The 288358-nt window shown below is 39.1% G+C and overlaps 3 protein-coding genes, 1 long non-coding RNA gene, 1 other non-coding gene and 2 pseudogenes across 11 annotated transcripts; 4 read left to right on the top strand and 3 right to left on the bottom strand.

Moving 5' to 3' along the window:
• Nucleotides 1-20640: 20640 nt before the first annotated feature.
• Nucleotides 20641-55424, bottom strand: LOC123835963 (uncharacterized). The gene is made up of 3 exons (XR_006788846.1): nucleotides 55064-55424; nucleotides 21189-21320; nucleotides 20641-20844 (listed from the first exon to the last, which is right to left on the bottom strand). It is a non-coding gene; the product is annotated as an uncharacterized LOC123835963 (long non-coding RNA).
• Nucleotides 55425-81105: 25681 nt separating this feature from the next.
• Nucleotides 81106-213311, top strand: PALS2 (protein associated with LIN7 2, MAGUK p55 family member). Of its 5 annotated transcripts, none has more exons than XM_064575155.1 (13): nucleotides 81106-81271; nucleotides 134475-134596; nucleotides 157867-158019; nucleotides 162104-162256; nucleotides 163001-163228; nucleotides 178434-178475; nucleotides 179929-180060; nucleotides 182288-182387; nucleotides 182728-182796; nucleotides 184336-184497; nucleotides 196493-196695; nucleotides 198182-198310; nucleotides 204899-213310. In XM_064575155.1, the coding sequence occupies exons 2-13, from the start codon at nucleotides 134480-134482 to the stop codon at nucleotides 205073-205075; spliced, it is 1665 nt and encodes a 554-aa protein (XP_064431225.1). In that variant the 5' UTR covers nucleotides 81106-81271; nucleotides 134475-134479; the 3' UTR covers nucleotides 205076-213310. The 5 variants fall into 5 exon arrangements, with proteins under 5 accessions (XP_064431225.1, XP_064431224.1, XP_064431227.1 ...); XM_064575154.1 differs by having other exon boundaries at nucleotides 81108-81271; nucleotides 134478-134596; nucleotides 204899-213309; XM_064575156.1 differs by lacking the exon at nucleotides 81106-81271 and adding an exon at nucleotides 81712-81994.
• On the bottom strand, nucleotides 122981-123629 carry LOC123840794 (protein C1orf43 homolog; annotated as a pseudogene).
• LOC123840849 (U6 spliceosomal RNA) lies at nucleotides 141599-141705 on the top strand. The gene has a single exon (XR_006790114.1). It is a non-coding gene; the product is annotated as a U6 spliceosomal RNA (small nuclear RNA).
• Nucleotides 194243-194357, top strand: LOC123836211 (U2 spliceosomal RNA; annotated as a pseudogene).
• Nucleotides 203395-204778, top strand: LOC123835482 (small ribosomal subunit protein uS8-like). Its single transcript, XM_045864560.3, has one exon. The coding sequence runs from the start codon at nucleotides 204114-204116 to the stop codon at nucleotides 204504-204506; it is 393 nt and encodes a 130-aa protein (XP_045720516.1). The 5' UTR covers nucleotides 203395-204113; the 3' UTR covers nucleotides 204507-204778.
• Nucleotides 213312-213480: 169 nt separating the features above from the next.
• On the bottom strand, nucleotides 213481-287039 carry GSDME (gasdermin E). 3 transcript variants are annotated; one of them, XM_045864557.3, is made up of 10 exons: nucleotides 286956-287039; nucleotides 274472-274701; nucleotides 271595-271787; nucleotides 245320-245491; nucleotides 243546-243666; nucleotides 238471-238632; nucleotides 236421-236548; nucleotides 234397-234592; nucleotides 217368-217441; nucleotides 213481-214398 (listed from the first exon to the last, which is right to left on the bottom strand). In XM_045864557.3, exons 2-10 carry the CDS (start codon nucleotides 274680-274682, stop codon nucleotides 214168-214170), a joined length of 1488 nt encoding a protein of 495 aa, XP_045720513.1. In that variant the 5' UTR covers nucleotides 274683-274701; nucleotides 286956-287039; the 3' UTR covers nucleotides 213481-214167. The 3 variants fall into 3 exon arrangements, with proteins under 3 accessions (XP_045720513.1, XP_064431230.1, XP_064431229.1); XM_064575159.1 differs by having other exon boundaries at nucleotides 214187-214398; nucleotides 217368-217464; XM_064575160.1 differs by lacking the exon at nucleotides 286956-287039 and having other exon boundaries at nucleotides 271595-271866; nucleotides 274472-274609.
• Between the last annotated feature and the right edge of the window lie 1319 nt (nucleotides 287040-288358).

Raw genomic sequence — 288358 nt, 5'->3', positions numbered from 1 at the left:
TCTCAGGAAACTCACCGCGTTCAGTGTCTTCACTCCACTCTCAAACCCAGCCCCATTCTTTTGCACTCAGCCATTTAGACACTTCAGACAAGAGCTTGAGGATCATTTCTTATTCCTTCCTCTCTCTTATCACTCTACATCCAGGCGACCATCAAGTTTGTGAATTCCGCCTCCTAAATATTTCATGAAATGCCTTAAGATATTTCTCAGGAATCTACTGGAGGATGCACTGCACGAAAACAAGAAAGTAAACCAAGTAAAGGAAGATATGGTAATTAGGACATAGTGGCCCCAAGGCAGGAGGGAGAAAAGGGAATTCCCAAGATGATGGAGATGAGAAGTTGCAGGCAATGGCTGCTCAGCAGCCCAGGGAAGAACCCATCCAAGGGGGAAGCAGGAATGATGGAGGACCCCTGGAAGGATGCCTCCAAGAAGAACGTGAAACTGCTAGAACACATGATGTGTTGGGACACACGGGGAGATGTTATAGCAGTTTGGCAAAGGTTTGGGGTAGAATAATTGACTGCTTCACAGAAAAAAGAGGGTGTGTGTGTGTGTGTGTGTGTGTGTGCGCGCGCACGTATAAAAGGAAACCCAGAGGCTGAACTCTGAAAAATAATTTCATAATCATAATATTGCCAACACTGAATACTGATTTCATTGAAAATATGAATATAACTACACTGGAAAGAAGAGATAAAGGAAAGTGTTTTGTGTATGTGTCCGTGGCAGAGTCTAAGAGAGCTTATTTCTTATCTTCCATTTTAGAATGTGAATAAATAACATTTAAAATCGAAAAATCAAGAAACAGTACTTAAAGAAAACAACCAAAAGAGTTGGTAAGAGTTGCCTGAGAGGAGAGGGGACTGAGGATGGATGGGACAGGAAATTCCTGTTTTTCATCAGAAACCCATAGTGTTATTTCTCTTCTTAAACTAAATATATGGATTACTTTGATTTAGTAAAAAATTTTAAAAAGGAAGAAAAGTTGGGAAGAATCCAAGTATTCATCAATAAATAGTTTAAAAAATGTTTCATTCATGCAGTAGATTATATATTGCTTTTTTTTTTGAAGATTTTATTTATTTATTTGACACAGAGACAGAGACAGCGAGAGAGGGAACCCAAGCAGGGGGAATGGGAGAGGGAGAAGCAGGCTTCCTGCTGAGCAGGGAGCCCGATGTGGGGCTCGATCCTAGGACCCTGGGATCATGACCTGAGCTGAAGGCAGATGCTTAATGACTGAGCCGCTCAGGCGCCCCTATATACTGCTTCTTTAAGGTAGATCTAAAAAATAGTAATAATAAGGTAGATCTATGGGGAAATGCAAATGTGTCCAAAATACACTGAAAATGAAAAAAGCTAGTTGCAAAAAGTATCATGGTGTTATCTGATTTTCACCTCCCCACCAACAATAATCACAAGTCATTTTTAGAATTAAACAAATTGAAGGAGTTATAACCACACCATCAATGATTTGGGGGTGAAATTTCACTTTTCCACATTATGGATTTTAGTAATGTTTGAATTTTACATAAGGAAAATATCTGTCTTGTTCCTGGTCACAAAACGATACCAAACAGATATATCTCATATCTACTATGTGCTCTTCATTCCTAATATCCCTGCCCTGAAAGCCTTTAAGTGGCTTATTAGCAGCCCCAGAGTAAGTCCAAGCTCATTAGGATGACATTTAAGGCATTCTAGGCAGGGCCTCTGCTGAGTATCCAGCCTAGGCATCAGCCACTTCCTGCCTTGCCCTCTGAGGACTGCTCACACATCATTCTTGTGCTTGTCCTGCTCTTCCCTGGGAGACCCGTTTCTATGTCGCCATCCCTCCACTGACCCGCTCCCAGCCCGGTCAGCCCCCAGCACAGTCAGGGCCTCACCTACTTTAGGGAGCTTTTCCTCAACCCTGCGCTGGGTTGAGGTCCTGCCTCCATACCTGCCAAAGCAGCTTATACACGACTTTCCATAGATGTACCACATTGTACAGAAATAATTATGTTCTGTGCCAGCCTCCTGTCACTGAACTCTTTTTTTTTTTTCAAGATTTTATTTATTTATTTGAGAGAGAGAATGAGATAGAGAGAGCATGAGAGGGGGGAGGGGCAGAGGGAGAAGCAGACTCCCCGCTGAGCAGGGAGCCCGATGCGGGACTCGATCCAGGGACTCCGGGATCATGACCTGAGCCGAAGGCAGTCGCTTAACCAACTGAGCCACCCAGGCTCCCCTGTCACTGAACTCTTAACTCCAAAAGGACAGGGGCATGTTTTATTTATTTCAATGTTCTCAGAGCCTAGCCTAGTGTCTGGCATCTAATAAACATTCAATACATGTTTCACTGAATAATTCAAGCACAGGTGGATGAGAATTTGTGAGATGTCCACTTGGGTTAAGCATTACTATTAATCTCTACTTTAAGGGTCAGAACACTTTGAAAAACCTCTGTGCACCGGCATTCTAGGATGTGGGAGAATGGAAAGGGAGTAGGTGCTGCTGTCTTCACGCCCACCTTCACATGAACACAGCAGCAACCATGTGCCAACTCATGGAGAAGGGGTGGCAGACCACCTGTGGTTGCAAGTAGCTATGCTCACTGTTGATGGCTTGTCACTTTCCTGGGTCTCTCGTCATGGCATCTTTGCCATGCAGATATGACATGCTCCAGAAGACTGACCCGATCCATCCACTGAGCCAATCTTTTAACCAGTTATGAATCTACTCAGTGGCAATCTGATTCAGTACTGACAGGCCTCGCTTCTTATGATGGTTGTGGGAGAAGAACCAATGTCATTCCTTCCATCCAAGTAGACTCGATCTGCACCCATCATTCTTTCACCATCACCAGTCTGTAGACTCAAGTGGGGTCCCATCAGTGGTAATGATCCGAATTTCACTGACTCTCATGCCTCCCTTGACAGACTACAAGGTATGTCCCTCCACACCAGCTACCATTTGGAGTCTCTGGTGTGGTCTAAAGCACTCACACGTGTTTTTCCTTTCACTCTGTTCTGGCCTGCCTCTCTACACCACATCTCCCACCAGGCTCTGCCCTCTCCAGGCAGATGCACCAGAGACTGTGTCCCATGGGGACCCCTGTCAGTGTCACATGGTTGTAGGGGTCACAAATCAGGGCTGCTTCTGTTACAGTGTCTTAGAGAGGTTTTCATGAAATTGCTCATTTTGTTTTCCCTGTTCTTCCTCCTCTCTACCTAGAAATAGCCCTGGGTCCTTCTTACCGTGAATTGAATTCACTCCCCAAAGGATCCATATTCAAAATATGTCCAGAATCCCACCACTTCTCCCCTCTCTTACTACCACCCTAGTGCAAGCCACCATCTTCTCTCACTAGCTCATTGACATCACAACTGGTCTCCTTACACGCACCCTTTCCCCTCCAGCCTCTTCTCAACACACCAGCCCAGTGTTCCTGCGAAATCTAAGTCAGATCTAAGCCAACTTCCTCTCATTTTATTCCACCAACCTCACCTCATACTGTTCTTCACTCTCTCATCCGTTCATAGCCATATTGAGTGTCTCTCCTTCAGTATACGTCTACCATCAGAATCATCTCCTAAAACTTGGTAATCTGATTACTAATGATATAAATAGCAGATATTTTATATTTGGGGATTTTTTAATTGTATATATTTTTGGTACAAATGGGATATATTCAATCAGTAAAATAAATATTAGATTTAAAATAAAGAATGGATTAAAATAAATACCTATAAGGCACTCTAGTGGAACAAGTGGGAATAAAAGCTAAACTCTTAAAAATATATCTTGCTTTGACTTGGTTTTTGGACCATGTTAAGTATTTTACATGATTATGAAACAAGTTTTTTAGAATACCCAAAAATAAAAGTCAAACGTAACAATAGAATTTAACTGTTATCTAATTGGTGGCCTAAGCACATGAAGAAGAAATTTTCCAAGCAGTTTTAAACCTGGTAACTCTATTGTACACATCTCTAGCGGAATATACCTTAATGACAAAAATAACTGCTGGAAAAAAAAAATCTTAAATTGTTCTTAGTATTTTTATTATTGGTGATAGTGCTGATGTTCCTATTCTAAGACTGTTTTGTATATATTATGGAATAAAAGAAAAGGTAGGGAAATTATACTGATATCATTGAAAACTAATTATTTTTGGCATTAAGTAAAAGGACATACAGGGACACGAGGGTGGCTCAGTCATTAAGTGTCTGCCTTCGGCTCAGGTCATAATCCTGGGGTCCTGGGATCGAGCCCTGCATCGGGCTCCCTGTTCAGCGAGGAGCTTGCTTCTCCCTCTGCCTCTCCCTCTCCCCCTGCTTGTGCTCACTCTCCCTCTGACAAATACATAAATAAAAACCTTAAAAAAAAAAAAAGTAAAAGGACATATAGATATAAGATTCATGAAATTAAGTAAAAACACTCTAGACCTGAAATTGAATTGCAAGTATCAATATGAACTGAAAATAGATTTTATCTTTAAAATGGAAAGCCTATTTGCCAGTTCTTTCCACTGAAAACCAATCCAATGGCAATAACCAGACTGTGGTCTCTAAATACCATTTCCTAATAAAGGAACCCAAGTTCTTTGTAGGAGCAGTTGACTCCAGGCCTGGAACTGAAAAGTACACAATGAGCCAGGAATATCTTGTCATAACAGACAATTCAGAATCTATCGATGACTTTCAGGTCATGGCAAAAAGTAGCAAGGCCCAACTTCAATAATGAAGATAAGTGCAGTGAATTCAAACACATCAAGTATGTTTTAAGTCAGTGAGTTCAAAATTATACTAAAAGAAGAAAAATTTCGGGCACCTGGGTGGCTCAGATGGTTAAGCATCTGCCTTCGGCTCAGGTCATGATCCCAGGGTCCTGGGATCAAGTCCCACATCGGGCTCCCTGCTCCTTGGGAGCCTGCTTCTCCCTCTGCCTCTCTCTCTCTCTGTCTCTCATGAATAAATAAATAAAATCTTTAAAAAAAAAAAAAAGAAAAATCTCATTGGCCACCTTTGGAGGATCCTAGGGAGCCAACTTGTTGCTTAGAAAACTGTAAGCAAAGGAAAATAATTGAGCATTTATCCTTCCTTTTCTGTGAGAACTGTATCTCAGGAAAACTAAATAATGGATGAAAGGACATACTTTGGATGGAACTATATTAGTTAATAATGAAGAAAGAAAAACAATTAGAATATCTTCATTTTACAACTTTGAATGAATTGATGAGTCTACTCAATAATAATAATAATAATAGACAAGCAGACATCAAGTACTGCCAAATGGAAAAACACACCACCTACAAATTAGTTTTAATGGGAAAAAAAAATTGATTCTAAATCTGATTAAGCATCTAAATCCAACTACTAACTTATAAGAAGTTCAGGAGACTAAAGACAATGTTCAATGAACCACAAGGACACAATTAACAAAATCTTAAGTTCACAAAACTCCTCAGAATTCTAATGATAATTTAAAAACAGCTTCCTAGAAAAAATTTCAAGGAAAAGAGAGGGGCAACAGATGGCTTGCACCAATCATAATGTATGGACTTTATCTGGAACCAATGTAAACAAATCAACTGTTTAAAATTTTTAAAAAATAGTTGGCTGGGGAAATGTGAACAGTAACTGGTTTATTGATGATAGTGAGGAATTATTGTTAATTTTTTTGGTGTGAAAGCAGTATTGCATCTTTACCTTTAAAAACAGTTCTTATTCTTTTTAGAGACATATTCTGAAATATTCACAGATGAAACTGTAGGCTGTGTAGGATTTGCCTGAGAATAATCCAGAGGAGGTACTGAGGGTAGAGATGTAGGAGAAATATGATGACAAGTTATAAGTAGGTAACTGTAGAAGCTGAGAAACAGATATTCTGAAGGTCGTTATACTCTTCTCTCTACCTTTTCACATGTTTGAAATGTTCCATAACAAAAAAGTGTTTTTTAAACAGGTAAGTATATGTTATCAAAAAGAATGAGTCTGGAACTTTGGGAGCAAGATGGCGGAGGAGTAGGAGACCCGATTTCCTCTGGTCCCAGGAATTCAGCTGGATAGGGATCAAACCAATCTGAACACCTAGGAACTCAACAGGAGATCGAAGAAAAGAAGAGCAACAACTCTCTGAACAGAAAAGCAACCACTTTCTGGAAGGTAGGACGTGCGGAGAAGTGAATCCGAGGCGATATTCGGGAGGATAGATGGCGGGGGAGGGGGTCTCCGTCCACTGCTTCTGGCAAGTGATAGAGCCGCGGAGCACAGAATCGGAACTTGTAGAAGTCTGCTCCACTGAGGGACGTCACTCCGGTGGCTAAGCGGGGGGTGGAACCCTCGCTGGGACAGTGTGGTCTCAGGACCCTCGGGGTCACAGAAAGTCCGGGGGTGCCTGAGTGCGGCAGAGCTCCCAGGTATCGGAGTGGGGAAGCCAGCTGCAGAGACAGAGCCCAGGCGCGGGCTCTCAGCTCGGGGTTGCCATAAACTGTGATCTGCGGCACAGTCGGGCCACTGCTCCTCCAGCAGGGACCCAACAAGCGGCAGATCCGGGGAGACTCCCCTTCCTGCCCTGGGAGGAGAGGCACGGGAGCGTACTGCAGGGATCTGTGGGTTTGGAGACTCCACCCGGGGTCGGGTGCCAGAGATAGAAATGCTTGGTCACAGGCCGGGTGAGCACGGAGTGCGGCTGGAGACCGGGGAGCCAGGAGTGACTGACAGCTTTTCTCTGGGGGCTCACTAAGGAGTGGGGCCCGAGTTCTCGGCTCCTCTGAGGCAGAGATTGGGAGGCCGCCATTTTCACTCTCTGCCTCCAAAGCTGTACGGAAAGCTCGCAGGGAACAAAAGCCCGGGAAAGCAAACCCGAGCAGATTACTTAGCCCAGACCGGCAAGGGCAGGGCAATTCTGCCTCCGGCAAAGACTTTTGGAAACCCCAGCAACAGGCCCCTCCCCCAGAAGATCAGCAAGAACAGCGAGCCAAGACCAAGTTTACCGATCAATGAGAACGACAATAGTCCAGCACTAGGGGAATAATGCACATAGAATTCATGGCTTTTTTACCATGATTCTTTAGTCTTTCAAAGTTTTTTTTTTTTTTACTGTCTTTTTTTTTTTAATTTTTCTTTTTCCCTTTTTTAATTTTTTTTAATTTTTTAAAAAGATTTTATTTATTTATTTGAGAGAAAGAGAGACAGAGAAACAGCATGAGAGGGGAGAGGGTCAGAGGGAGAAGCAGGCTCCCCGTTGAGCTGGGAGCCCGATGTGGGACTCGATCCCAGGACTCCGGGATCATGACTTGAGCCGAAAGCAGTTGCTTAACCAACTGAGCCACCCAGGCGCCCTTCTTTTTCCCCTTTTCAACCAACATCTTATCAATCCCTTTTTTTAAAAAAACATTTTTATTTTTCATTTTTAGAGTCATATTCTATCCCTTCATAGTAGTTACCCGTATTTTTGGCATATATATATAAGTTGTTCTCTCTTTAAAATTTTGAGATAGTTTCTTCTAACAGATCAAAATATACCCTAAAGCTCTATTGTATGGTTTTTTCCTACTCCCCTGCCTGATCACATTCTCTCCCTTTTTTTTTAAAAAATCCTCTTCTTTCTTTTTTCAAATAACTTCTTATCAATTCCTTTTATAAAATTTTTTATAATTTCCATCTTTACAGTCATATTCCATCCCTTCATCATATCAACCCTTATTTTTGTACATATATAAGTTTTTCTTTCTTTAAAATTTTGGGAGGCACTTTCTTCTAACAGACGAAATACACCCAAAATCTAGTGTGTGGCACTGATCTATATACCAGCCTGATCATATTTGATCACATTCTGTTTTTTTGTTTTGTTTTGTTCTGTTTTTGTTTGTTTTTATTTTTATCTTTTTCTTTTCCTTTTTTTTTTTTTCTTTTTCTTTTTTCTCTCTTTCCCTTTCTTTTCCCACTGCTTCAGGTCTTTTCTGATTTGTTTAGAGTATATTTTCTGGGAACGTTGTTACCCTGTTAGCATTTTGTTCTCTCATTAATCTATTCTCCTCTGGACAAAATGACAAGATGGAAAAAATCACCTCAACAAAAAGAAAAAGAGGTAGTACCAACTGCCAGGGACCTACTCAATATGGACATTAGTACGATGTCAGATCTAGAGTTCAGAATCATCACTTTAAAGATACTAGCTGGGCTTGAAAAAAGTATGGAAGTTATTAGAGAAACCCTTTCTGGAGAAGTAAAAGAACTAAAATCTAACCAAGTAGAAATCAAAAAGGCTATTAATGAGGTGCAATCAAATAGGGCACTAACTGCTAGGATAAATGAGGCAGAAGAGAGAATCAGTGATATAGAAGACCAAATGATGGAAAATAAAGAAGCTGAGAAAAAGAGAGATAAACAACTACTGGATCACAAGGGTAGAATTCGAGAGATAAGTGATACCATAAGACGAAACAACAGAATAATTGGGATCCCAGAAGAAGAAGAAAGAGAGAGAGGGGCAGAAGGTATAATGGAGCAAATTATAGCAGAGAACCTCCCTAATTTGGGGAAGGAAACAGGCATCAAAATCCAGGAAGCACAGAGAACCCCTCTCAAAATCAATAAAAATAGGTCAACACCCCGACATCTAATAGTAAAACTTACGAGTCTCAGAGACAAAGAGAAAATCCTGAAAGCAGCTTGGGAGAAGAGATATGTAACCTACAAGGGTAGAAACATTAGATTGGCAACAGACCTATCCACAGAGACCTGGCAGGCCAGAAAGGACTGGCAGGATATATTCAGAGCACTAAATGAGAAAAATATGCAGCCAAGAATACTATATCCAGCTAGGCTGTCATTGAAAATAGAAGGAGAGATAAAAAAAGCTTCCAGGACAAACAAAAACTAAAGGAATTTGCAAACACGAAACCAGCCCTACAAGAAATCTTGAAAGGGGTCCTCTAAGGAAAGAGAGAGCCTAAAAGCAACATAGACCAGAAAGGAATACAGACAATATACAGTAACAGTCACCTTACAGGCAATTCAATGGCACTAATTCCTATCTTTCAATAGTTACCCTGAATGTAAATGGGCTAAATGCCCCAATCAAATGACACAGGCTATCAGATTGGATTAAAAAACAAGATCCATCGATATGCTGTCTGCAAGAGACTCATTTTAGACCCAAAGACACCCCCAGATTTAAAGTGAGGGGGTGGAAAACCATTTACCATGCTAATGGACACCAAAAGAAAGCTGGGGTGGCAATCCTTATATCAGACAAATTAGATTTTAAACCAAGGACTGTAATAAGAGATGAGGAAGGGCACTATATCCTACTTAAAGGGTCTATCCAACAAGAAGATCTAACAATTGTAAATATCTATGCCCCTAACATGGGAGCAGCCAATTATATAAGGCAATTAATAACAAAAGCAAAGAAACACATTGACAACAATACAATAATAGTGGGGGACTTTAACACCCCCCTCACTGAAATGGACAGATCGTCTAAGCAAAAGATCAACAAGTAAATAGAGACTTTAAATGACACACTGGACCAAATGGACTTCACAGACATATTCAGAACATTCCATCCCAAAGCAGCAGAATACACATTCTTCTCTAGTGCCCATAGAACATTCTCCAGAATCGATCACATCCTAGGTCATAAATCAGGTCTCAACTGGTACCAAAAGATTGGGATCATTCCCTGCCCATTTTCAGACCACAATGCTTTGAAACTAGAACTCAATCAAAAGAGGAAAGTTAGAAAGAACTCAAATACATGGAGGCTAAAGAGCATCCTACTAAAGAATGAATGGGTCAATCAGGAAATTAAAGAAGAATTAAAGAAATTCATGGAAACCAATGAAAATGAAAACACAACTGTTCAAAATCTTTGGGATGCAGCAAAGGCAGTCCTAAGAGGAAAGTATATAGCAATACAAGCCTTTCTCAAGAAACAAGAAAAGTCTCAAGTACACAACCTAACCCTACACCTAAAGGAGCTGGAGAAAGAACAGCAAATAAAGCCTAAACCCAGCAGGAGAAGAGAAATAATAAAGATCAGAGCAGAAATCAATGAAATAGAAACCAAAAGAACAGTAGAACAGATCAACGAAACTAGGAGCTGGTTCTTTGAAAGAATTAACAAGATTGATAAACCCCTGGCCAGACTTATCAAAAAGAAAAGAGAAATGACCCAAATCAACAAAATCATGAATGAAAGAGGAGAGATCACAACCAACACCAAAGAAATACAAACAATTATAGGAACATATTATGAGCAACTCTATGCCAGCAAATTAGATAACCTGGAAGAAATGGATGCATTCCTAGAGATGTGTCAACTACCAAAACTGAACCAGGAAGAAATAGAAAACCTGAACAGACCTATAACCACTAAGGAAATTGAAGCAGTATCAAAAATCTCCCAAAAAAGAAAAGCCCAGGGCCAGATGGCTTCCCAGGGGAATTCTACCAAACATTTAAAGAAGAATTAATACCTATTCTTCTGAAACTGTTCCAAAAAATAGAAATGGAAGGAAAACTTCCAAACTTATTTTATGAGGCCAGCATTACCTTGATCCCAAAACCACACAAAGACCCCATCAAAAAGGAGAACTACAGACCAATATCCCTGATGAACATGGATGCAAAAATTCTCACCAAAATACTAGCCAATAGGATCCAACAGTACATTAAAAGGATTATTCACCATGACCAAGTGGGATTTATCCCTGGGCTGCAAGGTTGGTTCAACATCTGCAAATCAATCAACGTGATACAATACATTAACAAAAGAAAGAACAAGAATCCTATGATCCTCTCAATAGATGCAGAAAAAGCATTTGACAAAGTACAGCATCCTTTCTTGATCAAAACTCTTCAGAGTATAGGCATAGAGGGTACATACCTCAATATCATAAAAGCCATCTATGAAAAACCTACAGTGAATATCATTCTCAATGGGGAAAAACTGAGAGCTTTCCCCCTAAGGTCAGGAACGTGGCAGGGATGTCCACTATCACCACTGCTATTCAACATAGTATTAGAAGTCCTAGCCACAGCAATCAGACAACAAAAAGAAAGAAAAGGCATCCAAATTGGCAAAGAAGAAGTCAAACTCTCACTCTTTGCAGATGATATGATACTTTATGTGGAAAACCCCAAAGACTCCACCCCAAAACTGCTAGAACTCACCCAGGAATTCAGTAAAGTGGCAGGATATAAAATCAATGCACAGAAATCAGTGGCATTCCTACACACCAACAAGACAGAAGAAAGAGAAATTAAGAAGTCGATCCCATTTACAATTGCACCCAAAACCATAAGATACCTAGGAATAAATCTAACCAAAGAGGCAAAGCATCTGTACTCAGAAAACTATAAAATATTCATGAAAGAAATTGAGGAAGACACAAAGAAATGGAAAAACGTTCCATGCTCATGGATTGGAAGAACAAATATTGTGAAGATGTCAATGCTACCTAGAGCAATCTACACATTCAATGCAATCCCCATCAAAATACCATCCACTTTTTTCAAAGAAATGAACAAATAATCCTAAAATTTGTATGGAACCAGAAAAGACCCCGAATAGCCAGAGGAATGTTGAAAAGGAAAAGCAAAGCTGGTGGCATCACAATTCTGGACTTCCAGCTCTATTACGAAGCTGTCATCATCAAGACAGTATGGTACTGGCACAAAAACAGACGCATAGATCAATGGAACAGGATAGAGAGCCCAGAAATGGACCCTCAACTCTACGGTCAACTAATCTTTGACAAAGCAGGAAAGAATGTCCAATGGAAAAAAGACAGTCTCTTCAACAAATGGTGTTAGGAAAATTGGATAGCCGCATGCAGAAGAATGAAACTGGACCATTTCCTTACACCACACACAAAAATAGACTCCAAATGGTTGAAAGACCTCAATGTGAGACAGGAGTCCATCCAAATCCTAAAGGAGAACACAGGCAGCAACCTCTTCGACCTCAGCCAGAGCAACTTCTTCCTAGAAACATCGCCAAAGGCAAGGGAAGCAAGGGCAAAAATGAACTATTGGGACTTCATCAAGATAAAAAGCTTTTGCAAAGCAAAGGAAACAGTCAACAAAACCAAAAGACAACCGACAGAATGGGAGAAGATATTTGCAAATGACATATCATATAAAGGACTAGTATCCAAAATCTATAAAGAACTTATCAAACTCAACACCCAAAGAACAAAGAATCCAATCAAGAAATGGGCAGAAGACATGAACAGACATTTTTCTAAAGAAGACATCCAAATGGCCAACAGACACATGAAAAAGAGCTCAATATCGCTCGGCATCAGGGAAATCCAAATCAAAACCTCAATGAGATATCACCTCACACCAGTCAGAATGGCTAAAATTAACAAGTCAGGAAACGACAGATGTTGGTGGGGATGCGGAGAAAAGGGAACCCTCCTAAACTGTTGGTGGGAATGCAAGCTGGTGCAGCCACTCTGGAAAACAGTATGGAGGTTCCTCAAAAAGTTGAAAATAGAGCTACCATATGATCTAGCAATTGCACTACTGGTATTTACCCCAAAGATACAAAAATAGGGATCCGAAAGGGTACGTGCACCCCAATGTTTATAGCAGCAATGTCCACAATAGCCAAACTGTGGAAAGAGCCAAGATGTCCATCGATAGATGAATGGATAAAGAAGAGGTGGTATATATATACAATGGAATATTATGCAGCCATCAGAAGGAATGAGATCTTGCCATTTGCAACGACGTGGATGGAACTGGAGGGTATTATGCTGAGCAAAATAAGTCAAACAGAGAAAGACATGTATCATATGACCTCACTGATATGAGGAATTATTAATCTCAGGAAACAAATTGAGGGTTGCTGGAGTGGGGGGTGGGGTGGGAGGGATGGGGTGACTGGGTGATAGACACTGGGGAGGGTATGTGCTCTGGTAAGCGCTGTGAATTGTGCAAGACTGTTGAATCTCAGATCTGTACCTCTGAAACAAATAATGCAATATATGTTAAGAAAAAAAAAAAAAAGAAGAAGAAGAAGATTGCAGGAGGGGAAGAATAAAGGGGGGGAAATTGGAGGGGTAGACGAACCAGGGGAGATGATGGACTCTGAAAAACAAACTGAGGGTTCTAGAGGGGAGGGGGGTGGGAGGATGGGTTAGCCTGGTGATGGGTATTGTGGAGGGCATGTTCTGCATGGAGCACTGGGTGTTATGCACAAACAATGAATCGTGGAACACTACATCTAAAACTAGTGATGTAATGTATGGGGATTAACATAACAATAAAAAATAAAATAAATAAAAATAATACAACTTTCTATGGAAAAGAAAAAAAAGAATGAGTCTGTTCTTGAAGAGGTATTTGTACATTCATGTTCACAGCAGCATTATTCACAATAGCCAAAAGGTAGAAGCAACCCAAATATTCACCTATGGATCAGTGGATAAACAAAATGTGGTGTAGACTTGCCATGGAATATTACCCAGCCTTAAAAAGAAAGGAAACTCTGACACATGCAACAACATGGGTGAAACTTGAGGACATTACACTAAGTGAAATAAGTCAGTCACAAAAAGACATATACTGTATGATTTCGCATATATGAGGTACCTCAAGTGGTCAAACTTACAGAGACAGGAAGTTGAATGGGGTTTGCCAGGGGATAGCGGGGGCAGGGAGGAGGCTGGGGGGAAGGGGAATTACTGTTTAATGGGTACAGAGTTTTAGTTTTTTAAGATAAAAAAAGTTCTGGAGATTGGTTGCAGAACAGTGTGAAACGTCCTTAACACTACTGAGCTGTATACTTAACAGTGGTTAGGTCGGTAAATTTTATGTCATGTGTATTTTTCCACAAGTAAAAATTAATTTTTTTTTAAAAAAGAGTGATTCTGGATCAGAAAGATTCTGGGAGAGCAGGCACGGTAAAAAGGAAGGAAATTATGTAAGTGAGATAGTGTTAGGCTATAAAATAGAGACGGCAACTTAGATGGAGTTTGGGTGTTTAAGAAGGGGACAAACATGTCAAGCCCATGAAAAAACAGCTGAGTTATGGGGGCGAGGGGGGCACAAGGAACCTGTGGGCCCCAGAACACCTTAGATTCTGTAGACACCTGTAGTGGTGTGTATGAAGACCAGAGGAAATAAGCCATGTGTCCCAAGAACCAGATTGCCTCACGAGTCATGACACTGCACAGCTCATTCTCCTGGGAACCTTAGGAGGTTGACAAGGACTGGTGGCTACTGAGCCATCATAATACCTTGATTCTTCTCCCAGCCTCTTGTCACCTGTTAAGTGTCAAGACTCCCTGGAAATGGTAGACTGGGAAAGATAGGGAGTTAAGAATTGCCTTTAAAGTTCCTGGCTTAATTTTATTTTAACATCTTAACTTGGTGAAGATGGCACATGAGTTTCATGGCTGAAATTTCCCCCAAAACTTGATAAATAAGTTTTTATACATAAATATTTAAACACTTTTTTTAAACATCAAACATTCTACTAAAAGATAATAAAGTATTAAAGCCAAAAAAGGTTAGTTTATGTAATTGGAAAAAGCAGACTATTATACAATACCCATTAACATCTTTTAAGACTGATGTGTAGCAAATTTTTATACAATGTAATTAAAAGGGAAAAATAATGCAGATTAAGCATTAGCACTAAAAAGGGTGTCAGCACTCCTTGCAAAAACATCATGGTGTACTCTATGTTCAGAACAAGTGTTTAAAACTAAGGAACAAATATGCATTCAAAGAGATTTGGTAGCTGAGAACACTGGAAATGAATTCTGAATTATTTCTATTCTAGGTCATCTTTTCCAGGGCCCTAATGAAGTTAAATAGTGCAGCTAAAATAGTAATTTTGGTTGCATGATTAGAGGGTTTTTTTTTTTTAAGTATACCTTTGCTATGTGGTAGTTAATTGGGCTGAAAAAGCAGGGGTTGACTAACGGATATTAAGAAATGAACAGAAGTATGGAACTGGAGGGTACTATGTTGAGTGAAATAAGTCAAACAGAGAAAGACATGTATCATATGATCTCACTGATATGAGGAATTCTTAATTGCAGGAAACAAACTGAGGGTTGCTGGAGTGGGGGGTGGGGTGGGAGGGATAGGGTGACTGGGTGATAGACACTGGGGAGGGTATGTGCTCTGGTAAGTGCCGTGAATTATGCAAGACTGTTGACTCTCAGATCTGTACCTCTGAAACAAATAATGCAATATATGTTAAGAAAAAAAAAGAAGAAGAAGGTAGCGGGAGGGGAAGAATGAAGCGGGGGAAATTGGAGGGGTAGACGAACCAGGGGAGATGATGGACTCTGAAAAACAAACAGGGTTCTAGAGGGGAGGGGGGTGGGAGGATGGGTTGGCCTGGTGGTGGGTATTGAGGAGGGCACATTCTGCATGGAGCACTGGGTGTTATGCACAAACAATGAATCATGGAACACTTCATCTAAAACTAATGATGTAATGTATGGGGATTAACATAAGAATAAAAAAAAAAGAAAAGAAATGAACAGAAGTATCAAAAAATAACAGATACCAATGAAAAAGTCTTTTGGGGTTATATCAGCATATCTTTAATATATTTTTAATGGAATATCTTTATTATCACCAGTTGTTTATGTTTAGTCAAAATCTCTACCCCTACAGTATTCTGTTGTCAATGGTAGGACCACAGGAGGCTACAGATGGTACAGACCAGTCCAGGGGCTGCAATGGGGTAGGTCTAACCAAGCAGGAGCACATAATGGGTCTAGGGCAGGAATACATTCTAATGACCGAAGCAGAGTCAGGAATAGGAAGATACCCTATTCATGCAAGTGACAGCCAGGCAAAGGATCTGGAACCACTTTCAGTGCCCTTTCTTTGTATTTCCCTGGCACCCCGGGTAAACCTCAAACATTGCCCTAATGGGTATTATATCACTGTTACTGATTTACTTGCCCATTGTCTCCTAAAGATTATAAGCTTCTTAAGAATCACTCTCTTAAATTATTCAATTTTGTGAATCTAGCTCTCAAAACCATTGGGTATGTAGTAGGGGGTTAATAATTGCTCCCTGAATATCTAATTAAAATATCAAATGAATAGTAATTTCCAAATCTATATTCTTTGTCCTGATTTTTATTATAAGCTCAAAACCCATATTTCCAGCTGGGCGTTAGGCAGCACTACCCATCTGTCCCAGTGGCACTTCAAACGACAAATCCGAAATCAAACTCACCATCTTTCCCACCCCACATAAACCTGTTCTTCCCCCTGCTCCCTATTGCTCACCTTAAGTCTTGAAGATTCGAGCAGGCAGAGTTTAGAGCAGATAACAGGCAGTCATGAAAGACATTATTTTTCTAGCCTTTGATATGAACAATTCAAAAATATGGAAATGAAGGATACCTCTACAGTAGTTTCAAACATCGTCAAGAAAACGGGGTGGATATGTGTAGACTTTTCTCACTGGCTTTCCTTCCTTTAGGCACCTGTGCTATCCAAGCCCCTGGAGTTCTACTGGGGCTGCTGATCACAGGTCTTCACAGCCCCTGATCACACTGGCCAGTCTCACTGCCAGGACATGAGTGTAGAGCAAAGCCACATAGGCAGGCAGTTGACGCTGAGTCACTCACTAGGCAAGCCTTTCCCAAATTCCTAGAGCTGGCCTGACCACCGCCCTTCCCGACACCTAGGGTGTCCTTTCTCCTTTAAGTTTGTGAGCGCCCCCCAGCATCCTTTCAATAAACCCTTTTCTGTTGCTTCAGACTCGATTTCTGCAACCTAAAATCAAAGCACACTGATACAAAGGAAAATGGAAACATTCTCAAATATGTGCACTGATCTTTTGTTTTCAAATGGCTAAGGAAAATGTAGGCATAAAAGTTTTATAATGACACTCAGGACTAGATACCCTAAAAGGGAATAATAGGTCTCACAAAGAGTGGAGGATTCAAGGAAAGAAAATCCTGCCTGAATTTGCACATGCTTGATCTCTCTCTCTCTCTCTCTCTCTCTCTCACACACACACACACACACACACTAGAAGAGAAAGAAAAGAAAAAACATCTGTAGAAAACATTGTGACTATCAGTGAATTTGGGGGCGAGTCCTTGTTTTTAAAAGACACATACAAAAATGGAAAAAGGGCTCAGAACTCAGCTCAAATATAGAAGGATCCAGCATGAATAGGATCTCAAAGCTCAGGTCAAGGTGAAGCTCGTGAAAATGTGCTGTCTCCAGTTGTGCTTGGAAGGGGGGAAGAAGAATGCAAAGGGGAAAAATACGCGAACATTTATTGAGCACTTACTGTGTGTCAGCCTCTGTACTAGGTATTTTACATAGACATAGAATCTCTTTTACATAGATTGTTAAAACAAAAAAAGGTGGGCAGTGGTGAGGGATGCAAATGGTCAGGTCTCCTGTTTGAGGAAATTACTAGAACCGTAATAGAAGGAATGTTCTTCCGGGCGCCTGGGTGGCTCAGTTGGTTAAGCGACTGCCTTCGGCTCAGGTCATGATCCTGGAGTCCCTGGATCAAGTCCCGCATCGGGCTCCCTACTCGGCGGGGAGTCTGCTTCTCCCTCTGACCCTCCTCCCTCTCATGCTCTCTGTCTCTCATTCTCTCTGTCTCAAATTAATAAATAAAATCTTTAAAAAAAAAAAAAAAAAAAAGAAGGAATGTTCTTCCTCTAAACTAGAGGCATTGTAATGTCTCCCCTGTATCCTAACATTTATAGGCTGAGTAAACAAATTAAATGGAGACCACTTACCTTATGTCTAAATATTTATAAGTTCTAAGTCACACTTTGCTCATGTCAACTCATGTTCCGACCCAGTGTTCCACGGCCAGAGGGGACTCACCCTTGAAAACCAAAGACTGAAAAAGTCATGCTCTCTCCTAAATGGTGGCACAGATCTGCTGGGACAGGGGCAAGATGGAAGTGAGTCCTGGTCACCCCAGTCCCCTGCACCACAGGGAGCCCAGCAGGTTAATTCGCTAACACCATGGCCTCGCCTTTCCATCTGAGGCAGTTCTAAGTGCTTCTTCCCAAAATTACTCTTCACAGGAGTGCAGTCAGCTGGGAAGCCCAGTCACCTGGACGCCTGCCTTGGGCAATTTGGAGTGGCCAACATTAAACAGAGCAGCCTGGCTCTTTCTTCAGCTTCCAGAGAGAGACTATCATTTTCTTCTAACCAATAACCCCTCTCCTACCTACTACCCCATCATGTTCTTGGTCCAACAGCCTCCATCTTCAGGGTGGGAAGCATTGGGGGAGGGTCCTGTTTTCACACGTGTGTCCCTTTTCCCAAATTCCCATTTGATCAATCACTTCTAAACTTTCAAAAAATTTTAGGGGACCCAAAGGGGGGTGAAAAGTATTTCTGTACTGATGTTTGTGACATATGGGTCCTCCCTGCGAGGTGTGATGGCAATAGTGTTTGTGTCCATTAGCCTCTTAAAATGAAGCATGCAAAATTGAATACACCATATAAATATAATCTGACGAAGGCAGGTTATATTGGGGCTATTAGGTTCCGTGATCTTGACACTGTTCTAGCTGTGCAGTTCAAGATGATTAGCTTTTTTAGCAGTCACATCACATTGTTGGCTCACATTAAGTTAAGAATTAATTTAAACCCTTAGGTCTTTTTCATAGGAGTTCCTACCAAGCCAGTTTTCGTCTATTCTCTAATTGATGTTTTTGAATCTAAATGCAGGATTTTGCATGTATTCATATTACATCTCACCTTACTAGCTTAGAATTTTCTCTGTGTCATTTGTAGTGTTTATTAGCACTCCTATGCTTCTATCATGGGAAAACCTGGTAAGCTTATGTTCTACATCTTCATCCAAGTATTTGATGAAAGTCGTAAGTAGGGCAGACAGCAGAGGTAGAATCAATGAAAGAATCTTAGAGACAGCAGATTTCAACTCAGCTTTTTTGAATCTCTATTTCTAACAATTTTCCAACGATGGAATGAACTTCTTAGGAAGATAGGAGATTTCAAACAAGAGGAAAATGACCCTCATTAAGGAAGCTATAGAAAAAATTGGGGGATATATAGACTTTCAAGGATACTTCTTTTAAGATGCCATGATTATAAGATTCTAAATCCAGAGTGATGGGGGAATATCTCAGCATTCCTTAAGCCCATCTCAGATTCCTCTAAGAAACCTTCCTATGCCCCCAAACTGATGTGAGGTCTCCTCTAACCCCTCCCCCACTCCATCCTATCTATTGTTCTGATCATATTCCCCTTTTTAAAATAATTGCTGGCATAAGGGTTTCATTTTGCCATTAGATTCTTATACTCAAGAACTACGTTTTGTTTATTTCTGTTCTACCTCTGGAATCTAATTTGTACCCAGCGGGTATCTAATTGCAGTAAGAGAAAAAGGGGTGGGTTGGGGTTTTGAATCCGGGAGACAGATTTAGAGTTCCAGCGGCAAGGGAAAATTTACCGTGGTCCCCCCTGACCGGGTGCTGTATGAAGGCAGAGGCTGCACTCATCTCTTCCTACTCCTCAGAAACCAACATGGTATTTAACACATGATAGGTACTCAGTGAATATTTGAGGAATGATGAATGAGTTGACAATTCCTCCAAGAAGAAATTCCCTTTAATCCGTTCCCTGGGTGAAAAAGAAAGGGCCGGGTGGAGGTGGGAGGGAGACTGAAGGGCAGAATCTGACACTCTGAAGCACAACAGATACACGAAGGCCTGAATTGTCCTAATTGTCCTAGAAACTCATCCCCAACCCTGACTTCAGACTTCTCAACTTAGAATAATCCTCTGATTGGAGAGCCCCTGGTCTCTGTCATCTTCCTCCTCCTACACTTTGGGCCAAACCGCTGTTGTAGATTTTGCCTGACAGATTTAGCAAATAAAAAACCCAGTTAAGGGGCGCCTGGGTGGCTCAGTCGTTGAGCGTCTGCCTTCGGCTCAGGTCATGATCCCAAGGTCCTGGGATCGAGTCCCGCGTCGGGCTCCCTGCTCGGCGTGGAGCCTGCTTCTCCCTCTCTCACTCCCCCTGCTTGTGTTCCCTCTCTCGCTGTGTCTCTCTCTGTCAAATAAATAAATAAAATCTTTAAAAAAAAAAAACAAAACCCAGTTAAATTTGAATTCCAGATGAACACCAAATAATTTCTAGAATTAGTAATTCTTAGGATAAGTATGTTCCACCAATATTTGGGACATACTGGTACTAAGAAAATATTTGTCATTACGTGAAATTCTAATTTAACCAGGTATCCTATATTATATACAGCAATCCTATTCAGGAGGCACACTCTGGATTTGCTTTCCACACACAGTGCCTTTTCCTAAACTGTCCCTGGGTACAAGTCCTCAGCTTCATCCCTTTGCACACCATTTAAATCCAGGCTCATGATTAATACTCTGGAAGTAACATCAAATGTCAAAGCACCATTTATTAGTCACACAGTATTTGATGGAACTTCTGAGCCAGTTTAGCCCTTGTTCTCAGATTAGAAAGGGAGCAGAAAGAAATTGAGTTCCTTTGCTTGGTTTCCACAGCAAGTCATTGTCAGAGCCAGAATTAGGGTCTAAGAGTCTGAATTTGGAGGAGCACGGGATTGTTTTTCCTCTCTTCCTCTGTTGAGAACTTTATTCTTTTATGCAGTCCTTCAGCTCTTGTTAGTCTTCAAATTGCTTGGAAATCCCCTGAAGGGATGCAGCCAAGGGGTTGGGGGAGGGAGGAACAATGGCTTCAGTAAAAGAAAAGCACCTATTACAAGCGAGCTTCCCAGCAGGCAGCTTATATGACCAAGACGTCCAACTCTGGCTGGAGCCCACCTTGGCATCAGTAGGCTAACTCCGAAATGTCCCTTTAGAAGCACCTGAAGCAAGAGAAAGAACACAAGTGACTTCCTCACTGTCTGCTCGCATCTGTGTCTATCTTGTTCTTGTCCTTAGAGAGATTACAAAGGGAGAAAAAAAATGAAAGAAGAAACAAGCCCCTTGGTTGATTTTTTTTTTTTTCGGTAAATCTCTCAAACACTGAGTGAAATTCGCAAATGGCTTAATTTTTGGAACTTGTTTTTATGCGAAAAGATTGGATGTTAGATGCTTCAACCCTGCAACTCTCTCTCCAGCCCAGCCCGGATTCACATCATCTTACAGTAAAACCATCTGCTCTTTAAAACATTCACACGTCTTAAAATATACAAAACTCAAGATCTACCTTCTCATGTAGGCTCTGAATACATTCTCCTTGGGCTTGGTTCCTTCTAGAAGACAATTTGTAAAACATTGCTTATTATTTGGAAACGGGTCTGCAGTTGGTCCAATTTTATCCATTGCTTGGCTCATCATTCTAAAACACACGGGTATGGAAACAGGTTATTAGCTTCTTAAGCTTCCAGGTGCAATATTGTGCAGAAGTCATTTCATTTCATAGCAAAGCAAAAGAGACATAACCTCCATATGAAAGAAATAGAAGTGTGCATATAGAATTGAACCAGTTTTTCTTTGTTGGAAACTGTGCCACAATTGTCTGAACTACAACCCTTTATGAAACCTATTGGAGACCCAGGACTCGGAAAATGTCGAGGAATTTTACCAGAAGATCAAACCATAAGCAGTTGTCTTCTGTGTTGTTAAATCTTTAAGTACAGATACCAACCATGATGCCAACCCCCAAAGTGCATCTTTTTTTAGGGTAAGAATATCTTAATAACTTTGGACTAGAATGGTCTGAAATACCTTATTCCTTTAACTGACAGGTACCAAAGCACCCTGACAGGTAAGCTAGATGTTGTGATGTAATGATGAGAGCAGCATTTTGAAGCCCAGGCTGGTATCTTTGCATCTCTGTCAGGAAGGTATCCTAGGTCAGAGAAGCCTGATTTCCCAGCTAAGAGCCCCTCTCTGAACAGGGACACATTAGGGTCAACATCCTGCAAGTGTTTGTGCCTCAGAGCTCAAGAACTAAATAACCACGCCTGAACAGTCTTAGATCTTACCCTTCTTTGGAAATAGATTAACCATGTTTAATATTAATGAGGAAAAAAATTAAGACATTCTTAATGCAGAGGGACATGAAACCTTGGATGCAAACAATGTAGGTTTCTAGAAGTTCTGATGAAAACAAGACCTCAGGCAGAGGCTAACACAATGTTTGTAAATTAGCCTGGCTAGATGAAGAATTTCTGTTCAGTAGCCCGCCGGGGCTGTGGTCCAGGGGAAACGGCATGATAAGCTCCAAATCGCTTTTCTGCCATCTTGGGAGGCAGAAGAGAGCAAAGAGGGACTGCTGAGGCTGCTATGGCTTTCAAAGAACAAGCTCAAAATGGACCCTCTGGTGACAGCCCCATCAGAGAACGATCAGATACACTTAAAAATGAACATCTCTGTTCACATTTTTTGGCGATGGCCAAACCCATCCAGTTTCTGCCTACAGATCAGTAAACTTGAGCGACGGCACTCCAGATGAGAAGCGCTTATGTTTTCGAAGAGCACCACCTCACTGAAGGTGGGTCTGATGCGCCTGTGAGGGTGATCCGGTTTGCAGAGCACGACACAGCTGGCTTTGTGCAAGAGGGACACAGAATACAGATGTGAGGCAGAAGAGTGCCTGGGTAGAGCCGGACTCTGACATCGCCTCCAGAAAGAAATATGCGGGCGGCATTCTTCACGGCTTTATGTTTCCACATCTCAGCTCAGGGCATATTGATTGCTTAGTAGTTATACCAAGCAATTCAGGGAACTTAAAATCCAGGCAGTACGAGAGTCCCCTTCTGGGGAAGATGTTTTGGTTTGCAAATTGCTGCGAGACAGGCTCGAGCAGAACTGAATCTTAGGATGTTGTAAGGGTTTCCACACCATTCTGCCTCTTTCTCCTTCCAAATGCTGGCCTGCCCGGAAAGGTGGAGGGATGTCTGCCTGCTGAGGCCTAGCAGCCCAGCAGGAAGCAGTCCTACACAGGACCACCATCTGTGGACAGCACTCCATGTGTGTGTTTGTGAGATGGGCTCATCTTGCGTTCAGCTTGGGGTCTGTCTGAAGCGGACGATTTCCCTCACATTGCTATTCTGCCTTCGCCAAGACAAATGCTGAATTGTTTGTTCTCTCCGAATGATATCCTGAGTGCTGAAACCTCCAAGAAGAAAACCAGTGCCCCCCCCCCCCCAATTCTGGATTCAGCTCACACACAGCAAGTTGTGCAATCTCTTGAGACCACTACTCTTGCCAACAGAAAATTAAAACCAATTTGGCCAGATAATAAGGAGCCACAAACATAACACTTTTTTCTTAATTTGCCAGGAATTTGATGTTCCCATAGGGATGACAGGGAGTCATTCGGAGAGGTTTTAAGGGAAAAGAAGTTGAAAGGGAAAGCACACTGTTCCATTTTCTTTTCACTGAAGGGTTGTAATGCTTAATCCAGACCTACAGCAAAAAAGATTCACGAGGTGAGAGGGCATAGGAGTTGTCTTGTTACCAAAAACATATTCCCGTTGTGCTGAATTAGCAAAAGAGGATATTTCTGTGGAGCTGAGTAGACGGAGGTCCTGCATGTAGAGTCTAACTCAGAAATATCTTGAGTTGTGAAATGATTTTTGTTGCTATATGTGTTAATAAAGACCTCAGAATTTTTTTTACGTCTGTAATAAAAATGACTGGATGAATATCAAGTGATAGAGATTTGAGTTGGGTAGTTTTTGTTTCTATTTACTGAACACCTGCTAAATGCCACGTGTGTTCTAAGTGCTTTGCATGTATTGGTACATTCTTTTTTAAATTGATTTATTTTTTATTTTTAATTGAAATAAAGTTGACATACAATATTATATTAGTTTCAGGTGTACAACATGGTATTTAGACAATTACATACATTGCAAAATGCCCACCACAATAAGTTTAGTTACCATCTGTCACCATACGAAGTTATTATGATATTATTGACTAAATTCCCTCTGTGGTAATTTTCACCCTCACAACTTACTTATTTTATAACCAGAAGTTTGTACCTCTTAATCCCCTTCACCTATTTCACCCATCCCCCCACCCTCCCCTCCTCTGGCAGCTACCAGTTTGCTCTCTGTATTTATGAATCTGTTTCTCTTTGTTTGGTCATTTGTGTTTTGAGATTCCACATGTAATAAGATCATATGGTATTTCCCTTTCTCTGACTTATTTCGCATAGTATAATACCTTCTAGGTCTATCCACGTTGTCACAGGTGGTGAGATCTGATTCTCTTTTATGGCTGAGTAATATTCCATTTACACACACGCGCATGTGCACACACACCCCCCCCACATCTTTATCCATTCATTTATCAGTGGACAATTGGGTTGTTTCCATAGCTTGCCTATTGTAAATAATGCTGCAAAAAACAGAGGGGTTCATATATCTTTTCTAATTAGTGTTTTTGTTTTCTTTGGATAAATAGCCAATAGTGGAATTACTAGATCATGTGGTATTTCTATTTTTAATTTGTTGAGAAACCTCTGTCTCCATACTGTTTTCCACAGCAACTACACAAATTTACAATCCCACCAGTGGCGCACAAGGGTTCCTTTTTTTCCACATCCTTGCCAGCACTTGTTATTTCTCGTCCTTTTCATACTAGTCATTCTGACAGGCATGAGGTATTATCGCATTATGTTTTGATTTGCATTTCCCTGATGATAAGTGATGTTGAGCATCTTTTCATGTGTTTGTTGGCCATCTGTATGTCTTTGGAAAATTGTCTGTTCAGGTTCTCTGCCCATTTTAAATGGATTGTGTTTTTTGGCGTTAAGTTGTATGAGTTCTTTACTATTTTGGATATTCACTCCTTATTGGATATATCATTTGTAAATATTTTCTCCCATTCATTTGGTTGCCTGTTAGTTTTGTTGATGGTTTCCTTCACTGTGCAGAGGCAGCTTTTTAGTTGATGTAGTCCCAATTGTTTGTTTTTGCTTTTGTTTCCTTTGCCTGGGGATACACATGTAGAAAAATACAGCTGACCTTTGAACAACAGGGGGGTTAGGGGCACCCACCCCTTGGACAATAAAAAATCCATGTATAACTTTTGTCCTCAAAAATTTAACTAATAGCCTACTGTTGACTGAAAGCCTTACTCACAACATAGTCAATCAAAATATGTTTTGTATATGTAGTATATACTGTATTCTTAAATAAAACAAGCTAAGGAAAAGAAAATCTTGCTGTCCTGTAGAAACTCCACATAGAAGGGGGTCCGTGCAGTTCAAACCCATGTTGTTTAAGGGTCAACTGTATTACTGAGGCCAATGTCTGAGAGTTTACTACCCATGTTTTCTTTTAGTTTTATGTGTTCAGGTCTTACATTTAGGTCTTTAATCCATTTTGAGTTTATTGTTGTGTGTGATGTAAGAAAGTGGTCCAGTTTTATTCTTTTGCATGTAGCTATCCAGTTTTCCCAGCACCATTTATTGAAGAGACTGTCTTTTCCCCATTGTATATTCTTGCCTCTTTTATCATAGATGAGTTGACCTTATAAATGTGGGTTTGTTTCTGGGCTCTCTATCCTGTTCTATTGATCTATGTGTCTATTTTTGTGCCAGTACCATACTATTTTGATTACTATAGTTTTGTTGTATAGTTTGAAATTTGTGGGATTGTGATACCTCCAGCTTGTTCTTCTTGTATTGGTGTATTCTTGATCCTACTTTGCAGATACAGAAATTGAGGAAGAGAGAGATGTGTGACTTGTCCAAGGTCCCACAGCTAGCAAGTGGCAGAATTGAAACCCAGGAGTCTGGCACCAAAACCTCTGCTCTTAACTATTAGACTTTACTGCCTCTCAGGAGGCTTTAATCTTATTTTTCCCATTCTGGCAGGTGTAATATGAGATAAGCATAAAAAACAGCAGTTTGAGCTATCCCCAATTTTCGATACCCCCCAATCTGATTCTACAGTGAAATAAAGTAAATAGTGCCACACACTTGTATTGTTAACATAACCTCTCTTAAGATACTTCTATACGAGTAATGAAATCAGTAATTTAAAGGCTTCCAATAGTAAATATACCTAATCAAACTATTTAATTGAACATTTTCCAAGTCTCAATTTTTCTCGAGACCTCCACTCCCAAGTTAAAATTAATAAAGTCAATGAATACCACTAGAGAACAAACAGAAAGATGCTGTGTTTCTATTGTTGAAAATAGAAAATAAAGCATACAATTTTAATGTTATTAATATGAAGAATGTTATTGCAAATTTTACTTGCCTCATTGCTCTGCTTTTGATTCTGTTCCATTGATCTGTGTGTTCGTTTTTCTGCCACTACCGTATTGTTTTGATTACTATCGATTCAGTGTAACTCTTGTGTCATTAGTAATGGATATGTTCATAGCCTCGTTCTTGCTCTCATGAAATGGAGATATAGATGTGCTTTACATACACCCTTCATCTGCCCTTGCCTTCTTGCCTGTTAAAAATGTATTCATGGGTAAAATTAAAAAATAAACAGAAGTAGCTGGATCACACATTGCATAGTCATTTGTAAGCACAATTAGAACAGCACATCAGTAACTATCAAAAGAAATCATGACAATGGAAGAGTGGAGACATCTCATTACAAACATAACCTTGAATCAGCTCCAATATCTTTTTTAAAATAGGAAAGAAAAATCACTCCAGAACCCCAGTATTTTATAATTTTTAACCAATTAGTTGCTATGTGTTTCATAACTTGGCACAACACATTGTGTGTCCTGACTTTATAGATTAGAATAGCCAAGCTGGATGAATTTTGCCACAGTTCAGTTCAGCTATTCATTCATTCAACAGATATATCTACTGAGTGCCTCTCATGTGTCCCAAAATGTTTGTCCCTTAGAGGCATCTCATCAGAAATTGAGTTCCCTATACCTTGTGCCCAATAAAAATGCTCTGTGTATTGAATGATATCATTTTCATTAAATACTTTGGACTTCTCTCCCTTCTAGCTTTCAATTCCCTTTCCTGGCGGCCTCCTTCCCAAATGAGTGGCTTTCTCCAGGACAGCACAGGGAAGGCAGAGACCTTTCTTCTTAGTCCAAAACACCCTCTACAGATTTCATTTCCCTTCTGAGTAAATCAGAGATGAATAATTTCAGAACCTCAGTGATAAAGCATCCTGAGCTGGTGCTCATTGTCACCTGTCTTTGGCTGTTTGTCATCAGCATGCCTGAAAGCCATACTGTCTTGTCTGTCATTGTTTGGAAGCAGATGGAGCAGAAATGTGCAGGGATGGTTGCTGTTAGTGGAAGGAATCAACGTTCCTAGTGAGAGGCAGACTATTTCAGAAATGATTCAAAGGTTTTTCGCTTAAAAAAAAAAAAATGATTAGTAAATGGCTGTGGACTTCTGATTTGAAAGTTGATTTTGGCCACAAGGAAGTCAAAGTCAGTCCTGGGAGGGGAAGTTAAGGTGGTGAACCCTGAGTAAAAAAATTATACCGTCGTTCTATCATGACTGTATTCCAAGTGCCATAATTAGAAACCTCTGAAAACCTCACTCCCTCTCTCTCTCTCTCTATAGCTCTGAATTTCAAAAATATGATGGATTTATTCTGCTTGAAAATAACATTCCTAGGGATGAAAGACACTTGGGAAATCCTAGAACAGGAAATTATCCAACCTCTACAAAGCAATTAGCAGTCAATCAAAGTATATTTATTTGCTTTTCATAAAAAAAAAACCCTCATTGTTTACATGACTGCATTGAATTTTTATGAAGCCCATAATAGAAACTTACTGACTCATCGACAGAGCTTGAATTGATTCAGAAAATACTGTGGTAAAAATCTCAGCTTGGTATTTTTGGCCTTCTCGTAGAGGAGAGGATCTCAGCAGCTCTTTAAAACAAATCCTGAAAACAGTCCATTATTTGAGGGTTTGTTTTTTGTTTTCAGCCATCCTGTATCTGGGTTTTATCACGTATTAATCATTTAGTGGTATCCTTTGGTCTACCTTAAAATAACAAACAAATGATGCAAATCACAACCACAAAAGTCATCTAACAAACACTGGGAAGCAAATGAACCACAGGACCATTGGGAGAAGGATTTTTAACTTGTTACTGAAGCACAAAACAAGACTTGTGCCTAAGCCAGCAGCCTTTTTCCTTTCACAGCAGATGTGAAATATATTCCATCCCCTTGGCAAGGAGCCACCAGAAGTTGGGGGAGCCAGTTTGGTTTAATTCAAAGTCACCTGAAGTCTTGTTTGAAGTTCATTAGGGCGATCTAATTAAATGCCACAGACATTTATAGAGCTACCTCATGCAAGGATGTATGTGTGCTGGGGTCTATGGGAGCTACAGTGTGGCCCAAGACACAAGCACAGCCCCTCAGAATTCGGATGATGGGCATCCCCAGCAGCAGCATTATATAACCCTCATCCTAATTGGTTTCAGTGATCCTGTGAAATTTAGTAGGCATTGAACCACCTTGAAAATCAAAGCAAGTGTAAGCAGCCCATTTCCTGGAACTTCTGGAATCTCCATGTTCTAGATAAAAACTAGAAAAGGACAAGTCAAGCATTTAACACATGGTTCACTTTGGAAACCCTTTTCTCACACGTCGATTTTTATAGCTATGTAATGTTTATGCCAGTGTGTTTTCTCTGTGATAATAATTTACTAAGTTTTACCGAGCTTATTTAGATTTATTTAGACTGAATTAATTTAATTTTTTAAAAGAGTTCCAATTTTTAATTACATCTTTAAAGTTTGCATACTTAGTTCTCAATGTCTCCTATCATTTTTTTCAAAGCTTAATAGTGGTAGCTAGCATTCATTGCATTTGCTCTGAGCCCAGAACCATATGAAGCACTTTCTGAGGGGTTTTTTTGGTTTGTTTATCTCCTCCTGTTTTTTTTTTTTTTTTAAGATTTTATTTATTTATTTGACAGAGAGACAGCACTTTAATATATTACCACATCTAACCCTCACTACCCCTATAAGGTGGGTATAATTACTGTCCCACTTTTACAGATGATGAAATCGAAATTTAGTAACTTGCCTGAAGTCATATAGCCACTGAGTGGATTTGAATGCTGGCTTGTTTCCTTTGTCCCCAACCCGCTCCTCCTTCCATATTACCCATCTAGTACCTTCTCCCATCTTTCGGGCTTCAGATTTACTTCCCTCCTTTACACTCTTGGCTCCACATAAAATAACCAGAAGAGCTATTCCCTGCACTGTGTGAGTCTCAAGCTCCTGCCCCAACTCTGAAGTCACCATCCTTGCTCTACACCATAATCCATCCTTGTCTGCATTCGTGGTTCTCGAACAGGGGTGATGTTGCCACCCTGGGGACATTTGGCAGTGGCTAGAGACATTTCTGGTTGTCAAAACTGGGGGCGGGGGTGTGCTACTGGCATCTAGTGGGTAGAGGCCAGGGATGCTGCTGAATATTTCAACAGTGAACAAGACAGTTATCCAGACTAAAATGTCAATTGTGATGAGGAGGTTGAGAAATCCTCTACGTGGTTTTTCTATGTGATTGATTGACATGATACACTCCGCGTATAAAATAGGCTCTCTTCTGCTGTGAATTGTATATTTTTGACATCCATTTTACTAATTAGGTTATCCAGAGGAACTAATCCAATACTTCTCTACCTCCAGTGGCCTGACACATACCTTGCCCAGAATATGCACTTAATAAATATATCAGTAATGATGAGTCACTCATCTCTTTATTCACTCACTTCCTTCACTGTTCCACAGATAGTTATTGAATATTGTTTTATAGTAGGTATCAAACTGGACAGTGGCAGTAAAATGTAAGCAACACAAATACACCCCTACTTTCAAGAAGCTTATAGTCTAGCGGGAACTTGAACCTTAGATGAAGAGCTGAGTGCTGGAGTGGGCATTGTATGGAAACTAGGGGTTGGGGAGCATAGCAGGAGTGAATAGCCAGAGGGGACGAGGTGGTGAGAGAGGCTTCCCGGAGGAAGTAACAATTAAACAAACGCCTAAAGGGTAAGTAGGAGTTAAACAAATCAAGAGTAGGAAGTGGTCTAGGCAGACGACATAGCATGGACAAAAGCCAAGAGATGAGAAAATAACACAAGTGTGGCTGCTCATGCTGCAAGGGGCAAGTAAAGGGAAACCAAGGGCCTCGAAGCTATGCATAAGTGTTGAATTTTATATGAAGGATAATAGGAAGCAGTTGAAAGCCTTTACACAAGAGAGTGACTGGATCTGATTTTGTTTTTAAAGAATAAATCCGGCTCCATATCATTTGTCATCAGAGAAATGTAAATTAAAACAACAATGAGATACCATACACACCTATTAAAATGGCCAAAATCTGGAATACTGACACCACCAAATGTTGACAAAGATGTGGAACAACAGGAACTCTCATTCATTGCTGGTGGGAATGCAAAATGGTGCAGCCACTTTGGAAGACAGTTTGGCAGTTTCTTACAAAACTCTTACAATACTCTTACCAAATAATCCAGCAATCACACTCATTGGTATTTACCTAAAGGAGCTGAAAATTTATGTCCACACAAAAACCTGCACATGGATGTTTATAGCACTGTATTCATAATTGCCAAAACCTGAAAGCCAACGAAGATGTCCTTCAGCAGGTGAATGGATTAATAAATGGATTAATAAACACATCCAGACAATGGAAAATTATTCCGCACCAGAAAGACATGAGCTCTCAAGTCATGAAAAGACATGGAGGAAGCTTAAATGCTTATGACTAAGTGACAGGAGCCAGTGTGAAAAGGCTGCCTTCTGTATGATAACAACCGCATGACATCCTGGGGAAAGCAAAACTATGGAGACAATAGAAAGATCAATGGTTGCCAGGGATTAGGGGGCAAGAAGGGGATAAATAGGCAGAGGATGGTGGATTTCTAGGAGAGTGAAACTACTCTGTATGATACTGTAGGGTTAGATACACTCCACTGTAAATCTTTCCAAATCCACAGAACACACAACCCCAAGAGTAAACACTAATTGAACTCTGGACTTCAGATGAGAATAATGTGTCATTGTAGGTTCATCAGTTGTAACAAATGTACCACCCTGGTGGTGGTGGTTGGGGGGCAGGGAGGTGGGTAGTGGGGTAGGCTATGTGTGTGAGGAGGCAGGGGGTATGTAGGAAACCTCTGTACCTTCCACTCGATTTTGCTATAAACTTAAGACTATTCTAAAATAATCTGTTAAGAATAAAACAAGATTCACTCTGGGTCCTGTGCTTAGAATCAGCTGGAAGGTTAACAGTTATGACAGTCACAGGGAAAAATCTCTTTGGGGCCACAAAGTGCCTCTACAACTTGATGTCAAGGTTTTGAAATGTATGAGGAATGACTGGGGAGTCCTATAAATCCTAATCAATAAAGGTGATTGCAATACACAAAAGTTGAAATCTTTGCACATGTATTACACCCAGTCTGAAGAAAGACTACATTGCTACCAGAGCATGTCACCCTGGGGGCTTAAACAGTAAGAGCAGAAAGTGAGCATTTGGCAGTATGTCTTTAGTACGAGCTTCCAGACTTGGAGGTGCAGCCCAACAGTATAAATGAGGATATTAGTCTATCATAACTCAGGACATCAGCTGTTGATTTCATCCTGCCTAGTAGACATTCAATAAATATTTGTTTGCAATGAATTGGATTAAATTGGATTCCATGCTCACCAAGCAACTTTCTGATCACAATTTGTCTTCCTGTGAATCTTTCTTATGAGCATAAAATGTACTGATTAGCTGACACAAGCCTTCTTAGTCTGGTTTACGTTTCTATTTTTGCCCTAAACAACTAAGCTGGCATTATGATTGATGGATCTTTCCTCTTCGTGTTTGGTCAGTATAGTGGACACCTGTGGCTGTTTATCCAGCATCCACATCTCATTCCCCTCCAGTCAGTAAGCCCATTTTCCATGTAGTTACCTATCATTCCACCATGCAGTCCTTGTACTTCTGGGCTAGCCGTAGGTGGTCCCTGACTCTCTTAAGACAATCATCACATCTGACCAGGGCCACAGTGATTGGTTTAAATGTTGGCATGTGACCTAAACCAGTATAATCTAAGGGAAATTTGGAAAGCTTTCTTGGAAAATTGGGACAGAGATGGTCTAATTCCTGATGAGGAAGGGACACTGCTGCAAGCCAGATTGCTACTAACATGGTTAAGTGTAGGTGTTAATGTGGCAAGACTCTAGTGCCCAGTTGCTTGATCAAACATCTGTCTGTATATTGCTGTGAATGTATTTTTCAGATGTGATAAACCTTTAAATCAGTGGACTTTGAGTGAAACGGATTACCCTTCGTAATACAGATGCGCCTCACCCAATTAATTGAAGGCCTTAACAGAAAAGACTGAGATATCCCAGAGAGGAAGGACTGTCTTTGAATTCAAGACTGCAACATCACCTCTTCCCCGGGTCTCCAGCTTGCTGGCCTGTCATGCAAATTTTGGACTTGCCAGTCCCTACAAATCCTTAAAATAAATTCTTTTGATAGATAATAGACAGACAGATAGATAGATATAGAGATATCTATATACAGAAAGAGAGAGGTAGATATAAGGATGAAGAAGTTGGTAGATCTCCCACTGATTTCGTTTCTGTGGAGAATCTTGACTAGGATACCTATCACCAGGGAACAAAGCAAACACACAGAGAGCAGGGCCAAGACCATTATAGGGGACACAAAGCCAGAGCTGGGATCAAACCTGGATCTGAAGCCCACATGTATCAATCAGGATGACTTCAGCTGCAAGCAACAGAAAACCCAACTGCCTTAAACAGGGTGGCAACGTATGACTTAAAAGTAGAAATTCTAGTAGCAGAAGAGGCATCAGGGTCAGTTGACCCAGCAGGTCAGTGTTGTCACCAAGGGACACTGCTCCACAATCCATAATGACTCCTCCCAAATCTGACCCTCTCATACTCATTGGAGCATAGTGATAACAATCAGAGATGCCCTCTTCCTCCTTTATATCCAGTGGAGGAGGCTGGATTTCCATGGTTCCGTCTCTCAAAAGTGAGGAGGGTTCTTCCTTTACCTCACATTAATTCAGAATGCATACAACCAGTATGCCCCACCCTAAACCAGTAATTTTCAAGGGGGTGAAAAAAGTGAGGGATTATCGCCATTGGCTTAAATTCACCAGGCCTACCTGTATGCCCCTAACTCGTCTACAGCTCAGTGCATCCAAGCAACATGTATTGTTTCATCTTCCAGAACTGCTTTTCCTTCCAATTGCTGCATTTCTTGACCATGTGTGGATGCCCAGGCCAAAAATCTCAGGATCATCCGTCATTTTTTTTCTCTCCTCCCTATTTATTCAGTCACCACAGTTTAATTTCTTCCCTTTGAAAGTTCCCCAAAATGCACCTTTTCTCTATAAGTATAAAAGGAGGGGGGTGGGTACCATGCCAGCCATAGTCCAAGTACTCTCCACCTCATGTCTCTACAGCCACCAGCACCGTGTTTCACCCTGCCCATCACCCTGCCTCCAGTCTCCCCACTCCTCACCATTTCATTACCTAATGATGACCTCTTTCTGCTTTGGGTCCGATTCAAAAACACACCAGAGCTCCTCCTTGCCCACTGAAGCAAGCCAAAGTCTTGCGGCTCTTGTCAGGGGCTCCTCTGATGAAGTCCCATCAATCTCCATTCTCCAGTTAGATCTGTCTTTCTGAGTCTTACATCCCCAGCTGGTACTACACTATGTAAAAATGACTTATTCTGCAAAGGAGCTGTGCAGAGCTACCCAAACAACTTTATTGCAAATATTAATGATTTATCTATCTTTCCATTTAGCAAGTTGCACTTACTGGATCCTTTCTGTATACCCAGATAGTGGGGGAGGCAGGAAGAAGCAAAAACAGAGTCCTGTCCTTGAGCAATTCACCATCTAGTGGGAGGGCCAAAGACAAGCACTTACAAACAATAATCACTCCATCAAAAATTGTGGTTTTTAAATATTTATCACACAAAAACAAAAATTGTTCATCACAAAGGTTATATATGCGTGTAGTGCCTATATCTTGTAAAAACCCAGGCATTATAGAGATATATAAAATAGTGAAAAACCCCTGATGTTCTGCCTCCCTAGTTCTTACTTAGTAAGGGTAACATGATCACAGGTAACATATAACATATGTATATATACATACACACACACACATATATTTATTTACATTTTACAAAAGATAGCATCATTCTATACATATTATTCTGCAATTTTTTCTCACTCAAAAATAATGTCTTTTGATAACATGCCTGATTCTTTTTTTTAATGGCTGCATAGTGTTCTTTTGAATTCAGTAGTCCTCTATAAATAATCACTTGTTCCTATTTTTTCTATCACAAATAAGGCTTCAATGAGCATTCTTTTACACGTTTTCAGTAGTATGCTGGTAAATCTTTTAACAGTTGGCTCTCTGAATAAAAAAAAAAAGCAGCCCTGCTTTGTAATATTTGCCAGTTTCCATGGTGTAAATACTCCCACTATTGGTGATTTCAAGCTACCAGTGTGATACCACTGTGGGCGGAGATAGGATGACATGTAGGCAAGCAGCTCCCGCTAGCCAGTCCAGTCAGCTCTGGAATACCACTGTATATTTTATGGTGCACATTCTTTTGAGTGTTTCACAACACAGGAAAGCAAGATATTAAAAGGCAATTATCACTTTGCCAGACAGAGGAAACATAACTACCTTATTAGCTGTAATAAAGTTGAACCATGAATTAAATGCATTTCTTTTGGATTCTAAAGAAGACCCTTTATCTGTTACCTTAAATAGATTCTGTTTAAAAGCCAAGGAAATTTCAACGTGTTTTCTTTTTATTTTGCCACCTGAGAAAATCACTTACACAAAATAGACTGGATATATGACTAAATATATTTTAAAGATTCAATAAAAGTCCCATTAAATTCACCAGTTAGTATATTCGGGCACAAACACACATGAGAGAAGAGAATGCTGACTCATCCTCTCATTTTAACAGGGCTGAATTACACACAGGTGCACAGAAGAACCACCTGAAACTTGACAGTGTGAGTCACCGGGAAGGCTTATTAAGCCACTTATTGCTAGGCCCCAACCACACCATTCCTGATTCCATAAGCCCAAGGTAGGGCTAAGAATGTGTATTTCTGTGGAGGTCCCCAGTGATGCTAATGCTGATGCTCTGGAGACTACACTTGGAGAACCATCAATCTACGCGGACTCTGGGCCCAAAGGCCAGATAATCTTCCATATTCTGGTATCCTGTGAATTTCTGCCACTGGATGAGATCTCTAGCTAGAGACATTCTCCTGTTAAACCACATTAAATTTAGAAACATAGTAAGTTCTTATCAGTAATCAAAGTATTTGAGAATAGGTTTAGTAGGGGAATGGCACAAATTCCTTTTTATAGAGAAAAGCATACTGAGATGTGTTCTCTGTAAATGAAGGGCAAGGTTAATGACTGCCATTAGTGTTGGTAGGAAGGGTAAACCTTCAAAGTAGTATCAGTAGTTAAGGAACTCAAACTTATTCACGGTAGTGGTCACACCAACATCTGGCTGTGAATCCTGTCCCTGCCACTTAACTGTGTCACCTTGAGCAATGTATTTAATCTCTCTGTGCCTCAGTTTATCATCTGTAAAATGGGGATGATCATAGTAATAGTTACCTCATAGGGTTATAGAGAAGATATGAAAGGTATACGACCTGATGTGGGAAGAACGCAATGAATACTGGCTGGAAATTAGATCTCCAGTTCCATATTAAGAAGAAAGTATTCTTTAGGCAAGTAAATTTGGGAAATACTGAGAAATAAAGTAAATACGTTCCTTTGTTAGAGGACTTCTATGTACCTTTTATATGCCAGTGAACACTGTGATTCTGCTAGAAGAGGGTGATTCATTGTGTTTCCAAGTGTTATTTAGCCACAGAACATTTTTTGCAAGTAGCATTTTGAGGATAACAATTTTTATAATATTGTTACAATTATGGTAATAAACCAGTGTTATTGACTTAAATATACAGCTGAAAGAAATTGGCATGTGGCCCCAGTATACCTAGGCTATAGGGGCAGGATTGGGATAGAACAAAAAACAAAAAAACTTTTTTGTGTACTTACTAGAAAAATAGTAAGAATTTTCTATGGCCCTTCTGAAGTGATATTATTTCCCCCACTCATCCCTTTATTCTTGTCTGCATTTAATATTTCCAACAAATATTCATTAAGTGTCTCTAAGTAACAGGCAATATATAGGTACTGGGGACTCAATATAGAATAACATTTAAAAAGTTCCTGTCCTCAAGGAGTTTACCTTCTAAAAGTCAGAAAATATACAAATAAACAAGTAAATAGGTAGTATGTCAGATGGTGGTTAAGTTTAATGAAAAAAATTGAGGTGGGCAAAAAGGAGAAGAAAAACTGTAAGGCAGTGGCCATTGAAGCAGAGATTGAAGGAAATGAGGAAGCAAGCTCTGGGGACACCAGAGAATACTACGGTCCAGGAAGAGGGAAGTTAAGTACAAAGAAATATCCTAAAATAGAGCATGCCTATGTGGCAAAGCTGAATGAAGGAAACAGAGAAAGAGAAGTTACAGGGGAGGCTGGAAAGGTACAGGGGTCCACACTGGGAGAAATTTGTATTAGTTATCTTTTGCTGCATAACAAATCATCCCCAAAGTTGCCGGCTTAAAACAACAATAACTACTTACCTCCCCCCAGCAGTTTCTATGTATGAGGAATACGGGATGGTTCAGCTGGGCACTTCTGGCTTGGAGGTCTCATGAGGTTCTGTCAGATGTCAGCTGGGACTGCAGTCATTCAAAGACTTGTTGGGGGCTGGAAAATCCACTTTTAGGATGGCTTAGCACACACCTAGCAAGTTGGTGTTGGCTGTTGCCTGGGATACTCAGTTCCTCTCTATTTGCTCTCTCCAGGGAGCTGCTGGAGGGTTCTGCATGTTCACTGGCTTCCCTCAGAGCAAGCACTCCAAGAGAAGGAGACAGAAACTGCAATGCCTCTTAAGCCCTAAATTTGCAAGTCACATGCTGATTCTGCATGCAAAGGCATTATAAAGGCATGAAAATCAGGATGTGAAGATCAATGACAGCCATCTGGGAGGCTGGCTAACACACCATTTTAGGGTCTCTAGCTTTTACTTTGAGTGAGGTGAAGCAATTGAGGTTTGGGTGAGAAGAGTAATATGGTCTGACTTGTATTTGTAAAGGATTGTTCTGAGTGCTGTGTTGAGAATAGATTATGAAAGGATGAGTAGGAAGGGTGGAAGTGGAGAGAACAGTTAGAAGGCAATCTCAATAATCCAAGTGAAAGGTTATGATGGCTTGGACCCAGATGGTAGTGGTAAAGGTAAGAAGTGATATATAGTGCTCTGAATATACTTTGAAGTTAGAGCCAACAGAATACCTGATAGATTAAATGAGGGTTGTGAAAAAAGAGTAAAAAATTACCCCAAGGCTTCTGACCTTGTACCTTTTTTGCCCTCTGCTACCTCCTGGCACCAGGCCGATCCCTTGCCATGGAAATTTATAGAATTAGGAGGGGAGCTTCCAGGGTATTGACAGAAGATTACTCAAAGTCTATCTAAATGACACTAATTCAGTACCCAGCATTTTGCATAAAAGGATCCAGGTGTTCTTTCTTTTTTGTTTGTTTGTTTGGTTTGGGTTTTTTTTTTTTTAAGATTTTATTTATTTATTCATAAGACACAGAGAGAGAGGCAGAGGCAGAGGCAGAGGGAGAAGCAGGCTCCCCCCGGAGCAGGGAGCCCGATGCAGGACTCGATCCCAGGACCCTGGGATCATGACCCGAGCTGAAGGCAGACGCTTAATGGACTGAGCCACCCAGGTGTCCCCCAGGTGTTGTTTCAAGTGACCTATAAAAAACAAAGTTGTTGCAAACCATTAAGAACTTTAAGGCACTTGTGGATGTTCCCAAAACTATAGCTGGGCCAATTATAACCTCTCTGCCCTGATTCCCCCTACCTAATAGTCTTACGTGATAAAATGTGACTCTCCAGTTTTTGTTTTAACTCCCCATTAACAGAAAAATTCCTGGAATCTGTCAGCAGTAGAACATGTTCAACCACTACAGATTTACATAATCTTTCTTTGCTTTGTAATACAAGCAATGTTTATTTAAACTTTTAACTTTTACAAGAATTAAAAAATTGCTCATTGATCTGATATCTGAATATTTATGCTGAATATTCCAAATCACCGTGGAGATTAGCACTCTGCAGAACAATGTTGGAGTTACAGATATTTGCAGTTTAATTGACTAAAAACTGATCTGTTCTAAACTAAGTATGTCTTTCCATAGATCCTGAGTTTTGGATTCCCTGAAAATGGGCAAAGCGATCTTACTAAAATTTTTGAAGACTCCATGTTTAGTTATTATAACAGGTCTTTGAAAGTGCTGTTATTCCTTCACTTAGTCACGTATCCATTCCATATTGATCTTACATGACATTCAAGTCTTGTGCTCTATGCTGGTGATTCAAATGTGGACAGATCCTTGATCTTAAGAGCTTACACTGTATTGGGAAAGAGATAAGAAAATACACAAAGCGCTACTATAGAGGAAAGACAGGACACTGTGGGAACATGGAAGAAGGACACTGCCCAGTCTTGAAGAGTCAGGGAAGGGGGGTTATGAATAAGACAAGACCTTAAGCACAGAGTTGGGCGCAAGGGCACTCCAAGAGAGAATCTGGTACAAGAGAGCATAAGGAACATTCAGTGAACAGCGAGTTCACTAGGTTAAAGCTTACTGTGGATAGTGGAAAATGAAAAGACCTCCAGAGAAGTAAACTGGTACTAGTCCAGGAAGGCCTAAAACTTCAAGGAGCTTATGGTTCATCCAGAAGTAATGAGGAATCATTGAACAGTTTTAAGCAGGGCAGCTCTAGGATATGTTGGTGATTTGGAAAATTCACTCCATCCACAGTTTAGAACATGGATTTGGGAGGGAATGAAATCTAACCTTTCCTCTATCTCTTCATCCTATCACCACATTCAAGTCACCATCATCTCTCTCTGGTACCATGCATCAAGCCTCCCCAAAACCCCTCAATCCATTCTCACCAGCCAACTAAAAATGCAAATCAGATCAGGTCACTCTCCACCGAAACATTGCTTTGGCAACCCGTTGTCCTTACAAAAAAGCCAAAATCCTTAATAGGGTTCATGAGTCCTTGCTCAGTCAGGTCCAAGTTTCCCACCCAGTTTCAGCCCATCTTTACTTCCTTGGGTCTTTTCTTTTCTTTTCTTCGTCATTTCCTTTTTCTTTTTTTTTTTTTTTTGAGAGACAAGGAGCACACACAAGTGGGGGGGAGGGTGGGGGGGAGGGGGTGGGGCAGAGAGAACACAAGTGGGGAGGGAAGTGCAAAGAGAGAATCCCAAGCAGGCTCCACAACCATTGCAGAGCCCAGCAGGCTCAATCCCACAATCCCGAGATCATGACCTGAGCTGAAATCAAGAGTCCAACACTTAACTAACAGCCATCCAGGCACCCCTTTCCTTGGATCTTGCAGTTCCACTCAGGATGGGTTTTCTTCTAGTTCTTCCAAGGGACCAAGCTCTTGCTCCCACTTGTTCCTGGAACTCCAAAGGGGCTTTTTTTCCTGCCTAGAATACTGGACTCATCTCAGGGATGTGGTACTTTATCTCTTTGACTAAATTAAGCTCACCACCATACCCTGGACACTTTCATTACACCTCATACCTCTCTTCTCATTTCACTTTATTGAAGATGCTTACTGAATCCCAGCCTTTCCCACCAGACTGAACTCCTCCTTCCCACCTCTCTCGTTAGTCATGGTTCCCCATAACCTAGCACAATACTGGCTCAGTGTATCACTCACTCATTACACAGAAAGTCCCCAACTTACAATGGTCTGACTTAGGACTTTTTTTACTTCACAATGGTGCAAAAGCGGTACACATTCAGTAGACAACATACTTCAAACTCTAAATTTTTATCTTTTGGGGCCCCATGGTAGAATACTCTCTCATAATGCTGGGCAGCATCTGTGAGCCACATCTCCCAGTCAGCTACATATCACAAGGGGAAACGTTACTGACACACTTACAACCATTCTATATGCATACAACCATTCTGTTTTTCCCTTTCAGTACACTATTGAATAAATTACACGAGCTATTCAATACTTTTTTATAACACAGACTTTGTGTTAGATTATTTTGTTCAATTGTAGGCTAATGTAAGTGTTCTGAGCATGTTTAATGTAAGCTAGGCTAAGCTGTGATGGTCGGTGGGGTAGCTGTATTAAATGTAATTTTGACGTATGGTATTTTCAGTGTCTGATGGATTTAGCAGGAGGGAACCCCATTGTAAGTTGAGGAAGATCTGTATATTAAATAAATGAATGATGGCAAGAAGACAGTTAAGAGGTGTGTCTGAAATGAAGAGGTAGAAAGAAAGGATGGATTTGAGTCTTGAGTGCTCAGAGTAACTGGAAATCAGCTGTAAATGAGGGGGAAGAATTGAGGGTTCTTATGTGTCTGGTTCTCCACTGTATTGATGAGCATTGGCTGATGCCTGGTACATGGTAAAAACAGTCAATAAATATCTGTGTCAAATGAATGAGGCTCGATGGGTGGAGCCATCACTCAGGTTTCTGTCTTGGTCTAGTGAGCAGCTCCATTCCCTGAGAGAGGGAAAACGTGACCAAAAGTGCTTTACCAACAGTGTTTCCAACAGCATCACTCAGCGATTTGATTTTGAAGAGGCCATACAAGTATTCAAAATGACATTCTACCAAAAGAAACAAAAACAGAGCATGAGTGTGTTTAAAGTATTATTGGACTGTATTCAATTTGGTGTTTATATGAGTATTTTAACACTTTAATTTGTCACCAGTTATTTTCATTAGAATTATTTCATCTGATCGATTTCCAATTTTGAGAAAGGCAAGAAAGGTTTTTGGATGGGATGCCTCTGAACATTGAGGCTGCAAATTGAAAAACTAAACAAAACAAAACAAAAAACCCTCCTTCCTCTTAAAGGGGAAGAATTACAGAGATTCTCTAAAAACCTCTCTACTGTGACCATTTAACCATCTTTTAACTTTATAACACACAGTGTTTGCATTTGGGATTTTAATTTGTGGAACTAGATAGTAGTGATGATTGCACAATGTTGTGAATGTACTGACTGGCACTGGATTGTATACTTTAAAATGGTTACAATGGCAGATTTTCATTTTGTGTCTTTTACCACACACACACACAGATTTAATACGAAACATGTGTTCCCCAGACCTAAAAAAACTTGACCACTTTATGCAACTTAGATGTTTTAGAAATGTGAGAAGCTTCACTCTGCTTGTGAGATGCTTTTGAAAAGCCCAGCAGGGCAAGGCTGTGGAGATTTTTTCTGGCAAGAAGATTTGGAACCCAGTGTCTGGGAAAGGAATGAAATTCAGGTTGTGTGTGACATGACTTTGCAAGTAAGAAAAAGAGAATCTAAGAAATAACAGAAAACAACCACTTCCCCCATCTTTTTAAGAAAAGGGTTGTCCTTGGTTCTCCCTCCATCTAATTCGGTTTGCTTCTCAAAAGTTGTATTGTTGGAGAATGTGACTCTGGATAAAATTCTATGCTTAAGAAATCCAAGAATGTGGCCTATACAGTAATTTTCAGCTTTGTCACCAACAAGAACACACTTACTTATTATTTTCCTTCAGGGATGGCATGTTTTGAAAGGTCATATCTATTAGACAATATCAAACAAACTGTCCTTGTTAAATAAAATGAATTCGTTCCTGATTTTCTACTCCTCAGCTATGTAACACAGATATACCTCCCCATCGTGTCTCTGATTAGCAGGACATAGCCAGTTTTACTACACTCAGCTGATATAATTCCAGGGAAAAGCAAAGAATTGATATTTACATTCATCCATCAGTTTTCGCATCTATAAATGCCTTTAGACATATAGAAACACTAAAAATTCATTAAGCTTTTAGAAATACTGAAAATAGCTTAAACACCTCCATTGCTACCTTCCTGGGTTCTAATAATTGGCGTTTATATCAGTGTATCTTAACAGAAAGGAGGCAACCACCTTAATCAGGTTTATCAAAATCACCTCAGGGGCTTGTTCAAGCTCTGCATTTCCCTGAGCCCCTGCAGAAAAACTGGTACACCTTCTGAGTGGGGGCAGGTTGATGGGGGTGTTTTTTTTCTCTCTTGAGAATTGCTGGTGCTGTAGTGAGTCACTCTGTCCAATGAGAGTGGATTGTACTCTCTTTCAAGTGAATTAGGGCCAAGAAAAGAATAAAAACCAAACACTGATTTATATAACCCTTCATGTGAGGCTTTCAGAGCAAAATAAATTTCTAATGGCAAGTTGTTGTCTCATTGTCTAGACTGAATAATGTGGGCCAAGAAATGATACATAAAGTGCTCTAACAAATTGATAAGAAAAAAATAATAAATTTCCAATAAAAATGAGCAACAATAATGGACAATTCCTAGGAGAAACTAAAGTTACTAACAACTATTGGGGCGGGAGGGTGGGGAATATTTCAACCTGACTAGGACCTGAAAAAAGTAAAGTTTCAGTGTGGGCTTGACTTCTGCTTCCAACCAAATGGATTAACAATGACCAGATTTGTCCTCACAATGAAACAATGAAAACTAAACAAGCTGCAGAAAATAGCGATTTGCATGACATTAGACATCAGTCAATGGGGAGAGTGATTCCTGAGAGGTGGGGCAGAGAAATGAGGTGAGCCACATGATTGTCCAGCTGCCGCCTTGAGAGAGAGTTTCCAGGCTTTGGCACAGGGAGGAGGACTCAGGCAGAGACTAGGGAGCTCCCTGAGTTGAAAAGATGGAACAGAGAGAGAGTCCAGGGAGACTAAGGCATCTAGAATTTGCAGGATAGAATAATGAGAAGGAAAAAGCTGCATTCTGGAGAGAACCCCAGAAATCTGCAGAGGGAGGTTCCTGTTCAGTCTTTAGCTGAGTACTGATTAGCACATGCATGTGAGAAAAGCACCAGAGGCCAGGGAAAGAACTCCCAGAAGGATTGAAGTAGACACTGACCGGCGCTCACCTAGGGCCTGTCCCACCAGCCACAATGACAAATCTCATGATTCACAGGACATGGCGGAATACTCAAAAGAATCTTGCCTCACTAGTAGGCAATTCATCTTTGAAAGAGCATTGCTCTGGTCCCACCTAACAAATCTTAAATGACACAAAGGATCAAACTGTTTCCAAGTAATTTATCTGCATTCCAGAACAAATCCCAATGTGAGTACAAAAATATTCAGCACCCAACAAGGTAAGATTCACAATGACTAGATTCCAGTGAAAAATCGAACAGGCACATTAAAAAGAAAGAAAATAAAACTCATAATGAGAAGATAAATTAATCACATTGCTGATTAATGTAATAGTATTGGGGGTGCCTGGGCAGCTCAGTCGGTTAAGCATCTGACTTCAGCTCAGGTCATGATCTCAGGGTCCTGGGATCGAGCCCCGCATCGGGCTCCCTGCTCAGCAGGGAGCCTGCTTCTCCCTCTCCCTCTGCCCCTCCCCCTGCTCGTGCTCTCTCTCTCTCTCTCTCTCTCAAATAAATAAGTAAAATCTTTTTTAAAAAATGTAATGTGTTAGACTTGGGAACTAAAGACAATATAGCAGTTATTATACAAATATATTCTATATATTTAAAAAGTTAGAGACATAGAAGACATAAGAAAAGACCCACATCAAACTTGAAGATGAAGACTACAGTAGGTAGGAATAAAAAATACACTGAGATTAATAGCAAATTTGACATCACAGAAGACAAATATTAGTAAATTTGAAGACAGCAATAAAAACTCTCAAGTATACTGAGAGAAAAGAGAATCAGAAAAATAAACAGAGCATTAGAGAACTGTGGGACAACTTTAAGAGGCCAAATATACATGAGATTGGAGTCCACCAAGGAGTGGTGAGAGGCAGGAAAATATTTGTTGGAACAATGATCAAAACTTGTTCAAATTTGATGAAAACTATAAACCCACAGATCTAAGAATGTCAACTAACCCCAAACACAAGAAATATAAATAAAGTTACAACAAGGCATATTATAACAAAGTTGTTCAAAACCAGTGATGAAGAAAAAAATCTTAATGTCAGCCAGAGAAAGAAGATATGTTCCATGCAGAAGAAGAAAATTTAGTCTGACAGCAGGTATGTCACTGGGAAAAAATGCTAGTGGAATTGAGTAGAAGAATATCTAAAATACTGAAAGAAAAATATTATTAACCCAGAACTCTATACTCACGGAAAATACCTTTTTTTTTTTAAGATTTTATTTATTTATTTGAGAGAGAGAGACACAGTGAGAGAGGGAACACAAGCAGGGGGAGTGGGAGAGGGAGAAACAGGCTTCCCGCCGAGCAGGGAGCCCGATGTGGGGCTCGATGTGGGGCTCGATCCCAGGACCCTGGGATCATGACCTGAGCCGAAGGCAGACGCTTAAGGACTGAGCCACCCAGGCACCCTTCAAAAATGAAAGCAAATTAAAGGCTGATTTAGACATGCAAAAGATCCAAAAGCTAAAAGAATTAATCAGCAGCAGCAGTAATTAATTAACTACAAGAAAAGTTATGAAAGTCCTCAGACAGAAAATGATATCATACTGAAATACAATGGAATGAGGAGATCCAAAATGGGAACTATGTGGATAAATGTAAAAGACTGTTTTCATTATTTAAATCTCTTCAAAAGATCTAAGCTGTTTAAACAAAAATGGTAAGAGTTGAAGCACAAGTAAACTGTATGACAATAGCACACAAGGTGGAAGAGAATAAATAGAACAATAATATGGTTTCTTACCCTCCTATAACTTAGTGTCTATTTGCAGTATCAGTCAAATCGTCAGCACTCCACGACCATCGATCTGTCCTGCAGATCTATTTCCTTAAAGCTATACACATAGATGCTTAGGGGTGTTTGAGGCAGCATCGTTTGCAATAGCAAAGAACTGCAAGCATCCTAAATGTTCATCAACAGAGGAATGATTAAATAAATTTGGATCCATCCATATCATGTGGGATGTGGTGCTAAAAATAATGAAATCGATCTCCATCTGCTGATTTGTATTGTATTCAAGACATACTAAGAAAAGGTAGGTTGCAGAATAGTTATGTAGAGTGAGATACCGCTTGAAGAGAAAGATGGATTGATGGATGATAGATGATAGATAGATCGATAGATAGATAGATTGATAGATAGTAGGTAGGTGGGTACATACATAGGTAAGTAGGTAGATCATTTGAATATGCATAACATGTCTGGAAGAATCCAGTGGGGTGTTGTGACTTTTCACGTACTGTCTTACACTATTTACTGTGTGCATTCACCCTTGGAACTCTGTGCTCAGGCCAATATTCTCCAAGACACCAAGCCTTTTCATGAACCTTTGCACATACTGTTTCTTCTACCTGAAATGTTTCCCCTTTCCTCCTTCACCTCACAAGCTCCTTTTTTTTCCAGTAAGGGTTCCAGCTCAATGTTACCTCCTCAAGATGCTGTCTTCAGAGTTCCTACTCTGCTTTCATTATCTGTTAGCACTTTCCACACCTTTACTGGCTCTCTCTCTTTTTTCTTTTAGCATGCTACCTCCCTCACTAAAAAGGAAGCTTCTCAAACCAAAAAACCACTTTATAACTTTGTGTTTCAAGATCTAAAGCCATGCCTGGTACCTAATAAATACCTGCTAAGTGTTTGCTATTAAAAAGAAAAAAAAAGGAATGGCCTTTCCATATGAAAGCCTAACTCCTAGCAAAAAGAAATTAGCCTCAGCACCCTAATCTGATAAATCTGGAATTTCTTTTAAAATGCCCATTTAGCCAAAAAAAATTCTGCAAATCAGGAAGATATGGAGGCCCAATAATGTTGAAATAGGCTTAATCAAAATGGATGCTTTGAATTAAATGAATATCTTGAATAAATGTTAAGATTTAGTCATTTACTTTAAAGAAATTATTCTCTATTAAATCTTAACCATTTCAACTAATTCTTCAACTTTAATTTATACAAGGAAAAAATACAAATGACTGGGTTTTTTGGCATTTGTCAGTTATAAATCTTATTTTAAAAAGAAATATATGATTACAGTGTTGATTACAGGTCATATATTCTTTTTTTTTTAAAGATTTTATTTATTTATTTGAGAGAAAGAGAGAGTGAGAAAGAACACAAGAGCGGGGTGAGGGGCAGAGGGAGAAGCAGACTCCCTGCTGAGCAGGGAGCCTGATGTGGGACTCGATCTGGGGACCCTGAGATCATGACTTGAGCTGAAGGCAGACACTGAACCACTGGGCCACCCAGTCACCCCTACAGGTCATATATTCTGTGAACCTTTTTTTTAATGTTGAAACTCCTTTTCTTGTCTTTTTCTTTACTGTAGTTCAGACATGAGGAAAAGGTAAGGAAAGGAGCAGAATGTGATTGGCAGCAAACACAAATATTAACCAACCCTTCCCAAAGAGACTACAATGGAATGGGAGTAATAATATAAATTGTAGGGGAGCCTGGCTGGCTCAGTTGGTGGAGCATGCGACTCTTGCTCTCGGGGTCATGAGTTCAAGCCCCCAGGGATAGAGATTACTAAAAAATAATAAATTAAAAAATGATAACATAAATTGAAAAAGAAAGTGAAAATCAGTTTCCACGTATAGCATGTGCCACTTGGTTTCCTGAATGCAGGAAGTGTTGGGATGATTGATGGATGTCTGGACATGTGTCGCCTCTGTCTTTAACAAATCACAACAGAGTCCTTTTGTAATGCTAATAATGCAGAGATTCAGATAAATGACAGGGTATCCTAAAATTTCCATGGATGGTTGTGATTTCAAATATTTGTCCCATTGTCTGATGAATGTATCTTTCATACCATATGTCTTAAATTTCATTTCTGAGAATGCAGCTTACTGGAATTATAGACTAATTGTTATATAAATAACTTATGAAGAATATTGTTTTGTTTAAGAGAATAAGATTAGATCGGTTCTATTAAGTCCTCCAAATAAATTATGGGACTTCTCTGTAATAAGAAGTTACTTATGTGGAACAGGTGAACTGTCGACAGCCAAATGTTGCTCCTCATCATTGCCCATATCCCTTAGCGCTTGGTACCATTCCTTACACAAAATAACCTTTTCAGTAAGTAGTCATTGAATTAATTAAAAGACTGGAATTCAGGAGTAACGTCTTTCAACCACTCAGAGAAATTGATCTTCTCTTCTAACACGACTCTAATTTTGCATTTGCCTAGAATTGGTGATTTTCTGGGGCGTTGTCTCACATCCTCTAGGACTTCGGCACTAAGTCCTGCTCAGTTTATCTCAAAGCCAACAGAGAAGTGCTTGAATTTTCAGCATACCAACACCCACAAACTGTCGTCCATGGCCCACTCTACTCACTGGCCTTCAAATAATATCTCTGATACTCCATTTGTTTGCTTTTGTGGTATTTGTCCTAGAAATTAAAAAGTGTCTTTGTTCATGGTTTTATTGGGTTTCAAAATTCAAATGTCTGGAATGAGAAAAAATACTGCTGAAAACAAACTTTCTATGCTTTGTCCCTGAATAACCCGGTGATTAAATAGGATCAGTTGAATATGGCGTTTTACTTGTCTTTTCTCACAAAAAGATCTTAAGCTTCCTCTGACTTTTGAATATTAAGAAAATTTTATAGTGAAGATGTGTAATTGAATTTTAAAATTTTTTTTGTCCTGATAGGCAGATTTGAGAAGTTTTTCACACAGCAGGCGCAGGGATCTCTTTAAAAATCTGATCACAGCTCCACTGCCTAAAACTTTTCAATGGTTTTCCATTGGCCCTACAATAAAGCCTGAACCTCTCACCCCAGCCTTTAAAGCCTTGCCTGACCAATTCATTGGTCTCATCTTATACCCTTTCTCCTCAACCCTCACAACTAGATATATCAAGTTTCTGCTTTTAGTCTTCTTTCCACTAGAACCTTCTTGCATTCTCTTCCTCTGCTTACAACACTCTTCCCTCCAGCCAACACCACCTCAGGACTTTTACCACCCGCACGCCTCCTTCATACCTTCACTTGACTACTCAACCTTCAGTTTTCAATGTAAAAGTTACCTCCTCACATAAGATGATTTTGTTTCCATAGCATCTAGCAAGTTCTCTTCACAGTGACTTCTATAAAGTCTGTCTTCCACACTGAGTTGGATGTTCTCTGAGAGTGAGGGTTGGGCCTAATCTTGGCCCTAGTGGATCTTTAACTCCAGCACTGTGCTCAGTACACACTTCTGTAACAATGAATGAGACAGTATTATTGCACATGCAATACTAGAAATGATCAGGGTTCGAATGTGATAGATCTGTTTTTTAATTTAGATCTAAATGATGGATAATCACAAAGTAATCTTTTTCATCTGTTCACAACTCAATGTTTAAAGTCACAGTTTATCAAAAGGGGCTAAAGGCCTTCAGCTGTGAAGAAAACAAGCCAGAATAAAAGAATAAATTCTTCCTTTTTCAAAAATTTTACCCATGGTTTACCTGCTGAGAATCATGGACTTCAGCATTGCTTTTTAGTTGGTTTTCTTTTTTTTTTAAAGTTTATGATGAGCTTAGCCACTTTATATACAGGTTTCCCCCACTATCCAAAAGCCGAGTGTGCCTATGAAACCTTTCATAGGCCAAAATGGCTAAAATGAAGAAGAAATTACCATTTTATAAAAGCAAAAATCCTCTTGGGATTTCTTTCAATGAGCAAAAAAAAGACACTGATGTAGTTCTTCTGTAAAAGCAAGTGTTAAGCCGACTTTCAGATTGTGAGGGAAACCTGTATTTCAATATTATACAGATGAAGGAGTAAAGGAGGGAAGTAAGATGTTTCAAAGTGAATGTTGAGTCTGACTCACCTTTGGCCAAAGACTGCTAGGTCTCCTGGGACACAGCAGCCACAGGTCACCCTTGGATATGGCTTTACCCATGGCTCCCATATAAAGCTATGAATCTACTCACAACACTGTGCATTTCCAAAGGCAGGAAGGGTTGGGACCTATAGTCTTTATATTCATATGACTATCCAGGAAGCACATAGCAGTTGTTTGGGGGACATTTTTTTTACTGTACTTTACTGTATATCAAATTTTAATATAAAAATATATATAATCTGTGTATTTGAAGGTCTTTGGTATTTTCACAGAGTTGTGCAACAATCACCGCATTAAAATTTTAGAACATTTTCATCACCCCACACGGCAACCCTATATAGATTGGCAGCCATTCCTCACTAAGCTCCAATCCCCCATCCCTAGGCAACAATTAATTGACTTTCTGTCTCTATAGATTTGCCCGTTCTGGGCATTTCATATAAATGGAATCACAATATGTGATTTTTTGGTGCCTGGCTGCTTTCATTTAGTATACTGTTTCAAGGTCCGTCCATGTAGTAGCACGTATCAGTACTTCATTCTTTTTATAGTCGAATAATATTCCACTGCATGGATATGCCACATTATATTTGTCCATTCATCAGTTTATAGACAGTTGGGTGATTCCACTTTTTGGCTATTATGAACAGTGCTTCTCTGAACACTCGTGTACACATTTTTGTATGGATATGTGATTTTAATATCTCTTGGATATATACCTAGGAGTGGAATCACTGGATAATATGGTGACTTTATGCTCAACCTTTTGAGCAACTTCCAGACTTTTCCAAAGTGGTGACACCATCCACCAGCACTGTATGAGAGAGTTCCAATTTTTCTACAACCTCACCAGCATTTGATGTTGGTTGTCTTTTGATTATAGCCATCCTAGTAAGTATGCTGTGGTGTCTTGTGGTTTTGATTGTTTTTCCTCTTGATGGCTAACAATGTTGAATATCTTTTAATTTGTTTATTGGCCATTTGCACTTCTTTTGGGAGAAATATCTATTCAGATTCATTGTCAATCATTCAATCTGGTAGGTTTTTTTGTATTATTGAAATGTAAGAGTTCTTTATTCTGAATACAAGTACCTTATCAGCTACATTACTGGCAAATATTTTCTTCCATTCTTTTCACTTTCTTGATGGTATCCTTGGAAGTATGAAAGATTTTAATTGTGATGGAGTCCAATTTATCTATTTTTTCTTTTGTCACTTGTGCTTTTGGTGTCATATTTAAGAAGACTTTGCTTGACTCAAGGTCAAAAAGTTTTATCCCTAAATTTTCTCTTTTTGTTGTTTTTTTAAGATTTTATTTATTTGACAGAGAGAGACACTGCGAGAGAGGGAATACAAGCAGGGGAGTGGGAGAGGGAGGCTTCCCACTGAACAGGGAGCCCAATGCAGGGCTCGATCCCAGCACCCTGGGATCATGACCTGAGCTGAAGGCAGACACTTAATGACTGAACCACCCAGCTGCCCCTACCCCTAAATTTTCTAAGAGCTTTATAATTTTATATTTTTTAAATATTTTTTTTATATTTTTTTAATCTGACCTTAGGTCTCTGATCCATTTTGAGTTAATTTTTGTACATGGTGTAAGGAAGATGTACAACTTCATCCTTTTACATATGGATATCCAGTTTTCCCAGAACGATTTGTTGAAAAGACTGTTTTTCACCATTGGATTGTCTTGGTACCCTTGTTGAAAACAAATTGACCATAAGTGTGAGGGGTTATGTCAGTACTCTCAATTCTATTCCATTGATCTATATATCTATCATTATGTCAGTACCACAGTGTCTTGATTATGTAGCTTTGTAGTAAGTTTAAGTTTTAAAATCAAGGAATGTGAGTTTTTCAATTTGGTTCTCCTTTTTCAGGATTGTTTTGGATATTCTGGGTCCCTTGCATTTTCATGCGAATTTTAGGATCAGCTTTCATTTCTGCAAAAGGTCGTCTTGAATTGTGGAAGGAATGATATAGAACTGTAGATCAATTTGGGAATACTGCCATCTTAACAATGTTAAGTCTTTTGCTCTAAGAACATGGACTGTCTTTTCACTTATTTAGGTCTTCTTTAATTTATTTCAATAGTATTTTGCCGTTTTCAACCATTTAAGTTGTATACTTCTTGTCTTAAATTTATTTCTAAGTATATTTTGATGCTACTATAAAGGAGTTGGTTTTCTTGTTTTCTTTCAACTATTGCATGAAAAAAAACCAAGGTATATAAGGAGAAGTGGAATGATGTTATAGAGTTCTTATAAAATGTTATATGATCTTGTAGTGTCGAAAAATGCATACCCTCACAAAAAAATTAAAATAAAACCCACTGATACCAAATACATTATTCAATGAGAGAGACAGAACCACCAAAAAAAGATCAGTTTTTCTTATTAGTAGATAAGATCCTTGAGTTCTAATGATTGGGCTCCAAAAATTAAAAGAGGCTACGAATTAATGAATTAATCAAAGATGGAACGGGCCACCTCAGGAATTTTGACTCAATGAGAATGTTTAGAGATAATAAGTCTTTTTCAGCTTCTAGATTCTACCCTATTCATTAGCATGATCTGAACAAGTCCTTAATTTTTCTGGACCCCAGTTATTTCAGCTGCAAAATAAAAGGATGAGACCAAGTGAACACTAAGGTCTCTTCTAATAATGTTCCCAGATTATTACTTTATTAAATTTAGACAACAACAAAAAAATTAATGGCAAGTGGTAATTTCTGCCCCCAAAATAGGCACACTCTTCCTAAGAAGGCACTGTACACAGAAATTTGGTCTCTCTCAAGGTTATATGCTAATGCCTTCCCATTACATATGGTGCTTATGGTCAAAATCTATAAATATACGCATTAACCTTCTTTCCTAATTTTTCTACATTTTCTACAAACTTCATGTATTTTATTATAGCACAAATGTTATATACCCTTCCTTATTACTCATTTTAGTGTTTAAATACCTTTGGTGCCTAACTTGGCCCCTAACTATTTTCCAATTCAGAACATCCTATGGAGAAGGCAGGATAGACTACTACTTAAGTAGTACACTGATTTATAGCAGCTGGAGATAGTCTCCAAGGCTCCTAATGTCCCTTACTTGTTTACCAGTTCTAGAAAATTCTTTATAAAGACTGAGATAACACTGAATACAAACAGGAAAAATGTTTGACTTTAAATTTATAATAAATCAACTGATTTTTGAAAAATTTATCATGTGAAATCCTTTAAAACTGTAAAGTATAATAAAAATAGTTTTTAAAGTATAAAAAAGCATAATAATAATTTTTAACCATTAAAGGTACAGGCACTCAGCATCTGACATGGGAGGTGATGAAAACAGATAGCAAAAAGGGGACAGAATAAACATCTGTGTGATGGGGGCTTTGGAGGAGACATGAAAAATATATACATTGAGGGCCCTGACAATAATCTTTGACTAAGAAACCAATTTGCCTAGGAGATGAATAGATAGATGGATAGATAGAGATAATCTTCTAGGAAAATTGGCAAATATATATGATATGATGTTATATCACATCATATACCATTTGGATGGCAGTAGGAAATTTGGAGAACTTTTTTTGGGCATTAGAAATCACAGTGTATGACACAAAAATAGACACAGAGATCAATAGAACAGAATAGAAAGCCCAGAAATGAACACACAACTATATGGTCAATTAATCTTTAACAAAGCAGGAAAGGATATCCAATAGGAAAGACAGTCAATAGGAAAGACCGTCTCTTCAACAAATGGTGTTGGGAAAACTGGACAGCTCATGCAGAAGAATGAAACTGGACCACTTTCTTAAACCATACAGAGAAATAAATTCAAAATGGATTAAAGACCTAAATGTGAGACAGAAACCATGAAAATCCTAGAGGAAAACACAGGCAGTAACCTCTTTGACACACCGGCCATAGCACCTTCTTACTAGATATGTCTCCTGAGGCAAGGGAAACAAAAGCAAAAATAAACTATTGGGACCTCATCAAAATAAAAAGCTTCTGCACAGTGAAGGAAACAACCAACAAACTAAAAGGCAACCTATGGAATGGGAGAAGATATTTGCAAATGACATATCTAATAAAGGGTTATTAGTATCCAAAATATATAAAGAACTTGCAAAACTTAACACCCCCCCAAATAATCTAATTAAAAATTTCTCCAACAGACACATGAAAAGATGCTCAAAATCACTCATCATCAGGGAATGCAAATCAAAACTACAATGAGATATCACTGCACACCTGTCAGAATGGCTAAAATGAACAACATAAGAAACAACAGGTGTTGGCGAGGATGTAGAGAAAGGGGAACCCTCTTGTACTGTTGGTGGAAATGCAAACTGGTGCAGCCACTCTGGAAAACAGTATGGAGGTTCCTCAAAAACCTAAAAATAGAACTACCCTACGATGTAGCAATTGAACTACTAGGTATTTACCCAAAGAATACAAAAATACTAATTCGAAGGGATACATGCACCCCAATATTTATGGCAACATTATCAACAATAGCCATATTATGGAAAGAGCCCAAATGTCCAATGACGAATGGATAAAGAAGATGTGGTATATACATACAATGGAATATTGCTCAGCCATAAAAAGAATGAAATCTTGCCATTTGCAATGATATGGATGGAGCTAGAGTGTATAATGCTAAGTGAAATAAGTCTGAGAAAGACAAATACCATGTGATTTCACTCTTATGTGGAATTTAAGAAACAAAACAAATGATCCTAGGGGGAAAAAAAACAAGAAACAGACTCTTAACTATAGAGAACAAATTGATTGTTACCAGAAGGGAGGTGGGTGAGGGGGGATGGATTAAATAGGTGGTGGGGATTAGGAGGGCACTTGTGATGAGGACCAGGTGTTGTATGGAAGTGTTAAATCACTATATTGTACACCTGAAACCAATATTACACTGTATGTTAACTAATTGGAATTTAAATAAAAATTTTAAAAAAAGAAATCACAGTGCACTACTTAGATAACAATCTAATCTGCTTTTCCCAAAAGATATTCTGAATAGGAAAATAGTTGGGGCCAAGTTAGACACCAAAGGGTTTAAATGCTAAAATGAGCAATAAGAAAGGAGATTACACACACACACACACACAAATGCATGTATATGTATATGTAAATATACACATGTATGCATATGTATATTACCCAAATTAGAGAAGTATCATTCATTATTCATGAAGATAATATTTATGACTGTCCACTATATGTGAGGTACCATTCTCCACCCTGGGGTTTTATCAGTAAACAAAACAGAGAGGTTACATTCTAGTGGGAGTATATTGTCAGATTAGATTTTACTGATCATAGCACCTAGCGCACAGGATATGCTTACCTCTTCTGACTATAATGTGGGATGTTATCTGTATCAGTCAGTGTTTGGTAAGAGGAGAACAGTCCCTTGAGTAGTATGGAAGAAGGGACTTCTAGAATTGAGCTCGCACAGTTATGAAGAGCTGGTGGTGGAGTTGGGGCCATTCGCCAGTCAGGCCGAGAAACTCAGAGTCCAGGCTAAGAAGGGGAGCCGAGGAAAGGGTGCTGGAAGTGTGGCCTTTGTGCAGCAGTTGCCTCGCTAGTCAGCCTCTGGTGGGGGGCCTGGGCCAGCTGCTGGTCAGCAGTTGGGAAGAGGAGCTGGGCATGGACCGCCTGGAACCCGCTGTGCACCCGTGTGTCTGCCCGTCTCTCATCTGAATGTGATGACCAGCCGAGAGCACGGGCTGCTCCATCACGTCTGCCCTAACCAGGGTGACGCAGCCCAGAACCCCACACCTGCCATCATGGTGACAACATGGTGTGCCAACAGATTCTAGGGTGGTCCTCGTGATTCCTGCCTCTGAGCGTCCACACCTTTGTAGAACGCCCTCCACCTGGTGCAGGTGGCACCTATGACTTGATTCTACTCAACAGAACACAGCGAAGGTGATGAACATCACTTCCGTGACTATGTTACGTTCCATAAGGCTCAGTCTTCAGCAGACTGGAGCTAGAGAGACCCTCCAGCTGGCCCTGAAGAGGCAAACAACCATGTTGTGAACTGCCTATGGAGAGTGTGCCTTGGAAGGAGCAGCACAGCGCAAAAGACAAACCAACCCCCAGGCCTCACCAGTACTCACTGCCAGCTTCTGGTTGCACCTTCCCTTGTCTCGCCCTGGTACAAGGCTTCTCAGTCTCGGTGCTGTGGACACTGCAGGCTGGAGAACTTCGTGTGCGGGGAGCCATTCTGTGCATTGCAGAAGGTTTAGCAGCATCTCTGGCCTCGACAAACTAAACGCTATTATCATTCACCACTCTCCGCCCCAGTTACAGCAACCAGAACTGTTTCCAAACATTGCCAAATGTACCCTGAGGAGTAAAATTGCTCTGAGAACTGCTATTCCGGTATAAAAGCTAGTATAGTGCTGAGTGCTGTGTGGCCAAAGGGAAATCTTTAAAAAGAGAAAGATACTGGGGCGCCTGGGTGGCTCAGTCATTAAACGTCTGCCTTCGGCTCAGGTCATGGTCCCAGGGTCCTGGGACCGAGCCCCGCATCAGGCTCCCTGCTCAGCGGGAAGCCTGCTTCTCCCTCTCCCACTCCCCCTGCTTGTGTTCCCTCTCTCGCTGTGTTTCTCTCTGTCAAATAAATAAAATCTTTTTTTTTTTAAAGATTTTATTTATTTATTTGAGACAGAGAGAATGAGAGAGAGAGAGCACATGAGGGGGGGAGGGTCAGAGGCAGAAGCAGGCTCCCTGCTTGGAGCAGGGAGCCCGATGCGGGACTCGATCCAGGGACTCCAGGATCATGACCTGAGCCGAAGGCAGTCGCTTAACCAACTGAGCCACCCAGGCGCCCCAAATAAATAAAATCTTTAAAAAAAGAGAGAGAGAGAAAGATAAGCCTTGGGCACAGTTAATTTGCACACTAGAAAAATCTATTTTCTAAGCACACACCCCCAAAAGTCAAAGCTGGTATTTGCAGTCCTAGGTTCAATGGCTTTTTCATCTTGCTTGCCAGCTAATAATGAAGAAAGTGCTCATGTGAATACATGACAGGTACAAGTTCTTTGGAAAACAAGACTATATTTCAAACAATCCGTGCAGGATTTGACTTAACCATTAAATAGCACGGTGTAGATGTAAATCCTGTTCAAACAGCTCCTATCCTGCAGGAGAATCTGTGGAAAGATAGACCTTGAGAAATGCTTCATAAGTGACTAAATATACAGTGGATCTTTCTGAAATATTTGCTTGAGGTCCCAGAATCTGTTCTCATCATTTTGGCAGAAGCTGCCATGCCATTAAATTATTGTGGCCCAACTGATGGTATAGGATATTAATGCTAATATGAAATCCTATAAGGGGCACCAATTAAGCACAGAATCATTTTGAAACACATAATCCAAGATACAGTGCTACTAGGATAATAAGTCCTCTGGTAACAGAGCTTTTTTTAAAAAATAAAATTGGCCAAAATATGAATGAATGAGTGAATGAATTAGTTCTTGCAACCTGTCTTTATTGAAAAACAACCACGCATCAGGCACTGCTGTCATTTCTAGAGACATAATAGGTAAGGGGAGAGATTTAGTGACTGGGGTTACAGAAATGATAAGGCTCCTTGTTTAATAGAAGAGACAGAAGAATAGTTGCATAAACAGGAGCGGTGTTATAACAACGTTATGCGCAGGGCCCTGTGGGAGCAGAGAGAGAAGGCACCCAACTCAGCACGGAGATCAGTGAAGCTTCCCATCAGAAGGGAAGGATTCGTTTGCATCTGCCAAGTGAAAAACTAGAAAAGTGTGCCACAAGCAGAAAGAACAACAGGTGTGAACTTGAAAACTGTGATCCAGGGAAGACCAAAGGAGGGAACAGGTGAGCAAGTGGTAGGAAATGAGGCTGGATGGGGAGGAGGGGCCAGGTGACAATCGGCCTTTTATGGCATGCTAAGAAATTTTAACTATGTCCTGAAGGTGGTGGGTACCGCTTGGATTTTAGGCAGGGCTGTGACATAGTGGAAATCTGCATTCCCAGAAGGGCTGGCTTCTGCTCTTCTAGTCCACGGAGCATGGCCTAGACTTGGACAAATCCCAAGTTACGAAGACTAGTGGGCAGCAAGGGCACAAGCAGTGTTAAAGATACTCATGAAAGCTTGCATCGACACGGCAGGGATGGAGAAGAGAGGACAGAGGATTTGGGTAAGTTCTCACCTCCTGGTGTTGGGTCTATAAAGGCTCTCAGGGCCTGCCTCTCAGGAAGGGAAGAAAAGCAGAAAGAAGTAACCTGCTTGGATTCTGCAGGAGGTAATGCACATCTAGAACACATTCCTAAATGTCTCAAATAATTACTATTACTATCATAGTCATATGATTTAGAGTGTAAGTTTACTAGTCCCATAAGGAAAGATGTCATTTGGAACACATATTCATTAAAAAGGAAGTCTCATGCTTTACAAATCTGTCTGTGATTGTCAAATCTTGCCTTTAGTATCTCTGAGGAAGATCATCCGAGTAGATGTGCGTGTAAACCACACTTCATTTTTCTCTCCTAAGTCTACTCTGTAGACATCATCACTCAGTACAGCAAACAATAAGTAATCTATTTTATACATTTGTGCCAAATAAAAACTGCTAGATTCAGTTATATTTCAAGTGGCAGAGCAATAACCCATAAAAACGGAAAGTAGCAAGATGTTCAAACTAGGTACGTAAACACAACTTTTCAGGAATATATTTATTGTGGATGTCAAACTCTCTTCTGCTATAATAAAAACGTTGTTTAGCTATGTCATGCTACTGACTTGGCACTGCTTTGTAATTTAAAGCAAAGACTTGTGCCTCACCCATTTCAGGCCCAACAAATGGGCTAATTTTAAAATGATGGGAAGCAGAGATAGAATGTGATAACTTCACTCATATAAATGTAGCCTGGACAGACTCAACAATTTAGAGCTGACTTGCCCAGAAACCTCCAGAACAGTACTTATTAACACCTAAATCATTTAAAGTGGAATGAACTGTAGATCAAGTCTGAACTAGCAGAATTGCTCCAGTTGTTTCTATTTTCAAGTTATCTAGGCTGATCTAAAGTTTAAATACATTTTCAAGCTTAATTAAATGAAACACTTAAATTATACAAGCATTTAATACTTAATTGGAAATTGAAAAACAGATACCATGAAATCCCTAGGTAAAAAGAAAAATGAAGTAACATCTGCTAGTCCCATTTCTCTGTCACTTGGGGATGAATGTGTTTATAAAGACCCACATTTTAAAATAACCAAATGCCTCTGAAATGATTTTAACCTTTTGCACAGTATTGCTGATCAATGGAAAGGCCTGGAGACACTTGCAGAGCTGTTACCAAAGAATGTTTCACGGGGGCATCAGGATGGCTCAGCACCAACCACAGGTGTTCTGAGGATCACTTCTTGGAACTTGGAAATTCTGGAAAGGTAGGAGAGAATCCAATTCCTGATCACAGCTATTCCAGGATCCAAACAGTGCTTACTCTTTTGGTATGAATTTTATAGTGATCCATTTATGAAAACTTTCTCCCTGACATTTAGCAGTGCTATTTTATAGTAATGAAAAAGGAAAGTGATTTTTAATAAGTAATGGAAAAATTACAGCACAGCATCTTACACAGACTCAACACACATTGCTGAATGAATTACTAAGTGAGATCACCCTTCCCCCCAAAATAGAGCATAAGAAACAGAATTCACAAATGGCCAGAAGCCTTAAAGGTCATCCACCTTGGCATCTCATGGCACCACACACACCCAACTTTAAAGATGAATAAACTGAGACCCAAGGACTTCAAATAATTTGCCCAAGGTCATGAAGTTAATTTAGTAGTCAATCTCTCTAATAAATAAATAAAATCTTAAACACACACACACACATCTTGCCAGGTGGAAGCAACCCAAGTATCCATGAATGGATAGACAAAATGTGGCATATACATACAAAGGAATATTAATCAGTCTTAAAAAAGAAGGAAATTCTGACACCTGCTATCACATGGATGAACCTTGAGGGCATGATGCTAAGCTAATCACAAAAAGACAAATACTGTAAGATCCCACAAATATGAAGGGCATGGACCTGTCCAATTCACAGAGACGGAAAGTAGAATGGTGGCCACCAGGGGCTGAGGAGAGATAAAATGGAGAGTTGTTGTTCAGTGGGTTGAGTTTCAGTTTTACATAATGAAAAGAGCTCTGGAAATGTATGGTAGTGATGGTTACACAACAATGTGAGTGTATTTAACACTATTGAACCTATAAGTGGCACCAATTAAGCACAGAATCATTTCTCATCACCACTTGAAAATGGTTAAGATGGCAAAGTTAATGTATGTGTATTTTACTTGAATTACACACACACACACACAAACACACACTGTCCAGATTGCCAGACTCTACCCCAAATTACTGCTATAGTGGGTCTGAGGTGGAGTCTGAGAATTTACATTGCTCATAAGTTCTTAGGTGGTTCTAATGCTGCTGGTTCGGGGTCTACATCCTGAGAGCCATGGTGATGAACAAAGTTGGTGACAGCTCCAGCATCTCTATATTAAAGGAGTTTATGGGTAACAATCTGGTTGGAAGAAGGATAAGGGGATTTGCCTTTCCAGTGGCAAGCATGCTGCCTTTCGATTGCATGGTTATTTGCAGAAGCTATAATGGGAGAGCTGAAGAAATGATAACCAGCCCCCCCCCCGCCCCCGCCAAAGCCACCGCTTGGTGACAAGCCATACCTAGCTAATTGCTCAGGGCAGCTCAAAAATCCTAAGTATAAAGGGGAAAACCTAAAAACCTGACATTTTTGCACTTAACAGACACATTCTCCTTTTATAATTTTTTAATTGGAAAAAGAACAAGTAGACATTTTTGAAAGTGTACAGAAAAATATGAAACGTTAATCAAGTGAAGGGCCATATATCGAATACCTGCTATCAAGAGAACAGATATTTATTGTTGTGTGCAAATTAAGCATGAAGCAATGTGATAACCCCTATCAAATTAAAATTCGTAATACTCCCTGGGGTGTGATAGAACAGCAGTCTCATCAGCCACTGTTGAGAATGTAGACAACTACAAACACCTTGTATGTCAAGTACCTATAACCTTGCACTCAGTAATCCCACTTACAGAGATATACCCTAAAGAAATAACAGTGTCGAACATAAGAATATTTATCACAACATAATATATACCAGCAAGACCTGGAAACAACCTAAATGTGAAGATGGAGACCAGTGAGGGGCGAAATTGATTACAGTGTATCCAGACAACAGAATTTGCAGCTGCAGATGATTCCTGTTCTTTGGGGGCTGCTCCACCACCTTTCCCTCGGGTACTTCAGCTTCCTTCATTCTGTTTGTCTCTGACAGTACCGTCAATCAAGAGACACCCCCACCCCGCCCCACCTACACACCCACTTCTAACATAGGAGAACTGTTCAAGTGTTCACGACTCATTCAGGGCCAGAATCCTTTCGGAAGGTTGGGGGAGAGATATGAGTGCTTGACAAGAGAAGTCCTCTTGCCTTGTGAGATTGCAAGCTGTAAAAGCAATGAGAAACAAGCCCTAAGCCTGCCAATAAAGAAGCCAACACTGAGGAAAGAAGAGGTGACAGAGAGGAGCATTCTTATCACCATTGTGTGAGTCCCTGGATCCCACTGTACCTGAAGGTAGCAGGACTGCCTTTGAATTTGCTAGTCATATGAATCAATAAATGCCTCACTTTTTTTCCTTAAACTCATGACTAAAAGATTCTTGATTTATGTGCTATCACTACAACCATATTTTATATGACTATATAAGAATACACATCACATGGACTCAATTTAAATATATACATATTTGAGGAATATTGAAATGCTTATGAGGTTATAGCATTATAGATCAAAAATTTTACTTTCAAAGATGCTTCACTTCAACAAAATTTGTTAGTGTCTTACATCCTGGCTATGAATATTCTAAGAGAGAAAGTCTATTGCATAAAATATAGGTGCATGTTTCACAGATCACTTGTGGGAATATAAAATGGCATAATCCTGATGGAGAGAAATTTGTCAATATCTAACAGAATTACATATGCATTTACTGTTGAACAGCCACACTAACTCTAAGACTCTATCCCAAGGTACAGTAGCAAACATATGAAGACATATGCACAAAACTATTAATTGCAGCATATTTATAAGAAATGTTTAGAAACAACCTAACTGTCCATCAATAAGGGACTGATTGAATAAACTAAGGTACAGCCACACAACTGGATACAGGGCAGATGTAAAAAGAAATAAGATCTTGTTATACTATATTACACAGAGATCCCCAGGATATATAATTTAAGTGAAAAAAGCAATGTGCAAAACAGAAAACAGTATATATAGTGTTACGCTTTGTGTGATAAAGTGTATATGTATATATATATTTTTTTCCTTTTTTTGCAAAACTAAATAATGGAAGAATAAGCCAGAAACTAGTACAAATGATTAGTCATCAGGGAAAGCACAATAAAAGCAGTGAGACACTTACCAAAAGGGATAATATTACTAAGACAGAAATTATCAAGTGTTGGCAAGGATGAGGAACAAATGAAACTTTTATACATTGCTGGAAGAAGTGTAAATTGGAACATGCACTTATAGAAACTCTTTGGCAATATCTACTAGAGCCTGAACACACACACATGCCATATGACCCAGCAATTCTACTCCTGGGAATATACCTACCAGAAATACATATATACATGGAAAGACACATACGAGAATGTTCTAAGAAGCACTATTAGTTAAAGCCCCAAACTAGAAACCCTTACCTCCATCAACAGTAGAATGGATAGATTACGGTATATGCTATATATGCAATACGGTAGAATACATTAACAGCAATGAAAAAGAGTGAACCCTTCTATTTTATACAGCAACATAGATGCATCTCATAAATACACTGTTGAATGAAAGAAGTGTAACACAAAAGAATGCAGACTGTATTATTCCACTTATATGTAATCCTACATCTGGCAAAATTAATCTATAGTGTCTGAAGTCAGAACTGTTGTCTCTGGGAAGAAGGGTGGTGTAGAGTCAGAGGGGAAAGGACAATTTCTGGGATGCTAGAAGCTTTCTATTTCTGCATCTGGGTGGTGGGTACATGGGTATTTTCAGCTTACAGGAGTTCGTGAAGCAGCATGCTCCCTCTGAAGGGAGGGGGAGAACAGGTGGAGAAGACAGGATGCAAAGTCAGACTTTTCTGGATCTACCTCGTTATACAGTTTTGGCTTTGGAATCATGTACATGTTTTATATAGTCAAAAAATAAATTTAATAGAAAGAAGAGAATGTATAAATGCATGTATTAAATGGAGGTAATTAAAACTATGTTTTGCCAGGTGTTAAATTCCAATGATTAATGACTATATATATCTTTTTTTCTTTTTTTCTTCTAAGGGTACTCTGTAGCAGGCTGTTCTTTCAGTATTTAATGTAAGTCTGAAAATGGACAAAGCCAAGTCCTCTGAAATGTTAGAATGATAATTCTAGGTTGGTCTAACAGCTTGAAAAAGATCATGAATACTAAAAACTCAAAAGCTCCAGCCGTAGGGAAACAAAGAAGGAGGATAGAAAGAGGAACAGCTGGAAAAGCACTCACTATTATCCAGAACAAACAGATGTACTACGGTTAGGCACGTACTAACCTAATGGCCTTGGGAATAAATGCCCACCCAGAGACCCCACTCGCTTGGCCCCGGGCTAAGTCCATTTTTCAGAACATTTAATACTGACAACTGCAGAATTGTGCAAAATGTGAGTGAAAAAGATGGTCAGGAGATTCACAAATGTTTTTTTATCATGAACTTTAGCTGCTGCTTCTAACTACTTCACGCCAAATATTTTCCCAAATGGTCCCAATGGAAAATGTCCCCTAATGGAGGATGGAAGATAATGGGAAGAAGCCTAGAATTCTCATCTTGGGGAGAGGCAAGAAATGTAATTATACAGGTATATACAATGAGCAATTTGGATCTAATCTCTAGAGAAGTCTGACCCCACCTCCATGGATATTACACCATAAATGGGATCAGGATTTTGAACATTCCTCTAGTTAGAGGGTTCAAATTCAGCTCTGTACCTTACTAATTTTGTGACCTTGGCTATGTTCCTTAATCTCCTTGGACCTCAACTTTCTTCATCTGTAAAATGATAAGAAACCCTATTGAGGGCGCCTGGGTGGCTCAGTTGGTTAAGCGACTGCCTTCGGCCCAGGTCGTGATCCTGGAGTCCCGGGATCAAGTCCCACATCGGGCTCCCTGCGCAGCGGGGGGTCTGCTTCTCCCTCTGACCCTCTTCCCTCTCGTGCTCTCTGTCTCTCATTCTCTCTCTCTCAAATAAATAAATAAAATCTTTAAAAAAGAAGAAAAGAAACCCTATTGAACTGTTTTAAGTTTAGATCAGATAAGGTACATGAAGTTTTTAGCACAGTGTGTTTAAGACACGCTAACATTACCATGTTATCACACTGTATCTTCTCTTTATGCATTACTAAAAAAATAAGTAAAACAGGGAGTGGAATGGATTCACACTTATTCACCACCTACTATTTGTTAGATGCTTCAGCAAGCATTTAAATAGTATAAGATTTTATTTATTTTATTTCATCTTTACAAAACCCTTATGAGGTTACAAATGAGGAAATGCTGTTCAATCTCACAAGGCCAATAAGGGGCAGAATGAGGCTTTGGGCCCATACTCCTCTGACTCCAGAAATTATTTTTTCTGTGTCTACAAGGAAGCAATCATCCGGATGAGAAAAGAACATCAGGAAGAAAGTTGGTGACTGCCAGGAAAGCATTCATCAGTCATTCATAAAGTAGCTCCCACACACACAGTAAGAACTAAGTGAAAGGGCTAACTCCCTCTTAGAAAGGACAGAGACAGTTCTCTTTGGGAGATGGAGGTGGGCTGGAATTGATACAGCGTGGGCAAGTCAGAGGTGGTGGCCTCGAGAACTGTGCCTGGCACAATAAAAGAGTAAAGGGAGACATTTAACACAGAGAAAAGCATCCTCAGTCATTACCAGTCCTCTGGGTGAAGCTGAGGTCAGCACTTAAGGGGTCAAGGCAAACAGGAGGACTTGGTCCAAAGAACATATATTCTAAACCAAAGCCAGGGATCATAGAATAAAATATTAAAATTGTCCTGAAAAATCCAGGCAAGACTAACCGTTCCTATAGACATAAGCAAAAGGCTGGGCAGGGCTCGTAGGTGGAGGAGGAGAATACGCACAAGGCATGGACCACTGCAGTTCAGATGGGGCATCAGAATAAACCGGGAGGGAGGAAAATATGGACTAAACAGGGAGACACCATCAGTTTCATCTGTGAATCCCAAGACAGTGGCTGTTCGCCTACCATATCTGGTTTTAGCTAATTAAGCTAAGAAGAGTAGGTATTTTCTGGATCACATTATAAAATGTATTATTTACTAGGAGCCCTGAAATCTTGTTTTAGGGAATGTGGGACCTACCTGAAGATTATCCTGCTGTCAATGGTAGTTAGGGAAATAAGCTACCGTTGTTGATTAGGAAAGAGTTGTGGTCCAGATATGCCTCTAGGGGTGGCCACACCTCAATAAAATCCCCGTGCTTCGTGGGTAAAGAAATTTGGTTGTGTTGCTCATGAAAAGATGGCCAGTATCTTAGGACTGACTCATTTATGAATTTCGAAAGAGAAATATGGCTGCATGAAGCTATTCTGATCATTCCCTCCCCGTGGGAAAAATCTGCCTGGGTAGTTGCGGGAGAAAGTGGCTTGGCACACACTGAATCAGGGAAACAGTAATTAGTTTGATAATGTAAGTGGTAGTGACATCTGGGTGTGAAAACTCTCTCTGGTGATGATAATTAATACCAGCTAGCATTTAGTGGGAGCTTATTGCTTGTCAGGCATTGTACTCAACACTTTATATCTCATTTAATCCTCACCCTGTGAGATTCCTCACTGCCGAGATGAGATATACCTGCCAAGCAGATGGCATATTGATGTCAATTAGTCTACCTACGGTTCTCGTAAACACATGCCAACAAATTTTCTCTCTGACTCCACTGTACCAGATTCCGCTAACCCTGCCTGCTAATGCTGTGTGCCCACCCTTGCCTGAACAATACTCCTGAGGTAAGCAAGGCGCACCAGCAGGCACGTAAACTACAGAATAACATGGAAAATTTTCCAAAGAATCAATCTTACTCGATGGTAAACAATTCCAAATATTTTTATGTGAAATGAACTGGATATATTATTGAAAAACAATGAAAAATTTGAATGAATTGTGAAAGACAAACCTCAAAGAAATTTCATCCTTAAAGTAAAAATCTTGAGGATTTTTCTTTCAGGGCACTTGGTGGAAAAGTTTTAAAATCGTAGTCCAACACAGAACAGTTTAGTAGAACTGTTTCCTGAATCATAATCACACATTTGTCAACCTTCTTACGACACTGCCTGGTTCAGCTTGAGTGAATTAGGTGTTTTAAATTTCAGGAGGGATGCCTGGGTGGCTCAGTCAGTTGACCGTCTGCCTTTGGCTTAGGTCATGATCCCGAAGTCCCGGGATTGAGCCCCACGTTGGGCTCTCTGCTCAGTGGAGAGTCTACTTCTCCCTCTCTCTATCTCTCAAATAAATAAATAAAATCTTTCATAAATAAATAAGAAAATAAATAAATAAATAAATAAATAAATTTCATGAGCCCCATTAGCTCTTAGGTTCTGCCTATAGATAGTGAATTTTATCCATCAACACTTTTTTTCAAAATTAGAGTGTATTCTTTCTCTGACCCAACAAGGAATATAAGATTTATTGTAGAAAGTTTTTAAAATCTAGGGAAACATAAAGAAAAAAATGTAAGTGCCTTAAGCTCATCAATAGGAAATAAGACTGTCAACATTCTGACAGTAAAATATTGTTGAGTGTCTGCTATGTGTCCAGTTACTATACTAAGCTTTGGGGCTAAGTTGTGTATTAGTCAAAATCGCTGCCTTCGAAGACATCCTATTTCTTCATTCTTATAGTTATAGATGATAGATATACAAATACACATGCATATTTTTAGGAGACTTGAATACTACTACACATATTCTTTTATTAGTTGACTTTTTATTTAACAATATGTTATAAACATGAGTTTATTTTATTACACATTCATCCACACCATAGTTGTTAAAAGCTGCAGAGCAATTTATTTCAGAGACATGCTCTATATTATCTAATAAACCTACATCTTATTGTTGGAGTTTAGGTTGTTTTCAGTTTTTGTTCTTATAAACACACTAAGACTAACGTTTCTATAGACACATTTTTGTGTGTGTGTATATGGCTATTTCCTTTGGATAAATTCTTTCCAGATCAACGTGATCCTCTTTATGGGTCAAAGATCATGCATATTTTCAAGACTTTTGATACATCACCAAATTGTTCCCCAGAAAGATTTATACCAGCTTCTATTTCTAAAAGCAGTTTATGATAATGTCTATTTTCCCATACCGTCAACAACATTAGGTATTTATTGTTAAAATTTTTAAACCAGGGGCGCCTGGGTGGCTCAGTCGGTAAGCGTCTGCCTTCGGCTCAGGTCATGATCCCAGGGTCCTGGGATCGAGCCCCACATCAGGCTCCCCGCTCTGCGGGAAGCCTGCTTCTCCCTCTCCTGCTCCCCCTGCTTGTGTTCCCTCTCTGGCTGTCTCTCTCTCTTGTCAAATAAATAAAATCTTTAAAAAAAATTTTTTTTAAACCAAATTATAGGTGAAAATTGGTTTCTTGTTTTAATTTGCTTTTCTGATTTCTCTTGCGGTTAAGCATTCATTGGTCTCTGTAGTTCATCTTTGGTGAATTGCCTTTTCATGGCTATGGCCCTCTTTCTATTAGGGTAGTTCTCTTTTTCTCTCTTATCTAAGGGCTTCTTTTCTTTTAAATAAAATACATGATGACTTACTGTCTGCCACATATGATACAGCTAATTTTCAGTTTATAACTTGCATTTTATTTACTGAGTTTGACTTTGAGGAGTTTTAAAATTTTATGTGGTCATATTTATCAATAATTTCATTTTATAACTTGTTCTGGTTTGTAACTTAGAAAGCCCTCTCCCAGGGATGCCTGAGTGGCTCAGTCAGTTAAGCGTCTGCCTTCGGCTCAGGTCATGATCCCGGGGTCCTGGGATTGAGCCCCGCGTCAGGCTCCCTGCTCCACGGGAAGCCTGCTTTTCCCTCTCCCTCTGCCTGCCGCCCCCCCTTCTTATGCTCTCTCTCTCTCTGTCAAATAAATAAATAAAATCTTAAAAAAAAAGAAAGAAAAGCCTCTCCCACCTTAACATCTGTTACCTTTCCATTCTTTCTAACTTTAAAGAATAACATCACAAAATGTATTGGACACATTCTGAATATCTCCCAGATTTGAGAGAAGCAATATGATCCTTCAATTTTCAGCAGAAACTGGGGGGACCGGGGGGTTAGCGACAGAGAAGAGGGGCAGGTAGTGCTCTGAGGAGGGCATATTACTGTCTTTTCTCTCCAGAAAGCAACTGGACTCTAATCCAGTGGCCTTGGGTAGGACCCAAGAATTTGCATTTCCAACAAGTTCTAAGATGAGGCTTAAGGCTGCTCTAGTCTATAACAATAGATGAGAACACTGGAATTCCTTAATGTAACAACCAATTTAAAGGATGTATTCCTCTTTTTTCTAATGTAATAACTTTCACTAATCTGACGCATGAAGATAAATTTAGGAGTCTGAGCAGAGTTTCTCTACTGTGCCTGTTCCCACTCAGCAATGGCCACTCAATACCTAGCCAAGTGAGGAAGACTGTGTCCAGACACTGAGTTTTCAGATCTCCATGGCTCCCTGAACACCCAAGATGCTCCTGAAGTCATTGGCTCAGGTCTGGTTCTGCTGGAGTGCTGGGAGAGGGCCCATTCTTTCCTGCTTCAGTAACTACTTTGTAGATAACCTCTGTGATGAATGGAATGTCAGACTCTCCTCTGAGCTAGAAAGTGTTTTTGGTTTTCTTTTTCTTTTTAAGTAGCAAACCAAATTCCCACTTCTGAGATTTATATTTATTTTCAAGCTAAGAAATTATAAAAAGTCAGACCTTAAAGCCAATTAATATCACCATTCCTCTCATCTCCATCATCCCTGTCTAGATGCAAGCCCCCAAAGGCTTAACTTTCAATCCACATGCTCTTCAAAGACTGCTTGGCTAGGTCTGCTTACCCTCCCCGTCATTTCTGCTATGCTTTCTGAAATCCCTCCTCTATCTCCTTCCATGTTTTTCCCACATTTGGGAGTCATCCCAAACTCTTTCCTCATTCCCCACATCCAGACACCAAATCTGGGAGACCATGCCCTCTCAATGTCTCTCAAACCTGTCCATTCTTTTCATCATTGTTGCAACTGCCTTAATTCGAGCCCTCAAGATCCATCCCTTGAAAAAGCAGCATGGTACAGGAAAATACCACACCAGTGACTTGGTATCAGAGGGACCTGTGCTTGACTCACATCCACTATTTATTAATGGCCTGACATTGGAACAATTCCTTGATGTTTCCTGGGCTTCCTCTTTGTTAAAATGGAAGTCAAATCCATCTCACAGGCATGCTGTGAGGGTTAATGAGAGAGCATGTGTGAGAGACTTAGCATGCTGCTCCACTGAGCAGGTCTTCAACAAATATTGGTTTCCTCCCCCTACTCATTTTTTGGTTCTTTGGTTTTGAACAGTGTTTCCTAACAGATGCAAAAGAGCAGCTTTTCTGAATCAGAAATCTGCTTTTTTAAAAAAGCAATGAGAGTCTTACTTTTGCTCACAGGACAAAGCCACTCCCAAAGGTGCTTCATTCACTGCCCTCCATCTGCCTATGTCTCCCCTTCTAGATGCTTCCTGAAGTTACATACTCTCCGAACACACCTTCAGACCTTCCTGACTTCCCAGTTCTGGGCGTTATTGCAAATATCCTTCTCTTTCCCCAACTTTGTGCACCTAACTCCTTGCTGTTCATGCCTAAGGTCCACTTGAAGCATTTCCAACTCTAAGAATCTTTCTCTGAATTATTTATAATTGATCTTACCTCTTTTTTTGTCACTACTACACTTGGTATAAAACATGACTACATCCTTTATAACCCTGTAGTGTGATTATTTGTGTGTCTATTTCTCTACCAGACTCTGAGTTCATTGAAGATTGAGCTCACACACTAGATAGCCCGATATGGCCAACACCTAACAAATACAACCATCTTCACTCTAACTCCTCTAGACCTTATTACACTTTGTATTGAATATGTTAAAATAAACACACATCCCATAATTCATATAACTTTTTTGCTATGATATTTTAAAATAATTTTATAATTCTGCTTTTAAAATTATTCAGCTATAAATAACTGGTGTAATTCTCAAAGGGCTATGACTTCTAGGCAGTCATTAAGCAGACTCACCATTCTCCCAAAGTAGGAAATCTGACCTAGAAATTATTTTTAAATATAATGAAATGTTAAATTAACAATCATATTTTGCAAATATTTAATAAAAATAGTTACTATTTTAAATTGAATCATGTGTTTTCTTTTCTCTTTCTTTTTCTTTAAGTTTTTGGAACTCACAATGGAGTTTTTTTTAGCTCTCAGATATTTTCATAGCCCTGAAAAGCTTGTGTACCATAAGAGTTGTTTTTATGGTATATAATCGACATGATGCTTCTGCTGATACATACTGGGTATTAAATAAATAATAACTGTTTTGGTGGATTAATAAAAACTATGTGGTCTTTTCATATTTTTTTAATTTTTTGCTACCATTTATTTAGCCTTTACAGAGTGGCGGACACTGTACTAAGTTATTTTTATATATATTAACCCAATTATACTCATCATTATCTCCATTGTTACAGATGGAAAATCCTGATTCTCAAGGATATTAAGGAATTTGCCCACTCAGTTCATCAATGCCAGAGCCAAGATTCACCAGATTGTCCGACTCTAAGGCCATGTCTTAACCACTACACTATATCATCTTTTTTTTTTTAATTTATTTATTTGAGAGAGAGAGAGCACGCATGAGCAGGGGAGAGATGCAGATGGAGAGAGAGGGGCAGACTTCCCTTTGAGCAGGGAGCCTGATGTGGGACTCAATCCCAGGACTCCAGGATCATGACCGGAGCTGAACGCAGACGCTTAAATGACTGAGCCACCCAGGTGCCCCTACACTATGTCATCTTTAGTAAACCCTTTAAACAATCTGACTGACAGCTTCCTCACTCTTAAACTAGAAATAATTATAATTTCTCTTCCTCCCCCCTCTCAAAAAATATATATATCTATGTAGATAGATGTGTAGATATATATATTTTGAACATGAAATGAAGAGTGTCTAGCATTGTACTGGGACATAGTCGGTATTCAATAAATAATTTAAGTAGTTTGCTAGGGATTGAAACAATTCTGCTGTGCTAGAATAACAATAGGTGAGCTTGGTACTCCCTATTATGTGCTTCCATAGCAGCTGGACTTTCCTTATTGAAGCACCTGTATTGAATCTAATGCATTTGCTTGTTTTAATTATCTCCCTAACTATACTATGAGCTCCATGAAGGCAAGACTTATGCCTTAGTCACCTTTGTACTCATGTTCCTAACATACTGACATATATATTAGGTGCTTGAAAGAAATATTAGCTGAAATTGTTAATTTATAAGCACCTACCTGGTGTAAATAACACCAGGAAACAAAGTAGAAATCAAATCTTCTGCCAAAAAGTAGCCTGCACTCTAGTTGGGATAAAAAAATTATAGGACAATATTTCCAAAGCAATAGGTACTTGAATTATTTATATAGTAACAACTCATAAGACCTTACCACTTTTTCTGTCCAAAGAATCCCAGAAAGGACATAATAGGAAAAAATTGCCGTAATTCTGCTAATATTCTTTTAGCATACTAAGACATCATTAAAATGTTAGAAGAGAATAAAAAAAACCCATCAAGCCCATAATAAAATGCAAATGATATTGATCTAATCAGTCATGTTTGCTGTCATAAAGAAGTCCACATGATTACAAAATATTTCACATATTGTGTGAACATGATTATAGATTGCATCATCATCATTAAACACACATCTGTGTAAGGCAGTCTGCTAGGTACCATGAAAAAGGCTTTAATTAAAACAAATACAATCCCTATACTTTGGGAATCAAATTCACTCAAGTCATCCTTTCTTTAAAAAAAAACTTTCCTGATACTTTTTTTTTTTAATTTAAAGAATAACTTGAGCAACTGGATTCTATTGATACTTTCATAAGTTTTTTAATGTAAAAGGTGAATCCTAAAGAACATCGATTCAACCAAGCTTACATTTGTCATGTATTAATTTAAACTACATCTGCTCATTTATATCTATACTAATTTTTAGATATTCTTTATAAGTGATAACATTTTGTCATGGATTTCACTTGTATTTCTAAATTTATCATTTCACTTTCAACTTTGTTTATGGCATCTTTTTCTCCAAATAATTTTATGTAGCCACAGTTTTTAGTCTTTTGATCACAGTTTGTGTCCTGGTATAATGGTGTATTTTCTTTTCGTCACTCACATGGTTTAATCTTTTAGATTTAACTCTTCAACGGGAATTTATGTTGTGGATGGTACTTTAAAAACATTTTACCAATTATCTTCACACCATCTTTTTGAGTATTCAAACTTTCTCTAGCTATTATAAACAATAACTTTTGAACTCCCAAATTTCTCTCTCTATATATAGGTCTATGTCTTGACTATTTTGCTCTATAAATTTATCCATCTATTCTTTCTCCTATACTGTATGCTTCAATTACTTTGGTTTTATATTTAAGTTTCTGGTATGGCACATTTTGTTGCTATTTTGATTGGGATATTTGCTTTTTCAGTTTAATTTTCTATCTTGCTATTATGTCTATGGAAATTGATTACATTTTGTATGTTTTGATCAGATCTGATTATCTTTCAAATCTTTTTTATTTTATTAGTTCTTTTAGCTGATTATTCATCTAGAGCTACAATTTTATCATCTGTAAATAATGATAACTTTGTCTATCCTTTCCAATATGAATATCATATCTCTTCTCTTTCTTATTGTATTGCACTGGCTAGAAATTCCAGATCAGTGTTTAACAATAGCAGATATAATGGAAACTTAGTCTTCTTGAAGAGGAAAGATTATCAATTAAGAGTATTCTTGGCGGGCGCCTGGGTGGCTCAGTCGGTTAAACAACTGCGTGGCTCAGTCGGTTAAACAACTGCCTTCGGCTCAGGTCATGATCCTGGAGTTTCGGGATCGAGTCCCGCATCGGGCTCCCTGCTCAGCGAGGAGCCTGCTTCTCCCTCTGACCCTCCCCCCTCTCATGTACTCTCTCTCATTCTCGCTCTCTCAAATGAATAAACAAATCTTTAAAAAAAAAAAAAGAGTATTCTTGGCTTATAATTATGCACTAAAGATAATTAGCAAATGGTCATTTGCTGTTTTACAACTACTGTGAAGATAATAATAGCCAATAATTTCTCTCTGCTCTGAGCAAACATTTTACAGGTTTAATTTATAATCCTGAAATATCCTGTAAGGTAGGACTATTATATCTGTTTTGCAGATGAAAAAAAAGAAAGGCTTTCATATATTGAATAACTTGCCCAAGGTTACCCAGCTTACAAGAAGTAAATCTAGAAGCAGAACTTAGAGCTCTTTGATTCTAAAACTCTCACACCCTATTACCTGCATTATATAAATACCATCTTGCCTTAATTCTGGAATACATAAATAGATATCTCTGGGCAACTGGTATATGTTGCAGTGATACACTTTAATACATTTTAAGTATGTATTCAACTCAAAGAATTATATATTGACTTAGAATGAGATGAATTACAGTCATCACTTCTTGATTTAAAAAATTGGAATGAGTTAATCAAATAAATGTTAAGTACCTACAATATGTCTGTATCTTCATAATTACCTAACTACCATATAACCATATGATTGTATTGTGAGTTAACATTTCATAAGCATATAACTTCTCCAGCAAATAGATTGTAAGTCAGAACTCTGTTAGTGACAAGTGATAGAAATCCAATTCAAATTAGTTTAAATTAAAAATGGTCTTGTGAACTTATGTAACCAGCAGAGTCCAGGGCTGGCCTCAGGCACGACTAAATCTTCCTTTCCTGAGTTTCTGCAAGTGTTGATTAAAGGAAAGAAAAAAAATCTTTCTCCTTACTGTAGTATATAAAAATCCTAACTTTCCCTGATTTAGGTAACATGCCTACTTCTTGGACTAAACACTGTGGCTGAGGGGAGGGAGTCCTCTGATTGGCTATGCCTAACTCCTATGACTTGAGAGGCTGGGAAGGATAACATGATTAGCAGCCCTCCTGGAATTTAATGCAGTGAGTAGTGACAGAAACATTTCCCTAAAGGAAAAAAGAAGCTGCAATTATCAGAACATAAGGGAAGGAACATTGGTTAGATAAAAATGAGAGGCACCCATCATAAATTATAAGCTCTTCTAAGTCAACAAAGTTTCTTTCACTTAGTTGTATCCCTCATAACAACCAGCAAAGCAATTATCCATGTGGATAGAAGACATTCAAACAAGGAATAAATAAAAACAATACATACATACAAAAAAAATTAAATAGATTCAGAATCAGCCATGAATCTCCCTTGAGACAACTGGATTAGCACATATGACTTGATTATGTTTTCTCCCTAAGGTAAAGAAATGTGTGCAGTATGAATCAAAATGTGCCCCTTTCTTGTGTCACCTGTTGCATTCTCTGAGAGGCAGACTCTGAGACAGAGTCCAGTGTGTAGTTCGGTAGGTGCACTTGGATGAACGCCTGTGGAAGGAAGGGAAGGTAGGCTGAGGGAGAAATCAATGTGGAATGCAGGCCTGAACAACAGTCTTAGCCAATTCCATAGGGAAGTTGAGCTAAAAATGACTTCTTGGCAGCTGGACCTTTAGATCCCCTACCCTCTCCATCAGTCATTTAATGTGGATCACGCTGGAAAGGGCTTGGGGCATGCATTTGAGCATGTGCGCTTTCTGCAGCTCCAGGGATCCCCGAAGGGCTCACAGGAACTGGAGCCTTTCTTCTTACAGCTCTACTGCAGCTGGAGTAACAAGTCTTTCCTTGAAGCATATCTGGGGAGTGTCTCTCTGCAACTACCATGTTCTCTAAGGAAGGTGAAGTTAACAGGCAATTAAAAAAAACAAAAACAAAACTAGAGTAATAGTTTCTGTAATGCTCTGTTATTGGTAATTTACATACATGTGTTTAAAAAGTATTTCCCTTAATCTTAGCATTGTTCTTTCCTAGTAGAGAAGTGGATTTACACATCGTGAAGCTGAATTGATGTTCTCCATTCCTTTCTTACTTGGTAAGTACTGTACTATAAAACCATCTTCAATGCAGTGTGTTGACAGCTAGACAATGGCCGTGTACTTCTAAATGAGTAGGAGAAACTTTTCTTAGTCTTTTTTAAGGTGTTGTTTATTTACTATTTTATTTATTTCTCTTTTATTTCTTGAAAAGCCTAGTTCAGAAAAATTTGCATTTTTCTGTAATACAGTTCTATAACAACAACAAAAATAGCCTTTCCACAAATGCTGCATTATTCAAATACACACTCACAGTAAGTTTGAAAATTGTGGTGATGAATCCAAGTTAAATGACATGTTACAGAGAACCCTTAATTGTGGGGACTTGTAATTCCAGTTGAATGGACCTGAGAGTTTACAAAGCACTCTGTGTATGAGGTGTGGGAATGAGCAGGAGCTTTGCATTCGAACTGACTCGAACACTTCTAGTTCTGGAGCCTTGGGAAGGTTAACTTTACCCTCTTCACTTGTTTCCTCGTTTGTACAGTGATGGTGATAATAATGACTCAAATGGGATAAAAAGACATAAAACACTGTCTGCTATAAGGTGTGAGCTCAATAGGTAGTTGTCATTATTCACTTATTATTATCAAAACGGGATTTTTTAAAAGACCTGGACTTTCATATTTACAAGCAGCTGCTTTCTTAAGAAGAAATAAAGTGCTCTATATTGTCTAACATGAAGAGGGCCTCACTTTAGAATGGGCCATTAAGTTCTTTGACTTTTTAAAAGCCAAAGCGGCTTGCCCTGACCACCCCCTATATACCCACATATACACCTGCTTCTATCTTTGCTCCCAGTCCCCTGATCTTGATCATCTTTCATTCATTTATATAACAAAAAATGCCCTAAGTGCCTGGTATGCACCCTCATGACTTGGTTTTACCTTCGTGATGGCTCTTCAGTCTTCTGGAGGAGCATCAGACTCTGAGAGTTTTACTATTTGCTTTTGTGGTTAATCGCTATTCAGATACTCTTTTTTACTATAATGGCATAAAACTCCTCAGAAAGACCTCTTCTGCCCCTTCAATGAATACTATTTTTTTTCCTGTTTTCATATCTTTCTAAATCTTCATTTGATACCTGAGTAGAAGGGCTATTTTTTTCTCAGCTCATATATAAATGGGAGACGTGGAATTTAGAGGTTAATTTTAAATGAGAACCCCAAAGGGTTAATTAGACATAGAGGTTGACTGCTGACAAGATAAAGTCAAGTAGCTCTCTTAGGGTCCCTGCCTAAAATCTGACTGTCCTTATAAGAGCCATAATTGCATATTCAAGAATTGGAGTTCAATTCTAATTAGCAACATTTTTGCCATTTAATTTTCTTTAATTTTAAAGCTCACCAATTAACGACTTTATCTGTTTCCATAAATGAACCCCTACTATGAGCAATATTGTGTCAAGTTCCACAGGCATTCCTGTACACAGCACCCTGGACTCTTATTTGCAAACTAGAAGGGGCCAGGGGTGGTGGTGAAAAGAGTGTTAAGATTAATATTCAGAAACATAAATGATGCTATTATGAAGTAGAATAGGAAAAGGGCCATGAGAGATCATCAAAGTGGTATAGGAATTCAAAATAAATCAATTGCTTCTTTTTGGGGTGGGGCAAGAAAGTTTTAATAGAAAACGAGCACGTGAGATGGGCATAAAAGTTTCTGTTTGATCAGCAGAGATGAGGGAAGGCATTCCTGCAAAAACAGAGGAGTGGGAATATGAAGGTGCAAGATATGGCTGATGTGAGCTATCACACATGGGGAAGCCTTGAAGATTGCTGTGAATGACCTTGTGAATGGAGCCCCACAGACAGTGAGGAGGCTGGGATGATATGCTTGACACCTGGCATTCAGGTGCTCATGAGATTGGGCAAAGAGACTGTAGGGTTAGAGGAAATGGACAAGAGAATCTACTCCTGTAACATTGAGAAGGTGAACTTCAAGGGACCTGGGTGCAGGCTGTCTCTGTTACACAGAGTGTAAAAAGAGGTGAGGGAAGGGAGGTGCAAGGGAAATTCTCAGGAGGGGATTGAGTAGGGTAGCAGAAGCAATGAATTTTATTCTAGACATGTTAATTTGAGTTTGAATGACTTATCCAGCTGGAGACATTCAACAGGAAGTTGAAAACAACCCCCAGGGGAGTGTAGAACTGTAGATACAGATGTGGAAGCATTGAAGATGGCGTTCTAAGGGTCATGATATTCTTGAGAGAAGCAGTGGTCTCTTTTTCGACACTTTCTCCCTCAAAAGTCTCTTCCTTCTTAGTGTAATATTTTAATTTAGGAAGTGGGAGGAGATACGCAACAAGAGGTCAGACAAGGAATAAGCAGAGAAGTTGAAGAAGTTTCTGGGTTGTATAGTATCAGAGGAATGAAAGGAAAGGAGAGGTTTAAAAGGTGGGGGTGTGCTGGTCAACCTCTTCAAACACAGCAGAGAAGTTGAATTGTTTGAACACTAAGCGAAGACTGTCCCCTCACGATTCCATTGTGTCTGCTTAAGACTCCTGACATCGCACTTATCACATGATATTTTAATTGCTTATTATTCTCCACCACAAGGTAGGGATAATTTGATAGTGTTAATTATTTTATTTCCAGCAATTATCACTAACAAATGAGTGAATGAATGAATAAACATATGAACGAAAATGTCAGTTGTGACAGTTTTAATACAGAGGTGGGTGTGGAAGAAAATTCCATTATCTAAAGTAAATGAGTGGTGGTAAGGAGAGTCAGGGAGATATACCGAGATATATAGTTCTTATTTTGTAAGAAACAAGAAAGAACCCCAAACACATAAATTTTTATAACTGTTGGCTTTAATTGTGGTGATCAAAAAATGAACTGCCGTTGTGTCAGGGAATGTTCTGATTTCAGATGGGTAGGAGAAAGTTCTGCTAAGAATAACATTTCTGTTTATTTTGAGATTGTCTGTTGACCTAGTGGGACTTCAGAGAGATTTAGATGACAAGAAAAGCCTCTGACATGTATCTATGAAAGCTGGATTAAAACAATAATATCCACAATCAACTGTGGTCCAGGGGCTTGTAAACCAGTGCCAGATGGGATGCTCAGAGAATTGGGAACAGTGATCTTTAGGCAGCCAGGTGAGACTAATCTGGAGAAGCTTTAGGAAGGAGATAAATTTACGCTGTTTTGAAAGGGGACTGTTCTAGTCAATTGGCAGAGTCTTCAAGCCCAGGATTAGGTATTTTAATTTGATTACTTGAGGTAATTTGGGGCCACCCCAATGTTCTGAGAAGACGTGGTATAAACATTGTTTGGAAGATGACTCATTTCAGTAGTTCTTAACTCTAGCTACGTATTAGAATTACTTGCAGAGCTCTGAAAAATCCTGGTGCCCATGCTGCACCCCAGAACAATTAAATCTAGAGGCAAGATCTAGCTATCAGTGACTTTTGTTTTTTCGTTTTTAAAGTTCTCTTGATGATCCCAATAAATAGCCAAAAGCAAGAAGCACTGTTCTAAGTGTAGGGAAAATTGCAAGCAAGCAAGAGAGAGACTTGAATTAGAAAGGTTAGCAAGGAGGCTGGAAATTGGAGTCTGACCTAGCTTAGTGAACAGAGATAAAAGGGGTGAGGCTAAATAAAGTATTCTGGAGGAAGGCTTGGCAGGACTTTGTGATGCATGTCAGTGGCAATTTTTCATAAAGCTATATTCCAGGAGCATCACTGCTCTTATTATGATGGATTAGTTGGAAAACGAGCAAGTAACTTGCTTGGCTAAAATTTGGGGCTTGTTCTTTAGTAAAATTCTCAGTTTCTGAAGTAGCAAAGCAGGTCAGAAAAGAAAACACAATCATATTAAAAGTATGGAAGCTTCTGTTTATACTGGAAGGAGGAAATAAAGCCAATGATGGATGCTCTGGAATTAAGAATCAAAATTCAGACTTTAAATTGAGTTATGGTTAGGAGATATCAGGCTGTGATAAAATTATCCCTCTAGAGTAACCTTGAGGGAAATGAAAAGTCAGATCATTAAGGACACTGAAGAGAAGGATTCCCCATCATTTTCAATCAAAACATTCCCCCTTCTGGAACGAAGAAGTTGTAACACATACGGGAAATGGAAGGGTAGTGTCTCAGAAATTATGACCTCTCAGAAAGGTGGGCTGGCAAGCAATGATGAGAGTTCCAATGTTCCTATTAGATCACTTTAAATTTATTCTGGCATGTCCCACCTCTAAAGTTTAGAGGAAGGGCAGAATGTCATAAAGTGGCATATTATTTATAAAAAGTAGTGTTTCATAATATACCCTGTATATGAGTATTTGATAAAATATAGATGCTGAAAGAGAAACTTCACTGACAAGAGAATCCTAAAGAGAAGCAATTGAAGCAATTGTTGGGGAGCAAAATCATTTTTCTGGCTCTGAGGATCAGAGCCAGAAAACTGTGATAAGCCTCCATCTAATAGCTGATGTCATTATTTAGAGCATAAACTTAGGATTGTAAATAAAATATGATTGTTCCTGCTCCCAAGTGCTGGGTCCTTGGTACATGCAGGAATAAGGGAGCTAGCCAGGGCTGGTCCTAGCTGTAAGGCAGCGAGGTCTACATGTGATTTGAGAGGCAGAGACTCCCCTGTCTCTCCCTCCCCAAAACTTCCTCCTATTTGCAGGGAATGAAGGTAGAGTAGGAAGTTAGGACACTGTTTCCAGAAGACCCTTGAGAAAATAAAAGTGCACTATAGGGATCAAAAACACACCCCAAAATGACATTCATCCCCTCCTCCCAGAGGAGCTTCAGGCACTAGCTGGGCAGGAGGGGATGTGGTGAAATTGGGGGTCAGAAGGGAGAAGAGAATAAAAGTTCAGAGGCCTGGGTGGGGTGCAGCAGGAATGAGCCACTGGGTATCCTGTGGGAAGCAAATGAGCCTGGGAAGCAAAGAGATGTCAAAGTTATGTCGAGTCTCTGAAAAGAGAAACCTCCTTCTTCCATTCTACCTCCACCTTGCCTCACTCTTGGGCACACCACCCACTCTACTTCATTTCATCCAGCTGACCTGACGGGGGCAGGCAGCACATGTGCCCAAAGCTACTCTCTTCCCCTTAGTACCTTCAAGTCTCCATAAATGCTTCCAATTTCCCCTCCTCAGGTTTGCTGTTCCAGGAAAGAAGTTTCTCAATTAATACTCTACAAACTCCCCCTGCATGTTGGTTTGCAAAATTAATGATCCTACTGGAAAAGTAAATTAATCTTTGATGCTTGGTTGAGGCTAAGGAGAAAAAAACACTCTTTAGGGAACTAGGCCTTCTTAATACACCTCATCCATAGTATTCGCTCCCTCTCTTTCATGTTAACCAAACTCACAAAGAGGGGGGAACCTACATAGTTTGAAACTCCATCTCTGAGTCCAAAGGACCACGATGCCTCCACTCATTCTGCAAACGTTTACCGTATACTAGCCTGCTTTTGCTGCAGTGTGCAGCACGCCCAAGAGAAGCCAAGAAAAGCTGCATAGAGGTCTCCTGATGGGATATTCCTCACATGTCAAGTTTTATTTGCACTTTCTACAGCCCCTGTTTGAAAGGACTGCAGTAAACGTTTTGTAAAATTTAAATAACATCTTCATAGTTTCTCCAATTTCAGGAAGAACACAACAGCTGTTTCAAAAGCCCCCAATCAGGTCTGACAGTTCACAGACATCTTTTGGGATTAGGTAGATGTCAAAGGAGTTGGAATCCTTGCTGTGTTTTTCTGGCCAGAGTCTCTGCTGCACTGCATTGCTCAGTTCCTTTCAACTGAAAACTTAAATCTGCGCCCCTGTCAAAATGTGTCATCCCAGCCCCGGACACTGCTCACAGTTCACCATACTCTCCGCAGGGTCAGAGGTGAGGTGGCAAGGATGGCCAAGTCGCCCCTTCGGAGGTCTGGGAAGGCCAGATGTTTGGGAGGAGCTGAGCACCTGGTGTCCTGGGGATGTCCAGCAAAGCCGGCTCCGGGAGTTCCACGGGATACTCGGTGCTAGAAGAGCTCATGTCAGTCCACTTCCTCGGGTGCGAATCACACTCCCCGGTTGGGCCTTTGGGAGAAAATTCATGAAGGACACCTCAGCGTTGTAGACGCTGCCAAATACACATCAGAACCAGGGTTGTGTGTGTGAAGGGGAAGGGAGGAGATTCTCCAGAGGCTTTTCTTCGAGTCTGTTTATGCTTCGTGCCCCATGACTGGGTTCTTTGAATGTAAACTCTTGGAAAGGGCAGGGAGGAGCCTCTTTTATGCCCCATGGAGGACCTCGCCTATCAGCAAATGCTGAATGACAGCGGCGATTTCGGCCGGAAGCCCAGGCGCGGATTGGGGGGATTGGGTCTCACCGACCCTCTCGCGGGCGCGGTTGGCGGCCGGCGCCGGGAGACACTGGGAGAGGCCGCCGGGCGCAGGCGGCGCAGTCAGGCCTCGGCGCCGCGGGCGCGGTCTGCGGGCGCTCGGAGGGGGGCTCCACCTGGCCGCCGCGGCGCGGCCGGAGGGGCGGGGCCGGGCTTCGCGGAGGTGGTGACGCCTCCTCGCGCCCGAGCGCGCGCTCCCCGGCGTCCGGCGCACGCGCGAGGCCTGGAGGGAGCGCGCCCCCGGCAGCGGCGGCGCGAGGAGGAGGAGGGGGAAGCGGAGGAGGAGGAGGGCGGCGGAGGGGAGGCTGGCCGAGCGCGCGGTGGCGGCGGCGGCGGCGGGGGCGCCGGCGACCGGAGCCGGGGCGGAGTGGGGAGCGAGGGAGGGGGCGCTTTTGCAATTCCCAACTACGAGCCCCGAGTTTGTAGATGGGGCTGCTCGGCGGCGCCTGCGGCTGAGGGAGAGCAGCAGCGGCGGGCGCAGGGGAGCGGTGGTGGCGCGGAGGCGGCCGAGGTGCGAGCCGGTGAGTTCACTGGGGCCCCCACGCTGCTCGGGTAACGGTCTCGCCGCGCGCCGAGGCGGCCGGGGGCGCCCTGTTGCTCGTCGCCGTGCGCCACGCGGGGACCCCGCCCCGCCCCCTCAGCACCTGGGCTCGGCGCGCGGGGGGCCGGGGCAGCGGAGGCGGCGCGGGTGGGGAGGGCTGCTAGAGCGCCTGACCCGGCCCGGCAGGCGCAGATGGGGCGCGCTTTGCCGGGCCCCTGGCTCCGGGGCTGCGGGCGGGCCGGAGCGCGGCAACGTGTCTGGCCCATGCTGCCCGCCGCCGCGCGGCGCCCGTCTCTCTCCACGCGCTCCCCGGCGCGGCCCCGGCTGGGGCAAGGCTGGGGCAAGGCTGGGGCTGGGGGCGCGCGGGGCCCCCTCCGGGGCCGGGAGCGGTGCGCGGGCGCCTACACTCTCTGCGGCGGGAGTGGCGTTGAAGGCATGAATGGGGAGCCGCGCCGGGGGCGGTAGTTGCTGTGACTGACACCTTCGGGGTCAGTGCCGAGAGGGGGCGATTCAGCCGGCTTCTGGCGTGCTCCCGAGCCCCAAGTTCTTGGGGGACGAGGCTTTCTGCAACGATTGCTGCTACTTCCGAGGCACGAGACTCGTTTGGTCCAAGTGGTTGTGGGCCGAGCACACGTTGCTCCGGAGGTGTTCGCTGCTGAGGCAGTGTTTTCGGATCCTGGGTACATAATCTGGAACCAGAAAGGTACTGGGGCTTTTTTTTTTTTTTTTTTTTTTGGCGGGGTGGAGGGCCAGGAGGGAGTCGATTGAGGGATCATACGGCCGGTATGATGACAGGCTGTGGATTGGTTGGAGGATATATATGTTTTTTTTTTTTTTTCAGAAGGACTTTTTTAACACTTTATTGGGAGTTTTGTCTCCATCTCACCAGCTCCTGGGATTACAGCTGGAGATTACATCCATTAAACTTCATTAGTTGGGGCATGCGTTTATGTAAGGGGGTTGGGGACAGGCGAGGAAGGGAATTAAAGGCTGATTGGGAAGCTCAGAAAATTCTCCGCATTACTTACAAACAGCCTGTTAAGGTCAAGCTAGCCACGTTTTACTCTTTTCTACGCCTTTGGGGATTGTTGGAATTTTACTTTATGCTTCCTGAATTGGTCGTCTTGTAATATGGCTCGGAACATTTGAGGTGTGTTAAAAGGCTCTTAAATTGGAGTATGATTTAGCAGCCATTTCTACCCGTGAAATCTTTCATATCGTCGTTTGGAAACTTTTATGTATGTCGAATATATTAGGCGAGGTAACACTGTGTTATCAATGCGGAGATAGTTGCGGTACATACGTATAACAACAGACCTCAGGTAATATTGCTTATTTTAGGTACCTACTGTGCAGTTATGGTAAGGTATCAGGCCTGATTATAATCATATGTCCTGAGGCCTCATTACAGTAAACAAAGAACTTTTGTGGGTTGTGTCATTTTGAGGTCATTTGTATCTGAAATCTATCATGTATTTAAGTACATGTTTAAAAATATGTTTGCACAACATGTTACTTTTTAAGGTCCATGTTTCTTTTATTTTAGACTAGGGTTACATAATATTCAAATGGTAACACTTTTAATTGTTCTGTTTTGTCCTTTGGGGTTTCACACTAAATATCTTTATGAAAAAACATCCACGAGTGTGTATGTGTGTGTGTCCTTTTCCAATTGATGCTACTCAGTTCCTTTCTCACCTGGAATTTCAAAATGAATTATTTTACAGTCTAGATTAAATAAACACTGGAAAAATTAAGGTGCTTGAGCAAGTCTGGAAGCGCTATATAAGACAGAATCTTTTTTTTTGTTCTTTGAGCCAACTGTTGGATTTTTAAAAAATGAATCCTAATTTTCTTAAACATTTGAGGGAGCAGTTTGCTTTATTTTTCCTGAGTCTCATTTCAGGCTGAAATTGTTCCAGAAGACTACACAGCCTGCTTCTCTCGCTCCTTCCCCTCTCCCCCCCTTTTTAGCTTGGGATAACCAAGACAACCATAATTGTGTTACCTTTTTAAAAGGCTGTTTTTAAAATTGAAGTTGAGTATTTACCATCTTTTTTTAATGTACTTTACCACTTAATTATGGATGGTTAGAAGACAACAGATGTTTTAATTAAACGCCTTTCACATTTTTGACATCCAAGCTTTGTTAAAGGCGAGTAACAGCAAATTATTGCTGAGAGTTGCAAATAATACAGGGTTAGTGCTGGTGAAAGGCTATCCAATTGTAAAAACACCAAGAAAACAAATATTAAAAGAAGCAAGAGAACCATTTGTATATTTGACATCACTTACTGTATTATAAATTATCTAGTTCTAGGTGGTTTTTGAAAGAGTGTTTTGCACTGATAATTTTCTTTTTCAAGGCAATTCATTTGGTAAGTGACCAAATTTGCACCAGAACTCTACTTCAGGTAAATATGGTTAACTTGCGAGGGATGTGCTGATATTTATTTCAGGAAGAGTGAACATCTGCCTGTTTTAGATAAAACAAATACTGGGCTGTCTGAAGATACTGTTTATTCCTTTAAAAATATATACTGAGAAAAAATATGCTAGTTTTATTTTACCTGTAGGTTCTTTCCTTCCAAAAATAGGCTTTACATTTATGAATATCATAAAAGCAGATAAGCATAAAAGATCTCTTTACTGATAGGTTGCTAGTATTGAATTAAAAATTTTATTTCTTTCTTGTAGGGACCAGGTTCTGTATAGTGTATTTTTGGTCAGTCTCACTGAGGCTGCAATGATTTCCCCACTCTTCTTGTTATTTGTCTGTGACCACTAGGGGGAGACTTTATACACTTTAGGTTGACCATATCCCTCCTTTACATACACTGGCTGCTAATCATCCCTGATCACTTTGCCAAACTGATGGAAATGTGTTGAGGAGGATGCACTCGGAATCAAGTCTTGATCAAGGTGTCTAGTGACTTTTATTTTTTTTAACTCACACCACCACTCACAAAGTACCTCTCTTTATAGATTGTGTTATTAACAGTCTACTTTTTGGTCTGTTGTTAAGTGGGCTAACTAAATATCTCACATGATGGAAGATGAGATTCATGACTACATTAGAGCTTTCAAAGTCTGACTTTACTGACATTAATCTTGGTAGCAATGTAGGTTTAATTACATGCTTAGTGTACACAGGTATTAGCTGTCTGGAAAGATCTGGAGAGAGAGGTGTACTATATCTGAACCTCTTCAAACAGATTGGGCTTCTATCTTAAAAAGCTTTCAGAGGAGGAGATACTACAGCATCCCTTGTACCCAGTTTCACCACAAAGGGGAAGTTCTTCCTTTTTCATAATAGCAAAGATAAAATTAAAACTCACAACTTTGTTGATCATTATATTGTGGCTATTCTTAAAGTCAGAAGTCTGGTTTCCACTTTTGGCAATGTCCAGTTCAATAATAGTGAACTCAGTAAACAAAGGATGTTATGTTTATAGTAGCTTAGAAAGAGCTTAAGTTTTATGTTCTTTCATAACTAAGACCTTTGTACATTCTTGATCATAGTAGATAGGATAGAATTTGTAGTTCTTTCTATCATTTTATCATCCTAGATTCTTCTTTTTAAATGGCTTTGCTTGGGGCGCCTGGGTGGCTCAGTCGTTAAGTGTCTGCCTTCGGCTCAGGTCATGATCCCAGGGTTCTGGGATCGAGCCCCACATAGGGCTCCCTGCTCAGCCAGGAGCCTGCTTCTCCCTCTTCCACTCCCCCTGCTTGTGTTCCCTCTCTAGCTGTCTCTCTCTCTGTGTCAAATAAATAAATCTTTAAAAAATAATAATAAATAATAATAAATGGCTTTGCTTTTGTCCTAATTTTTTTTTTTTTTTTAAATGTTCATGGTATACTAGAAATGATATTTTCTGCTTAGGAAATACTCCTTTCTAGCTAACTTCAAGATTGTGTCAAATACTTGGGGATGGTAATTTTTAAAGGCCTGTTTTGTTAAAGTTATCAGTGATGCAAGGCAATATGAGAATTAAAGGTAATATCATGTGTTTTTTGTAAAGCTCAAGTTATTCAAATCCTTTCCACTGCCTACTAGTTCCTATACATGAATTGATCCCTACTTACTTCACCAACTTACATCTTTTCCTCTTAGATCTATTACTCCTTTACCACTTCTTTAACATCCTCCTTGTTCTCTATATTCTATCAGCATTGCCCTTCTTTCTGTCCCTCAGAAATGTCGTGGTTTGTTCCTGACTTAGGACTGTTCACTCTGTCTGGAATTCTCTTCCTAAAACATTACATGACTGGCTCCTTTTTAACATTTCAGGTTTCAGTTCACATATTATCTTCTCAGATAAGCAGTATTCTCTAACCACCCACTTAGAATGACACTAAAATTGTATTTTTATATTATTTTATTATCTGTCTACTCTCACTAGAATGTAAGCCCCATGGAAACAGTAATTGTAGCTCTCTTATTTAACTGTATTTTAAGGACTCAGACCTGTTCCTGGCACACAGCTGTCATTAAATAAATATTCCTTTAAAAAAAAAAAATCTGAGGTTCTGTCCTTCCTCAACTTTTGTTAAAGTGTCCCTGTATGGAATGATATGAGTAGATGGTAGTTGTAGTAAGTAGGCTACTTTTGGCTATAAGTAATAGAAATTCATCTAAGTGATATAAACAAGAGGTAAGATTTATTATAAAGATGCAAGGAGTATCTGATGGAATCCAAAGGTTGGGACTCAGGATTCCATCCAGTACCAGCATGATACACTTCATCTCTTTATTCTCCACATACATTTCCTTCATTTCTTCTCTTGCTGCAGAGGATTACTTCCTAGTCCTCTTAATGGAAAATAAGGCTGCCAGCATCTCTCGGTTTTTTTCAGTACTAGCCCAGACAACAGGAAAGAGATTCATCTAGCACCCATTCCTCCCCTGTTCAACAAACTATGTTGTACTATTAGAACTTGGTGGTATTTGCTGTAACCATGTGAAATGGGATTGGAGAGAAAACCCAAGTAGATGACAGTGATAATTAATGTTCACCCTTGACCACCCTCTAGAAGTTTGGTTTCCCTTCTTTTAAATTTTGCTGGTATATGAAGTTAGAAGATCTGAAAAGCACTGTCCTGGGGATATTAAAAAGAAATGTCCTTTCATGGAAGGAATTTACAGTTTGATTTAGGACAGTAAGATATATACATGAAAGAAAGGAACGATCAAAAATAGCATGATGATAATACAGAAACAGGAAAATATTTGCAACTTGTATTGCAGACAAAAGGTGAATTTCCTTGATATATAATGAATACCTGTAAATTGATAAGAAACCATCCGTAAAGATGGGGAAAAATTATAGACAGATAAATCATAGAAAAGGAAATCCAAGTGGTCCCTAAGCATATATATTCAACCTCACACATAAATATAAATTAAAACTATGAGGTACCATTTTCACAAATTAGAAAGACCAAAAAATAATTTGATAATACTTTTCAGGAGGATAGAGACTAACAGGTGTTCTCTTACATTGCTGGTGGAAATATAAATCAATAGAATTTGATGTGAGTGAAATTTCTGAGAGTACTAAGGTAAATAGAAATACCTGCGAATATGCATAAATTGATGTAGGTGTTTGTGGGAGAGAAAAGAGCTAATGTTCAGCTTAATTATCTGAATACTAACTTGTGTCGCTTTATTTTTAGCTTTAGTCATGAAACAAGCCCAGGCTAGGGTAAAGCCCAGCAAGGTCACATACCCTCCCACCCCCCAACAGAGGAGATTCCTTTTAGGACTATATTCAGTTCATCTTCCCAGATCACCCTTTCTTTTACCCTAGTGCTGGTGAAGTTTGTTTTTAAATCACTGAGATTTCCATATACTTTGTATCTTTTAGAGCCTAGCACTTTGTTAGCTACTTAATGGCACTTAAGTAGATTGAAGTGAACTGTGATTAGCTTATTAGCTTCTCATAGACCCACTTGATAATTTTATGCTTTTGGAAATCTTTTTAAAGTGATTTAGAATTTCATTTGATAAAAATACTTAAGATTTTATTGCAATAAATGGTCAGTAGGGCAGTTTTATAAATTGTTTATAATATAATGTATTACTGGAACTTTACTTTTACATGGTTCCTTTGTTCTATAAAATATTGTTGATCTTAGTTGGGTTAGAAAGATGTGAAAACTGGGGTAGTGCGGCTGAGGATGCATGAAATTTTTCTAGACCAATTTGTGAGAAAGTATGAGGAAAATGAGCAGATCAAGGGCATATGGTTTAGAGAAAGTATGTCGTGGAACCTAGAGGGGCTACATCTTAGGAGTTTTAACCTAGGAAAATGCTAAGCCATTTTAGCTAAATACATACTTCTAGGGTATGATATATACTTTATAATATTTTTATTCTTTAGGTCATTTACCATGAATTGACTTTGGTACAGGGGTTCTCCACCTAAGTAGGCATCAGAATCCTTTAGAGTTATTCTATACTAGAGGATTCTAATTTAGTAAGTCTGGTGTAGGGCCAGATCATGTTTATATTTTTAAAATCAACAAGAGCCAATATTTGTAAAGTAATACATTCTGTAAAATATTCTCTTTAATAACCAAATCCGTTAACATAGCTTTTAGGGTCCTATGCCATTTACATAACTCTAACCCTAGAATTTGGTCTCTTACCATGGTGTCTACTTTAGCCAGATCAATATCTCTACAAGCATCAAATTGATTACCTTTGCTTTGCTCACTTTTATACTGTTCCCTTCTTTGTTCCCTTGTTTCTTCTTTACTAATAAGTGTTCATACTTGCCTCTCCCAAGAAGCTACATTGGCTGGCCTCATGCACAATTTATCTTTTCAGTACAGGACAAATTATAGCACAACACTTACATAACTGGCAATTACACACCATGTCAGTGGCTGATTTATGTGCTTTCATTCACATAAGCCTGGTGCATATATGCCTGGTTTTACTGTTTGAACCTCCTTAATTTTTCTTCTCAGTACCAAGAGCTTGCAGCCTAGTCATAGTGTCAATGGCATGAACAATATTATTGAATGCTTACTATGTTTTAGGACTACACTAAATGCTCTCCATACATTATCTCATTTGCTCATCAGATTTTTAAAATCAAAAACCTTTATATGATTGTGTCAGTTTTCTGTGTCTTGCCATAAACTTGGTGGCTTAAAACAAAAGACATTTATTCTCCTACAATTCTGGAGGCCAGAGTTCTGAAATCAGTATCATTGGACCAAAATCAGGGTGTTGGCAGGGCTATGCTCCCTCAAGGGCTCAACAAGAGAATCTCTTCTTTGCCTCTTTCATGTTTCTGGTAGCTGCCAGCATTCTTTGGCTTGTGGTTCCATTGCTTTAATCTTCAAGGGCTTCAGATCTCTCTTAGCTCTGTTCTTAACACCTTCTCCTATGTGCGTGAAAGAGAAATCTCCCTTTGCCTTTCTTTTTAAGGACACATATAATGGCATTTAGGGCCCACGTAATGATCCCTGATAATCTCCCTGTCACAGGATTCTTATTAATCACATATGCCAAGACCCTTTTTCCAAATAAGGTAACATTCACAGGTTCCAGGGCCTAAGACCTGGATATCTTTGGAGGACCATTTGCCTACTACAATAGTAATTCAAATAGTCCAGAAAAGGAGGGCTGGTAAAAGTCTTTTTGCCCCATCTTGTCCCTCTCTTTGTAAATCAGTGTTTCTTAGCCAGGGATGATCTTCCTGCCCTCCCTTCACTTCCCTCAGGGACATTGGGCTGTCATAACTGGAGGGGATTGCTGCTATTGGAATCTATCAGATAGAGGCCAGGGAGGCTACAAACAATGCACAGGACAGACTCCCACAACAAAGAATTCTCCAACCCTCAATGTCGTAGTGCCGAGGTTGAGAAACACTATTTTGAAGGTAACTATTGCCAGGAGTTTCTTATGTATCATTCCTGAAAAAAGTTTTATACCTTTACCAAAGCAGCACATATCACGAGTAAAACCTAATCTGAGTTGATTATGACTGGTGGTAGTTTGTGGTTGACTGACAGCTGATTTAAGTGAGGAGTCGAAAATGATTCACACATACTTTAAATAATATATTTTTACTTAAAAATATATACTGTACATTTATGTGCCAGTCTTTGAGTATGTATCTTTTCTCTGGAGCTCTGTGTCATTATTCTTCTAAAAACTAATGCATTATCACTGATTCCTAGCTTTGAAGCAAGAACTTAAAAATTTAGGAAAGAATCGGAGTGTAGGATCCTTGTAGCGTTTTAAGACTCCTCAGGTGTTTTTAGTTGTGTGCTTATGTTTAATTATACAGCAGACAGCGTTTTGTTTTCTTGGGTTTTTTGTCACTTGCTTTCTTTGGGTCTCTCCAAAGCATTCAACTTGATTTTCATATGAAGAATGATATAACTCTATGGTCTTGTATTAAATAAAATATCGTGTGTGTGTGTATATGTAAAATACATTTTTATATATGAAGAAATATATGTTTAATGTTATATATTATATATAAAGAAATTTTGTTTTGTATAGAAAATGACTCCCTAAGATACTGGGAATACTACTCCCAGTTGCAGCTAGTTTGCATAGCTTCTAATCTGGCAATATGATGACAGCTCATGTCCTAGCTGCTTCCAAAGTTTTGGAAGTTGTAGAAAATTTTGTTTTAATACAAATGACAGTTTATAAATTATAGGATAATACTATAAGTACCTTATTGCTATACCAGCTTACTGCTTGAGTTATTTTTCTACTAAAGGAAACATTGGCTTTTCATTATTAATAAATATTACTTGGAGTTTTGCTTACTAGCAAAATATTTTTACTGCTTGCATAGTTAAATCCTACAATTCCTTGAAATTAGGGTCTTCATTTCATCATTTCCTTACTTAGCATGGCAGGACAATTAGACATGGGTTGTAATCCCAGTTTTTCTAACTTCCAGCTCTTTTACTTTTTCAGAACTCAGAGCTCTGTGTGGTACAGACAGTAAGCCTACTGGCAGACACGTCTGGTGTTAGCACTAAACTCAATATACCTCATCTCTAAAACAGGTTATAATATCTATAGTGTTAGTGTAAGATTTTAATTAGAAAATATAAGTGTCTAGCATGGAGTCTGGTACATTTTAAGTGTCCAGTAATTGTCAGTATCATTTTCTTCTCTTACTGTTTGGTTCAGTGTTATATGTGCAGTGAATAATGTTTGTTGAATAACAACATTTTCAGTTGCCTTTTCCTGATTCATAACTCTCATTTTCTTTCACTCCAGTATGAGCTGTATCTCATTTAGTAAATATTTTTTTAAAAGAACTTTGCTTTTAAAGTAGTCCAGTAAATTATGTGCTGTTAACTAAAGTTAATAAGTCTTATTTTTACATGATATTTAAATGTATTTACAAAGGGAGATTGGGTGGAAAGATGACTATGTGACCTCAAAGATTCCTTCCAACGTAATACGAAGATTTTATAAAACTCACATAATCCTGATGTTTTCCTTCTGCTTTCCCTCTAAAAGTCTACAGAAGTAAATAGTGTTTTATAATGTAGCTTTTTTTTAATGAAGAGAATGACCATAGTTGTAATATGTTGCTAATGGTCCATTATCTCATAAAAGGAATTTTTTAGTATTTTGGATGAATGTGGCTGTCTTCAAGTGGATTTGTCTTTCTCTTGTACCTAGAATATATAATGTCTGTATACATATAATAAAATGTTTCATGGAAAATTTAACTTTACATAAATAAAATTTTACGTCTTTTTATTCATCTATTAAATGCCCTTCTATCTGGGATTTTGATATAAGAAACGTGGGTAACTGAGTTAAAGAAATTTAATTCATTGAAGTTGCATATTTCAGAAATTAAACAGTGATCATGCATATTTTTATGTAAGTTGATTCAAATGTTTTTCAAACTAGTAATCTTTTGGAATGGGGGATAAATGAAAAAACTTTAAACCGTGTTTTTAAGAAGGTTAGAGCACCTTGTGAGGCATATAGGCGAAGTCATCAAGGGATGCCCTCATCATTCTTAGCATTAGGTTCTTGAAAACCTTAAGGTAGAGAAATTTTCCCTGAAGGAATTTAAGATGTTATGGGGGAAATAAGGATAAGGAGTTGTGGTTGTGAATGAACCCTTAAAAATCCTTATAAACTTTTAATGTTCATCCAATTAAAACCTTAAATAAAATATATCAAACAGATCAACAACATTTTATGCAATTAAATTTGGCAATACCAGGGACTGTACAGTTATTTTCCATTTACCCCTGGAATGGGTAAGAAATTACCCATTCGAAGATTTTATAAAACTCACATAATCCTGATTTTTTCCTTCTGCTTTCCCTCTAAAAGCAGGGAAGAAAGAAACTTTTCAGGATTTCCAATCTGGGGGGGATGGGGTGGGGAGTTCTTAAAATTTTAAGAAGCGTTTTTTAAGTTTTCTTATAAATAAGAGCCTTTATTATTTCTACTTAAAAGTTACTCCAACTTGTGGTTCCAACTGTTGTTCTAGAGATAGCATAACTTGGATATTTAAAATTAAAAAAAAAAGCTTTTAGTAACCTTTATTTAACTCACTCAGCTTGCTAGAGCTGAGTGGGTATTTATAGTTCTTTTCTACCCATGATAATTTCATGCCAGCACTCATCAGAACATAACATAATGGAACACTGACTTGGCTCTGTCCTCATTCTCATATCCTTTCTCTCCTTCCCAATAGACTGTTTTCCAGATCGAAGGCTGGGAATTTGTTTTGTCCCTTCTTCTGTCTCTTCTGAGAGTGCACTGCAAATATCTTCTACTCCTACTCTGCCATCTTTTAATTTCCCTTCTCTTTTTTCTTCCAAACATGAAGTTCCCCTTTTCCCAAAATACCTCCAAAAAGAACAGCTTAGAATTTGTTACACTCAAGTAGAAATTTTCATCAAAAGTAAATCTGTGTATATATGTATATATATATTTCACACAATAAAAGGGTTACTTTATATAGTTTACCTGAGGAAAGAATTTTTTTTTTGCATCCCCTCAACCAAGCATTGTCCTATGCTCATAGGCTCTGTTTAATATTTATTACTGAAATTAGGAAACAACACGAATTAGCATATAAATAGCATTCTATCATGTGCAACTAAGTTCTGAAAGAGTTTGAAGTTTAGAAAAAGGAATTCTCATCTGTAGAGAGGGACTTGCCATTCATTTGATTGAATTTTGAGATGAGTCCTTTTAGCTCTAAAGTTTTGATTCTAAAAAAGCAAGAAGTGTATCGTAAATTGATTAGGTATTGAATAGCTAAGAAAAAAAGGATATTGTTGGGTGGAGTAACATGAGTGAAGGCATTTAAGTGGGAAGAGATGTGTGGTTGTGCATATACTAAGTAAAAAAGAACAATGTGGTGAGAATATAGTTTATATTAGAGAATAGAGGAATTAGGCTGAATAGATAAAAAGCTAGATTTTAAGAGAAATTTAAACATTCTCAGATAACAAAAGTTTTTGTAATCTAGTATTGTCTTTAAATGACACTTTTACATGATAGTCTTGTGTTGAGTGGGTTACAGTGAAGATGAGAATAGTGGGAAGAGACTTGCAGTGATAATTTAAAGGTGAAGCAATAAGAACTTGGAAGTGGTGGCACAGGGAATGGAGAATAAGAGATGAATATAGGGAAATTACGAATTCACTGTGGCCTATCAAATGACATATAGAGGTATCTCAAAGTTTTCAAGGGATTCCTAGGCAAAGGGCAGTCCCTGGATTTTCAGGGTTTGGGGATCTTTTCCCAAGGTAAGTCCTCATCTTGTTTTAAAGGTTCACGTAGGTTCTTATTTTCTTTTTTAAAGATTTATTTGAGAGAGAGAGCGCGTGCTTGCACCCTGTGCTTGCACCCCAGCAGGTATGTGCACAAGCAGGGTGAGGGGAGCAGAGGGAGAGAGGGAAAGGGAAAGAGAATCTCAGGCAGACTCCCCGCTGAGCAGGGAGCCAAATCAGGGCTCAATCTGAGATCATGTAGGTTCTTTTTTTTTTTTTTTTTTTTTTTAAGATTTTATTTATTTGCCAGAGAGCAAGAGAGAGCACAAGCAGGGGGAGAGACAGGGAAAGGGAGAAGCAGGCTCCTCGCTGAGCAAGGAGCCTGATATTGGGACTTGATCCCAGAACCCTGGGATCATGACCTGAGCCAAAGGCAGAAGCTTAATCAACTGAGCCACCCAGGCATACCAGGTTCTTATTTTTTAATATGTTCTTGTATTCTCTAGATTTAAGCAGGTATTCTCAACTATATTTGACCGCTTTATCATTATTAAAGGATGGAAATGTCTTTTCTGATCACTTACCTGGGTATTAATTAGTAAGTCACATTTCATTTATCCCTGCATGATATACTGTTAACTTTCAAAGGAATGATATTTACAGAGAAGATGATGAATGAGCTATGTGGTTGTCGTGGAGGGGAGGGGTAGAGGAACTGTAAAAAATGGAGAAAAGAAAAACTTAGAAAATCAAGATACTGATAGTAAGGAAGATTATAGGAATGTTAAACAAGGAATTTTAAAACAAATTTTAAAAGTGTTCAAATGCCAAAAGATGCTTAAAACAATGTTAGAAGTTGTGGGCAAGTAAGAGAAGTGTGTGACTTGATTTTTATTATTAGCATATGTAAAGTATGGTCAGCAAATACTTCTTACAACCATGACCATACTTTTTATATAAAGCCAAATTATTATGAGACATTTTCTAGGTAAGCAAGAAAATTGAAGTGTCTTGTTGTTAGAAATGTCAAACTGTATTAGCTTGGTGCATCTCTTTAATTATTTAAAATATACCACTGATTCAGGGGGCAGTTTTGCCTCCCACAGGACATTTGGTAATCTCCAAAGACCTTTTTCATTGTCACAATTTGGGGTGGGGGTGGGGATGCTTATTAACATCTAGTGGGTAGAGACCAGAGATGCTGCTAAACCATTTATAGGACACCCCCCCTCCCCATTAACAAGGAATTACCAAAATGTCAATAGTACCAAGATTGAGAAATCCTGGAATATAGAGTAGGCAAGTTCTCCTGTGGGCAATTTTAGAGACCATCAATTTCTTCTTTTTTTCTAGGATTGACTAGAAACTGTCTTTCTGTTAACACTCTTTTTTTCCAGCAGCTTACAGTATACTTGATTGTCACTGATTTCTTTATTATGTTCTTATCCTAAGGCTAGATCTTAGACACTTTAATTGGATGAATATTTCCAGTAGTTTTGCCCCTCTTAGGGTGGCTTTTTTCTGCGAACTTTATGTGTCTTGTGTTTCCTTTCACCAGTTTAATTCTTGAGGGGTCTCCCTGTTTCCAGATTCTGAGAGCCTCTTGATGTGATTTCCTAAGGACTTTTTTTGCAACAAGGCTTTTTATGTGCTCTAAGGTGCTTCATGTCCCAGGTCTGGGTTGAGCTAGTTCTTGAGTCTAGGTTTTTTCTGGTAGTGTTTGCATCTGTTCTAACTTGTTTATGCAAGATATTTTTTTTTTCCTGACAGCATTTGAATCTTTTCTAATTTTTCTATATACAAGAAGTTTATTTAAATAAAATGCTTAGCTGAAAAGAAAAAACATCTAGGAGTTATTTCTTTTAGAATAATTTTATCCTTCTTTATAGATAAAGATTGCCTTAGATATAAATAGCCACATATGAAAAGGTTTTATAAAACTTTTGTAATGATAAACACTGAAATTCTGGATTAGAACGAGGTATGCGAAGTTTTTTGTTTGGTGTTATTGTTAAACAGTGCAAAATAATTCATTGGAATATAAAGATAAAAGTTGAATGAACATATCACTGATGGAGAAAGTCATTTTGAAAGAACCTTAACCCACTTCAATTTGCTGTTGATCTAAACATATTGGCCATTTAGTGAAATATACCTGTGTATACTAGCTACTCTGTGAAATAAAGGAATAGCGAGGGAAAGCAAAAGTGTAAAGAAAAGTATTCTGTAGTGGTCAGGGTGTGGTGATAAAAGGAGAGGGAGAGAAGAGTGAGAGAGAACATTGAGAATTTGTCATCTTTGAGAGGCAAAGTTGTGGAGTAATTGTGGGTTTTCTTTTTAGCAGATAACTTCTTGTCTGCCTCTAGTATGCATAAATTCTACTTTCATCTTCGATTTTCATCTGTGTTAATGTTTCATTAATTGACCTTCCATCAAATCTAAAACTGATCTGCTTTGTTAATAGATCAGTTATTAACAGCAATAGGCTTTCATTAGTTTACTAAGTGATACATTCTTGAACTGTACCACAGAACCATCCTACCCCACCGCTTCAAATGTATATGGTGATTTATCTTGAGTCTTGACTCCTTCCTTGGGCTTCTTGTCAGCTGCGGAAAGCATTGGTGCTGCAGCTGCTGCCTCACAGAAGAGGTTGTGTCCTCACTGCATAAGCACACAACTCACATCAGTAAGCTTATTTTAATTGTGGAGATATTTTAGCTAAGAAACATTTAAATGTTTGAAGAGACTACTCTTCTGCGTAGGAATTCCAGGGTAGTTGAATACACAGCATTCATGCTCTGAACAACCCAGTTTATCCAGAGGGAGGGATTTATGTTGACCACTGAACAGGACCGCTTTTCCTCCCTAGTTATTTATGATAAACTTGTTTTAATTGGCCTTTAAAAAATAGCGTTACATGGTAGAGTCAAGTTGGTATAGAAAAATGAACATGCAGTGAAAGGTAAAAATTTCTGTTGCCAGCCGTACTTCCTAGAGTTAATCATTGATAACAGTTTTAGATTTAGTTAGTAAAGTATTTCTCAACAATTCATAATTAGCATTTTGGCAGTACTATATTGTCTGGGATTGTCCTGAGCACATCTTAATTTTTAGTGCCCCTGTTCTCTGCCACAGCCATGGGCGCATCAAAAATGCCCTCACTTATTTCCAAATGCTTCTTGGGTAGGGGTGATACTTAACCTGGGTGAGAGTATTGTAATTTTTAAAACTATATCACATGTCTTAGAAAACGTGTCTCTTTTCAGTTTTACACAGTAACTATATTGACTCCACAATAAAAGAAAACTATTTGAACACAGGTACTTCTCAAGGGAGGCCCAGAGGAAATCCACTTGGGAAGAACTGAATGTCATAGATTACAATGTTTATTCAATTTTATCTGCTTTCCTTTATGACACTGTTACTGTCTTGTGTTTTCAATTACCTTTTTTTTTTTCCTTGAGTGTTCTGTGGTTTTTGAGTTGTGAGCTCATGCTTGGCTGGGTTTTAGTGAAAGGACTCTGTACAGCCTGGTTAAAGAGCACATTCCTCCAAGGAAGATTTACTAAGGCTTTTCTTTGGCATCTTTGTAATTTCTCTGCTCAGGGTTTTCTGAACTAGGTAGGTATATTGGAACCCTGAATCCTTGAGAGTAGGCCATGCTTACACAGTCTCAGGCGATATTCCCCCCAACAAGCTGAGAGAAGCTAATACTCATTGTCTTCCTTGGCCAGCAGGCACGTCTTTGCTAAGCCACTCTTTTACAAGGTGGCAATTGGTCATGTAAGGTCCCAGCCTTATATGGACGGTCTCACTTTCAGTTCTCCATCTTGAATAGACCAAGTCCTAAGCTGCTGCCTCTGAACTTCTAGGTACTAAAATCTGCAAACCACAGAGCAGCCATGGTACCTGCTTACCAGTTTTTTATCTTCTTCATGTGGGTCCATGGAGATTTTCTTGGCTTGTTTTTGTATTTGAGAGGGTGTTTTTGGTATTTTATATAGTATTCCTAGCTGTTTTGTAAATGTGGGAATTATTTTCAGATTGTCAAATCTAATTTTTTGCTGGACTTTCAAGCCTCGTTCATCTTCTTTTTAACTTCCAGGAATTTCCTAAAATTTTTGGTTTGGCTAATCTCTTTCATTCTCTCCCACCTCACCTCCAGTATTGTTGGCATTTTATTCTTTTTAAAAAGTATCTTTTCTGGGGCACCTGGGTGGCTCAGTCGTTAAGCATCTGCCTTCGGCTCAGATCATGATCCCAGGGTCCTGGGATCGAGCCCCGCATCGGGCTCCCTGCTCCGCGGGAGACCTGCTTCTCCCTCTCCCACTCCCTCTGCTTGTGTTCCCTCTCTCGCTGTGTCTCGCTCTCTGTCAAATAAATAAAAAATTTAAAAAAGTATCTTTTCTGTCATTTCACTGTGACCTTAGGAGAGAATGTAGGCATGTGTGCTTAGTCTTCCATTTTGGCTGACAGCTTGTCTGTTTTTAGATCTAAGCTCATTAGGGCTAACTGATGAAAAGTAAATCTCTATAAATGCCTTTTCATTTAACTTTGATTTTGAAGTTTGAACTTGAAGAGCATGATCTTTGGCTATAAAAGAAGTTAGGGGGCAGGGACAGAAGATAAAGTTCAGACCATTAACCGTGCAGTTGAGCGATGTCTTCCTGGGGTGGGGAACAGTGAGGCTCCTGCCATAATGTCTAAACTTATAGGGCAAATCACATTAAAATGATGAGAAACCACAATTGTAAAATTACATGCAAAAATTATTAACTGCAGTATGCATGTCTGGCATAATACTACGAATTAGAGTTCAAAGATAAATATGATGCCATTTCTGCCCTCACAGAGCCCACTAATTTTGTGGTGGAGACAGACATGCAAATGAAAATACAGTTTTCATTATTCATGGTAGTTATGTCTTAGAATTCCCTGTGACTACTGAATTAGCAAGTACTGAGTCCTTGCTTCTGGGGGAATATTTGGGGTTATGTTCCTGTGAGCCTCTGATCACATTTTCATTAATTGGTCAATATATAATCTTGTTATTTGTGTGTTTTTTTGTTTAAAGATGCTTTAACATGTGTTGTTGATTCAGTAACATTGAATGGCCAATTCAGAGCCAAGAGTTATGGTAACTCTTGGCTGAAGGAAGCTCATCGAATACGTTTTTTCTCTGTAAGGCACATCCCCCGCCTTCTTGTCCTTAGGAACACTAAACAACACTTAAGCACTGTGCTTGGGGGACATTTTAGACAGCAGAATCACCATGAAAAAGCACAAAAATGTGAAAAACATGGCACTAAATAGACCATGAAAAGGATACTTGTTTTTTTTTTTTTAAAGATTTTATTTATTTATTCATGAGAGACACAGAGAGAGAGAGAGAGGCAGAGGGAGAAGCAGGCTCCCAAGGAGCAGGGAGCCCGATGCGGGACTCGATCCCAGGACCCTGGGATCATGACCTGAGCCGAAGGCAGACGCTTAACCATCTGAGCCACCCAGGCGCCCCAAAAGGATACTTGTTTTTAGTGTGAGAGCTGAAATGAAAGGGCAGTGTCACCTTATTGGACCTGAGCTGGGGATGCACACACTGGGCACATTTTTTTGCCTCTGTGCCTGTCTGCAGGTGACCACAAAAGCACTGCAAGTATTGACTCTGGGGTTAAAAATAAATTTTAGCAAGTAGGCAAATTCACAGAGAATTCATGAATAATGAGGATTGACTGTACTATATGTTGAGTGCTGTAATTCTAAATCTGCTAGGATAGGCTTCATTTTAAACAATTAAGATGAAGTTCTAGCAGTATGACGCAATGGATTTAAGGAATGGCAGATGGCCCAGTGTGGTCAGAATCGAAAGAGCTCCTCTGAGAAGGAGCAGAAGAGCCTGTTTGAACAGTTAAGGAGGGAGGTGTGAGGCCCTTATGCCATATTAAGGGATTTAGATTTTAGAGTTGATGGGGAACCACTGAGTGATATTAACGTAGGCATAAGCATGGTTATATTTGTATTTTGGAAAGCAAATAGAATGTTGTAGAAGTTAAGGTGAGAGATGATGAGAGAATGAACTAAGGTAGTGACAGTGGAATTAAAGTGATATATTTGAAAGGTTTGCATTGAAAGGTCTTGGCAGTAGGTTAGCTAGAGGGAATAAAAGAGATTGACCAGGTATGCCTGGGTGCCTTTAACTGAGATGGGGAATATAGGAAGCACACCAGATTTAGGAAGTAATGTGATACTTGGATGCATTGAGTTTATAGTGTCCATCGAACATCTTTATAGAGACGTAGGCAAGGAAATAGTGTGAAACTCAAGAGAGAGAGCTTTGGAAGATATTAGAATGTATTTATGAATTGATTGATAAATATCTTAGTGGCTACTATGTATCAGGTTATTGTCCTAGTGCCAGAGGAGATAAAACAATGAGTCAATTTTATTTATTTATTTTTTGGTGAAGGGAGACAGTCAACAAAGCAGCTTCAGATAAGCACTTCGATGAAAACAAACATAGTAGGAGGGAGAGTGGCTTAAGAGTGTGTGTGTGGGAGAGTCTGGTTTGGATTGTTTAGTTTCTGGGGAGGTAACATACTGAGACAAATGAGAAAAAAAGGATGTATGTGTGGATATCTGGGACGATCATTTCGAGCAGAGAGAACAGACAATGGTAAAGATGAGAAATGGGAAATTAGGTGCGTTTGAAGCAGGGAAGGCAGGCCAGTGCAAGTGGAGATGAGCAGATGGGGGAGACATTGTCGAGGGGGAGCTCAGCAGGGCACATGGAGTGCCTAGTCATGAAGGCTGATATAGGCCGTGGTCAGGTTTGGGACATTTTCTAAGTGCAGTGGGAAGCCATTGGACAGTTTTAGCAGAGCAATAACAAAATCTTTCTTATGTTTTAAAATAATGTCTCTAGCCACTCTAGAGAATATTGTTGAGAACTTAGAGGGAAAGTAAGTGACCGGTTGAGTGCTGGCTAAAGTAAATGAGCAAGAGGTGATGGTGGCTTAGAGTAAGATGATGCCAGTAGAGGAGCCATGAGGTCAGGTTTTGAGTCAGTTACTTTTCTTCAATCACCCCTGTCATGGCTGAATTTAAAAACCGCTTTATCCCTGGGTCTGTTATGAATTCTAGGTATTTTTGTCAGTGCATATATAAAATGTTATCTTGAAAAAAAGGAACTTGATTAAATTTATTACTCTAAAGTAACCTAGTTTTGAGATACTAAAAAAGACTCAAATTTTCATATTTAATAAGATCTGGCAGTGCTCCTGTAGTCAAAGTTCAGGTTTATTAGTGCTTATTAGTTATGTAAAAACACTTTCAGACAATTCGACTGGCTTAGTTATAACACTACATATTTTCTTGTGATAAAGTAGTGAAGCTTTGACCTGTTTCCTTAATTAGTGGTGAGGTCAATAAAAATATTCAAAGTAGGGCTACTACACTGTGAGAGTAAATTAGGGACATTACTGTTATTTACTTGAGCTGCTTAAAAAAGAATCTCTGTAGATCTGGCTATTCTCTGGATGAGCTTTGCACTTTAACCAGGATACTCCAGTCATAGTATGGAGCAAGCACTAGGGTGGGGAAAGATTAGGGGTTGGTAGGCTAGTTAAGAGAATTTTAAAATAGGGGCACCTGGGTGGCTCAGTCATTATAATAGCGCCTGCCTTCGGTTCAGGTCATGATCCCAGGGTCCTGGGATCAAGTTCTGCATCAGGCTCCTTGCTCAGTGGGAGGCCTGCTTCTCCCTCTCCCACCCACCCTGCTTGTGTTCCCTCTCTCGCTGTGTCTCTCTCTCTGTCAAATAAATAAATAAAATCTTTAAAAAAAAGAATTTTAAAATAATCTATGCAAAAGAAGATAAAAACTGTAAACCAAAGGTCTGAGAGTGGAAATTTTGAAGAGGATGAAACTGAGACTTTAATGAAACAGAGTAAAAATACTTGAAAGAAAATTAGATGTCTAGCCGTTAGGAAGAAGAAAGAAAATCAGATGATTCTGAGATTTTAAGCTTTGGAGAATGGGTGGATGGTGATGTCGTAATAGGTAGAATCTATAGTGGGAGGAGTAGGCTCACATGAGTGAGTAGCTTTGAAAATGGTAAATTAAAAGACCCCATCTTTGGGACTCCCCAGGGAAGTATGTTAAGAAGGCAGTCAGGGAAAGGTGAGTGCTGTCACTAAAATTTCAAAATCATACTCATATAGAAACTAGTTAAAGTTCTAGAAGTGAATGAGATCTCTCAAGAAAAGAATGAAAATCCGAGGGATGTCAGTAGCAGTGATGGTCTGTCCTCAGGCATGGTGAGGACAGATAATGTAACTGATTTATCAGTCAGGTTATTCCTAAACTTATTTACCAAGTTTGAGGAGAGCAGTGGCGGGGGAAGCCAGAAAGCAGTGGCTGAGATAGGAAGGGTGGAGAACTGAACTACTCTTTAGTGGAGCTTGGTGTGGTGGGAAAAGGACAGAGGGTTATGACTTATAGGGAAAAGAGAAGTGGGGTTCCAAATAGTAATTTAAAAAAATTATTACTGAAGGATGAAGAAGATGTTAACACATTTATAAAAATGTGCAAATATCAAATGAGGAAAGAATACTCAACTGTCTCATGGTCCCACAGTAGTTGGGCAGGACTTGATTCATTGTATTCTTGTAGGGGAGGAGGGGCATATTTTCTTCTGATGTTGGAAAAAAGGAAGTAAGGAATGGTGTTGACATTTGATTCTAGAAGTGAAGGGGAATTTCAATAAATCATAAATGATACCCTCTTTTTTCCTTTCTCTTCTAACAAAATCCTCTGTTGGCAATTTAGTGTAGTGGATGTTTGAGATGGGAATGTGGGAGAACCCATGAAGGGGCAAAGTAATGGAATTGTGCAGCAATATTTGGGACCTTGCTGATTTTTGGAGACCAGGGAAGTTTGAATATATTGAAAACCTAGGGAAAAGGATAGATAGGAGGGCCCTGAAATGGAGGAAAGAGCTGTGGGCATCAGAGATGAGCAAAGAGGAAGACAAACTTGATTCCCTGATGATTTGGTCTAGGGCTACCTGTATTGAAATGAGCGCTAGCAAGCTGTAGCCAGGACACTGGGTGACTCTTCTCACGGAGTCTAAACGTAAACTACACCATTAATGCCATTTTATCAAACCAAAGCATATGAAAAAGTTCTACAGCAAAAAACTATCATTATAGAAAAGGACGTGTAAAACATCCTGCAATATTTGAAACAATATTTTTATGTAACCTTTTAAAATTTATGAAAAACCAAATCACCATCTTTTTAGTTCATTTTGTTACCAGTATTCTGGACATGTAAAATCAGTCTTCTAATATTTGGACTGTTTTGACATTCCTTTGGCAAGGACTCCATTATGTGGGGACCCTGTGTCCCCCATCTTCTCACTTGATCATTCCTGCCCAGAGGGAATGCGAAGTGACATTATACCTTTGAGAATATTTCCCACTTCTTTTTCACCACCAAAAATAGATTTTTGTGCTTATTTTTCATGCAATGCCTTGTACTTTTATGTAATATTTTGCTCAGTGCTTTAAAGGCTGGTATAAGTAGAAATGGACAACAGCCTGAGTGCTGAGAAAATAAAATATGCCAAATTGATAGCTAATTCTAGTAGCTTATAAAATATCTTTGTATAAAGATACCTGTCATCTTGGCATAACATAATATTATAATCTGGATTGCATTTGAGTACAGGTCAGTAATTTTTAAGTCCCAGTTTTTTGTTAGAGTGGAATTGGTAGGTATGAGTTAAGGAAAATGATTTGGTTGATGCTAGATAAACATGGCAGTAAGTAGAAGTAGTTTTATGATAAGTTAAATGAGATTGACTAAAAAGTTTCCTTTTAAGTTAAATCTTTATACTTATGAATGTAAAGAATATACGTATCTTTTGAAAATATCCTTTGTAGGCTTTTAAATATTTATTGTTATATTTAGTGGAATATTTTCCTCAAATATATTTCCTGTCATAATGTATACAAAGAAGAATTTAATAAAGCATATCATCCAAGGTTGGTCTTCCCCAGGTTTTCACCTTCAAAGAAGTAGTCCTGGTTGTTTTTAAGTCCAAAAGAATGGTTATAATTCTGATTTTTCTGCATTCAAACTGGCATTACTATTTATACATGAGAGATGTATTTTTTGTACTTTTTAAAAATTGAAATTGTTAGTGCACATATAAAGACCAACGGTGCTCCCCAATTCTCTTTATTTCTATTTCTTGCTCCCCAGAGGCTACTACTTGGAACTTTTTAGCTGTACCAGTAAATGTCATGCTTATGTTGCTGATTCTTGATTTGTCAGTTTTAACCATTATGGAAGATGGGCATTTAGCTCTTTTTCCACTCTACTCCCACTCTCTCTATATACACATCGTATGTATTTCTGATCCCTCAATTCTCCCAGCATAATTATATTAGTAATTTTTATTAGATCAGTATGTGTTAATTGATCCATTAGTAAACTATACCTTTCTCCATTCTTGTATTTTTATTTTCTTGGAGTTCATAATTATTTGCTTAGTTCTTTATATATACCACTTATCAATAATTCAGTCCCCAAATCTCTGCTAGTTTTCTAAATCACTTTTCAGTAGGTTAATTCAAATTTATCAACTTCATTTTCTTGAAGATGTCACTCCTGGAGGCATCTGACCTATTGAATATGGACTCATTATTCTCCATACCTAATACATACTTGTCACCATCTTCCTGAGAATCATCTTTGCCTTTCTCCTGGTTTGGGTCTTCTAGTTCCTGTAGTTCCTGTATTTCATGTCTTTCCCCTTTTTCTCTTTTGCCACTTTGTTTCATGCTTAGAAGGCAGCACATATTTTTCTTTCTTTTTTTTTTCTTAATCTGAGAAAAAGTGTTTGTAGTAGATTAATTTTGTGAAACCTTATAAACGAGTCTGAAAATAATTTTTAACTACCCTCACACTTGATTGATACTTAGGCAGGGTAAAGAGTATTAGGATTGAATGTTTTTAAATGCATCATTTCATCATCCTCTATCTTTAGATGTCATTATTGAAAAGTTCAGAAGCACTTTGATTCCTGATTTCTTGACATGTGTGTGTGTTTTTTTTTCCTTTGTCCCTAGTGTGAAATCTCACAGTGATGTGTCGTGCTATGAGTCTGTTTTCATCGATTTCACGGGCACTCCATGCATCATTTAGTCTAGGAACTTAATATTTTCCAGAATCAAAAGCAATAAATATTCTATTAACATTTTCCTCCCTTATATAACTTCTCTTCCTTAGATGCCCTCTGTCAGGTCTTGTTATTCTCTTCTAATTTTCCTACATCTGTGCTTTTCTGCTTTTTTGGTATTTCCCCAAATTTATCTTCCATGATTTCTAAATTTTTTATTTCTACTTTTGTATTTTTATTTTCTAAGAGCTCTTTTGTTTCTTCTGGATGTTCCTCTCCTAGAACAATCTTATTCTGATTTCAAAAATACAATATTCTCTTATTTCCCTAGAATGTTAATTATGTTTGGTTTTCTTTGCCCTGAATAGTTTCCTTATTCCAAGTAGATTTTACCTGTTTGATTATTCATTCTGGTCTGTATCTTTCATGTTACAGGCCTTTCTCAGCATATAATAACCCACGGTTATTAGCTCATTGTTAAGAGTGGAAAACTAAAAACATGAAGCTCTTTATGATGTTAAGCTTCTCTGTAGCCATTCTGTGACTGGATTGTTTGGAGGTAAACCTGAGCTGGATGTCTGTGTCTTTCCTGTTAGGCTGGTCATGTTCTCGAGAGAAGACTCTTCACATCTTCGTGGAAGGTAAAGACCATCTAAAGGCTTATGATAGTCAGAAGGGAGACGCAGGTGGTAGGGTTGTTCATCATTCAGTAATTCCATTTTCCTTATGATTTCATTGCCCTTTCTCCAGAGACACTTCTTACCTTAGTCTCTGCAGAAAATAAACCTCTAGTGTTTGGTCCTGTTTGGTGCAGGGTAAGGGGCAGGCAATTACCCTCAAGGAGGGTGAGGTTGAATTATTGGTAGGTAGTATATATGAAAAACTATGAAAATAAATAAAGCTTCAAGAAAATAAAAATCAGGAATGGAGAAAGGCAGCTACAGTTTATCAATGAATCAGCTAGTGAACAATGAACTAACACTATCTAAGTCTCCTTCCTGTAGCTCAAGTACCTTGTGCTACTAATCCCTGAGGCTTTGGAAGATTTTGTTGTATAAATGAGATGATTTTTTGCTCTCCCATAGCTTGTTGAGTTTGGTCTCTGGGTTTGCTCAATCCAGTTACTCCTTTGCCCACATGTTTTACAGCTTCCTAAGTCAACTTTTCTCTCATTCTTCCTATCTTGGTAAACTTATACCTTTAAAACTAAAATGAAATTACAGACACACATCTTTATTACGTTTTTAGAGGAGCTTTAGGGGAGAGCAAAATTAATTGAGTTCAATTTACCTTTACCTGGAAATATATATGTCCTCTTGAATAAAAATATTTTTTTCATTTCATTTTACTTTTGCATTTCTATTTACTTTTCTTTCAAACTTGGCACTTTATTTTGTCAAATCCAAGCACACTGAAATTTTGAATCTTGTCAGAAGAGCTTCTGCTAGAAAACCATTCTTTTTTTTTTTTTAAAGTAGGCTCCATGCCTACTTTAAAAGTGTGGAGCCCAATGTGGGGCTTAAACTCAAGACTCTGAGACCGAGACGTGAGCTGAAATCAAGAGTCAGACACTTGGGGCGCCTGGGTGGCTCAGTTGTAAAAGCGTCTGCCTTCGGCTCAGGTCATGATCCCAGGATCCTGGAATCGAGCCCCGCATCCGGGCTCCCTGCTCAGCGGGAAGCCTGCTTCTCCCTCTCCCACTCTCCCTGCTTGTGTTCCCTCTCTCACTGTGTCTCTCTCTGTCAAATAAATAAATAAAATCTTAAAAAAAAAAAAGTCAGACACTTAACCAACTGAGCCACCCAGGCACCCCTAGAAAACCATTCTTAATTTTATTTTTAAATTATGCTTCAGGTAAGGATCTGTGATGTCTCAGATTTTTTTTCCTCTAAGAGTCACTGTAGCCATCCATGCTTTGCTTCAATTTGAAATTTTCTTTAGACATTTTGAGTATTAACATGAGAAATAAATTGGCTCCTTTGACATGCAGGTGCTATTAGAAACTCAAGGTAATTCCAAAGTGACTTTGTATTTTACTTTAGGATGTATCAGTTGTTGATTGTACAAAATTTTATGTCCAATTTGGGCTGAAAGCTAGATAACAGAATGAAAAATAATTGAGAGCATTAGTTGAGCATTTGCTGAGTACTCATTTGTTGAGTTGTATACAACGCAATATACTGGGCTATGTAGAAGGGAGTGCTCTTATTCTATGAGAGATTATAATAAAAAGAAATAGGAAGCACACATGAAACACCTAGTAAATGCTGAAAATCCACTTTCCCCTCATTTTACCAGGTATTTTTATTTAAAAACATTTGTGGAAATGGGAAATTATGAATATATGTTTTCCCTTTGGATCTTTGCTTCATTTATTAACCATTATAATCTCTTTCTTTGGAATCATGTAATGTACAGTGACATAATTAATATCTGTATCCATTATCACTCTTCCTTCAGCATTTCTTGCACTCTTGGTAATTGCCTTTAACCCTAAAAGATTACTACTGTAAGCAAAAAATAGAAGAAAGGTAATTTTCTATTTAAAGAGGAAAAGTTTTATATTTAATCCTTCCTTTCCTTTCACTAAATACATTTGACTCAGTGGCTATTTATCACAGTTCAGAGAGGAGAGAGAGATAATAAAATAGACTGGTGAGAAGTATGTTAACCCAGTGTTAATCGTAGCATCCAGCGTCTCTGGACCCTCCTGACTGCAAATAGTTTTTAATGGCTATATCTGACCATTAATCTTACTTTTATTTCAGTCATCTACAATTCTTGCAAGCATTTATTTCAATCACTGGCTGCCCCTGAGCACGTTATTACTGGCAACTCATTTTCTTCCATTGTACTAAACTTTGCAACTGCTTCCGAGTATCTCCAGGGTATTTCTGATTCCATTAGTATGTCCAGATGTAGGAATGATGAGAGATGGCTGATGTTGACCTGTGGAAATTTGTGTGTCTGCTCTTTCAGGACTAAAATCATAATAAAGTCATACTGCACAAGTGGCAAGACTAGAACTAGAAACTATTTTTTTCATGCCCAATACTCTCTCCAAACTAGATTGTTTCATGGTTTTTCTTCATACCTGCCACTTGTTGAAATGCAAACCCTCAGCGATAGAACTGAGCTCATCATATCCCAATGCTTATGGTCAGTTTCTTGCAAAATGTCCTGATTTGCTATCCTTCCAATGTCTTGGACATTATCCTTCTTTTTGTTTAGGGAAGATATTGAGATTGCTTTCTTAGAAGGATTATGCATGGGAAATGCTGCTTATAATCTGCGATTACAGCTGAAAAAATTGAGCATGGTTTGGGGCCAGATGAACTGAACTCTCGATTTTTTTTTTCTCCTATTGACCCCCTTCTAGCATGTCTCTTAAAGTTTTGGGGCCTCTTTTTTTTTCATCTATAAAATGGAAATAACACCTAAACCATCCAGTTTACAGCGTTTTGGGTTTTTTTTAAAGATTTTATTTATTTATTTGACAGATAGCGAGAGCAGGAACACAAGCAGGGGGAATGGAGAGGGAGAAGCAGGCTCCCCGCCAAGCAGGGAGCCCAATGTGGGGCTCAATCCCAGGACCCTGGGACCATGACCTGAGCCGAAGGCAGATGCTTAATGACTGAGCCACACCCAGGCACCCCAGTTTACAGCATTTTTTAAGACTAAAATGAGATAGACAATGTAGGAAAGGGTAATAATCTACACATAAGGTGGTTACTATTTAGTTACTATTGAACTAAAGTTAGATTTACTAAGGGAAAATGCAAAGATGGATATTGAATTGACTAATGTAGGTGGGAGGCAGTGGACAACCGACCTAAAAATGAAGTGAAAATAAGGTAGTGTGTATGTCTACAGTGGTATTCAGGCAGGATTCAGTGGTGGTAGAGTTGTAAAGAATACCTGTTGTTAAGACTTCTACCACCAATACCACTTGATGACTTTTGGTTAAATTAACAAGTGTTAGGTGGGTGTTTATATTAGCAGAAAAGTCTAAGAGAGCTCTTATAAAAGGGCTCCTTAAAGCAACAATACAATAGTAAGAAATTCTTCATCACATAGTATTAATACAAAAGATTTTTTTATCATTTCACAATTGTGAGGATAATATAATATTATAGATGAGTAAGAAAAGTCCTCTGGACTGATAAATATTTATCAAGAATAAATATAGAACTTAATTCTTAGTAATCTTAAACCATATACTGTAGAGCTGCATATGGGAACTACAATGTATGTGTGGCTAAAAGTGTTAGGTAAGTTGTTTTCACTTACACCCACACTGTTTTGAAGGCTCTGTTTTCTTTTTTGAAATCTATGAAGGTTGTGATTAGGGTAAAAATGGGGAAAAAAATGTGATTTGTAAGATGAAATTTAAAGAATTAAGAGTAATTTTTAATGAGTTTCATTACTGTAATTCTTAACTGTAGGCATTAAAAGAAGGCTTGTAACTTAAAGTGTGCCTGTTAAAATTATTAAAAGGTATTATTTAGTGTGGCATAGCCTGAAATGGCTCACTGGGAAAGAATCCATGATAAAAAGTACAAATTAATACATAAGGCACAGGATATTTAAGGGATGAAGTATTCTCTATAAGGAGATTATATTTGGCAAATTCATGACTTGAGGAATGAAGCTAAGCATTTTGCCTAATAAAATCTTGTAGTTAATAGTACTTAATTTTATTAGGTAAAGTGGTTTTCTTTAATCCTTATGGGTCTGTATAGAAAGCTGTAGGAACCCTCATGATAATGACTTTCCAAATATACAGTTCATAGCTAGAGTAACCCATTTGTTAAGTTACTGTTTTGTTACACAGGCATACATAAGAATATTAATTTTGTAACAATTACCAGTTAGAGCCAGGAGCCTTTTAACTTTTAACAAAGGGTTACTTTGTTCAATCTCTGCTCCTTCCCCAGGGGTGATACCTGTTATACTTTGTTTTATATCATTTCAGACTTATTCCTGTATATTAACATATTTATACCTATGGAAAATACAAAGTACAGTTTTGTGTGCTTTGTTTCTATAAATATCACACTTTTTTTTTTCTACAGAAAAATATGTTTTGGAGCGCATTTTCATGTATGTGTAAAACCATGTTGTTCTTTTAAGTGTTGAAGGCTGTTCATAGGATGGGTATTTAGCCAGTCCCCTCCTAAGGAACATTAAAGGTTGTTTCTGTTTTCTTCTTAGGTTTTCGAATGATGTCACAATAAACATCCTAAAAAATTCCCTCATTAGAGGCAATATTACCAATTATCTTTTTCACTTGATAATAAGTTGTGATGATGAAGGTTTAGTATAGTTAAAACTTTGAAGATTTGTTATAAAAAAAATTACTTGAATTCTGGTAATAGTGGCATGAAGAGGCTGGCAGTTCCCCTCTGCAAAAAAGTAAATATAAAACTGGAAAAAATAATCAGAAACAGCCATTTAGGGGTACTGGAAATTGACCAAAGTCAGTTAAAAAATTGATCTTGCATAGCTGTTAGGGTTTGAGGTGAGAACACTGTGAGTCTGTGGCCTTCATGCCTGGGCTCTTCCCAGACACCTTCCCAGCACCTCTCTGCCCCCTCAGTTGGTGAGAACTAAAGTTTTACCAGGTTGGGACTAACAGAAAACTAGCAGCTTTGTTGACAGAATTGAGGAATGATGTGATTCAGGGAATGGGAGAGGGGACACAAAAACCTATGACTTCGCTGGTGAAAAATAGTAGATTTGGTTAGAAATGGAGAAGACCTGCTGCCTTGCCAGCTCAAGATTGTAGACATGGTTTGGGTGAGCAGTGGACTAGTAGAAATTTCATAGGGAAATCCTAGAAAGGAGAGAGCCACAGAAGTGCTAAGATAAGCTCTCCACACAGCCCTGGTTGCCTGGGAAACCACATATGTGGAGGGGAGACCTGAGGGAGCCTGACAAAAAGTTCAAAGCAAGGGAGAGTAGAGAACAGGCTGTAAGTTTGAATCCGTTCCCCACTCTATACACAAACCAACTGGCAGATGGTGAAAATCATACAGGCTTGAGATGTTTGAGCACAGCCTTTGCCCAAATCACTGGCTAACCGTTAAGCTATACAGACATAGACACAACTCCTAGAAAACCAGTCTAAAATATAAAAATAAGAATTAAAAAAACTGAACACGTATGTCCTAACTGCAAACCATGGAGGGAAATAGATTCTGTGGTTTAAATCCAGATGAATTACTAAAAAAGACCCCAAAACTCTGAAAAATAAGATGAATGCACAGTTACTATAATACATTAAAGATTCAGTTTTTTAAGCAGAAACTTCTGGACATGGAAAAAGGAAGGGAAGAAAGAAAAGAAAAGCCAGGGAAGTATGACACATAATCAGGAAAAACAGTCAATAGAAATGGACTCTGAACGTGATGTTGGCTATAACAAAAACTTCAAATTGGCTATTTTAAATATGTTAAGAGAATTAAAGGAGAGTATGTTAATAATACTCAACAAATAAAGAATCCCAATAGCAAAACAAATTAAAAAAGAACCAAATAGAAATCTAGATTTGAAAAGTACAGTAATTAAAATAGAAAATTCATTGGGTAGGCCCAACAGCAGATTTGAGGTGGCAGAGAAAATGTGAAGATAAATAAAAGATATTCAGTCCAAAGAAGGGAGAGAAAAAAGATGTTAAGAAAAGTAAACAGAGGGGCGCCTGGGTGGCTCAATAGGTTAAGCATCTGCCTTCGGCTCAGGTCATGATCCCAGGGTCTTGGGATCGAGCCCCATATGGGGCTCTCTGCTCGGCCCCCTGCTTGGCGGGGAGCCTGCTTCTCCCTCTCCCTCGGCCCTTCCCCCTGCTTGTGCACACGCTCTCTCTCTGTCAAATAAATAAAATCTTTAAAAAAAGAAAAGTAAACAGAGCCTCAGAGACCTTTGGGACAATGTCCAGAATTTCAACATACATGTAATGCAAGTTCCAGACAGACAGGAAGGAGAGAAAGGGACAGAAAAAATATTTGGAGAAATAATGGCACCAAACCACCTCAAATTTGGTGGAAAATATAGCTTACCAAGGGTTCCAGTAAGGAGAAATAAACACGCTACACCCTCTCTCCCAGTGAATGCAGCTATAAAAATTGGTCTGAATACAGGAGTAGCTATTTGTAGACTAAAAAGTCAATAGTAGCAGGCAGGTTGGAGAAGACAACCAGAAATTTAAATACCACTGAATCAGTGGCGAGTTTACTCTTTTTTTTCCCCCTGGTATCTCCTACCAACTATTCTCAAACCCAAAAGTTGGCATCAGAATGAACAGAGAACTTCAGAAACCTTCTGCTTCTGGTTTAAAGAACAAGATACTCAGTGCAGAAACCTCTCTCTTCTTTTTCTTATTCTGAGTTCTCTTGCACCCCAGCTCCCATGAAATCCTTTGGCAGCTGCAACAGCCAAGAGGACCCTAACTCCAAGAGAGGAAACCTTCCTCTTCCATTGAAGGAGTTGTGGTTGTAGGAAGTATATGGCAGAATGGGTTAAACAGAGCCCCTGATTTCTGGCTGGAGCACTGGTAAAGAGCATCACAGAGAACTAGAAGTACCGGGCAAATTTATAGAGGGAGTAGGCTTGGAAAGAGACTCCTTAAAGTTGTTTGTGCACTCCTGGACTCGCCCTTGAGCTGTGTGTGTGTGGATCTGACCCTGAAGAGTTTACATAAATGTTGAGCACTGAAATGCTGATAGACCACCACCTAAGTCCCAGACTGACTAGTAGGTGGTACATATGTGGGACAGATCAAAATAACATTGTGAAAGTTTTGAATAGTTCAGTAGTTTCTCATGAAGTTAAATGTATACTTATCATGGGAACCAGCAGTCTCACTCCTATGTATTTACTGGAGAGAAATGAAAATTCATCTGCACCCTTGTTTGTGAATTTAAGCATGGAAGACTAAACTAAAATGGCAGTAGTACCTCAGAGAGTCAGAATTTGAGGCCTGCAGTCAACTGAGTAAATTGTTTGCTACCACAAAAATATCAACACTCTCCATAAGATTTTAACAAGACACAGTCTCAAAATACAATATTAAAAATATAAAGCATACATTCTACTATTACTTAGCACATGGAGAACCAGGAAAATGTCAACTCACATGGGCAAAGATAGCCAACAGACACAACACTGAAATGACACAGATGTGGGAATAATCTGAGAAAGATTTAAAGCAGCTATTATAAATACACCACAGCAGGTAAGAGTGAGCTCTCTTAAAATGAATGGAAATATAGAATGTCTCAGTAAAGGAATAGAAAAAGAAAAGCCAAATGGAAAATTTGAACTGAAAAATGTAGTAACAAAAAACTCATTGGACAAGTACAATAGCAAAATGGAGATGACAAAGAATCCATGAACTTAGAGATCAATAGAAGTTTATCCAAACTGAACAACAGAGAGAAAAAAGGTTGAATAGAATAATGAGCAGAGCTTCAGGGACCTATGGGATAATACCAGGAGGTCTGACATTTTGTTTCATCAGACACCTAGCAAAAAAGAAGAAAGAATACTGTGCAGAAAAAAATATTTGAATAGTCACTGAAAACTTCCCAAATTTGGTGAAAGGCATAAACCTATAGACTCAAGAGGTTCAGCAAACCTCAAAACAGGATAAGCCCAATGAAATCCATACCTAGTCACATTATAATCAAACTGCTGAAAACAAGACAAAGAAAAAAAAATACTGAAAGCCAAAATCACCAGTAGAAGAACTATTTAAATGAATGTGAATTTCTCATCAGAAACCATAAAGGCTGGAAGTAAAACCATTTTAAGCATGGTGGTGGGGAGGGGAGGTATCAGTTCAGAATTCTTTAGTGAAAATATTCTCCAGATGCTACCTTTTTTTTGGTTTTTGTTTTTGGAGGGGTCTTCTTTCTTAAAGCATTACCCATAATAGGAAATTGTTTCTAGCAATGAAATGGTTGGAGCTAGAGAGTATTATGCTAAATGAAGTAAGTCAGTGAGAGAAAGACAAATACCATAGGGTTTCACTCGTGGAATTTAAGAAACGAATGAACATGGCAGGGTGGAGTGGGGAGGCAAACCAAGAAACAGATTCAACTGTGGAGAACAAACTGATGGTTACTGGAGGGGAGGTGGGCGGGGGGATGGGTTAAATAGGTGATGGGGATTAAGGACGGTACTTGTGGTGACCACTGGGTGTTGTATGGAGGTGATGAAATCACTGAATTCTATACCAGAAACCAATATTACACTCCATGTTAACTGGAATTTAAATAAAGATTTGGAGAAAACAATTATTTCTAAGAATGCCAGAAAGTTACTCTAACTGCTTTTGTAAGACACTTGATGTATAACAGGAATATTGACAAGTTCATTACAAATGATAGTTCACTTTTCTTTCTGAATTAAACTTATCAGAAGATGACAAGATGCAAAGTGGTCGGTTAAAATGATAAAATTAGGAAAGCCCTCAACTATTTTAATTTTTTAAAAACATTGTTTTTAAGGTGGGAAAAATTATATTTAAATTGCTGTTACTCTGATTTGTTTCTCATTGATAACTTTGAATAATTAGCAATAGTCACAATGAGAGAGGAAGAGATTGAGTTGCAGAATATTTAGCATTTACATGTTTTTAGTAGGTGAGTCATTTAATTTTGTTGTATAACTTTATGAGGTGGATCAATGTTATTTATATTTTACAGATAAGGAAATGTGTAGTTAGATAGTTTTGATGCCATGTTGGAGAAAAATGAGATTAGAATTCAGAATTTAATTCTGTTTATAGGCACTCCTTTTGCTGCACGTGTTCTCAGTGTTTATATTGATATGTCTTTATAAGGCAATTCATTATTATAACAATGAAAGGACCTCTTGATGGAAATGTAATTGATAGAACCTGTTTAAATAACAGTTTCACAGTATCTGAACATTGAAAAGTCATGTATTTTCTGACCTCGCAATTCTACTCTTCATATTTATTCACTTATGGTACATACATTAATGTATATATGTGTGTATGTGTGTATAGAGAGAGATATTTAGATGCTGATTGTAACATTGATTATAACTGCAAAAAATGGAAGCAACCTGCATATCTTTCAGTAGAGGACAAACTAAATAAATTTTGATGTATCCATATAGGGAAATACTAGATATGTTGAAAAGAGTGAGCTCCATATGGAAAGATCACTAAGATATTAATAAACAAAATCACATTCATATAAATAAAAAAGGATGTATTTAAATATAAGCATGTATTTTGTCTGGAAGGCTTGAAAGGAAATCTCTTTGCAGGAGGAGGTTGTTTTTTTGTGTTTATTTAAATATTTCAGTATGTTAAACTTTCTTTTGGGTGCCTGGCTGGCTCATTCAGTAGAGTATGCTACTGTTGATCTTGGGATCATGTGTTCAAGCCGCACAATGAAGGTATAGAGTTTTGTTAAGAGTAAACAGAAAACTGGAAACACAGTTAAACTTTCTTTTACCACATCCATTTGTATGTATATAAAGTGTGTGAATGTATTATGGCTTTTATAAAATAACGTAATTTTTTTAAACTTATTTCTCATCAAAACTTTGACAATTTTACTCTATCTTTCAGTATTCAATATTACCAGTAATAAATGGCATGGAAGTCTGATTATTGTTCCTATACATAACTCTTCTTTCTGGAAATGTCCACTAACCTTCTCCCCCAATCCTTGGCATTTTGAAATTTCACTTAGATGTTTCCAGATCTGGGTCTTTTTTATTCAATCTGCTCTGTACTTTGGAAAGCCTTTCATTCCGAAGTTTTGTATGTCATTTAAACTCAGGGACATTTTCTTCTATTTGACAACTTTTTCCTCTTCATCCTTGTCTTATGAAACTGATCTTGTCTTATGAAACTCCTGATAGGCACTATTAGATTTGCTTATGTGTTTTTTCTTGTGTTTTCCATGTTTTCATCCTTGTTCTGCATTTGGAGTTTACCTTGACTTGATTTTCTGGATTTGCAGTTTGACCATGTTTTCATCTTTGTTCTGCATTTAGGAGTTTACCTTGACTTGATTTTCTGGATTTGCAGTTTGACCTTATCAGTCTTATCATTTAGTTTACTGATTGATTTTTCTAAATTTGACAATATTTTTTTAAAGATTTCTTATTTATGAGAGACAGAGAGACAGAGCCGGGGGAGGAACAGAGGGAGAGGGACAAGCAGACCCTGCACTGAGTGTGGGGCCCGACGTCAGGGTCAATCTCAGGACCCTGAGATCATGACATGAGCCGAAACCAATGAGCCAGTCACTTAACTGATTGAGCCTCCCAGGCACCCCTAAATTTGACAGTATTTTTAATTGCCAGGAACTTTTTCTTATTCTCCAGGTACCCCATTTTCTCCCTCTTAGTGACCTGCTCCTTTATGAACGCAATAGCCTCTCACATTTCTGAGTATGCTAATAAAAATTCAAATTTTAAGTTCTAGTCTCAGCATCATCTGAGTCCCCTTAGTTTAGTTAGTTCAGCTTTGTCCACTGTCCTTGATGTTTTCTTTAGATGTCTAGTGATCTGTAGCAGTTGGTTTATATTTAAGTGAAGGACTAGGTTGATTAATCCAGACTATATATCTAATGAGGATTTCCTCTGTAGTATATAGGCTGGCCCCCCCTGCCCCCGCCCCTGCTTTCTATGAAATAAGAGGTCTTGAGTGGGGGCTAAGAGGTAAGCCTGTCCTCAGGCAGGCTTCTCCTTCAGATTTGTAGGCAAAGAGCAGGTGAACAAGCTAATTGAGAAGGAAGAATTTATCCTGTGGATACACCATATTAGTGCAAGCCTTTCTGTTGGAAGAACAGAAGGGGAGAAAGGTGGTATCATCCATAGAAGTGTTAGGAAATGTGGTAAGGGGAATTTTTGGTTGTCATAATAAATGTGAGCACTACAGACATTTGGTGGAGAACAGTTCTGGGCCAAAAGGAATTTTTGTTCCCCAAATGCTAATAGTTTCCTGTTTGAGAAATACTGTGTATTAGTATATTCCCTCCCATACAGTAGCCTTTCCTCCACCCCTTCTCCTTTAGGGTCCATCATGAAGAACCAGATTTACATTTGCCTCTGCGCTCCTTTGTTCAGGCCCAACGTCTGTGCTAGGAATCCTTCCCATGCAGAATACCCACCACTCTCTGCAAAGAAATGTGTGGTACTTAGGCTAAAGGAATGCTCTTGTATATAAGGTTCCTTATTTGCTTTGAGTGGCTGCCTCTCCACTGTGTCTGCACTTTTCTTGACTCCCAGCTTAGATTTTTCTCTAGGAATGCTGTGGGACATACAACTCCGTATTTTGTTTTGAGACTTTAAATATTGATCATAAATTCAAGATTTTGAGTAGAGTCAACTCACTTTGGCCCTTTCCACTGGGATGCTTCCACTGGTATCTACCTGGTTTCCCATCTTTTCATCCTGTCACCACCATCAAAGAAAGAGTTAACATTTTACTCCTTTTCAGTATTCCCTCAATGTTAATAATGCACTAGGAGTTGTTCTAGGAGTTTTCCATGTATTATTTAGCAGCAACAACCTTGTGAGTTAGATACTATTGTCCTTTTCCACTTAACAGGTGAAAGAAACGGACTTGGGGATGTTAAGTCATTTACTCAGCTTTTTAGGGCTGGTTAAGTGGTTAAGTCCAGGCTCTTAACCACTATGCTGTATCACCTAACTGCAGTTCCTTCATAGTGTTATCATCATCATCAGGCTTTATACACATGTTTACACATTTTGGTCTACTAGTTTGACTTTTTGAAGGGTATGTCTCTAGTCTCTTCAGCGGGTAACTTTATGCCTAGCCTATAAGCCCTCTGCTAATGTTGATTAAATTAGCTGAGCACATTCAGAGTTCTTTGATTCAGCATAACTATAACTAAATTGGAATTTTAAGATATTAGTGTGAGAGCTAAGATATTGACAGTATATTGTCATTTTATGGAAAACGAGTATTAGCGACTTAACATTAATGGTTCACATGACCTCTCCTGTGATGGTTAAATCAGTTGTGTGAAAATAGTTGTGTCACAATTTAAACTTAAAGAAACCTGACTTGATCCACATTTCAGTAGATTTTTTGGGTATCATTTCTTGGAAATATATTTTTAAAAAGAATTTTGCTCCTCTATTTCAACTACATTAGAAGTAGTCCAAATAACTTTTAAGTATCTCCTTTAAAATTATGCTTAAATCATTCCAAAAGCCCATAGGAGATTTCATTTAAGGAATTCTATAAATTATCCAGCATGGTTCTGGTGAAATAATTGTTATTTTATCTACAAAATATAACAACAAATAATTTTAACATCTTATGAAAACTTAACATACCTGTCATATTTTCAATGGCAAATCTAGTTTGTTGAGTCAAATGGGAATGAATGTACCACCAAATGTGGTTACAAAGGATTTTTTATATTACAATAGGCTCAAGGCCTAATTTATTAAGAATAATTCATTTAATTAGCTATAGTTCTAAAACCTGGCAGAAATGCTTACATAAAACAATTCTAAAGAGCTTTTGGGACAATATAGGTGGGTAAGTACCGTTTATTTTATTATATTTGCCTTATGTACTGAATTATATTATAGAAAGTTAGAAATATATTTATATGTAAGAAGAATTACTGAAAGCCATTTTAGTAGACTAAGCATTGAAGGAAAACACTTCAGTCTTTATGGTTTATTATATAATTTGTATAAAGTTGCTAGCTTTAAGATTACTGCTTTGTAAACTACACCATATTTTGCTAATTCCAAGTATTGTTCAGATGTTTATGAAATAACAATATATAATTTAAAACTGTTCTTGATTTTAGTAAGAGAAAAATATTATATTTTTGTGACTGAAACTGTATTGTGAAGAAATTAGGATGTACCAGACTGTGGGCTGGTTGCTGGGAATATAGGTTTGAACAAGACAGATATAATTTCTATGCTTATCAGACTTAGAGTTTAGAAAAGAATAATACAGGGGCACCTGGGTGGCTCAGTTGGTTAAGCAACTGCCTTCGGCTCAGGGCATGATTCTGGAGTCCCGGGATCAAGTCCCACATCAGGCTCCCTGCTCAGCAGGGAGTCTGCTTCTCCCTCTGACCCTCCCGCACTCATGCTCTCTCTCTCCCATTCTCTCTCTCAGATAAATAAATAAAGCCTTTTAAAAAAAAGAAATAAAAAAAAAGAATAATACATTAAACAAATACCAAAATAATTATAGGTTTATCAGAGTCATAATGTATAGAATACTATGAAAATATATATTAGGAGAATTTATCCTAATCGGGGCATAGAAATTCTGTTCCTGAAGGATAAGTATGAATTAGGTACACAAAAGTGGTTGTGCATATTTGGTGGTAAATGGAGGGAGGACTTGGCATCAGGACAGGGATTAGATTGAAATAACTAAAGCTGTAAAAGGTGGTGCAGATTGAATCTAGCATTGTATTGAAATGGCTTATGGGCCATGAAATCTACATTTCAATTACTTACATACACACATGCATGAGAGGCTATTCTAGTCTGGGAAAGAAATGATGATGGCTAAGACTCATGAGGGGGATGGAATGAAATTGGATTCCACAAATATTTAGGAGGTAGAATCTACCTTTGCTCTAAGTTAGTTTCTTTTTCTACTGTTCCAAATATTTTTGCTATTTTTTTTGTCCAGTTTTTTCCTCTTTATTTTTGTGGGGCTATATCTTTATTAATACTATGCTACTGTTTTAATAGAGGTTCTGAAGGGCAAGAATATAAGCTCAAGTAGTCATTCTGCCATATTTAACTAAACCCAAACTGATTTGAAATGTCACCTTTAACATATATTAAATCCTGGTTAGCTCCTGTCCTTTAAGATTTGTCTGTTGCCGTGTCAATACTGCACTATTTTAATTTATACTGTTTTTTATATTTGATAACACAGGTACCTCCTTTATATTTGTGTTTTTTCCTAAAATTATTGGCTAGTTTTACCCATTTTCTCTTTCAAGTAAATTTTGGAATAGCTTTACAAAAAATCCTGTTGGGATTTTTATTAGGATTTATTCATTTTTTTTAAAGAATAATTTGGAGAGAATTCATATTTTTATAGTACTGAGTCTTCCTATCTCAGAACATAGTCTCTTCATTTATTTATTTTAAATGTTCTTTATTATATTTTATAGTTTTTCTCATACCTATCTGGAAGAACATTTTTATTTTAGCATTATTTTTTACTTGTAGATCTTGTTGCTATTGTGAATGGGGTATCTTTTCTTTTTTTCCAGCAATGATGTTTTTTAACTGGTTATAATTATTATTTAGGAAAGTTTCTTTTTTTCTTTATTGCTCTTTTGTCTAGTCACTTAGCCAAATTCTTTTAGCTAACTTGAATAATTTTTCAGCTGATTCCTTGAGACTTTTCCAAGTAGATAATTATCATCAGTGGCTTTATATATTTATTATTATTTTTTTAACATTCATCTATGGGGTTTTTAACATTTGATCACAACTTTCAGTATAAGGGCACCTGGGTGGCTTACTTGGTTAAAGCGTCTGACTCTTGATTTTGGCTCAGGTCATGATCTTAGGGTCATGAGATTGATCCCCATATTGGGCTCTATACTCAGTGGGGAGTCTGCTGGAGATTCTCTCCCTCTGCTTCCCCTCCCCCACCCCAGTAAAGAAACAAATCTTAAAAAAAAAAAAAAAAAACCTTTCAATATAGTTTTGAAAAGTAGTGGTCTTGGTGTTCTGGTCTTGTCCCTGGCTTTAATGTAAAGCTTTTCCCTTTTCTTTATAAGTATGATGTTTCATATAGACGCTGGTATAAAATGACTGTTTTCCTTCTATTCTTACTATGGTATGATTTTTCCATTAGGATTCAATTTTGAATTTTATTTGATGTACTGTATTCAAAGCATTGAGATGATAGGATTTTTTTCTTATACTGTGATAATATATTAAATTACATTATATATTTCTTAATGTCAAATCATTTTTACATAACTAGGATAAACTCTACTTGGCCATTGTTATTTTTTAAGACGTTAGATTCAATTTGCTAATATGTTTTTTAAGATATTTGCCTATATGCTCATAAGTGAGTTTAATATATAATTTTCTTTTTTTATTGAGTTTTGAAATCTGCATAGAAGTTGGAATGCTTTCAATCTTTTCTATGTTTTCTTTTAAAAATGTGAAGTAGCTCTTTCTTGAAGGTTTGATAGAATTTCTTTTTTTTTTTTTTAAAGATTTTATTATTTTTAAGTACTCTTTACACCCAACATGGGGCTCGAACTTATAACCCGAGATCAACAGTTGTATGCTCTACCAACTGAGCCAGTCAGGAGCCCCTGGTAGAATTTATTCTTAAATCTTTCCTGGACTAGTGTCTTTTTTAAGAAGGTAGATCTTTGAAAACTTCTTCAATTTCTTCTTTTATGATCTATTTCTATCTCCTAAACTTTAGTAGTTGACATTTTCCTAGAAACGCTCTACTTGACTAGATTTTAAACATAAAGTTGTTTATTACATTCTTTTTAATCTTCTTTATGACTGCAGTTATTTCTTGTTGCATCCCTGATGTTACTTGTGCCTTTTTTTAATCAGACTAGCCAAGCATTTATCTATTTTTATTGGTCTTTTGAGAGAGCCAGCTTATTGATCAAATTATGCTTTTATTTTTTTTTTATTTCTGCTTTCGCTTTTATTAATTCCTTATTTATGAATTTCCCATCACCTTGTAAATTTTGGTCTTTTGTGATCCACAGCAGTTCTTTTATATTTCTCATTGAGGAAATTTTCTAGTGGGAGAATTTTTCAGTTTGATCTTCTTGCACATTATAATTTAATCTTTTTTCTTTCTTTTGCTCTTTCTTTCCTTTTTCTCCCCCTCCCCCATTCCAGTAATTTTGTTTCATTGGCAGTTAATACTTCCGTTTGTTGAATTTGGTGAATCATAGTCATGCTACTAGTTTTCATAAGTGCTCGATGATTCTTTGATTTGTAAATGAACAATTTAGATTAAGTATATTAATTTTTCTCTCATATAAGAATACCATTTATATATGTCATTTAACCTAGCTTCTTAATAAAGAGTCAGTCCTACAGTGATCATTATGGAGGAGGAGTGGAACTTGCAGGAAACTTACCTTCTGAGTTTTGGGATTTTCTTTTCTTCCTGGAAATCTCTGAGTAAATGGGGACATTTTGCTTCTCTGGCACTACAGAGAGCTTCCTATCTTATATATTAAGCTTTTACATATACTGGAGTTGATAAATTTAGTTTATGTTTAATATGTTATAGGGTTAATCTCATAACTCTAATTTTCTCATTTTTTTTTCATATGTTCTTAGGATAATTTTGTTGAAAAGAACAATTGCATTTTTTGAGTAGTTCATGTTATGAGGTAACGAATGAAGTTAGACCAGTGAATTGATTTATTTTTTTATTTTTAAAGATTTTATTTATTTGAGAGAGAATGAGATAGAGGATGAGAGGGGGGAGGGTCAGAGGGAGAAGCAGACTCCCTGCTGAGCAAGGAGTCTGATGCGGGACTCGATCCTGGGACTCCAGGATCATGACCTGAGCCGAAGGCAGTCGCTTAACCAACTGAGCCACCCAGGTGCCCCAGTGAATTGATTTAGAGGAAACCATTCCTTCACACTGCCCCATAGCATCCCAATACATGAGGGACAAAGGGATTATGCCCAGTCAGAATGTTACTCATTTTGTTCATGACAGAGTATGGAATGAAAGTGTCAGAGCAGAGCCTTGCATGTCAGGGAAGTTATGTTAGTGTTTCCATATCCTGGTGTAACTGGAGCAGCAGGGTAGGTTGTTCTATATACACCTACTGCCTCACCAATTTCCCCACCAGTTCCTGTCTGCCTTTCCTACTAATCAACTCTGAGATGCCCCAAACCCAGATGGTCCCATTCAGCCATGTAAAAAGGGTAAGACATGGATGAGGCCAAATCCCCTCATCCCAACTCTCACCTTTGGGATTAAATAGCATGGAATAGGGCAGGTAAAATATCAAAACCAAGAAGAAAAAAAAGCAAGGATTTTTAAGGAAGCTTTGACAGGAATGTTAAGAATAACATCTGAATTCAACTCCAGAAAAAAACTGCTATCAGGGGAAAACGAAGTCTTAGTGACTGTTCTGAAACTGCCCATAAGAAGGGGTTGGGGATCTGATGAGCGTCGGCATCAGGCGCCTTAACCCAGCATTTGGTTCATCCCGCAGCGCCAGTTCTGCTTACCAAAAGCGGTCCACTAGGCACTCGTATTCCACACCTGGCTCCACGCCAGTGAGCAGGGTTTCTTACCCATTTAAAGCTGGAGAATAGGTTGAGATCGTTTCGGCCCCAAGACTTCTAATCATTCGATTTACCAGATAAAACTGTGGGTTCACGTGCAAGAGCGCCAGCTATCCTGAGGGAAACTAGATGGTTCAATTAGTCTTTCGCCCCTATACCCAGGTTGGACGACTGATTTGCACATCAGGACCGCTACGGACCTCCACCAGAGTTGGCTGGGGAATGATCCTTTAGGCATGAGCTGTAGAAGCCTTGGACTCAATGAGGCTTTGGCTGGGCCAGCCTGTATCTGCTGGGTAAGCACACTGCAGTCTGTCTGGCTCAGTCTTCAGCAAGAGTCCTTCAGCTCCATCACAGAGTACTCCACAGTTTGTTACAGTGTCCTTAAAGCTCTTCAAGGAGGTGCTTGGCATGTTTACTCTTCTACCTGGAGGGGGAGGTATGTTACCTGATGGTTGCTGGAGAGACTTTAGGAGATTGGGTTTGGTCTCCAGCTACTGACTGTTGTTGCTGAGAGCTCCCACTCTGTGCCTTGGCCATGGTGGCAAGCTTGGTCAGGGACTCCTGATATAACAATACTCTGTCTAGCTACAGACCCCTGTCCCATACTGGGCCATCTCAGCCATCCAGCAGGGATAGGGTATAGTGAGAGCTTTGAGTGCCCCTTGAAAGGAGTACTAGTGATTCAAAGATCTAGCAGCTAGGGGTGGAAGTTCTTGCCCATAAAGGAACAGGGATGCCATCCTCTACTTGAAATGGGATCTCAGGGGCATGGATGACATCCAGAACTTTCATCCTAGACAGTTGTAACAATTATGATTTCCCTGGGTATCCAGCTGTAGCAGCCTTGCATCGCCATCCCCAAGGAGCTGGGGTTCATACCAGATATCCTAAAGCTTGAATAGTAGAATATCAATCTCCTCTTTGAAGTCTTTGGGGGCATGGGTCACAAAGGGACATGAGATCCCCTTCAAGATTTCCTTGTAAAACACATGATTTGCTTTTTCCTAAAACTAAATAGCAGTGCATATACCAGATTCCTATAGACATTCACCAGCACAATGTTGCCCTTGGACAGCAAGTTACTGCCAGATTCTATGACCTCCCCAACTTGTGCAGAACTGCATTGGTTTTTCCCTGCTCCCCTGCCTCCTCAGCCCAGGTTCCTTGAAGCTCCCTGGCCATTACCTTAATGGGGGAAGAACAAGCCAGACCTGTCCTGAAAACATGTGGGAGGGTTTATTGTAGTTTGATTAGAACTCCATTAAATGGGGGCGGAGCAAGATGGCAGAGGAGTAGGAGACCTGGATTTCATCTGGTCTCAGGAATTCAGCTGGATAGGGATCAAACCATTCTGAACAACTTCAAACTCAACAGGAGATCAAAGAAAATAGCAACAACTCTCTGAACAGAAAAGCGACCACTTTCTGGAAGGTAGGACGTGTGGAGAAGTGAATCCGAGGCAATATTCGGGAGGATAGATGGCGGGGGAGGGGCCTCCGTCGGCCGCTTCTGGCAAGTGATAGAGCCGTGGAGCACAAAATCGGAACTTTTAGAAGTCGGCTCTGTTGAGGGACGTCGCTCTAGTGGCTAAGCGGGGGGGTGGAACCCTCACGGGACAGTGTGGTCTCAGGACCCTCGGGGTCACAGAAAGACAGAGGGTGCCTGAGTGCGGCAGAGCTCCCAGGTACCGGAGCAGGGAAGCCAGCTGCAGAGACGGAGCCGAGGAGTGGGCTCTCAGCTCGGGGTTGCCATAAACCGTGATCCGCGGCACAGTCGTGCCACTGCTCCTCCAGCAGGGACCCAACAAGCGGCAGATCCGGGGAAACTCCCCTTCCTCCCTCGGGAGGAGCAGTGTGGGAGCGCACCGCAGGGATCTCCTGGGCTTGGGGACTCCACAGCAGGTCACGTGCCAGAGATAGAAATGCTCGGTCACAGGCCGGGTGAGCATGGAGTGCAGCCGGAGACCGGGGAGCCGGGAGTGACTGACGGCTTTTCTCTGGGGGCTCACTGAGGAGCGGGACTCTGAGTTCTGGGCTTCTCCAGGGCAGAGATTGGGAGGCTGCCATTTTCACTCTCATCCTCCAAAGCTCTACGGAAAGCTTGCAGGGAACAAAAGCTCCCGAGAGCAAACCCGAGCAGATTACTTAGCCTGGACCGGCAAGGGTGGGGCAATTCCGCCTCCAGCAAAGACATTTGGCAACCACGGCAACAGGCCCCTCCCCCAGAAGATCAGTGAGAACAGCCAGCCAAGACCAAGTTTACCGATCAATGAGAATGGCAGAACTCCAGCGCTAGGGGAATAATGCACATAGAATCCATGGCTTTTTTACCATGATTCTTTAGTCTTTCAAAGTTAATTTTTTTTTTAACTGTCTTTTTTTTTTTTTCCCTTTTTCAGCCAACATCTTATCAATCCCTTTTTTAAAAATCATTTTTATTTTTCATTTTTATACTCATATTCTATCCCTTCATAGTAGTTACCTATATTTTTGGCATACATATATATTGTTCTCTCTTTAAAATTTTGAGATAGTTTCTTCTAACAGATCAAAATATACCTTAAATCTCTGGTGTATGGTTTTTTTCTACTCTCCTGCCTGATCACATTCTCTCCGTTGTTTTTTTTTTTTAATCCTTTTTTCAAACAACTTCTTATCAATTCCTTTTATAAAATGTTTTATAATTTTCATCTTTACAGTCATATTCCATCCCTTCATCATATCAACCCTTATTTTGTACATATATAAGTTTTTCTTTCTTTAAAATTTTGGGAGGCACTTCAAACAGACCAACATAACCCAAAATCTAGTGTGTGGCACTCATCTATGTACCAGCCTGATCATATTTGATCATATTCTGTTTTTTTTTTTTGTTTTGTTCTGTTTTTGTTTGTTTTTATCTTTATCTTTTTTCTTTTTCTTTTTCTTTTTTCTCTCTTTCCCTTTCTTTTACCCCGGCTTCAGGTCTTTTCTGATTTGTTTAGAGTATATTTTCTGGGAACGTTGTTACCCTGTTAGCATTTTGTTCTCATTAATCTACTCTCCTCTGGACAAAATGACAAGATGGAAAAAATCACCTCAACAAAAAGAACAAGAGGCAGTACCGACTGCCAGGGACCTACTCAATAGGGACATTAGTACGATGTCAGATCTAGAGTTCAGAATCATCACTTTAAAGATACTAGCTGGGCTTGAAAAAAGCATGGAAGTTATTAGAGAAACGCTTTCTGGAGAAATAAAAGAACTAAAATCTAACCAAGTTGAAATAAAAAAAGCTATTAATGAGGTGCAATCAAAAATGGGGGTGTTAACTGCTAGGATAAATGAGGTAGAAGAGAGAATCAGTGAGATAGAAGACCAAATGATGGAAAATAAAGAAGCTGAGAAAAAGATAAACAACTACTGGATCACGAGGGCAGAATTCAAGAGATAAGCGATACCATAAGACGAAACAATATTAGAATAATTGGGATCCCAGAAGAAGAAGAAAGAGAGAAAGGGGCAGAAGGTATATTGGAGCAAATTATAGCAGAGAACTTCCCTAATTTGGGGAAGGAAACAGGCATCAAAATCCAGGAAGCACAGAGAACCCCTCTCAAAATCAATAAAAATAGGTCAACACCCCAACATCTAGTAGTAAAACTTAACGAGTCTCAGAGACAAAGAGAAAATCCTGAAAGCAGCTCGGGAGAAGAGATATGTAACCTACAGTGGTAGAAACATTAGATTGGCAACAGACCTATCCACAGAGACCTGGCAGGCCAGAAAGGACTGGCAGGATATATTCAGAGCACTAAATGAGAAAAATATGCAGCCAAGAATACTCTATCCAGCTAGGCTGTCATTGAAAATTGAAGGAGAGATAAAAAGCTTCCAGGACAAATAAAAACTAAAGGAATTTGCAAACACGAAACCAGCTCTACAAGAAATCTTGAAAGGGGTCCTCTAAGCAAAGAGAGAGCCTAAAAGCAACGTAGACCAGAAAGGAAAACAGACAATATACGGTAACAGTCATCTTAACAGGCAATACAATGGCACTAAATTCCTATCTTTCAATAGTTACCCTGAATGTAAATGGGCTAAATGCCCCAATCAAATGACACAGGCTATCAGATTGGATTAAAAAACAAGACCCATCGATATGCTGTCTGCAAGAGACTCATTTTAGACCCAAAGACACCCCCAGATTTAAAGTGAGGGGGTGGAAAACCATTTACCATGCTAATGGACACCAAAAGAAAGCTGGGGTGGCAATCCTTATATCAGACAAATTAGATTTTAAGCCAAGGACTGTAATAAGAGATGAGGAAGGACACTATATCATACTTAAAGGGTCTGCCCAACAAGAAGATCTAACAATTGTAAATATCTATGCTCCTAACATGGGAGCAGCCAATTATATAAGGCAATTAATAACAAAAGCAAAGAAACACATTGACTACAATAATAGTGGGGGACTTTAACCCCCCCCTCACTGAAATGGACAGATCGTCTAAGCAAAAGATCAACAAGGAAATAGAGACTTTAAGTGACACACTGGAACAAATGGACTTCACAGACATATTCAGAACATTCCATCCCAAAGCAGCAGAATACACATTCTTCTCTAGTGCCCATAGAACATTCTCCAGAATCGATCACATCCTCTGTCATAAATCAGGTCTCAACCGGTACGAAAAGATTGGGATCATTCCCTGCCTATTTTCAGACCACAATGCTTTGAAACTAGAACTCAATCACAAGAGGAAAGTTGGAAAGAACTCAAATACATGGAGGCTAAAGAGCATCCTACTAAAGAATGAATGGGCCAACCAGGAAATTAAAGAAGAATTAAAGAAATTCATGGAAACCAATGAAAATGAAAACACAACTGTGCAAAATCTTTGGGATGTAGCAAAGGCAGTCCTAAGAGGAAAGTATATAGCAATACAAGCCTTTCTCAAGAAACAAGAAAGGTCTCAAGTACACAACCTAACCCTACACCTAAAGGAGCTGGAGAAAGAACAGCAAATAAAGCCTAAACCCAGCAGGAGAAGAGAAATAATAAAGATCAGAGCAGAAATCAATGAAATAGAAACCAAAAGAACAGTAGAACAGATCAACGAAACTAGGAGCTGGTTCTTTGAAAGAATTAACAAGATTGATAAACCCCTGGCCAGACTTATCAAAAAGAAAAGAGAAATGACCCAAATCAACAAAATCATGAATGAAAGAGGAGAGATCACAACCAACACCAAAGAAATACAAACAATTATAAGAACGTATTATGAGCAACTCTATGCCAGCAAATTTGATAACCTGGAAGAAATGGAGGCATTCCTAGAGATGTATCAACTACCAAAACTGAACCAGGAAGAAATAGAAAACCTGAACAGACCTATAACCACTAAGGAAATTGAAGCAGTCATCAAAAATCTCCCATCAAACAAAAGCCCAGGGCCAGATGGCTTCCCAGGGGAATTCTACCAAACATTTAAAGAAGAATTAGTACCTATTCTTCTGAAACTGTTCCAAAAAACAGAAACGGAAGGAAAACTTCCAGACTCATTCTATGAGGCCACCATTACCTTGATCCCCAAACCAGACAAAGACCCCATCAAAAAGGAGAATTACAGACCAATATCCCTGATGAACATGGATGGAAAAATTCTCACCAAAATATTAGCCAATAGGATCCAACAGTACATTAAGAGGATTATTCACCATGACCAAGTGGGATTTATCCCTGGGCTTCAAGGTTGGTTCAGCATCCGCAAATTAATCAACGTGATACAATACATTAACAAAAGAAAGAACAAGAATCCTATGATCCTCTCAATAGATGCAGAAAAAGCATTTGACAAAGTACAGCATCCTTTCTTGATCAAAACTCTTCAGAGTATAGGCATAGAGGGTACATACCTCAATATCATAAAAGCCATCTATGAAAAACCTACAGCGAATATCATTCTCAATGGGGAAAAACTAAGAGCTTTCCCCCTAAGGTCAGGAACGTGGCAGGGATGTCCACTATCACCACTGCTATTCAACATAGTATTAGAAGTCCTAGCCACAGCAATCAGACAACAAAAAAATAAAAGGCATTCGAATTGGCAAAGAAGAAGTCAAACTCTCACTCTTTGCAGATGATATGATACTTTATGTGGAAAACCCCAAAGACTCCACCCCAAAACTGCTAGAACTCATACAGGAATTCAGTAAAGTGGCAGGATATAAAATCAATGCACAGAAATCAGTGGCATTCCTATACACCAACAACAAGACAGAAGAAAGAGAAATTAAGGAGTCGATCCCATTTACAATTGCACCCAAAACCATAAGATACCTAGGAATAAATCTAACCAAAGAGACAAAGGATCTGCACTCAGAAAACTATAAAATACTCATGAAAGAAATTGAGGAAGACACAAAGAAATGGAAAAACGTTCCATGCTCCTGGATTGGAAGAACAAATATTGTGAAGATGTCAGTGCTACCTAGAGCAATCTACACATTCAATGCAATCCCCATCAAAATACCATCCACTTTTTTCAAAGAAATGGAACAAATAATCCTAAAATTTGTATGGAACCAGAAAAGACCCCGAATAGCCAGAGGAACGTTGAAAAAGAAAAGAAAAGCAAAGCTGGTGGCATCACAATTTTGGACTTCCAGCTCTATTATAAAGCTGTCATCATCAAGACCGTATGGCACTGGCACAAAAACAGACACATAGATCAGTGGAACAGAATAGAGAGTCCAGAAATGGACCCTCAACTCTATGGTCAACTAATCTTTGACAAAGCAGGAAAGAATGTCCAATGGAAAAAAGTCTCTTCAACAAATGGTGTTGGGAAAATTGGACAGCCACATGCAGAAGAATGAAACTGGACCATTTCCTTATACCACACACAAAAATAGACTCCAAATGGTTGAAAGACCTCAATGTGAGACAGGAGTCCATCCAAATCCTAAAGGAGAACACAGGCAGCAACCTCTTCGACCTCAGCCAGAGCAACTTCTTCCTAGAAACATCGCCAAAGGCAAGGGAAGCAAGGGCAAAAATGAACTATTGGGACTTCATCAAGATAAAAAGCTTTTGCACAGCAGAAGAAACAGTCAACAGAACCAAAAGACAATAGACAGAATGGGAGAAGATATTTGCAAATGACATATGGGATAAAAGGCTAGTATCCAAAATCTATAAAGAACTTATCAAACTCAACACCCAAAGAACAAAGAATCCAATCAAGAAATGGGCAGAAGACATGAACAGACATTTTTCCAAAGAAATCCAGATGGCGAACAGACACATGAAAAAGTGCTCACCATCGCTCGGCATGAGGGAAATCCAAACCAAAACCTCAATGAGATACCACCTCACACCAGTCAGAATGGCTAAAATTAACAAGTCAGGAAACGACAGATGTTGGCGGGGATGCGGAGAAAGGGGAACCCTCCTACACTGTTGGTGGGAATGCAAGCTGGTGCAGCCACTCTGGAAAACAGTATGGAGGTTCCTCAAAAAGTTGAAAATAGAGCTACCATACGATCCAGTAATTGCACTACTGGATATTTACCCCAAAGATACAAATGTAGGGATCCGAAGGGGTACGTGCACTCCTATGTTCATAGCAGCAATGTCCACAATAGCCAAACTGTGGAAAGAGTGAAGAAGTCCATCGACAGATGAATGGATAAAGAAGATGTGGTATATATATACAATGGAATATTATGCAGCCATCAGAAGGAATGAGATCTTGCCATTTGCAACGACGTGGATGGAACTGGAGGGTATTATGCCGAGCGAAATAAGTCAATCAGAGAAAGACATGTATCATATGACCTCACTGATACGAGGAATTCTTAATCTCAGGAAACAAACTGAGAGTTGCTGGAGTGGGGGGTGGAATGGGAGGGATGGCGTGAGTGGGTGGTGGACACTGGGGAGGGTATGTGCTCTGGTAAGCGCTGTGAATTGTGCAAGACTGATGAATCTCAGATCTGTACCTCTGAAACAAATAATGCAATATATGTTAAGAAAAAGAAAAAGAGGGTAGCAGGAGGGGAAGGATGAAGTGGGGGGAATCGGGGGGACGAACCATGAGAGACGATGCACTCTGAAAAACAAACTGAGGGTTCTATAGGGGAAGGGGGTGGGAGAATGGGTTAACCTGGTTTTGGGTATTAGGGAGGGCATGTTCTGCATGGAGAACTGGGTGTTATGCACAAACAATGAATCATGGAATACTACATCTAAAACTAATGATGTATGGTGATTAACATAACAATAAAATTTTTTTAAAAAAACGAACTCCATTAAATGTACCAATTAATTTGGGAATGCTTGGCAACTTTATAATATTCAAGATCCCTTTTCCAGAACATCGGATATTTGACAGACTTATCAGTGTTTAATTAAATTTCATATAATCAAGAATGAATAACAATTTTTTAAGATCTTTAAAATAACCCAGGGTATATTTTACAATCTCCACCACTTTTCTTCCCACTTAATTAAGCACCAGTATAAAAATTTAAGTACCTCAAGAACCGGTATAGAAGGTACATTTTAAAAAGATTTTCAGTGTAACCATTTGGTGATATTAAATTATTATTTTATTAGTTTGCAAACAATATTTTGGTTACATTGTTTAATAAGAGCCCTAATCTTTTAGACAGATACACTGAAATGTGATACCTGGGATTTGCTTCAAAGTTATATAGTATAGAGAGTATATAGGAATATGAAACAAGATTTGCCGTGAGTAGCTAGTTGTTAGAGCTGATAGTTATTGGGTTCATTATGTTATTTTCTCTCCCTTTATAAATGTTTGGAATTATTCATAATGAAAGTTAAAAATAAAGACAAATCGAGAACATGAAAGAAAAACATCATGGAAGTAGAGCTAACTAGTTACAGGATAAAAATATTTCTCAAGATTATTGATTCTGTTGTTCTCTACCCACTGAAAGGTACACATTGGACCCCAAACAAAATTATGAAATAGGCTTTGTTTGTATTCTTTATTTCCTGGGTCTCCTTTCTTCATTTTAGCCCAGTATGGGTTTTCCTTCTACTTGTTTTAAGTGCATATTTTTCTCCTGTTCACATCTTTCAGAATTGTCACTCATTTACACAGACTGAATAGGAGGCCTAGAGATGAACCTGTCCAGATTAAAGTACAAGAGAAGAATGCTTTGGGAGGGAGTTCAGGAGTAGTAGTCAGGGAATAGGTCTGATAGAGTGTTGGAAAAATTCTTGAGGATTTGGAAAAATTACAGAAATGTGAAAAGTTTGTTAGAACATTTGGGGGAAAAATGTGTAGGATTCCCATATGTGACTTTATTAAAAATTGCCAGTCTGGAGATAGAGGAAGGTAAAAGCTTAATCCTCTAGTATTCTAACAGAAAATAAAGAAATACTATCTAAAATGGGTAAAAGAAAAAGAAGCAATATTAGCGTATTATTCAGAAATACAGATGTGATTAAATGAAACTATAACAAATTCAAAGTAGTTACTTCTGCAGAGTAATGTAAGTTGGGAGGGAGGAGGACAGTATGGAACAGAGAACTGCCGTATTTCGTTATAAGCCAGTTAGTACAGTCTGGCTTTTAACGTCTATATTTTAATAAAAATTTAAAAATAGTAAAAACTGCGAATTTAGTAGACTTATTCCAAAGAAACATCAAGAGGAGATAAAACTAAAAAAATTAATCTGAATAATATTAATATTATGATATTGAATGTAGTAGGAGTCTAGCTTCACTTTTTTTTTTTTTTTTAAGATTTTATTTATTTATTTGACAGAGAGAGACACAGCAAGAGAGGGAACACAAGCAGGGGGAGAGGGAGAGGGAGAAGCAGGCTTCCCACTGAGCAGGGAGCCCGATGCAGGGCTCGATCCCAGGACCCTGAGATCATGACCTGAGCCGAAGGCAGACGCTTAACAACTGAGCCACCCAGGTGCCCCCTAGCTTCACTCTTTTGCATATTCATATTCTGTTGTCCCAGTACCATTTGTTGAAAAGACTGTTCTTTCCTCTGTTGAATTGTCTTGCGACCCTTGTTGAAAGTCAGTTGACCTTAAATAGATATATAGGTTTTATTTTTGGACTGTAAGTTGTTTTTTGTTTTTTGGGTTTTTTTTTTTTTTTTTCAGATTTATTTGTTTTATTAAAGAGAGTGGGGGGAGGGGCAGAGGGAGAGAATCTTCAAGCCAACTCCCTGCTGAGTGTGGAGCCTGATACAGGGCTTGGTCCCATGACCATAAGCTCATGACTTGAGCTGAAAGCAAGAGTCCAGTGTTTAACAGACTGAGCCACTCACGTGCCCCTGGACTCTTAAGTTTTATGTCTCTCTGTATGCTAGTACCACACAGTCCTGATTATTGTAGCTTTTTAGTCAGTTTTGAAATTAAGTATGGGTCCTCTTTGAAGATTGTTTGCCTATTCTGGGTCCACTGCATTTTCCATATGAATTTTGAAATCAGTTTCCCAATTTCTGCAAAAAAGGGGGAGAGGACATTAGAGATTTTGACAGGGATTGCATTAAATCTGTAGATCAGTTTGGGGAGTGTTGCCATCTTAATAGCAGGAAGTCTTCCGATCCATGAATATAGGATATCTTTCTATTTATTTTAGCCTTCTTTAATTCTTTCAGTGATGTTTTATAGTTTCAGTGTATAAATCTTACACTTCTTTTGTTGCATTTATTCCTAATTTATTGTTTTTGATGCTGTTGTAAAAAATGTTTTCATAATTTCATTTTCAGATTATTCATTGCTAGTATTTAGAAATGTTTGATTTTTGTATTTTCAACTTGAATCCTGCAACCTTTTTGAACTCATTCTAGTAATTTTTGTGTGTGTATTCCTTAGCATTTTCTATGTACAAGGTTATGTCATCTGCAGAATGAGATAGTTTTACTTACTGCTTTCCAATGCCATTTATTTCTTGCCTAACTCCCTTGGCTAGAATCTCCACTATAATGTTGAGTAGAAGTGGCAAGAGCGGACATCCTTGCCTTGTTCCTGATCTTATGGAAAGGTATCCAGTCTTTTACCCTTACATATGATATTAGTTATAGATTCTTCATAGATACCTTTCACTGAGTTCAGGAAATTTCCCTTCTATTCCTAGTTTGTTGAATGTTTTTATCATGAAAAGGGTTTGGATTTTGTCCAATGCTTTTTCTGTGCCCATTGAGATACCATGTAGTTGTTTTGTTTTTTTTGTTCTATTAATACAGTGTATTACACAGATCGATTTTCATTTCTTGATGAACTATTTTTGCATTCCTGAGATAATGTGTACTTGGTCATTGTGTACAATCCTTTTCATATATGGCTGGATTCAGTTTGCCAGTATTTCATTAAAGATTTTTGCATCTGTATTTATAAAGGATATTGGCTATAATTTTCTTATGATACCTTCTTGTGGATTTAGTATCAGGATCTCATAGAATAATTGGGAAGTATTCTCTCCTCTATTTTTTTTTTTTTTAAGAGTTTGTGAAGTACTGGTTTTAATTCCTCTTTAAAGTTTGATAGAATTTACCAATGAAAGCATCTGGTTATGGGCTTGTGGGAAGTTTGTTGATTACTAATTCATCTCTTTACTTTTTTATAGGTCTATAAAAATTTTGTATTTTTTGAGTAATGTTTTAAATTTTAAAAATATAAAGCAAGTGTAAAGTGGTAAGTATGTATAAGGTAGTCTGGTAAAGCCCAAATTGTGTATAAAAATGTGTCCTCCTACTTCACGGGAATTCAGTTTGAAACTTACCATTTAACAATTCATTTTTTTAAAACATGACTTTTCGAAAGAGTGTTGTTAATGTCTTTTTATTTGAATTATTTTAAATACATCAAATATTTTGTATTTCATAATGGCTTGAAATTTAAGGGTTTGGTTTTTTTTGTTTGTTTGTTTGTTTTTATTGCTTTTATCTCAGCAGCAATGCAGCAAGTGTTGGATAACCTTACGGAGCTGCCCTCATCTACAGGAGCAGAAGAAATAGACCTAATTTTCCTCAAGGGGATTATGGAGAATCCTATTGTAAAATCACTTGCTAAGGTATAGTGGTTTATTCATAAGCTTACTAAATTATTTTTAAATTGTCTTTACAGAGGTCTTTTCAGATATTGCTGTTTTCAGAACTTAATACGCCTTTGGTGTAGTTAGCAAATAATAATACTTATCACATAATGAAATCTTCATGCACACGAAAATTAGACTACTTTTGCCTTTCCTGCGCTGACTTTAAATACAAGATAAAACAACTCTTAGTTTTAGCCTAACACATTTAAAGTTTTAGGGAAATTTTAACTGAATAGTCATATTATAATAGGACTTATGAAAAGGATCCTGGTACTATCTCCATTTCAGCAACAGCAAAATACTGATGTTCTTCTTTTATATTAGACTGTGTGCCTGTTTTTCATTTTGGTTCTTGACTTCCTCTGTCTAGTACTTTTTGAAATCTTGTTTTCTCTCGGATAACCTTGATATTTCAAGTCTGTTTCTGTAATCAGCTCCCTAGTAGTCTCCTTAACTCGTCTGTAAATATACTTTTACAACTATTCTTAGTCCAGTTTTATTTCACTTACACTATTTCCTGTATTAATTTTTAGAAACATCACTAAAGCCCGGTGTGTTAACTACTTCACAACCGTTCTTCAGCATTCCTTCAAATGATTCTTGCTTTCAGAAACCTGTGCCACATGCCCTCTCTGGCCTTTCCTTCATGGAGTCATCTTGTCTTTCCATTTGCTTTTTGTACTCCCAGTATGTTGATTTCACCCTCTCCCATAATCATTTTTTAACCACAGTCCATTAATTTTTTTTCTTCTCCCTTGTGAAAAATCATACCTTTTACAGACTTTTTCATTTGTAAAAGTGAGCCAGTAATGCAGATTCTTCATTTTATTCACAAACTTAATCATTCTAAGATCACATGATATAAAACCTTTGGCTCCTAAGTAAAAACTAATCTAGTTGTATATCACCCAACTGGAATTTTTATTTTAGTCATTTTTTTTTTAAGATTTATTAGAGAGAGAGGGTGAGTGTGAGCCGTGGGAAGGGGGAGCAGAAGGAGAGGGAGAGAGAATCCTCAGGCAGAGTCCCCTCTGAGCAAAGAGCCTAATGAGGGGCTCCATCCAGGACTCCGAGATCATGACCTGAGCTGAAACCAGGAGTTAGCTGCTTGACCGACTGAGCCACCCAGGTGCCCCAATTTTAGTCATTTTTGATTGCAGTTTTTCCAAAGTTTATCAGATAGTCCTTTATCTTAATAGTAATATTATAGGATATGAATTTACTTTCAAGTTCAAGCTCTTGTCACAAATACCAATTACCATACTCTGTCAAGATAGAGTAATAGTTTCAGGGTCTATTGAAATATGTAGGGGCTATTTAAGCCTGTATTAACTAGCTAACCATTAGCTCTAATTGGTACTTTTTAAAATAGTTTTTGACTCTTCCTTTGATATGATAATGTTGGTAGTCAGTTTTTATCATTAGTATCTATTACACCCATGTCCCCATATTTATTTATCATTGATCTGTAGATTTAGAAACTAGATAATAAGGCATCTTACAGTGTGTTTATAATTCACAGAGGTCTTTAAAATATATTGTTTTGTCTTCACAACAATTTATTGAATTGAAAATCAAAGTAGAAGAATTATTTGTCTAAGGTCACTGTCCTAGTAAATTGACAGAGATGAGGTTTAGACCAGGTTTTCTTTCTTCAGATTCTGTGCTCTTCCTACTATAGCAAAGGTTTTGTGTGTATGTATATTCCTAAAAATTTCTGTGGGTAAAAAATTACTGTTATTCTGGCTTTTGTGCCATTGATATTGGCCTTATTGAGGATTATCTTGTTCATTATTCTCAACAGGTGAAATGGCTGGATGACTTTTAAGCAGCTCAGGTGCTAGTGTAATCTTCTGATGATAAAAATGAAATTAGGGGGCACCTGGGTGGCAAAGTCAGTTAAGTGTCTGACTTGGTTTTGACTCAGGTCATGATCTCAGTGTTGTGAGATTGAGCCCCATGTAGGGCTCAGCATGAAGTCTTCTTGGGATTTCCTCTCCTTCTCCCTCTGCCCCTCCCACGCATGCTCGTGCACTCTCTCTCTCTCTCTCTCAAATAAAATAATCTTTTTTAAAAATGAAATTAAGAACAGAATCAACCAATAGTATCCACCATTCAAAAGCAGCTTCTCAATAAATAGAATCAATGATAGCTTAGTATTCTAACAGTGAAAGAAAAGAAATCCCAAGAGGAAAGGAAGACTTCTACTTCCAAGAAAGAGATATTGAGTCACAGCAGGCCGACACTCCCAGTACAACAAGTAGAGAAAAATGGTTAAGTTACTGAGGAAACAGAGGCATATGTTGCTAGACACAGGGAGAGACAGGAACATGTGACTAATAATCATGAGAAAAATAACAGAAGCAGTTCTATAGATGATCCTTTATTATTAGAGTTTATAAACAAATATTTTAAAATGTATTAAAATATTTTAAAAGAAGAGAAAATGAAGACATTTAAAATATTACTAGAAAATAGAATCAAAATTAGAATCAAAATCAATCAAGTGGTCATTTGTTCTGTCTTTTAGATTCCACATATAAGTGAAATCGTGTGGCATTTGTCTTTGTCTGACTTACTTTACTTAGCATAATACCCCTTAGGCCCATCCATATTTTGCAAATGGCAAGATCTCATTCTTTTTTTATGGACGAATAATATTCCATTGTGTATGTGTATGTATATATCTATGTGTATAAATACACATGTACCACATCATCTTTTTTTAAAGATTTTATTTATTTAGAGAGAAAGAGAGCGTGTGTGCATGAGCAGGGACAGAGTGGGGGTGGGGGAGCAGAAGGGGAGGGAGAGGGAGAGAATCTTAAGCCAACTCTGCACTGCGCCAGGGCAGGGCTCCGTCCCACAACCCTGAGATCATGACCTGAGCCAAAACCAAGAGTCAGGCACTTAACCAACTTAGCCACCCAGGTGCCCCCCATCATCTTTTTAAAACATTTTTCTTTTGAAATATAGTTGACACACAATGTTACATTAGTTTCCGGTGTACAACACAGTGATTGGACAGATGTCTACATTATGCTGTGCTCACCACTAGTGCAGCTACCATCTGTCACCATATAACACTATTTCAGTACTGTTGGCTCTTTTCCCATGCTGCACCTTTTGTCCACATGACTTATTCCATAATTGGAAGTCTGTATCTCCCTCTCCCCTTCAACTGTTTTGCCCATCCTTCCACCTACTTCTCCTCTGGCAATCATCAGTTTGTTCTCTGTATTTATGGGTCTGTTTCTGTTTTTTGTTTATTTTGTTTTTCAGATTCTACATGGAGGTGAAATCATACAGTATTTGTCTTTGTCTGACTTATTTCACTTAGCGTAATACCCTCTAGGTGCATCCATATTTTGCAAATGGCAAGATCTCATTCTTTTTTTATGGCTGAGTGATATTCCGTTGTATATATACCACATCTTCTTTATTGATTAATCTATCAGTGACGTTTGGGCTGCCTCCATATCTTGGCTATTGTAAATAATGCTGGAATAAACATAGGGGTGCATATATCTTTTTGAATTAGCACATTTGTTTTCTTTAGGTAAATACCCAGTAGTGGAATTGCTAGATTATGTGGTATTTCTGTTAATTTTGTGAGGGACCTCCATACTGTTTTCCACAGTGGCTGCATCCCATTTGCATTCCCACCAGCAGTGTACAAGGATTCCTTTTTCTTCACATCCTTGCCAACACTTATTTCTTGTCTTTTGCTTCTAGTCATTTTGATAGGTGTAAGGTGATATCTCATTGTGGTTTTGATTTGCATTTTCTTGATGATTAGTGAGGTTGAGCATCTTTTCATATGTCTATTGGCCATCTGTGTGTCATCTTTGGAAAAATGTCTATTAAAGTCCTGCCCTTTTTTAAATCAGGTTATTTGGGGTTTTTTTGGTGTTGAGTTATAAGAGTTCTTTATATATTTTCCATATTAATCCCTATAGGATATATCATTTGCAGATATCTTCTCCCACTCAGCAGGTTTCCTTGTCATTTTGTTGATGGTTTCAACAAAGGAACTGCAATAGTTTTTACTTTGGTGTAGTCCCAATATACCACATCGTCTTTATTCATTCATCTGTCAATGGACACTTGAGTTGCTTCCATATCTTGGCTTGTTTAAGTAGTACTGCAAACAAACAGATTCTTAAATATAGAGAACAAACTGCTGATTGCTGGAGGGGCAGTGGGTAAGGGATGTGTGAAATGGATAAGGGAGATTAAGAGGTACAAATTTCAGTTGTAAAAAAAAAATAGTCTTGGAGATTAAAAGCTTAGGGAATATAGTCAGTGATATTGAAATAATGTATAATGACAGGTGGTGACTGTACTTATCATGGTGAGCACTGAGTAATGTGTAGATTTGTTAAATCAATGTATGCCTGTAATTAATGTAACACTATGTTAGTTATATTTTAAAAAACAATGAAATGGATATTCAAGGACTCAAAAATATATCTGAATTAAAAGCTCATTTGATGGGGTTAATAGATTAAACATTGCAGAGAAGGGGATCCATGAATTTGAAACAGTCCAGTAGTAAGTATCCAAACTGAAAATCAGAACAAGAATGGAACATAAAGGAGAGAGAATAGGAGGAATACTCAAAAAGTTTGATATACATGTAATTGGTATCCCAGAAAGAGAAAAGGGGGAAATGGGACAGAAGAAATAGTTGAAGAGACATAGCCAAAAATTTTCAAAACTGATGAACAGCATCAACTGATGATCCAAGAAGCAAAGTGAACCCTCCTGCAAGAGAAATATAAAGAAAAACATTATTTGGAACAACACAGTCAAATTCCTGAAAATCCAAGACAGAGTGAATATTTGTAAATTAGAGAAGAATACTTTTAAAGAGAAACAATAAGACTAATGGTTAGCAATAAAACAGGAACTATATATGTCAAAACAGAGTGCACTGAGATCATTATAAAGTTTTGAAAGAAAAACGCTGCCAACCTTGAATTCCCTTTCTGGCAATAATACCTTCAAAAATGAAAGCAAAATAAAGATTTTTACTTTTAGACAAATGAAATCTGAGAAAAATAATCTCCATTTACTCTATAAGAAATGCAAAACGAAGTTTTTCTGGCAGAAAGAATGACAAAGGGAAAACTAATGGTAAATATAATACTGACTTTTTTTTTAAAAGATTTTATCTGAGAGAGAGAATGAGAGAGAGAACACGAGGTGGGGAGGATCATAAGCAGAAGCAGACTCCCTGCTAAGCAGGGAGCCCAATGTGGGACTCGATCCTGGCACTCCAGGATCATGACTTGAGCCTAAGCAGTCACTTAACCAACTGAGCTACCCAGGTGCCCTAATAATTGACTTTTAAAATGAAATAATAACAATGTCTTAGGGCATTTATAACATGTATAAAAGTGAAATATATGAAGATGATAGCCTAAAAGGAGGGAGTGACTTAATGAGTCAAACAATTGTAAGATTCTTTTGTTGTTCAGGAAGTGGTAAAAAAAAAAAAAATGGCTTACAGTGTATAAAAAGTCAGGGATGCATACTGAAATCTCTAGGGTACCACAAAAAGTAAAGTTTCAAGAATGAATAAAGTTCACCCAAGACATAAGGAAGAAAAAATAGTCTTGCATTCCCATCACAAAATAGCAAAATACGGGATAGGAAGGGAAACCATCTTTAGACATGGGATAGTAAGCAGCACAGGACCATGATCCCTGACTGAAAGGAAACAAAGTGAGCATTATGAAATTGAGGATAGTTTTCAGGCTGCAGTAAAGAAAGGAAATACAAACAGGCCAGCCGTCTTCATAGAGGTCAGGATTTGGGGAGATGGAGATGACTGGAATTTGTGTGGCAAAATATCAGGGAGAAGGAAGCTGAACACAGAAAGGTCTCTGGAGATCTGCCCTCAAATCTTTGGCTGAGCACTGACATATATATATATATATGAAGTAGGCCTCTAGAGTTCTAGAGAGGATCCTCTGGAAAGCACAGTAGGTCAAATAATTTCCAGAGATCACAAAGAATGGAGAATAGTTTGCATTCCCACTACAGAGTCAAGAGTCCTCATACTACACAGTACATTGAGCAGATTCACCCCAGCTTGTTATAGCAGACCTGTGAAATTAAAGCAGAATTAAACTAAAATTCAATAACAGTTATTTGAAAAATCCCCAAGTATCTGGAAATTAAACAACATACTTCTAAATCAGGGCAGGGAAGAAATCACAAAGAAACAGAAAAAAAAAATGTTTTGAATTGAATGAAAATGAAAATATATGTCAAAGCAATGCTTGGAGGAAAATGCCTTTATTAGAAAAGAACAATATGTAAATCAGTCATCTAAGTGTTCACCTTGAGAAAATTGAAAAAGAAAAGCAAATTAAATTCAAAACAAGCAGAAAGAAGTAAATAATAAAGATAAGACTAAACGTATAAAAGGCATTTGACAAAGTCAGTATACCTTAAAATATATCAATAAAATAATAATCCTGTAGCTAGACCCAAATTACCAGTATCAGAAATGAGAGGACATCACTACAAATCCAACAGACATTGCAAGAATGATAAATATTATGAACAACTTTATGACAATAGATATGAAAACTTAGATGAAATTGACTAATTCTTTAAAAGACACAAACTACTAAAGCCTACATAAGAGGCAACCTGAATAGCTCTGTATTTCTTTTAAACTGAATATCTGTAGTTCCACTTGATTTCTTCCAGAAAAAGAGTAAGAGAAAGAAACATTTACTATTTTATGAGGCTTAGTGTCACCCCTGATAGCAAAGCCAGCTATGGGCATTTCAAGAAAGGAAAACTGCAAAATAGTATCCCTCATGAACATAGACTTCAAGTTCTTAAGATAATACTAGCAAATCAAATCCAGCAACATACAAAAAGGATAATACTACATTATCAAGTAAGTTTTGTGTCAAAAAATGCAAGACTGCCTTAATATTTGAAAACCAATAAATGGTGCTCGCTTCGGCAGCACATAGAGTAAAACTGGAACGATACAGAGAAGATTAGCATGGCCTCTGCGCAAGGATGACATGCAAATTCATGAAGCGTTCCATATTTTTCACGTACCGAATGGAGCACTGAGTGTTACACGCAAACAATGAATCATGGAACGCTACATCAAAAACTAATGATGTAATGTATGGTGATTAACATAATAAAAAAAAAGAAAACCAATAAATGTCACCATTTTGTTGATATGATAAAAGTCATGTGATTGTGCTAATAGTCGTAGGGAAAGCATTTTACAAAATTGAACATTCATTCTTGATAAAAACTTGGTAAACTTAGAAGGAAATTGCTTCAACCTGATGGACATCTATTAAAAAACTGCAGTTAACATCATAATTCATGGTGGAAGATAAAATGCTTTCTTTCTGTGATCACTTCTGTTCAACCTTCATCATTTCCATTCACTTTTGTACCTGGGAGTACTAGCCAGTGCAAAAAGGCAAGGAAAAGTAGATAAATAAAAGGCATACAGATTGAAGAAGAAAAAATACACTATCTTTATTCAAAGATGACATTGTTTATACTGAAAATCCTAAGAATCTATCAGAAGGAAGAAAAACAAATCTAGAACTAACAGGTATGAGTGTAGCAAGGTCATAAGATACAAGATCAATCTACATAAATCAATTGTATTTTTATATACTAGTTAAAGAAATGGGGGTCAATTTAACAATATGTGCTAGACCTGTACACTGGAAACTAAAAGAAAAAAATTGCTGAAATTAAAGGCATACATACATACAGGGTTTGGAATGCTCAGTACTGTTAACATTGTCAGTTCTCCCCAAACTGATCTATAGATTCAGCAGAATCCAGTCAAAATTTCAGGCTGACATATTGATACTGAAATTTATGAAGGACCTAGAATAACCAAAACAGTTGTGAAAAAGAAGAAAATTTGATGCTCTCCACAGCCTGATTTCAAGGATTACTATTACCCTACATTAAAGAAAACACTGTAGTATTGGCTTATAGATCAGTGGCACAGAATAGAGCCCAGAAAGAGAACAATATGTGTATGGTCAACTGGTTTTTATTAATAGCACCATGGTAATTCAATGAAGAAATGATAGTCCTTTCAATAAATGTTGCTGGAACAATTTAATATTTATATGCAAAAAAAAAATGAACATCTTTTACCTCATAAACAAAAATTACCTCAAAATAGATCATAGATCTAAAAATAAGAGCTAAATTTTTAAAACTTTTAAAAGAATACATAAGAAAAACTTTGCAACTTTGGGTTAGAGAAAGACTTCTTAAATAAGACATAAAAAGCATGAAGCATAATGAAAAATTTGATTTGATTTTATCAAAATTTAAAACTTTCTGCTTTAAAAGACACCATTTAGAAAATGAAAAGGCAAGCTACAGTTTGGGGGAAAATATTTGCAAGACGTACACAGGCATACTTCATTTTATTGTGCTTCTCTTTATTGCATTGTGAAATACTATGGTTTTTTGGTGGGATTTTTTTTGTTTTTTTTTTTTAGTTGAAGATTTGTGGCAACCCTGCATTGAGCAAATCTATCACTACCATTTTTCCAGCAGCATTTGCTCACTTCATGTTTCTGTGTCACATTTTGGTAATTCTCACAATATTTCCACTTTTTCATGATAATATTTGAATTGCAATCTCATAGTAAACCTTTTAATGGGTGAGGAGTTTTTTTTTGTTTTTTTTTAAGAGAGAGAGTGTGGGTGCTCATGAGCAGATGGGGGAGGGGCAGAGGGAGAGACTCTTAAGCAGACTCCAAGCTGAGTGTGAGCCTGACACAGGGCTCAACCTCACAACCCTGAGATCATGACCTGAGTTGAAATCAAGAGTTGGGCATTTAACCAACTGAACCACCCATCACCCCAAACAAGGAGTTGTTTCTAGTGGGTGAGCAAGGACAGTGATTTCTTAAGATGGAATCTATTCTTCATGAAGATGCTATGAAGATTGTTGAAATGACAGCAGTGGATTTGGAATGTTACATAAACTTAGTTGATAATGCAATGGCAAGGTTTGAGAAGATTGACTCTAAATTTTGACAGAAGTTCTACTGTTGGGGAAAAACCATCAAACAGAATCTCCTGCTACAAGGAAATTGTTCATAAAAGGAAGAGTCCATTGATGCAGCAGACTTCATTGTCTTATTTTAAGAAATTGCCACAGCCACCCAGGCCTTCAGCAACACCACCCTGATCAGTTAACAGCCAGCAACATTGAGGTGCAACCCTCTTAGAGCAAAAAGGTTATGACTTGCCAAAAGCTCAAATGATGGTTAGCAGTTTTTAGCAATAAGGTAATTTTTAATTAAGGTATATACACTGTTTTTCAGACACAATGTTATTGCACACTTACTAGACTACCCTGTAGTGTAAACATAACTTTATATGCACTGGAAAAAACAAACAATTCATTTGACTGACTTTATTGCAATATTCCCTTTTTGCAGTGTTCACTTTATTTTGGTGGTCTGGAACTGAACCTGCAATATCTCTGAGGAGGCCTGTACCCTAAAAAGGAAGTTGTTCATTCATTGCTGGTAGCAATGCAAATAGTACAACTACTTTGGGAGACACTTTCTTACAGTTTCTTACAAAGCTAACATAGTATTACCATACAATCTAGCAACTGTACTCTTTGATAGTTACCCAAGGGAGTTGATAATTTATGTCCACACAGAAATCTACATGTGAATGTTTATAGCATATTTATTCATAATTGTCAAAACTTGAAAGCAAACCATGATGTTTTTTAATAGGAGCAAAGATAAAGTGATACATCCATACAATGGAATATTATTCAGCAATAAAAAGAAATGAGCTATCAAGCTTCACAACAATATGGAGGAACCATAAGTACATATTGCTAGATGAAAGAAACCATGCTGGAAAAGGTATACACCGTATGATTCCAACTATATTGCATTCTGGGAAAAGCAAAAGTTATAGACAGTACAAAAGAACCAGTAGTTGCCAGGGTTTGGGGGAGTACAAGGGAGGGATGAATAGATGAAGCCTGGAGCATTTTTAGGGCCATGGGACTATTCTGTATGATACTGTAAAGGTGCATAGATGACATCATGCATTTGTCAAAACCCATGGAACTGTACAACGTTTAGAGGGGATCTTAATGCAAACTATAGTCTTTAGTTGATAATAGTGTATCAAATTGGATTATTATAACAAATGTATCATATGTAAGATACATATGCAAGATGTAAATAAGAGAAACTGGGGTGAGGCAGATACATGGAAATTTTCTGTACTTTCTGCTCAATTTTTTTTTAAATTTAAAACTTTATTAAGCCCATAGTTAACATCAGTGTTCATACTTTGTGTTGTATACATGTGTCTATGGGTTTTAACAAATGTATAATGACATGTAATGTTTTTGTCCAGTATTGGCATTAGAGTAATGCTGTCCCCATAGAATGAGTTAATAAATGTTTCTTCTATCTCCTGGAAGAGATTGTAGAGAATTGGTATAATTTCTTCCTTAAATGTTTGGTAGAATATACCAGTAAGTTCCTGTGAGCCTGGTGCTTTCTGTTTGGGAAAGTTATTAATTATTGATTTAATTTCTTTAACAGATATAGTACTCCTCAGGTTATATATATCTCCTTTTGTGAGTTTTGGTGGATTGTGTATGTAAAGGAATTGGTCCATTTCATATAGGGTATCAAATTTGTGGGCATAGAATTGTTCATAGTATTCTTTTATTATTCTTTAATGTCTATAGCATCAGTAGTGATGGTCCCCCTTTCATTTCTGTTATTAGTAAATCTCCCTCTTCTCTTTTTTTTCTTTTTTTTTTATAAAGATGTATGTTTTTACCTGACAGTCTTCTCTTTTTTCTTAATCAACCTAGCAAGAAGTTTATCAATTTTAATCTTTTCAAAGAACCACCTTTTGGTTTCATTAAATTTTATTGACATCCTGGTTTCACTTTCATTGGGTTTTGCTTTAAATTCCATTATTTCTTTTCTTCTACTTACTCTAAATTTAATTTGCTCTTTTTTCTTGACTTTATAAGATGTAAGTTTAGATTATTGATTTTAGGTCTTTTTTCTTTTCTAACTTTGCATTCAGTGCTATAAATTTCCCTTTAAACACTGCTTTTGCCACATCCCACAAAATTTGGTAAGTCGCATTTTCATTTGGATCACATATTTTTAAATTTTTCTTAAGACGACTTCTTTGTCCCATGTATTCTTAGAAATGTGTTGCTTTGGGGGCACCTGGGCCCCTCAGTCAGTTTAGTGTCTGCCTTTGGTTCAGGTCCTGATCCCAGGGTTCTGGGCTCGAGCCCCACATCTGGCTCCCTGCTTATAGCAGGGATTTTTATTCTTATAAACTTTTTTTTAAATTTATTTTTATTATGTTAATCACCATACATTACATTATTAGTTTTTGATGTAGTGTACCATGATTCACTGTTTGCATATAACACCCAGTGCTCCATTCAGTACGTGCCCTCTTTAATACCCATCACCAGGCTAACCCATCCCCTCCATCCCCTCCCCTTTAGAACCCTCAGTTTGTTTCTCAGAGTCCATAGTCTCTCATGGTTCGTCTGCCCCTCCGATTTCTCCCCCTTCATTTTTCCCTTCCTACTATTTTCTTTTTCTTTTCTTTTCTTTTTAACATATAATGTATTATTTGTTTCAGAGGTACAGGTCTGTGATTCAACAGTCTTAACACAATTCACAGTGCTCACCATAGCACATACCCTCCCCAATGTCTATCACCCAGCCGTCCCATCCCTCCCACCCCCCACCACTCCAGCAACCCTCAGTTTGTTTCCTGAGATTAAGAATTCCTCATATCAGTGAGATCATATGATACATGTCTTTCTCTGATTGACTTATTTCGCTCAGCATAATACCCTCCAGTTCCATCCACGTCGTTGCAAATGGCAAGATTTCATTCCTTTTGATGGCTGCATAATATTCCATTGTATATATATACCACATCTTCTTTAACAATTCATCTGTCAATGGACATCTTGGCTCTTTCCATAGTTTGGCTATTGTGGACATTGCTGCTATAAACATTGGGATGCACATACCCCTTTGGATCCCTACATATGTATCTTTGGGGTAAATACCAGTAGTGCAATTGCTGGGTCGTATGGTAGCTCTATTTTCAACTTTTTGAGGAACCTCCATACTGTTTTCCAGAGTGGCTGCACCAGCTTGCATTCCCACCAACAGTGTAGGAGGGTTCCCCTTTCTCCGCATCCCCGCCAATATCTGTCGTTTCCTGAGTTGTTAATTTTAGCCATTCTGACTGGTGTGAGGTGGTATCTCATTGAGGTTTTGATTTGGATTTCCCTGTTGCCAAGTGATATTGAGCACTTTTTCATGTGTCTGTTGGCCATCTGGATGTCTTCTTTGGAAAAATGTCTGTTCATGTCTTCTGCCCATTTCTTGATTGGATTCTTTGTTCTTTGGGTGTTGAGTTTGATAAGTTCTTTATAGATTTTGGATACTAGCCTTTTATCCGATATGTCATTTGCAAATATCTTCTCCCATTCTGTCAGTTGTCTTTTGGTTTTGTTGACTGTTTCCTTTGCTGTGCAGTAGCTTTTTATCTTGATGAAGTCCCAATAGTTCATTTTTGCCCTTGCTTCCCTTGCCTTTGGCTATGTTTCTAGAAAGAATTTGCTGCAGCTGAGGTCGAAGAGGTTGCTGCCTGTGTTCTCCTCTAGGATTTTAATGGATTTCTGTCTCACATTTAGGTCTTTCACCCATTTTGAGTCTGTTTTTGTGTGTGGGTAAGGAAATGGTCCAGTTTCATTGTTCTGCATGTGGCTGTCCAAATTTCCCAACACCATTTGTTGAAGAGACCATCTTTTTTCCATTGGACATTCTTTCCTGCTTTGTCAAAGATTAGTTGACCACAGAATTGAGGGTCCATTTCTGGGCTCTATTCTGTTCCATTGATCTATGTGTCTGTTATTGTGCAAGTACCATACTGTTTTGATGATTACAGCTTTGTAATAGAGCTTGAAGTCCAGAATTGTGATGCCACCAGCTTTTCTTTTCAACATTCCTCTGGCTATTCGGGGTATTTTCTGGTTCCATACAAATTTTAGGATTATTTATTCCATTTCTTTGAAAAAAGTTGATGGTACTTTGATAGGGATTGCATTGAATGTGTAGATTGCTCTAGGTAGCATTGACATCTTCACAATATTTGTTCTTCCAATCCATAAGCATGGAACATTTTCCATTTCTTTGTATCTTCCTCAATTTCTTTCATGAGTATTTTATAGTTTTCTGAGTGCAGATCCTTTGCCTCTTGGGTTAGATTTATTCCTGGGTATCTTACGGTTTTGAGTGCAATGGTAAATGGGATCGACTCCTTAATTTCTATTTCTTCTGTCTTGTTATTGGTGTGTAGGAATGCCACTGATTTCTGTGCACTGATTTTATATCCTGTCACTTTACTGAATTCCTGTATGAGTTCTAGCAGATTTGGGGTGGAGTCTTTTGGGTTTTCCACATAAAGTATCATATCATCTGCAAAGAGTGAGAGTTTGACCTCTTTGCCAATTCGAATGCCTTTCATTTCTTTTTGTTGTCTCATTGCTATGGCTAAGACTTCTAGTGCTATGTTGAATAGCAGTGGTGATAGTGGACATCCCTGCCGCATTCCTGACCTTAGGGGGGAAGCTCTCAGTTTTTCCCCATTGAGAATGATACTTGCTGTGGGCTTTTCATAGATGGCTTTTATGATATTGAGGTATGTACCCTCTATCCCTACACTCTGAAGAGTTTTAAGAAAGGATGCTGTACTTTATCAAATGCTTTTTCTGCATCTATTGAGAGGATCATAGGGTTCTTGTTCTTTCTTTTATTAATGTATTGTATCACATTGATTTGTGGATGTTGAACCAACCTTGCAGTTCAGGAATAAATCCCACTTGGTCATGGTGAATAATCCTTTTAATGTACTGTTGGATCCTATTCGCTAGTATTTTGGTGAGAATTTTTGCATCCATGTTCATCAGGGATATTGGTCTGTAATTCTCCTTTTTGATGGGGTCTTTGTCTGATTTAGGGATCAAGGTAATGGTGGCCTCATAAAATGAGTTTGGAAGTTTTCCTTCCATTTCTGTTTTTTGGAACAGTTTCAGAAGAATAGGTATTAATTCTTTAAATGTTTGGTAGAATTCCCCTGGGAAGCCATCTGGCCCTGGGCTTTTGTTTGATGGGAGATTTTTGATGACTGCTTCAATTTCCTTAGTGGTTATAGGTCTGTTCAGGTTTTCTATTTCTTCCTGGTTCAGTTTTGGTAGTTGATACATCTCTAGGAATGCATCCATTTCTTCCAGTGGGGGGGTGTTAAAGTCCCCCACTATTATTGTATGGTTGTCGTAGATGTGTTTCTTTGCTTTTGTTATTAATTGGCTTACATAATTGGCTGCTCCCATGTTAGGAGCATAGATATTTATAATTAGTAGATCTTCTTGTTGCGTAGACCCTTTAAGTATGATATAGTGTCCTTCCTAACCTCTTATTACAGTCTTTGGTTTAAAATCTAATTTGTCTGATATAAGGATTGCCACCCCAGCTTTCTTTTGGTGTCCATTAGCATGGTAAATGGTTTTTCACCCCCTCACTTTAAATCTGGGGGTGTCTTTGGGTCTAAAATGAGTCTCTTGCAGACAGCATATCAATGGGTCTTGTTTTTTTATCCAATCTGATACCCTCTGTCTTTTGATTAGGGCATTTAGCCCATTTACATTCAGGGTAACTATTAAAAGATAATGAATTCAGTGCCATTCTGTTGCCTGTAAGGTGACTGTTACTGTATATTGTCTGTAATTTCTTTCTGGTCTATGTTACTTTTAGGCTCACTCTTTGCTTAGAGGACCCCTTTCAATATTTCTTGTAGGGCTGGTCTTGTGTTTGCAGATTCTTCTAGTTTTTATTTGTCCTGGAAACTTTTTATCTTTCTATTTTCAATGACAGCCTAGCTGGATGTAGTATTCTTAGCTGCATATTTTTTTCGTTTAGTGCTCTGAATATATCATGCCAGTCCTTTCTGGCCTGCCAGGTCTCTGTGGATAGGTCTCTTGCCAGTTTAATGTTTTTGCCATTGTAGGTTACAGATCTCTTGTCCCGAGCTTCTTTCAGGATTTTCTCTTTGTCTCTGAGACTTGTAAGTTTTACTATTAGATGTCGGGGTGTTGACCTGTTTTTATTGATTTTTGAGGGGGGTTCTGGTTCTCTGTGCCTCCTGGATTTTGATGCCTGTTCCTTCCCCAAATTAGGGAAGTTCTCTGCTATAATTTGCTCCAATATACCTTTTGCCCCCCCTTTCTTCTTCTGGGATCCCAATTATTCTAATATTGTTTCATCTTATGGTATCACACTTATCTCTCGAATTCTGCCCTCGTGATCCAGTAGTTGTTTATCTCTGTTTTTCAGCTTCTTTATTCTCCATCATTTGGTCTTCTGTATCACTGATTCTCGCTTTTGCCTCATTTATCCTAGCTGTTAGAGCCTCCATTTTTTATTGCACCTCATTAATAGCCGTTTTGATTCCAACTTGGTTAGATTTTAGTTCTTTTATTTCTCTAGAAAGAGTTTCTCTAGTATCTTCCATGCTTTTTCCAAGCCCAGCTAGTACTTTTATAATCGTCACTCTGAACTCTAGTTCCGACATCTTACTAATGTCCATATTGATTAGGTCCCTGGCAGTTGGTACTGCCTCTTGTTCTTTTTTTTTGAGGTTAGTTTTTCCGTCTTGTCATTTTGTCCAGAGGAGAATAAATGAATGAGAGAACAAATTATGCTAACAGGGTAGTAATGATCCCAGAAAAATATACACTAAACAAATCAGAAGAGACCTGAAACCGGGGGAAAAGAAAGGGAAAGAAAAAAAGAAAAAAAAAAAAAAAAACGAGAAAAAGAAAAAAATATATCAAATATAATGAGGCTGGTGAATAGATCAGTGCCACACACTAGATTTTGGGCATATTTTGGTCTGTTAGAAGAAACTGCCTCCCAAAATTTTAAAGAAGGAAAAACTTATATATGTACAAAAATATGAAGGGATGGAATATGATTGTAAAGATGAAAATCATAAAAGATTTTATAAAAGGAATTGATAAGAAGTTGGTTGAGAAAAGAAGAGAAATTAAAAAAAAAAAAAAAAGAATGTGATCAGGCAGGAGACTAGAACAAAGCCATACAGTAGAGATTTAGGGTATATTTTGGTCTGTTAGAAGAAACTGTGTCCCAAAATTTTAAAGAGAGAACAACTTATATATATACCAAAAATAAGGTTAACTACAATGAAGGGTTAGAATATGATGCTAAAAATGAAAAATAAAAAAGATTTTTTTTTAAAATAAGTCTTTTTTTTTTTAAGATTTTATTTGACAGAGAGAGAGACAGCTAGAGAGGGAACACAAGCAGGGGGAGTGGGAGAGGAAGAGGCAGGCTTCCTGCCGAGCAGGGAGCCCAATGTGGGGCTCGATCCCAGGACCCTGGGATCATGACCTGAGCCAAAGGCAGACGCTTTATGACTGAGCCACCCAGGTGCCCCCAAAAAAGGAAAAGATTTTTAAAAAAGGGATTGATAAGATGTTGGTTGAAAAAGGGAAAAAGAAAAATTCAAAAAAATAGAAAAAGGAAAAAAAATAAAAAAAAATAACTTTGAAAGACTAAAGAATCATGGGGAAAAAAAACATGAATTCTATGTGCCGTATTCCCCTAGTGCTGCAGTTCTGCCATTCTAATTGATTGGTAAACTTGGTCTTGGCTGGCTGTTCTTGCTGATCTTCTGGGGGAGGGACCTGTTGCTGTTGATTCTCAAATGTCTTTGCCAGAGGCAGAATTGCCCCACCCTTGCCAGGGTCTGGGCTAAATAATTTGCTTTGGTTTGCTCTCGGTAGCTTTTGTTCCCTGCAAGTTTTCCATCAGCTTTGGAGGACGAGAGTGAAAATGGCGGCCTCCCAATCTCCGCCGAGGAGGAGCCAAGAACTCGGGGCCCCACTTCTCAGTGAGCCCCCAGAGAAAAGCAATCACTCCTGTCTTCTCGGTCTCCAGCCGCACTCCATGCTCACCCAGCCTGTGACCTAGTGTTTCTATCTCTCGCACACAAGCCTATGTGGAGTCTCCAAACCCAGCAGATTCCTATGGTGAGCTCCCGCGCCGCTCCTCCTGGGGGAGGAAGGGGAGTCTCCCCGGATCTGCCACTTGTTGGGTCCCTGCTGGAGGAGCAGTGGCCCAACTGTGCTGCCAATTAGGGTTTATGGCAACCCCGAGCTGAGAGCCCGCTCCTCGGCTCCGTCTCTGCAGCCAGCTTCCCCACTCCGATACCTGGGAGCTCTGCTGCACTCAGGCACTCCTGGTCTTCCTATGACCCTGGGGGTCCTGAGATCACACTGTCCCAGCGAGGGTTCCACCCCCCACCCCCACTTAGCCACTGGAGCGACGTCCCTCAGCGGAGCCGACTTCTAAAAGTTACGATTTTGTGCTCTGCTGCTCTATCACTTGCTGGTAGCAGCTGATGGAGGTCCCCTCCCCCACGGTCTTTTTTCCCCGAATATTGCCTCGGATTCACTTCTCCACACGTCCTACCTTCCAGAAAGTGGTCACTTTTCTGTTGAGAGTTGCTGCTCTTCTTTTCTTCGATCTCCTGTTGAGTTCGTAGGTGTTCAGAATGATTTGATCCCTATCTACCTGAATTCCTGGGACCAGATGAGCTTTAGGTCTCCTACTCCTCTGCCATCTTGCTCCTCCTGTCTCTTACAAACTTTTTAAAATCTTTTATGGCCCATAGTGTGGTCTGTCTTGGTAAATGTTCCATGTGAGCTTCAGATGAACGTGTATTTTGCTCACTAGTCTGTTTCCACTAGAAAAAAAATGTGTGAGAGTGTCTTTTACTATATTCTCTCCAACGTGGTATGTTATCAGAAATTTTATCCTTGCCAATCTAATTAAAAAAAAAAGAATATTGTACCATAATTTTAGTTTGTACTTATCATCATGAAGGTGGTTGTGTATCTTTTCATATGTTCAAGAGGTATTTGAATTTCCTTTTCTGTGTATTTCTTGTTCATATTATTTGCCTATTTCTCTTTATGTGTTGATCTTTTTCTTACTGGTTTATAGAAATCCTTTATGTAGGGGTGCCTCGGTGGCTCCGTCGGTTAAGCATCTGACTTTGGCTCAGGTCATGATCTCAGGATCCTGGGGTCGAGCCCCACATCAGGCTCCCCACTTACCAGGGAGTGTGCTTGTCCCTCTTCCCTCCTCCTGCTAGTGCTTGCGTGCTCTCTCTCGCTCTTTCTCCCACTCTAATAAGTAAAAGAAGTCCTTTATGTATAAGAAAATTATGGCGCCTGGGTGGCTCAGTTGGTTAAGCGACTGCCTTCGGCTCAGGTCATGATCCCGGAGTCCCTGGATCGAGTCCCGCATCGGGCTCCCTGCTCGGCGGGGAGCCTGCTTCTCCCTCTGACCCTGCCCCCTCTCATGTGCTCTCTCTCTCATTCTCTCTGTCTCAAATAAATAAATAAAATCTTTAAAAAAAAAAAAAAAGAAAATTAGCCTTTTGTCTTTCAATATGACTTGTAACTATTTAAACCCTAGTTTGTCATTTGTATTTTGACTTTGCTGATTTTTGACAAGAAGAAATTTAAAATTTTAAATGTAGTTAATTTTATTGGGCATTTTTTGTTTAATTTATAGCTTCCAGATTTTGCAACATAAGTTAGAAAGGTCTTTCCCACTCAGAGATTATAAAAAGTATTCTTTTATATTTTCTCTGAATATTGTTATAGCCAGGCTTAAAAAAAAAAAAAAAAAAGGTCTTTCTCATTTTAAAAAGTATAACAGATTCCCATTTCTAGTTTTTTTTTGGCATCTGCGTGGTTCTCTTTTTCTACAGATAACTCTAAGAGTGGATTGGCAATGTTATTTAGAAGCTCCCTGAGTACTTCGATATATAATTTATCTAATCTAAGAATTTGAACTCCTTTTGTTAACTAGATTTCTGACAAGTTCTTTACTCATTAGAGAATTCTAATTTATTTATACTTATTTCATCCATTTTTTTTTTGTTCAGAACAAAGCTCATTCTCTTTGATACAATGTATGCAGAAGCAAAATAGAAATTGACTTTTCTATTACCTATCTCATTTCTATTTTCTGCTCAAATTCTTATTTATTTTTGACTGTGGGCTTCTCTTGATCTTTCTCTTCCTAAAGTCTCTAGAATAGAAGGGGATGATTCTGTCCACAGTAAAACTTATTTCCTGTTTACTTAGCTTTTTCAAGAAACATTTAATGAGAAACTACCACATACTTAGCCATATTCAAAGATGGAAACAAAATTTATGATATTTTGGTCCTTTTAAGGAGGAAAGGCAGGGTTATTACACATAATGATAATAGTATTAGATATAATAAAATAATAGTATTTGTCACTTTAGTTATAGCCCACAACTTGTTAAACTTTTTTTTTTTTTTTATGCTTGCAAGCATGGTTGGACTATGCCTAGAAGAAATACCTAGAAGTCCTGAAAGAACTTTTTCTTCTCTGCAGTTCATTTTTCTAAGGTGCAGTGGTAAATAGGATTCTCAGAAGTGGACATACAAGAAGGCTAGGCCATATTTGTATCAGCTCCAAGTGTTCTACGAAGCCAGTCATGGCATATTCTTTCAACCACTTGTGGCAGGTAGAATATGTTTTTATTAAGTTATGCTAGCTTTCTAATAGTATCTTTTCTTAAAGGAAATAAGACCCATTTATTCAAATAGCTTATTAGTCATCTGTCCTTCTGGTCAATTTTCAGTATTTCCTTTGACCTTTTTTTTTTGGTCTTACCAGTTAAATTCAATTTGGCACTTGCCTCTTTTTTTTTTTTTTAAAGATTTTATTTATTGAGAGAGAGAATGAGAAAGAGAGAGCATGAGGTGGGGAGGGTCAGAGGGAGAGGCAGGGAGCCCGATGTGGGACTCGATCCTGGGACTCCAGGATCATGACCTGAGCCGAAGGCAGTTGCTTAACAAACTGAGCCACCCGGGTGCCCCATGACACTTGCCTCTTAAGAGCTACTAAATAAATTCTGACTTTAAAGTGAATAGAGGTCCCAACTTCTTTCACAGTATCTTAGAGCTTAAAAATCTACATACTAACAAATATGGACCTGCTTTTGCTTTCTTGGGAAAAGTAAAGTTGATCTTAACAGAACCCAACTATATTTTAGAAATTGGCTTTCTCTGTTAATATAATTATAGCTGCAGTTTCACTAAAAAGCCTCTTTTTTTTTTTTTCTGAGAATTTCTTGTTGTATAGTGAGATTCTTTCCTACTATAGCACCAATCTATGTAGTTGATGTGAAAAAACCTTTGGGTATGTTTGTTTTTATAACATAATTTTGCCCTCCTACTTGACTTCCTCTTTCTGTTGGGTCTTTCCACATTCCCATGTGTCCTCACCCAGTTTGGGAGCAATAAGGTAGATGAACATAGAAACAAAGGGAGCTATATTAGAGTTCTCAAGTCAGTGATCATTTCTTTCTCTTTGCTTGTCCCAGTGTCTTGAATTGAATTGATATATTACATGACCATAGGATATTATAGAAAATATATTGACCTAGTACCTGAAAATTGTAAGGCAGTCATTATCTTTTTCCTGGAAAAACAGGTGGTATTTATAGCTCTTACTTGGAGCAGAGGGGGTGCAGGTTGAAGGGATGGGTGATATTCTGAACCACAGGAGTATGAAAATAACTGTGGATAGATGCAGTAGAACAGAATTAATAATACATCTGGACTAGAAGAGCATGCTAACAAGCAACAAATCAACCAGTAGTCAATGAGAGCATATCTCACAGTTAAATGAGTTAGAATAATGCATCATATAATAGATGGAATAATTAACCACAGTATGATATTTCAGTGGCTGTCTGTATAGTGATGAAGTCACATAAGCTTTAGTAGGTAAGCATTCAAGCCTTGGTATTAGACTACCTGACTCTGCCACTTATCAGTGTGGATTCAAGCAAATCACTTTATCTTATTTTGCATCAGCATCTATGTCTGTAAGGTGAAGATAACAATACACCTACCTTTGCTTAATACATACACACACCCACTCGCACTGAGAATATAGCTCCAGACACATACACAAAAAGCCCTCAATAAATGTTGTTTCTTTACTTCCTTTCTTTCCTTAAACTTTCTTAACTACCATGAGAGTAATAGAGTATTGCAAGCTTAACAGTGCTAAATTAAATATTTGTTAACAGCAAATATTTGTATTAAAGCAATAAGCAATTCTAGCTTGTTTTTGTAAGAGTTAATAGCTAGTTTTGTCCATTGTTTTAGGTTTTTCCCAATGGTGATAATCATTCTATGATATAAGTTGAGTGTCCTTATCATCTTACCCTTATTAGGCTTATATTAAACTTTCAGAAAGTTACAGATTTACCCATTTCATTCTTTTTAAAAGGAAACATTTTTACTTAGAAGAACATTAAGTAACAAATAAAAAACATTACAAGTCAAAAGACCAAAGAAAGGAAAAACTTTTCTGTTTTAGTACCTTTAACACCACTCTTTTTCCTGTTTTTTGAACAAAGGTTTTCACAAATGATGTCTGCTTCCCTCTTTGCAGAGAATGGTATATAAACGGAATCTTGGCTAAATGTAGAAAGATAGTGTAGTTTCTTTTTTTTTTTTTTTTAATGTTATGTTAATCACCATACATTACCTCATTAGTTTTTGATATAGTGTTCCATGATTCATTCTTTGCATAGAACACCCAGTGCTCCATGTAGAACGTGCCTTTTTTAATACCCATCACCACCCTCCCCTCTAGAACCCTTAGTTTATTTCCCAGCGTCCATAGTCTCTTATGGTTCATCTCCCTACCCATTTCATTCTTTGTAGCATTCTCTAATCTTAATTTTTTTCTTATCTAATTTTTTTTCTTACCTAATGTAATAGAAACTCCTTCCTCTAAATACATTTAGTCTTTTGACATTTTTCTTTGTTTAATAACAGTTATAATTTCTTCTGTCATTTCATATGACTTAAAAGTTTTTTCTTAGGTGTTTCTTAAAAATGTTGCTTAATATATAGCCCCCTCTTCCACTTAAACACTTATTTAATTCTTGTGAGTCACCTAGAAAAAATACATTTAAATGTAAAAAATCGCATTTTAAAAATCAGACTGTTCGTCTTTGAAGGATCCACTCTATGGTAGACATAACAGCTAGAGTATTATAGGTACAGATAAAGTTTAATTGATACTATTACTACTTGAAACTTGGGTTTTTCCTGAGCACTTACAGAAATGGATCTTAAAATATTAAATACAAGATTTGTCATCTTACATGGTTTCATTTATACATTAAGTCTTAACAGTTATGCTTTGCCTGCCTTCAAAATCAGACAGCAACCATTCATCAGAAAAACAAAGAGCACTTAAAAGAGGGAGACTGCTTAGTGTTCATTCTCAGTTTGAATTTAAAATTCTGTTTTACTCCCACTATTAAAGGCTAATTAGGGCTACTTGTTTCCTGTGACAGTGTGATTCATGGTCCATTTTCCGTTGAAAAGATGGTGAGATTAAAAAAAAAAAAAGTGGCTTAAGATAAAGAGACACGAGGAGATCACTCCCCCTAGTGAAATCAAACAGTCCTTCAAGGTCCAGTTCAAGAGCTGACTTCCCTGAATTGACTTATTTTGCTGATTTTCAAAATTGGAAAAATGGTAGCTTTAGGATTTGGTGCTCCCCAAATGATTTTTATTATTTTTTAATGACAGTCCATATAATGATTACATTCCTATTTTTAAATTTTTATTATGCATAATCATTTATTTTCATGAAGCATAAGCAGTATCATCTAGAGTTTGAGCCTAGACCAGAAAGTCATTAGGAAATTCTATTGGGTAGGAAATGTGTTTTTTCAGTTGTCATCTGACCTATTTAGTTTCTTTATGGTTTAGTTATTAAAACAAGTTTTCCATGACTTTTAGAATAGGAATAGAAGCCAAGATTTATTATATTGCTTGATAACATTTACTATAAAATCTATATATTGCCTCTGATTGGAATATTAAATTTGGTTTCAATGTATCAAACTTTCAAGTAGTATCTTTTCAAGTGTTCTTTATGAAAAGAAGAAAACCATGGTCTGGAGCAAAACAATATGTGTTATGACTTTAATTATACTGTTAACTTTTCAGGCTCACGAGAGGCTGGAAGATTCAAAACTAGAAGCTGTCAGTGATAATAACTTAGAATTAGTCAATGAAATTCTTGAAGATATCACTCCCTTAATAAATGTGGATGAAAACGTGGCAGAACTGGTTGGTATACTCAAAGAGCCTCACTTCCAGGTAAATTTTACCTGTTACTTTTCTTCCCAAGTCCCCTATATTCCCAAAGTATTCTCTTTTCGTAGTTTCAGTTTAAGGTGATTTATTTAAGGTTATTTAGAGCCACATTTTGTAAATATGTAAATTCCAACTTAGGTATTTTAATGTCCTGAAATACCGAGGATGTCAAAACAGACACACACAACTAATACACACTACATAAATGTATAGCAGAAATACATTGCAACGGGTTTTCCATTGTGTAATTAAAACCAGCCTTGATTCATCACCAGACCACATGCCAGAGACATTTTTCTTACTGTGATAATAGGTTTTCCTTCCTCACTACCACTGTTTCACAGCCCTCCCTATTAAAGCTATTTCAGTATTGCTTCTGAGACCGAGATGCAATCAGTGACCTTGGAACAAAAGAGAACTGTGTAAGGATAGAAACTAATCCATAACATTTCCTCCATAGGTGCAAAAAAATAAGTGCAATTTAAGCTTTGGTCTGTAGCAGTGAAAACTAAATCTGTTTAACAAAAACGTCAGTTTCAGAAGAGAAAGTGGAGGGGAGTGGGGAGAGATTTCTTCTCAACCTGTAATTTAGTGTGGCATTGGGACAGTATTAGAAAAACAGACCAATGGAAGAGAATAAAAAACCCCAGAAATACATACACATGTATATGGCAATTTGATTTATGATAGAGATACTACATTTTAGGGGAGAAAAAATGGACTGTTCCATAAGTGGTTCTGGGCTAAAAGAATAAAATGTTTTTCACTATAAATCTTAGCATTGCAAATCAAATGGCAACACCTCTTTGGTTTTTCTCAAGGAGTTTCTGTGACTCTTCAGCAATGTGGCTGCAAAATACAAAGGTTTATAGTGAGTTGGTTGCTCCGTGAATCAGTATCTTAAAGTACAAAAATGTGGACACATATCAGAGACATACATGCTCGTGCCAGTTGATGAAGGCCTTACAAGGCACAGTAAGCCATTTGGACTTTATCCTGAGGACAGTGGGAAACCATGAGAGGAGAGAGTGGGAAGTATTACACAAGGAGAGGGCAGATTGTGGAGCAAGATGGTTAAGCACTAAGGCAAGAAACCATGACGGCAGTGTCAAGAGTAGAAAATACGAGGATTTTCAGGTTTTAAGCAGTAAAATCAACAAGACTTGGTGATTGGTTACATGTGATAGTTGCAGAAGAGAGATGTGGGAAGTTGGTAAGGATAGGATTTCTAACAAATAATTGATGGCACTCACTAAGATAAGGAACACTCTAGAAGAAACTGACATGTTAATGTTAAGGTAACCAGCCATGTTAAGTTTGTGATACCTTAGAAGCATCTGGTAGAGCTTTCAGGCATGCTATATATCTTTAATAAATATATGAAATTTAATAAGTATATAAATTTATATAAAGTTTAATATAATTAGAAAATATTGGCAAGCAAAAATTTAAAAATTAAGACATTGCATTCTTACTACCCAGATCTTACTATACTATCCTAGTACATATTCCTCCATACTTTTTCTATGCAAAATGTACATATTTTTCTCTTTACTGATTGAGATCCTTTTTACAAGCTATTTTGTAACTTACCCTTTTTTTTTCAGTCGTTGATTTCCACTTTTCCATTTCAGTGGATCTCCATCTCATGTAATACACACATTATATCCAAACATCTCCATTTGACACCAAAATATTCTTTACAGCTGGTTTGTACTTATGGGTTTCCAACCTAGATTCATGTGTGGCATTTGGATGGACCATCCTTTCTCCCTTGATTATGATGTTGACCTATTAAGAGACCAGACCATTGTCCTGAAGAATGTCCCACTCCCTGGATGAATCTGGTTGTCTCTTCGCTGTGTTGTTTAGTTATCCCTTCTATTTCCTGTAAACAGAAGTTCTATCTAAAAGGTTGATGATTCAGGTTAATTATTTGGAACTAGAATGCATCATTAGTGATGTAATGCAACATGAATTAAGCTATATCAGAAGATGTGTGACACCTGGTTAGCCCACCAGTACGGTTGCTGAGATTGGTCCCTTGATTAAAGGCATAAACAGTCTAATCCTTCCTTTGAAATACTTTTCACTAGGACATAATCTAGTGTGTTATTATTCTAGGAACAGTATTTTCCTGTTCAACCATTTATCTACTTACGAACACAAATTAATCCTTGCCTGAATCAGTATTTTCATTAGAGGCTTCAGAATGACATTTTTCAGATTCTGTCATTCGACATTGTGTAGCTGCTGTTCTTATAAAGTAGAGCTTTTCCTCATCAACTGAACTATTTAGTTAACCCATCATCATGCCTTTCATACTGAAAAATCAGGGAAATGCCTGATCCTTCCCTTTACCAGTTTATAAAGTAAAGAATTATTTAAAATAGCAGTCTTGAATGGCAACAGATGAAGTTTTCAGTCCTTCTGTTTTTTAAATAGCATTGTACAGTTACAGATTTTTCATTATTCAGTATGTTTCAATCCTCTACCATCTTTACTCTTTGATTTTCAAATTATCATGACTGGCTAGTTGTGGACAGATTTTTAGTCTATGAATCTGAAGTTCATGAGAATTCTGGAAGTTAACAGTGTTTAAGTAGTGGTTCAAGTCACAGGAGTAGATAATGCTGGCTAAGAAGGCATAGGGTGAAAACTAAGCAGCCCAGGTTAGAGATTTAAGCAACTTCTAGCATTATAGAAATAATCCTTACATGTGGACTTGTGATATTTTTTTCTTTTTGAAATTTTCTTTAGTCTCTTACAACATATTTTCATGAAATGACCAGAAATTACCAATTTAATTCATATCCTGATTGCTTCTATTCTAATTTGTTGACGTTTTCTCTGTTCTTTCTATTTTGATTTGTTTTTGAGCTCCATCCACTCAAAAATTTTTTTAACTCAGCTTTATTGTTGAGTATACACAATTATAATGTAAATGAAAAACTAAAATAAATATATTTTAAAAAATTGTAAGAAGTTCCTAGAAAGCTAGATCAAAGTCATCCATGATGATAGCACACACATAGTAAATGTAGGAGGTAAAATTATATTCACGACCTTTACTGGCTCATTAGGTGTTTTTTTTTCCCCCCCCCTTAAAATATATGTTTTATAGACTAAAGTCTTTATAAATAATATAAAATCTCTCATCACTGATATAAGGTGCTGTAAATATTTATCCATTTTCTATTAGATGTCTTTTTAGCAGACATTTTATATGTGTAAGAAATATATAGTATTACTAACATAACAATCTTAGAGTAAAAATTAGGGTCTGTACCATTTGAATTTTTTTTTTTTTAAGATTTATTTGGAAGAGAGAGAGAGGGAGAGAGAGAGCACAAGCAGGGGGAACGGCAGGCAGAGGGAGAGGGAGAAGCAGGCTCCCCCCTGAGCGGGGCTCAATCCCAGGACCCTGAAATCATGACCTGAGCAGAAGGCAGATGCTTAACCAACTGAGTCACCCAGGTGCCCCTTTACCATTTGAATTTGTCTGATACCTAATAAATCGGGATTGATGATAAATATGGAATGATGATAATGTTGATGACAGTGGCAGCAGTGAATTCCAGTGCCTTCAGTGTACCACACTTGGAAATCTAGGTTCAGTTTCCACTGACCATGTCACTTTTTTAAAAAAGTCATAAAACTCGGGGCACCTGGGTGGCTCAGTCGTTAAGCGTCTGCCTTCGGCTCAGGTCATGATCCCAGGGTCCTGGGATCGAGCCCCGCATCGGGCTCTCTGCTTGGCAGGAAGCCTGTTTCTCCCTCTCCCACTCCCCCTGCTTGTGTTCCTTCTCTCGTTATCTCTCTCTGTCAAATAAATAAATAAAATCTTAAAAAAAAAAAAAGTCATAAAACTCTATCAGTCTCTTCAAATCTTTTAAAACAAGGAATACAATATTGTTTATGTTAATGTACTATATATTTATATTTCTTTAAAAAATTCTGTTGCATTTAGAATTTAATAATGTGTGCCTTGGAAGGTTTTAGTACTCCACTGGGATAATGAACTGTTATTTTTAATAACTTATTCCATCAGTAATTAATAACCGCAGGCTATTTTGAATCCTTATAGTCACTCTTGGAGGCCCATGATATTGTGGCATCAAAATGTTATGATTCACCTCCATCAAGCCCAGAAATGAATAATTCTTCTATCAATAATCAGTTATTACCAGTAGATGCCATTCGTATTCTTGGTATTCACAAAAGAGCTGGGGAGCCATTGGTGAGTAGATAAATAGTGCCATTTAAAATCTGAAATCTGACATATTTGTGGCTCAGTCATATCTTTTTTTCTTTTTCATAATTTGTATTATTATAAAAAACTTCAATTCATGTTTATTTGTTTTATCAGTGTTTTTTTGGCTTGTATATAAATACACAACTGATGCTCTCTTAACTTAATATAGCATACAAAATTAAGCCAAAATAAAATGTTAAGCTGAAATAGAGGCCAGAAGCAGTTTGCTAATGGGCAGGAAAAATTACAGAAGATAACTACTCCGCTTCTTCCTATACCCTTTGAAGAAATAAGCTCAAGTTGCTTGCTAATGATAGTATCAAAACAAAAGAAAGTTATTAAGAATTGAAGCATGGTAGGACTCTGTAAGTAGTGAAGTTTTCTGTTCCCTGCTAAAATTATTATTTCTGGGTCCTGACTGTAAGAAAAAAAGAAAAGCTTGGAACAAGGCCATCAGAATGCATAAATACTTTTTCTTCTCTTTGAACTTTTTATCCTGTGGAATGCAATTCCCATGGAAGTCCTATTTTTATGGGGTGGTGTATGTCATCACAGTTGCCTATGGTTTAATGAGATTAAAATATTGAGACAGAGAACAGAGGAAAAGTAGGAAAAATTAACTCACCTACTTTTAGAATTATTTTCTTGTATATACATATTAATGAATATTTAAGATTTCTTCCTAATAATCTAAAATCAGTGATAATTCTGTTTTTTTATTTCCTTTAGGGTGTAACATTTAGGGTCGAAAATAATGATCTGGTAATTGCCCGAATCCTTCATGGAGGAATGATAGATCGACAAGGTCTGCTTCATGTGGGAGATATCATTAAAGAAGTCAATGGTCATGAGGTTGGAAACAATCCAAAGGAATTACAAGAATTACTGAAAAATATTAGTGGAAGTGTCACCCTAAAAATTTTACCAAGCTATAGAGATACTGTAACCCCTCAACAGGTTAGTAATAAAATTCTTGGTAATATTAAGAATACTTTCATTTCTTTAATCACACTGTTGAATATAACCACTACTTGCTCCTCTTTTGCTAAAGAAGAGTGGAAAAACCTATGATTTAAGTGTTCCGAATTGCCTTATTTTGTCATGGGTGAACTTTTGAATTTTGAAACTATTAGCACTGTCTTATTAGGAAGGAATACCAAATGTCTTTGTGAACACTATGAACCCTAGCATTACAGTAACTTACAGCTAGGTATCTGAAAAATCATAAAGCCTTTTAGTCATTAATCTGGCAAACACTTTTGGCACCTGTTATGTTCCAGGCATTGTATTAGGCCCTGTGAGAAGATAAGAATATAGCTCCAAATACCTCTTGCTTAGTGTTCATGTGATGAGCTGTATGGGGAATGAGGTAAGAAAGGGAAGATGGGTGTATAGATTGAGAAAAATCTTGAATACCTGGATTGTACACATTTGATCTGATTTTTATAACTAATTTTTAGGTAAAGTAGATTATTGAACAGGGTAATGTTCTAATGACAGTGATCATCTAGTTTCATCATGTTGAGTGAATTTCCAAAAGGAGAGAAGTGATATCTGATATCCTGTAACCAGGAAGCAAAACTTTGGAGGTGTGAGGTGATTTCTGAGAGGCAACTCTAAAAGAAGGTTAACACTGTTTGGGTTCAAATACCAATGCTACCACTTACTAGCTTAGCCTTTCTGTGCTTCATTGTCTCATGTATGTAGTTAGGGATAATATTTCTTTTCTCAGAAGATGTTATGAGGATTAAATGATTTAATTCATGTAAAGCTCTCTTAGCAGTGCCTGGCACATGGCACTCAAAAAGTAGCTGCTGCTGTTGTCATGATGGTGGTGATGAAGTAGTGATGGTGTAATAGAATTGTAAAGAAAGAAATGTAATAAAGTAATTGCAGAAAAAGATTTGGCAATCATAGTGGGAATGTTGGAACTGAGGAGAGGGTTTAAAGGCCTAGATAATGTAGAAATAGGAAATAACAGTGTTTTAGATTGATACCTTTAATTATTCAACTTCATTTCACAAATTTATTGTTTCATGGGTAAGTGAAATGATAAGTTTTTACATAAGATACTGCCAGTGATCTTATTTTCAATATGAGAACTTAGAAGTCTAGTTTTCATATTTCCATGCAATTCTTTTAAAAAACATATGTTGATTACCTGTTTTACATAGTTCTTTGAAGGATAGGATAAAATGTATACATTTTTTTTAAGTTTTTATTTTAATCACCTGGTGTTTAGCATGACAAGTGCCCTCCTTAATCCCCATCACCTATTTCACTCATCTCCCTACCCACCTCCCCTCTGGTAACCACCAGTTTGTTCTCTATATTTGAGTCTGTTTCTTGGTTTCTCTTTCTCTTTTTTTCCTTTTGCTTGTTTTGTTTCTTAAATTCTACATATGAGTGAAATCATAAGGCATTTGTCTTACTCTGACTGACTTATTTCACTTAGGATTATACTCTCTAGCTCCGTCCATGCCATTGCAAATGGCAAAATTTCATTCTTTTTTATGGCTGAATAATATTTCATTATATATATGTATATATGTGTGTATGTGTACCACATCTTCTTTATCCATTCATCAATCGATGGACACTTGGGCTGCTGCCATACCTTGGCTATTGTGAATAATGCTGCTGTAAACATAGAGGTGTCTGTATCCTTTGCATTGGTGTTTTTGTATTCTTTGGGTAAATATCCAGTAGTGCAATTGCTATCATAGGGTATCATAGGGTAGTTCTATTTTTAACTTCTTGAGGAACTTCCATACTGTTTTCCACAGTGGCTTCACCAGTTTGCATTCCCACCAACAGTGCAAGAGGGTTCCTTTTTTCCACATCCTCATCAACACTTGTTTCTTGTATTTTTGATTTTAGCTATTCTGACAGGTGTAAAGTGCTATTTCATTATAGTTTTGATTTGCATTTCCCTGATGATGAATGATATTGAGCATCTTTTCATGTGTCTGTTGGCCATCTATGTTTTCTTTGGAGAAATGTCCATTTTTTTTAATTGGATTATTTGGTTTGGGGTGGTTTTATAAGCTCTTTATATATTTTGGATATTAACCCTTTATTGAATGTGCCATTTGCAGATATCTTCTCCCATTCTGTAGGTTGCCTTTTAGTTGTGTTGATGGTTTCCTTTGCTGTGCAGAAGCTTTTTATTTTGATGGAGTCCCAATAGTTTAGTTTTGCTTTTGTTTTCCTTGCCTTAGGGGACCTATCTAGAAAAAAGTTGTTATGGCCAATGTCATGTGCTCTTTCCTGGGATTTTTATGGTTTCAGGTCTCACATTTAGGTCTTTAATCCATTTTGAATTTATTTTTGTGTGCCGTGTAAGAAAGTGGTCATTTTCCCGTAACCATTTGTTGAAGAGACTGTCTTTTTCCCATTGGATATTCTTTCCTGCTTTGTCAAAAGATTAACTGACTGTATAATTGTGGATTTCTTTCTGGATTTTCTATTCTGTTCTATTTATCTATGCATCTGTTTTTGTGCCAGTACCATACCGTTTTGATTACTACACCTTTGTAATATAACATGAAGTCTGGAATTCAGATGCATCCAGCTTTGCTTTCCTTTTTCAGTATTACTTTGGCTATTTAGGGTCTTTTGTGGTTCCATATAAATTTTAGGATTAATTGTTTTAGCTCTGTGAAAAATGCTGATGGTATTTTGATAGGGATTGCATTAAATGTGTAGATTGCTTTGGGTAGTATAGACATTTTAACAATGTTTTTTTCTTCTAATTTGTGATATGGAATGTCCTTCCATTTCTTTATATCATCCTTAATTTCTTTCATCATTGCTTTATGGTTTTCAGAATACAGGTCATTCACCTCTGGCTAGGTTTATTCCTAGGTATCTTATTAATTTTGGTGCATTTGTAAATGGGATTATTTTCTTAATTTCTCTTTCTGCTGCTTCATTATTGGTGTGTAGAAATACAACAGATTTCTGTAGATTGATTTTGTATCCTGTGACTTTACTAAATTTCTTAATTAGTTCTTGCAGTTTTTTGTTGGAGTCTTTTGGGTTTTCTTTATATAGTATCATGTCATCTGCAAAGAGTGAAAGTTTGACTTCTTCCTTGCAGATTTAATTTTTGTTGTCTGATTGCTGTGGCTAGGTCTTCCAATACTATGTTGAATAAAGGTGGTGAGAGTGAACATCCTTGTTTTGTTCCTGATCTTAGGGGAAAGGCTCTCAGTTTGTCCCCACTGAAGATGATATTAGCTGTCTTTTCATATATGGCCTTTATTATGTTGTGCTATGTTCCTTCCAAACCTACTTTGTTGAGGATTTTTATCATGAATGGATGTTTTACTTTGTCAAATGCTTTTACAGTGGCTGTTGAAATGATCATATGGTTCTTATCCTTTCTTACTGATGTGACGTGTCATGTTGACTGATGTGTGAATATTGAACCACTCTTGCAACCCAGGAATAAATCCCACTTGGTCGTAGTGAGTGATTTTATTAATGTATTGTTGGATTTGGTTTGCTAGTATTCTGTTGAGGATATTTGCATTTATGTTCATCAGAGATCTTGGCCTGTAGTTCTTTGGCCTGTGGTGTCTTTATCTAATTTTGGTATCAGGGTAATGCTGGCATTACAGGGTGAATTTGGAAGTTTTCCTTCCTTTTCTCTTTTTTGGAATAGTTTGAGAAGAATAGATATTAACTCTTCTTTCAGTGTTTGGCAGAATTTGCCTTTGAAACCCTCTGGTCTTGGACTTTTGTTTGTTGGGAGTTTTTTAATTATTGATTCAATTTTGTTACTGGTAATTGTTCAAATTTTCTATTTCTAATTTTCTATTTTTTCCTGCTTCAGTTTTGGTCGGTTATATGTTTCTAGAAATTTATCCACTTCTTCTAAGTTGTCCAGTTTGTCAGCATATAATTTTTCTTAATATTCTCTTATAATTGTATTTTTGTGGGGTTTATTATTATTTCTCCTCTCTCATTTGTGATTTTATTTGGGTCTTTTCTCTTTTTTTCTTGATAAGTCTGGCTGGTGGTGTATCAGTTTTATTGTTTTTTTGTTTTTGTTCTTTTTGTTTTTTTGAAGAACCAGCTCCTGGTTTCATTGATCTATTGTTTTTTTAGTTTCTGTATCATTTATTTCTGCTCTAATCCTTATTATTTCCTTCCTTCTTCTGATTTTAGGTTTTGTTTTTTCTTTTTCTAGTTCCTTTAGGTGTAACGTTAGGTTGTTTATTTGAGATTTTTCTTCTTGAGGTAGGCCTTTATTGCTGTAAACTTACTCTTAGAAATGCTTTTGCTGCATCCCAAAGGTTTCATACCATTATGTTTTCATTTTCATTTGTTTCCATGTATTTTTAAATTTCTTCTTTGATTTCCTGATTGATCTATTCATTGTTTAGTATCATATTATTTAACTTTCGTGTATTTATAGTATTTCCAGGTTTTTTCTTATGGTTGACGTCTAGTTTTATAATAGTGTGGTCAGAAAAGATGCATGGTATGACTTTGATTTTTTTTAATTTGTTGAGGCTTGTTTTGTGGTCTAATATGTGATCAGTTCTGGAGAATGTTCCCTGTGCACTTGAATAGAATGTGTATTCTTCTGTTTTAGGGTGGAAATTCTGAATATATCTGTTAAATCCATCTGGTCCATTGTGTCACTCAAAGCCATTGTTTTCTTGTTGATTTTCTGTTTAGATGATCCTTCCATTGATGTAAATGGGGTGTTAAAGTCCTTTACTATTATTGTATTATTATCGATTACTTCCTTTATGTTTGTTATTAACTGTTTTATGTATTTGGGTGTGCCCATAGTGGGTGCATAAATACTTAAAATTGTTATATCTTCTTGTTGGGTTATCTCTTTTATTATTCCATAGTGCACTTCTTTGTCTCTTGTTATAGTTTTTGTTTTAAAATCTTTTGTCCAAGGGGGGCGCCTGGGTGGCTCAGTCGTTAAGCGTCTGCCTTCGGCTCAGGTCATGATCCCAGGGTCCTGGGATCGAGTCCCACATCGGGCTCCCTGCTCCATGGGAAGCCTGCTTCTCCCTCTCCCGCTCCCCCTGCTTGTGTTCCCTCTTTTGCTGCGTCTCTCTGTCAAATAAATAAAAAATCTTTAAAAAATAAATAAATAAATAAATAAAATAAAATCTTTTGTCCAAGATAAGTATTGCTACTACCACTTTTTTCTGACATCCATTTGCATGATAAATGTTTCTCTGTCCCCTTAGTTTCAATAGGCAGGTGTTTTATTTTTTTAATCCATTCTGTCACTTTATGTCTTTTGATTGGAGTGTTTAGGCCTTTTACATGTTAAGTAATTATTGATAGATATGTATTTATTGCCATTTTATTACTTGTTTTATGGTTGTTTCTGAACATTTTCTCTGATCTTTTCTTGTCTTTCATGGTTTGCTGGCTTTCTTAGTGATATATTTGGATTTCTTTCTCTTTATTCTTTGCATATTCATTAGTGGTTTTTGATTTGTGGTTACCATTAGGTTTGTATATAACATCTTCTGCATATGGCAGTCTATATTAAATTCATGATTGTTTATGTTTGAATCTATTCTTTACTCTTCTCCTACCCATGTTTTAGATATATGGTGTCATAATTTACATCTTTTTATTTTGTGAGTTCCTTGACTGATTTTTCACAGAAATATTCATTTTTACTGCTTTTTTGTTTTCTACCTTCATACTGTCATTTTTGGTCTTTCCACTCGAAGAGTTCCCTTTAATTTTTCTTGCAGGTTTGGTTTAGTGGTCATGAACTTCTTTAGTTTTTATTTGTCTGGGAAAATCTCTCTCTCCTATTCTGAATGACAGCCGTGCTAGATAGAGTATTCTTGCCTGCAGGTTTTTCCCATTCAGCATTTTGAATATATCATGGCACTCCTTTCTGGCGTGGAAAGTTTCTGCTGGAAAATTCACTGATAGCCTTATAGGGTTTTCTTCATATGTAACTTCTTTTGTCCTGTTGCTCTTAATATTTTTTCTTTTTCACTTTATTTTTCCATTTTAATTACAGTGTGTCTTTGTGTGGATCTGCTTTGATTTTGTTGGGGGTTCTCTGTGCCTCCTAGATCTGGATATCTGTTTCCTTCCCCAGATTAGAGAAGTTTTCAGCTATTATTTCTCCTGATATATTCTCTGCCGCCGTTTCTCTCTCTCCTTCTTCTGGGACTCCTATAATATAAATGTTATTACATTTGATGGAGTCACTGAGTTCCCTAAGTCTATTCTCATTTTGCATAATTCTTTTTTCTCTCTTTTGTTCAGCATAATTACTTTCCATTACTCTGTCTTCTAGGTTATTAATTCATTCCTTTGTTTCTTCCAGCCTGCTGTTCATTTCATCAGACATATTTTTCCTTTGTTTATTGAGCCCTTGATCTCTACTGTATTATTCCTGATCTCTTTCTTAATGGTTTCACTGATGTCCTCCACTCTATTCTCAAGTCCATTGAGTATCCTTATGATCATTGCTTAAAATTCTTTATCAAGCATGTTACTTAAATCTGTTTCACTTAGATCTCCCACTGTGGCTTTGTCTTTTTCTTTCATTTGGTATAAATTCCTCTGTCTTCTCATTTTGTCTAAGTCTCTGTGCCTGTTTCTCTGTGTTAGGAAAGTTAACTACGTCTCCTGTTCTTTGAGGGTAATGGCTTTATAAAGAAGCAGTCCTGTAGTGCCCTGCAGTGTAGTGGCCCCTGTTCCCCAGCACCAAGAAAAGAATCATGAAAGAAAATGTATTTGAAATTAGACATTTCACATCACTAGTACCTCTCAGACCTCCTGTATTTCTCAAGTGGCACATTTCCATTTGGACTTGAATAGATTGGAAAAGTAGAACCTAAGATTTACTATTTTTTTATTATATGTTGTGTTAATTAGGAAGATTTCTTCCCCCCCCTCCCCCCCCCCCATGGTTTAAACCAGAATTCTTACTGGTTTACCAAGGCTATCATGGACTTTTACAGGCAAGATACAGTTTTATAATATTAATATGTTACATGTTAGCACTTTGGCTCAAATTCCTTTCTAGATTCTGCACCTGGTGAACTGGTCTGAATAGTGTAAGGTGCAAGGATCTTTAGTCCTGTCAGGCTTAAATTTATTCCCATCCTATGCCTTCTCAAACTCTTTTATTTAGCCTTTAGAACTGGGAGAAAAGATGTAAATGGGTTAGGAGAGGTCATCTAAGCCTGAGGCAGTTCTCAGGCCTATGTATCATAAAAAAGAAAAGAGACTAACATGAGGGCTTCCAAAGGTGAGCCAAAACATGTCTAAATTGGGTTATTTTTTAAACTGAATGAGGAAATGATTACTAATTATGTTGGAACAATACCTGTCCTGGACAAACTATGGTCATTTTCCTAAGAGAAGCTATGCGGAGGCAAGGGCATTTAGCCTCTTCAGCTCTTTCACTAGAAGCTCCATCATGTAGTCCTCGTGTGCCTATCTTAACTCCCTCTGGACTGCTATGAGAGCAGAAGGGACCAGGAGCTCTCCCTGCCAGGTGGTGTTTCTCAAAGCACTATCAGTAGATCATTTTTATCAGAATAATTGAGGTGCTTATAAAAATCAAAATTTTTCATGAGATCTAAGAATCTATAATTATAAATTTGAGACCAAGGTAAATTAGAAGTTGTAGCTAATTCTGAGGTTCTTCAACTTACATAAAGGTTTAGTTCCCAAAGGCTGTTGATAATTCCATTTGTTCATTAAGGCCAAACTAATAGGAATTCTCTTACTCATCTTTAAGGCCACCATGATGTAGGTACCAAAATATTTTAAGAAAAATTGCAGTTCCATATGCATGTAAAAATTCTTTTTTTTTTTTAAGATTTTATTTATTTGACAGAGAGAGACACAGTGAGAGAGGGAACACAAGCAGGGGGAGTGGGAGTGGGAGAAGCAGGCTTCCTGCCAAGGAGGGAGCCCGATGCAGGGCTTGATCCCAGGGTCTTGGGATCATGACGTGAGCCGAAGGCAGATGTTTAATGACTGAGCCACCCAGGCGCCCCTGCATGTAAAAATTCTTAACAAAATAATAGCAAATGAAATTTAATGATATATAAAAGAGATAAGAGGACATGTTCAAATTGGATTTATCCCATGGGTGCTAGGATGGTTTCATACTGGAAATCAGTGTGAAACCAAGCACATTAACAGATTTAAAGAGAAAAACCTCAATAAAGAATTTGATAAAATTCAATACATAGTCATGATTTTAAAAAAGGTTTAGTAAATTGAGAACAGAAGGGAAGCTCCTTACTCTTATTTTATAAAAAACACTAAAGAAAACATTATTCTGAATAGTTGAATATTAGAATCATTCTCTTTAACACCAGGAACTGGACCCTCAGGTGGTCTGCCTAAGACTCTAGTACAACCCCAGTCCCCCAGGAAGCCTCATTTCCATTCCAGCAAGATCAAAGAACCTACCATAAATGAAGAGAAACTTGCCAAACTTCAGACATAATTGTGCATTGGTTAAAAAAAAAAAAAATGCCCTGAGATGGTATATAGAGTAACAGATGATACAAGAAATATATGTTACAATAAGTGATAAAAATTTTCAGTTCTCCTTAAAGAAACTAAGAATAAGCAGTATCTCTGATATTAAAGAGGTAAGTGTATCTGCACACTAGGGAATGGTTATCTACTTACTTTAACAACCCTAATGCTCAGACGTCTCTGGCAGCAAACACTTTTACCATTACCAGCCATGCTGAGACACAACCCCTGACAAAAATGCCACCTGGCTTCTTAGACCAACTTGGTATTGAGAAGCTTAAGGACACTGGATGGAAAAGCACCACTTGCTATTGGGGAGAAGGGTGATCTTGTTCAGAGTTTTGATGGGGCTTTCAATAATTAGGCAAATAATTGACTAGATTTATTTTTAAAATAATAAAACTTCAATAATTTTGATTGCTTAAAAAATTTTGTTACAGCAAATAGATACGGAATGATGAAATATAGAAACGTATAATATTGTAAATTTTGAGGCCCTTGGACACTGCTGCTTTTTAATTATTGTGTATACACAATTATTTGTAGTTAATTAAGCCAGAGAAGCCACAATATAAAGTTTAAAAGAAGGATTAATAAAGTCTTTGCCTAGTTACCAAAAGTAAGAACTAGAGAAGGATGTTCACTTATACCACTTCAATTTAATATTTTACTGAAAGTTTCATAAGCCCAAAAAGACAAATTATAGAAGCAAAAAGTGCAGAAAGAAAATAAAATTTACTATTTTCAAATGATATTTTTTTGCATAGAATGTCCCCAAGACTATAAATTAATAGAAATGAGTTTAGCAAGATATTTGAAAATAAGATTAATATACAGAAGTCAGTTGCATTTCTGTATGTCATCAACAGACATCAAAATATGTAACTAAGACAAGCATCATTTACAGTAGAGTCAGAGAATGTCACATTTATGTCTAGAAATAAATCTATCAAAAATATTCAAGGCCTCTACACACACAAACACACACTACAGTGAAGATCTAAATAAACAGATATGTCATGTTCATGGATAAGAAGACAATATTGTGAAGGTGTCAGTTTTCTTCAAATTGACTTTTATATTCAACAAAATTCCAATAAGATTTTTCATAGTATTTGATAGGATGAATAGCCCATACACTTCTGAGGCAGAAAAGCAGGAATGGGGCATTACTAACATAGGAATTAAGATACCATCATGGTATTGGCGTAAGAGCAGATAGAATGATTAATAGAATAGAGAGTTCAGAAAGAGAGCTAACACATGTACTATTTTGATAAGATGATATATCTTTCAGTGAGAAGAGGAGAAACTATTCAATGAATGAAACCTGTTATTAATGGGGATAACATATGAAGTTGTGTTCCTGTTTCACTTTACATACACAAATCAAGTAAAAGGAGACAATCAGTGAACATATGAAGAGATATTAAAAATCGCAGTGTGGAATACCATTTTATAACATTCAGTTGGCAAAAAGTGTACATGTGACTCCACAATATCACTTCTACACTGTTGGTGGCAGTGTAAATTGGTATAACCACACGAGGCAGGGGCAGGGAGTTTAGCATTATCAGAGTTGAGTGTTCACATATACCGAAACATGGTAATATACTAGAGCAGTTCATATGTGTGTACAACTGGAAACATGTTCATGTTAAGAAGCATGTAAATTCCAAAAGATTATATGCCATGGTGTGATATAATTTTTTATGTTTAACTAAATGCATACTTTTAAAGAATGCATATATTTGCACAGTAAAACTATACGAAAAGAAAGCAAAGAGTTAACACAAGATTCAGGGTAAGGGTTACCTTAGCTGGGGAAGCCAGGGTGATGGAATGGAATGGAATGAGAGCAGGAGGACCCCTTAAGGTTCTAGCCTCTGTTTTGGGTACAAGTTTATGGCTGTTTATCACATTTTTTAAAAGAAATAAAATAAAAATAGGCTTTGCATGAACCAGTGACTTAGTGTGATATAAATTAAGAATAATTATTATTAGTATAATTCTGAACAGTCCAGTTTAATAGATTTTTAAATAATTTTTTTGACAGAAGCTTAAATATGTGGCCCACAGATGGATATTTACCAAATAGGAGTGTGAATTGCCCCTCAGAGCTTTTTTTAAATAAACATATATTCTAGCCTCCCTGCTGATTGAAAATGTGTGTGTGGCTGCATTTAACTGAGTAGGCCGAGTTCATGTACTTTGAAAATCTTTAGAAATATAACATCCTTCCTTAATCATCTCCGCTATTGTCATAGTGAACTTCATAGCAACTATGATCACTGCATTCGCCACCTTGTCACTTGTTCTAATTGCAAATTCAAATGGACCTGAAAATATGTGTTGAGACTGAGGGTGTGTAAGGAACACTTGCACTATGTTCAGATGACGTATTCCCACATTTCCAACCACCTTCTGATTTAACATAAGGGTCATGGTAGAGCTATTTCTACAGCCATTTCATCATTTAATTTCTTTTCTCTTACTAATTATTATCCTTTGCATAGGCCCAGCATAGTCATGTGTAATATTTTATTTTTTCAGTACTTCTGAAATGCTTATATTTACTTCTAAAAAATATCTTTGAGATAAAGCTTATATAAATAGCATATTTAAAGTATACAGTTTGATAAATGTAGATATATATATTTGTGAAACCATCAACATAATCAAGACAACATATATATCTAGCACCTCCAGAAGTTTCTTTGTATCCATTGATAATCCTTTCCTCCTTTTCCCTCCCTGAATGCATTCCAGGCAAGCACTGCTCTGCTTTCTGTCACCATAGTTTAGTTTACATTTTCCTTATTTTTATATAAATGGAAGCATGCAACATGAATCATCTTTGCTGTTATTTATTTTTTTAATCTTCTTTCAGCATAATTCTTTTGGGATTCATCCATCTTTTTATGTGTGTCAGTAGTTGATTCCTTTCTCTTGATGAGTAATATTTCATTGCGTGGGTATACCATAGTTTGTTTATCCATTAACTGGCTGATGAACATTTTTGTTGTTTCCACTTTGAGGCTATTATAAATAAAGATGCTGTGGCCATTTACATGTAAGTCCCTTGGGTGAATACCTAGGAATTGAAGGATTGGGTCATAGTAGGTATATGTCGAACTTTCACAGAAGTGGCTGAACTATTTTTAGAAGTGATTGTACCAGTGTACATTCCCCCCAGCATTTTATGAGAGTTTCAGTTACTGTACATCTTCACCGACATTTGGATGGTCAGTCCTTATAATTTTAGACACCCATATAGATGTGTAGTGATAACTCAATATGATTTTAATTTACATTTCCCTGATTACTTAATACTGAGCATCTTTTCATGTGTTTATTTTTTTCTATGTCTGTTTTGGTGATTGTCTTCAAATCTTACCCATTTTTTATTGAGATTATTTATTTAGTTTGAGAGTTCTTTATTTTGAATACAAATACAAATCAGAATTATGATTTATAAGGATTTTCTCACAGTGAAAAGGCTTGTCTTTTCGTTCTCTTAACAGCGTAATACAAAGAGCAGAAGTTCTTAATTTTGATGAAGTCCAACTTTTCCATGTTTTTCTTTTACAGATCATGCTTGTATTGTTCTGTGTAAAATATTTTTGTATAACCTAAGGTCATAAAGATTTTCTTCGATTTTTTTTTTTTTTCCTAAAAGTTGTACAGTTTTATACCTAGCTCTAGGATCCATTTAGTGTATGAGTTTTTGTATAGGTTTAAGATATGGATGAATGGGGGGTTGCATTCTTTCATCAAATTTGGAAACATTTTGACTATTACCTCTTCAGATTATTTTTCTATTCCCATTTTTTCTGTCCTTTGGTGACATCATTTCCACATATATTAGGCTACTTGAAGTTGTCCCATTGCTCAGTGATACTCTTCATTTATTTCAATCTTGTTACTTCCCTGTTTTTTATCTTAGTTTCTATTGCCAGATCTTCAAGTTTATTTTCTTCACTTCTGGCGTACTTTTTCCATCTTAGATATTTTGGTTTTCATCTCTAGAAATATAAATTGAGTTTTGTTTTGTTTTTTATATCTGCCATGTTTCTACCTAATATGCCTAGTCCTTCCTCTAGCTTCTTGAACCTAAGAATACAATTTGTAAAGTTAAAGTAACTATTTTAATGTCCTTCTCTACTAATTTGATCATGTTTATCATTTCTGGATCACTCTTAATTGATTTTTCCCCACATTTTAAATTGTATTTTCCTGCTTATTTGCATGCCTGGTTATTTTTGATTGGTTGTTAGACATTATGAATTTTACCTTGTTGAATGCTTGATATTTTTGTATTCTTAGAAAATTCTTAAACTTTGTTCTAGGCTACTTAAGTTACTTGGGGCAGTTTGATCATTTCAGATCTTGCTTTTTAAGCTTTGTTAGGTACAGTCAGAGCAAGATTAAGTCTGGGGCATAATCCTTCCAACTACTCAGTGCCTCATGAATTATGAGATTTTTCCACTCACCTTGTTGAGAAAAGAAATTATTCCTGACCCTGTATGACCTGCTGATATTACTTATCATGCTGGTTCTTTACCTGACTTAGTTTCCTCATACCCATGCACTGATCAGTATAGTCTCCTGAAGAGAGGAGGGAGTGTCCCTCCCTGGAGGGAGTGTTCTACAATTCTTGAGTGTGCAGCCCTTTCCTCACTGATTAGTCTGTTCTGTATGCTGTAGCCACCTTGATCTCCCTGGTTGCCCAGCTCATCTCCTCAACTTAGAGACCACACAGGGTCTTCTGAGATCCTTCCTTCCTGAGTTGCAACCTGGAAACTTTCTCAGTGCAGTTATCAGGGGCAACTGAATAGTTTATCTTGTTTGTTTCCATTTTTTAGGGATCACTGACTTCATTGCCTGATGTCTTAAAAAATGTTTTGTCAAATTTTGTCCAGTATTTTAGTTGTTTCAAGTTGGAGAGTCCTTTATTGGTTCATCTTAGTCAGAAGCAGGAGTCCTTTTATATTTATTACCATGAGAATTTAATTTTTAAATAGGTGAATCATTTCCATGGTTCAAAATTCAAGAAATATAAATAGGTATTCAATTGAAATTTCTTTCATAATCCACTACAAAACTAGTGCTCACTCCCTATAAGAAACCATTCTGTTAATTTATCTTTCTAGAGTTTCTTTATTCATATGCAAGTAAGTAAAAATTATATATTATTATTCCTGTTCCACCTTCTTTTCAGTGAAAAGCTTACATAGTATATACAGTACTTGTTTTTTTCACTTAAATGTGTATCTCTAGGATCTTTCCTTATTGGTACATAGACTGCTTCTTGACACATTATCACCACCTCCCCACCCTTTTTAATAGCTGCATAGTATTATATTATATAAACTTATCATCATTTATTTAACCAGTTCCGTATTATTAAACTATTAGGTTGCTTCCAATCTTTTGCTACTAGGACTAATTTGGTAGTTAATAGTCTTGTACATAAATCATTTTGCATATGTCTGAGCAACATTGCTGTTTAATACATTCCCAGAGGTAGATTAGTAGGTGAGAAGATGTTTGCACTTGTAATTTTGATACCTATTGTCAAATTGTTCTCCCAAGGGATTGAACCAGATCTCCACTAGCCTGTTAGGAAAATGCCTATTGGCTCATAGTCCCATCTATAGAATGTTATCAAATATTTTGATTTCTGCTAATGCGGTAGGAAGAAAATATTGTTATAATATAGTTTTAATTCGTATTTCTATTCTGAGTGATGTTGAATATCTCTTGTGTTTAAAGCCATTTGTACTTCCCATTCTCTGTTCCATCTACTTTAGATTGTCGGTCAGTTTTTCCTTTTAGTGATAAGAATAGGAGATTGAAATACTTTAGTAGGTTGTGTTTAATAACTTCCTAATAATGAACCATTAACATCCACAGTCTATTAGTAAAACACTTTACAATATACTTAGTAAAATAAAATATAATTATTACTTAATCTGGTCAAATGTCTAATGACTTTAAAGTCATTACAAAATCTTTAGATCAAAGGTTGGGTTAATTGATTTTTCAGACAGAATTTTAAACGTCAAAGTAAAACCAGGCTAATCTGATTTTTGAGCATGAGAGTAATGTTCTAAAATTAGTTTAATAAATGAAATAATAAGAATTGTTCCCTCTAGAAATGTTTTACATTTGAGAGATGTGTTTTGTTCCACAAATAATGACATTTACAGAACAATTTGATGGGAATAGGGGAATAATTATTTGAAATTAAACTATCTCAGAAAATCTCAACTTATGGATACAAAATGTATGTTGTCCCACAGATTAGAATGATAAACACATTCCTGGTTAGATGACAGGATGCTTTTACTGTTCATTTGCTGCAGCTTTCTTGAGAAGTAAGGAGTATCCAAGTATTCTTTTTTTTTTTTAGCTTTGCATACCCATCCTTTTTCTCTGCCTCATCTCAAACACCTCTACCTTTTTGCTTCTATCATTTATAATTTTCAGTTGTTATACCCTATGGACAATTAATGAGGGGAGAGTAGTTACTTTACCAAATGAGTGAAGTGATAAAATGGGCCAGTAGTTTGTTTATATTTTGTTAATTTATTATCAGTTTAAAAGTCTGGCTTTATTTATGCAATGAAAAATATATTTTTAGAGTTGCATCAGTATGGAGAGGCATCCAGCACACATCCGTCAGGTATGATGTCATTCCAGGACATTCTCTGGTATTCCGTTTTTCTGTCTTCTCAGCCAACTAAATTTACCTTGAATAATAATTTGGGTTTTCTTTTTCCATTGCCAAAACTTTGAGCTGCATGCCATTTTCAAGTTAGCCAGTTGTCACATTTTAGCAATCTTAATATTGTTTGTATGCTTGCTTTTTAGATATTTCTAAAATTGCATATCAAAAAAATTTGGGCTTACTGATTTTTTAAATAATAGCCTTTCCAAAGTTATTGAAAACATCCTGAATGCTTTCTACCAAAATCATCTAATTGCAAATAACTAAAATTTTGTCACATGTTCCCAAACTTAGTTACTTTTAAATTATTTTAATATGCATCCATCACATTACATTTTACCACACTAATGATATTATGTATCTGCTTGTATTACTTGAATATCTTCTTTGGTTACATTTATAGAAGTATGATAACAATGTTATTTTGACTAATTTTGTGCTTTTCTGCTTGTTAAAGTTTACCTGCTGATCAATGCCAAGTCAATTCTTCAGTAGATAAAATTTGAGTTTTTATAAATATGCATGAAAAAACTTTTAAGAAAGTAATCTGAACTTGCCGTCAAAAACTGAAAATGCTTAACTTATTAGGATTTACATTAAAGTGAATAAGCAAAATATTCCAGTTATTGGAGATAACTAATAGTGGTAATTGGAATACGTTTATTAATAAAACATATTTAAAAGAAATTTGTGTAGTTCAGTGAATTTAAATTGAGAAATAGTTTCAAGGCCTTTTCAGTGTTTTTCTTACAGTTAATTTAATGTTAATTATTTAAGTCAGAGCAAGATGATTTCAGGAAGGTGTTTTCCACACAAGTTTTGGTCAGTGCAAATCTGTGTGATCATAAAAAATATATTACCAGTGATGAAAATTGGGTTTTTATTTTTTATTTATTTTTTTAGTTACTAAATATATTTCAGATCTGACTTCAACATGAACTTTCATTGTTTAATTTTGGTTTCTGGGCTCTTTCAAAAAGTACCCCCCCCCCCAAAAAAATTCCTATTATATCTGAAATATATGCCTTCAATCAGCTGCATATATTGTTTCTGGGTATTAATCAGAAAGTGGCATTTAATTGAATAAAAATTATGCAGCATTAGTTAGAAAATCATGTGAAAAGATGGGGGAAAGTATAAGAATGATGGAGTAAAATGATTGTCAAACTGTTGGTTTAAGATTAGATATTAAAATAAAAACAAAATTTTAATTGTACTAATATTTATTTTTTGATGCCAAATTATTAATGTGTAATAACTGATTTTTATTTGAGTGGGAAAATGTGCTTAGTTGAAGTACTAAATAAATTGTCAATTACAATTAAATCACAGTGATTTGAAAAAGATTTCAAAAATCTAGTGACAAATGATACATCTATACTACTTTAAATTGTGCTATGTGTTTTAGGTGTTTGTGAAATGTCATTTTGATTATAATCCATACAATGATAACCTGATACCCTGCAAAGAAGCAGGATTGAAGTTTTCAAAAGGAGAAATTCTTCAAATTGTGAATAGAGAAGATCCAAACTGGTGGCAGGTTAGTATGCTTCTCATAATTTCCTCAACTGCTTTTTTATTTTCAATCTTAGATCTGGCCAATATCTGAATATTCAGGAAGAAGGTATTAGCATTTGTTCCAATGATTTTTCATGCATGAACAGCTCCTGCTTCATGGCTGCTAATTTTGTGGACAGGAGATCAAATTGAGAGGGAATTTGGGAGTAGCTGTTAATAAATGCAGAATTAACTAGCCTGTGGAGGTATTCCATTGGTTTAGGGATTAGAACAGTTGGTTCTTCCACATGAGTGACTGACTGTAGTACAATATGGTGTTGGGCAAGAACAACTCACTTGGGGTCATCCCTTCTCAGTGTTGTTGTTTAACTAGAAGTCTTTTACTGTGTGTGTAGTAGTGTCTTTCTCTCTTGTCTCCTCGCCCTCTATGTACATTCATGGCAAATAAAACATAATTTCATAAGCTCTTCAATCTGTTTACCTACCTCTCCTCAGTTACTGAGAAATGAAGGTTTGCTTTATGATTAGTGTTAGTTGGTCTTGGATTGAAATCTGTGTATATGGAAAGGGAGGTGTGTTATCACCATATTTTCCCCCACTTCATTTTCTAAAGATCTCTGTGATCGTCTTCTTTTTCCTTTCCCCTAATACAGCCTTCAGAACACTCTAGCAGCAGAATTAAGTCTGATTTTGTCATTGTTTACACTGTCTAATACCCACAGTATTCAGAGCTGGAGAAAGTGACAAATCGGAAAGTCTAAAATCCCTTAAACCATCAGAAGAAGAGTCTCATTAAAAAGCAAGGTTTATGGTGGGGGGTGGGAGGGATGGGGTGGCTGGGTGATAGACATTGGGGAGGGTATGTGCTATGGTGAGCGCTGTGAATTGTGCAAGACTGTTGAATCACAGATTTGTACCTCTGAAGCAAATAATACATTATATGTTAAAAAAAAAAAAAAAGAAGAAGAAGAAGAAGATAGCAGGAGAGGAATAAATGAAGGGGGGAATCGGAGGGGGAGATGAACCATGAGAGACAATGGACTCTGAAAAACAAACTGAGGGTTCTAGAGGGGAGGGGGTGGGAGGATGGGTTAGCCTGGTGATGGGTATTAAAGAGGGCACGTTCTGCATGGAGCACTGGGTGTTATACACAGACAATGAATCATGGAACACTACATCAAAAACTTAATGATGTAATGTATGGTGATTAACATAACAATAAAAATTAAAAAAAAAAAAACACCAAGGTGTATGAGGAAAGGACCCAGGACCTAGCACTAAACTCTAAATTAAATGGAGATATTAGTAACTCAGATTAGCTCTCTTAAGTTATATTGACTTCTAAGGGGGGAATGAATAACAAGGATAAGAATAGTCCTGCTAATGTGTCCTTAAATTTAAATTAAGACATTATTATGCACAAGTACATTATGCAGTGAGAGAACTAAAACATAGGTAAATTAAAAAGAATCCATGATCTCTAGACTTTTCCACCTAACTTCCTAGAACTCTCATCAAAAAACTCTGTGGCTCTTTCCTTCATTGAACTTTTCCAGGAAAAAATTTTTTTTATCCCTTTCTGTGAATGTCGTCTGCTCATCCTGTCACCATTATTTCAGTCTCCTCCTGCATTTGGTGATGTTACTTTAATTCTATTTTTTAGGATTTTAATGGCTAAAAATGATACCAGATTTTTCAGTGCTAGCTGTAAATATAAAAAACCCTAACTTTGTGGGATAAGCCACTAGCAGCCTTTTCTTTAGCCACTATTTTGAAATAGCACTTTTTTGGATTTCAAAACTTAGTTTCTTGACACTAGATGTAGTTATACCTATTTTAAACTTAGGATATTCAGATTCTGTCTCTCTAGTAGGATTAAGGTTGATAGTAAATACCTTACTAAGGGTGCTAATGAAATGTCCTTTAACACATGAAATAGTATTTATCCTTTCTGTTCTTTGACTTAGCATTATAAATAAAAAGTTGTAGTAATTTAAAGATCCTATATACCTTTGCGTTTTGGTCCCAAAATTTTGATACCAGATGGCAGATTGATTAGGTGCCAATTGATTCCTTAGTGCTAAAGTGTTTAAATATCTTAACTGACAGCACCATGAATTGAAATCTCAAGGTCAGTTTTGAAGAGCAAATGTGATATATTTCTACTGACTATTGCTATTGTCCTACTTATTAAGATAAGGTCTCAAATTTTGATCACTGAGATATATAATTCATTAATTTGATTCTAGGCTAGCCATGTAAAAGAGGGAGGAAGCGCTGGTCTCATTCCAAGCCAGTTCCTGGAAGAGAAGAGAAAGGCATTTGTTAGAAGAGACTGGGACAATTCAGGTGATGAGCTCAACACAATGTGTAACAAGTAGTCCTTTGTGGTCACCTTTCTTTTCCTCTTTCATCTGAATCAGCAAATGAATTTACTTAAACTATATCTAAAATTAATCCATCCCGTCTACTTTGTTGTATCGCACTCAAAAGTAAACTTTTTGATCCCTGTCTGCCACCTGCTGGTATAGTATCAGAATTTAGTGGCTCAACTCACTTCTGCCCCCTTTTGCTTTGTAGGACACAACACTGGAAAGGTAATTCTCCCACCCCTATAGAATACCACAGGGCAGTTTTTATCATATTCTGACATACTGTTTTAACTTACATTTGTCTTGTCACCCTTCAGGACCTTTTTGTGGAACCATAAGTAGCAAAAAAAAGAAAAAGATGATGTATCTCACAACCAGAAATGCAGGTATGTTTTAAATACTTTTTGAAAAGTCCAAGTGAGGTAGCTTTATATCATTAATCAATGTGGCATAAACTCTAAATATATAATTTTAAATGAAAGTAATTCATATTAATACCCAATTGTAAGGGGCTGTCACTTGAACATGTGGTACAATATAATATGAAGACATTATTTTAATTTTGATATTGTATATACTCATACTGTCACCAGAGGATTTTATTTATGAGTATAGTTTACAATAAAATGATTGGTTAGGATTTATGCTTATATTAATGAAAGAACTATGTTATTAAAAATATTTATTCAGAGAACTTTGATGACAATTTATGTATCATTTCTAAAGAAGTGCCTTTAGGAAGATACTAAAAGAGTTATGATTAAGGACAACTATATTCTACCTTAACATTGTCCATGATACTTTTGGGAAAATAGTACTGGACCAAACAAATCTTAGTCTGTTCTAGTAGGATTCTGTCTTAAATCTTTTAGACTTAAAGAAAAATAAATATGACAGCTACCATAGTTATTCTTTTTAGTTCTAGAGGCTGATAGGCATGAAATGCAGCTCTGTGAGAAGGCCTTCTGAAAGGAATTGACAATTTTAAAGTACTTTCTAGACTTCAGAGCTGCCTCTTACCCTGGTTATAAACTAAATAGCACACTATAAAGGAAATAATATTTAATAATAATAATAAAATAAGGGGAAAATAGACTCTCCTTTAATATTGGTTTAATCTTCTGTGGAGAAATTATGCAAAGAAAGAGTTGCTGTTCAGATAATAACCTAAGGAAGGAGTGTTATTACTGCAGATTTAGAGTTATAACCCTAATAACAGGTAATATACTATTTCAAATCTCCTTTGGCCTCATTATTCATTAAATATATGTCTGTATAGCTTTCTTGCAAAATAGAAAACTTATAATTTTCTCATTGACTAAGATTTAATTTTGGAATGTGTTTTGACTGAAAATAGTTTGGCTCCAACATTTTATACATAAATTCATAATCTTAAAATTTAATTGTCAGTATGTTTGTATGCATTTTATTAATCAAGCTGGTATTTGCTGAGTCAACACACAGGATTTATTCATTTATATTATTGGAAGGGCATACTGATTCTGTGGGACTTATTTAAGCAGCCACACTAGGTATACTACCATCTTTTATATGTGATACACACTAGTTGGCCGAACAAATTACATAAGGTAATTTGCAGTTTGATTATATATATTAAAGTAATTATTTTTACTGATGAATTGGTAAGAAAGGTTTTAATGGATAGACTATTTGATAAAGCACAGGCATTTTCTAGCTTAGACAAATTTTTAAGGGCAAATGGATGGAAGCAGATGTTTAAATCAAGATAAAAAATAGTTTATTGTACTTCACCAAATTTATAAAAACAAATCCGATAGTGAGTACAATTCAAGTGGTATTTACCTGTCAGACAACCAAGCCCTTATTGAACAGAATTGCAGAGGTTTTTCATCCATCTAAAAGATAACTGAATATGACGACTTTCCATTTCCTTTTACATTTAGAATTTGATCGTCATGAAATCCAAATATACGAGGAGGTAGCCAAAATGCCTCCCTTCCAGAGAAAAACATTGGTATTGATAGGAGCTCAAGGTGTGGGACGAAGAAGCTTGAAAAACAGGTTCATAGTGTTGAATCCCACTAGATTTGGAACTACAGTGCCATGTAAGTTTTCTCTCTTTGCTTTTTAAACGGCATCAAAGAGTAGGGTGAGGCAGATTATTATTTTTGTTCCCAAATAATTTTTGATTATGCCAGTGGAAATGAACAAGCAGAAGATACTGAGGAACTCAGTGACTCTACAGCTGTCTTGAAATAGTGCTGTAGCCCTGTTGGCTTGCTGCCCGGTGGCAGTTGCTTCTCCAAACTCTAGTCCAGAAATGTTTGTTAAATGCAAGTGTTATGGGGCACCTGGGTGGCTCAGTCAGTTAAGCAGCTGGCTTTGGCTTAGGTCGTGATCCCAGGGTTCTGGGATCGAGTCCCGCATCGGGCTCCCTGCTCAGGGGAGAGCCTGCTTCTCCCTCTCCTTCTGCCTGCTGCTCTGCCTACTTGTGCTCTCTCTCTCTCTCTCTGCCAAATAAATAAATAAAATCATTTTTTAAAAATAAATAAACAAATGCAAGTGTTAGGGGTTGTGGCAAAATCAGCATTAACTTTGTATTTTTTTGTACAACTGTTCATCTGAAGAGTGTTTTTTTGTTTGTTTGTTTACCCATTTTCGTGTAAAGAAAAGAGGGAGACCTGCTGGATCCTAAGACCCCTCAGTGTGGCCATCCCTTTGTGAATTTTGTACAGGTCATTAACCTGATTTTTGATAGCGCATCAACAGCAATTCATCTTCCTGAGCAGGCAGCATTAATCAAAGTCACAAAGGTTGACATATAAAATAAAAATAATACTGATGAGAAGTATAACCATTAAATTAACCAAACATTCATTTTATGATCTTTGCATTCTTTCCCTATTTGCATATTTATATGGAAAATTAAATAATGTCAGAAGTGTGCTTGATAAGAATGGAATCACATCAAGGAGCTAGATGATGTCATAGACTTGTTATAAGGACTAATATACATAGCCAGCATTGTCTTTATAACCCCTTTCTGTGCTTCTACTGCTGACCAAGCCCCCTTTTGATTAACAGTATTTCTTTAGGTATATTAATGCCATTAAGCTGTTCTGAGTTAATTCTTAGCCTAATGTCATTCCATCTCTTCTAGATGAATTTTAGAGTTTCTCAAAACATCTAGTATGTTTTGAGGTTTAATTTTCAGTGAGTAATCTCATTGCTGAAATTTTTATGGATTGGTTGGGAGAGTAGTAACCATGTGCTATTTGTAATCCCTTCAGGGTAAGGCCTTGGATTCCATTTTAGGCACTGTAAGTCACTAAATTCAGACAAATACTGGTTAAATAGCTAAGAAAATCTCACTGTGACCTAAGTATTTTAAAGTATTTTGTTTCTTATTTTTATCAAGTTAATACATGTACAGTACTTTAATCAAGTAGTTCTTAAAGATATGTAATAGAAAAATTAACTGCCAGGGCGCCTGGGTGGCTCAGTCGTTAAGCGTCTGTCTTCGGCTCAGGTCATGATCCCAGGGTCCTGGGATCAAGCCCCGCATCGGGCTCCCTGCTCAGCAGGAAGCCTGCTTCTCCCTCTCCCTCTGCTTGTGTTCCCTCTCTCGCTGTATCTCTCTGTGTCAAATAAATAAATTTTAAAAAGAAAAAGAAAAATTAACTGCTTATATTGCTGTACCCCACCTTTGGCCTACTTACCAGAAACAGTTGCTTTTCATGTTTCTTGCTCTTTATTTTGGTGGTCTTCCATATTTCTTATTAACGTCATCATTCTGCAGTTTCTTGCTTTATCCAGTGTAAGCTTATCTGTTGACTTCCTGACTCTCTTCCCAATATAAAAACAAGTCTAGTTTCAGTTCATTGAATTTTACTTTCTTGAACAGCTTCTCCCTCTCCTTCCATCTAGCAATTTATGGAGTCCTTTTTTCTTCCCATCCTTACCTTAATTTTATATGTGTATGTGTATAATTTTATTTTAAACGAAAGACTCATCCAGTAAGTTGTGTTTATTTTCTTGGAGACCTCTGTCTCAGAACCATAGATCTTCCTGCTTCAGTGAGGACAAGACGCTCTCCATTCTGGCTGCCCCACTGTTAACATGGGAGTGTTTCCCTTTGTTGTTCTCCTGGGTTGACAGCAACCTTGTTATGCTGGAAATAGCCTCTTGTAACATCACAAGAAATGGTGTATGAGATATAATTTATTTATCTTTGTATTTGAAGATGTATATTTTCCGTCCTATATTTGATTGCTTGACCAAGAATAGAAATTCGAGATTGTTAAACTCAAAAGATGTTACTCTTGAATCCAGTTCTGTTGAGGCAAGTGCCTTTGTAATCTTTGTTCTTTCATACGTGACCTTATTTTTCTTTCACAGAAATTCAGCGTCTTTTGTTTGTTTCATTTTGTTGTTTTTCAGTATTTTGAAATTTAATAATGTGCCTTCATGTACATCTTTCATCTTTTTTTATTCATTGTGCTGATGATCAGTGGGCTCTTGAGACTAGAGATTCATTGTCCCTCAATTCTGGAAAATTATTATTTCTTGGATGATTTCTCCATGTTCTCTCTGTTCACTTTTTCTAGAATCTCTGTTGGCTGGATGTTGAGCATCCTGGATTCATCTTCTCAATGTCTCTCTCTCTCTCTCTCTCTTTTAATCATGTTGTCTGTCCCTTTATCTTTTTATTCTACTCTTTAAAAGATTACATTGAGTTCTTTATTTTCTCTTCCATCAATGCTTTACCATGAGTAATCTTATTTTCCAGTTTTTTTCTGTTTGTTTATGGGGGCTATATTTTATGTATCTCCAAGAATCGTAAATAGTGTTTTGGTTTTTTTTTTTTTCAGTTTTATCTATAGCTGAATTACCTCTGCTTTCCTCCGGGTTACTTTTTCTGTTTATGCTATGTTTGTGTTTTCCCTTTTATGCTAGAGGATTTTTTTCTTTTATGTACTGATCCTTGGCTGTACATCCCTACTTAAGTGTTAAAACTGGTTGGAGGGGCGCCTGGGTGGCTCAGTTGGTTAAGCGACTGCCTTCGGCTCAGGTCATGATCCTGGAGTCCCGGGATCGAGTCCTGCATCGGGCTCCCTGCTCGGCAGGGAGTCTGCTTCTCCCTCTGACCTTCCTCCCTCTCATGCTCTCTGTCTCTCATTCTCTCTGTCTCAAATAAATAAATAAAATCTTTAAAAAAAAAAAAAAAAAACTGGTTGGAAGCCCCGTGTACTTGAGCAGGTCTTGGCAACTGGCTGAGCTTTATTTTATGAGATGGCAAGGAGACAGCTGTTTTGTTGGAGGAGCCAAAAAGTTGGCATAAAATATTTTTGGGGGGAGCCGTTAAATTTTCCAGAGAAGAGTTTTCAGATATCCCCCCTGCTGAATCTGTTCTCTAACAAGATGAAGAGGGAGAAGGTATAGATTAACTTGCTCCGTATGCATAATTATACCCCCACCTCCAGTTTTTAGCTCCTTGCTTCAAAGTCCTAAATCTCTTCAGTGTTCTGGGGATAAAGTAGTCCTACTCTGATCCATAACTCTCTAACACTTTATAGCTTATTCTTCCTTAATTTCCTTCAATAATATTTGTAGTTTTCAGTGTACAAGTCGTATGCTTTTTTTTATCAAATTTATTCCTAAGTATTTAAATTTTCCTAATTTCCTTTTCACATTGTTCATTACAAGTGTATAGAAATACACCTGATTTATTTTTTTTAAAGATTTTTTTTATTTTATTATTTGAGAGAGAGAGAGAGAGCCTGAGTGGGGAGGAAAGAAGCAGGTTCCCTGCTGAGCAAGGAGCCAGATGCAGGGCTCAATCCCAGGACCCTGGGATCACGACCTGAGCTGTAGGCAGACACTTAAATGACTGAGCCACCCAAGCACCCCAAAATACACCTGATTTTTGTGCATTAATCTTGTATTCTTTAACCTTGCTGAACTCATTTATTTGTTGTAATTTTTTTGCAAATTTCTCAGGATTTTCCATACACAAGATCATGTTACCTGCAAATAGAGACAGTTTTCCTTATTCCTTTAAACTGGGTGCCATTTATTTCTTTTTCTTGTCTAACTGCCCTGATTAGAATCTCCACTGCAGTGTGGAAGTGGCAAAAGTGGACATCCTTGTCTTATTCATGATCTTAGAGAGATAGTGTTCAGTCTTTCATCACTAAGTATGATGTTAACTGTGAGTTTTTTTGTAGATAACCTTCATTAGGTTGGAGAAATTCTCTTCTCCTAGTTCATTGACTTTTATCATGAGAAGGTACTGTATTTTACCAAATGTTTTTTTCTTTGTTTATTGAGATGACAACATGATTTTTTGTTTTTTATTCTTTTACATTCATTGTATTCCTGTGTTCCTAAATCCCATTTAGCCGTGGTTTATGATCCTTTTTATATGCTTCTAGAATCAGTTTGCTAGTATTTTGTTGAGTATTTGTACAGCTATATTCGTAAGAGATACTGGTCCATAGATTTCATTTCTTATGATGTTGCTAATGTTGATAATTGTGGTAATACTGGACTTACGGACTGAATTGGGAAGTGTTCCTTTCACTTCGATTTTTTGGAAGAGTTTGTAAAGGATTGATGTTAATTCTTCTTTAAATGTTTCATAGAGTTTACCCCCTCTTGAAGCCATTTGATCCCAGGGTTATTTTTGTAGGAGGTTTTGATTATTGATTTAATCTTGTTATTTGTTATAAGTCTTCTAAGGCTTTCTGTTTCTTTTTAATGGGTTTCAGAATTTCTGCAGCACCCATGGGAATATCCCCTCTTTTATTTCTGATTTTAGTAATTTGAGTTCTCTCTCTTCTTTTCTTGGTCATTCTCCCTAAAGATTTGTTATTGTTGGTGTTCTTTCAAGAAACCAACATTTGCTTTTGTTGATTTCCTATATTGGTTTTCTGTTCTCTGTTTAATTAATTTCTGTTATAGTCCTTATTATTTCCTTCTTTCTCTGGGTTTAGTTTGCTATTTTTCCTTTTTATTTAGGTGGAATGTTAGGTTATTGGATTGAGAGCTTCATTTTTAATAGGCATTTGCAGCTATAAAGTTCCCTAAAAACAACTGCGTTAGCTACATCTCATAATTTTTGGTATTGTGTCTTTGTTTTCATTCATCTCAAAGAATTTTCTCATTACATTTGTGATTTCCGGTTTGACCCATTGGTTGTTTAAGAGCATATTGTTTTATTTCCACATATTTTTGCATTTCCCAAATTTCTTCTGTTACTGATTTCCAGTTCATTCCATTGTGGTCAAAGAACATTGTATGATTATACTTTTTTAAAACTCATTGAGACTTTCTTTATAACCTCAGGTATGGTCCATTTGGGAGAATGTTCCAGGTATACTTGGGAAGGATGGGTATTATGCTACCATTGGGTGGAGTCTTCTACAGATGTCTGTTAGGTCTAGTTGGTTTATAGTATTGTTCAACCTTTTATTTCCTTGTTGATCTCCTGCCTATTTGTTCTATCCATATTTGAAAGTGTGGTATTGAAGTCTCCAAATATTATTGTTGACTTAGTTATTTCTCCCTTCAATCAGTTTTTGCAGCATGTGTGTTGGGAATTCTGTTGTTAGATGCATCTAAATTTGTATTTTTTTAAATCTTTTTGATGGATTGACACTCCTTTGTCTTTAAGTTTATTTTGTGATATATGTATAGCCACTCCAGGTCTGTTTATATGGGGTATTTTTTAGTCCTTTTGCTTTCAACCTGCTGATGCCTTTGAATCTGAAATGTGTCTTTTGGGCACAGCCGTCATGGGTCATGGTTTTTTGTTTAAATCCATTCTGCCAGTCTCTGCCTTTTAGTTGGAGTATTTTATCCACTTAAAGTAAATGTCCCTCACCATGGGTTTACCTGATTGTTTCCCCATGATTAGGTTCAGATCATGCATTATTAGAAAAATATAAATCATGTTTTATCCTTCTCTGAACATTACATAGTAGGTCCATCTTGTCAGTTTGTCCCATTACTGATGATGTTAACTTTGATTATTGATTTAGGGCATGTCTGATAGATTTCTTCACTGTAAAAGGTAACTTTTCTTCTATTTGTCATTAATAAGTAATCTGTTCAAAGATACTTTGAAACTGTGTAAGTATTCTCAACAAACTTCTACCCAATTCATTAATTTAAAATCTTTTCTTGAATTTGGGGAAACAGCTATCAGGCCACTAAAATCCTTTCTTACATTGACTGCGTATTCACTTCCTAGTATCCTTGCAGTTAGGTTATTTGATTAATTTGTTTCTGGCAAGTATATAACTAAGTGGTTTGTTGGATGGATGAGCTCTTCGGGAGTACAAACAGGAAAGACTTTTATTTTCATCTAACTGCTGACTTCATCCATGCTCTGTCACATCTTCTTTCCCTCTACTTTTCCCTCAGTCCCCTAGAAGATTCTGTAACTTTCCAGTCACTTTCAGTTATAAGAACTATGTCATTTTGCTAAATAAGACTTTATTTTGGGTGTTTAAAAAAAAAAAAAAGGCTACTCCAATTCAAAACTTCAGTGTTGCATCCAGTTCACTGTTTCTCCCTTCCTCACAACTCATTCCTGATCCTTGGCTTAGGACCTATATTGTGAGGGGAAGAGTATAGTTTGTTTTATTACTCTCCCTTCACATCCTGCTCTGCTACTTCTGGTTTTCAGGGTCAGGGCAGAAAGAAGTGGGGTTCAAGGGCTGTCATGTAAAATCTTGCCTTTTGGAGACTGGAGTTCTTTATGTCACAAATGTCCAAATACTGTCTCTTCATTGAGGCCTATTTGTAGGTTCTTTGGAGACTCTGTAGAGATCTCCATACTTTGCCATTCCCTGGCCAGGGTATTATGATTTCCAGCTGTCCCCTTGAGACCAATGCCAAGCTCCAATCCCATACTTCATATTCTCTTTTGCTTGGTTCTCTACCCTTCATTCTGTTTTTCTGTGCAGGATACCTTCAGTACAGTTCAGCCAGGCTATCTTTTGAATACACAAACACAGACACACACACACACACACACACCCCACAGGAAACTCATTCTTGCTTTGCCAAACAGTGGGAGTACAAATCACCCCGCTGCCATAATATGTCATCATGGGTTTTCAGAATTCATCAGGGAGAATCATTTTACCATGGGGTAAAGGAAAAGAAAATAAAGCATTCTGCCCTGAACCTACAATTTATAACCTCAGTGACTCCTTTCCGAGTATATATAAGATAGAGGTAGGTGGACAGATGATCCTAGGACCAAGTTGGCCACTTTTTAGTAAACTCTGAAAGAGGAGGCTATAAATCCTTGGCATTTTAGCTTCTACTTGGGACTTGAGGGTTACTGTGAGACTGCAAAAAGAAAAAAGAAAAAAAAAAAAACCTTATTCAATGTTCTGTTTATAAATACAAGGAACACAATTAAAAAACTTGTAATTATAGAATTATGACCATATTATTCATATAAAAATTTCCATAGTTTTTCTCCTACTTAACACACTGGTCTTTCTTTTCTTCAGATTCCTCAAACTTATCCTTCATACCTTTTTGTTCTTGTTGGTCCCTCAGTGTGGAACACTCTGCCTTCCAGATCTTCAGATGCTTGAATTTTTCTTTTTATTCAGATCTCACCTTCTCAGAGGCCTTTACTGACCATTCCATCTAAAGTAGCCTTCCCAGTACCTAGTGGTTATGTTTTAGCACTTAAATTCTTATTTTTTATTTAACTACTCACCTATTTCCACATTCAAGAATATGTCCCACGAGAACAGAGAGCTGCTCTGTCTTTTGTACTTCTGTAGACCCAGAATCTAGAATAGGGTCTGGCACATAGGATATACCCAAGAAATATTTGATGAATAAATGAATGAACATTATATCATGAGCTTTTTCTTCACAAGTCATTGTCATATGTTTTATGTAAATATTAATCCTACAACAATAATAAAACAAACAACCCAATTCAGAAATGGGCAAAGAACTTGAATAGACATTTCTCCAAAGAAGATCTACAAATGGCCAATAAGCAGATAAAAAGATGCTGAACATCACTGATCATTAGGGAAATGCAAATCAAAACCCCAGTGATATACCACTTTATACCCATTAGGAGATTATACATTTTTTTTTTTTTAAGATTTTTTATCTATTTATTTGACACAGAGAGAGACAGAGAGGGAACACAAGCAGAGGGAGTGGGAGAGGGAGAAGCAGGCTCCCCGCAGAGCAGGGAGCCTGATGCGGGGCTGTATCCCAGGACCCTGGGATCATGACCTGAGCCGAAGGCAGACGTTTAATGACTGAGCCACCCAGGCACCCTGAGATCATACATTTAAAAAAATAGATAATAACAAGTACTGGTAAAGATGTAGAGATAGTAGAACACTTGTATATTACTGATGGGAATGTAAAATGGTATACTTCTATGGAAGACAGTATAGCAGTTCCTCAGAAAAATAAACATAGCATTACATATGATCTAGCAATTCAACTTATAGGTATATACCCAAAAGAATTGAAAGCAGGGACTGAGATATTTGTACATGAATATTCATAGCATTACTTACAATAGCCAAAAAGATAGAAATAGTTCAAATGTCCATCAGTGCATAAATGGGTAAACTAAGTTGTATGTACAGGCAGTGGAATATTATTCAACCTTAAAAAAGAATGAAATTCTGATCCATGCTGTAATATGGATGAACCTTGAAAACATTATGCTGAATGAAATAAGCTAGACACAAAAGGACAGATATTGTACAATTCCATTTATATGAGGTACCTAGAATAATAAAATTCATAGAGACAGAAAGTGGAGTAGTGGTTACCAGGGCCTAGGAGAGAGTGTAATGCGAAGTCAGTGTTTAATGGACACAGAGTTTCAGTTTGGGATGATGAAAAGGTCTGGAAATGGATAGTGGTGATGTTGCACAACGATATGAATGTACCTAATGCCACTGAATTGTGTACTTAAAAATGGTTAAAATGATCAATTTTATCATAAACCTTTTAAAAAAGTAAATAACTTAATATTCTGGCATATAGTATAGTGTTACTGCCTATTTATATGATTTGGATAGTTATGTTTGTTATCAGAGATGATGAAGTGTGTATATATAAATCTCAAATATGAAATTATTACATCAAAAAATATATATAGATGTCTCAGTTTCTTGATTTCTTAGTGCCAAATTAATTTCTAGAAAGATATGCTGCCTTTCAGCAGTAAATAAATATTTTAGTGAGGATTCAAATCTGAATTTTTATATAGAAAGATTTAGGTATATCCATACATCAGGGTAACTCACTTTTTCATATAATGTAGGTGTGTTTTACTTCTCTTTAAATCATTCACATTTATGTAGCATCTAGCTTTTTTTTTTTTAAGTCACAGAATCAACACAAAAAAGAAACACTGCAAAAGTGTGACAGGTTTGCCTAATTCCTGATACATAGTAGTGTGCTGCATATTGTCAGGTGGTATGAATAAGGAAGTCAGTCTCATAAGGAGGAGGTAAATGCTGGCATTGTGTTAAATGGATTTTTCTTGTGTCTCCTGGGTGGCTCAGTCAGTTAAGTGTCTGTCTTCAGCTTGGGTCATGGTCCTGGGGTCCTGGGATCCAGCCCCATGTCTGGCTCCCTGCTCAGTGGGGAGGCTGCTTCTCCCTTTCTCTTTGCCCCTCTCCCTTCCTTGTGCTCTTTCTGTTCTTTCTCTCAAATCAAATCTTAAATAGATTTTCCTTTATATATTATTAAATGATCCTAAAATAGAAAAAATTATTAATCCAGGGGGATAGGCTACCTTATGAATCAAGTTTGCTTTTTAACATTGATGTCTTGATCGCTTCTCGGCCTTTTGGCTAAGATCAAGTGTAGTATCTGTTCTTATCAGTTTAACATTGATGTCTTGAGTTTAATTAATAAAAAAAGTTACTTTGTTGTTTCTTCATAATTTGAAGAGCTATAACAATTTAGAATTTTGCCATAATGATTAAATTCTAAAAAATCACATTATTTGCTTAACATATAAACCTAAGAAATGAGTTATAGTGAAGCTACCCTATTCTAATTTCTCTGTCCTAAGGATGGAAAGGGAATTAAATATATGGCAATATAGTTTTGGGGTTTTGATTTTTGTTTTGCCTTGCTTTCTTTGAGTTTTCATTAGAGAATGAGATTGTAGTTAAAATTCACTTGTAAACTAGGGACGTTTGGGTGGCTCAGTCAGTTAAGCATCCGACTCAATTTCACTCAGGTCATGATCCCAACTCAGGTTGTGGGATCTAGTCCTGTGTCAGGCTCTGCGCTTAGCACGGAGTCTGCTTGAGCTTCTCTCTCCCTCTCCCCCCACCATTCATATTCACGCTCACTCTTTCTCTCTCTCTAAATAGATAAATAAAATCTTTTAAAATTTTTTGCTTGTAAACTAAAAACATTTTGCCAAAAATTAAGATCCCCTCAACATGCAGGTGGTGATGGGGGCAATATGTGTGCCTATACATATTTATTTCAAGCAGCACATTCCCATATATGGTTTCATTGTAGAGCTTCACCAAAAAACCGTACTCTTCTAAAATTATATTCACAGATATTGAGCCAAGTCCTAGTATGTATTTATTTGGGGGAGTTTAAAATTGCCTTAGACATTTTATCATACCACCTTTAGTGAATAATTTCAGAAACCCTGGACATCACACATTTTTGAATATGAAAATGCATCATAGCATCTTGAATGTCTTTAGTTACTTTATATATGGTCTCCACAATTGTCTGGGATGATCACCCTAAAGGCTGAGCCACAAAACAACAGGGGAAGAAAAGGAGTCCTGTTGTGCCTAATGATCTCATTTATGAATTAAACTCTTATTATTGAGCTTAAATTTCAAGTTCATTCTGTTCTTATAAAAGTTTTCTTGATGTGCTATGCTTATTACACATAGTCAAAATATTGTCAACTTTTGATCTGGATTACTTCTTAATTGCATGTGCTTAATGATTTCATCAGATATTCTACATGTGTAAGTATTTGATTTTATATCTGAGCTAGCCAAAATGGTTAAGGCTAAACTGTAAAATAACATACACACACACAAATTACTTTTCTTCTTCCAAGCCAGTGTTAACAAATTTGTAGAGAGTACCTAACTACATCTTTGCAACAGTTTGAAAGAGAATTTCCTTTCCTATGCTAGCCCAAGTTGCAAAGGAGTTGTATATCTCTGGAAGTACTCAGAACTAAGCTATCAGACAAAAATGATCTTTTAAATTTTGACTTGGTCTGTTTACTGTTATTCTCTCAGAAAAAAAAAAAATACTTTAGGTTAGAGTAGAGGAAGTTAATAGAACATAATGACATCAAGTGTGGCTAGATCCACCACCAAGTTGCAGAACAGAACAGTTCACATTTCAGAATATCAATAAGCAAGAGGCTAGAAGAAGGTTTGGTGTTAGGGTGAGGAGAAAGGGATAGATAATTGGTGGGTAAAAATATGTTTCAGAAGATTGATAATACCAACTACAAATAGAATTTTGCTCACTTGTTGGGTGTTCAGTTAGGAAGTGTTCAAGTGTAAATTCCTTAAGGGGAATGCTGGTGGCAGCTGGAAAAGATATTCACTTACAATGTATCCCACGCTTAGTAGGACTCATCATAGTTAAGAATCTAAATTTAGGACTGTTTCTATGTAAATATATGTTCAGGTTTCAAGCTGACTTTATAAAGCACATTTTTTTAATATCAACTGTGTATTGGGGACTACCTCTTAAAACATTCCTGTAGGTCAGGGGTCAGCAAACTTTTTAATTCAAGGGCCACAGAGTAAATATTTTAGGCTTTGTGGGTCATCTGGTCTATGTCACAACTACTACACCATTGTAAAATGAATGAAACCGTAGGTAATAAAACAAATGTGCCATAGCTCTAGTCTAATAATACTTAATTTACAAAAATAAGAAGCAGACCAGATTTGGCCATAGGTCATAATTTGCCAACCCCAAACTAAATGGAAAAATCTTAAGCTACCCTGTGCATTTTAGTCTCAATTTTAATACCCTGTGTTCTCTTTGTATAAATTCTCAACATTATTTTAGTTACTTCACGGAAACCAAGGGAAGATGAAAAAGATGGTCAGGCATATAAATTTGTGTCACGGTCTGAGATGGAAGCAGATATTAAAGCTGGAAAATATTTGGAACATGGGGAATATGAAGGAAATCTCTATGGAACCAAAATCGATTCTATTCTTGAAGTTGTCCAAACTGGACGAACTTGTATTTTGGATGTCAACCCACAAGTAAGCTGCATGGATTCCAAAGCTGTTTTTAAAATCGTAATTCCTATGAAGTTTTTGTTTGGTTTTATTTTCAGATTGTGAGGATGCCTCTTTCTATTACCTATTGGTGATAGAGAACCTTATTATGCATCCACAGCCAGTTAAATAAATCTCTGATCAATAATTATCCAACAGGGGGCACCTGGGTGGCTCAGGTCATGATCCCAGGGTTCTGGGATGGAGCCCCGCATCAGGCTCCCTCCTCCGCGGGAGGCCTGCTTCTCCCTCTCCTACTCCCCCTGATTGTGTTCCCTCTCTTACTGTCTCTCTCTGTCTCTGTCAAATAAATAAATAAATAAAAACTTAAAAAAAAAATAATTAACCAATAGAGGTTTGGATAGGAATAGAATTTGATAAAAGTTTAGTATTTACTTGTTTAAGTAACATAAATTATTGTGTTAGGAAATACTGATTTTAAAATTTCAGCAAAGCTACAACATAAAGAACAAAGAAAGTCACACCCCTTTGCACGTGCACACACACACACACACACACACACCATTCTCTTCACTCTTATTCCCTCTCTCTCACTGACCCTTTCTCACCCCTCCACACTCAACCCAACTTAACCTCCCTACTCAGAGATAATTATTAATACCTTGGTATATATCTTTGTCATTTTAGTATGCTTTAATACAGATACATATCTATATAATTTTATTAGATTTTTTTATGGGTTTCCTATTTTTCTTTTTTACATAAATAGGAAAATTCTATATAGATTCTTTAGCTTTTTTCCATTAAACAGTATGTCTTGAAGATCTTTTCATGTCAGTTACTGTAGAGCTTTTTTAGTTCTTTGTAATTACTGAATAGTGTTTCACAGTACAAATGTATATTAATTTATATAACCACTCTCAATAGACACTGAGATTATTTCTGCTTTTTCAATATTAACAGAATTCTACAAGTAACATAGAAAGCATTTACATCATTCTTGATAATTTTTGGATCTTTAAGTTCAATACTTTCCTTTGTTCAAGAGGATTAAAGGGTAGTATGACTGAGGTCAGAACACATTTAATGGATCACTATTTTAGAAAAGTACTGTATGGGGACGCCTGGGTGGCTCAGTTGTTAAGCGTCTGCCTTCGGCTCAGGTCATGATCCCAGGGTCCTGGGATCGAGTCCAGCATCAGGCTCCCTGCTCCACGGGGGGCCTGCTTCTCCCTCTCCCACTCCCTCTACCTGCTGCTCCCCCTGCTTGTGCTCTCTCTTTCTGTCTCTCACTCTCTCTGGCAAATAAATAAATAAAATCTTAAAAAAAAAAAGAAAAGTACTGTGTGGAATCAAAAGGATAGAGGTGGGCAAGTATTAAATTACATCCTTCATCCTTAGTGAGAGGGCAGATAGATTTTGATTAGTTAACATTTATTATAAATTAAAGGGTAACATAATTCAAATTCTAATCCCATATAAATTGGTTTGTAATTGTTCTTCTACACAGGCCCTGAAAGTGCTGAGGACTTCCGAGTTCATGCCCTATGTTGTATTTATTGCTGCTCCAGAACTAGAGACATTACGTGCCATGCACAAGGCAGTGGTGGATGCTGGTATCACTACTAAGCTTTTGACGGTGAGCAGTTCTTTTCAGGCTAACGATGTTATTTTACTCGTAAGATTTTTTTTTCTTTTTTCTTTTGGGCATGTTTAATTCTAATCATATTTATGAAATAAATACACTATATGATGTATTACAGAATAAAAATTCATTCATGAGATATAGTTAGGATTTGGAACAGTATGACTTTTACTTAAAAATCATTGTTCACTTTATTTGTTTTAAAACATGAGTTTAGGGACACCTGGGTGGTTCATTCAGTTAAGCATCTGCCTTTGGCTCAGGTCATATTCTCAGGGTCCTGGGATCAAGTGCTGCGTCAGGGTCTGTGCTCAGCAGGGAATGCTCTCCCTCCCTCTCTCTCTCTCTCTCGCTCTCTCAAATAAATAAATAAATATCTTAAAAAACACACACAAGTTTATTCCCCCTATATAAATGAAATGGAGCAGTATCAAAATACACATATTAATCCAACTCTCATTTTATCAGTGAGGAAATTGGGCTCCAAGACCATTAACAAGCATATTCATCATAAGGTTTACTACTGGTAGTTAGTTCTGACTTTTAGTTTCTGTTACATGTTTTCTCTTGTTCTTCCTCTCTCTCTTTTCACATTATGGGAAACTTAAAGTACATACAAGAGGAAAAAAATGAACTCCCATATTCCCATCACCTAGGTTCAGTAATGCGTGGCCATTTCTGTTTCAATTAGCCCTCTCTTCACTTCCTCCCTAACCTGAATTATTTTAAAGCAAATCTTTGATATGTCAACCATAAATACTTCATTATCTATCTCTAAAAGATAAAGACTTTCTAAACATAACCATTACACCATTAACACAAAAAAATTAACAAGAGCAACTTCTTAATATCATCAGTATACCATCCATATTTGAATTTCTCCAAGATTTAGAATTTTTTTTTTTACAGTTGATTTGTTCAAATCGGATCCATACAAGATCAACATGTTGCATTTACTTGATATCTTCTAAATTTCTTTTTTCCCCCCCAGCTTGAGGATAATTGACATATAATAAACTGTACATACTGAAAGTGTACAACTTGGTAAGTCTGGGCATATGTATACGCTAACTTGGAATGTTGGGTAGGCTCCTTCTGGGCTCCACCTTGTGTACTGAAGCCTAGAAGGTCTTTCAAGACAATAAGCTGGGGTAGTTGTAGGGTTCACTTCATTTGTTTCCTGTTTCTCTGAGGTATCAGTCTTTTGTTGCCTTATGCACAGTGCACAAGGTCTTAAAAACTGTTCCATAACATTTTGTCACATGTTTTCATTGTCAGGTAGGAGGGTTAGTCTGATATCTGTTACTACATCTTAGCTGGAAGCAAACATCCCTTTACTTGTTCTAATCTGTAAATTCTCACTCCCCACCTCCCCTCTCTTGTAACCTTATAATTTAGTTGTTCAAAAAAATGGGTTAGGGCGCCTGGGTGGCTCAGTTGGTTAAGCATTCAACTCTTGATTTGGGCTCAGATCATGATCTCAGGGTCGTGAGATCAAGCTCCTCCTCTAACAAAAAACAAAACAAAACAAAACAAAAGTTGGGTCAGTTATCCTATAGAGCGCTTCACAGTCTAGATTTTGCCAATTTTGTCCCCATTGTGTCATTTCCCTCTATTCCCTGTGAACTGATAGAAGCTTGAACAGATATAGGTTTACTTTTTTTTCCCAAGAATAATTAATAATTGATACTTCTTGCCTTGTTACATTATGAGGCATATGGAAGGCTCTCTTTTTTTGTGATAAGATTAATCAGTGGGTTCAAATGTTGTGAGCCTGATCTGTAAAGTTCTCCAGTAGCTTTTTACCTACTGATTTTGGCAAGTTTTATTCATCTTTGCCTGGATCACTTATTTTTTAGGGATTGTAAAATGATAACACTCAAGTTTGTCATTCTTTCTGAATTTATAAACTAGAGTTCTTCTAAGAAATAACTTTTCCTCATCAATTAGTTGATTACTCTGAAGTAGAGTTCATATAGGAAAGTCAGGGTATATGCTTATACTTTCCTTTTGATGGGTCAGTTTTCAGAATAATAGAATTTGTTCTGAGAGCCCCCAGATGCAACAGGTGATCAAATAAGGTTTGTTTTCTTTGGTTTTTAGTTTCATTATGAGCACCTGATGTGAGTTTTTGATGTGGTTACTCTATTATGGTCATTCTTATTTTTTTTCTTTTTTTATTATTATGTTAATCACCATACATTACATCATTAGTTTTTAATGTAGTGTTCCATGATTCATTATTTGCGTATAACACCCAGTGCTCCATGCAGAATGTGCCCTCTTTAATACCCATCACCAGGCTAACCCATCCTCCCACTCCCCTCCCCTCTAGAACCCTCAGTTTGTTTTTCAGAGTCCATCAGTCTCTCTTGGTTCATCTCCTCCTCCGATTTCCCCCCTTCATTCTTCCCCTCCTGCTACCTGTTGAATCACAGATCTGTGCCTCTGAAACAAATAATACATTATACGTTACAAAAAAAAAAAGAAGATATGGTCATTCTTATTGATGCTCAAATTGTCCCATCTTTGACCAATAGGAGCTTATTCAAGTTGGCCCTTGAGACCTTATTTAGTCTCAGCTTCCTTGCTATCTGGTATGACAGATGTTCCGGGCTCCTCTTGTACATTTTCTCTTCTAGGCCAGATATCAGCTGTTGCTTCAAGAAGCTCTGATTCTTTTTAGAGTGAATGGTATTTTAAGACCATAATACTAGGAGTGCACATTGTCACAAGATTGATCATTGTTTCTAGCTATACCTTTCAGGTAGACAGAGCTAGGATATGTTTTTCTGTTGTATGTTTGAAGGAAACCATATCATGAATTCATACTGCTATTTCCCATTCAAATTCAGAATTACAAGGTTTTTATTTAACCTCTTTTTTTTTTTTTTTAAGATTTTATTTATTTGACAGCGAGAGAGGGAACACAAGCAGGGGGAGTGGGAGAGGGAGAAGCAGGCTTCCCGCGGAGCAGGGAGCCCGATGCGGGGCTCGATCCCAGGACCCTGGGATCATGACCTGAGCCGAAGGCAGACGCTTAACGACTGAGCCACCCAGGCGCCCCTATTTAACCTCTTTTATCTCCATTCTGAGTACTGAGTATCCCACTTCTCAAAAACACTGGGAATGTTAGAATATCACATAATTGCTCATTCGCTTTATCCCACAGTACACATACTACAGTCTGAGAATAAGTGCACCAACACTACTGGGTGTGATTACCATGAACTAGTTTTTTGGTGGGTGGTTTTTTTGTTTTTGTTTTTGTTTTGTTTTGTCCTTAAGGTTTATCTCACTGCATATATGCAGTCAAATTGCTGTGTTTTAAAGTCTCTTGTAATACTTCCTCTCTGTATACTTAGTTTAGTTACTACTCTTTTTGATGTTTAAATTGGCCTATGTTTAGCTTGAGGGAATATTCAGCTTGTCTTCTGAGTTTTTTTTAACACAAGCCCAGTAATCTTTGATGACTCTTTTCTTCCTAGCTAGATAAGCTGTTCCAGGTTTTCTTACGCATTTTTTGACCCAGACCTGGAGCCAGCCATCTAAAAAAACTGGTTCCTTTTAGTGGGAAATGGTATTTAGAGACAATATAGATGCTAAAGTTGTGTGCTCAACTTAGTTGCTCATTGTTTCCAGGCTTTTCAGTGGCCAGATATAAGAAATACATTTTTCTTTTTTTAGAAAACACACATCATTTGTTCAGTTTGATAATTCCAATTTAAACTTACCATTATTTTACTTAACTTCTTTGACTCTATATTTGTCTTTTTTCTTATGCTGAAAATCTTGGTTCCTGATGACATTATTTCTTACTTTACATATATAAACTAAGAACCCACTCTATAATTTCTGAGTAACAATATCAATATTGATATTGTCAACAGTATGATTATTGAAAACTTTTAAGTTTCAGGCTTTTAAAAAATTGTCCCTAAGATATATCCCATTGGGTATTATTTTAAAGTCACTGAACTATTTCCTTTCTGCATGGTTAAACCATCAACTTGAAACACAGGTTTGTTTCATTTTGCTTTTGATTTTTAGATATTGTCCTTTTTTATTTGAATTTTGTTGTATAATTCTATACATTTCATAGTTCTAAAGTAAATCTTAACAGGAAAATCTAGCTTTTCACTGTCCTCTCCACTCCCACCTACAAAGGTCGTCATTTGCACAATTTCTTAAAATATAAGCAAATATATATGTGTACCCTCCCTCTCTCATTTCTTACATAAAAAGTAACCTATTATATTCAGTAGCCTGCCTGCATTTTCCACTTACCAATATATTTAGAGATTCTCCATGGCCATATATAGAGATTCTTTATTCTTTTTTCCATCTGAATGATGTACTACTCCACTATTGTTACAGGATTGTCATTGTCAAAAAAAACCTGTTTTCTTAAAGGAAGCAGATTGTTAATGACTGTAATAGGTAATAATTGTTTTCAAGTTGAATTGAGGCTGTTTGCACATTTATCACAAAAGATATTTTAGTTGTTTCAAATAGAGAGATCAATGAAAATATTAACTGAAATGTAAGTATTAGTGTCCCTCAGGCCTAGTTTGGAACTCATGTCTCTCTCTACACTTCCCTTTTGGTGTTTTCACCAAACTCATTATCTTATATATACCATTGTTACACTGATTATTCCTAGTTTATGTATAGATAACCCAGAATTCAGAGCTCCGACTTGCATAACCCATCTCTACTTAGCTTATATCTGCACTTGGATGTCTCCCAAGACATCTTAAACTTAACATGTACAAAGAACATTGTGTTCCCCTCCCCCTCCCCCCCAAAAAATTGTGCTCTCCCTACTCCTACTCCCCAACTCTGCATTTTCTACAAGTGCTTCTTTCTACGTTTTGGTTTATTCATCCATCCATTCATTCATTCATTCGTCACTTTTCACATTCAACCCATCAGCCAGTCTTGATGATTTTATCACCAAAATATATTTCCAGTCTGCTGTCATTTCCATCTCTTCTTTCTCCACCACAAGCCAGTGACGTTTTTCTGTTGCATGTGAGTTCTCCACTACCTAGCTCATACTTATGTCAAGGTATCACCCTGCCCTCAGTCCCTCTATCCATCCTGGATTTTCAGTATCTTAAAACATATCAGGGTCATTTCCCTCCCGGATTTTGCATTGCTGTTTCCTCTGCCTGGGATGCTCTTTCCCCCACTATAGTTCTCAGTTTAAATGTCATTTACTCGGTATCTTTGTAATCACCCTATCTAAAATAGAATTCTCAAAATTCTTTGTTCTGGTTGGTTTCTTTTATAGTACTCATTACAACTTGGAAGTTTTTGTGTTTATTTGCCCTTAGTCTGTCTCCTCCTCTGGAGGGTAGGAACCCACTCTGTCTTATTCATTGTTATAGCCACAGATGATGAAACATAGTAGACACTTTAATAGAAATCAATAAATATTTGAAGAACATGTAGAAGTACTATGAAATTTCTAAACAGTTGCAATTTAATGAAAAGCTTTACTTGCTCATGCAGAACCCATTACTTATTCATTACCTACATCATTCCAAAATGACTAGAAATAGTGTACAAAATATAAACAATGCTAGCTAAAGAACTATGTGCGTATGTGTTGGTGGGGGTAGGAAGCCTGTAGTTAGTCTTCAAAATAACATTTCTAATATTCTCTTTCCTAGAGATAGGCAGCAGATTTGGCTTTGAGCTTAATAGGCACTGCAAAATGGTTTCCATTATCTCAGAGCCCACAAGATAAAAATCTTTTGAGCTCTTTCCACAGTCTTTCTGTGCTGCCAAAATGGTACACATGAATGTCTTGGCAGATGCTCTCAAAAGCATTAACACTCCTGAAAGGAGAGGTAAATGCCAGGTTCTTATTATGCCATGCTCCAAAGTCATTAACCAGTTTCTAACTGTGATGATGAAGCATGGTTACATTGGTGAATTTGAGATCATTGATAATCACAGAGCTGGGAAAATTGTTGTGAACCTCACAAGCAGGTTAAACAAGTGTGGAGTGATGAGCTTCAGATTTGATGTACAACTCAGAGATCTACAAAAATGGCAGAATAATCTGCTCCTGTCCCACCAGTTTGCTTTCATTGTACTGACAACCTCAGCTGGCATCATGGACCATGAAGAAGCAAGACAAAAACACCCAGAAGGGAAAATCCTGGGATTCTTTTTCTAAGGATGTAATACATACATGCAAATTAAAAAAAAAAAAAAATCATTTGAAAAGGATGATATAGTTGGGCTGGAAACCTTCAATAATTGTTTTATTACCTTAGATTTCACCCTGAGATTATGGTCAGCAGTTGTTTAATTAGGAATCTTATCCTAAGATCAATGAAACAAGATACAGAATACTTATAAAACAAACATGAGCACTGCTGGAAAGACTAGGATATGAACAGGTGGTAATGTCTCTTTTAACACTATATAGATTAGATTTTGAGCATTAGTATCAAAATCACCATAAAAGTCCCAATGCCCTCATTTCTCATGTTCACTTTGAATCAGTGTTTGAGCAAGTAAATACACATTATGATAGAAACATTTCCTTTTAACACTCTTTGACAGGACTCTGACTTGAAGAAAACAGTGGACGAAAGTGCACGGATTCAAAGAGCATACAACCACTATTTTGATTTGATCATCGTAAACGACAATCTAGACAAAGCCTTTGAGAAACTACAAACTGCCATAGAGAAGCTGAGAATGGAGCCACAGTGGGTCCCAATCAGCTGGGTTTACTGATGGTTCAATAAGGTTCATAATGGAAATAAAACTTTTTAAAAGTAACTGCAACAAATAAGCCTTCTACTGAGAAAATACATGCACAGATAGAAGATATCTGCCAAGTTCAGGCATTTTTATTGTGTAGATTGAAATACCAGTACACTATTCTGAATTTTTATATAAAATGTGGTTGGGAAGGTGTACTAATATATAATTTATCTTAATTTTTCTAACTTTTTATGGATAACCTTTCTATTCATACCACATAAAGAAATGCGTTGAAGCATTTTGTATATGTTTTGATTTAGTACCCTTGCCTTTTTCATCAAAGGAATTTTCAAAGCCTTCATTCTCGCATTGGTCTCCCATTTTCACTGTGATAATGAATACTTGAAATAGTTTTGTAAATCTGTCCTTTAGTTCAGTATTTAACTAGTGAAGGGTCAGTTACTCTTTATTAGGAGAAAATAGTAGTTATTGGCCTTCTTTCCTAATATTAATTCATACAGAAACAGAACTATAATGTCCACACCTTCCAAGTCTGACATCAGAAGTCTGCTCAACACTACATGGTTTCGTTATTTCAGAGATATATGGCTATCCATTCTAATTTAGGCAGATATGTTTTTTTCCCCTTTTTTTCCATCTTGAGGGAAAGTAAAGAGCAATACTTTGCACTCTCATTTGTTGCCATGACAGGCTGATACTAAGTGAATGTGTACACAGCAAGGAAGGCCATGCAGGCTAAGGGAGTGCCTTATCCTGTAACACATAACACAGCAAAATGACACATAAAGTTGATTTATTTTCACATGTAGAAATTTGACAAAAATGAACCTACTGCTTTCAACAGTTTTTTATTAGGATAGTCAGCAAATGTATGATGCCTTTGCAAATTTCTGTGATACTTTAAAATGCCTCTAAGTTTGCAAGTGGGGGATTTTCTGAAGAATCAGCATCCTTTCTGAAGTGTGATGTGATTGTTAGAATACTTAAATCTTTTGTGTTGAGAACCAAATCCATTGAACAACTTAGGAGATTTGGAAATAACTGTCAGCTGTCTTACCTATATATAACATATACATTATATAATATATATTAAATAAGGTTTTATATATTTTTTTTTACATTTCTGTTAGGAAATGCGCTTTTTTGTTTAGTAATTAGGAAAACCGCTCTCTTTTAGAGGCATTAACATACTCAGATTTTTAAAATTCGCCTCAGTTAAAATCTTCCTTTAGGATTCTTGGATGGTATAAATTCTTCCTCAAACATATTCAGAGATGTAGCTCATCATTTAACTAAGTTATGTTATGTTGCTGCCAGCTTTTCATAGGGACAGTATTCACACCTACAGGGTTAGATGCTTGTGGTCATCTTTGGCCATGGTAGGCATCAGGCACCTGGCTGTTAATTTTTCTCCTCAGCAAAGCTGTCACATGGAACACTAGCCAGAAGGGCTTAGAGGGAAGAGAAAATACCTGGCAATAAGCAGTTATGCACACATTGCTTTAAATCTTCTTCACAATGAAACAGCCAAGTGGCTGTATTGTTAAGATTGGAAATGTATAGGTTTTTTTTTTTATTCTAGAGTTTCATATCCAGAACACAAATTCATGTTCTTTGTCCTAGGATAGGGATATTAGTGGTAAAATGGATCATACCCTTTTAATAACTTTGGTAACTTTTAAACCACATATATTCGCATCCAATTCTCGGCTCCTCAAAGCAACCTGAATCAAAGCAGTGTTGAGATAATGTCTTATGATTTAGTATTTCAACACACTGTAAATTTTCAGGAAATGTGCTGTCTTCTGCACAGAGCCTCTTTGAACAACTTTGGGATCATCGTAGCAGCACAAGAAGTGTATCCACAAAATATTTCAACTGTCTTCACATAATGGAGATGATTTTTACATCATCTGTATTTTTAGCCTTATCCTGTGGTTTAAAATGCATATTATTTAGAAAATAGTCTATACTTAAAGGAATTATTTCTATTATAAATGGTATTCATGACTAGTTAATATACACTAGATCCCCCATAATATAAAATGAAATAATGCTGTTTAGTTTATCTCAGTCTAGATGCCAGAGCTGAAGAGAATAAATTCAGAAAAGGTCACTGTATCTCAGTAGTTATTGAACTTGAAACTGAAGTCCCATCTGAGTCTGCAGGACTCAGTAGAGCTGTACTGGGGCAAGGAGTCCCAGAGGCCCCAGGATTCTCCCAAGGCAATGAGAGTATTGTTGTAATCAATGAAGTATGAACTTCTCTTGCGGGAAATATCTAAAATAATTAGCTTTACTGAAGAGAAAACGGTTTAAAGGGATGCTAAACAATTGGTAATAGTTAAAATACAAATGCACATGCAAATGCCTTTGGGAAACTTGTGCCAATACATTAATGCACCCGAGGATTCTTTGTGATCAGAAGAGTGTCCACATTCAGATTTCAGGGCATGACAATTTATATACAACTAAATATTATATATATGTTTTTTATTTTCAAATGTACAAATACCCCTAGAGGTAATGTTCCTGGATAAGTCATGTAACAGTATAACTAGTGGAATATATGTGATGCACTACAAGTAGAGTTTCACTTTTATTCCAGCCGTGTCTTGATTATGCAGTCTTAATTCCTGTTTGATATTTGTATATTATCAAATATCTAATACATCAGGACTTTTGCTTTTGCCAATTCTTAACTATACAATTGCTGAACATAGCTTTCTAAAATAGAAATCTTATCATAAACCCAGTATGACTACAGCAATAGTAGCCTGAACCCTAGATTCTAGAATCTAGTAGATTTGCTTATAGTAGCTTATCAGGACAAGTTTTCTTTAAAAGAGCAAATTGGTTATTAACACAAATTAGGAAATAATGCAAATTAGCAATAAAATACAATAGTGTAGCATTATAGATTATGGCCAGATACTAACTGCTTTGACCATACTATCCCAATGACAATAAAAGATGATCTTTGCTTTAAAAATTCACTAAATTGGTACTTCTTGCTAGACAAAACAGTAAGTGTCATAATCCAGTGATTGGAGTTGATTTTCAAGATGGATAGCCATGGAGTTAGGTACAGTTAGTTTGAACTGATAAATATTAACCATAAAATTTTTGAAAATTGGTCAAAATAGTGCTCTACTTAACATTGTACTTTTATGACTTCTGAAACAACACTCCATTTTCCAAAAATCACAGGCTAGGGAGCCAATAATTTTGTAGTAATGAATCTTTATACTAAATATGGAAAAAGAAATCCTGAATTTTTATGTACATATATAGGTCATTTTATAAATGTCTGAGTCACCATATATATAATATATATACAGCCATATGTATAATATGTAAAATTCTCCCCAAATACATGAATAATAAAACTAAATATGGTCACCCATGTAACTATAGCTAGTGATCTTAAATGTTTACTCCCAGATTCTTAGACATTCTGAAACCTTTTTCACATTGTTTTCTAAGGCTCTAGTTTTACCTTGAGGCAGATACTAATCTTCCTGAAAAATATTAAGCTCAGAAGATTATTATAACTTAATTTCTTTAAGCAAAAAGGACAGAGTTCTAGATGGCAGCCTCTTAGTAAATACTTATTTAAACTTTAAATGAATTTGTGATATGGTTCAGGCTTAGAGATTATGGTAACTGCCCTCCTCTTGTTCCAGTGGATTTGCTGTGAGAATTCATGTAATAACATCTGTAATGTATTTAAGTTCTTGAGCAAAATTCAGTATTCTAAATAATGGGATCATTGTATATATAAAAGTGAATATTCACAAACTTTTAAGAATATAGTCAACTAATAATTCAGCATCATTTTTTGAGTATGCATTGTATATCTTAAGAAGATAACAATTCTGTAATTCCTTAAGGTAAGATTATTTTTAAATTACATTTTTGTTAGCCTCAAGTTTTATTCATTTTTTAATATGTCCTATAATTCATTATGTTACCTTTGTGTTCCTGGAATGATTTAGTGCAGAAACAGAAATAAGTCTTTAATATACTAAAAAGTGAAGGAATGATATCTCATTTCTAAGGTAAGAATTTTAAAGCATGGTTTGTACCACTTCCGTAGTACATTGCACTACTTTCTTTAAAATAATCTCTTTTGTTAAAAATAGAGATGGTGTACTTCTACTAGCTGAGATCCTAATTCTGATTCTGACCATGCGACCTTTGATAAAATTTATATTTCCCTTTACTTTTAATATTCCACCCGTTAAATAGGGCTAGCTTAATATTTGTCTTCACCTTAAATTACAAGAAGTAATTTGTAACTCTGATGTGATGAATGCTAGACTGGAGAATCCTTATTAGGCTACTTTATTTATTATATGTATTCACTTATATTGAGGTTGTTTATCTTTTAGTTCATTTAAAATGTATCTCTTCAGAGGTAGTATAATGAATAGAACACACCATTCAAGAATCCTCCCTCTAATTTTAAAACAGCTCTGAGGAGGGTCTGTTCTCTCTTGTGGCCTTGGTCAGGAGGTCCATTTTAGTTTAGAATCGCACTCTCAGTCCAAACCTTTAACAAATTCTTCTTACAAATCAAATAAAATTTAAGCAATCTAGTACTCTGACATTCAAGAAATTCTGAACTTTGGCCCTTAAAGCTGCCCTACCTTAGTTCTTATGCCTGAAATTTATCATTGCAGCCCTATTGTTTAACCCATAGTATTAAGTTTAGAAGGCATCTGTTTCTTTATAGGGAGAACTGTTGTTAGGTCCAATTAGTGTGGACCTTGAATCAGACATGAAGACATCTTAGTTGCATTCTCTTTTTAATTGCTTCACGGCTGCTGGCTGATAATACAGTGCTGTGATAAATCTGACTTTCCTCCACACACCAAAGTCAGCCAGAAGTGACCGTTCCTTCCCTTTTCTTCCCTACCAGTTTTTCCTAATTCCCAGCACAAACTGAATGAACACATCTACAATGAACATAAATGCTGCTTCGTACATAGGAGAGTAAATGACTCAGTGCTTGTAAACGTTCTTGAGTCCCACTGAATAGGTACTGTTGCTTCCACAAAGCAGAAGCCAAAAGGTCTTATTTTAACAGTTGGAACTAGAGGTCTTTGTTGCACTTCAGCAACAGCAGAGGGTAGAAACACACAAATACGACAGGCCATACCTGACATTAGTCTTTCTTCATATTGGTCAAGGTGGCCAGGGAGCTTAGAGGAAGTGGAAAAAAGCAGAGCATTCAAAACTCCTCAGCTATAAATTACCACTGTTAAAGCAGAAGTCATCAGCACTTAAAATATGTGATCTTCATCGTATTCCGAAATAAGAGAGGCAGGCAATAGTATAGCAATTGCCTTGAAGACCTAGAGCTTGTTCTGGTGAACATGGTCCAAATGAGGAGTACCTTCACCTTTTCAGGTCGAACCAGATTTGAGGAATAGCTCATCTCCAACTGTAATTTAAGTATAAGATAAATATTCCTTTTGGCTATGTGTCCTCTTTTAAAAAGAACGGACTCCTGTTTCTTTGCTAACATTGATTTTTAAGGAAGTGGGATCTAGGGTTTTGCTGGAGAAGAATGCCAAACTAGGGTTTGGCAACAAGTGTAGTTTTCTGCATGTTGAGTTACTTTAGAGCCCATGGTGAGTATTTGATGTGAAAACCTTGCTTTGGGGATTTTTTTTTTTTTTCCATTTCAGTTTGGTGTATCTTTATGTTGAACACAAATGCATGCTCTTTTTAACCTCTAGTCTTTGAAATAATTGTAGAACTTTTTTTTTAATGGAGGGCAAACTGCTTGTCAGCAATCTAAAAATAAAAGCTGAACAAGCTGCTTAAGTCTCTGATGAAAAAGTTTAAAAATAAAATTTTATTGCTACTGCCTTCCAAGTAATTGTATTACTAGTTCCTGTATAAAAGAAACATTACTGCTGCCTTTGTATAAATAAAATTTTCCTGCAGTACAATTAAGTATTGATTTTTCAGAAACTGTCCCTATAAATTTTTCTTTTCACATATTTCCATATGCTGTCCAAAACAAACATTATTGAAATGTTGAACATGTGAGATTGTATATTCCAAGTAAAATATTTTTGTACATATAAAAATACTGCAAAAATGTAGTGTTTCATTTATAGGTAGAACTAAGGTTTAGAGATGATCAAATACAGAGGATATCAGATTTGCTTTGGTAATTTCTTTTAAATGCTAATAATCTCTACAGAAAGCCTGTAATAACATTTAGTTTTTCCCACCAAAATAAATATATAAATTTTTCACCTGCTTCTCTTCTTTAACAAGGAAACCCTAACTATTGTTTCCTCTATCCCAGCCCAAGCCATTTGGTGGCTTTCAAAGGTGACGTACTCAAGGAAAAAATGGCAGAGACAGGGAAGATTAAAATATAGGATCAAGAAAAGGCCTCTGTGCTTAGATGACATGAGATGCTAGGACGAGCTAGCCAAGCAGGAAAATCCCAGGTGGGAAAGACAGCACCTGCTGGGGCACAGCTCAGCCCTGAGGCCTGCAATGGAAAAGGGAGGTGGACCCACCAGGCTGGCCAAGAGGTGGAGGCGTGACTGGGTGAGTGCGGGAAGCCGGTGTCCACAACAGGTACTTTGCAACTCGTTCTCAAGCTAAGTTTCTGGGATTTCATGCCTCGTATTTCAGAAATTGCTAGTCTAGTGTACTTCTCATGTCTCCCAAAGAATTTGGTTTTAGATTGTTCACTTTCTTCTTACACTGTCCGTTTTCTCACTGCAGTAAAAAATTACCACAAACTTCACAGCTTTAAACACAAACTCAGTTCTGTAGGTTGGAAATCCAATACAGGTCTCACCTAAGTGAAATTGAGACATTTCCCGGGGCCTGCCCTGGCTCTCACCGCTGGAGAGAGAATCTGCTTCCAGGCTCCTGCAGGCTGTTGGCAGATTACAGTTCCATGCTGGTGTAGAACTGAGGTCCCTGCTTCCTTACTGGCTGTCACATGGACTGCACTCTTGTTCTTGAACTGACCTCCATCTCAGAGCCAGCAACAACACTGAATCCTTCCTATGCCTCATCTTTCCTGCATTTTCTTTGGCCAAGTCTCTCGCTGACTCTTGTGCCTTCTAAGGGCCCTACCAGATAATCCAGGATAATCTCCATCTCAAGGTCTGTCACCTGAAGAACACATGTAAAGTCCCTTTTTGGCATATAAGGTAACATGTTCACAGGTTCCATGGACACCTGAGGAACCCTGATAGGGCCACAGCACACTAGCTGATAGAAATGTTTCTTCCTGTACCACTTGTGAAAGACAAGTAGTCATGGAAACATCTGAGTGAAGGTGGCTTTCCACTTCTGTTGTTCTGGGAAATATTCTGTTTTCTGTTTTCTAGGTATCTGGGCTACCAGAACTTGTTTACAAATGTAAATGTACATTTGCAATTAATAATCGTATATAGTGAAGAGGATACCAGTTACTTAGAAGAGCCTTTTGGACGCCCACTCAAACATGCCCAGCACTACTTTGCCCACCATATCACAGTGGGGTCTGCTAAGGAGTGGCAATAACTGAGGGGCTGGGATCACCTGTAGCAGCATAAGGCTACATCCTTTTTAATTGCAGATTTTTAAAACACAGTCCAACAGGGTGACTGGCTGATAATTGTGGAAAGGGCCAGATGCCTTAGTTGCCTGTTTGATGTAACCCAAACTTTTGGCATGTGCTGGGATGGTGTCTTTTCTTTCTGCCTGAAGCTGATCTTTAGTTTTTGTTGCTTTTGGGGTTTTTTGGCTTGGCTTGGCTTGGCTTGGCTTGGCTTGGCTTGGCTTTGGTTGGTGGTTTTTCATTTAGAGGTTAATACATATAAAATTACAACGGGAATAGAAGGGTAACCCCCCCACCCCCAACCTCTTATCCCAACTTCTAAATCCTCTCCCCAAAGGAACCACTGTCCAGTTTCTTGTGGACTCCAAGGAGCTTCCCACTGCATTGTGATACATGTGTATGTGTTTACACAGATAGATTCTCCTTACAAAATCTGTATAAAACTTACTTCAGAAAGTCAGACAAAAAGGCATGTACAGTGCCACTGTTGGAGCACTGTTTTCACCTTGGCAGATTCCCTTCCAGTTTGTTATAAGGTGCTCCTTATGTCGCCACACAGTGCACAGCTCTCCTGTTTTTCATGTATTGGAAGTATTTGCGTAAGATTTAGTCTCAACTGAGGTGATGAAAGGGTTATTTTGCTTCATTTCTTCCGTGTTAAGATTCCTTAAAATCTGAAGAGCAGAAAAAGGAATAGATGATGTTGAGGTTAAAAAAAAAGCTGAGTAACACGTTTCTCTTTCAACAGCTGCTACTTCTTATCCTCCCTGCTCCTAAAGTAAGACAAATTCTAGGAGGAAGTCTTAGCTACTTTTTGCTAAGGAAAAGTGGTTTCAGCTCCCCAGTGGTTAGTGGCAAAGGAATCAGAGGCACTAGAGAGATAGTCCAAGTTATTTATAGAAGAATTTCAAACAGAATTAAATGCAAAATATACACAGTTCAGAGTTTCCTTTGATACAGTATGTAGTATTTTATAAATTAAAAATCGAGAATGCATGGGAAATCAGCATTGTTCTTGACATAGAATTGGTACGCTCATCAAAGCATAACAAAAAAAATGTCTACAGCTAGACCCCTAAGGAAGGGTCACCTACTAATTATTTTAGTATAATTTTGTTTAGCAGAATATATGTACTATAATGGCATTTACAGTTCATTTGTCAATCAGCACATCTAAAACAGACTCTTCTATAAATTGTCTTCCTATGGCATTTACAATTTAAAATGAATTTTTGGAGCAAAACCAAACTCATCTGTTTTTGTATAGCAGAAAAAGATAGGCGGACCAATTTTTTTCTGCAGAAAAAAGTCTGTACACTAGCTTAGAATTCTCAACCCTCCTCTAGCTCTTCAGATGCTAAAATCTAACTTAGACACTGGGTCATTAGCACAGGCCTTTTATGAAAAACTGTTTACAGAGTACCTGGTGACTAAACTCAGTAGTATCTTAACAGTGCTGAAAAATACCCAGCCTTGGCTGATAACATGTACTTGTAATTCACATATGATGTTATTAATGTGCTCTGCCTAAAGCACAGAGTCCGTTCAGGCTTATATAAAGAATTAGTGGGAAAATGCTGGGGTCCTTCTGGGTGACAGCTTTCACAGATGACTGCAGTCTCTCCAGGTTCATGTTGGCTAAGGCAAACAAACGCTGCACAATCATAAACTTTTCCATATCCTTCAGAGGAGCCAAGTCTGGATTTTCAAGATCAGATACTCCATCATCAGAGAGAGCACGGAGCTGAAATGGCACATTTAAGCAAATTCATTTAAAAATGTTACAGAAAAACCACATAGGTGAATAGTAATGTACTTCTAGATGATTATGGGGAAAAATTAAATTGTTACTGTTTTTTAAATTCCCCAAGTGGTGCAGAAAAACCCTTAAGATGTAACAAGATTTGTTTCTCCCAGGCCAGGACCTTACGCCTGATTTTTCCAATTTGCCTGGAGTTCTGACTGAATCTCCACTCTGAATTCTACCTTCTACTAGATCCCTTAACTTCAGGAGATGAGAAAGTTCAGAATGTAACTTTCCCATACACACAGTATGTACGGTTTGATTTTTCTTTTTATTTTAATGATAGTAGAATTTCTTAAATAGTTGCTTGATATCCTCAAAGGGATAGGTACCACAGTTCAGTTATACTTCCTGCCTCAAGAACCTTTGCCCTTGCTATTCCTACCTGGGACACTCTTCTTCCAGAGCTCCATGTAAACCTTTTCTTCTCATCTCTCATTGTCCACTGAAATGCCTCATCGGAAGGGCCTTTCCTACTCCCCCCTCTACCCCCATATCCCAGCCATTATTACTCTACTGTCTTTCTGAAATTATCCTCTTGATAGTCACTGTTTAGTCTGTTTTCTAAAACCTACGCTTTTTAGGAGACCAGGGCCCCAGTCTGTCATAGAACATGGGCCGTCAATGTGTTGAATGAATGTTAGCTCTTCAGAGAGGTCATTTCAGATGCTGCTCTAATATTTTTTTTAAATCTTCAGTAATTACAAAGATTAGTTGATTTGATTTTTACCAGCCATTCAAAACCAGATCAGATTAATGTAGAGTAAAATTTAAAAAAAAAAAAAATGAAATAAACCTCTAAAGTATGTGTGAATGTTAACTGAATCAGAAGAGAATCCAAAAGGTTTCCAGAAATCTTACTAAAAGCTTGCTCCAATGTCCAAAGGGCAGCAGTCATTTGACTATAAAAGTACTTGTGTGTCTATTATCAAAATAAGCCTTAACAAATGTACACCGTGTAGATTCACCAACTGCCACTCACACAGTGTTACCACAGGCTTAAGAGCAACCTTTGGCTAAGACCATAAACTATCAGTTTTGCCTTAGAAAGTAGATTAGGCCTACTCTTTGAGCAGAGCAGAAGCACCATATTCCAGTAATTTAAGAGTGAGCTGCACTGGCACATGCTGCCCTCAGCGGGCTCTGTGTCTGGGGTCTGAGCAGCATCCAGTTTCCTTCCCTGAACAGCTGCCAGCCCCACGTGCCCAGAGGCACTTCTAGGTATGAAAGATTACAGCCACCCAAAGGGTGGTGGGGCAAAAGTGACGGTCTACTGATGATTCTGTCTGATTCTATTCTTCTAAAAGCCCCTCAAAGTTACTCTGGCCAGCAGACAAGAGAAGATAGGAATGCTGGTACATTTCTGTACCCTGTTCTAAGTAAATCCCTGTAAGTAACTCGACACCCAAATTCCTTCAGGAGGCAGGAGCCTCACTGTCTTAAGGATTGTTGCAATATCTAGGGCAGATTATGTGAAGATACCCAGGAAATTGTTTAAAGGAAAATTTTTTTCTTTACGTAAGCAGCCCCCCAAAAGCAGACAAATGACTCTGTGGGTGGGTAGTTTTGTGCCCGTGTAGAATACCAGCCATCCTGGAACTCCAGATGTGTCCTCCTGGCTATGCTCAGACCAACAAAACAGAACTTGGAAGCAACACAAAGATCAAATCTAACGCTTACTGCAGGGAAGATGACAAGTAAGTGTGAGTTTGTTGGGAGAGGGAATTAGCTAATGTGGTCTTGCAGTATTTTGATGATTTTGTAAATCTTTACTAAGGGTAACCTGGGAGATACTAAGCACTCAGTTACTGCAACAGAGAGCTGGGCTATGAAAGCAGAGCTACTGCCGTGCTCATCACTGCACACAATTAGGTAATGGTATTTATTATCTCCATAACCCAACTACACCACCAGACAGAACATACATGCTGTCATGTTTTCAAGTAGTTCAGTTTTAGTGATCAAAGTACAAGAACTCAGCATTCTTCTGGGTGGGTAGAATCTACTTTCAGTTGTGAATGGGTTCTAAACTCCTCCTTGGAACGATGCCTTGTTCAGATGTCTTTGCTATGCACAGAAGTACCCAAGGCCCTAAGCATGGTGTTCGAGCTCCCAGAGCGGATGGGTAACAAATTTCAGGATCCTGGCCACTTAATCTCAAGACCTGCTTCCTAGATCTGGGAGCAAAGCTCTGAGCTTTGGTCTTTTGAGCCTACATAGCATCTTGGTCTGTACTCTTAGTAACTAACCAGACCTTAAAATAATCCAACCAGGTGTGTTCAGCTACTCTGCCCCGGGCGGAGCAACACCTGCCCCATTGGAGTGGTTTCTGGACAGCCTATTGATGGCTCCTTCTATTAATGACCCAGTTTGTAATTTAAAAAGGAAAAGCTTAATCTTAACTCTCTAGGGCTAAGCTCATCATTACCTAACTCTTGCTCTTGCCATGAAATTTCCTTAGGGCACAAAGCTAATGATCTGAGACAAAGCAGTCCTCTCAAATACCTCCCTGGTGAATTAGATGCAGAGCTGAATCAAACTGGTCTAGCCCTAGCACTGCCATTGCAAATAACAGGGTGTCAGGCTCCTTCCCTGCGATGTTACAACCAAACTTTGGCCAAAATTCTCTCCAAACAAACAGTGGGGAAAGCTTGAGATTTGGAAGCTAATGACAAGGTTGGGTCCTAGCCCTGTAAGCAAGTTCTCTGTACAAATGCTTTTCCTCTCAGCCTCAGTCTTCCTGTAGGATAGAATGTGTGGTAGGATGTGGATGGTGTGTAAAAAAAAGTGGGGTTAGTAATAATACCTGTTTAAACTATTTTGAAGAGCTATTGTAGATGAAAAATTCTAAAGGTGTTTTATCAATTATTAGGTGCCCATTCCCAGATCCCCACTGAGACGTTCCTTACCAAGTGACACAGCGTAGGAATAATCTGGAGTTTACAGCAAGCACCCAGCAGCGCTGCTGCATTATCTGGCATTTCTGCAGGAGACAAAAATTAGTGTCTAAAAAACAAAAAAAAAAATCCATGGGAACCGGCCAGCCCCTGAATTGTATCTAATTTATACATTAGTGCTCTCCCAGCAGCCAGGCAGAGGACATGCTCAGTAATTACTGAATAAATGAATGAATGGTGCTAGACAGGCAACAAAGGCCTTTTAGAAAACAGATGTTGGAATAAGGTAACCAGCTCTGTGTTCACTAGAGGATAGTCCTTAACATTCAATTTGCCAATCAAGAAGAACTGTACAGACTCAAGGAAAAGCAAATCATATTGAAAAGTAGAACCTACCTTTTCCTGAAGATGGCAAAGAAGGAAGCCCCTGCCCCTCCCAAAGTCAAAGCAAAGGCTTTGAAGGCCAAGAAAGCAATGCTGAAACGCATCCACAGTCACACCCACAAAAAATCCATGTCACCTACTTTTTTTTTTAAGATTTATTTAATTTATTCATTTGAGAGGGAGAGAGAAGCAGACTCCTTGCTGAGCAGGGAGCCTGACACAGGGCTCGATCCCAAGATCATTACCCAATCTGAAGGCTCAACTGAGCCACCTAGGTGCCCCCACATGTCAACTACTTTTTGACAGCCCGAGACACTGTGTGTCTGAAGACAGCCCAAATAGCCTCAAAAGAGTGCACCCCAGGAGAAACTAGCTGGACCACCATGCCATCATTTAAGTTCCCCGACTACCAAGTCAGCCATGAAGACAACACACTTGTGTTCACTGTGGACATCAAGGCCAGCAAGCACCAGACTGTGAAGCTCTATGACACGGACATAGCCAAGGTCAACGCCCTGATCAGGCCTAATAGAAGGTGGCATATATTCAACTGGCTCCTGACTATGAAGCTTTGGATGTTGCCAACAAAATTGGGATCATCTAAACTGAATCTAGCCAGCTAAATCGTAAATATAAATTTCCCGACCAAAAAAAAGTAGAACCTAGAATTTGGTGACAAGAACTGTATTTGAGCTCTGCTACGTATTTGGGGTGTGACTTTGGGTATACCTCTAGGACATGTTTCCTCATTTGACCAACCATAGTTTTGTTTTTGCAGATGTCCGAGAACAGGGTAAAGTATGAAGGGTTCCACTCAGGTCATTAGTCATTTTGGGGAGAAAAATGCAATGTGGCTGGACAAAGGGGTGGCACTGCAGAACCCTCCAGCCCACCAGTAGCTCAACACAAGGGGCACCAGTGACAGAAGAAGTTGGTGGAGGGCTGTACCAGAAGGGCCCTGCCAAGTCCCAGGGAAAGGAAATCCAAGTCAGTGTTATTGAAAATAGATTTTAAATCCCAACCAGGGTAAGTTTCTAAAAGAACCCAATCCCTCAGGATATAACCTTTGAACTGAAAAGGCAAAAGAGGGAAGAGAGTCACCTGCTGCATCACCTGGCCCAGGAACCACTTAAGAACTCTGTCCATCTCCTGAATTATTTATAAACAGCAGTCACTGAGGCTGTGACCCAGCAAAGTACAATGAAACATACCCTATTCCTAAGGGAGGAAGGCTGCTAGGAGGATGGGGCAGCTCTAGGGAATGATCCTGCTTGAAAACACCCTAAAATTGCATTTAAATGTTGTGTGTGCATTTGCCGACAGAGAAGATCAACAGCCAACAAATTATCATGGAGGCCCTTATCCCAAATCAGGAAGATAAAGCTGGTAAGTACAGGCCCCCTGGTGGAAGGATCACAGGACCTGGAAGGGCAATGACAAAGTCACCTGGGACATGAAGTCCTAGCTGAACCACTGTCACACCTCATCTGCCCTGTTCATGCCTCCATTCCTTCAGTTTTCAGGTGGCTCCTGAGTCCCATGTAACCATCATCATCCACCCGCCCCCCACCACCCTTATTCTTGGAAATACTTTAGTTCCATGTTACGCAGATTCACTATTTTGAGTATGGTGCTAGGGACACAAGGATGAAATAATTTCCTGTGGGTGCAGATGATTATTTTCTCCTACCTCAGCACCTAGCAATGCCTAAAACACAGAAGCTTCTTCAGTATTTCTCAAGTTGAAATCTCTTCCATATTCTGACTGTTTGTTTTACAAATTACACCTGGGGAGTTCATGCTTATGGTCACTAAGTGTTTGAGGAAGTGTTCAAGAGACAGGAAAGATGCTGGGATTAAAGTGCTTTAAACAAGTTAAGCATGAAGAGGCTTGTTCAAAGTGGTGATGTAGGAAGATCCCTGAACTTACCTCCAGCCAAATATGGAACAATTCCCTTGGGGAAAAAAAAAAAACTACACAGCCAGCAAACAAAAAATTGACATCTAAGCAAGTAGGAAAAAACCCCACAGTTGGAAGGGAACTCAAAAGCTTCTCTGAGGAGCAGAGTTTAAACCCCACATTTTTAAGACAGGCACTGGAGGGACCAGCTCCCCAGATACCTAGCTTTGAAAGCCAGTGGGGCTCATGTTCATGAGACCCACAAGGCTATAGCAAACTGAGAAATGGTTCTTAAAGGCGTTGCCCATGGACTTACCTGCACAAAGTCAGCCCTTTGAAAGGGGTCCAGACTTTCTGTGAAAGAGGCTTGTTAACTTAAAGCAGCACTCTGAAGGCAGACCTCTCAAAAGAGCAAGGGGCCTACTGGAGTACACTGTGAGGATGGGGGCCAGTGCTTACCATCTTTGCATCCTTCCTCTGCCACACTCCAAGGCACCCATATCTCCTGGAAGGGAGCTGTCACACAAGTCTGATGTTCTAGTTTTTATGGCTGCCTTTTGAGAGCCTGGGCCCTATGGGACTGTAACAAATGGAGAGCCAGTTCTTGGCTGACTACTACCCACAGTCTTTCTGTGATAGAGGCCTACTTATAGAAGGAGGGGAAGATGGCAGCCGAATAAGAGGATCTTAGGTTTGCCTCATTCCACAAATACAACTAGATAACTATCCTATCATCCTAATAACCCCAGAAATCTATCTAAAGACTGGTAGAACAAACTTCACAAGTAAAGGTAGAGAAAAGACCACAGCAATCAAGATAGGAAGGACAGAGATGTGGCTTGGGAGAGAAATGGATTGTGGCAACAGCAGTGGGGAGGGAGCCGTGGTCACAGAGAAGGGCAAAAGATAGACTAGCATACAGGGGAGCATACAAGGAAAACAAATCCCCATAGCAATTGGCTTGGAAAGCAGGAGGGCTCATATTTTGTGACTTCTTGCAATCAGTGGTGCTTAAAGCCTGGAGTTTTAAATTAAAAGGTCACCATGCTTGGCTCTGGGAGAGCTTGCAGGACATTGCCTGCCTTCTCTCCAAGAGCAGCCACAAACATGGAAACAGGAATGTGAAGAGCCTCTAGAGCCCACAGTGGGGAGGTTATCTGCTCATCTTGTAGTGTGTCCCAGAGAGACCCCTCCAGGACCATAGGAACTGGCAGGTGCCATTTCCCTCCCCAACCCATCAGCATAAAAGCAGAGCCATCTGTGGGAACCAGCACAACGTGAACACTCACTCTAAACTTATTTACACCAAGCCCTGTGCTCTGGAAGAACTGCCTTTCCATTCATGCTTGCCTCAGTCCCAGGATAGTAGGTCCCCTCCCCCAAACTCCTGCCAACACAGCATCTCCTGATTTGCAGGTTTTGAGGCCTCAGTTCCAGTGGCAGCAGTGAGAGTTCTCATTACATGCAGACCAGGGCACACCTAGGTAAAATGTGCCACATACAGACCAGAGACCAAACACTACCCACAACAGGCAAGGAGAGCCTCGGCAAATGACTAGTCTGAAGCATAAAGAGGCCAGGACTCATTGGAGACACTCCCAGAAGTGCTGGGACACTACACTGCAGGGCACTACATGTAGGACCTCTTCTTCATAAAGCCATTACCCTCAGGAACAGGAGACATAGCTAACTTTCCTAACACAGAGAAACAGGCAGAGAGACTTCGACAAAATGAGAAGATAGAGGAATTTGTCCAGAATGAAAGAACAAGACAAGGCCAGGGCCAGAGATCTAAGTGAAACAGATATAGTAACATGCCTAATAAAGAATTTAAAGCAACGATCATAAGAATACTCACTGGAGGGTGCCTGGGTGGCTCAGTTGGTTAAGCGACTGACTTCGGTTCAGGTCATGATCCTGGAGTCCCTGGATCGAGTCCCGCATCAGGCTCCCTGCTCAGCAGGGAGTCTGCTTCTCCCTCTGACCCTCCCCCCTCTCATGTGCTCTCTCTCATTCTCTCTCTCTCAAATAAATAATCTTTAAAAAAAAAAAGAATACTCACTGGACTTGAGAAGAGAGTGGAGGATGTCAGTGAGACCATTAACACAGAGATAAGGAGTAACAAAGCAGAGATAAAGAGCTCAATAAACAAAGTGAGAAACACACTTGATGGAATGAACAGCAGGCTAGAAGCATGGGAATTAATGACCTAGAAGAGTAATGGAAAGGAATCAAGCTGAACAAAACAGGGGAAAAAAAGAATCCTGCAAAACAAGAACAGACATAGGGAACTCTGACTCCATCAAATATAATATTCATATTATAGGAGTCAGAAGAAAGAGAGAAAAGCGGGCAGAGAGTTTATTTGAAGAAATAGCTGGAAACTTCCTAAACTGGGGAAGGAAACATATCCAGAAGGCAGAGAAACCCCAACAAAAGCAGATTCACACAAAGACATATTGTAATTAAAACAGAAAAATACAGTGATAATGAAAATATATTAAAAATGACAAGGAAGGCAGTTACATACAAAGAAAACCCCATAAAGCTGTCAGTGGATTTTTCAGCACAAACTTTCCAACCCAGAAAGGAGTACCATGATCTATTCAAAGTACTGAATGGGAAAAATGGCAGCCAAGAATACTCTATCTAGCAAGGCTATTATTCATAATAGAAGGAGATGGACTTACCAAAACAAAAAGTAAAGGAGCTCACAACGACTAAAACAACCCTGCAAGAAATATTAAAGGAAACTCGGAGTGGAAAGGAAAGACCAAAAATTATAGCTTGAAGGTAGAAAACACAAAAGCACTAAAATCAAATATTTCTGTGAAAAATCAGTCAAGGAACTCACAAAATAAAGGATGTAAAATATGACACCATATACCTAAAACGTGGGGATAGGAGGAATAAAAAATGGGTTCAAACATAAACAACCATCAATTTAAAACAGACTGCTATATGCAGAAGATGTTATACCACAAATCAAAAACCACTAATGAAAGAATTTTTAAAAATCCAAATATCATTAATGAAAACCAGCAAACCATGAAGGGGAGAAAGACAAGAAAGAATCAGAGAAAATGTTCAGAAACCACAGAGCAAGTTAAAAAAAAAAAAGGCAATAAATACATGTCTATCAATACTTTGGAATGAGGGGTGCACCTGGGTGGCTCAGTCAGTTAAGCATCCAATTCTTGATTTTGGCTCAGGTCATGACCTCAGGGTCCTGAGACTGAGCCCCAAGTCAGGCTCCATGCTAGACATGGAGCCTGCTCAAGATCCTCTCTCTCTCCCTCTGCCTCATCTCTCTCAAAAAAAAAAATCTTCAAATGAAAAAAGGACTAAATGTTCCAATCAAAAGACAAAGCGGCAGAATAGATTTAAAAAACAAGACCCATTCTATATGCTGCCTACAAGAGTCTTTTTTTTTTAAGATTTTATTTATTTGAGAGAGAGAATGAGAGAGAGAGAGCACATGAGAGGGGGGAGGGTCAGAGGGAGAAGCAGACTCCCTGCCGAGCAGGGAGCCCGATGTGGGATTCAATTCCAGGACTCCAGGATCATGACCTGAGCCGAAGGCAGTCGCCCAACGAACTGAGCCACCCAGGCGCCCCAAGAGAGTCATTTTAGACATAAAAACACCAGCCAATTGAAACTGAGGGGATAGAGAAACATTTATCATGTAAATGGATGTCAAAAGAAAGCCAGAGTAGCGGTACTTATGTTGGACAAAAGACTTTAAAACAAAAACTATAGTAAGACAAGAGCACTATGTAATAATAAAAGAAACAATCCAACAAGAAGATATAACAGTTGTAAATATTTATGCATCCAACGTGGGGACACCCAAATACATAAAACGGTTAACAACAAACATAAGGGAAATAATCTATAATAATACAGTAATAGTAGGGGACTTTAACACCCCACTTACATCAATGGACAGATCATCCAAACAGAAAATCAACAAGAAAACAATGGCTTTGACACAATGGACCACATGGATAAATATTCAGAACACTCCATCCTAAAGAATGTATATTCTATTCAAGTGCACACTGAACATTCTCCAGAAAAGATCATGTATTAGGCCACAGAGAAAGCCTCAACAAATTTAAAAAGATCAGAATCACACCATACATCTTTTCTGACTACAACATTATGAAACTAGAAGTCAACAACAAGAAAAAAATCTGGGAAGACCACAAATACAAGGAGGTTAAATAACATTCTACTAAACAGTCAATGGGTCAACCAGGAAATGAAAGAAGAAATTAAGAAGTACATGGAAGCAAATGAAACTGAAAATACAATGGTCCCTAAAACCTTTGATGCAGCAAAAGTGGTCAGTCATAAGAGGGAAGTATGTAGGAAAACAGGCCTACCTCAAGAAGAAAAATGTCAAACAACCTAATCTTACACCTAAAGGAGCTAGAAAAAGGACAAAACCTAAAGCCAGCAGAAGGAAGGAAATAATAAAGATTAGAGCAGAAATAAATGATATAGAAAACTAAAAGTAGAACAGCTCAATGAAACCAGGAGCTGGTTCTCTGGGGGGAAAAAATCAGTGATATTGATAAATCACCAGCCAGACTTATGAAGAAAAAAGAGAAAGGACCCAAATAAATAAAATCACAAATGAGAGATTAGAAATACCAAACACCACAGAAATATAACTATACGAGAATATTATGAAAAACTATATGCCAACAAACTGAACAACCTAGAAGAAATGGATAAATTTCTAGAAACATATAGCCGACCAAAACTGAAGCAGGAAGAAATAGAAAATTTGAACAGACCAATTACCAGCAATGAAATTGAATCAATAATTTAAAAACTCCCAACAAAACTCCAAGACCAGATAGTTTCACAAGCCAATTCTGCCAAACATTTAAAGAATAATATGTATTCTTCTCAAACTATTCCAAAAAATAGGAAAGTAAGGAGAACTTCCAAATTCATTCTATGAGACCAGCATTACCCTGATACCAAAATTAAAGACACCACAAAAAAACAAGAACTACAGGCCAAGATCTCTGATGAACATAAATGCAAATATCCTCAACAAAATACTAGCAAACAGAACCCAACAGTACATCAAAAAAATCATTCACCATGACCAAGAATTTATTCCTGGATTTATTTGTAAATCAATCAACATGACACATAACATCAATAAGAGAAAGGATAAGAACCATATGATCATTTCAATAGACACTGAAAAAAGCATTTGACAAAGTATAACATCCATTCATGACAAAAACCCTCAACAAAGTTGGTATAAAGGGAACATACCGCAACATAACAAAGGCCATTTGTGAAAAACCCAGAGCTAACATCATCCTCAGTGGGGACAAACTGAGAGCCTTTCCCCTAAAGTCAGGAACAAGACAATGATGTCCACTCTCAGCACTCTTATTCAACATAGTACTGGAAGTCCTAGCCACAGGATTCAAACAACAAAAAAAATAAAAGGCATTCAAATTGGCAAGGAAGAAGGCAAACTTTCACTCTTTGCAGATGACATACTATATACAGAAAACCCAGAAGAGTCCCATCAAAAAAACTGCTAGAACGGATAAACAAATTCAGTTAAGTGGCAGGATACAAAATCAATCTACAGAAATCTGTTGCAATAATGAAGCAGCAGAAGGAGAAATTAAGAAAACAATCCCATTGGGGCACCTGTGTGGCTGTCAGTTAAGCATCTGCCTTCAGCTCAGGTCATGATCCCAGGGTCCTGGGATCGAGTCCCACATTGGGCTCCCTGCTCCCTCTGCCTCTCCCCCACCCCCATTCTCTCAATCTCTCTTGCTCTCATGCTCTCTCAAATATTTTTTTAAAGAAAATCCCATTTACTGTTGCACCAAAAATAATAAGGTACCTAGAAATAAACCTAAACAAAAAGGTAAAAAATTGTACTCTGAAAACTATAAAACATTGACGAAAAAATTGAGGACAACATAAAGAAATGGAAAGATTCTGTGCTCATGCATTGGAAAAACAAATGTTAGTATATCTATACAATCCAAAGCAATTCTACATATTTAATACAATCTCTATCAAAATTCCAACAGCACTTTTTACAAAACTAGAACAAACAATCCTAAAATTTGTATGGAACCACAAAAGACTCCAAATAGACAAGGCAGTCTTGAAAAACAAAAGCAAAGCTGGAGGCATCACAATTCTGGATATTAAGTTATATTACAAAGCTGTAGTAATCAAAACAGGATGATCCTGGCAAAAAAAAAACAGACATATAGATCGGACCAAAAGAGAAGACCCAGAAATAAGCCCACAATTATATGGTCAATTAATCTTCAACAAAGCAGGAAAGAATATCCAGGAAAGACAATCTCTTCAACAAATGGTGTTAGGAAAACTGGACAGCAACATGCAAAAGAATGAAACTGGACCACCTTCTTACACAAAAATAAACTCAAAATGGATTAAAGATCTAAATGTAAGACAGGAAACCATGAAATTCCTAGAAAAGAACACAGCAACTTTTTTCTAGGTATGTCTTCTGAGGCAAGAAAACAAAAGCAAAAATGAACTGTTGGGCTACATCAAAATAAAAAGCTGCGTGGTGAGGGAAACAACAAAACTAAAAGGCAACCTATGGAATGGGAGAAGATATTTGCACTGATATCTCTAATAAAGGTTAGTATCCAAAATTTATACAGAACTTCTATATATCAACATCAAAAAAAACAAATAATCCAATTTAAAAAATGAGCAGAAGACATGAACAGACATTCCTCCAAAGAAGAAATACAGATGCCAACAGACACATGAAAAGATGCTCATCATCACACATCATCAGGGAGATGCAAATCAAAACTACAATGAGATATCACCTCACACCTGTCAAAATAGCTAAAATCAACAACACAAGAAACAACAGGTGTTGGCAAGGATGTGGAGAAAAAGGAACTTTCCTGCACTGTTGTTGGGAATGCAAACTGGTACAGCCACTGTAGGGAAAATGTATGGAGGTTTCTCAAAAAATTAGAAATAGAACTACCCTACAATCCAGGAATTGCACTACTGGGTATTTACCCAAAGAATACAAAAGCACTAATTCAGAGGGATACATGCACATCTGTATTTACAGGAGCATTATTTACATTAGCCAAATTATGGAAGCAGCCCAAGTGTCCATGGATAGACGAATTGGGTGCAGAAGATGTATACACATACACATATACACATACACATATACACACACACACAATGGAATATTAGCCATAAAAAGGAATGAAATCTTGCCATGGACAAGTACATGGATGTTGCTAAAGTGTATAATATTAAGTGAAATAAGTCCATCAAAAACAAATACCATGCGATTTCACTCATGTGGAATTTAAGAAACAAAATAAATGAGCCAAAAAAAAAAAGAGTGAAACCAAGAAACAGACTCTATAGAGAACAAACTGATGGTTACCAGAGGGGAGGTGAGGGGGGAGGGATAGGTGAAATAGATGATGGGTATTAAATAATACACTTATGATGAGCACTGAGTAATATACAGAATTGTTGAATCACTATATTGTGCACCTGAAACTAATATAACACTGTATGTTAACTATACTGGAATTAAAATTTAAAAGTTAATAAAAGAAAAAAATGTTTAATTCTAAATAGTAGTAAAAATACTATACAATGATTAGTTAAGGCATACACAAGACATAAAGGTATAAACTGACATCAAAACCTTAAAATGTGGTGGAGGAGGTAGTAAAACTGTGGGGCTTTAGAATGCATTCAAACTTTAGTTGTTACCAACTTAAAATAGACTATTATAAGGATGCCTGGGTGGCTCAGTTGGTTAAGCGTCCGCCTTTGACTCAGGTCATGATCCCTGGGTCCTGGGATCGAGCCCCACCTTGTGCTCCCTGTTCAGTGGGGAATCTGATTCTCCCTCTCCCTTTGCCCTTCCCTCTGCTCGTGCTCTCTCTCTCAAATAAATAAAATTGACTTTTAAAAATAAGTTGTTATATGTAAGCATCATGGTAACTGCAAAGCAACAACCTATAGTAGATACACAGAGAACAGAATCTAAGCATACAACTACAGAAAATCATCAAAGGAAGAGAGCAAGAAAGGGAACAAAAAACTACAAAACAGTCACAAATTAATTTTTTAATAGCAATAAGTACATACCTATTATTAACTAGTTTAAATATAAATGGACTAAATTCTCCAGTCAAAAGACAGAGTGGCTGAATGGAAAAAAAAAATTCAAAGGACCCATCTATATGCTGCCTACAAGAGACATAAGATGTCAAGATACAGGCTGGAAGTTGGTAAAAGGTATTCCATCTAAATGGAAACCAAAAGAAAGGGGGCATAGCTAAACTTAAAATAGACTTCAAAACAAAGACTGTAATAGGACAAAAAAGTGCATTATATGATGATAAATGGGTCAGTACAACAAGAAAATATAACACATTTATGCACCCAGCATAGGAACACCTAAATACATAAAGCAAATATTAACAGACCTAAAGAGAAATACACACAATATAGTAATAGTAGGGAACTTCATACCCCACTTATCAGGGATAGATCATCCAGACAGATTATCAGTAGGGAAACCTCAGCCTTAAACAACACATTAAGATAGACTTAACAGATATATACAGAATACTCCCTAGGATAGATCACATATGCCACAAAACAAGTCTTAATAAATTTAAGAAGACTGTGATTGGGAAAGATGCTTAATATGATTTCAGTGGTATAAAACTAAAATCAATTAACAGAAGAAACTGGAAAAGTCACAAATATGTAGATATCAAAAATGCTACTCAGTGATCAATGGATGAAATTAGAAATCAAAGGAGAATTCAAAAGGTACCTTGAGACAAATGGAAATGGAAATAAAACATATTGAAACTTAATAGATGCAGTAAAGGCAGTTCAAGAGGGAAGTTCATGGCAATAATTTCCCCTAAGAAACAAGAAAAATCTCAAATACACATCATAACTTTATACCTGAAGGAACTAGGAAGGGAAGAATAAACTTAGCCCTAATTTAGTAGAAGGAAATAACAGAAGATCATAATGGAAATAAACAGAATAAAAAGACCAATACAATCAAGAGCTGGTTCTTTGATAAACCTTTAGCTACACTCACCAAGAAATAGAAGACTCAAGTAAATACAATCAGAAATAAAAGAGAAATTACAACTGATAACACAGAAATACAAAGGATCTTGAGAAATTACTATGAACAACTATACGCCAACAAATTGGACATGCTAGAAGAAAGGGATGAATTCCTACATACAGCCTACCAAGACAAAATCAGGAAGAAACAGAAAAACTCAACAGACTGATTAGGAGAAAGCAGACTAAATCAGTAACCAAAAACCTCCTAACAAACAAAAGTCCAGGACCAGATGGCTTCATGGATGAAATCTATAAAAGATTTGGGACGCCTGGGTGGCTCAGTCAGTTAAGCATCTGCCTTCAGCTCAGGTCATGATCCCAGGGTCCTGGGATTGAGTCCCGCATCAGGCTCCCTGCTCCACGGAGAGCCTGCTTCTCCCTCTGCCTCTGCCTCTCTATCTCTCATGAATAAATAAATAAAATTTTTTTTAAAAAAAATCTATAAAAGATTTAAAGAAAAATTAGGGCAACCCCTTCGGGTCCTCTCCCTCCTTGGGAGATTTTACTATCACTTTGCTATTGCTCAATAAATCTTGCTTTGCTGCCCACCAGAGGAAGGAAGGGAGGGAGGGAAGGAGAAAAGAGAAGAAAAGAAGAAAGAAAGAAGAGAGAAAAAGAAAGAAGAAGGAAGGAAAAGAGAAGAGAAAAGAAGAAGAAAAAGAAAAACTAATACTAGGGCACCCAGCTGGCCCAGTTGGTGGAGCACATGACTCTTGATCTCAGGGTCATGAGTTCAGGCCTCACGCTGGGCATAAAGCTTCCTTAAATAAAAATACAATTTAAAGAAAAATTAATACTGATCCTTCTCAAACCCTTGGAATCTCCTTTTTCAAGGCCAGTATTACCATGATAACAAAACCAGACAAGGAGGCCACAAGAAAACTACAGACCAATATCCCTGATAAACATAGATGCAAAAGTCCTCAACAAAATATTCACAAGCTGACTTGAACAGTACATTAAAAGGCTCATACACCATGATCAAATGGGATTTATTCCAGGAATGCAAGGATGGCTGAACTTCCATAAAGCAAGCAACATCATACACCACAGTAACAAAGTGAAGGATAAGAATCATATGATCATCGCAATAGATGCAGAAAAAGCATTTGACAAAATTCAACATCCATTTATGATATTTAAAAAAAGGTCAATAAAGTATAGAGACCATGTACTTCAACATAAAAAGGCTATATATGACAAGCCCATAGCTAACATCATTAATGGTAAAAAGCAGAAAGCTTTTCCTCTAAGATCAGAAACAAGACAAGGATGCCCACTCTCACCACTTTTATTCAATATAATATTAGAATCCTAGCCAGAGCAATTAGGCTAGAAAAGGAAATAAAACACATCCAAATTGGAAAGAAAGAAGTAAAACCGTCACTATTTATAGATGACATGATACTATATATAAGAAATAAACACTACCAAAAAACTATTAGAACAAATAAATTTAAACAAGTTACAGGATACAAAATCAATACACAAAACTCTGTTGTGTTTCTATATACTAATGAATAATCAGAAGAGAAATTAAGAAAATCCCATTTATAATTACATCAAAAAGAATAAAATACCTAGGAATAAATCTAACCAAGGAGATGAAAGACCTCTACACTGAAAACTAGGACGCTGATGAAAGAAATTGAAGAAGACAAAAATAAATGGAAAAATAGTCTGTGTTCATGAATTGGAAGAATTAATATTGTTAAAATGTCCATACTACCCAAAGCAACGTACAGATTGGATACAATCTGTATCAAAATTCCAATGGTATTTTTCACAGAAATAGAACAAACAATTGTAAAATTTGTATGGAACCACAAAGACCCCAAATAGCCAAGGCAATCTTGAGAAAGAAGAACAAAGCTGGAGGCATCACATTGTCTTATTTCAAACTATATTACAAAGCTATACTGATCAAAACAGTACAGTATTGCATAAAAACAGACTATAGAGGGGCGCCTGGGTGGCTCAGTCATTAAACAGCTGCCTTCAGCTCAGGTCATGATCCCAGGGTCCTGGGATCGAGCCCCGCATCGGGCTCCCTGCTTGGCAGAGAGCCTGCTTCTCCCTCTCCCTCTGTCTGCTGCTCTGCCTACTTGTGCTCTGTGTTAAACAAATAAATAAAAATCTTTAAAAAAAAAAGACTATAGATCAATGGAACAGAATAGAGAGCCCAGAATAAACCCAATTTATGACACAGAGCCAGAAATATACAATGGGGAGAAGACAGTCTCTTTAGTAAGTAGCACTGGGAAAATTGAATAGCCATATCAAAAGAATGAAACTGGATCACTGTTTTACACCATACACAAAAATTAACTCAGATTTGAACATAAGCCCCGAAACCACAAAACTCCTAGAAGAAAACAACAAAGGTAATAAGCAACTTGAGACTGCATTTGGTGTCAAATCCACACAAAAAATCACCAAAATCAAAGGCAACAAAACCAAAATTAAGTAGGACTACATCAAACCAAAGAACTGCACAGCAAAGGAAACCAACAAAATTAAAAGGCAACCTATTGAATGGGAAAAAATATTTACAAAGATAATTCTGATAAGGTGTTAATATCCAAAATATAAAAGGACTCCTATAACTCAATAGCAAAACAAACAAAAATCCCCCAACCATCTAATCAATATGAGCAAGGGATCTGAATAGACATTTTTCCAAAGACCTACAGATAGCCAATAGGTACATGAAAAGGTGCTTAATGTTACTAATCATCAGAGAAATGCAAATCAGAATCACAATGAGATATTACCTCACACTTGTTAAATGGCTATTTTTCAAAAAGACAAATAGCAAGTGTTGGTGAGGATATGGGGAAAAGGGAATCCTTGTGCACTATTGGTAGGAATGTAAATTGGTACAGCCACTATGGAACAGTATGGAATTTAAAACTAGAACTGCCATATGATTTAGCAATTCCACTTCTGGGTAAGTATCTGAAGAAAATAAAAACACCAACCTCAGAAAATATATATATGCACCCCCACATTCATTGCAGCATTACTTAAAATAAGATTTGGAAGCACTGATGGATGAATGGATAAAGAAAATGTGGTGTGTGTATACAGTGGAATATTATTCAGCCATGAAAAAGGAAGGAAAGAAGGAAATCTTGTCATTTGTGACATATGGACAGACTCTGAGGACATGCTAAGTGAAAAAGGTCAGGGAATGACAAATACCATATGATGTCACTTATATGTAGAATCTTTAAATAAACAAAAAGCTTATAGAGGACTCTGAGAAACAAACAGAATTCTAGAGGGGAGGGGGTGGGGGATGGGCTAGCCTGGTGATGGGTATTAAGGAGGGCACGTTCTGCATGGAGCACTGGGTGTTATACACAAACAATCATGGAACACTACATCAAAAACTAATGATGTAATGTATGGTGATTAACATAACAAAATAAAAAAAAAAAGCTCATAGATACAGAGAACAGATTGAGGGTTTCCAGAAGGAGGAGGCAAGTGGGGGGGTTGGGAAAGATGGAAATGAATGAATGTGGTTAAAAGTACAAACTTCCAGCTATTAAAAAAGTGAATCATGAGCATGTAATGTACAGCATGATGTCTATCGTTAATAATACTGTATTGTATATTTGAAAGTTGCTAAAAATAAATGTTAAAAATTCTCATAAGAAAAAAATTTGTAAGAAAGAAAAATTTATAACTATGTATTAACTAGACATACTGTGATCATTTTACAATGTATACAAATATGGAATTGTGGTACACCTAAAACTAATATGATGTAAATTTTATCTCTTTTTAAAAGTTAGGCACTATAAAGCTGGTAACTGGTGTTACTATTTAGAAAGCTGCAGACAGGACTCAAGGAGAGGCCATTTTCTGTTCCAGCATTTTCCCCAGGTTCTAAAGAGAGAAGACTGTTTTTATAAGAGGGAAAGGTCAACTCAGAAGGGCGGAGGATTGGGCGCCTGGGTGGCTCAGTTGGTTAAGCGACTGCCTTCGGCTCAGGTCATGATCCTGGAGTCCCAGGATCGAGTCCCACATCGGGCTCCCGGCTCAGCAGGGAGCCTGCTTCTCCCTCTGACCCTCCCCCCTCTCATGTGCTCTCTCTCTCTCTCAAATAAATAAAATCTTTAAAAAATATATATATATTGGAAAAAAAAGAAGGGCAGAGGATTAGCAGGAACACTATTGGAAGTGCTTTACAATGAAAGAGCTGATCTGACCTCTGCAGTGACCAACATGTAAATGAGATATCAATTCAGAGAGATGCAAGAGGGCATTGTTGGTTCAGAAATTGACTAGATATTTTCAGCTGCACTTAAAGATTCCACTACCCCCAAGCTTCCAGTTCAGAAACAGCAAATCTCATGTTATGGGTCAACTCCCAACGGCTCCCTATGTGCAAGGTTGCAGAGAATTTGAACCTCTGTCCAGGTTTCAAGGAGCAGGGGACTGTGAGGCATTCATGATGTCAGACATATACTGCATATTTCATATCACTTCTGAACTAGCCTATTGATAGAAATATTTCAATAAGTAATATGGTATGTGAAGAAAAGGCCCTTCACATGCTGGAAAATTCTGGCCAGTGGGTTAGCCCCTGACAGAATGACTCTATTTAAAAACTCTAGTACACTGATGTTAACATCAGGGGGGAAAGGTTCTCTAGTGGTGTTCCACAGGCCTCTATCTTATGTCCTGTCCCAGCCAAAACTTTTATCCATGACTTAGAACAAGAGCATATATTCATCAGCATGTAGAGCTAAGAGAGGGATCCTCTATGATTAATTTTTAAAAAACTGAAGATCTGCTTGGCTTCTGTTTCTCTGTGGTGCTCGGGAGGAACCATGAATGCATCCTGAACTCAACACTTCTAATAACATCACCAGGAAGGGAAGTTGTGGGGAAAAGGATCCTGGGCTGATGGGCCAGGTCTTGCCTTTCCTTGAAGGAGCTGAAAGCCTACACAGAGTGGCTACCTTCTGATACCGCAGCCTCTCTGGCATGGTGAATTATGGATGGCAGTGGTAGAGGAGTGGCAGGGCGGGGTCCACTGGTAGGTAGTGATAACTTCATGGCCATGCCCCTACGAGGGCCATCTCAGGATCAGGGTAGAGGCTGTGTTGCCTGGGCCCAGCATCCTAGTGCATCAGGATGCTCTCCACAGTCTCCGTGCCCAAATGGCCACAAAGTGGCCAATGAGTTTATAAAGAGGACCGGAAGTACCGAAACACTAGGGGAGAGAACAGTTGCCCAATGAAAGCCACTGCCACGCAGCAGTGTCAAGGCTCAAGCGTGAACCGCAGGCTGTGTTTGAGGAGAAGCCTTCCTGTGCTGCTGAGGGTGTGTGCCCGCTGACAGCCCTCCCCGGAGGAGGAGAGAGACATGCTCTCTGAGAGAACAGAGGAGGCTGGTGTCACACGAGTCTGACTTTTCACGGCAGTCATAAAAGCTTCCTCAGCCTTCCACTGACCCTCCCTATACTGCTGAAAGGGAGGAAACCGCAGGTACCAAATCTTCCACAGTAGTAAGCAAAGCAATTTCAGAGCAGCAACAGCATTCCTTTTTCCATACCTGCTAGGGCACTGACCAAGAAGTAGGCTGTAGAAAAGAGCTGCTGGTTGCTGAGTGTATCCGCCAGGCCTGGACACCCGCCCTGTACTCCGTATCCCACCAAACATAGGAAAGCCATGACGTCCTGCTGCTGTGGGGGCTTCAGCTCCCCCAGTATTGCCAGTGGGGGCGACAGGCCGCTCACCACATCCTCACACTGCAGGGAGAGGAGAAAAGAGACAGACGTAGTAAAGCCAGAGGCCAAGCTGAGCCTCTGCCCCACGACATGCAACCGCTTACCCTTCCACTATCTCACAAGAAAAGCAAAACCCTGCATTCTTTTCTGTTTTGAAATCACTAATCTCTCATAAGGAGAGAGTAAACAGCCTTGCCAGGTACTATTCTCTCAAAGAGAGGGGAGGACGGATGCAGGGAACTATGGATAGAACCTTCCAGGACAAGGCAAGGTCTGTCAGGTTGTACCAGGGACCAGGAATAGGTGACTACATGCAGAACTAAGGAAGGGAACATAAAGCATTGTCCCATCATGGTTCTCCAGCTTTTAACTTAGCACACCAGCCCCCAGCCACATTCCCAGCTGGGCCCAAGGCAGCCTCAGCCATCTACATTGGGCCTGCTGGGAGGTGGGTGGCCCTGCCAGTGAAGGCCACCTCAGCCAGCTCAGGACCACCTAGTGAGCTCGTCTCCATTGTAACCTCCACATCAGATGCATTCATAAACGAGCCCACCAGCCCACACCACCTGAGCAGCTTGCTCCTGCACCTGACAGGGCAGTTGATGTTCTTTCCAAAGGGGACTGGTCTGAGATTTCCCTCTTGGAAGGAGCTATTTTAGGAAGTATAAATCAGTGGGCTTTTTGAAACATTTGTATTCTCCCTGGGGCTAGCACACCCTTCTGTGAGCTTCACATCCTCCAGAACACCCCAGATCTCCTGGACTGTTGGGACTATTTCAACAATTGCAGGTTCCATCACTGGTAGCTAAACTCTTTTGGCACAATCCAATTGCAAGAGGAAAAAATAACTGAATGCTCTCTTGGAAACCATTAAGCACTGAATCAGAAAATCAGAGTTCAACAACTCTGAATAATAGAATAACAAAAAAAACAAAATAAAACAAAAAGCTATCATATAAATCATCTTAATAGTGCCCCAGCCCCCTTAACAAAGGAGAGTACAAAGTCTGGCAGGTTGGCAGCTGGTGTGTCCTTCACCATTTGTACATATAACAGTTAAGGAATTCAGCCTTCCCAGAAAATCCTTCTGCTACAAAACAGAAAAATATAAAGGCCTGCTTTTTAACCTATTCTAAATAGATTAAGTTGACTTATTGGACTCTACCACACAGCCCCCTTGTAGTGGGGTGGAATCATGGCCCCTCAAATATATGTTCACCTGGAACTTCAGAGTATGACCTTATTTGGAGTAAGAGAAAGAGTCTGCAGATATAATTGAGGTAAGGATCTCAAGATGAGATGCTCCTAGACTGGAGTGGGCCCCTATATCCAATGGTGAGTGTCCTTTAAGAGAAAAGGGGAGGACACTGACACAGAGGACAGAGGCATGGGGAGACAGAGACTGGAGCAGTGTGGCCACAAGCCAAGGAGCATCAGGAGCCACCAGAAGCTGGAAGAGGCAGGGAAGAGTTCTCCACCCCCCACCCCACCCCCGAGCCTGTGGGGGAAGCAGGGCCCTGCTGACATCTCAGCTCCAGACTTCTGGCCTCCAGAACGAACTCTAAGAGAATAAATTTCTGTTGTTCGAAGCCACAGAGTTTGTAGTAACTTGTTACAACAGCCCTTAGGGAACCAATCTACCCTTCAATTCCTGACATCAGCCACCTTTCTTCGGTTAGAACACTAAGGACCTGGGAGTAAGAAAAAAAGAAGCTTGAAGGTTTAAAGGAGGTGGGGACATTTCAAATACAATCTTATCCCAGCTCACGGCTTTATCCCAAGAGGTCTAGCCTGCCCACATCTCCCGGAAACCCAGGTGGAAACAGTCTCGAGAGGTCTCTGGTCTTACCACTTGCTCCAGGGCCATAAGTGACTCTTCGTCAGACAGGACCGCCTGGAAGACATTGTTCAGTGCTGTCTGCTGCTGTTCCGGCAGCCCCGCAAAGGGATGGAAGTTCCTCTCCAAGAGCAGAGTGGCTGTGAAGGCACAGAGTGCGCCCCGCGTCAGGACCGCCGTGCACGCCTCCAGACGGGGGACTCCCCTGAGCAGGGCCAGTCGTGGACCTCAAGTCAGGCCTCGAGCTGGCTACCGCCCTGCGCGTTTTCAACAACCAGAAACAAGGGGGACGAAAAGAGACAAGCGAGAGGGCTGCCCAGATCTGCTTCCGACTTCACTCTTTTGTTCTGATGACTCACTAAACATTATGTCTATTTTCTGGAGAAGTCTGATCAATTATTTAGACCCCTCTTTAGCATGATTTCTAGAGAAGTAAGTTATCCAGGCTGAATTACTAACCAGTCAGTGCTTTTACAGGGCTCCACAGCCATGGAAATCCAAAGGCCATTATTTTCCATGTTCTTTCTTCTAACACCATGCAGTTTTTTTATCCTTTAATATTTAATGCTTGCTTCTCAAAGTCTGACACCCTGTTTTCATGGCAAACACAGCCATTCCACTTTTCCCACTCATTATTCTTCACCCATCCTGGAGAACAGGCACACAGGCCCATCTGGCTAGGTTATGCACATCCTCTGCAGGATGCTTGAGACTCTCTCCTTAAATCTTTTTTTTTTTTTTAAGACACTGAAACACTTCTAGTAAATTAAGCCCAGTGGGGATTTAAAAGCAAGATTTGATAAACCACAGCTTTCATATGCAGGGATGCATACTAATACATAATGTACTACACGTCTGCTGATGGTAAATTCCATCACACAGCTGTCAGCCCCATGGAGAGAACAGGTCACATCAGTCCCTGACATACTCAAAAACTTCCCTATGAACACAGATGGGTCTTTGCCACGCCAGCCTAGAGAGAAGAGCTTTCCTGGTTGGTCTGGAGTCTGAGGGCACAAAGGCCAGGCTGCCCCCCATCCTACTCCTGTTTCACAGGCCCAGCCATCCCATTCCACCCCAGGCTGACTAGAATGGCCAACGGACAGGGTGGACTGGTGGAGAGGAAATTATAAGGAAGCTGCAGCCCACGACCTGTCTCGTCACTTCCCTGTAGCACAGTTCAAGGCTGCGGGGCCGCTCTGCTGTGGTTCTAACCCATAGCAGTGCTGAAACGGCAGCTGGAAGTCACACCCAATCATCCATCTCAAGGAAGCAGAGAATGGGGACGCCCCATCCTAAGATTGGGCCTTCCTTGCCATTTCTTCCAACATTGGCAATTTTGCTACAGAAACAGAAGCATCTTCTGGTTTGGGACTCACCAAAGCCCCACAGGTAAGAATCTTCTTATCCTCCCAGCCAGACCATATTCTGAGCTGCTCCTAGCTCTTTTTACCAAGCTCTTTCCTGATTGTGCTTGCCTGTTTCCTCTCCTGACATATACTGCGCTCCCCCACCCCCCCATACCCCCACGAGAAAAGCCAATTTTTTAAAACACAACATGCTACGGAGAATAAAAGGAGCTGCTGCAGGCACGTCCCAGGTACTCCCCTCCTCCTCACCGGATGCCATGGCACTGCAGTGCTTCCAGCCATGTGGACAGAGAGCCCCCAAGAGAGCATTTCAAAATGCTGACAAAGCCTTGCCTGTGTTGGCAGTGAAGGCTGGAATATCACGAAACAGATGCAAATTTGGGGTTCCCTCTCTTTGTTGCTGACTAGCTATTTTTAATGCAAGCCTTCTATGGTTAAAATGAAAGAAAATGCCCTCTCAGTCCTCAGTCTTCCACCCCTTCCTCAAAACATGGCACCTAAGACCTGAGGTTCCCTAAGATCCCACTGAGGTGCATCCTGCTGAGTGGACTACGTCCAACTTGGAGGCACTGTCCTCTCTGTTCTCCATTAAGTCTCTAAGGAGTCCTCGATCATGAAGGCCAGCCACATCACCTCTTGCAGCGCAGGGCAAGTAGCCATCAGCTCACCACACCCCACCCTGCTGGCAATACCTTGTTTTAAAACACTCAACGGCCAATCCAGGGCAGATGGTCCCTGCCCAGCATCTGGCATGTCCCCAGATGCAAACTCTTGAAAGGGCAGAGGGTCCATGAAGACAGAGCCACTTCTCTCGAGCTCAAAGCCACCATGCTTCCCTTGTAGGAGGCAGAATTCTGTAATGTGGGAGAAAAGGACAAGCCAGGCACAGGGTTAGCCAGGCCTTGTTAGCACACATCAGACCCAGCTTTACCTAATGGGGAAGGGGGGTAGAGGACACATGCACTCTGATCCCATAAACCCACTTCCTACACGTTAGGCTATTTGATGAAAACTCAGCCTCTTCCTATGGTTACAGGAGAAATGGCTGTTCTCGTCTCCAGTGTGTCCTCTCTGAAGAGGTAGGAAGCAGTCTTTCAAACGGAAGTATTTCCTTAGCCTAATTTGAACAGTTAAATAACAAAATTCAACTAAGTAAATTTTAAAGTGACACCATTTGGGGCCTGTGGTTTTGTTCTTAACAAAACCAAATCTTACACAACTCATCATGTATGAAACAAAAAATTTAAATGTGATTAATAAATTTGATTTGATTGAACTGATAATATTAAAGTATTATAATATATTTAAGTATACAAGTGGTGTGTAGTTGTATTTTTAAAGTCTTAACTTTTCATTAGTAAATAATACAGAATAAAAAATGAACTTCTGCAATTGTATGAATGAATCTTACAAACACGTTGAGTGGAAGAAAACAGACAAATGAATACATTCTTCATGAATCTATATGAAGGCAAAACTAGTCTTTTTAAAACAGCTTATCTGTTTAGATATACTGACATATTTATAGACAGAACAATATGTCTAGGATTTGTTTCAAAATAATTGTACTCAATGAGTACAGTGCCTGACACTGAAGAGAATGACAGAATTGGCAGCGTCTTCAGGGGCCCATGCATGTGTATGGGCAAGAGTGGAGCTGGTGCCAGAGATTCCTAAAATACCAGTTGGCGGTATGAGTGAGGTGGTAAAGTTACAGATGAAACATGAATCACCCTAGTTATTAAAGCTGGATGGCAGGTACATAGGAGTTCATTGTATTATTATCTCTACTTTTGAACATGTATGAAATTTTCCATAATAAAGTTTTTTTAAATAAAAAATGTTTCCTTAAATACTTCCATAGTTAAGAACCCAACTAAGGTAACAGCTATTATGTAATAATAATGTCCTTAATAAGCCAAAACAGTAAGTGAACTTGTGAATTAGGGTTCTTTTTAAAAAGCTTCTAATTGGGGCGCCTGGGTGGCTCAGTCATCAAGTGTCTGCCTTTGGCTCAGGTCATGATCCCAGGGTCCTGGGATGGAGCCCTGCATCGGGCTCCCTGCTTGGCGGGAAGCCTGCCTCTCCCTCTCCCTCTGTTTGTGTTCCCTCTCTCGCTGTCTCTCTCTCTGTCAAATAAATAAAATCTTTAGAAAATAATAATAAAATGCTTCTAACTAATAATTTGTGTAGTTAAGCACAGACTATGGAATAAAAATGTGGAAGGCATGAGGATTAGCACATATTTTTATTTGTGAGCACAAATGATATAAAAGATCAAATAGCTGTCTAAAGACGAAGGAAGGGCGCCTGGGTAGCTCAGTTGGTTAAGCGACTGCCTTCGGCTCAGGTCATGATCCTGGAGTCCCGGGATCAAGTCCCGCATCGGGCTCCCTGCTCGGCGGGGAGTCTGCTTCTCCCTCTGACCCTCCTCCCTCTCATGCTGTCTCTCATTCTCTCTCTCTCAAATAAATAAAATCTTTAAAAAAAAAAAAAAAGAAGGAAATAGTCCATTTACTCACTCATGACCCACGCTCACTGGGCATCCACAACAGCCCTGGCTCACTTTGCCCTTTGCACCAGGGACTGAGGCAGATGAGTGTGAACCAGCCCTCAGTTGATAACTTTGCTCTAGGACAGCCACCATGACTATTAACATCGTCTCAAATCCTGCCAAGAGCTGGGCAGGGCCGCCAACTGGTATTTTAGGAATCTCTGGCACCAGCTCCACTCTTGCCCATACACATGCATGGGCCCCTGAAGACGCTGCCAATTCTGTCATTCTCTTCAGTGTCAGGCACTGTGCTAGGAGCCAGTGACACAAAGTGACTACAGTCCAGGCCTCGACAAGTATGTTACGAGTGGGGACAGAGGTAACATAGGTGGTGTGGGAGGAGGTAGACAGGTCCCTGAAGCCAGAGCGAGAACTAGAAAACGTTTCTTGGATGAAGCAGTGTCTAAGGAACCCCCTAAAGTTTCGGTAGGAATTAGGCAAAGAGGCAGAGAGCACGCAGGCCATCATGGAACTCAGGGATAAGAGGTGACAGGACTGTCCCCAGGCGGGGTTAACTGGCGACAGCTGCAGCAGTTGGAGGTTAGGAGGAAGGCCGGACAAATCTTGGGGCTGGGTCACAACGCACCTGAAGTGCCGACTTTCTCTTGGGACAAAAGGAGTCTCAGAAGGGTGTTTAAGCAGATGTGTGAAGTGACCAAATTTTTATTTTTAAAGAATCACATCAGCTATACTGCTAGGATGGAACAGATGGGCAAAGGTTCAGAGAAGCAGGCGAGCCAATTAAGAGTGTGCAGCGGGACCCAGTAGGGAGATGCTTTCAGGGCCAATAGACCAGCCGAGAAGGGCACAGGCCCAGGCAGGGTGGGAAGCACAGGCTCCTGTCCACAGGACATCCGATCAGAAGGACACGCTGGAAGGACACTGGCGTAATGCCTGATTATACAAAGCACACGGCGAAAGTGCAAGACCATAAAGTGATGTTTCTGATTGGCTGTAAGAAGGAGCTGTTGGTGAAGGAAGGGGTCATGGCTGAGAGAATCTCTGGGTGAGGACAGGCCGCACAGGTGCCTCCCCCAAGGGACACAGGGAGTCAGCCTCTGCTTAAAGTTTCAGAGGACAAACAGGATTGTTGTCACGTGTATTCCCTCCCAGAAGGTGGGAGGAGACATCGGGCAGCCTCTTAAGGGCCCTTCTGGCCCCTGCAGGTCTGTTTATGAAGCCAGATCAGAATATTCTGTGGCAAGAGCAACAGAAAACACAGAAGGGAAAATGGGAAAAAAGCAGAACTGGCTTAAGAATCAGGCAGTGAGTCACATGCAATGTCAGCCCGGCCACCAGGCTGCACAGGCATGACAGTCAGCAGTAGGAAAGAGCAATGGAGCGGGGCTTCCTAGGCCAGGGCGTGGGAAGGGAGCCAGAAGAACCTCCAGAATTCCCCCTGGGCACCTCTTCTCCACAGCACAAAGAGGAATTTATTTTCAAAGACAGCAGAAGCCAGCCAAGATAAAAGGCTTGAAATTGAAATGCAAACAGGAGCCACACCACACAAGGCTATGTCTTTCCAACCCCGTCTGAGAAAAGAGAGGCTCCCCATGGGAGTGACAGGTGCCCCCGACAGGGCTGCAAGCAGAGCAGGACGCGGCCACCTCCTCGGAGAGACAGGGAGGGGTTCCCCGCAGGGACCACAGCCTTGAGTGGCAGCCCCAGGCTGGTCCCCAGCCACCAAAGGTCCTCAGAGCACTCCTGGGCAGCCTCGGGTACAGGCCACGCTTTCAAGAGGCTTATAAAAGTGTGGACAGCATAACCAGGCCTAAACATCTTAGTCTGGAGTCATGTACATGCATGTGGTAACATGCTGATAACAAAAACAGGAGGGACAACTGAATCCTCTTAATAATCCTCTTAATAATCCTCACAGAAGTCTTCCAAAGAGCCAGACTAAAATAATGCCGACGACACAAATTTGGAACCGTGGCCTAAAGCCTGTAGGTCATGATTCTTGATATTCCTGGCATTTCATGTGCCCCTGACCAACCTCTCCAGACCAGCTTCTTCAAACTGACAGCCTCACTCTTCGTCACCTCCATGAAAGGCAGGCTGCTCCACGTGCGAAAAGAAAGAGGGAGTCTCTGCCACGGCATCCCATGCCTCACATGGCCCAGGAGCTTGTGACTGTCCCGTGGGGACGGTCCATGTTCTGAGCATCTGTAGTTGTGGCTCTATGGCATGGTGACCCCACGTAGGCCAAGTGCACACAAAAGGCTGACTCCTGGACAACTTTCTCCTCCCAAACCTCGCAGAGAACAAACGGGGGGAAGCAGGAGACCACAATAGATATGTGCATGGTCTATTATGGCACCCCTTTTAAAACCTTCTCATTATGGAAAAGGTGAAATGGCCCAAGAATAGAGCAGTATAATGAACCTCCTCCACATACCCACTGACCAGCACCGATGATCGCTCTTTGCCTCTCCGGACCCCATGCGCACACACCTTACACTCCACCCAGATCATTTTTGAAGCAAACCACAGACGTGTTACCATTTCATCTGTGAAGACTTCAGTATAAATCTCTAAAAATGAGGACTCTTTTTTATAACCATAACTAGGACATCACCATGCCTTAACAAGTCAATCATGTTACATTTATTCATTCCTGGCCCCCAGACGTGGTCAAACAGTTTTCTTGGGCTCAACACAACCTCTTCCCAGGAGGGGCCGTAAGCATCTAAGATCCGCAGACACGAGCAAAGCGAAAGCCTGTATTTTCTTCAAATGAGGCGATGACCAGGATCTCCCAGCTTTGAACACTGGTGATCAGCAGAGCAAGGTCAAGTGCCATGTTTCTGGCTTCACACTGGGGGGAAGGAAGGTGCGATGCCGCTGAGGACAGTACGATTAAGAGCTGAGACGGAGTACGTAATAAACAACCACTGCGCCAGGCACTCGGTGTGCTCATCCCATTTAACCGTGACCGCAGCTCCGCGACGGAATGTCTCTCCCCCTCCAGACATGGGGAGTCAAGGCTCAGGGACACCCACAACTTGCTTGAGGCCCCACGGGATACCACGGCACCAGGGCTGAGACCTGGTCTTCTGATGGCACAGCCCACGTTGCTGACCCTGTGCCGTGCCGGTGAAAGCCCGCCCAGCCTGATGTCCTCCCAACTCAGCCCACCTGCCCCCCGTGTCCCGGGACACCCCCACCTTCCCCTCTCTTTCCTCTAATACCCAGAGGGAAGGCAGCACTCACTGAACTGGCCGTCCAGCTTCACATACAACTCGATGACGCCATAGGCGAGGGCGGTGGGAGCGGGGATCTCCAGCACCACGTTGGTGTCCTTGACAATGTTCCCATCCTCCTTTGCGGACACCTGTGAGTGAGAGTACATGATGCCACCTGTGTGCTCAGCCTCCCCCAGGCGTCTCTCTGCCTCCCCACCGCGGTCGGTCTAGGGCCTTGAACACGAGGGGCATTCGGCAAATGCCCAAAGGACGGAGTAGAAAAGAGAAGCCGGCCGGCAGACGTAAGGATTTTATCCTTGTGGGCCTCATGATGTAGTGCACACATTGGGAAGTCAATGAGCAAACTTCAGTGGGGACACAAAAGCGGGATTCCAGATGTGGGCAACAGTGAGGCTAGGTCTATGGCACTGAATACAGAAGATAAATAGGGTAACTTCTCACTTCCCTCACAAAGGATCAGGGTAACCACTTCAACATCCCGGACAATGATGAAAATCCAAACAATGTCAAAGCCGGACTGGAAGAACTTAGCTAAGAGCAAGGAGCCCCCCAAAAGGACATCATTCCAGACTCTTGTCGACAGCACATTGTGTGTTAAACAAATTCGGTGGGGGGGGGGGCAGAGGGAGGAGAGTTAAGGGTGAGAGGAGGATTGCCAGGAAATGCCAAGCAGTCAGGCCCCATAGCTCTCTCCTTCCAACACTGTTACAGATATGACCCTTTCCCATGACGGCCTAGGGAGAAGATCGTTGCCTAAACACTGGAGATCAGAGACTCCTTTTAGCAACTTGATCCCGGTCGGTGTGAGGACAGCCAGCCTCCTGATTCCCAGGCAGGCGCCAGGCCTGCGGTGGGGGGTCCACCACGGGCAGAAACACCGGCAGGGCCGGCCAAGCTGTCTCCTGTCAGGCACCTTCCTCATCACTGCCCCAGGGAGAGTCCAGCTGCAGACCGGACCTCTGTCTCCACTTCCTTCCAAATACAACTTTCCTGGGTCCTCTAGCAAAAGCCAAAAGGCACCCCGGGAAGCAAACGTCTAAGAATAGGACATCAGGCACCATGGCAAGCTGCGGAGGAAACAGTCTGGGGTTGGTAGCCTCTTGTTCCACGAAGTTCAGTACTGGCTCAGGGATCAGCGTGGTAAGACTGTCTCTATTTTAATCCAGAAGCTTCTGTTTGTGTGTATATAGACACAAACACTGCTCTTTACCTTCCCGCACTCAGTCCACAAAGGATTCGAGGCAGTTGATCTCAAAGTCATCATTCGGAGACCCCTGGCTCCGAGGGGCTCTGGCGGAGACCCGTGCACGGACGCGGTCAGAACTCCTCTGACCCATTTTCTCTGGGGAAGCACGTGACCAAGCCTGCGGGGCCCTGCTGAGGGCCCTGTAGCCCTGGCCTCGGGTCTGCTTCGGGAAAGGGTCCAACCAGGGATGGTCCAGCGAGAGCCAACCCTGCGCACCTCTCCCCCGGGGTGGCAGCGGGCGGGCCGAGAGCCGCACCGCCGGGACAGCGCCCACCTGAGGGGCCGCTACCCCCAGGGAAGGCGGCACCCACGGCTTTCCGCAATTCGGAACTTCGAACGAGCAGTGAGCCAAGCCAGACGACCCTGAACGTTTCAGGTACATGAGCCAATAAATTATTTCTCATTCAAGCCAATTTGAGGTGGATTTCTATTGGCTCACTCCAGAAGAGTCCGGACAAATGAAGACACCCCCAAAGAGGCCCCTGCCCCCTGCCTCGAGGACGGGGACCAGAGAGGCCCCCGGGCCCGCGCGCACCTGCACCGTCTTGGTCTGGATCCCCACCACGCCGCCGCACCTCTCCTCGATCTGAACGCGCTCCGATAGCACACACGGCTGTGTCGTCACTATCTTCTGTGTCAGGACACACAGGACCTCATTCTTCCTCTCCAGCACCTGCTGCAGCACGGGGTCCCTCAGATTTATCGCTCTGGAAAAGAAAACTGGCCGTAAGCGGCCTAGTGCCTCAGGGGACATTGAGCAGCATGGATTTTCTCCCCTCCCGCGGCTGAATAAACAGGTAGCCACCAGCATCGTTCACTTCCTGGCAATGACAGAGGGGGCAGTTCTTCCAGAAAGACATAAATCACACTTCCCAAGGCCACCCAGCACTTCCAGGCATCCAGAGAAAGGCTGCTGGGAGGAAAGGGTGCCCCCTATCACACAGCAACCCAAAGGGTGGGGGGCCTTGCACCCCGGGAGTGGGCTTTGTCATCTCATCACGGGAACGTGGGATTACTGCGGGGGGACGCTGACCAGTGGCTTCTCAAAGAGGAGAAAGGCACAAGCTTAACATACAAGTAGAAGGAAGAACCCAGAGTAGAATTAGAAAGGAACTTCCTAACCTCTCTGTCTGGGAAGGACGCATAATCTCTAAGAAGGACTTTAATGTCATTTTACAGATGCCGACGCTGAAGCCAGATAGACATGGCCTGCCCGGGGTCCCCCAGCAGAGACTTGGGGCTCCTGGGTGGCTATCCTGGAGAATTTCAAACACGAGCTAAATTTCCATCTACAGGAGAGGATTAGAAGTAAACAAATAACCCCTGTGGACCCCTTTGACGCTATCTGTCTACAGAACGGACAGGGAAAGAACCTAATTAGAATTGGTGTTGGCACAAGAACAACTGTAGTGTTCCTCTTGAGGTTTTGGGTTTGTTTTTTTTTTTTTTTTAAGATTTTATTTATTTGAGAGAGAGAGTGGGTGAGGAACAGAGGGAGAGGGACAAGCAGACTCCATGCTCGGTGCATAGCCTGACCCGGGACTTGATCTCATGACCCTGAGATCATGACCCGAGCCTAAATCAGGAGTTGGGTACTCAACTGACTGAGCCACCCAGACACCTCCCCGCTCTTGATCTTTTTAAATAGACCAAGGCTAGTTACCTTAAAAAACTCAGCAGCACCTCTAACCACACACAGTGGAGGGCCACCCCTGACCTGGGACAAACACAGATTTGCCAGGGTTCAGAAAGTATCCCCAGAACAGGAGTGAGTAGTTGTAAGGTCCTGTCTCTGTGTGAAAAGCTGCCAGGTGTAAACTCCATCAATAGACAGACAAAACGATGAGACATTATTCAACCATAAGAAGGAATAATGTTCTGATGCATGCCACCTCATGAGCCAACCCTGAAGACGGTATGCTAAGTCCAATAAGCCAGGCAAAAAGGACAAATATTGGATGATGCTACTTATATGAAATACGTAGACTAGGCAAATTCATAATGACAAAGTAGATTCAAGAAGGGGCTGGGGGGGGTGGTATTGGAGGAATGAGCAGTTCTTGCTTGATGGCTAGACAGTTTCTGTTTGGGGGTGACAAAAAAGTTCTAGAAATAGATGGTGGTGATGGTTGCAAGAAAGCGTGAATGTACTTAGTGCCACTGAACTTACACTTAAAAGTGGTTAAAATGACAGATTTTATGTTACATATTTTTATTACAATTTAAAAAAATAGACACATGAGTAACTGTTCAATCTCAGTTGTGTTCAAAGAAATGCAAATTATAGCAATGTTTCACACATATTAAATAAGTAATATGGGGCACCTGGCTGGCTCAGGCAGAGGACCATGAGACTCTTGACCATGGGGTCATGAGATTGAGCCCCACCTTGGGTATAGAGTTACTAAATCAATCAATCAATCAATCATGGGTTTATAAAAATAAATCGACAAAAACGATTTTTAAAAAGCTGTCCAGACACCCATTTCCAGGACGGCATAGGAAACAGGGGCTCGGAGCTTGCCCTCTGGGTTTCAAATCCCAGATCTGCCCTCCAGCTGGGTGAATCACTCCACCTCTGCACCTTGCCTTTCTTGTGGATAAACGGATGGTAACAATGCTCTCCTCATGGGGCTGTTGTAGAGTCTAGATGAAATGACATGCAGTGAGCACAGAGTTAAATGCCACACAAACTCCGGCAGGCTCCAGCTACCTTCTGGCGTTCTTTGCTGAGGTCCCCCATATAAACCCCACTGGGTGCACCTGATGGGAATTAGGAGTCATTTAATTGGGTTGGAGGCACTTTTTCACTCACTTGCTTGGAAACCTTAATGACATGTGAACTAGGCCCTTCTGATGCTGAAGGCAATTTCAGCTTCTAGCAGATTCTTAAAAATTGCCTGCTTCGATTACAGTTCAGGTACTGACTGCAGCCCACATGAACACACACATCAGAAGGAGCAACTCCAATGCTAAATTATTTGCAAAGAAAAAATTTGGCCTGAGCCACCCAGGACTCCGTTGCTTAAAACACTGACCTCCCTCCAGAGCCCCCATGCCAAACAACAGAAGGAGGAGGGTAAAAACTCAACTGCAGGAATCTAACTTTCTTTTGCATCTGCCGGCAGGCCAGCCCTGAGACATGCCCCTGTGAGGCCTAGTGGCCCACCACACACCGGGAACAGAAGCTTGGCAGGCCACAGTCCCCCTCCAAGGCTATGACTCCGGTGACCGGGGAGGAGACAGTAAACACGGGTAAGACCCATGCAGGCCGACTCAGAAATTCTCCACTGGGCTACAGAAGCAGGGCTGTGAGGGCAGCCACTCCCCACCCAGGTGGCTGGGATTCTGCTTCCCAGAACAATGCTGCCACCTTTGGGAAGCTGGACACCAGACAAAATCAGTTAGGAGAGGAGCCCTGTGTAGACAAAGGGGAAGCTAATTATGGGGAGAAAGGGATTGTTCATTTGACTTTTTGCAAAGCAACCTCAGAGGGATTTTTTTCCCACCCCCTTCTCCTAGTGAACACCACCAGGCCCCAAGCAGTGCCAAGATGCAGAGCAGTCCGTGGGAGCCAGAACCTGGCCGTGGCCCTCCTCAGAGCAGAAGTCTCTGTGCGCTGGGACTACCCTGGGGCCACCAAGGAAGAAAACCACCATATTTCAGTGTCATTCATTTACATTTATAATCCTGCATATTTCACGTACGCATTTAAAGAAGTCTATGGGTTCTTTCAGACTGCTACAGGGGTTCAAGGGGAAAAAAGTTTAAAACCCTAATTTAGGGGTTTCATAAATGAGGAACAAGGAGGCCCAGGAAAGTTGAAGACAGTAACCTTTTTTTTTTTTAATTTTATTTATTTATTTGACAGAGAGATTGAGAGAGAGAGAGGGAACACAAGCAGGGGGAGCAGCAGGCAGAGGGACAGGGAGCCCAGTGCAGGGCTTGATCCCAGGACTCCGGGATCATGACCTGAGCCGAAGGCAGACGCTTAACCAACTGAGCCACCCAGGTGCCCGAAGACAGTAACCTTTCTTAAAGCTCCACCCAGCCACGGCAGACCCACCGTGGCTGTCTTGCTCCTCTGGGGGAGGGCACTGTCTGGCTGTACCAGGAATGTGACCTTCACCTGTAGTGAAATCTTGTACTACTAGGTCCATTCCCACATGTAAATATCTTGCCTGTCTAGCTAGACCCATGGCTGGGGCTGGAAGTGGGGATTATGCCCAAGCCCTCCAGGAATCCTCTTCAGAATCTCTCTGCCTGCTCGTCCTCCCTGACCCCATTGCCTGATGGCTGCAGCCATGTGCCCTTAGAAAATCTTCCCCACACTGTCCTGATTAGCTCCACCTCCCTGGGCCCTGTTAAGAGCAATTGAACAACATGGACAGAATGTCTTCAGAAAGAGACAGAAGACACTATTCACAGTAGTTACCTCTTGAGCAGGGAACTAGATAGCTAGAAGATCAGAGGAGGAGACTCTTTACCTTTTCTCTTTTGATTGTTGACATTTAAACCATGTGAACATATCGATTATTCAAAAAAATTTATTTTTAGAAGCACGTGGGTATCTCAGTTAAGCGTCTGCCTTTAGCTCAGGTCATGCTCCCCACCTTGGGCTCCCTTTTTCAAATAAATAAAATCTTTTAATAAAATTTATTATTAAAAAAAGACCTCTGGACAAACTGTAAGCTCCTGGAGAATGGAGAACCCTGCTCCTTTTATTGGTCTCTATGCCTGTACTTTCCACCTAGGCGATGGATAAATGAATAACTTATTATATAAATTCTAAAAGGCATGGTTGGAATAAATCTCCCTCCCCTACCAGGACTAAATCATGAAGAAATAGAAAATCTGAACACACCTATTACGAGTAAGGAGATTGAATCAGTATTAAAACCCTCCCAACAAACAAAAGCCCAGGACCAGACAGCTTCCATGGTGAACTCCACCAAATATTCAAAAAACAATTAATTAATCCTTCTCAAAAATGCTTCCAGAAAAATAGAAGAGGAGGTGATGCTTCCAAACTCCTTTTATGAGACCAGCATTACCCTGATGATACAAAAACCAGACAAGGAGGCCACAAAAAAAGTGAGTTACAGGCCAATATCCCTGACTAACGCAGACAAAAAATCCTCAACAAAATATAAGCAAGTCAAATTCAACAATGTATTAAAAGGAGAATATACCATGATCAAATGGGATTTATTCCAGGGATTCAAAGCTGGTTCAACATCTGCAAATCAATCAGTATGCTCTACGATATTAATAAAATGAAGGATAAAAATCATATGACCATCTCAATAGATGCAGAAAAAGCAGAAAAGTCAACATCCATTTATGATAAAAACTCTCAACAAAGTAGGTATAGAGGGAACATACCTCAATATAAGGCCACGTATAGCAAGCCCACAGCTAACATCATACTCAACAGTGAAAATGTGAAAGGTTTTCCTGTAAGATCAGAACAAGACAAGGATGCCCACTCTCACCACTTTTATTCAACATAGTATTGGAAGTCCTAGCTGGACTTCGACAAAAAAAGGAGATAAGGGGCACCTGGGTGGCTCAGTTGGTTAAGCGTCTGCCTTCGGCTCAGGTCATGATCCCAGGGTCCTGGGATAGAGTCCCACATCTGGCTCCCTGCTCAGCCAGGAGCCTGCTTCTCCCTCTCCTCCCCACTTTCTCTCTGTCACAATTTCTGTCACTATCTGTCTCTCTCCCTCAAATAAATAAATAAAATCTCTTAAAAGATTTTTTTAAAAAAAGAAAAGGAAATAAAACCTTCCAAATCAGGGAAGAAAAACTGTCACTATTTGCATATGACATATTACATATAGGAAACCCTAAACACTCCACAAAAAACTGTTAGAATAAACAAATTCAGTAAAGTTGCAGGACACAAAAGCAATATATAAAGATCTGTTGCATTTCTTTATATTAGTAACAAATAATCAAAAGAGAAATTAAGAAAGCAATACCATTTGTAATTATGGAAAAAGAATAAAATACCTAGGAATAAATTTACCCAAGGAGGTGAAAGACCTGTACACTGAGAACTATAGGATACTGATGAAAGAAAATGAAGACACAAATAAATGGAAAGATAGTCTTTGCTCGTGGATTGGAATAACTAATATTGTTAAAATGTCCGTATGGCCCGAAACAATCTATAGCTTCAATATAATCCTATCAAAATCCCAATGGCATTCTTCACAGAGCTAGAACAATCCATCCTAAAATTTGTATGGAACCACAGAAGACCCTGAATAGTCAAAGCAATCTTGAGAAAGAACAACAAAGTTAGAGTCATCATACTCTCTTATTTCAAACTGTATTACAAAGCTATGGAATCAAAACAATATGGTCTTGGCATAAGAACATACCTATACATCATTGGAACAGAATACAGAGCCCAGAAATAAACTCACGCACATATGGTGAGTTAGTTTATGACAAAGCAGCCAAGGACATACAATGGAGAAAGTACTGTCTCAATAAATAGTGTTGGGAAAACTTAACAACCACATGCAAAAGAACAAAACTGAACCACTATCTTACACCATCCACAAAAATTGGCTCAAAGTGGATTAAAGACTTGAATGTTACACCTGAAACCATAAAACTCCTAGAAGAAAGCAATTGGGTGATAAATTCCTTAACATTGGTCTTGGCAATGATTTTTTTAATCTGACCCCAAAAGCAAAAGCAACAAAAGTAAAAACAAACAAGTGGGACCAATCACTAAAACACTTCTGCACAGCAAAGGAAACCATCAATAAAATGAAAAGGCAACCTACTGAATGGGAGAAGACATTTACAAACCATATATCTGATAAGGGGTTAATATCCAAAATATATAAGGAACTCATAAAACTCAACAGCAGAAAAACAATCCAATTAAAAAATGGGCAGAGGATCTGAATAGACATTTTTCCAAAGAAGATATACTGGTGGCCAATGGGTACGTGCAAAGGTGCTCAACATCACTCATCATCAGGTAAATGCAAATCAAAACCACAATGAGATATCACCTCATACCTGTTAGAATGGCTACTTTCAAAAAGACAAGAAATAACAAATGGTGGTGAGGATGTGAAGAGAACCTGTGTACTGTTGGTGGGAATGTAAATTGGTGCAGCCACCGTGAAAAAAATCACATGGAGATTTCTCAAAAATTTAAAAATAGAACCACCATATGATCCAGCAATTCCATTTCTGAGTATTTATCTAAAGAAAACAAAAACACTTACTTGAGAAGATATACCCACCCCCAATTCAATGCAGCATCACTTACAACAGCCAAGATTTAGAAATAACCTAAGTGTTCACCAATGAACGAATGGATAAAGAAAATGTGGTATATACATACAGTGGAATTTTATTCAGCCATAAAAAAGAATTAAATCATGCCATTGGCGACAACATGGATGGACCTTAAGGATATTGTGCTAAGTGAAATAAGTCAGACTTAGAAAGACAAATACAGTAGATCTCATATATGGAATTCAGAAAAACAAACAAAAAACAGAACTCATAGATACAGAGAACAGATTGGTGGTTGCCAAAGGTGAGGGTTGGGGGTGGATAAAATGGGTGAAGTGGGTCAAAGGGTACAAAATTCCAGTTATAAGTAAGTCATGAGGATGTAATATACAGCATGGTGACTACAGTTAATAATACTGTACAGCGGGTGCCTGGGTGGCTCAGTCGTTAAGCATCTGCCTTCGGCTCAGGTCATAATCCCAGGGTCCTGGGATCGAGCCCCACGTTGGGCTCCCTGCTCAGGGGGAAGCCGGCTTCTCCCTCTCCCACACCCCCTGCTTGTGTTCCTGCTCTCGTTATCTGTCAAATAAATAAATAAAATATATTTTTTAAAATAAAAATTTTTAAAAAGTACTATACAGCAGCTCCCTTTTATGTGTGGTCTCAATTACCCATGGTCAACCATGGTCTGGAAGCAGATGACCCTCCTTTTGATGAATCATCAGGTCAATAATAGCCTTACACTACATCACAGTACCTACATCATTTACCTCACCTCACCTCATCACATAGGCATTTTATAATCTCACATCATCATCATCATCAGAAGGATGAGTATGGTACATAAGATATTTTGAGAGAGAGACCAAATTCACATAACTTTTATTACAGTACACTGTTAGAATTGTTCTACTTTATTATTATTCTTTTTTTTTTAATATTTTATTTATTTATTTGACAGAGAGAGAGAGGGAACACAAGCAGGGGGAGCAGCAGAGGGAGAGGGAGAAGCAGGCTCCCCGCTGAGCAGGGAGCCCGATGCGGGGCTCGATCCCAGGACCCTGGGATCATGACCTGAGCCGAAGGCAGACGCTTAACCGACTGAGCCACCCAGGTGCCCCCTTTATTATTATTCTTATTAATTTCTTACTAGGCTTAATTTGGAAGTTAAACTTTATCTTAAGTTTAACTTATTAAGATAAACTTATCTTAATCTTATAACTTAACTTTATAAAGTTAAACTTTATCTATATATGAAAAAATGTATTATGCGCAGGGTTAGGTATTATCCGTGGTTTCAAGCATCCACTGGGGTCTTGGAACATATCCCCCATGGGAAGGGGGGACTACTATATTGCATATTTGAAAGTTGCTAGAAGAATAAACCTTAAAATTCTCATCACGAGAAAGTAAAATATTTGTAATTACATATGGTGACAGATGTTATATATTACAGTGATCATTTAGCAATGTATACAAATATTGAATCATTACATTGTACAGCTGAAACTAATATAATGTGATGAGTCAATTATACCTCAATTTAAAAAAATGATCCCTTCCCCAGTCTGGCCAGGGATCAACGTCCACAGGAGGAAGGAGGCAGAAGCTCTCCCATAAGAAAATGAACAGCCAGATGTTTTGTCCTCTTCACACATATTTTTAAGGACAGCCCAAGGTGCTTTTCTCTTCTTGGGGGACAACAATATGAAAGCAAGAACAGAAGACCACCAAGATGCAGACATCATATAATCAATCTGAAAGGGTTAGACCTAAGGCACACACCTGGAGGTGAGTGAAGGTGGTAACACTGAATGGGGGGAAGAGTGCCCGTTCCTCACCCTCACTCAGTGCACTTGTTGGACATCCTCCCTCTTGCTTCCGTTCTCCTGTGGGATCATCCTCCTTCTTTCTAAAGATTTATTTATTTTATTTGAGAGAGCGAGCGAGAGAGAACCCGCATAAGCTGGGGAGGGGCAGAGGGGGAGAGAAAGAGAATCTCAAGCAGGCTCCATACTCTGCACAGAGCCCAATGCGGGGCTGGATCCCAAGATGCTGAGATCATGACCTGAACCAAAACCAAAAGTTGGAAGTTCAACCAACTGAGCCATCCAGGCGCCCCAAAGATTGATTTTATTTTATTTATTTATTTATTTATTTATTTATTTATTTATTTATTTATTTATGAGAGAGAGCATGCGTGCAAGCAGGGGAGGGGCAGAGGGAGAGAGAGAATCTGAAGCAGGCTCCACGCTGAGCACAGAGGCCCCCGCAGGGATGGATCTCAGGACCCTGAGATCATGACCTGAACCGAAATTAAGAGTCAGACGCTCAATGACTGAGCCCCCAGGCACCGCAGGATCATCCTGCTCCCGTGTACCTGGCCGCTCCGTGGGCCGCAAACCCCTACAGTGCTTCTGGAGCTGGTCCCCAGCTTTATCTCCCACGCGCCAGATTGCTACCTTCTGAGCCTCGGTCTGCATACCTGGAAACCGAGAACTGGCTACGGGGCTTCTGTTTAGTGAGGCCTTACACATGGGGGCCACACCGTCCGCACTTCCTTTCATCCACTACTGGCAGGGAGAACGCTGCCCAGGCTGGTCAAAGACATGCCCACAACTTTCAGGGGGCTTCGTGAGGTGAGCCCTCAGCCAGGAGGCAGACCCTCAAAGCCGTTAAGAAATGGCCTTACAGACACCCAATGGGTCGGGGAGCCCAGGGAAGGAACAGGCGGGGAAGGTGGGAGGGGAGTGAGGCTCCAAGCCGGCGCAGCGGCTGGGGACCAGGGCAGCCAGCAGGAAGACAGGCTCCTCTCCTAAGGCACGTAATAGTTCCCCAGCCCAGCCCCAATGAAGCTGCCTCCTCTCCCAGGCTGAAGCTTTACCTTGAATTCTATCTCGAAGGCTTTGAAAGCCAAAATGCAAATTCAGAGAGAAGAAATCCAGAGAAGGCTTTTACAACTCTAATAATATCCAAAAGAAGGAGGGAAGCAGCTTTCTTTTCTAAAGCACAAATGCAGTCCCCAGGATCCCTCCTACAGAGACGAGGGGAAGGCATGCTTTCTCATGCAGACCACTCCCCCCAAACTCATTCATTCAACTCCACAAACAGCTCAGTCCTATTATGACCCAGGCACTGGGCTAGACGCTGGTGATTGCTCGGCGAACAAGACCAAGGCAGTCACTGTTGCCACAATCCCCCTGTGTAACGGCCCTTGATAATAACAGGCCCTACAGGAATAGGGTTTCCCATGGCATTCTCATAAGGCCCTCAAAAAGCAGGCGACATCACGAGAGTAGGAAACCTCAGCTTTTATCCACTCTGCTAAAGAGAAATGATAAAACTACAAGGGCCCCAGGATTCCTAGTTTTGGGGTGGAAAACCAGTTGCATCTCGAGTATCCCATCGGATGAACCCATCAGCAAGGGCTGCCCACCTGTAGGGAAAAGGATTCCAAGGCTGAGTCTAGGCCAGGCCCAAGGCAGTGAGGAGCAAGAAAGCCACGACTGATTGGCAAAGTCTGCAGAGGCCTGAGAAGGCAATGGAGACTGCCTCTAACCCCCCACCCCCGCCCCGAGGTTACAGACGCACCTGAATCACATGGCACGTTAGTGACACAGCCAAAATCAGGACACACAGCTGCTTTTTTCTATAATTCTATTTTAATTCCAGTATAATTACAAAAAATCCTAAACTGGATATGGAACCACACAAGACCCCAAATGGCCAAAGCAATTTGGAAAAAGGAAAGCAAAGCCGGAGGCTGGAGGCATCACCGTTCCAGACTTAAGCTATCTTACAAAGCTGTCGTGATCAAGACAGCATGGTACTGGCAGAAGAACAGACACATAGATCAACAGAACAGAACAGAGAGCCCAGAAATAAACCCATGATGACGTGGTCAGTTAATTTGCGACAAAGCAGGAAAGAATATGTAATGGGAAAAAGACAGTCTCTTCAACAAATGCTGTTGGGAAAACCGGGACAGCCACAGGCAGAAGAATGAAACTGGACCATTTCCTTACACCACACACAAAAATAGACTCAAAATGGGTGAAAGACCTAAATGTGAGACCCGATGCCATAAAAATCCTAGAAGAGAGCACAGGCAGTAATGTCTCTGACATCTGCTGTAGCAACATTTTTCTAAATGTGTCCCCTGAGGCCAGGGCAATAAGAGCAAAAATAAAACTAGTGGGATTCCATCCAAGGGACATATGGCTTCTGACTCCTGGACCAGTGCTCTTTCCACTGCACTGCTCTGAAAACTAACAAGAGGCACGGGGCACAGAGGCGCTCTGGAAAAAGGGCAGGATGGCCAGAGCCGGGAACAGACTGGGGACATTACAAAGACGCCAGAAGATGGTGGCTGGCCTCCGACTGCAAGAGTATTTAGCACGAATTACTAACCCACAGAACCACAGAAGCACACCGATGATTAAAGCCTTAGCAGTTTAGGTGTTTCTTTCAGAAAGTTGTGATGGATCGGCTAAAGCTGCAGCGAAAGAGGCGCGTGCTCCCAGACCCGCTTGGGGCCACAAAGGCTGCTGACACGAGGCCCGCGCACACGGCTCGGGAGCTCAGCTCTGCTCTTATGACAGGTCGCTGAGCAGCGAAGGCGGCTTCTCTTACCGGAGCCAACGTCCTCCAGCCTACAGATGCAGCAAAACGCCCACCGCGGCTGTGGCACGAGGCTAATTTCGGGCACCGCCCCCTAAAATCCTGAAATGCAGATGCCGATGCCGCTTCCATCTGCCTGTTTACCCCCTCGAGGGGACACGCTTTGCCCTTCCAAGCCTGCATGCTCCCTGAGAGGGAAAGGGGGACCTCCGGGTGCTGCACTGGGCCCTCGGGGCCTGGAAGGTTCTGGCACCCTGAGTGTGCTTCACCACTAGCTGCACACCCCAAGTTTGTTCAGGCTTGAGAGCCTGATGTCGGTGGACGGCAGGGGGAGAGCCGGCCCCACAGATGGGTCTTTCAGCCAAGTCTGATCATTCCATTGCTCTTTTTTTTTTTTTAAAGATTTTATTTTATTATTTATTTGAGAGAGAGAATGAGAGAGAGAGAGCATGAGAGTGGGGAGGGTCAGAGGGAGAAGCAGACTCCCTGCTGAGCAGGGAGCCCGATGTGGGACTCGATCCTGGGACTCCAGGATCATGACCTGAGCCGAAGGCAGTCGCTTAACCAACTGAGCCACCCAGGCGCCCCATTCCATTGCTCTTAGCAGGGACTGCAGTAGGATGGTCCACTGTGACAATTCTGGGCCACTGAGACTTGAGGAAAACCTGCTGAGGGTTCTCACAAGGTTTTTTCCTTCCTCTTAAAATGAGGTACACAGAAGAGACCGCTTTTCTGCCCCTAGGCCTTGTTGTCCGCAATGCAGCCATTTGGGGACCAACAGAAGTAGGCTACTGAGACGCACAATGCACAGAGGCTACCACAGGGGTGCTCCACAGAGCCACTGGATTGACCATCCACCATTCACTTGGGTTAAGGATGGCTCATCCCACCTCAAGATGATTCCTGATGTGAGGTTCTTTGCAACTAGAGACACCCTAACTGGCTCGTGAAGTTACTGTCACCTTATTCCACGGGGAGACAAGCAACACAGAGGGCTTATAAACCAATGACCCGAAGGCGCACAGCTAATAACGGCCAGGATCAGGATGCACATGAACGTGTCCATAGCGCACGTTTCCATCTTCCCTCTCCCTCCAAGGCCTCCACTGGGTGTTGCATACAGAAAGTACTAAATACATGCTTGTTAACAGACCAGCAGCCTTTCTGCTCCCCAGAGACTAGCAGCAGACCCTCTCGGACACTGGAGCAGTCACCCATGGGCTGGCTCCTCACCACCAAGCAAGAGACTCCATTTCAACCATGAAAGAAATTTCCCACACACCAGAGATACCAAACCCAAAGCAGGGGTCAGGAAATCTCTAGAAACCTGAACTACTGCACCCTGAGGCCTCTGGTGTAATCTAATGAGAAAGGCCTCGCTCTCTCTCTCTCACTTGGCTGTGACTTCAGGACTGTAAGTTGCCTGAAAAAAATAAAAATCAAGGCACAATGCTAACCCCCCATGATTACCAACATGACCAGGTACCCCCCGACACACCGAGACAGCTCCACCTCTGTTCACATTATAGTCTATAGGACACCTCATCCCGCTCACATACAACCCAGGCAGAGAGAGGAAAAAACAACTGAGCAATCAGAGACGTTCAGCTTCCAGACAGACTAATCCGTTCGCTGCTACCAGTGGGTGAGACACGGCAGGTCTGCAAGATGAGAAACCAAGTGGAGCTGAGGCTGAGCTGAGTTCATGCAGGAGCCCTTGGGACATTCTTCTTTCCAAACTCTGTGCTTCAGCAGCTAGACTGGAAAAATTAGGTGTTTTGTGCACCTGGGCTTAAATCCTGAGTCCGGGCAAACTAATTAACATCAGCAATTGAGGCTGCTCAGATGTAAAATGAAGATGCCCCAATGATGCGCTCAAGCGGACAGTGCTTGAGAAGAAGAGGAGGGCCGTGCAGGGCCACAGGTGAGCCAGACGATGTGCCGGGAGGAACACGCACATGGAGGCAGGCAGGTGCGACGTATGTTCCCCCACAGAGTCACACTGGTTTGTGTCCTGATAGCGGAATCGTTGGGTGACGTGGCTCCTGAAGGCAGTGGGGCTAATCTGAGGAATTGGCCAGAAACAGAGGAGGTGAATCTGTGTGTGTTCTTCTGGGCACCTGTGTGGACGGGAGTGAAGGAGCTTTCAGACAAGGCCTGAAGGTGAGAAAGAGCCCGGAGCTTAATCCCAGGAACTGAGACAAGTTCAGGGGACTGGCCTGGAGAGTGTGAGGGGGGAATGGTGGGGAAGGACACTGAAGAGCAAAAGCCGGGCCGTGTCAACCAGACAGGGGTGTGGACATCATCCTAAGACACCGGAAAGCACAGAGGGCACAGAAGGCACGAGCCAGGCAGGGCCATGCTCCAACCCCCTGCCTGTGGAGAACCCACTGGGAGGGGGGACAGTGGGTACAGAGAGGAGGACATCTGCTAGGAGGCTCAGTGGACATCCACAGAAGAGATGGCAGAGGCCAGCACCAGGGAAGTGGTTGTGAGGCCAGGACCATGGGAACAGGTAAGAAAGATACAGAAGAGGTAGAGTCAACTAGCGAGAGACTAGGTATGGGAGAGAAGCTGAGGAAGGAGCCACGTCTGGTACTAAGATTTCTGGCTGAAACAACTGGACTTAAGCCTCACCAACCAGCACCTCAAAGGGAGTCAGGCCAAGAAGCAGGTTCAGACAGAAGATGACAATTTCAGTGATGGCTACAGTCTATGTGTCAGACCCCATGTGAAGAGCCCAGGTGGGATAAACATCAGCTCGTCTGAACTTGAACTTTGATCGTTCCAGGTAATCCAATTTTGCACACCACATCTCATCAATCTTAAAACACATATTTTTTTCACATCTTAACATCTGAAATCAGGATGTTTTAAAACTGACGGGTGACATGGTTTAATTGGCAGTGTTCTTTCTTAGTGATACGTAAAACAGCGGTGCATCTTACAATGGATGACATCTTGGATTTGATGAAATATGATAATGTCTACCAATCTTAGAAGAATACAGTACTTGAATGTCTCTTGTTAGGACATAAATCCTACCTAGTTCCAAAAAGATCTGAAGTAGCCTGTCAAAGTAAAGCTGATAGGACAAGTTGGGTTCTGCAAAAAAATAAAAACCACTCCCAGAATCAAATATTGGAAAGAATCCCCAGAACGCCCTTGTCTCCCACATGAGGGGTTATTTAGCTGGCCATGATTTACACTGTGGATAAAAATAACAGAAGGTCAAACAAACTTCCAGGAACCCCCAATCCTAAGAACTAAGACCAAAACCAGGACACAGAATAATTTGAAAAAAATAACAGTAAGTTCACCGACTTTCAGACAGCACAGAAATGGGTGTGGCCTGAGGTCTCAGAAAAGACATCTTTTATTTTTTTATTTTTTAAAGATTTTATTTATTTATTTGACAGAGAGAGAGAGAAAACAAGCAGGGGGCGCAGCAGAGGGAGAGGGAGAAGCAGGCTTCCCGCTGAGCAGAGCCCGATGTAGGGCTCTATCCCAGGACCCTGGGATCATGACCTGAGCCGAAGGCAGACACTTAACTGACTGAGCCACCCAGGCGCCCCAGAAAAGGTATCTTTTTAAAAGAGTGGACTTGGTGGGGCCTTGAAAACTTCGTAGCTGCATTTCCCACAAAGAATGTGATGACCAAGGCAAAGCCCACTAATGTCTTCCTGATGTAGTTCAAGGGCTCTGTGTAGCTTTATTCAAGAATCGAACGAGCACTTCCCGTGACAAAACATGCAAAGAGAACAGCCTCCTGCTTCCAGACTTGGTGGCACAGCTTCGCGTCAGGGTCCACACTCATTTCGGAAGAAGCCAGGCTGTGGCTAAGGCAGGAACCAGAGCCTCTCCCACCCTCCCTGAAGGTAGCTAGTCCTCCCACGGTGGGGTTCCCAAGGGAGACTACACAGCTGCCTGCCTCCTCCAAGATGCAAACTTCAGAAAAGCTACACGTCAGGGCGCCTGGGTGGCTCAGATGGTTAAGCGTCTGCCTTTGGCTCGGGTCATGATCCCAGGGTCCTGGGATCGAGTCCCACATCGGGCTCCCGGCTCAGCGGGGAGCCTGCTTCTCCCTCTGACCCTCTCCCCTCTCATGCTGTTTCTCTCTCGCTCGCTCTCTAAAAAATAAATAAAATCTTTAAAAAAAAAAAAAAAAAAGAAAAGCTACACGTCAGAAACTCCAGGAATGTCACTTTATTTCTCCTCTGAAACTCGGCATCTCCCTGCTCTGTTTTCAAAGGCTAAGTCACACGTTTCCCTCTGACAGCTCTGACCTTTCCTGGCTTTTCTAACTATACTCTATTTGGGGCTAGCGATAACAGCCATAGTTATAAAAGGGTTCCCACTAATGACTACATGCCGCACGAACTTGCCATGCACCATGCTTTGTTTATATTCTCTTATTTAATTCTCACACAAATGCCTTGGGAACACTAATCCCATTTTATTAATGAAATCCGGGGCAGTGAAGGAGAAAAAGATGGCTCCTATGTCTTGGTTTAAAGAAAAAGATCTTTTTTGTGGAGCCTGGGTGGCTCAGTCGGTTAAGCGTCTGCCTTCGGTTCAGGTCATGATCCCAGGGTCCTGGGATTGAGCCCTGCTTCGGGCTCCCTGCTCCGCGGGAAGCCTGCTTCTCCCTCTCCCACTCCCCCTGCTTGTGTTCCCTCTCTCGCTGTCTCTCTCTGTCAAATAAATAAAACCTTTCTAAAAAAATAAGTAAATAAATAAAAATAAAATTTTTTGTGTGTAAACCGCTGGAATTCAGAAGTATTTAGATATAATAAGACTGAGTGTAATTTTGAAATATTTTAAGTAATTACGAAGGTCTGTCATTGCCCTACCATTGCTGACATGGTATGTCAGTCCCGCAGCATTTATAAGTTGGAATTCTTAATGAAAAGCCCAACTTCTAATTATCACAGAGTCATTCAGAAACTGAATCTGTTCTACCAGAATTTGCTTTACCATACAACAGAGAAGGAGAATGGTATCTGCTCTGGAAATCAGTCAAAACCAAGGCCCGAACTCAGGGAGAAGGGGCTGATGTGTATACTCTGGAGTCCACTCACTTCTGGTATCTAGCCAGGAGAAAACCCTCAGAGGTCATCTAGTCAGATACTTCACCGACAGCCGAGGAAACGGAGACAAGGGGCAAAAGTGACAGAGCAAGTTACAGAAGTTATTAACCAGGAATAAACTTCCCCATACCCTAGGAGATCTGGGGCAGAGATGGGGTGGGGTGTGGTCGTTATACTTAAGGCAGTAACAAATGGCTGCTGACAGTGGGAGACAAGGCAGAAAAATGAGAGTTTATTATAAAATAATGATGGATCTTAAGATAGAATAAAACATGAATCCAAATCATTATGAAAACATCTCAATAAACACGGTATTCTCCATTAAAAAAAAAAAAAAAAAAAAAAGAAGAAGTTCCTGATATACCTTAAGCATGGTTTTCCATCAAGAATGTTTTAAGAGGGTGGCTCAGTCATTAAGCGTCTGCCTTCGGCTCCGGTCATGATCCCAGGGTCCTGGGATTGAGCCCTGATCAGCAGGAGACCTGCTTCTCCCTCCCCCTGCTTGTGTTCCCTCTCTTGCTGTCTCTCTCTCTGTCAAATAAATAAATAAAATCTTTTTTAAAAAAAAAAAGAATGTTTTAAGATAAACACAGAGCTCGCATTCAAAGAGGTCAGCTCCAGGTATCTGGAAGGTTAATTCTAGTAGAATACCTTCATGACCAACAATGCTAGATAAATGTTATATATGCAGGCGCTTGTTTTTTCAAGGATAGATGAAGTTTGTTTTTGAGATGTACACACATCTCATGGACAATAGAGCTAATACTCTGAATTCTGAGGGCTAAAATAACTTTTACACAGATGACAACTTATCTAAATGACCTGAAATAAAATGACTGACTGCAAATAAGTCCTCAAGAATGTACAGTACTTAAGCATTACTAATTACCACTCCCAAGGCCACATATATGTCAAACAGCACCTTATCAATCCAATGATGTTATGGGAGTCCAAATATAGGCAGACGATGTAGATAGGAATTTATGACTCCAGCATGAAGTAAGAAGTATATTCGCTCTACATGCTGTCCCACGACTGGGAGAGTCTTCCCTTGCCACCCCTTTCCCTCCCTGTGTAGCTCACCTTTACCTCTTAGCAACAGAACAAGGAGGAGGGGACTCTGTCAGAAGACACACCTTCCATTTCTAGATGTTAAATGTGTTCCTTCCCATGTTCCTGGTGTCACCCCCTTCCCCACCCCAGGCCATCTCTTCCCCATCACCTCTACAATGAACAGGTTTCTAAAGACCCTCCTGAGGTGATCTCATCCCTGTGTACAGCACCTCCAGGTGGGTAGGCCTAGCCAAGCACTGGGCTTGCTCACGCATGTGTCTGGTCCACTGTGCTGGGAACCTGGATTCCTGCTTTACCTTGACATCCTATGCTAGAACTTCAGCTACTTTTACCTCAGCCAGTTTCTTTGCCTCACAGCCACTTAAACACAATTTTGAGGAAAGAACAGGAACCTTGGAGCCAGAAAATCCTGGGTTGAATCCCAGCTCCAGCATCCAAATTGAGCTCTGGGACTGAAAACAAGTTACTTTTCCTTCCTAAGCTTTAGCTCCTTAAGTGTAAAAGAAGAGAATTGTGCAGAGTAAATGCACACTTTGTGTCTGGGCCATCAAGTGCCTGGCACACAGTAGGTGCTCAGCAGATGCTTGTTTCCTTCCTCTCCCTCTCTCTCTGTCTTCCCACTTACAACTGCTGGCAAGAACTTCTTTCTCTTCAGAATATTTTCTCCTCTCTCTACTCACTGACCCCTCTCTGTATGCCTCCTGTTGCACTACCTTCTACACCTGCCTCACAAAGAGGATTTGGAAAACCTATACTGGGAAATGAGATTGCAAAGCATTGCCAAACGTGGTTCATAAAATAGAAGTAACAAACCTGCACAAAAGGGCTCAACTATAGAGGTCTGTCTGATGACTGAACAACAGAGGCCCCTGGACACTCCCAATCCACCTGTCCTTCTTCCCCTTTCTTTGCCAGACTTAGCAAGTAAAAATGCATGATGCCCAGATAAATTTTATTTTCAGATAAACAACAGAGATGTTTCTGGTGAGTCCCAAATATTGTAATAGAAAAGGAAAATGCCTCCCTAGCAAAGAAAAAAAGCCACAGAGAAAGGAAAATAAAGACTATGACTGTCACAGGAAGAGGTGGCTATCCCTTCCACCCGATGTCACCAGAGAGAGCTTAAAGTTCTCTGACCAAAAGGGGATTCCTGCCAGAGTCTTGGAGTCCTACGAAGTACTGGGAGGCAGTGAATAATGGCCAAGGTCTTTCAAGTCCATTTAGCACCAGTGGTTAGTGAATGAGTTTTGAAGACTGCAGTTGCCTCAGCGTTCTCAAGGTCTATACAAAAAGACACCCACTAAATGCTTGATACATGACTTTTATGGTAGTATTTACTCATTAATTTTTTAAACAGAATTTTGTTCAATGAGTGAATGTATTTTATATTTCATATAATCTTAAGAATTTTGGAAAAGTGAAAATAAACCACCTATACCTAAATGCAAGTGAGTTTTCTCTTTATTTGCAGTTGCATTTTCTGTTTTAAAAGAAAAAGAGTAAAAAAAAAGGATGAAAGAAAGAAAAAGGGTGATAAAACTACACAGGAAAACACACATATGTTAATGTACAAACTGAAACATCAGCTCTCACGAGAATGATTGCAATCACCACTCAACTGACTCCCTGCTTCCACTTATCCAGTTTCCTCTCAAACCAGCAGCCAGAATGATCCCTCTAAAAAATAAGTCCCACATGCCACTTCCCATCTCACTCTGAATAAAAGCTAAAGCCTTTACAGTGGCCTGCAAGTCCCTGTAGGACCTGCCATCCACTCCTTTTACCCCCTCAGGCCTCCCCTTCTCCTGCCCAGCTTACTTACTCCAGCCACACTGACCCCTGCCCACAACGCTCTTGCCCAGGATACCCCTATACTTGAATCTGTCCTCCTTCAAATCTTTGCACTGATGCCAACTTCCCTGCAATGCCTTCTCTGGCCACTTTTTTCAAACCATAAACCCCATTCCTAGTTGTACATTTTGTGTCTCTCCCCACTAGAATGTACAGCAGAAATGTTGGCACTTTGTTCACTGCAGGATCCCAAGCATGCGGAATGGTACATGGCACATATAGGCACTCAACAACATTTTTATTGAATGTTCAATAAACAGAAGGTAAAAATAATGAGTTACACCAGGTAAAATGTATTTACTACAAGCTAAGCAATGAATAACTATGGGGTTTTCTTCAAGATTTCAAAGTTGAAAACCAGCTCTTCTGCTAAAGCCCCTAATTTGCTTTCTTCTTTTCCTAATCAGAAAGCTAGCAAGAGCCAGAGGGGAATGTCATTTTCTTCCTTCTGATATCAATATTCAAAAATGTAGGACATAGCATTCTCCCTGTTGGCATTTTATAAATAGCATATTTAAAAAAAAAAAAAGTACATATTTGCCTGAAGTAACATCCTTTTAGAGCGCTTCCCTTAAATGTAAATGGACTAAATTTTCCAATAAAAATGCAAAGAGTGGCTGAATGGATTAAAGATAAAAAAACACTCGAGACCCATCTATATGCTGCCTACAAGAGATTCACTTAAGATATAAAGACACACAAACTGACAGTGAAGGGCTGGAAAAAGATATTGCATGTAAATGGAAACCAAAAGAAAGCTAAGCTAGCTATACTTATAGCAGACAAAAAAGACTTTAAAACAAAGACTGTAATAAAAAACAAAGAAGGGGGGCGCCTGGGTGGCTCAGTCATCAAGCGTCTGCCTTCGGCTCAGGTCATGGTCCCAGGGTTCTGGGATCAAGCCCCACATCGGGCTTCTTGCTCCTTCTCCCTCTCCCACTCCCTCTGCTTGTGTTCCCTCTCTTGCTGTGTCTCTGTCAAATAAATAAATAAAATCTTTAAAAAATTAATTAATTAATTAATGACAAAGAAGAGCATTATTTGATGTTAAAGGGGTCAACCTAACAAGAGAATGTAACATTTGTAAATGTTTATGTACCTAACATAGGAGCACCTAAATACGTAAAGCAAATATTAACAGACCTAAAGAAAGAAATAGACAGCAATACAATAATAGTATGGGACTTTAATATCCCACTTTCATCAATGAATAGATCATCTCAGATAGGTTATCAAGAAGGAAATATCAGCCTTAATGACATGTTAGACCAGGTGGACTTAACATATATACAGAACATTCTATCCAAAAGCAGAATACACATTCCTCTCATGTGCATATGGAACATTCTCCAGGATAGACTATTATGTTAGGCCACAAAACAATTCTTAATAAATTTAAGAAGACTGAAATCTTATCAAGAATCTTTTCTGACCACAATGGTATGAAACTAAAATCAATTACCAGAAGAAAACTGAAAAATTCACAAAGATGTGGAGATTAAACAACATGCTATGGAACAACCAATGGGTCAAAAAAGAATCAAAAGATTAATAAAAAAGAAAATACCTTGAGACAAATGAAAATAAAAATATAACACACCAAAACTAATGGGATGCAGCAAAAGTTGCTCCGAGAAGGAAGTACATAGCAATAAGTGCCTACACCTAAAGAAACAAGAAAGATCTCAAATAAACAACCTAACATTATAACTCCAGGAATTACAAAAAGAACAAAGCCCAAAAATAATAGAAGGAAAAAACAAAGACAAAAACAGAAATAAATGAAATAGAGACTAACAAGACAAAAGAAAAGATCAATGAAACTAACAGCTGGTTCTTTGGAATGACAGACAAAATTGACAAACTTTTAGCTAGACTCACCAAGAAGAGAGGATTCAAATAAATAAAATCAGAAATGAAAGAGGAGACATATTAAAATTGATACCACAGAAATACAAAGGATCATAAGAGACTACAATGAACGATTATACACCAACAAATTGGACAACCTAAAAGAAAACAATAAATGCCTAGAAACATACAACCTACCAAGAATAAATCAGAAGAAATAAAAAATCTGAACAGTCCAATCACTAATAAGGAGATTGAATTAGTAATCAAAATCTCCCAACAAACAAAAGTCCAGAACCAGACATCACTGGTGAATTCTACCAAACATTTAAAGAACAGCAATCCTTTTCACTCTTCCAAAAAACAAAAAAGGAGAGAACACTTCCAAACTCATTTTATAATGCCAGCGTTACCCTGATACTGAAACTAGACAAGAACATCACAGAAAAGAAAATTATGAGGCACCTGGGTGGTTCAGTTGGTTAAGCATCTGCCTTTGGCTCAGGTCATAATCCCAGGGTCCTGGGATCAAACCCCACAACAGGCTCCCTGGGGAGCCTGCTTCTCTCTCTCCCTCTGCCTGCTGCTCCCCCTGCTTGTGCTCTCTCTCTGTCTCACTCAAATAAATAAATAAAATCTTAAAAAAAAAAAAAAGAAAATTATAGGCCAGTTGGGTAACAGATGTTAACACAAGACTTATTGTGGTAATCATTTCACAATATATACAAATATTGAATCATTATGTTGTACACTCAAAACTAATAGTATGTTGCATGTCAATTTAAAATTTAAATTTAAAAAAAGAAAGAAAATTACAGGCCAATATCCATGATGGACATAGATGCATAAATTCTCAACACAATATTAGCAAACTGAAGAAAACACCACATTAAAAGGATCTTACATAATGATCAAGTCGGATTTACTCCAGGGATGCAAGGATGGTTCAATATCCATGAACCAATCAATGTGATACACCACCTTAACAAAATGAAACATAACATCCATATGATCATCTCAATAAAAAAAACTGTTTACAAAATTCAACACCCCTTTATGATAAAACCTCTCAACAAAGTAGGTATAGAGGGAACATACCTCAATATAATAAGGCCATATATGATAAGTTCACAACTAACATCATACTCAACAGTGAAAAATCCAAAAGCCTGGGGCGCCTGGGTGGCTCAGTTGTTAAGCGTTTGCCTTTGGCTCAGGTCATGATCCCAGGGTCCTGGGATCAAGCCCTGCATCGGGCTCCCTGCTCAGTGGGAAGCCTGCTTCTCCCTCTCCCACTCCCCCTGCTTGTGTTCCCTCTCTCACTGTCTCTCTCTATCAAATAAATAAAATCTTTTTTTTAAAAATCCAAAAGTCTTATCTCTAAGATTAGGACAAGACAAGGATGCTCACTCTCTACTTTATTCAACATAATACTGGAAACCCTAGCCAGAGTAATTAGGCAAGAAAAAGAAATAAAATGCAACCACACAGGAAAGGAAAAAGTAAAACTATCATTATTTGCATATGACATGACATTACAAATAGAAAATCCTAAAAACCCCACCAAAAAACTGTTGGAACTAATAAAGAAATTCCGTAAAGTTCCAGGATACAAAATCAATATGCAAAAATCTGTTGAATTTCTATACACTGATATGAACATTCAAAAAGAGAAATTAAGAAAATAATTTCATTTATAACTGCATCAAAAAGAATAAAATACCTAATAATAAACTTAACCAAAGAGATGAATATTCTGTACACTGAAAACTGTATGACCCTGATAAAAATAAATTGAAAAATAAATAAATAATAAGATATTCCGTGCTAATGGATTAGAGTATCACTAAAATGTCCCTACTATCCAAAACAATCTACAGACTGAATGTAATTCCCATTAAAATTCGAATGCATTGGGACTCCTGGGTGGCTCAGTCAGTTAAGCATCTGCCTTCAGCTCAGGTCATGATTCCAGGGTCCTGGGATTGAGTCCCGTGTTGGGCTTCCTGCTCAGCAGGGAATCTGCTTCTCCCTCTCCCTCTGTCTCCTCCCCTCTGCTCATGTTTTGTCTCTGTCTCTCAATCTCTCTATAAAATAAATATATTTTTTTAAGATTTTATTTATTTATTTGACAGAGAGAGAGACAGCGAGAGAGGGAACACAAGCAGGGGGAGTGGGAGAGGGAGAAGCAGGGTTCCCGCAGAGCTGGGAGCCCAATGCGGGGCTCGATCCCAGGACCCTGGGATCATGACCTGAGCCAAAGGCAGCCACTTAACTGACTGAGCCACCCAGGCGCCCCTAAATAAAATCTTTAAAAAAAAAATTCCAATGCATTTTTCACAGAAAGGAAAAACTCTAAAAATTCTAAAATTTGAATGGAACCACAAAAATCCCTGAGTAGCCAAAGCAATCTTGAGAAAGAACAAAGCTGGAGGCATCACACTGTCTTATTTCAAACTATATTACAAAACTACACTAATCAGAACAGTAAGATTTGGACATAAAAACAGACATATAGATCAATGGAACAGAATACAGAGTCCAGAAATAAAAACGTGCACATACAGTCATTTAATTAATGACAAAGGAGTCAAGAATATAAAATGGGGAAAGGACAGTCTCTTCAATAAATGGTATTAGAAAAACTGGATAGCCACATGCAAAAGAATGAAACTGGGCCACCATCTTACACCATCCACAAAAATTAACTCCGAGTGGATTAAAGACTTTAATGTTACACCTGAAACCATAAAACTTCTAGAAGAAAGCATGGGTGGTAAGTACTTAGACATCAGCCTTGGCAATGATTTTTTGAATCTGACACCAAAAGCAAAAGCAACAAAAGCAAAAATAGCAAATGGGACTACATCAAACTAAAACACTCCTGCACAACAAAGGAAACCATCAACAAAATGAAAAGGCAACCTACTGGATGGGAAAAAATATTTGCAAATCATATATTTAATACAGAGTTAATATATAAAATATATAAAGAACTCCTACAATAGAAAAAAGAAATCAATTTTTAAAGTGGTTAGATCTGAATAGACATTTTTCCAAGGAAGACATACAGATAGCCAATGGCTACATGAAAAGATGCTTGGTATCACTCATCATCAAGGAAATACAAATCAAAACCACAATGAGATATCACCTCCCACCTGTTAGAATAGCTAGTATCAAAAAGACAAGAAGTAATAAGAATTGGAGGGGATGTGGAAAAATGGGAACCCTTGGCTCTGTTGGTGGAATTATAAATTGGTGCAACCACCAAGGAAAACAGTATAAAGGTTCCTCAAAAAATTAAAATAGAACTACCATAGGATCCAGAAATTTCATTTCTGGGTATTTATGCAAAGTATTTAAACATTTACTCAAAAAGATTTGCACACCCATGTTCACTGCAGCATTATTTAGAATAACCAAAATATAGAAACAATCTAAGTGTCCATGGATAGATGAATGGATAAAGAAATATGACATATATATGTTATATTGTGACTTATAGTAAGAAATACATATTTGGTCTTCAACCCAGTTCTTGGCATGGAACTTCTAACCCTTGGAATTTCCTGTGATAAGAGCAATAAAGGTGTCTTTTGTTATGTTAATGAGGTGACTTTTGGAAAGCCCTTAGGTAACCTAAAGACGGGGGCTGTTGTCCCGGGAGCCAACCAGGTAATTAGAAGGTTTTAACTTTCAGTACTTCCACCCCAACCTCTAGGGAAGGGAGAGGGGCTGGAGGTTGAATCAATCACCAATGGTCCATGATGATTTAATCAATTGTGACTATGTGATAAAGCCTCCATAAAAACCCAAAAAGACAGGATTCAGAGAGCTTCTGGATCGGTGAACACATGAAGATTTGGAAAGAGTGGTGACCTGGAGAAAGCAGGAGGCCCATACCCTGCCCCATGCATCTCCTCCACCTGGCTGTTCCTGAGTTATACCCTTTTATAATAAAACAGTGATTCTACTATGTAAAACGTTTCATATTTCAAATTAATTGAACTCAGGGAGGGGATCACGGGAATCTGATTTTTAGTCAGTTGGTCAGAAGTACAGTTAACAACCTGGACTTGTGAAGGGCATCTGAAATCCAAGGAGGGAGTCGTGGGAACCTCCAATCTGTGGCCCCCATAGTCAGAAGCACAAGGAACAGCCTGGGCTTGCTGCTGGCATCTGACTCAGAGTAAGGGCTGAGGACAGTCTTTTTAGGACTGAGCCCTTACCCTGTGAATCTGATACTATCTTTAGGTAGACAGTATCATCAGGGAGTTGAATTCTCAGACACTGCTGGAGTTGGGTCAGGAACCTAATTTAATGCATATACAATGGAATATTATTCAGTCACATAAAAGAAGGAAATCTTGCCATTTGGGACAACGTGGATGGAGCTTGAGGGGATTATGCTAAGTGAAATAAGTCACACAGAGGAAGAAAGAGCCCAATCTCACTTATATATGGAATCAAAACAAACAAACAAGCTCATGGATTCAAAGACCAGATTAGTGGTTGCCAGAGTGGAGGGTAGGGGTACATGAAATGGGTAAAGACCAAAAGGTACAGACTTCCCATTATGAAATAAGTCCTAGAGATGTAATGTACAGTACACTGACTATAGTTAATAATACTGTATTGCATGTTTGAGAGTTGCCGAGAGAATAAATTTTAAAAGTTCTCATCGCAAGAAAAAATATATTTGCAACTATGTATAGTGATAGATGCTAACTAAACTTACTGTGGTGATCACCTTGCAATAGGGACAAATAACAAATCATTATATTGTGCACCTGGAAACTAATACAACGTTATATGTCAATTACACCTCAATCAAAAAAAATAATAATAATAATACGTCTCCCCACTCAAGCTAAGAACAATCAAGAAATTCCAGGCTAAATTACGAGCTCTATAAAGTTTCAGCACAACATTCAATCATGTTTGCTTTTGGGCAAAGTTCCCATCTGTTGCCCTTTTTACAAAGGTCCAACTGAATGACCTTTAAAGGTGATACATGCCAAAATCCAAAATGCCAAACAGAATTCTCATTACCTCTCAGTGGAGTCTCTGATGAGCTGCTGCAGGTCCACCTCCTGCTTCCTCAGGTTTCCAAAAGAAGACTGACTTTCCACCAGTCCTTTGCCTCCAACATTCATCTTGACCTTCCCTAGCGCCGTCTCGATGGTCCCATTCACGTGGTTTTGAAACTTGCTCTCATATTTCACAAAGTCTGACTCCACGACCACTGGAGGGAATGAGACTTGCAAAGGCATCTGATGACGATATGGCCACCTAGCTGCCTTAGGCCACCTACCTTCCCAATCCTGTGGAAATCCACAGGAAACATGAAGTTCGCACTCAAAATGGAGAGCCGGCAGCCATGTTCTGTGTATGTTCTAAAGAAAATGGAGCTGGCTCACTGAGGTACTGACTGAGAGCATGGTGGGACTTGTGGCCAGGGGCTCTACTTGGTGCTCGTGGTTGTCTTTCAATTCTAATATATACATATGTAGACAGGTGCACCAAAAGTATCAGGAGAGTTTAACAAATAATTTTAAAGAAAGCCTCCTGGGGCCCATGGCAGGCTCAGTCGGAAGAGCACACAACTCTTGATCTCAGGGTTGTGAGTTTTAGCCCCACATTGGGTGTAGAGATTACTTAAAAATAAATAAGTAAATAAACTTTAAAACAAGCATCTGTTTAACCACTATCCAGATAAAATACATTAAAAAATTTTTTTTAAATAGAATATTTTCAATGTGTGCTTTTCCAGGGTGAAGACTGTAAAGGGACTTCATGAGGATGACACCGAAGCAGAGTGAAAATAGCAGCTCTGCTCATGACCCACGTCCGAGTGGTCTGCCTTACCCCGTATCTGGCAGGTCAGCCACGTGGAGCTTGGGCATCTTCCCTTCCCACCCACCAGTCTTGGAGAACATTCCCTTGGCCTTCATTACCATCTCTATGAAAAAATTTCCTTTCCCGTACTTACCTGTTTATTATTTTTTTTTAATTTTTAATTTTTTTTTGAGAGAGAGTGCGTGGGTGGAGGGAGAGAGATGCAGAGGGAGAGAGAATCTTAAGCAGGCTCCATCCCCAGCACAGGGCTCAACATGGGGCTGGATCTCACCACCCTGAGATCCTGACCTGAGCTGAAATCAAGAGTCTGATGTTTCACTGACTGAGCCACCCAGGCACCCCATGCTCACCTGTGTATATTGACCTCTACCTGGCCATTTAATTCCTTATCATACAATACCTTATCTCTACTCCTGATAAAGTCAGTGGGCATGCCTGGCCTCCCTCCCTCCCTCCCTCTCAAACACCATCCTGGGATACACAAGCTCCAGACTCCCCACCCTTACTTTCTGGCTTCCCAGACTTAGGAAGATGCCACCCCCTACCAGGTATCCCAGCTTCAATCAAGTCCTCTGGGAATTACTACGTTCCTCATCTGCTCACATCCAGGGGACTATCACATTGCCTTCAAGATCTGTCCTTCTTATCTGGACACTGAAGATAAATACCTGATGATCTCATTTCTGAATTGCCAGCCTTCTCTTATCTCCAGATTTCTACTGTTCTTATTTTTAATCCAACCAAATACCACCATAAAAATAGTGTCAGTCACTGTCGTTTGATATAGCTACATTTAGGGCCTCTTAGGAACTTCACACTGGGCTTTTTCCATTTCCCTGACCCAAGGCTCTCCTGAGCTCCTGGTTGTACTTCTAAGGGATTCAAATCTGCCTATAGTCTGAAAGGCTTCTTTCCATCCACTCACTGCCCTCAACACCTGTATTTCCTTCACTTCAGTCAAGAAAACCATTCCTCAGCAAGGATTAATGAGAATTAATCATTAATCACTATCTTTGCAATTTACAAAATAGAGAATCATCTCTGTCACCACCACCAAAAATGAGACAACTGTGAAAATGCCCTCAATTCAAAGCCTTTTCCTATTTATATCTTGTGGAATACAAACACTTTGGGAAATGTTTTGGGAAGTAGCATAGAGCACTTCTTAAGAGCTCAAGATTTTAATCACTATTCTAATATTCCTACCTATAAGAACTTGTTAACATCCATCTCCCTGAACCACAGTTTTCTCAGATGTAATCTGGAGAGAATACCTTCCTGATGGATTCTGTTACAAGCTGATGTATGTAAATCACATAACACAGAGCCAGGCACATAGCAAGTGCTCACTCTATCCACTGGGCTTAGGCCAGAACAATGTCATTTTCTGATAAAAGCAACAGTCCTAGGTTGTACAAAGTGCTACACAGATAGAAATTTTATTTCTTTACCTAGAGAAAACTCTAGCTATTTTTGGACCAGCTTGAGAGCCTGCCCTGCTCTCCCCAGAAAGCTTCCTTATGTGAGTAATAAAACTTTTCACACCCTCCTGATGGCTAGGTGGCATCATCAACCGCAACACTAAACCAGATTTTGGGTGGTAGATCCATCCTGCTGAGTGGCCACAACACTTACAATGGGCATGTCTTACTTTTGTACTCAAAACTGCAGTATTATTTTTTTTAATTAAGCTATAACTTCTCATGTCGGGCCTGTAGAATTCTGTTCATTTAAGAAAAGTATATGCCTTGAGGCACCTGTGTGGCTCAGCGCTGGACTCTTGATTTCAGTTCAGGTCATGATTTCAGGACTGTGGAATCGAGCCTCACTCGGGCACCATGCTCAGCAGGGAGTCTGCTTGAGATTCTCTCTCTGCCTCTCCCCCCCACCAAAATAAATAAAATCTTAACAACAACAAAAAAAGAAAGGATATGTCTTTAAGAGAGTGTGCAAAGAAACAGAATTCATGGTAAGGTCTCACCTTATAATCAATCACTCAAGACAGCATGTACCTAGAAGATGAATCATCTTTTCTGGGACTAACTGTAGACTATACCCAAAGAAACCTACCTGGACTCAGAAATTGGTCTTCTGTAAGTACATCTCCAAGGGTGACAGACAAAAACTGGTACTTGGGTCTCTGCCAGCACCAGAATCTCTTTTTTTTGGTCACCAGACTTAGAAGTTGTAACTTATCAGAGTCATTCAAGTTTGATACTGCAATCAGGTTACCTCCGGCATCAACTTCTTTAAGAAAATTCCTTGTTGCTTTGGCAAACATTATGAGAGCTCCAAATTACCTGAATAAAAAAACAAAACAGTTACTCCCAAATTAAATAAGAAGTTATTATTTCATTTATTTTTTTCTAAAAGTGCCTTATTTTTCCTTCATGTCAATCACTGTACATGAAAGAATACCTTCTCCTTAGAAAACCCTCTAGTGTGGGTTCAGCTGATGACAAAGAAATCAAATTGAAATACTGAAAGAGAGTATGTAAGTCTAGATAGACTAAGTTAAGCTTCAGACACAAATAACCTCCAAATATTAGTGGCTTATACCAAGAAAGGTGTATTTATTGGTCACAGTCTATGTCTGGTAGAGGAGGACAGGAGAGCTTTTCTCATCATAGTCATTCAAGGATTCAGATTGAAGGGGCAGCCACCATCCAATATGAAAGAGTTCTGGAAAGTCTCACACCAGCAATTAAATGCTCTGGCCCAAAATTCACACACATCATGTCCACTCACAATTTGTCAGAGTAGTCATATGGCCTCAGCCAGCCAGAATGGTCAGGAAATACAATTGTACCATGTATCTAACAGGTAGAGACCTGAGAGTATTTGTTGACCCACATACTGACTACCCTAATTTGTAACATACAAAGATATGACCACTTCTTTAAAGGGCAACATGCTTTTTCTTCACACTGTATGATTTCCCCTATTCACAATGCAAAGAAACTATTACTTTTTAATCCAGAAATGAAGACTAGTCACTCCTCAGCTGTAGGGAAAAAGAAGAAACACACTGGAAGATATAAAATACTGAAAAACTGGCTAAAGCCAGATTCCTATCTCATGCTGTACACAAGAGCAAATTCTCGATGGATTAGAAGGTTTTTTGAGGAAAAAAATGAAACTATAAAAGTACTAGAAAAAATACAAATAAATATTTGTTCAATTGTAGGATGAGAAAGGCCTTTAGGAAGACAAATGGCAAACTGAGAAAATACTTATAATATTTATAATGAAGAACTAGAATACTTAATATATAAAAAAATCTTTCACAAATTGTTTTTAAAACACAATAATAGAAATATGGGCAAAGGTTATAAAAAATTCACAATATATAAACTGCACCTAGCCTATATACACACACACGAATATATACATATGTGCAAACACACAAGCACACACATATATAGTTATTACTCAAAAAAAAGCAAAAGTGAAATAAGATTTTTTAAAAAATTATCCATGGTCAAAGGTTAAAATAGCTAATGGACAAGAAATGAGTTTTATTTGTATTTGTACCCTGGTGTTTGGCAGTCACAGAGATATAAAAACATAGTTTGAGAGGTGGGAGTAGTCTTAGACATTAACTAGTTCAACCCATTTGCTTTATTTTTTTGTTTTTGTTTTATTTTTTAAATTTTATTTATCTATTTAAATTCAATTAATTAGCATATAGTGTATTATTGGCTTCAGAGGTAGAGGTCAGTGATTCATCAGTCTTATATAACACTCAGTGCTCATTATATCATGTGCCCTCCTTAATGCCCATCATCCAGTTACCCCATCCCTCCACCTACCTCCCCTCCAGCAACCCTCAGTTTGTTTCCTATAGTTAAGAGTCTCTTCTGGTTTGTCTCCCTCTCTGATGACTTCACATTCAGTTTTCCCTCCCTTCCCTTAAGATCCTCTGTTTTGTTTCTTAAATTCCATATATGAGTGAAATCAACATAACTATCTCTAACTGATTTCACTTAGCATAATACCCTCTAGTTTTATCCATGTCATTGCAAATGCTAAAGTATCATATTTTTTGATGGCTGAGTAATATTCCATTGTGTATACATACCACATCTTCTTCACCCATTCATCTGTTGAAGGACATCTGGGCTCTTTCCATGTTTTGGCTATTGTGGACATTACTGCTATAAACACTGGGGTGCAGGTGCCCCTCTGGATCGCTGTTTGTATCCTTTGGGTAAATGCCTAGTAGTACAGTTGCTGGATCGTAGGGTAGTTCTGTTTTGTTTTTTGTTTTTTATAAGATTTTATTTATTTATTTGAGAGAGAGAGAAAGAGAGAGAGAAATAGCATGAGAGGGGAGAGGGTCAGAGGGAGAAGCAGGCTCCCCGCTGAGCCGGGAGTCCAATGTGGGACTTGATCCCAGGATTCCGGGACCATGACCTGAGCCGAAGGCAGTTGCTTCACCAACTGAGCCACCCAGGCGCCCTGGGTAGTTCTATTTTTAACTCTTTGGCAAACCTCCATACTGTTGTCCAGAGTGGCTGTACAAGTTTGCATTACCACAAGCAGTGTAAGAGAGTCCCCCTTTCTCCGCATCCTCACAGAGGACGAAACAAAGTTGTGTCCTGACTTTGTTAATTTTAGCCATTCTGACTGGTGTGAGGTGGTATCTCACTGTGGTTTTGATTTGTATTTCCCTGATGCGAAGTGATGTTAAGCATTTTAAGAATATTGTTAAAATGTCTATGATACCCAAAGCAATCTACACATCCAATGCAATCCCTATCAAAATATCATCAACATTTTTCAAAGAGCTGGAACAAATAATTCTAAAATTTGTATGGAACCAGAAAAGACCTGACTAGCCAAAGGAATGTTGAAAAAGAAAACCAAAGCTGGTGGCATCACAATTCTGGATTTCAAGCTCTATTACAGAGCTGTAGTAACAAGACAGTATGGTATTGGGACAAAAATAGACATGTAGATCAATGAAACAGAATAGAGAACCAAGAAATGGACCCTCAACTCTATGGTCAACTAATTTTTTTTTTTAAGATTTTATTTATTTATTTGACAGAGAGATAGCGAGAGCAGGAACACAAGCAGGGGGAGTGGGAGAGGGAGAAGCAGGCTTCCCGCCAAGCAGGGAGCCCGATGTGGAACTCGATCCCAGGACCCTGGGATCATGACCTGAGCTGAAGGCAGACACTTAACGACTGAGCCACCCAGGCGCCCTATGGTCAACTAATCTTTGACAAAGCAGGAAAGAACATCCAATGGAAAAAAGACAGTCTCTTCAACAAATGGTGTTGGGAAAATTGGACAGCCACATGCAGAAGAATGAAACTGGACCACTCTTCACACCATACACAAAAATAGACTCAAAATGGATGAAAGACCTAAATGTGAGATAAGAATCCATCAAAATCCTAGAGGAGAACAGGAGAACACAGGCAGCAACCTCTTTGACCTTGGCCATAGCAACTTCTTGCTAGACAGGTCTTCAATGGCAAGGGAAACAAAAGCAAAGATGAACCATTGGGATTTCATCAAGATAAAAAGCTTTTGCACAGCAAAGGGAACAGTCGAGAAAACCAAAAGACAACCTACCGAATAGGAGAAGATATTTGCACATGTCTTATCAGATAAAGGACTAGTAACCAAAATCTACAGAGAACTTATCGAACTCAACATCCAAAAAACAAATAATCCAATCAGGAAATGGACAGAAGAAACGAACAAACATCTCTCCAAAGAAGATGTACAAATGACCAACAGACAGAACCAACTTACATTAACATGAACCTCCTCTAGGACATCAGAAAATGTTTGTCTTACTTATCACTAGTTTTTCTCTAACGTGCCTTTTCTTAGATTACTATTCTTGCATATTAACAATAAGAATAAACATTTAAGGAAGGGATTCTAAAACATAAAAAGTTCCTTTCTTATTTGAGAGAGAGCGCTCATGTGTGCAAGCAGAGGGAGGGGTAGACGGGGAGGGAAAGGGAAAGAGAATCTGAAGCAGACTGCACACCAAGGACAGAGCCTGACACAGGGCTTAATCCCACGGCCTCGACATCATGACCTGAGCTGAAACCAAGAGTCAGCTGCTTGAATGACTGAGCCACCCAGGCACCCCTAAAAGTTCCTTTCTGATCAACAGTGAACTGTAAAAAAGGAAAACTATGTATGCTCAATTCTCATCTCTAAAGCATCTCTCACTATACTAAGTTTCTTACATGTGATGGAGCACTCATTCACTTATCAAAACATTTACTAAATCATTAATTATCCTTAAGTACCCACTATACACGGGTACTGTGTTTAAGCACTTAGGATACTGATACAAAAAGTCATCTCTATACAGATAGCCAACAAACACATGATAAGATGCTCAACATCATTCATCATTAGGTAAATGCAAATCAAAACTATGAGATACCACCTCACACCAGTCAGAACGGCTAGAATCAAAAAGACAAGAAATAATAAGTGTTGATGAGGATGTGGAGAAAAAGGAACCACGATGCACTGTTGGTGGGAATGCAAATTGGCATAGCCTTTGTGGAAAACAGTATGGAGGTTCCTCAAAAAATTAAAAATAGAAATACTGAACAATCAGTAAACCCACTACTGGATATTTACCCAAAGAAAACAAAACACTAATTGGAAAAGATATGTGCACCCCTATGTCTATTGCAGCATCGTTTACAATAGCCAAGATATGGAAGCAACCCAGGTATCCACCAACAGACAAACAGATAAAGAAGTGGTGTATATATATGCAATGGAATATTACTCAGCCATAAAAGAGAATGAAATCTTGCCATTCACGGCAACATGGATGGACCTAGAGGGTATTATGCTAAGTGAAGTCAGGCAAAGACAAATATCATAGGATTTCCCTAATATACGGAATTGAAAAAAAACACACAAAATAAATGAACAAACAAAAGTAGAAACAGATAAATAAATACAAAGAACTGATGGTTGCCAGAGAGGTGGGGTAGGGGGATGGGTGAAGGGGAGTGGATGGCACAGGCTTCCAGTTATGGAATAAGTCACAAGGATGAAAGGCACGGCACAGGGAATATAGTCAACGGCACTGTGATAGCCTTGTATGGTGACAGATGGTAGCCACACTTGTGGTGAGCATAAGGTACAGAGTTATCGGATCACTACGCTGTAGAGCTGAAACTAATGTAACATTGTGTGTCAACTCAAAAACAGACACACATATCAGTGGAAAAGAACAGAAAACCCAGAAATGGACCCACAACTCTATGGTCAACTAATCAACAAACCAGTAAAGAATATCCAATGGAAAAAAGACAGTCTCTTCAGTAATTGGTGTTGGGAAAACCAGACAGCCACATGCAGAAGAATGAAACTGGACCACTGCCTTACACCACACACAAAAACAAATTCAAAATGGATGAAAGACCTAAATGTGAGACTGGATCCTAGAGGAGAACACAGGCAGCAACCTCTTCGACCTTGGCCACAGCAACTTCTTCCTAGAAACATCACCAAAGGCAAGGGAAACAAAGGCAAAAATGAACTATTGGGACTTCATCAAGATTAAAAGCTTCTGCACAGTGAAGGAAATAGTCAACAAAACTAAAAGGCAGCCTACGGAATGGGAGAAGATATTTGCAAACAACATATCTGATAAAGGGTTAGTATCCAAAATCTATAAAGAACTTATTAAATTCAACATCCCAAAAAACGAATAATCCAGTTAAGAAATGGGCAGAAGACATGAATAGACACTTTTCCAAAGAAGACATCCAGATGGCTGACAGACACATGAAAAGATGCTCAACATCACTCATCATCAGGGAAATACAAATCAAAACCATGATGAGATACCACCTCACACCTGTCAGAAAGGCTAAAATTGACAACACAGGAAACAACAGAGGTTAGTGAGGATGCGAAGAAAGGAGAACCCTCTTGCACTCTTGGTGGGAATGCAAACTGGAGAACAATATGGAGTTCCTCAAAAAGTTAAAAATAGAACTGCCCTATGATCCAGGAATTGCACTACTAGGTATTTACCAAAAGAATACAAAAATACAGATTTGGGGGCACCTGGGTGGCTCAGTTGGTTAAGCGACTGCCTTCGGCTCAGGTCATGATCCTGGAGTCCCAGGATCGAGACCCGCATTGGGCTCCCTGCTCGGCAGGGAGTCTGCTTCTCCCTCTGACCCTCTCCCCTCTCATGTGCTCTCTCTCTCTCTCATTCTCGCTCTCTCAAATGAATAAATAAAATCTTTAAAAAAAAAATACAGATTTGAAGGGGTACATGCACCCCAATGTTTATAGCAGCATTATCAACAATAGCCAAACTATGGAGAGAGTCCAAATGTCCATCGACTGATGAATGGATAAAGAAAATGTGGTACACACACACACACACACTGGAATATTACTCAGCCATCAAAAAGAACGAAATCTTGCCATTTGCAACAATATGGATGGAACTAGAGTGTATTATGCTAAGTGAAATAAGTCAGAGGAAGACAAATACCATATGATTTCATTCATATGTGGAATTTAAGAAACAAAACAGATGAACATAGGGGATGGGGAAAATAAGGAGAGAGGGAAACAAACCATAAGAGACTCTTAAAGACAGAGAACAAACCGAGGGTTGACAGAGGGAGGTGAGTGTGGGATGGGCTAGCTGGGCGATGGGTATTTAGGAGGACATTTGCTGTGATGAGCACTGGGTGCTGTATGTAAGTGATGAATCACTGAATTCTACTCTGAAACCAATATAATACTGTATGTTAAAAAAGTGTAAATAAAAATTAAAAACAAAAACCAAAAAACAGTGTGTCAACTCTACTTCAGTAAATATATAAAGTAGCCTCTCTCCTTGATGAGCTACTAGTTGGGTGGCCAGATAGAGAAATAAACAATTAGGTTTTATGCTAGGTATTGACACAGATTGTTACAAGAAATGAACCAAGAAAAGGGCATCTAAATCCAACTAGAGAGAAGCATAGGGTCAGAGAAGTCTTCCTAAAGTGGGCAGCATCCAAGCTGCCTCTCGTGGGCTAAGCAGAAGCAAGCAGCGCAGGAGTACCGTGGGGGTGCTTAGCAGAAGAGCAGCGATTATAAAAGCCCAGCATGTGCAGGACGTGGTGGAAGGGTGGGGAAGATCGTGCCTGGCAAGATTTGTGACCGGCAAGCTCGTGATGGTCCACGAGACATCATTTTGTGTTAATAGGCCCATTGCCACTTCCTCACTTTTCAAGCTCCGAGACTAGTTCCTGCTTTGGTTCTAGAGTGCGGAAGGGCAAAGGACAGGGATGAGGAAGCCTCGGGCCAGGCCATGCAAGGCATGCCTCCCCTGCTGGGTCCTGGGCAGCAAGGGCCTTCAGAGGGAGGGGCTGTATAGGGAGTGAGGCAATCAAAGCGGTCACTTAGCAAGATGTTCTGGAAGCAAAATAGGAAACCAGCTGGAAGGGAACAAGATTAGAGATGGACAAAAAATGGTTATACTGAACTATGTCACACGCACAAGGACAGAAAAGATGATTTGGTGGTTTCCCCAGAACTCTGGTTGAATGTGAGAGTGGTGTTGAAAGAGACTCCCTAGGATGGCTTCCAGGTGTCTCAGGTGTGGGCTGGCCGATGAGATGCCAGTCACCAAGAAAGGGAATTCAGGAGGAAGCAGATTGGTGGCAGACAGTAAGACAGTACCTGCTGGAAGTGTAGCTAGGAGAGTGTGCAAGATTTATTTTGCCCAAGAGAGGGAAAGAACCTTTAACAAAATAAGGTCTCCCCAATGACCTGTGGAAATCCATCCTGCTTGTCCAAGAGAAGAACCACAGCAGAATCTGCCTCACCGTGCCACTGGTAACAGAATCTCTCTCTCTCTCTCTTTTTAAGATTTTATTTATTTATTTGAGAGAGAGAGAGCGAGCACAAGCCGGGGGAGGGGCAGGAAAGGGAGAAGCAGACTCGATGTGGGACTTGATCCTGGGACTCTGGGATCATGACCTGAGCTGAAGGCAGTCGCTTAACCAACTGAGCCACCCAGGTGCCCCAGAATCTCTCTTTTTATGGTTTCTATTCTTTTCTGGGACTACCTGAGAGGGACATCACTAACTTTCCTTCAGATTAAACAAGTTTCTGAAGAAGACAGATCAGGCTTGCCATTAAAAAACAACAAAACCCATCTGTTGTGGGTGGCAAAGCCTTTGTAAGGATGCTAATCCTCCCCAGAGGAATTAGAGGATAAAGAAAGGGAACTCCTAAATTAATTTTTAATTTTTTTCCATCTACCATCAGATACAGCCAATTTGCCTTCTTGACAGGGTAGTTTGCTTTAGGAAGAGTTAATGCAGGTGGCTATTGGTTTACAAGTTAATTGAATCAGGCTTATTCAATCAAGGAACTCCGTTTATTCCTGTGAAGTTAGAGGTTTCTTTTATCTTATTGTTTGAATACATAATACATTACATGGCTCAAATATCTAAACAGTGTAAAAAAATACACACTGAGAAACCCCATTCCTACCCAGGTCCTACTACCCTTTCCATGGCTCTCCCCTGTAGGTATATTACCTTGGTGTTTCTTTATACAAATATAAGTTCAAAGGAGTCTGCACACTGTTCTGTATGTTACTTTTTGTCATGTAACAATGTATCCTGGAGATCTTTCCATGTTAGTACCTTCATCTTTGCAGCTGCATAATACTCCACCATGTGGCTATCCCACTGTTCGTCCTGTACTGCCGATTGCGTAGGTTATTTCTACATTTTTTTCTTATAAAAATGCCACAGTAAATACTCTTGAACATACGTCTTCTTCACACATGGTCAAGAGAACACGAAGGAAGATTCCTACAAGAGTGCTAGAGGTGCCTCAATGGCTCAGTCGGTTAAGCGTCTGCCTTCAGCTCAGGTCATGATCCCGGGGTCCTGGGATCGAGTCCCACGTCGGGCTCCCTGCTCAGCGGGCAGTCGGCTTCGCTCTCTTTCTCTCCCTCTGCCCCTCCCCACTGCTTGTTCTCTATCACTCTCTCTCTCTCGCCAATAAATAAAATCTTAAAAAAAATTCTTTTAAAAAGAGAGATTGCTAGACCAATGGGTAAATACATCTCTAATTTTAGGGGTTGTACCATTTTGCAGTCTCACCAATAAGGTATGAAAAATCTCAGCAATAGAGTCTGTTATCAAACTTTTGTATTTTTGTCAGTCTCGTAGGTGAGAAACAGTATCTCGGTATATTCTTAGGGTATGTTATTGTAACATAAATCAAGCATCTTTTGTTTAAAGAATTTATTATTTTTCTTAACTGTGTCCTTAGTCCATTTTCTATTGTTTTTTTCTTTATTCCTAGGAGCTGTTGATTAATAGAGGGATTAGCTAAAATATAGGCTAGAAATTTAACACAACAGTTTATCATGTGGCATTGGAAGACAGTAAGTTGCCATACCGTTCTCAAACATCTGAAGTAACTGCCTAGCCAGGAAAGATTAAATAATGTGCCGAGGGCCAACTGAAGGATCTAGAACCCAAGTTGTCTGACACATACAAGCACAAGAAAGTCTCAATTAACCATAAGTCAGACGTCAGATTCAAATTTCCAGTGTGTTCCAATCTGGAAGTAGACAAAAATGGCCTCATGAGAGATCTACCTCAAATCGCTCATGACCTAAAAATCCATTGCATTTCACAGCCGTACCACAGATCCCCTCTCACATAGGGCCTTACGAATCCCATTAGCTCGGTGGGGTTAAATCAGTGGAGGGTATCAAGGAGGGCACTTGCTGTGATGAGCACCAGGTGCTGTACGGAAGTGCTGAATCACTAGATTGTACACCGGAAACTAATATTACACTGGATGTTAACTCACCTACATCTGTGGTTTCCCAGCTCGAAGCAATTAGAACTCAGAAAGTCAAAAGCAATGAGGGAAGGATATGTAAGTTTAAATCAGACTCCTGGACAACAGATCTCGAAGGAAGAGACCAAGAAAGCAAGACAATGCCAAGTCAGAAAAGCACATGGCCAACTGGGGCCACTGGCTCCTGGGAACAAAGAATCCTAAAAGTAGGTGCCAAGGTAATGATTGCATGAGAATATACTATAACTAGCATCCATTCTTAATCAAATCCTTGAGGTGTAAAGAACCCAGTTCTTCCTCATACCCAATTCGGGATTCTTCTCTAGAGCAGCTCTGGGTGATCACTGGGCCTCTGCTTGTATAGTTCTGGGCAAGAAACCTCAACATCAAAATACACTAAAGAGAAACAACTGTATGGTGAGTACGTGCAGTGTGCCAGGCACTGGGCTGAATTCTTGCTCCGCATTTCCTCATTTAATCTGCACAACAACCCTGAGTAGGCATTTTACAGATGTGGAAATTTAAAGATGTTAAGTAACTTGCCCAAATCACGAGAGAGAAAAAAGAAAAAACAAAACAAAAAAACCCAAACCAGCGCCGACACCCGCGAGCTGGCCTGGGACTATCAGCCAGCCCTGGTGTTGCTAGGGAACAGCCCCGCGTTCTCCTGCTGAACACGAACAACGTCTCAGAAGAGCAACATCGAGCAAGGCCACTCTGTGGTCGTGATAAATTAAGACAAAAACAAGACCCCTCATAATCTCGTCTGACCTCAGCCAAAATATGAACATTGACCAAACCACAAAAACGACCAAACACCGCCCCCCGCCAACCACCGCCACCAGGGGGTGGCTAATGACTGACTGCGGCTTCTTGGCCAACCAAGGCTTTTGCCTCACTGCAGCCTTCCTTGTGAAGATACTCAATAGAATTCTCCCCCTTCCTGACAGCATCCAATCCAGAGCAAAGTTCTGTTTCCTTAAACTCCCCACAACCACCAGCAAGCCTAAAGGCTGTAACTCCTTTCTAACACCAACCTACTGAGACGCCCCACAGTGTGAGGTCTCTCTCGCTACAGCAAGCAATAAACCCAACTTTTCCAACTCTACGTGCATTCCCGGAGGTCTCTGGAGGGCACCGAATGTCACATAGAGAATTAGAGCGAAGGGAAGGTTCCAACGGAGGTCCACCTGCCTCCGAAGCCTGAGCCCTTGGCCACCCTGCTTTGCAGATTCCTCAGTCAGCTTTTTAAAATTTGGGCTACATATAATTCACTTTATAAAATAAGAAAGTGTGCTCAAAAGGGTAGACTTCAGTTATAGTGGAAGTGAAAATCACAGTTATGGGACACATGTCCTCACTATGCAGGGAAATGAAACATTGCTGTACTTGTCTCATACTTAACAGCTTCACATTTTAAATTATTTTTAGTTTTCGAAATAACGTGGTTTAGTCTATTAAATTAAAACAGAGGTGTCATCCTTTTATATCTTCCACGCTCACAGCCCAGTGCCTGAGCTCATTTTTATAAGACAAATTAAAGACAAGGTACTCCATTACTTCTTTCTTAAATAAAAATCAGTGAGATTTAAAAAAAAAAAAAAGGTCACAAAACAGGCACGAACTTGAGAAAGGAGTGAGCGTGAAGCGACAAAGGCTTTTGGGAAGTGGGGTGGGTAACAGAAGAGACAGGGTTTCAGAACAGAGAACTCGCTGGTCCCCTTGAGGGTTCAAAGAGAACAAAAAGAAAAACACTTCTGGAAAATGCAAAACTTCGTCTCCAAGCAGGCGATCTACGGGACAGCAGCTGGGAGCCGGGGCCCTATTTCTCAGATGGCTCTAACTGCCTGGGCTCAACTTCTCGCGGCTATTCTCCTTTATAGGAAGAGCGCGTTGGTGATTTCGACAAGCATCAATTTACTCTATATCGCTTTAGCTGCTTCTCCGGCGTCACATCGCTTCTTTCATTCCACTGCGACTCGCTGCCTGTCGGCCCCTTGAGAGCTACGGTGCCCAGACACCCGGTCCTCCCATCCTAGTCACTCCTTTGAACAGAGCAGGTGCCCAAGGAGGGATGTTTTCAAATATTCTACAACACATGCCTTTGGAGGAGCCGCCCCTCCTCGTTCCCCCTCGGGCGCAGATGCCCAGTGGGCTCCCAGGGGGTCCGCACGTCGAGGCCTAAGGCAGCCACGCGAGCAGCTGTGGTGTCATCCCGCCCCCTGCCGATGACACCCAGGGGGGCTTGGCCTTCTCCGCAGGCTTGGGGCCCAATTTCAGGCGACTGGGGGAACGTTCCAGCCCAGAGTCTCAACTCCTGTGGGCTCCGGCCTCTCCTTCCCGCACACACGCCCCGCAAGCCGGGAAGCCTTTGCACGCCCCGGGGGAAACGGGAGGACAAAGAATGAAGGGGTGGGGAGGGCTGGTGAACAGGGGGTGACAGAAGGTACCGGCCCTCCCAGCAGCCCGGGAAAGAAGTGGCCGCGGGGAAGGGGGGAGAGGGCTGCGGAAGGGGTGGGGGAGAGGGGCACGCGATGGGCCCAGCCGGCCAGTTGTGGGGCAGCCGACCGCCTCGTCTCCCTTGGGGCGGACGGCGGGGAGGGGCGTCCCGGAGAGAGAAGAGCCGCGGACTCGGCTCCCCGGGGCTGGCCGCGCGCCCAGGCGGGAGCCGGAGCCCGAGCCGCCGCCGAGCCCGTGCCGCCGCACTCACCTGCCCGCGCCGCCGCCGGGTCCCCGCAGCCGCGCACTGGGCGCCCCGCGCGGCCCGGGCGGACTAGCCTCGCGGGGCGGGCCGGGGGCGGGGGCTCGCGGGAGGGGGCGGGCCGGCGGGAACCTTCGCTCGGTGGCCGCCCCCTGCGCCGCGGGCCGCCAGCCGGACGGGAGCGGGGCGCCGGGCGAGCGCGGCCGAGGCGGGGCGAGGACGGCGGGCGGCGGCCGAGACCCGCCCGAAGGCCCGGAGCCGGAGGGGCCCCTCTCTTCGCGTGACTGCGCCCACGCCGGTCGCTGACACCCCGGGGCTCGGCTCTGGCCGAAGTCCCTCACGCTTTTCGGGATCCAAGGCCTGGGGCGCACCGGGGATAGGCCGGGGCCTCAGCAGAGGAGTGGGCCCGGCCTCCCTCCCCGAGGCCTCCTCTCCCGCCCTCAGTCCCGGAGGGTTGGAAGCCTGCCGGGCCCAGTCACCCAGAGTTGGGTGCCGCCTGGCACCGTAGCTTCCCGGTTCCAGCGGGCAAGTCTGAGGCTGCTCTAGCCTGTGGGAGCCCCTGATGCCCGGGCCGGGGGGTGTCCGGATTGGTGGTGTGACGGTGCCCACACTGGTCCTGACATTATTAGTGATTCATGCAACTATATTCTAAGCTCCTCGAGGGCAGCGCCCAGCATCCCTCCCTAGGTGCTTAGTGAATGAGTGAAGCTGAGTGCAGTTGGTGCTCAAAAATGGCTCGCTGATTGACTGACTTAAACACTATATCCCTTCAGTCAGTATTTACGGATCATCTTTTCTGAGCAGTACTCTGCTGAGCTGAGAACAATGAATGAGAAAAAATAAAATTTCTGTCCTTGGAGAACTTGCCTTCAGGAGTGTTGAGTTTTGTTGCTGCCTTCCACAGGGCGGGGAAAGAGGCAGGGCTTTCCGGGGGGGGGGGGGGGGGGGCCATATGGTCTAAACCTATCCCTTGCAGTTACCCCACTCTTGTATTTGTCTCAGGAAAGCCCTCCTGACTAGTCACATTAAAAATACAGCCAGTCCATCAATCTGCAGGAACACTCCCTAGTTCCTTGCCTGCTTTATTTTTCTCCTTTGCACTGACCACCATCTGCTAGACTATACACATCATACTTCATGTATTATCTTTCTCTTCCTTAGAATGTCAGTTCCATGAGGGTAGGGACTTCTGTCTGTTTTGTTCCCTATACCCAGCACCTAGCATTAGTACCTGCTGCATGGTAATAGTAAATAATTGTTTAATTAATGTGTCCTCTTGTTTGTTTTTCCAACTAGATTGTGGGGTCTTATTCATCTGTGCAACCATCAATGGTTGTTGGACGAGTGAATAAATAGAAACGGTTGAGGGAGGTGGTCCTCTGTCTTGCCAAACTAATAGGTATTGGAAGACA

Source organism: Mirounga angustirostris, unplaced genomic scaffold, assembly GCF_029215605.1.
Source record: "Mirounga angustirostris isolate CCGP_5_RB_7025 unplaced genomic scaffold, mMirAng1.0.hap1 SCAF_12, whole genome shotgun sequence".
Classification (NCBI taxonomy): Eukaryota; Metazoa; Chordata; class Mammalia; order Carnivora; family Phocidae; genus Mirounga; species Mirounga angustirostris.
Note: the sequence above shows the minus strand (reverse complement) of the source record. Positions and strands in the feature narration are given on the sequence as shown.

Coding starts and splice junctions, on each gene's coding strand:
- PALS2 (XM_064575155.1), top strand. CDS start 134,480: ATGCAGCAAGTGTTGGATAACCTTACGGAGCTGCCCTCATCTACAGGA. Junction 180,061..182,287: donor AAGATCCAAACTGGTGGCAG/GTTAGTATGCTT, acceptor ATTTGATTCTAG/GCTAGCCATGTAAAAGAGGG. Junction 196,696..198,181: donor TTTTGGATGTCAACCCACAA/GTAAGCTGCATG, acceptor TCTTCTACACAG/GCCCTGAAAGTGCTGAGGAC.
- LOC123835482 (XM_045864560.3), top strand. CDS start 204,114: ATGGTACACATGAATGTCTTGGCAGATGCTCTCAAAAGCATTAACACT.
- GSDME (XM_045864557.3), bottom strand. CDS start 274,682: ATGTTTGCCAAAGCAACAAGGAATTTTCTTAAAGAAGTTGATGCCGGA. Junction 234,593..236,420: donor TTATGGCCCTGGAGCAAGTG/GTAAGACCAGAG, acceptor CTCTCCCTGCAG/TGTGAGGATGTGGTGAGCGG. Junction 214,399..217,367: donor TTCCTACGCTGTGTCACTTG/GTAAGGAACGTC, acceptor GTGCCATTTCAG/CTCCGTGCTCTCTCTGATGA.